The sequence below is a fragment of the Ursus americanus genome, chromosome 16, assembly GCF_024610735.1.
Source record: "Ursus americanus isolate L20-20 chromosome 16, mUrsAme1.1.p, whole genome shotgun sequence".
Lineage (NCBI taxonomy): Eukaryota > Metazoa > Chordata > Mammalia > Carnivora > Ursidae > Ursus > Ursus americanus.
Window position 1 is genome coordinate 35,808,492 of NC_142142.1, and position 288,358 is coordinate 36,096,849.

The window sequence follows — 288,358 nt, forward strand, 5'->3', positions numbered from 1 at the left end:
GTTATTCACAGTTTAATTGCAATTTAGGAACAAAGTTTTCTAAATATTTATTTTGGCTTAATATTCAGCAGAGTGTTGACAAGTATGACAAATGTGCATCCACAGCCCCTTCTCACTAAGAGAAGAAAGGAGGAAGGAAGGAAAGAAGAGAGAGCTGGCACCAAGGAAAGCTAGGAGGACGCTGTCCTGCTTTCTGCTTTCGCTTGTTATCTAAAACACAAAATGGGAGAATCAAGTTCCTTTAAAGAAGCAAAATACCAAAATATAGGGAAATTAATTTTTGTTCTTTTTTATTCTTTTTTTATTTATTCTTTTTTTATTCTTTTATTCTTTTTTATTCTTTTTTTTACCACTTTTATTCTTTTTTTTTTACCACTCTTTCTACCCTCCTTCAGTCTAATTCTCCACAAAACAGCAAGAATGATTTTAAAACATTGATCAAACCATCTTGCTCCTCCCCCTATGTAAACCCATGTGGTGGCTTGTCAGAGCACTGTGGATAAAAACCCAAATGCCCTGCTTTCCCCAGAAGGCTTATCTCTGCAGGACCACTAAGAGCTGTTCTGGACCTAGGTTAAAAACAATCAATTCTGGATGATTTGTTTGATAGTCACCATAGTTGGTGGGCTGCTTTCTGGATGACCAGACCTCAATAATCCATGTAGACTTTGTCCCTCTGGTTCTGGGCCCTGCCTCCAGCCCATCTCTGCAGTGACTCTCCCCTCCTGACTTCCCTACAGCCATTCAAATCTTCACACACATCAGTCTCTTCTGACTTGGAGTGTTACATGTGCTACCCCCTCAATCTGAGATATTCCCCTCCCATCCTTCAAATGACTACCTCCCTCTAACGGATTCTCTTCCTAAAGTAGCTCCCTCCCTGCACGCCCCACTTTCTCTTTCCCAACCCTTTGTTTCCTTCATAATACTTAATAAACTTTAAGTGATTTTCTTTGTCTATTCACTTATTTTTCATCTGTCTCTTGACAACAGGGACAGTATTTGGTCACCTAGTACATCACCTGGCACATTATAGACTCTCAATAAGTATTTGTTCAGTGAATGCATAATTTAGGAAGCCACCTAATGAAGGTGGAGTCCTCCTGAATCAAGAGAAATAATGTCAGTGATGAAGATGAAGAAAGCACTGAGGAATGTTGCAAAAAGAAGGCACAGTTTGGGGATCAGTAAGCAGCCAGGGACTGTCTTTAATGACTCAAAAAAAGCAGTCATTTAGAAAAATAAACTTTGATCTTTGGAAAATGAATCATTTTCCCTTAGGCTAAAGAAGGAGACATGCTTTACCAGGATTGTGATGGAAATTGAATTAAGCTTTGCCACAAACTTCTCATACTGATACTTTGCCCTTGAGGATTTTGTGCATGCTAATTTTACTCATGAAAGATGATAGTAATAAAAATAATTATTAGATCATATAGGACTGCATGCTTAGATGCTTCAGAAGCTGGGCCCATATACATATTTCTGACCTGTGGTTTTAGGAAATGAAGGATCTAGAGAATGAAGTTGACATCGTTGGATCTTCTGTGTAAGTACACCATGATCATCATAACATCTATAGCTATCTATAATCAGATAAGGTTGAATTTTGGTTTATAAGAGAATTATTCAGGAAAACCCATCAAACTGTTCATAGCTAAGAAAAAGCTGATGGCAAGATATAGGTAGTACTCTTTTCTTTTTGCCCAGATATCCCTTAAATATTATAAAAAGGAAGGCTGAGGTTTTGGTCATACCCCACTGAATCTCCTCAAAAAAGACATTTCCTGGTCAACTGCAGAGAATCTATGGTGGAGCTGAGACTTCATTCTAGCTTGGGACAGGTTGTTTGAGCTTAGAGAAACCCAAGTTGGGTTGGAGAAGAGGAGTTGAAACAATTTTCAGCTATGAAAATGCTAAATATTTAGAAGGTCAATGACCCACTAACCCAGCAGCTGTGCATGAAATGTCCCCCAATACTGCTGCCACTATTCTTACTGAAAAGGTGGCAGGTTCTCTGACAGCCAACCGAAGGTGGCTGAAATGGTGCTTGCCAGTCAACAAAGGATGTGCCACAAATGTAAGAGTGGGTAAGATAAATTGCAGATAATTCTTGGGAAAAATAATTCTGGAACATAGTTCTTGCTCACAGGAAAAATATGCTGGATTTTCCCATCAAGGAGAAAACTGAAGTCCAACCAGAGTGTCCTTTGACTGAGCAATCACCTTGCATGGGGTCTGGAGAGTTCTGAGTAACAGGTGGTTATTGGACACAGATGGAAGAAGCAGAGGGTGGGGGGAAAAATTAGAGCATCAAGGGCAGCTGGACTTCAGCTTCAATTCCAAAGAACGTTGGTGGGGTCAGATAAGAGAGATAAAGTTGAATGGTCATAAACTGGCAAGACATTGAACAGAATTTAGTGAGACCAATAGAAGGAGCAAAGGGACAGTGGCTAAGGCCATTTCCACAAATAGAACCAGATGTGAAAGTCATCAGGAGTCTGGTTGATGGGAAGGGATTAGATTTTCTTAACATTCTCTTTGGCTACCCTCGACTCCAACAATTGTGACTTAATTCCATGGCGTATGAAAAAAGAAAATTTCAATAAGAGAAAATGCCTCTTTTTTTTAAACAATAAAAGTAATCAAGCAATCCATCCGTGGTTCAGAACAATGCTGATATTAGAGGAAGAGTCTGGCACAATATTATAGGAGAATTGGCAAAACATAAAAGACTAATTAAATAAGACTAAATTGATAGATTTCTACAAATAGTTAACTCAATTACTATACAATTACAGGATTTAAGGCTCTCTAATGTACCAATGTAAATGAAAATTTGAAAACAGTTCTCTTTGAAAATAATTGCTTTTTTTATATAGAGAAAAAAATCGTCTTCAAAACAAAAAAGCCATAAGAATACAAGTACTTGGTAAATATGTTAAGATATAAGCAATGTCATATTAAATGGTCATCTGAGCTGTCAAAGTAATAAAGAGTGGTCATAAAAATACAGATAAGGAAAAAGCAAAGCCTACTGAGAAGTCCTAATTTCTTTTTCCCCCCAAGTTTTTATTTACATTTCAGTTAGTTAACATACAGTGAAATATTAGTTTCAGGTGCAGAATTTAGTGATTCAACACTTATATACAACACCCAATGCTCATCACAAGTACCCGCCTTAATACCCATCACCTATTTAACCCATTCCTCTCACCCAGCTTCCCTCTGGTAACCATCAGTGTGTTCTCTATAGTTAAAAGTCTATTTCTTGGTTTGCCTCTCTTTTTTACCCCCATGTTCATTTGTTTTGTTTCTTAAATTCCACGTGAGTGGAATCATGATATTTGTCTTTCTCTGACTGACTGACTTCACTTAGCATAATACTGTCTAGCTCCATCCACATCATGGCAAATGGCAAGATTTCATTCTTTTTTGTGGCTGAGTAATATTCCAGTGTGTGCACATGTGCATGTGTGTGTGTGTGTGCATGTGTGTAGAGTGTATGTAGAGTGTGTGTACACCACATCTTCTTCATCCATTCATCAGTTGATGGACATTTGGGCCCCTTCCATAATTTGGCTATTGTTGATAACACTGCAGTAAACATTAGGGTACATGTATCCCTTCAAATCACAATTTTTGTATCCTTTGGGTAAGTACCTAATGCAATTGCTAGATCATAGGGTAGTCCTACTTTTAACTTTTCTTTCTTTCTTTCTTTCCTTTTTTAGTTTCAGAGGTAGAATTTAGTGATTCATCAGTTGCATATAACACCCAGTACCCACTATATCAACTGCCATCCATAATGGCCATCACCCAATTATCCCTTCCCCCCACCTTCCCTTGAGCAGCCCTCAGTTTGTTTCCTAGAGGTCAGCATCTCTTATGGTTTGCCTCCCTCTCAATTTTCATTTCCTTCCCCTATGTTCATCTGTTTTGTTTCTTAAATTCCACATGAGTGAAATCATATGGTATTTGTCTTTCTCTGACTTATTTCACTTAGCATAACACCCTCTAGTTCCATCCATGTTGTCGCAAATGGCAAGATTTCATTCTTTTTGATGGCTGAGTAATATTCCATAGTGTGTGTGTGTGTGTGTGTGTGTGTGTGTGTGTGTGTGTGTGTATTACTTCTTCTTTATCCATTCATCTGTCAATGGACATCTGGACTCTTTCCATATTTTGGCTATTGTGGACATTGCTGCTATAAACATTGTACTGCACGTGCCCTTCGAATCATAGTTTGTTTCCTTTGGATAAATACCTAGTAGTGTAATTGCTGGGTCATAGAGTAGCTCTAATCTTTAATTTTTTGATGAATCTCCATACTGTTTTCCAGAGTGGCTGCACCAGTTTGCATTCCCACCAACAGTGTAAAGCATTCCCCTTTCTCCACATCCTTGCCAACATCTGTTGTTTCCTGTCTTGCTAATTTCAGCCATTCTGACTGGTGTGAGATGATATCTTATTATAGTTTTGATTTATACTTCCCTGATCATGAGTGATGTTGAGCATCTTTTCATGTGTCTATTGGCATCTATAGGTCTTCTTTGGAAAAATGTTTGTTCATATCTTCTGCTCATTTTTAATTGGATTATTTATTTTGGGGTATTGAATTTGATAAGTTGTTTATAGATTTTTGGATACTAACCCTTTATCAGATATGTCATTGCAAATACCTTCTCCCATTCCATAGGTTGCCTTTTAGTTTTGTTGATTATTTACCATGCAGAAGCTTATCTTGATGATGCCCCAATAGTTTATTCTTGCTTTTGTTTCCTTTGCCTCAGGAGACATACCAATATCAAAGAGGTTACTGCTGTGTTCTCCTCTAGGATTTTGATGGTTTCCTGTCTCACATCTAAGTCTTTCATCCATTTTGAATATATTTTTGTGTATGGTGTAAGAAAGTGGTCCACTTTCATTCTTTTACATGTTGCTGTCCAGTTTTCCCAACACCATTTGTTGAAGAGACTTTTTTCCTTTGGATATTCTTTCCAGCTTTGTCAAAGATTAGTTTACCATATTGTTGTGGGTTCATTTCTGGGTTTTTTTATTCTGTTCCATTGATCTAGGTGTCTATTTTTGTGCCAGCGCCATACTGTCTTGATGACTATAGCTTTGTAAGATGACTTAAAGTCCAGAATGGCGATGCCTCCAGCTTTGTTTTTTCTTTTTCAAGATTGCTTTGGTTATCTGGGGTCTTTTGTAGTTCCACACAAATTTTAGGGTTGTTTATTCTAGCTCTTTGAAAAATGCTATTGATATTTTGATAGGGATTACATTAAATGTGTAGACTGCTTTGGGTATATAGACATTTTAACAATATTTGTTCTTCTAAACCATGAGCATGGAATGTTTTTCCATTTCTTTGTGTCATCATCAATCTCTTTCATCAGTGTTTTGTAGTTTTCAGAGTATAGATCTTTTTGCCTCTTTGGTTATGTTTATTCATGTGTATCTTATGGTTTCTGGTACAATTGTAAATAGGATTGATTCTTGATTTCTCTTTCTGCTGCTTCATTATTGGTAAACAGAAATGCAACAGATTTCTGTATGTTGATTTTGTATCCTGCAAGTTTACTGAGTTCATGTATCAGTTCTAGCAATTTTTTTTTTTTTGGTGGTTTTTGGGCTTTCTATATAGAGTATCATGTCATCTGCAAATAGTGAAAGTTTGACTTCCTCCTTGCCAATTTGGATGCCTTTTCTTTTTGTTGTCTGATTGCTGAGGCTAGGACTTCCAGTACTATGTTAAACAACAATGGTGAGAGTGGACATACCTGTCTTGTTCCTGACCATGGAACAAGTTTTTCCTCACTGAGGATGATATTAGCTGTGGATCTTTCATATATGGCCTTTTTTAATGTTGAGGTATGTTCCCTTTAACCTTAGTTTGTTGAGAGTTTCTATTATGAATGGATGTTGTACTTTGTCAAATGTTTTTTCTGCATCTATTGAAAGGATCATATGGTTCTTATCCTTTCTTTCATTAATGTGGCATATCATGTGGACTGATTTGTGAATATTAAACCATGCTTGCAGTCTAGGAATAAGTCCACTTGATTGTGGTGAATGATTCTTTTAATGTACTGTTGGATTCAGTTACTGTTAGATTCAGTTATTTCATTGAGAAGTCCTAATTTCTTTCTTTCTTTTTTTTTTTTTAAGATTTTATTTATTTATTTGACAGAGAGAGACAGCCAGTGAGAGAGGGAACACAAGCAGGGGGAGTGGGAGAGGAAGAAGCAGGCTCCTAGCGGAGGAGCCTGATGTGGGGCTCGATCCCAGAATGCTGGGATCACGCCCTGAGCCGAAGGCACATGCTTAATGACTGCACCACCCAGGCACCCCAAGAAGTCCTAATTTCTTTTTTTTTTTTTAAGATTTTATTTATTTATTTGACAGAGAGAGACAGCCAGTGAGAGAGGGAACACAAGCAGGGGGAGTGGGAGAGGAAGAAGCAGGCTCCTAGCGGAGGAGCGTGATGTGGGGCTGGATCCCATAACGCCTGGATCACGCCCTGAGCCGAAGGCAGACGCTTAACCGCTGTGCCACCCAGGCGCCCCAAGAAGTCCTAATTTCTAATACTAGTTTCTCACCTAATTGGATGACTTTAGGTAAGTCCCTTAACTTCTTTGAGAATTTTTCCCCCTAGTAATTAAATTTATTTCTGTTGGTCTGATATATTTTTTATTTTTTCCTATATGCATGAAATTTTCAGGACAATGAGAAGGACTCATGAATAAAACAGAGCTGCATCTTCTGAGTCTGACAGGTTGAAACACTACATTACATTGTGATGTATACAATGATGGAAATATATCCAAAACAAAGTCTGTTTTGTCCTTCACTAGGGACTGACCCCTAGGGTTTGTGTCCCCCTAAAATCCATATATTAAAGCCCTAATCCCCAATGTGATGGTACGTCTACTAGACATTACCCCACATTCAGTTTGTGACCAAGCCTTTTGGAAATGGAGGCTTTGAGAGGTAATGAAGTCGTGAGGGCTCTAGAAGAGACATGAGAAAGATGATTTCTCTCTCCACCATATGAGGACACAGCAAGAAGGTGGCTAACTGCACAACAGGAATTGGGTTCTCACTAACATTGAATCAGGAGCAAGTTGATCTTGGACTTCCCAGCCTCCAGAACTGTGAGAAATAAATGTTTGTTTATAAACTATTCAATCTATGGTATTTGTTAGAGCAGACCAAGGAGACAAGGGTGGTCATTCATACAATAGACTTTTTGTGAATTACTTAAGCCCATGCTTTAGTCTGCTCTCCTGCCAACCCTGCAACAAATGCTGGTTTTGAATATAGCAAGTCTTCACACCTTCCTGATTGTATAAGATCTGGTTGTAGCATCATATTAAATACACTGTTTAAGAAATTATCTAAGGGCTTATATATACAAAAAAATATTTCCTTCATAAGTAAAACAGGTTGGCAAAGCACCAGTGAAATAGTGGAAGAGGGCAAAGACAACAGATTTTTAAACCCTAGAGGACTGTAAATACATTCAGGAGAGGTAACAGCTGATTGGAATTCTAATGGAAGTCACAGCATGCAGCACTAATGAAAAGGATGGACAGTCTGCCTCGGTGTGTGGGCGAGCAAGCTTTGGCATGTCCAGCCTGAATCCCTACCTTGAAGGGCACATCCATTTGCCCATCTGCCTATTTCACAGTTCACGTGGGTGTCTTCCAGTGAGCATCGTATCAGCCTATTGAAAATTTAGTTAATTATTCTTATCCCCAAACCCACTCTTCTACTATTTTGTCATTTCCCTAATTTTCCCATTTCTCCAACCCTGGGAATCATCCTCTGCTCTTTCCTCAATAACACTCCACATCCAGTTTGTGACCAAGACTTTTCAGTTCACCGTAATGGATGCTTGCACTTCTTCCCTACTTCCATAGCCACAGTGTGGGCCTCCATCATTTCTCTCCTGCTGCTGACCACAACGATCAAACTGGTTTTCCAACTTCAACACATTCCTCCGACCTCTACTAGACAAGCTTTCTGAAAAGCAAATCTTTTAAGGTCCTCTCCATGTTAAAGTCCATCTGTGCTCTTCATTACCACAAAACAAAATCCAACTCTTTGGTATACAAGATCCTTTATCATTTAATATTGCTTATGGGGGTGGGGAAGGAGGACACTAATCTTTTCAGGCCTCTAAGGGTCTTGATCTCCCCCTGAGGAATGCTATGGAGCAGAAGGGGGTTTCTGAACCCTGCTCTCAAGGGCCTGAATTGCAGGCACAGACCCACTGGCTTGAAAATTAAAGACCAGTCCAAACACCTGGCTCACCACTGCCCTGTTCACCCAGTCTTCCCACTTTCCCTTGGCTCAAACCCTCTGTCACCTGTGCCCTCACCTAAGCAAGTCGAGGGAACTGCAGTGCAGGGAGTAGAGGCCATACCAGGGCTGCTTCCAATAGCAGGGGATGGGGAAGGCTAGGTCTGGCAAGCATAGTCTCTCATCAGGTGGCTAACTTAATTTTTTTTAAATTTTGAAGTAATTATAGATTCACAAGAGGTTGTAAAAAAAAAAAAGCATGTATGCAGGTCCCAGGTACCCCTTACTCCTCCACCCCCAACAGTAGCATCTTGCATAGCATTCAGTATCAATACTAGGAAATTGATACTGGTGTAATCCACGAGGCTTATTCAGATTTCACCAGTGATGTGCATACTCACTTGCATGTATCTGCATGTATAGTTCTATGCCATTGTATCACACCTGTGGCTTTGTGTGGTGTTGGGGAACCTGATCAAAAAGATGTGACCACTATGCAACTAATGAATCACCGAACTTTACATCGGAAACCGGGGATGTACTGTATGGTGACTAACATAATATGATAAAAAAACATTTAAAAAAAAAAAAAAAAGAGAGACCACTGATTGATCTGAGCTGGACCTGGGCACTTGAGAGGCTTCCTTTTTTAAAATTTTTTAAGATTTAACAGGCTGGTGCCAGGGATCCACCTGTCTTGCTGCTGCCCAAGACAAGACTCATATATAAGTTCCCTTTGCTTATTAAAACTGCAACCTACCAGGGCGCCTGGGTGGCTCAATTTGTTAAGTATCTGCCTTCACCTCAGGTCATGATCCCAGGGTCCTGGGATAGAGCCCTGTGTCAGGCTGCCTGCTCAGCGGGGAGCCTGCTTCTCCCTCTCCGTCTGCCTACTTGTGCTCTCTCTGTCAAATAGATAAGATCTTTTAAAAAACAAAAACAAAACAAACAAAACAAAAAAACCCCTGCAACCTACCAACCTGGAGCGGACTGCCTTTCTTTGGAAAGGCTGGTTTCAGATTACACCTGGGCAACTCCTGTGTTGCAAACCTACTTGTGGCCACCCCCACAGGCCCACCCCCTTGCCCCCATGCTCCCCCTTTATAGACCCTCTTTCTCTCCCCCTAGTCAAATCCCTGGCAACCACTATCCTGTTTTTCACCTCTATAATGGCATTATTTCAAGAATGCCATATGAATGGGATTATGCAGTACACAACCTTCCAAGTTTGCTTTTCACTCACCAAACTTCCCTGGAGGTCCATCCAAGTTCTTGCATCTAGTTAGCTGACTTTTGATGGTGTATCTTGCCTATTCCTAGAAAAGTACTTGCCAGCAGCTACAATTAGTATCACATTGGGGGTGATGGCTTTTTTCCAGTCTTTATCTGCTCAAAAAACATTGAGCTTCTACTTATGTGAGGAATGGACCAATAAAGAGATGAATCAAATATATTTCTGACTTACAACCTGGGTCCGGTGGAAGAATCTTATGGCCCGTTAAGTCCACAGACTAGTTTAAAGAAAAAATGGGAACCAGTGATACTTCCAGATTTTCTGTAGAAAGGCCAGAACAGTGTGAGCAGCTCAGGGCCCTAATAGGGGTGAGAGCTGGGGAAGAGAACCAGTGAACTATCTTGGAGTATCTTTTATATAGCTCTTGAGGAAACTGTAATGCCCATATTAAAGTTGGGGAGGGGAGAGAACCAAACCAACACGGAGTAAAACTGCACTAGAAATAAATCACAGGCCCCACTTGTCCAGAGCATGATGGCTCAGAATATTCTTCCTCCTCTGTTGGTGTGAAGAGAACTGGCAATCCCGCATTCTGTTCTGTGGGGATTAAGAATGCCTGACCAGACAGAGCTAAGATTCCTTTCTGTTTGTGGTAATAGGAAGAGAATATTCTAGTCTTCTTGCCTAACCAGAATGTTCTGGACGTTGGATCAACAAACCGGGTGAAAAGACAAGTAGCCAAGAAGAAAAAGTAAAAAGACGTGGGTGCACATTTACCACTACCCTCAGTTATAGTAACAGAGAGAAATCTGAGTCCTCCTGGAGTAGGAGGGAAAAGCTTTTGGGGTCCTGCTTGTGGTGGTAGATTTTGCTCCATTTTAAGCAATGAAAAGAATGTTCTGTCTATCCTGGCTCATTTTTTCCCTTCTCAGGCAGTATTTGCCATAGGCCACCAAGCAGGAGATTGGATTTCAGTTGGAAAAACTTGTCCATTGGGCTCCCACTTAACTCTGGCTTCTTCAGATCTTCCTCTCGTCCTTCCCAAGGGAGTCACTAATTGGGAATTGCTGGAGTGTGGACGCAGGGACCCATGCTGTTCCAGTGTTTGTCATGATGTTGTGGCAGGCACTCCTCACCCGTCCATACTCAAAAGGAGAGCATTCATTCATATGGTGGTTGGGTGATCATAATTCCTAAAGGATGACAGCCTGAGTGCAAACGGGAAACAAATTTTGAGTAGAAGAATATATATGGAGATGTTCAGATAAAGCAAAGAGGGCAGACAATAGGAAATTTACTGTGAAACTAAGGAAGGTTAAGCTCTGGGTCCCTTCTAAGATCCTGGGAGAAACCTTAGAAATCTGTTTATGTACGTATACGTTTCTGTAAAGTTGGCAAAAGGAAAATGCAATCCTGCCACTTACCTACCTGGAAGAGAGGCAGACCAGAAATATTTGGTATTCAGCACTAAATGACTAGTCATGATTCTAACTTTTTAAAGGTTCTTGCCAAAGGTGTGTCTTAACACTTCACCATGTACCTGTGTCAGTTTGAGCAAGCCACTTAATCTCTTTACAGTTCACTATGCTCACCTATAAAATGAGATTGATAATATTGACTAATGTTTCAGAGTGCTTAATGTACTCTGTTCAAAGCCGGGTATACGGATTCTTTCACTTGATTCACCAACTATCCTATGAGGCAGGGACGCTTATTACCTCCAATTTACACATAAGGAAACAGGCACAGAGAGTTTAGGTGTTTTTTCTTAAAGTGACATGGTTAATGAACAAAGCTAGCAAACAAATCCAGATATGGGAGCCTGAATCCATAGTCCAGTCTCTTAACTGAACAGAAACATTGGTAGTTGCTGTTTTCATCAGGGTTGTTACTCAATTCAGTTCAGATCAATTTAACCCAAGTATCTCAAGGACCTAGTCATGCAAGGAACTCCTTCTGAAAATTATGAGATATAGGAGATAATCTGAAGGAAAGTACTTTGGAGAAGTCCTAGTGTTTTTTAAAAAAAAGTATAACCTCGGGGTGCATAGGTAGCGCTGTCGTTAGGTGTCTGCCTTCGGCTCAGGGCATGATCCCAGCGTTCTGGGATCGAGCCCCACATCAGGCTCCTCTGCTGGGAGCCTGCTTCTTCCTCTCCCGCTCCCCCTGCTTGTGTTCCCTCTCTCGCTGGCTGTCTCTCTCTATCTGTTAAATAAATAAATAAAATCTTAAAAAAAAAAAAGTATAACCAGATAATCACTAAAACAAATAAGTAAATAAGACATTTCTAATTTACTGAATCTACAAAGGATGACAATTTTAATGGGTGACCTAAACATTCTTCTGTTTAAATGGACATATAATCAGAGCAATTAGATTTCCCCCTCAACTTTCAGAGTATTATAAGGGGAGATAGTTTTAAGAGATTATGAAGACAACTCGGAAATCCAATTTTCACTGAGGCCATCACTTTAGGATCGCAAGACTACTTGTGCGCCAGCGCACTTTGTAAACTTGTTTGTTCTTGCTCCACGTACCAAAACTGTGTTTCCTAGTTACTAGACTTCCAGGCCTGTAAGTCCATCGAAGTTAAGCTGTGTTTGCTTATCTGTATATATCGTACACCTAACGTAGCACTTGGCACAGAGGTTTTCCTCAAGACGTTATTTGTTCTGCTCCTTTTGGCTTCATTTATGGGACAGCCAAATGAACAGTGATAGAGGTTAGCTTGAATGTCCCTATGTTCTGGCCATAGGGGTCAAATCCCTTGCTAGGCTGCTAGGAAACTGAACTCTGAATAGTAACGGAGGTTGACGGTGTGAACTACATTTGTAATAACTAGCATTTCATCAGTTTCTTATGATGGACACAAATAGTAAGGCATTAATATGACACCTATTTTTGCTTCAAATCTGTACAGGAGCCTCAGAAGTGGATGCCAGAAAGCAGCCCCATTACTAGGGAGACCTTCATGTCCGATGCTCCACAGCAAACATTCTAAACATGGGTCTGTACCTGCTCACATTTCCTCCTTCCTTTACCTTCCAAGTTCAGGCTCAAATTGCCTCAGACCTTGATTACTTCCAGAACCTACAGACTGGGCATGCATTATCTTTGTCCTTCCTCACTCATATTCATCCTGCTTATGCATTCCAGAATGTTCTTATATACAAATTATCTCATCATATCTTCATAAAAACCTTCTCGGCTTCTCTACTACTTATGAAATAAAAACCACACTTTGATTTTCATAACTCTCCATCCAGATTCAATTTACATCTTCTTTCCATCCCATGTCAAGCCCAAAGCACAACAAAACAAAGTTGCAAACAGCTCCCACACAAATTCTGCACTTTTTCTGCTCCTGGTTCCTTCCTGTCTGATAGGAAAGGTTCCATTCCTGTCTGACTTTCTTGGTTCTCTTTACATATTATACATTTTTATAAAAGTTTAATTTTAATTTCTGCCTTCTTTCTGAATCCCTTCCTACTTATCACTTTTGCCAGATCACTCTCTTCTATACGCTTATCATTTCCTTGCACACAGATAGAAAGAAAATATGCTCAAAGTACTTATCAGGAAGGGTTATAGAAACTTGAATAACATTCTTAGACCACACACTTGTAAAAAAGAAAGCAACAAATATTCAGAGTTCCAAATAACTTCAGCCCTTGAGATTCGGAAAGTGAACAAGTGCAGAGATACCCTAAATCACACTGAGAAGTAAGGTTTCCCAAATGCTCATTCTATCATGATTTACATTCACAGCAGTACTACAAAGGAAATGCAACCCACAGAAACCTTCTGCATCTTTAGCAGATCACAGGAAAAGATAGGAGGACATTTTTTCTCCATTTCTCCTTTCCCCCACCTTTGCTTTATCATCAGGAAAAACCCTCAACGGAAGTATTCAGATCCCTGGAAGAGGGATTCGGTGAACCACCAAAATGCAGACAAATCAAGACATGGGTACAAGAAAGGACTCTGACTTGGTGTTGAGTCTTCGCTGGTCACCTTTTTGCATTAGGAAAACAAGGTAGTGTGTCTTCTTGTGACATTCTCAACCAGGGCAGCTCCTCCAGTTCTGCTGAGGACTCTGTCCCAGTCTCATAGCTGATGCTGCTCCCAACACTTCGGGCCCACCTGGAAGAGCTCAGCCCTTCAATGTAATTCATGACTCATCTGCAACACAACAGTCCACATGAAAGCTCTGATTGGAGTTACACATTGACCATCACGCCCGAACATCAAGTCTGGGTGCTACTCCTGAAACAGGCTTCGAGAGATAAGCATCCTCATCACTTCATTGCTACCTGCAAGGGGGAGGAAGGATGAAGGATTTAGTCGCAGCAAAGTCTGAGAGCTTGGTAGAGCTTTAACCACGGGGCTCCAAGCCTCACTCGGGGTAGTAGTGGATATAAACCACAACTGTTGCTTTAACCCTGAGTGGGATGGGATTATCAGACTCCTCCCCAAAGTACGGAAAAATGTCAGGAAGTAAGGAATAAATGTACTCTTTAAAAACACCTCTCCTGGGAGAGGGGAAGATGGCTGCGTAGGAAGATGCTGAGCCCACCTCCTCCCGTGGACACACTGAGCTCCTCCCATGGACACATTAAGGCTGCAACTATGTACGGTACAACTCCCTCGGAGAACCTAAACTCTAGCAGAACAGCTATTCCACAGCTAAAGCTATACAGAAAAAGTCACACTGAGAAGGGCAGGAGGGGCAGAGACCACTGGGAACCAAACCCACGGCACAGTGACCCACGAGGAGAAGGATATCACAGGTGTGGAGGTCCTTCCTGAGGAGCGAGAAGTTCAAGTCCCACAGCAGACAGCCCCTGCCCTGGAGATCTTCACTGGGAAGATGAGGCCCCATAATGTCTGGCTTTGAAAATCAGTGGAGCTTAACTCTAGCAGAGCCAGGGAGCTACAGGAAACTGAGGCCCTAGTCTTAAAGGGCCCACACGCAGTATCAGTCTCTCGGAGCCCAGCACAGAGGCAGCAGATTGAAAAGCTCCTGGGTCATGCATGAGGGAGGTTTAATAAATAATTTCCAGGTGTGTGCCAGAGGGGCAGGGATCTGTAGGAACTTTGTCTGGGAATGGAAGTGTTAGCAAATGCCATTTTTCTTATACTCCTACAGTTTAGTTAGCCAGATGTTTCGGGAGCAAGATCTGACACCCACCCTACCTTGCCAGCACTGCTTGCCCCACCCTGGCATTCTCCTGCAGACCTGCCTGGCTCAACACGCTCAACCCAGCAGATGTCCCTCCAAGCAGGTACTAACCACCACCCCTGGCAGGCAGCCTCTGTGGGGACCAGTGCCTGCCCCCACCCAAAGTCCCTGCCACCCACTAACACACCCACAAGACGCACAGGTGGGCCCTGCAGCCAGCCACCAGCATGCCCACAGTAGTTACAGCCCAGACACAGCAGCACAACACATGCAGACCACATAGGGGACACCTTGGGAGTGCCTGGATCTAGTGACCAGGAGGGATTGCGCTACTGAGCCCCCAGGATGCCTTCAATACAGGACATTCCTTTCAGGACCAAGAGAATCTCGCTTACCTGATACACAAAAACAAAAATGAGGAGACAAGAATATGTTCCAAGTGACAAAACAAGACAACACCTCAAAAAAAGAACCAAACAAAACAGAGATAAGGAACCTACTTGATAAAGTTTCAAAATAATGGTCATAAAGATGCTCAGGGGCCTTGAGAGAAGACTGGATGAACTTAGTGAAAATTTCAGCGAAGAGACAGAAAACATAAAACAAAAAACATCTGAAGAATACAGTAACTAAAATGAAAAATACACTAAGGGGAATCAACAGCAGATTACAGGATGCAGAATGGATCAGCAATCTGGAAGACAGGGTAGTATAAAGCACCCAAGGTGAGCAGCAAAAAGAAAAAAGAATTTTAAAAAAGGATAGGTTAAGGGACCTCTGGGACAACATCAAGCATACTAACATTTGCACTACTGGGGTCCCAGAAGGAGAAGAGAGAAAGAGGCAGAAAACTTATTTAAAGAAATAATGGCTGAAAACTTCCCTACTCTGGGGAAGAAAACAGACATCTAGTTTCTAGAAGTACATAGAGCCCCAAATAAGATAAATCAAGGAGATCCATAGCAAGTCATATAATATACATATATATAATAAATAAAATGGTAAAAATTACATATAAAGAGAAATCTTAAAAGCAGCCAGAGAAAAGCAAATAGTTGTACAAGGGAAAACACCCATAAGGCTATAAGCTGATTTTTTTAGCAGAAACTTTGTGGTATGATATATTCAAAGTGCTGAAAGAAAACACCCATAAGGCTATAAGCTGATTTTTTTAGCAGAACAAAGTGGTATGATATATTCAAAGTGCTGAAAGAAAAAAAACCAACCAAGATAGTCTACCTGGCAAGGAGAGATAAAGAGTTTTCCAGACAGGGGCGTCTGGGTGACTCAGTTAGTTAAGCGTCCAGCTCTTGATTTTGACTCAGGTCATGATCTCAGGGTCGTGGGATCGAGCCCCGCGCTGGGCTTTGTGCTCAGCACAGAGTTTGCTTGTCCCTCTCCTTCTGCTCCTTTCCCCTGCTTGTGTGCTCTCTCTCTTAAATAAATAAAGCAAATATATAAAGCAAATACTAACAGACATAAAGAGAGAAATTAACAGTAATACAATAATAGTAGGAGACTTTAACACCCCACTTACATCAATGGACAGATCATCCAGACAGAAAATCAATAAGCAAATAGTGGCTTTGAATGGCATGTTAGAACAGATAGGACTTTAGGACTTCACAGATATATACAGAACATATCCAAAAATGTCAGAATACACATTCTGTTCAGGTACACTTGGAAGTGCACATTCTCTAAGATAGGTCACATGCAAGGAGGCCACAAAATGACTCTCAATACATTTCAGACGACTGAACTCATATTAAGCATTTTTTTCAACCACAATGGTATAAAACTTGAAATCAATTACAAGAAAAAAATGGTAAAAAAACACATGGAGTCTAAACGTGATATTAAACAACAAATGGGTCAACAAAGAAATCAAACAGGAAATAAAAAAAATACCGTGAGACAAATCAAAATGGAAAGACAAGTTCCAAAATCTTTGGGACACGGCAAAAGCAGTCTAATAGGCAAGTTTAGGAACTTCTTCTTCAAGGAACAAGAAAAATTGGGGCACCTGAGTGGCACAGTCAGTAGAGTTAGGGTTGTGAGTTCAAGCCCCATGTTGGGGTGGAGCCTACTTAAAAAAGAAAAAAACAAGAAAAAAGAAAAATCTCAAATGTACAATCTAACTATACACCCAAAGGAATTAGAAAAAAAGAATGAACACACCCAAAGTCAGTATTAGGAAGGAAATAATAAAGTTCAGGGTGAAATACATGAAACAGAGACTAAAAAAACTATAGAAAAGATCAGTGAAACCGAGAGCTGGTTCTTTGGAAAGATACACAAAATTGATAAATCTTTAGCCAGACTTATTAAGAAAAAAAAAGGGAGAAGTCGAGCGAATAAAATCAGAAATGAAAGAGAAGTTACAACCAACACTACAGAGACATAAAGGATTACAAGAGGCCACCATGAAAAATGATACACCAACAAAGTGGACAACCTAGAAGAAAGAAACAGATAAATCCCTAGAAACACACAATTTTCCAAGACTGAATCAGAAATAGAAAATCTGAATAGACCGATCATGAGTAACAAAACTGAATTATCAATCAAAAAACTCCCAACCATGAAAAGTCCAGGACTGGACAGCCACAGAGGGGAATTCTACCAAACATTCAAAGAAGAGTTAATATCTTTCCTTCTCAAACTATTTCAACTGTTGAACTACTGTGTTGCCCACCTGAAATTAATATAATATTATATGGCAACTATATTTCACATAAAAAAAAAATGTACCTACAAAAGCACAGAAAAAGCCCCAGAGGAGATTTTTTGGACTTACGTATAAAAGGAATCCAGAATATTAGTTCTGAATGTGGAAACATGAATGATTTTTTTAAACTTTTCCTATATTTTATAAGCTTTCAACAATAAATATACCAATCAGAAAAGTGAATTTTAAAAGGACAAAAATATTTTCCCTGAAAGGAGGGATCAATTTCTTGCTTCATTTTTACAGCAGCTTTAATGCAAAGAGAAATATGAACCTCCATGAGGAATGGGCAATCACACATCTCAAATAAAATCAAACCTAAAATTGCAGATTTATCCTATAACAAAGTCCACGATGAAAGAAAGCGATACCAAAGTAAGACCAATGAGCCAAATTTTCTGTAAGTGGATGATGACATGGCCTCAAAAAAATGTACCTGGCTTTTCCCATTTCTTCTTACAAGGTTAAAAGACAGAGTCAGAATAAAGGTGAAGTCTCATGTTGTTAGACAACAAAGTTTACCTAGTAAACTTGTCATTCATAAATGCTGGGTATGGAAGTAACTGCAGGAGTAATCAGAGGAAAAAGCCTATGGAGAACTTAAGCACCAGTGACCGAGCTCATTGGCATATTTCAGGTATGAGGTCTGCAGAAGAAAGCAGACTCTAACTTTTAGAAGCCTGTGATAGAACGTAACACCAGAGCAGTGGGTTTCAGAGTGTGGTTCCCAGACACACAGCAGCAGCCTCACTTGAAAACTTGTTGGAGATGCAAAATTCTCAGGCCTACCTAAGACCCCTGAGTCAGAACCTCTGGGGGTGGAGCCCAGCAATCTGTGTTCACAAGCCCTCTGGGTGATTCTGGTACCTCCTCAGGTTCAAGAATGCTTTGAAAATGACAGAGACCAATGCCCATGGGTCTCTCCTATGCCTCCCTGGAAGCAGCCCCACATTGTATCACTGAAAGTCACTTAAACAAGCTTTTGCCCCATCTGGCTCTCCTACAATGTAACCACCCCTGGCTGCCTATGCAAATAAGACAAGAGTCATGTAATTTCCAGACTTCTGCACTGGTGTGGAGCATGGAAAATGCCATGCCCTGAGCCGGCCTCCAGCAACTTACCCATTTTCCAGGCCAATCCAGTCTGTGATTGCCAGGAAAAATACCCACATGATTTAGTTTATACTGAAAAATCCATTAGCAATATTGATAGAGATATCATCAATTTATAGAAGTTGCCTGTGATCAAATTAGCTCACATTTGCCCTGTACAGAAGTTTTGGGATCCCTGAGGACCAAGCACTTCATAAAAGTCGAGTTACCGTTGACGTTTTCAAAATGCTTTCCCATATATTATCTGAGTTTGAGTGTTCTCTAAAATTTGCAAAGAAAAAGAGCAGAATGGAGTGACTTGATAGCTTACCCATGGACAAAGCAGAGCCCCCGACTCCCAAGCTAGTGCTCTGTATGACACCCACAAACACTTCCAGAGCAGGGTCAGGAGAAAGAGGAAGGAGGAAGGCAAAAGACAGACAGGGCCTGATGGAACCCTCAGAACCAGTGAGCATGGGGACAGACAGGCTGAAGAAAGTGGCGATCCCAGAAGCATTCTGGAGAATGGCTCTGGCAACTTTTACCTTCTAGGATTTGATGGACTCTGGAGTCCCGCACATACTGCTGAACAGCGTAGTCCTTCAGGTAGCCATAGCCTCCATGCATCTGTAAAGCCTGGTTGCAGATCTTCAGGGAGACAGGGATGAGACATCTTTGATTGGGGGAACACATGACTTCTCTTTCTACCCCAGCCCCCAATCTGGCAGCCTGCTGTAAACTAATACGAGGAAGAACAACCTACAGATAACCAGCCAAGCCCAGAGAGGGGCTCCGTATTCTGTGTGGTTAGACAAGGGAAGTTCACCTACTAAATTTGTCAGTTCCCACCAGGCGGGCAACTCAGAGAGCTGTGCCGTTCTGGCTTTATTACCTGCCCGGGACAAGCAGGCCTGCAAGTACTTTGGCTGGGACTAGGTGACGCTACCTATGGTGCCATCTAGTGGCAATGCAGCCTCATGTGGGAATAGTTCTGCGCTTGACATTTTAAACATAGCATAGTGCTGAATTTGAGCAACAGGCATTGGGCTGCCCTGAACCTTCTTCCAAAGGTAGTGTCTCATCTAGAACACAGTCAAATGACAGTGACAGATTTGAATGTGTAATGGCACAGAGCAGGTAAAAAGTCAGCTCTGGGAGCTCCCAAGCAGGCCTCTCATGAGTTCATTTATATCCTTAAGCCCCAAGGTGATCTCGGCAGCATCCCAGGAGTGGACTAATGGCTCTCAACAGCCCTGGACTTAGCAGCTGCTCCTTGTCCACCCAAGACAGCCAGAGGGCATCATCACGCACAGCAAAGCATTCATCTGTAGCGAAGAGCTTGGCCATCGAGCACAGGGCCACTGCATCTTCCCGCTCCTCCTGCAGAGCCACTGCTGCGTTGCGGATTATCAGCCGTGAGGCCACCAGCCTCGTTGCCATATCAGCCAGTTTGAATCGCAGGTACTGCAGCGCCAGGGGAGAAGAGAACAGGACAGGACCCACAGGCTTAGACCAGCACCTGATCTGGGGCCCTCTATAAGACATCTCTCGTGAGGTCCCTTTTCTAACTGACCCCAAGCTTCAAAGTCCCTGCCTCTTCTACAGAGAAAAGGTACTGCCTCGTGAGTTCTAAGCCTACTTTGTTTGCCCTGTGCTTCCGTACCACCTCCTGAAAAAGATTACGGATAAAATTAGAACACATGTTCTCAGACGGGGGCAGCACTCTAGTGAAAACTCATAACCTCACCCTCTGAGAGAATGTGGGCCACAGAGCAGGTCTCATGCAGAGTGGAAAGCAAATGCAGGGGCCACTGGGAGATTACCTGGTTACTGGCCAGAGGCTCTCCGAACTGCTTCCGAACACTGAGGTAGTCTCGGGTGAGGACAACTGAAGCATGAGCAGCTCCTAGGGAGCAGGAAGCTGGAAAGGAAGAGTGCCAGCATTTCAGCTGAGCCAGGACAGTGCTGCTTGCCCCTGCCGGGCTACCTCCCTGTCCCACCCTGTTGTGTGCTCACCAACATTGATCCTCCCTCCATTCAGTCCTTTCATGGCAATGATGAAGCCCTGTCCCTCGTTTCCAATTCTGTTGGCCACGGGCACTGTACAGTCTTCAAAAATCACGGCACAGGTTGGCTGTGAATTCCACCCCACCTGGCAAAAATCAGGCACTGTATGGCTGCCCAACAGGGTGGCATTCAGGGCACTGACTCTTCACTTCAGCCTATAAGCCCCTGCCTGCTCTCTTCCCACACTGTTCTCTTCTTTGCTCACTACCTTAGGGCCATACTGAACTTTTTTTTTGGTTCCCCCAATAGGCCATCTACTGTTGTCTCTGCCCAGAATTCTTATGTTGCTTCTTCTAATACTCTGGATCTCATCTCATGACCTCTAGTGATCTCAAGTCATGACCTCTGGGAGTCCAGCCATATTACAGAAACTTTCAAGCTCTCCTCAGTGTCCTATCAACATGTTTTATCTCTTTTGTAGCACAGAGCAATACCAGATGGTACCTTGCTTATTTACATGTCCATTGCCCGTCCCTGCTTGCTGACAGGTAAATCCTATGAGGGCAGAGCTTTGTCTTTGTTCACTGCTCTACCCCTACTGTTTACAAATGCTTGGCACACAGTGGGCACTCACCAACTGTTGAATGAATACAGAGGTGTCCTTCCAAATTTGCCTTACATTAAAAAATAAATAAAGCGAAACTAATAATTAAAAAAGAAATTTAAAAAGAAAGATAAATGTATACACTTAAAGGTGAGAGAAAACAAACAAACAAAAAAGGTGAGAGAAAACAGAAAACAAAAGGAAGAAAAGATACACTTTTTGTTTCTGGAACTTATTTGCGATTTTTCTCTAGGCACGAAACTGGACAGCTTTGGTGTTCTGTCAACAGATATCACAAATACTGAGGTGGATACTACCTATGTGTGTTGAAACAATCACTCACAAACAACCTAAATCAGTATAACTTGATCCTGTAAAATTATGTCAGACTATATAAGTCCATGTTGTATGATCCAAAGCAGACATTCCTAGAATTAAGATATTCCACAACTATTTATCTTATATATCACATATACAACTTAAATGCCACAATTACAGCTTATATACCTTATGCAGATAAGACAACGTATGTCTTCTAATTTCAAATAAGGCTAGGAGTGACTTTTGTATCCTCCTCCCCCCCAGGAGCCAGCATCACGCTTTGCACATAGTAGGAATCTAGTAAAAACCTACTATACTATAAATGAAAAGGGGCACTAAAAACTCTAACTCTTTGGCAGTTTACAAAATATCAGGAAAGCTCATGAGGGGAAATATGGAAATCCTAGGAGCTATGAAAGGAGAAGTATAGTTAGGGGTCACTTCATTACCTGACTTCTCCCCGCAAATCCTAAGTATAACAGTACATATCGGAGGGAGATGACTATTCTGGTCCCCCGGCCTAACAAATCTGAATGGGTCTCATCTTACTACCAGCTACAGCTACGGAATCACACTTGTACTATTCATGGTCTGGCCCTGGGATTGCCATATCCCAGGAATGTCTTTTCAAAGCACCTATGGAAACACTCTCCCTCTTACATTACTGAAACACTCACAACCATCTCCAATGAGTTTTGTTTTGTTTTATTTTTATTTAAAGAAGAAAAGTGACCCATATGCTTTTCACCCCTTAGACTTGTAGTCACCACCAGATCTGTAAATGTTTCTTCCTGGGATAAAAGAATGTGCCAGAATAAGAAGGTGGATAAGAAACACAGGCCAAAAGTGGAGGCAGGACAGATGTCAGAGAAATCCCTCACACTAAAAAGACAGGTAGCTCATGAAACTTACTGGTGCACTTTCCCATTTTTGCCAGTGGTATGGTATTCTTTCAGCTGTGCCCTATTCTATTCCATATGCTCCTGCTGAAATCCTAATAGAAGCAACTGCATGCAAGTCAAGTTAGCAAGTAGGTAACCTATTCCCTGAAATAGAACAGAGGTTGGTCTGGCAGGTGGCAGACTCTTGAATTGTTTGAACTTGAATTGTTTCGTGTCCAATAGCCACTCACCTTTTTTTCCTTCTTGCCAAAGCTGAGGCCAGGGGTCCCCTTCTCCACAACTATACACGAGATGCCTTTGGGGCCTGGAACTCCTGTTCGGCACATGACCACGTAGATGTCTGATTCACCTCCACCACTGATGAAGGCCTGGGGGTTGGAGAGGGGGTGTACAGGGATCAGGAAACACATCCGTCCCTGGAGCCTAACACCTGGGAAGACAATCGGAGTCCTTCCGATAGTAGGACTCCTAAGAGGCATGATGGCACAGAGAAATGAAGGAGGGGTAAAAAGAACCTGTGCTGACTGGGGGGTCAGGGATCTAGCTGATGAGACCATAAAAAGGACAGACAAAAATGAGCAAGATTATTTGGAATCAGATCAGAAGAGCGAGAAAGTGAAGGTAAATAAAGGGAAACAGATCAGAGGTTCTCTACCCAACGTGTAAAACTCCTAGGAAATATTAACTCGCAGATAGCAAGGATCCAGGCGATGTCAGCAGAAAGATGGGAACAATCTCCAAGGTGTTCGGTAAGGTGGGCATGCTGGTACCTTGGAGCCATTGAGGATGTAATGATCTCCTTGTCGTTTCGCTGAGGTCAAAAGGGAGGCAGCATCACTGCCACTTCCTAAAGCAGAAATCAAAAGGAAGCAGAAAGGATGGGAGAGAAAGTCAGTGAAGGTAAGGGGGCCCCAGCATGGTTCCACTTCCAAGGAAATCTTCCCTTATAACCAACAGCTCAGCATTTCATACTTTAAAACACAGACAGCCAGAGGAACTCTCTCTATTTGCTGAAAACTGTGGACAGCAATTAGACCATTTTCCACCTCCCAGCACACTGAATACAAGGAGGCGCCAATCTGCAGCCTGGAGACACTCTGCCCTAGAGCCCTCTTAGGTTTGTGACACTCCACGACCAACTTCATGGTAAACAAGTGTCATATGTGTCACTAGCACGAGACAGTACCGAGTGATTTCGCCTCAGCAGCATCCCCTGCTACATCTCACTGTCAGTGGCAGACCCACCTGGTTCAGTGAGGCAGTAGGAAGCAAACTTCTCCATGGTACAGAGCGGTGGGCAAAATTTGTGCCTCTGTTCCTCATTTCCAAAGGTATCAATCATCCAGACACACATGCTGACCGGTACGCCAAGAAGAAAAGACAATGATAGAGTTAATATGGAGAAAAGGAAATCTGAGGGGGGAAGGGATGGGGAAGGAAAACACAAACAGCAAAGCACAGTGAAGAGGAACAGAGAATAGGAACAGAAAAGTCGCCACTGAGAAGATTCAACTTTAAAGGGAAGGCCTGGCCGAATCTCCAAGGAACTGCTGAAAAGGAAAAACAGCTGGAGGCATCACAATGCCGGATTTCGAGCTGTACTACAAAGCTGTGATCACAAAGACAGCATGGTACTGGCGCAAAAACAGACACATAGACCAATGGAACAGAATAGAGAACCCAGAAATGGACCCTCGGCTCTTTGGGCAACTAATATTTGATAAAGCAGGAAAAAACATCCGGTGGGAAAAAGACAGTCTCTTCAATAAATGGTGCTGGGAAAACTGGACAGCTACATGCAAAAGAATGAAACTTGACCATTCTCTCACACCATACACAAAAATAAACTCCAAATGGATGAAAGACCTCGATGTGAGACAGGAATCCATCAAAATTCTAGAGGAGAACATAGGCAGCAACCTCTACGACATCGGCCAAAGCAACCTTTTTCATGATACATCCCCAAAGGCAAGAGAAACAAAAGATTAAAATGAATTTATGGGACTTCATCAAGATTAAAAGTTTCTGCACATCCAAGGAAACAGTCAGAAAAACTAAGAGGCAGCCCACGGAATGGGAGAATATATTTGCAAATGACACTACAGATAAAGGACTGGTATCCAAGATCTACAAAGAACTTCTCAAACTCAATACACGAGAAACAAATAAACAAATCAAAAAATGGGCAGAAGATATGAACAGACACTTTTCCAATGAAGACATACAAATGGCTAACAGGCACATGAAAAAATGTTCAAAATCATTAGCCATCAAGGAATTCAAATCAAAACCACACTGAGATACCACCTTACGCCAGTTAGAATGGCAAAAATAGACAAGGCAAGAAACAACAATTGTTGGAGAGGATGTGGAGAAAGGGGATCCCTCCTACATTGTTGGTGGGAATGCAAGTTGGTACAGCCACTCTGGAAAACAGTGTGGAGGTCCCTTAAAAAGTTAAAAATTGAGCTACCCTATGATCCAGCCATTGCACTACTGGGTGTTTACCCCAAAGATACAGACGTAGTGAAGAGAAGGGCCATATGCACCCCAATGTTCATAGCAGCAATGTCCACAATACCTTAATCGTGGAAGGAGCCGAGATGCCCTTCAACAGATAACTGGATCAAGAAGTTGTGGTCCATATATACAATGGAATATTACTCAGCTATCAGAAAGAACGAGTTCTCAACATTTGCTACAACATGGACGGCACTGGAGGAGATAATGCTAAGTGAAATAAGTCAAGCAGAGAAAGACAACTATCATATGATTTCTCTCATCTATGGAACATAAGAACTAGGATGATCAGTAGGGGAAGAAAGGGATAAAGAAAGGGGGGGTAATCAGAAGGGGGAATGAAACATGAGAGACTATGGACTCTGAGAAACAAACTGAGGGCCTCAGAGGGGAGGGGGGTGGGGGAATGGGATAGACCGGTGATGGGTAGTAAGGAGGGCACGTATTGCATGGTGCACTGGGTGTTATACACAACTAATGAATCATCGAGCCTTACATCGGAAACCGGGGATGTACTGTATGGTGACTAACATAATATAATAAAAAATCATTTAAAAAAAAATAAAATAAAGGGAAGACCTGGGTTAAAACATATTCGTGGTGGGGTGCCTGGGTGGCACAGCGGTTAAGCGTCTGCCTTCAGCTCAGGGCGTGATCCCGGCGTTCCGGGATCGAGCCCCACATCAGGCTCCTCTGCTATGAGCCTGCTTCTTCCTCTCCCACTCCCCCTGCTTGTGTTCCCTCTCTCGCTAGCTGTCTCTGTCTCTGTCAAATAAATAAATAAAATCTTAAAAAAAAAAAACCAAAAAACATATTCGTGGAACACGTACCACCCAGAGATAACCAGGGCCAAAGTATTTCTTACTTGGATGTTCATGCTACTTCTAGGTTCAATGGGTTCCCTAAAAATCAAAGAGTTATATGTACTTTGACAAATTCCTGGGGGCTTCATCTTTGGGTTGAGGAAGACAGGAACAGGGCCCTGACCACTATCCTGGAGAAGTCTGTTTGCTTCCAGCTCAATCTAGGATTTGGGAGAAGGAGGACAGACCTCATTCTCTAAGAAACATACAAAATGACAGACTCAAGTCCAAGAGGCAGCAGCAGACCTAGAATGAACTTTTATCTTTTTTTGAGAGAGTGAGTGAGTGCATGTGCTTGCGAGTAAGGCGGGTGGGGAGCCCAACATGGGGCTTAATCCCACAACCCTGAGATCACAACCTGAGTTGAAATCAAGAGTCAGACACTTAACTGACTGAGCCAAGCAACCCAAGCGCCCCACCCCTTTTTTTTTGAGAGTAGAGTGAACTTTTATAGTCTGGTTCCTCAATGGCAATCAACTTGAAAAGATGAACTTTTCCCTATTTACCTGAAATTTCCCAGTCAACCCAATGAATACTTCACTGTGCTCACCAAGCTTTGGCACTCACTTGTGGATGCTAATATAGGCTGTGGTGCTGGTGCAGCCTGTAGCCAGGGCCTCAAAGATGACAGATGTATCGAGCCGTGACAGTCCAGACCCACCCACATCTGTTCGTACGTAGACTCCCCCAAAGCCGAGCTGAGCAGCTTTGCGCATTGCGTCCACTGGGAACAACTCCTACGTACAAAAGAGAACAGGGTCATCAGTTAGGCATTCACAGATGGACGTTTCTTTAAAGGGCACAATGAGGGATTAAGATGTTCGCATTTGGGAGAGTGTATATATTATCTTAATAGGCTATTTGTTATCTCTAGTAGCAGTTAAAATGCATTCTATAAGCACGATTTTCTAGCATTAAAGTTCCTTTTAATCATCAATAGAATTGCCTTGGTTTTAAGAGTGTCCAAATCTTTGTACAATTAAAAACAAAACAAAAACAAAAACAAAACTAGTCTTTACAAGATGAGGAAAGGAATCACAACATTACCAGTACTCTCATTTGCATTAAGAGTTGTGCGAGGAGAATAAACACGGAAGAGTTAGGACTACAAGGGGATGAAGACAGGGTCACCATAGGAGGCATCTGCTGGAATGTCTAGCCACAAGGAAAATTCCCACCTTCTGGTCCCACTCTGCCATATTTGGAGCCATCTCCCGGGCAGCAAAGTCAAAGGCCACTTTCTGAAATTCTTTTTGCTCTTCATTCAGTCCCAAGGAAGCTGTGGATAAGACTGCATATATTCAGTTCCAGGACAGGGGTCAGGGAAGAGTAGTGCCAAGATCAAGAAACATGAAGTTGAGACAGGGACATGCTGCAGCATTTCTCTTATACAGTACAAACTTTAACATCCATAGAATGGCCTTGTCCACCATTAATGATTTCTCTGATACATCATCTCCTTTTCCCTTTTTCTTTCCTCCCCAGTGGTTTGGCTGGCTCTTATTCTTTCAGTACTCTTATTTATCTCTTCCTCTTCATAAATCCACATTAAAAAATAGTAAACACACACTGACATTAGTAAAAAAATAGTAAACATTTCTTTCCCTTTAGCATGTCCTACCTTTTCTGTATTGGTATCCTGGGAAAATCTGTCCTATCTATGAATCTCTATAGCTGTCTGTCTGTTTCAACATATTCATTTTAAAAGATCACTTGGAAAAGGAAGATATGTATACTTTGGTTTACCTTTCAAATTAAGGAAAAGATCCCCTAATAAGGCTGTACATTTGGCAAATCGCAGACATTCACTGATAACACTGATGATGAAAAAAGTCTTCCAGTGTTGAAAACATGGTTAAGGCCTTACTATATCTGTTTTTACCCAATGGACTCAGAATTCTCAGAACATTTTCTATCATAAACTATCAGTGATGTGACTTTGGGTAACTCCTTCACTTTGGGGTTTAAGATACTTAAAAGCTAAGGACAATGAATTGACTGACATCACCAGGTAGGTAGTATGGCCTTATTAGGAGAAGTTTCTCTAGAACCTTAAACATCTAATAAAAGACTACTAATCTAATCAGAGGTGATATTCTTCAGGAGAAAGAGAACTTTATCTACCAACATAAACATAACTATTAATTTACAATATGATTACTTCATGCATTTTCTTTAAATAGCCACTTCCCAAATGACATGAACACCATTTTTTACAGATTTTTTTTCAAAAACTGCACAGAGTAAGATGCGACTGAATTAGAAAGCAGACATCCAAGTCAACTAGCTAGTTAAGTAAGATGTAAAATATTTTTCCTATTTCGCAAAGTGATGCAGACTTCCAGCTAGCAGCAAGCCAGAGCTGAAAGTAAACGGCCTCAGCAAAGCTCCCGTGAAAACCACCACCTTTTGGGGATAGTGTAGCCAATTTAGAAAAGATGGGACGACACATCCTGGGAGTCTACATCGGGATCGGCAACCTACACAGAGTGAATCAGACTTACATTGTTCATGTTTATGTCTCTCTTGTTGTCTCTTACTACTGTCATTTTGAAAGGACCACATGCTGCAGGTGTGTAGGAAAAAATAAAGTGTATGCCTATACTTTTCCAAGCGAAGCCCTGAGGGACAGCGGTGGCTGTAAAACATAAGGCAGAAAGAACTGCTGCGCTCTATTACCTTCTCAGGTTTCATCTTTTAGTGCTAAAGACGTGGTCATTATGGGGTGATGCTAAAGAGCATTAATGTAAGACTATGGAGCCATACTCGACAGTAATTTATTTCAGTGCCTAATAGCAATGCATAGTCCTCCCACTAGAGAAGAAGAGCAGGTGGCAGGCATGGGCAGCAGTAGTGGCTGGCTATGTGAGCCAGGAGAAAGCAGTCTGTCTGTACTGGGGAAACTCAGAAAGGAATACTTGTGAGGATTAGAGATTAGGCTACTTTGAGAAGCCTAGCGTAGAAACTTATGTTGGTTGTTACTCACAGGAATACGTTTAGGGATAAATAATTCAGGGTTCCTGACTGAGAGTCAGGTCATTTGTTTGCAGAAGTCTTGAAGAAATGCTCTTGCAGATCATAGCTCAAAGACCATTCACAAAAGAGTATTTATTGAATGTCTACCGTGGAACAGTGCTGGGGTTACAAAGATGAATACAGTCCATTCACACAAAGGTTAACATAAATATGGTGATAATGTAAATCTTACAGTATAAAGAGAGGTGCTACAGAATTTCAGGCCCAGCAAGAGCTCAATAAATGTTTACTGTTATTATTATTAGAGTAAAACAAGTAGTTCAAAAAACAAAATGTTCAAGAAATAGGTTTGAATTGTATCCTAAGTAAACAGGAAATAGGTGTTTGCAAATCTTAGGTGCAAATATATACATTTTGAAATGTAATATCCAACCCAATTTTTGATAAGGGAATGCTAATAAAATGAGAGAGCCGCCTGGTGGAAAAAAGTGGAAAAGGCAAGCTAAAAAGCAACTTATACACAAGAAAGCATGGTAACTAAATAAAAATACCTGAGTTCCCAAAATACATTAAAAACAAACAAAACAAAAACTAGACTTCACAAAGTTGCCTGGAGTTACTAGCAGAGTTCAAGAAGCCAACACACAGAGTAAAATGTAAAATGGCAAAGCTAAATAGAAAAAGGGCCTGCTGCTCCTGAGTGACTCAGTCCATTAAGCATCTGACTCTTGATTTCAGCTCAGGTCATGATCTCAGGGTCATGAGAGCCAGCCAGCCTGGGTTGGGTTCTGCTCTGGGTGTGGAGCTTGCTTAAGATTCTCTTTCCCGGCTGAAGGGAAAGGGGAACCCTCCTACACTGTTGGTGGGAATGCAAGCTGGTGCAGCCACTCTGGAAAACAGTACGGAGGTTCCTCAAAAAGTTGAAAATAGAGCTATCCTATGACCCAGCAATTGCATTACTGGGTATTTACCCCAAAGATACAAATGTAGGGTTCTGAAGGGGCACCTGCACCCCAGTGTTCATAGCAGCAATGTCCACAATAGCTAAACTATGGAAAGAGCCCAGGTGTCTATTGAATGAATAAAGAAGATGTGGTGTATATATATATATATATATATATATATATATATACAATGGAATACTACTCATACACACACACACACACACACACACACACAGAGAGAGAGAGAGAGAGAGAAATCTTGCCATTTGCAACAACGTGGATGGAACCAGAAGGTATTATGCAAAGTGAAATAAGTCAATCAGAGAAAGACAATTATCATATGGTCTCACCCACATGTGTAATTTAAGAAACAAAACAAAGGATCATAGGGGAAGATAGGAAAAAATAGAAGATGAAATCAGAGATAAGCCATAAGAGACTCTTAATCATAGGTAACAAACTGAGGTTTGCTGGAGGGGACAGAGGTGGGAAAATGGGGTAACTGGGTGATGGACATTAAGGAGGGCATGTGATGTAATGAGCATTGGGTATTATATGAGACTGATGAATCACTGACCTCTACCCATGAAACTAATAATACATTATTTGTTAATTAATTGAATTCAAATTAAAAAAAAAAAGATTCTCTCTCTCCCTCTCCCTCTGATAACTTCAGTTATACCATTGTAAAATGAGGGGCCTGCACTAGATATTGAGTAAATTTCCTCATCTGTAGAATGAGGGAAGTATGCATAATGAATATATGTAACATATAATAAATAAAATACAAATTATAATTCTCTTAAAAATCATTTTTTACTTATTAAAATATGCAATGAAACAAATGTTTGTTAATCACTCCACTGATATTCTAGGATGTAGAATGATACATTGAAAGGGCAGTTTCCTTTCATTTTACTAATTAAGAGATACTTTGTTTTAAAAAGGTGTAGAAGTACCTCACTGGCTAAAGCTACACAACCAGCTGCTGGAAATACTCCCGCATATGTAACCTATTTGTTAGTTAGTACTGAATATTAACCTAGTATTTAATCTATTTGTTGCCAGAACAACTCCTTTTTTGCCTTGGAATCAGCAGGAGTGACCTTGTTTACCTAATTCCAATTGCTAGAACGGGCAGCAACTTGTGAAGGAGTTTTAGGACACGGAGAAGAAAACGGTATTCTATACTAGTGTATATCATAGATCTGGGTGTCAATTTAAGGGATTCATACCGAATCTGTTACAAAGAAAAGTGACATTTATTAAAAAGATTTTTTTTTTTTTTTCAGAAGAAAAAACATGATTAGGTAGTGGACAGAGTCATAAAGTGGCTGGGCATCCCTAGGGGGCCTAGGCCCACATCACTCCTGTTATTCACATCCAAATTACTTGCGTGGTCCCTGAAGACATTCAGGTCTGTCAGCTCTGGGTAGTTTCCCATTTTCAGTCATAATTATTTCTCAATGGGAATTTTACCAGTAAAAGTGTTTCATAACTACAGGTTGTAAGTCACAAAATTTATGTGAGCAAATCTTGAATCACTTAAAGAAGGAGCATTGCTTTACCTACCACAACCAGCCCCAAGCTATCTACATTTTTACTACCTTTACAACTGTAAACAACATAGGATTAACACAAAACAAAGCCAGGGGTTTCTGTGCACCTACTACTTATCTGAAAGCAGGGATAATAACAGAATCTACCTCAGAGTTGTGAGGATCATTATAAAACCCTTAGTTATTGTATTCATAAGTAAATGAATTGATTTACTTATTAAACCTGGTATCAAGAGCTTGATACTACCAAGTACGTTTATGGAAGACCTGAACAATTAGCAAATATCAACAACAAAGATTAAGCTGTATTTTCCTTTCTTCAACTATCTTCAGAGGGCCCCTGTGACATAGGCAGGAGGGAGAACAGAGTTAAAATGCCAGAGGGCGGCCCGGAGCACCCGTTTCCGACGCCAGGCTAGTTTGGGAGTGGGGTGGAAGAGTAGCAGACGAGGCCCAGGGGCGCAACAGATGGAGGCCGCAGAGAGTGAGGGAGGTCAGAGAAGCCAGCCAGGTGGACAGAATGGGGAGATCGGCCGGCGGGAAGGGGCAGGTGGGCCCGGGGGTGATGGCCCAGGTGACCGCCCAGGGCGAGCCGGGGCTGACAAGCACTCTGTGGGCGCTGAGACCACGGCACCCCCTCCTCGCCCGGGGACCGGACGAGGTGAGTCTTACGGTCTATGCAGGAGACCAAGCTCCGGCGGCCGCTCTTGGCTGGGGCCCGCAGAGCGCCGCGCGAGCGGTAGAGCCACCCTCTCAGCCGCCAACATCCGCTCCGCAACATAGCAGCAGCTCCTACTCCGGCCAGAACCAGCTCGCAGAAACTTGGTCCAGGACACCGACCCGCAGTGCACCCTGGGAGCTGTAGTGCACCTAGCGGCCCTCACGGCCCGGATTCAGGCGGGCCTGCTCAAAGAGCGGGACTACAACTCCCAGAGATCCCTAGGGCCGCGGTGCGAAAGTGCCGTATGTTACTTAGAGCGGGGTGGACTCTGTTGCCGGCCTTCGGCGCCTGGGTGGGGTTCTGTATACGGAGTCGTGGGATCAGTGGGTCGGGAGAGTGGTGACTGAATGAGAGAAGGATCAGGGAGAGAACCGAGGAGACTTTAGCGGCAGGTTATGCAAGATGGAGATGGGGGTGTAGATAACTGGGGAGGATTTGAGGGGCCCAAGCCCAGTTGCATCTGTTCTCCGCAAAAGCCCCTCGGGGCTGAGACTCAGATTCCTCTCATTGTTTCCATCTTGCTCTGCGCAGGTTTCTGGGGGCAGATAACAGAGCTGCGTCTTGTTTCTCTTGGTTGATTTGGAATCCTCTGCTCTTCAGCTCCCGCAGGAAAACCATGCCGAAACCCCGGAAGAGGCTCGCCGGGGCTGCTGGGCCTGCTGGGCCAGGTGAGCTGCACCTAGGCTGCAAAAAGGCAGCCCTGTAAAGCAAGTTTCTCTAGGATCTGTTTAATACTGTTCACTTTCAGGGCTCCTGGGTGGCTCAGTCCGTTGAGCGTGGGACTCTTGTTTTCCGCTCAGGTCATCATCTTAAGAGTGGGATGGAGCTCAGCGGGGACACTGCTTCTCTCGTCCCTCTCCCTCTGCTCATATCCAAGCTCTCACACACTCCGTCTCTCAAATAAATAAATAAATCTTAAAAAAAAAAAAATACTGTTCACTTTCAACTCCCTGCCTATGGGGAAAATCCTTTGTGGATTGTTTTTTGTTAATGTTATCCCTAATTGCCCTCCATCTTCTTTTCTCTTCCCACCAAGCTTATACCCAGAGCCTCTTCTGTTTGTTCATTGAAGCAATAGTTGTTTCGTGTAGATACGGGGTGGGTTGTACAAAGGTAAAGAACATACGGTTGTGCTCTCATGGAAAATGCAAACAGACATAAGTGAAAGTGTCTTAGAAAACCACGGCTTAAGGGTATGAGAGCAGGGAGGAACACCTTGAGAAGGAAGTGGAACTTGAGTCCATCCTTAAAGAATGGAAAAGCTTCCCACAGGCAAAGAAAACAGGATGCCATTTTTATATTCACAAGGATGAATGGAAGATGAAGAACAGGAACAAAGCAACTGAAGGTAGAGAATGTGCTTTTGGACTGACTACAACACACTGTGTTATTTAACAACACATAATGGTGTTTGCAGTGTGCTTAACTCCAAAGGGACCACCTAAAAACTAGGCTAGGGAGGATCTAACTACTAGACATCTATAAATGATACTTAATGAGAGCTGATGTAGGAACTGGGACTTAATTCAGAGGTGGTGTAGTATGGTCATTAAGTGTGGATTCAGATAGACCAGGGGACAGTTCCTGATTATACCATTTACTGAAATGTGTAATCTGGGGCACATTTAGCAGATGAACAGAACATTTCATACATTATGTAGATTAACTGAGTTACTGTGAGGGTAACAAATAGAGCTTATATAGTAAGAATTGAACAACTGTTAGCTATTGAGTGCCTACTATGTTCCAGGCACATTTTCTCTAATTCTCTTTGGAAAAAATCATCTTTGCCACGTCTGCGAAGTCCAGAATGAACTGTCTTATCCAACGTCTCTCTTGGCACCTTGGTACCTTCAAGGAGCAGGAGGCAGGCCACAAAGCACAGTAAGCAAGCAAAAAAAAGAACCACGAGATGGTGATGAGAATAATATTTACTGAGCATTTATTATAATGCCAGCCATTATTTAAGCCCATTGTTTGCATTACATTATTTAATCTTCAAAATAAGTCTGTGGAGTAGGTGTTCAGTTTCCTTATTGGAGAGAGAGCCTCAGCAAAGGCACAGAAGAGAGTGAGGGAAAGAAAAGAATATACTTAATAGAAACCAGGGACTCTATCAGTCCCAACCCAGGACCACGTACGCTATTCTTATCCCACTCAATGGATAATCCAGGAGATACCCTGTAAGGTGGGCATTCCTGTCCCATTTTTATAGAGAAACTGAAGTTCAGCAATTCAGCTGCTACTGCCAGTAATTGACAGATCCAGGATTTGGATCCAGGTCTGATTCCAAAGCATGTGCTTTCCCCACAATAGAGCGTTACTTCTCAGCAGGCATGACCAGTTTCTTTTTGCTTCCATTGCAGACAATAAGGGACCAGCAGGAAAACGTACCAAGACTAAGAACCCAGCAGGGGTATCAGCTACAATGGGTAACTCCAGCCCGGAGAAGACTTCAGCCTCTAAAGACAGTGGGAAGAATCTAAGTAATTACTGGCTGATGAAGTCCGAGCCAGAAAGCCGACTAGAGAAAGGTGTAGATGTGAAGGTGAGACTAGGTATCTCATCCCGTCAAGTTGTTTTTTCAAGTAAGAAGTGAATATGGGACACCACAGGGTTCCATCACCAGCTTCTCTGAAGGGTAGGGTTAGGAAAAAGATTATAAGGAATAAAATTAGCAGGACTTATTACCAGCAACTGTCTTGTGAATCCTTTATCTAGGGCAGGGGGTGGCAAACTTTCTCCATAAAAGGCCAGATAATAAATATTTTAGGTTTCTGGGTCTTAAGGTTGCTGTTTCAGCTCTGCTGTTATTGCAAGAAAGTGGCTATGAGCAACAAGTAATCCGATGGTGTGGCTGTGCTCCAGTAACAAAATCAGGCATGGGCATGAAGCTATAGTTTGCCAAGCCCTCACCTGGGCAACATTTCAATCTTGGGTTGCCTTACTCTTGCCACCTACCATACTCCTACGTATCTCTCTGCCAACAGTTAGTATTTATTCAGTGAATTAAATCAATTTTAATAACAGCCTGGAGAAAATAGAAATATATAATATTTAATGAGTGAAATACAAATAACCGACAGATTATTTTATCATCTAGATTATCTATTCAACTAAACCTTTTAATTAGCAAGGATAACAAGGCAACACAAAGCTTACTCTACATTTGCCCAGTAGAAGTGGCTCTGTGGAACTACTTCGCAGGAAACTACAGACTTCCACTACAGCAACTAGTACCCTCAACATAGGGGAAGAAACTGTCTACTTCCATATACTACCAACTGGCCCTAAGACTGTTTAATGAATTCATTTTCTGTTGCCTAGTTCAGCATTGAGGATCTTAAAGCACAGCCCAAGCAGACAGCATGCTGGGATGGTGTTCGCAACTACCAGGTAAGAGGGAAAGAGCAGGGCCTGAGACCCAGGGTCAGAGAAATGCCTGCCTCCTTCCTAGGACTTATTCAGTAGCAAAATCTCTTGGCCAACATTGTTTTTTGCCAGATCCCAAACCTGAACATGTATTCAAAACTACCCTAATTCCTCTGCATGCAGTTTACAAATGGCCTGTGTTCTGGCCAATGTCTGCATACAAGTCTGGGTATCTTGGCAAAGGCACGTACTGAATTGGAGAGAAGCTGCAAAAAAAAAAACTCATCTAAAAAAAAGCAGACTTGATTTCCGCTAACTAGTGTTTTCCAGGGGGTGAGGTGGATAGTTGTTGTTTATTGTCCCCTGGGATAGGCCCGGAACTTCCTTCGAGCCATGAAGCTGGAGCAAGAAGCCTTCTTCTACCATAGCAACTGCAAAGAGCCAGGCATTGCAGGACTTGTGAAGGTTAGTTGTATGAGCATTCGTCTTAATCCCTCTCCCTTCAGGGAGACTTCCTCATATAGATATAAAGGAACACAGCTTAGATCAGTAACAAAAAAAGAAGTACTCTCCTCCCCTTCCCTGATGTCACAAGAATATGGAAAAACCAGCCTGGCCCCTTCCAATACAGCAAGGACTATAACATGGCAGGCCTCATTTCAGGTCCCCCTGGTACAGACTTCATTTCTGTGCCTTGGTCTTTCACTCAAAAACAGACCTGATGATAGCTCTTCCAAACCAGGAGTTATTAAGATAAGATTATTAACTGCAGGTGGAAAAACAGTGGTACCAATAATAAACTTTAATACTTGGTTTTAAACCTACTTTTAAGATTTTTGTCAAAACAGGTTTGATTTCCTGGGCTTGCTCTAGATTGTGTTATTTCCAGATTTAGTGGCCCTACAGCACGAAGAGCTGAGTATGTGCAGGGTCAGAAGTGAAAGTTGGACTTGAATTAAAAATTGGCCATGGAGCTGACTACAGGCAAATGATCTGAGACTTGGTTTTGGTTTCAGATTGTGAAGGAGGCTTACCCAGACCACACACAGTTTGAGAAAAACAATCCCCATTATGACCCATCCAGCAAAGAAGACAACCCCAAATGGTCCATGGTAAAGACTACTATTTTTCCTATTTCATGAGAGGAAACGGATGGACAATGAGAGGGAGGAAGAAGGTGTGCGGTGTCTTTAGGTTAAGGTACAGAGTCCAGCTCTTACACTCAGATGAGGTTACCCTGGCTTTGGGGATAAGAACAGAACACTGGCAGTCCTGCCCATAAGACCCTCCCACAAGAAGCTAAAACACACCGTGGACAGAATCGACCTGAACGTGTCTTTCTGTCATACAGGTGGATGTCCAGTTTGTTCGGATGATGAAGCGTTACATTACCCTGGCTGAGCTCAAAACCCATTACCAAGCTCACAAAACCACTGGAGGCCCCTTAAAAAATATGGCTCTCTTCACTCGCCAGAGACTCTCAGTTCAGCCCCTGACCGCAGGTAAGAGCGGGCCCTTTGCTTTATGTTACCCACATACCAGGAGGACTCCATGAACTCACATTTACTAGTGATTAAACTTGGGCATGGTATTGAACTTTTCTGAGCTGGTCTCCTCACCTGTAACATCCATGAGGGAGGAAATATGTCCGGAGTTAGCCATTACTACGTACCCACTACCTCGCAGTGCTTGGGACATACTGAACCACTCCATAAACAGTTTCTGAATGAATGACTACTGCCTCAGTAACAATGTGAAATGCCCAGCACAACCTCCCTGTTCAAGGGGAGACACACAAATAATACTTTGCTTTCTTTTCCCCTTCTTTGGTAGAGGAGTTTAATTTTATTTTGAGCCTGGAGGAAAAGGAGCCAAGTTAACTGGAACACTGTTGCTGGAATGCGCAAGACATTACTTCAAAGAAACCAAGCTTTTATAAGACGAAAGAAGGTGTGTGGCGGCTCGCGTGTTACGTTCACCTGGCCTTGTGTACATAGGTGGTTTTCGTGTACCTTTTCCAATAAAACATTAGAATCAAAGTCAGGAAGCTGTTCTTTTAAAATGGCATTGGAATAGAATACTCCACCGTAGATCTTCTGCCCCTTGATAAGATGCCCGCTTATTTCTACCATCTTCCTTTACTGTAGCAAATACCAGGGTGCACGGTTCAGTCTGTTACCACCTACTGAAACGAACTTCTGTCTTTCTACACCGGCCTTCTGCACCTGCCCCTGAAGTCATCTGCGCCCCACAGGAGTGTAAACCATTAGCAGTTTTGGCACAGCTTGCCAGATGAGGGTACAACTGGAATTCCTTTCTCAGCATGTGCTTGTCTAAAACGGGTGTTAATAAAACATCACTGTTCGCCAGGGGCTGAGGCCATGGTGAGGGCAGGCCTTGTGCTGGATCAGGGTGGTTGTTTTTTCTCCCCTTGGGTGTGAGTGGGACAGTGTAAGACAAGAAACCACAGACCCTGGTGGACCATGGGCACAATGCCTCCAAGCCACAGGGGCTTCCTTTAATCAGAGAGACAACTGAAACAAGTGTTCTTTTTTTTAAAATACAGCCATTGAAAAGACGACACATTAAGAAACATGTAAACACTGCAGCTGCTTAATTATAAGTTGCACTGCTTGGTTTAGTACCTATGCACTCCCAGGTATGGGGGTAAAGGTGGGGGCAGGGCCTCCCCTTACCTCCACAGTTGCACAGACAAGGAGTGAATGGGGGCAGAGTGAGGGAAAACAAGACCTGGCTTATGCACAGCTCCTGAGAGAATAAAATCAAATTCTACCTTCTAGTTCTCCCAGAAGAAAGGTTTAAGATGTTAGGAAAGTTGGAAAATGAATTTGGGTTGTCAGTTGGGAGGCAGAGGACTTGACAGGTCCTTTCTAGTTAGAATACCAGCTATTACGGGAGGCACACCAGAGCCTAATCTCATGTTGTGGAAAAGGCAAGGAACACAGAACCTGCCTCCCCTACACACTTAAGCCCCAACCTTGATAATCCAGGGGCAACTGGGTGGGTAATCCTGATCCCATGGGATTGTCCGTTGCACCTGTACTCGGGGTCCAAGCATGGGGGGGAACCACCTTACCTTCCTTGGTTCTGCTGTCCCCAGTCAACCTCAAGTGTCATCCCAGTATCTTTTCCTCCAGTCTCAGTCCTGACCCATGAGTCCTGCCCAGTCAGAGGCTCATGACTGCACTGATTTCTGAGGAAAAGAGGAGTCTGAATTTTCCACACTAAAAGATGACACAGGAACCAACCCCTCTGCTTTCCAAATTATGGAGAACTCAGACAACCAAATATTGTACTTATTGGCCAGGGGGTCTGCTTGAAGGGAAGGGAGGCCAATAGGTCATTTCCAGATGAGGCAGAAAAGGATGTCAATACCTTTACTCCACTGGGCCCACACACAGTGCAACAGAGGGAAGTCCCCCTCTCCTTTAGCGTAACAAGAGTTTTTATGTATGTTTTTAAAACAAAAACATCAATGGTCCTAAACTCTGGTCAGTCAACTGGTGAAGACGAAGACATAATTTGGCAAGCAGAAGTATTCTGAAGTTGTGTAGCAGCCTTCTGCTGAGGCTCTGACGTCCCTCCTGAAACTCAGAGAGTGAGGGGACATGGGCGACAGTAAGACACTTCCAAGCCCCAATTCCCAGAAACTAAATGGAGAGAGAGCAAGGAGTGATGAGGATCCATTCTTAGGGAAGCAAAGAGATCAGGGCCCCTTCCCGGGATCTCTTAAAGGAAACAGATGCCCTTGTCTAGGCTTGCTATAGCACAGAGCAATACCCTAGAACCATCCAGCCCCAGGGGCTGGGGAGCACAGTCCCAGGGTGAAGGCAGACAGCTACCGCGCACAGTCACCATACTTCTTCCTCAGTGGGCCTGGCTTGGCCTCCTGGGTTCAACACCGCTGCCATCCATGCATGGTACCGACCCCAGGGTGTCTCTGTGCCCAGAATTTCTCACAGGTGAGGGGATAACAGCCAAAGGCCCTTCCGCAGGCTTCTGTTCCAGGACGTTACTGACAAGAGTCCGTAGAAGATGAAGAAGGGAGGTGCCTGGGTGCCAGCAGTGAGAGAAAGCCCAGAAAGGAGGTGGCTTGTGGAAACTTCAAAGCACCACATCCAAGACTCCCAAAGAGGCAGCTTCCTGACCTTGAGTCTCCCCCTGCCATCTAGGATAGGGCAGGGGTAGCAGAGGGGAGAATAAGATGCGACTACCCCGGGCCCCGTTGGCAGCTCAGAAATCCAGGGACATGCTCAGATCCTGTATCAGGAAGCTCAGAGACCCAGGAGCCAAGGATGCCTGCTCTCTGCTCTCCTTTAAAATGCAAGGCAGCCCCACATGGAAGGCCTCAACAGAAGGCTCTCTTCCCCAGAGAGACCAGGTTGGTACCTCTCCCTACTCCCACATCAGCTGCAGAATCTCAAGGAGACTGCCTCCCAATCCAAGCCCCTTAGGTTCTTTAGAAAAAAGAATTTAAGTCAAAACACGATTTGTTTTCAGGTTGCAAGTAACAGGTCAGTTGAGCATCACACTGTCCTCCCCCTCCCCCAGCCGCTGGTGTTTGGTAGACAGGGGTGCTGGGGTGGAAGCCCAGCCGCTTCCTGGCCCTGGGGGCCTACTGCCTGCTGTTGTTGTCAGATAGCTGGCTGGGGGTCCGCACCTCACCCAGGGAGGTTGTGCCCTCGAAGCGCTGTGAGGCGATGGCTGCCTGGTGGGACATGCTCTTCCGTACGATGTCGCCTTTCCGCCACAACACCACTTCCTGCAGAATGGGGGGGGTGGGGGGCAACAGGCTACCTTGAGAGGGAGGCATGGGGGTGGGGGTTCCTAGAGACTCCAACTTTCTCCCGGGCATCTTAGCAAAACCTCCTCTGCTTCTCTCTCCCCAGTGACAGCAGTTGCCCATACCACCCCAGAGCGCCTTCTGATGTGTGGGCAGGACGGGTAGAGTGGTGGCAGGGCCTGGGCCTGAGGAAGCAGTCTCGATGTGTCAGGTGGGAGCCCTCATTCTTGCTGTGGGACTCCCTCTCGGTGAACTAACAAGTGGCACAGACACATGTAGACTCTCTCCCCCGTACCGTTCTGCTTCATCTGTCCGCTCGAGGGCCACCAGGGGTCTTGGGGAGGTGCCCGGGCCTCACCTGCTGTTTGAAGTAGCGCCGTTCCTCCTCGTCGATCAGCACCAGGTTGAGGTAATAGCGCACAGAGAACTTCTTGTTGATGTCCCGCATGGTGGGGGTGAGCTCGTAGCCCGCCAGGAAGAGCCGGATTGGGATGGACTCTCCTGTAAGGGCCAGGCAGGTATCAGAGCAAAGGGCAAAGTGACCCACCCTACCTGATACCGAGGCACTCTCTGCCCACAGCAGGGGAGAGGCCACCTGAGCATGTCATGGAACACCAAGGGAATGCTTCTGCCTGGTGGGGATTCGCATTCTGCGGCTCCATGATCTGCTGAAGCAAAAAGGTGACTCTGCACTTCCACCCCAGGTCCCGCTGCACCTTCTCTCACTGCCCTGATACACAGACCCGTGAGTCTGAACAGCATGGGATCCTACTGCTAAGCATCTTTTGATTATACGTAATGTGTCTAGTCGTTGGGTTTTCACAAGCCAAGTGTCCAACCCCAGCTAACTCATCATGTCACCCGGCAATTTCGATGCCACTTTCCTCCATCCTAGTTAGTGCATGCCCTCCAAAATACATGTCCACTCTGAGATGGATTGGCACAGTGGTACAGTGGTCTGGAAAAGAGAAAATCCTCATTCTGGCCTTAGTTCTCCATTAACCAGTTCTATGACTTCTGAGTTAGTCTATTGCTTTCTCTGGACCTTAATTTCCTCTTGTGGGAAATTGTGGAATCAGACTATGTGGTATTTCTGATCTCTTACAGCTCTAACACCCTACCTTTCCTAATTTAAGTGAAATGAAATTAGGGCAGTAATTCTACTGAGAAAGGCCAAACCTATAATGTAGTCTAAAGCTAAATATAAAATGCACCATTAATTATCTGCTGTTTTGTCTTATTTCTCAGAGAAAATGACAAGTGGCTCTACTTGTGCAGCTGGTGAAAAAATGGCACATTCAGAGAGTCAGGAGAGCTCAGTCCTATCCCCGCCCCCGACCCCAGACCTGGCATGGTGATGCTCAAGAATCTGCTGTCATTGTCCCCTCCTTCCACATGGAACACACACGTGGGAACAAGCTGAATAAAACCGTGGCACAACCAAGCACTTCTAAATGCAAACATAATTCTTCGTGATCAGTGGCTGCGGAGCCAGGGGAACATAAAGATAGCTACTCCCAAATAATCACGGATTCCCCAACTAACAAAGCTTTCGGCTCCATCCATTCCAGAGGTAATGTCAGCTGTGGGGGTGGGCGGTGCGGTACTGTTTTCTGTCCCCTTCCCAGTGCTGTCTGTGCACCTGGTAGTACCACCCAGAGTATCTACACTTGGTGAATGAATTCGGAGAATGAATCATTTGGCTAGAGCTAGAACTAAGGAACACAAATGATTATTCTGCGCTAATCTCTTGCTCCCTAGCAGCAAAAACTCCAAAAGTAGTAAAACGTTCAAACTGTATCTGCTAAGCCAGTATTTTCCAAGCTTTTGTTATTTTAAGAGGTGTGAGCTCAGTATGTAGACGAGGCCAACGTGGAGCTTTTCTGGGTGAAGGTGGGGAAGGAGCTTGGAGTTCCACATACCCAGCCCTCCTCTTCCTCTTTACCGGGATCCACAGTGAACGATTAGAGATGAGAAATTATAGGTGACTAGGAAATCTTACTTTAGCTGTATAATCCCTTGGCCCCTCCAAAACTCTGTGCGGGACCTGGGGGCACGGGTGAGGCAGCTGTGGGCTGGGTGCCAGGATGCTCACCTCTCACGGGCGCCCCATCCATGATCTCATACTTGGCTATCGTGTCGTTCTCGTGGTACACATTGGGGCCTGTGCCTGTCGTTTCCCGCTTGATGATATCTATCTCCATGTGCTTGATTTTGATTCTCACCAAGAGGAAGTAGATCTTTCCTACAATGACATCTTTCAAGTGGTATCTGGGGAAGAGAAAATAAGATGTGAATACGGCAGCCAAACTTTGCACATTTCCAGATCTCCTGGGTTTCTGGGGAGCAGACGCCACCAAGCAGGTTGGTTGAAGATGGGAATCACAGTGCACACGCACCCACGTTCTTACCACAACTGCCCTTGCAGAATGATTTCCCAATATGTTCTTTATTGGAATCATAGTAACTTCTGTTCCATTTTTCCATATACAACTCAAAGGACATTCCTCTTGCATGTTACATCACCCACCCTGTGCTCGCCCATCTCATCTATCTCCTCAGCACTTTAATTTCTTTTATACCTTTTGTTCGTGTTGTTTTAGATGTCCCAATGTGTGGGAAGCCAGCCCCACAAAGGTAGGAACCAGGTCTCGCTCTGAGCTCACAAAATGTCTTTTGGCAACTGGGCCTCAATCGTCTGCAGCAAACAGTTCTGTCTGCTAGACGTGACAGTCCAGGCAGGAGCGGCAGAGCAAGATGCACGCGTTATGCTCCACCAGCACCTTGTCTCTGGGCCCTGCTCACATGGCTTGTGCTCTGTGAGCTCTTATGAATTTGGCCATGCTGCATAACGCTTTCTGACCTTTCCAGAATTTCTCTTCGAGTCAGTCTGGAATACCAGTGGTCTGCGTGTGCATAGGCCTGTAACAGGCTTACAGGAAGAGAGGAAAATCTTCAAACCTGAAGCTCAGAATCATGGGACAGGAGTGTTGGCAGGAACTTTAGAATTTAACCTCCTTATATTACAGGTGAAGAAAAGGAAGTTCAAAGAAGATAAATACTTGAACAAGGATTTAAGTAGGGGACAGACACAGGATGTGAACTCTGATGCCTAATTCCTAGGCTTGTGTTCTCCCCACTATTTCATGTTGCCTTTCTGCTTACAGTCTAACTGGGCAGACATTCTTAGCAGATAATCTAAGAACACTTACAAAATCAGAATGGAGGCTGTTTGCAGCATTTGAGAAGGAATGCTAAGAGAGCACAGATTCTAGGGGTTTTTAAACTTTGATAAACAGAACATTCTTTATTCTAAATGAAATCCTATGCAGAAGCATTAATACTTGAGAAACTCCTGTGGAGGGCCTAGAACCCTGGACCCCACTCTTCTTTCACTTCATCCTTTCTGTATGTGTTTGAAACCTACTAACCTGTCTCCACTTTTCAGAGGAGAAACCCAAGGTCAAACATGTTAGTACCTGCTAATCTTACTCCAAGGCCAATCCTTACTGGCAGAATGGGACTATATGATAGAGACAGTGTGTCCTTACACAGCAGCCTGCTCCGAAAAGGCAGGACAGGTCGGAACATCCAGTTCCTGGGGTCATGGGGTGGGCTCTCTAAAGAGCCCTTCACATACCACACTTGGTCTTGAACATCTGGCTGACTGACAGCTATTCTGAGCTCCTCCTACAAGGCAGCACTCCCTGCCAGCCACCCCTTCTACCAGGTAGCTGGAGAGCTGGTGGGCAGGCACTTTTGGTGGCTCCTTTCCAGAAGGCCCACAGAGCTCTGAGGCTGTGAGGAGAATGCGGAAGAAGGCTGTTGCCTTATGTGTCCTTGCCTGGCCCAGCTCAACCTCCCTCCCAGCTCGCCCCACTCCATTCCACAGGTGGGGCCATGTCAAGCAGGGCCCGTTCTGCGTCACGAGTGGTTCCAGGCCAGGGGCAGGGGAAAAAACAGGCCTTTCCCTCACCCCTGTTCTAGGAAGCACGTATGTTGCTAGTTTTTTTTTTAAAAAGCCCTATTCCTAACCCCTACTATCTGACCCCCTGGATAAGAGTGGGTCTGATATGAGGGTCTCCCCAGTAAGAACCCTAGAGACTCTAATTTCTTTTTTCAGCTCTCTGTGAATAGAATACACTTTTACTTTTGCATATCTGATTTTCAAACATTTTCAGGAATGTATTATACTGAAAAGAAAGATGCTTGTGGTATACTTTTGAAGTGTCAGTAAGTTTCATGATTTACAAGCACTTAAATATTTATTTTTTTTTTAAGATTTTTAATTTATTTGAGAGGGAGAGAGAAAGTGCAAGCAGGGGGAGGGACGGGGGAGGAGAAGCAGGCTCCCCGCGGAGCAAGGAGCCCAATGCAGGGCTCGATCCCAGGACCTTGGGATCATGACCTGAGCTGAAGGCAGATGCTTAACCAACTGAGCTGCCCAGGGGCCCTGCACTTAAATATTTTCATGTTTGGACAACAAACAGTTTAAAACATACACGGCTTCCCAACTTGCCAGTCAAAATTATTTAAAGACCCTCATAAAAAGGCACCAGGTGTTCTTTGCTATATAATTCATTTAAGTTCAGGAGGAAGCAGTGAACTATGGCCGTTGTGTGGTTTCTTCACATTGATTTCTAGACACATACTGTATATAGGATACAAATGCTAACAGGAATTGTATTCTGAGATTATTTTCGTCAGTAGAAGGAAAGAGCTGTATCTACATCCAAAATAACCTTAAAGTTAGTTTGGATTGACCTTGAAAGACAATGTAGGATATTTAACTTAAATGTACCTTCTTAATTTCCGTTTAGTTTAAGTAAAATGAAGTTGAATTTCCTGGTCCACCTTTCAGCAGCCTGGCACATATATTCACAGTGCCAGGTCAGTGGCCTCCCCTACAGCACTATGAGCCACCGTGGCCAGGGCTCTGCCACTTGTATTCTCATCAGGTCCTATCTTACCTACCTCCCTCAATAATTCTCCACGACGGTGGGGCCCTGGATACTTACTTGGACTTATTATACTCAAACTCGATGTGCAGGCAGTCCTCGATCCCAACCTCCATCTTGATGGAGGAGTTCAGCTCTGGGTACGTGCTGAGCGTGTGGACTACAATGTCCATCTCTTTGACGACATCATTGAGGCGGCGGCTGATGGTAGCCCGAAGGAAATACCTGTAGGAGACAGATGTGTCGTGAAGGAACACTCCCGGTCTCCACATGCTGCCTCGATCCATGCACCAGGCAGACTGGAGACAAGCTCTTATGGTGGTTAACTTTTGGGGCTTTGTCTTCCTTCGAGAATTTACCTCTGCGGAGCCTCCTCCCAGGAAGAAATGAACACATGCACTTAAGCACAGAATTTGCAATTACAGTTGCAGGGAGTTCAAAGACCTTTCCCCCAAATGCCTGTCCGAGCCCAGCCTCTCGGCTCAGAGCGTTGCCCTAAATATAAGTGATTTCTCTGCTCTATACTCCCACAGCAAGTTATCCTAACGCCACTGCCTACCGTGTATTTGTGTGCGGGCTTTTCTTCAACTAACTCCTGGGTCTTCAGGCACAGGCATCTGTCTTACACTCTTATATTTGCACGCCTGTTTATTTACCAATGTTCAATCAATTTAGCATTTTCCAAGTCCCTCAAATTAAACAGGAGGGATAGGGAATGGAGAAAGTCAGTCAGCTCTTCATTTAGCAAACGTTTATTGCTAGGCATAGGACGAATGGGACGCTCACAGTCCACTGGGGAAGGTGGACCAGCTAACAGAAATACTAGAACACACGGCAAGTGCTAATTCAGGTAGAGGAATCAAGTGCTATGGGGGGAAAAAAAGGGCGCTCAGGCAGAGCAGACCTTATAAGTAAAGCAGCAGAAGTGGGAGAGGTCCTGGTTTGGACAAAGAAAGTCTCTGGCTGAACCTTGGATCCTTGGGGAGGGGTTGCTGTGGTAGAGGACAAGAGGGGAAGAAGACAGAGACACAACCGTGAAGGGCTTAGCGTGCCAAGCCTGACCCTCTAGTCAGCTGCTCGAGCACGGCCAATCTCCAGCATCCCTGTCCCTTGACTTACTCTGCTAATTCCCAGTGAATGGAGAAACACCCCCTTAATGATATTTTCTTCTAAACAAACTCAGATAATCTGCATCACCTGTCAGCTGTTCCTGGAGAAAGCTGCTAACCAGATCAGTGACACATTTGGCTCCTCTCCTCTGTGTGGCCCTGACTGATGCTTGGCAATCCTTTTATTCATCTCAGTAACTTCTGCCACATTCTCCAAGGTACTTATTTGTTCCTAACCCTTTTCTACTTGCTCAGGCTCTCAAGCCTCCTCTCCCAACTCTCTGTAGAAGACACAGCTTTCATTCCACTAAGAGGAAGACCTTCCAAGTCAAGATTTATAATTCTCTCCCTTCTCTGCTTGTGCTGTTTCTTACTTTGGTCCTAAATGTGCGTCTGTATCCTTGCCCACCCTTTCCTCCTTCCAACAGTACCTCTGTCTCTCAAGAGAGACCCTTTTCCTCCTCCATCTGGCAGAATGACTTCCAATCTGGGTGCACATTACAAGCGCCCTCGGGGGAGGTGCTTCCAAAATCCAGATACCCAGGCAGAGCTGACATTTAACTGCTCTGCAGAGGCACACAGGCGTCAACATTTTTCAAACCTCCCAAGTGATTCTAATATGGGAGCTGTGGTGGAGAACTACTGCCTGGCATTCTTGAGCCTTCGAGTTTCCCAATTTCCTCAGTATATCGAATCCCTCTCCAATAAAGGTTTCCTCCTTTGAGTTTTATATAAAGGCCCAAACTCCTCAATCCCCAAAACACTCTCCAGGCCTTGCACTCCTGACCGTTCGTCAGGGACAGTGGTCATGGAGGGGTTCTCTTCTAACTACTGCAGCTTCTTCCCTGTTGCCAAACCCAGCAGCCTGCCTTTTCAGCTTCGGTTTCAACACTGGACAGTAAAACGTTTCCTCCTCGTCCTTGAAATGCTCTTCCCAAGGTTCCACAGGAGGGCTTTACCTGCTTCACCTCCCCTCCCACCCCCACCTTCCTATCCCTCTCATAGGTCCTGCCTGGGCTTTTCTCTCCCTCAGCTCTCCTCCTTGAAAAATGTACCAGTTTTTACCTCTGAAAAGAAGACTCCCAACAGTGCATTTCTCTGTCCTGAGTGCCAGGCTTGCATTTCTGATTGTCTAGTGAACTTTTGTACCTCTCTATTTTGCCAGTGCCTTAGACTTTAAAATCGGATGAATCATCTTCACTACAAACCATCCCTTCTTCCTGATAGCCATCTGTCTGCATCTACATTCACTGGTCAGTTCTGTTGCTGTCCGTTAAATTCCTTGTTTGCTGCCCACTCCCGCTGTGTCCACTAAGGTAAGACACTCATGACCTCATGCTAGCCTTCCAACAATTTTGTCTCTGCGCTCACCCATTCATCAAATAGGACATGTTTTTGGGGTTTTTTACATTTTTTTTTAAGATTTTATTTATTTATTTGACAGAGAGAGAGACAGCCAGTGAGAGAGGGAACACAAGCAGGGGGAGTGGGAGAGGAAGAAGCAGGCTCCCAGTGGAGCAGGGAGCCCAATGCGGGGCTTGATCCCAGGACCCCGGGGTCACGCCCTGAGCTGAAGGCAGACGCTTAACAACTGAGCCACCCAGGCGCCCCAGGACATGCTGACTTTATAGGAACCATCCAAAAGAACCACTCCCCCACCTGAAAACAAAAGAAATAGTGATCTCTTCATGTTTCCCCTCGGCCTAAGCAGTAAGATACAAGCCCTCCATCTGGAATTGACATCTACAAGCTGCTCTTAACGAATTTTCCCTTCTTGACCTCCTCACTTTCTCAACATGAGTCCTAATGTCTTCATCTAATTGAACAGCAACACCTTTTTCTTTTTTATTCATTAATTTATTTTGTGGTAAAACACAGAAGGAGTTCAGAGTATACCACCCCAAAATATGCCACTTTGGCATAACAATTATATCGAACTGAAAGCAACTGACGAGAAGCAGACACAGGAAAACTCTCTGCCCTCCCCACTCTACCAGGGAAGAGCAGGACATTCTTAATCACCAGAGACAACTGCCACCAGCCCAGAGGCTGCACTAGAGAAATCCACCTAACAAATCTTGCTAAAAGGATTCTTACCTTCCATTTGTTTCTCCCATATATTTACCTTCCCACAACTTGTTGTCCCTAGAAGCTCAAAGTCCCTTTCCTTTGTCTTGTCGCTTCTCTGTAAAATTATCATTCTTCTGTTAAGATGCTTACATAAGCTCCAAGTCCCAACCACCCCTTTGTGTTACCAATCCCTGAGTTCCATGTGTATGCACAACACACATGTGAATCAACTGGCCTGCCTTTCTCTTGCTAGCCTGTCTTCAGTTGGATTTGCAGGGCCTCAGCCAATGAACCTAAGATGGATAGAGGAAAAGGGTTTTCTCCTCCAACATATACAACAAAATTTAACATTTTAATTATTTTTAAGTATCCAGTTCAGGGGCATTAAGTACATTCACAATGTTGTGAAATGATATAGTATTTGTCTTTTCATGACTGGCTAATTTCACTTAGCACAACGCTTTCAGTGTTCATCCATGTTGTAGCATATGACAGGACTTCCTTCCTTTTTAAAGGCTGAATAATATCCCACTGTACGTATATACCACATTTTGTTTACCCATTCATCTGCTGATGGAACTCAGGTTGGTCCACCTTTTGGCTGCTGTGAACAAGAAGCTATGAGTATGGGTGTACGTGTCTGTGTTTGAATCCTTGCTTTCACTTCTTCTGGGTATGTACCCAAAAGCAGAATTCCTGGATCATACAGTAATTCTATTTTTAATATTCCGAGGAACCACCGCACTCTTTTCAACACCTTTCTCTCTGATTTAGAAACATTTAGGAGGGGCGCCTGGGTGGCACAGCGGTTAAGCGTCTGCCTTCGGCTCAAGGCGTGATCCCGACGTGATGGGATCGAGCCCCACATCGGGCTCCTCCGCTATGAGCCTGCTTCTTCCTCTCCCACTCCCCCTGCTTGTGTTCCCTCTCTTGCTGGCTGTCTCTATCTCTGTCGAATAAATAAATAAAATCTTTCAAAAAAAAATAAAATAAAATAAAATAAAAAAATAAAAACATTTAGGAGCAATCCACTGTAAAAAATAAAATTAAATAGGGGTGCCTGGGTAGCTCAGTTGCTTAAGCGGCTGCCTTCGGCTCAGGTCATGATCCCAGGGTCCTGGGTTGGAGCCCCACATCAGGCTCCCTGATCAGCGGAGAGCCTGCTACTCCCTCTCCCTCTGCCTGCCGCTCTGCCTACTTGTGCTCTCTGTCTCTGTCAAATAAATAAATAAAATTTCTCAAAAAAATGAAATTAAATAAAATTAAATAATAATAAATCCCACAGCCAAGCTTTGGTGACAACTAGATAATCCTTATGGTTGTGAAAGTTTTTCTGAGTGCAATGTCTCTAGTTTGAGTAATGTCAATGATTAGACCTCTCTGCAAAGACTGAAAAAGAAGAGCATACGATCAGTCTTCTGATGGAAGAGGGGAGACCCGGGAGAGAAGAGAAGGGGAGGGAAGGTCTTGCTGTAGTCCGCACCACCAGGCCTTAAGACGATGAAGACGAGCTGATCATATGAGATAGCATCAAGGGTTGGAACCAGGTGTCTTGAGTAACAGAGGAAGTCTGCTTTATCTCAGTGACATCGCATAATCTCAGGTTACATCCAAGAGTCTAGAGCTTCTCTGGAATTTTTTTTTTTTTTTTTTTAAACCCCAGAGGCCCTAGAATCAGTCTCCATCCTCAGAAACTGGAACACTTTTATAAAAACAGTCCTATGTACTTAAACTGTGTTTATTAATTAAAAAAAAAAAACTCATCACACTGTGTTATGTTTTACACTCCCATCACCCCAAAAGATGGAGGACTGATCTAGAACTAGAATCCAAATCTATTCTACTTTTCAAGCGAGAGAGCTGAGTGACAGAGCTCAGGCTCACACTGCTGTTGTGTGGCAGAGCTGGACTGAGGATCTGTATGTCCTGATGTGCAGTTCATGGTATGCTGGGGACAGCATGTACCAGGGTATAAAAGCTGACCGTTGAATCTTGAGGAATTTTAAAAGCCGGTTGTTAAACATAGGAATTATTTAAAATTAAATTATAAAAACTTATAATTAAGATTATATGAAAAACAAAGGAAATATATATTAAAAACTCATTGCTTCCTAATAATTTTGCTACCTTTTACAATTCTCTCTGCTTTGGGGGAAATTTACATCTAACTATGTCAAGGTGGCTACTGTACATCTCTCCCCAACTCTGTAATCAGGAACATTAGGTTGGGAGATTGCAATTGGCCATGGTGGGAATATTTACACTACAGAAACTGACAAATGCTACAAACTAGGGCTTTTCCTCCCAGAGAGCCCAGTTAACCATTTACCAGCACACCACTGCTCTCAACTCTCTTCTTTTTTCTTTTTTTTTAAAGATTTTATTTATTTATTTGACAGAGATAGAGACAGCCAGCGAGAGAGGGAACACAAGCAGGGGGAGTGGGAGAGGAAGAAGCAGGCTCACAGCAGAGGAGCCTGATGTGGGGCTCGATCCCACAATGCCGGGATCACGCCCTGAGCCGAAGGCAGACGCCCAACCGCTGTGCCACCCAGGCGCCCCGTTTTTTCTTGATACCTATATAAAAAGCCTCAGAAATGTGAACAGTTTCAGGGGAAGGTGGGGAAACAGCAGGCACAACTTACCGTAGTTTCACATTCTGGCCTGTGTATGACTCATACGGCTTCTCCACATGGGTGAATTCAAAGTCGAAGGCCTGTGATTGGCTAATTTCTCCGGGCCGGGCCAAATCCTTCACCAGGGACACAAACTCATGGTGGTTCCCGCGGTCGTAGTACAGCTCTGGAGAGAAAGCATCAGCCTCTACTACGAGACCCCGAGCTCCACAGGGCTTAGCAAGCAGGCTTCAGGACCCCTCTTCTGACAGAACTTCCCCCAAAAAACTCCCCCTGGCCCTTGTTTTTGACTTTTTTTTTTTCCTAATCTCGGTCCTTCACTGCATTCCCCATATACTGATCTCCTTCCCTCCCCACTTTCTAAACACTTCAATTTTATACAGAGAAATCCAGTGGCACAGTAAAAACCCAACATAACCCTGCTCCAGCATATCAGGACAGTATCTTAGTGAGAGATGGATGAGGGAACTGCATCAAAAGTACTACATTGCTTTAAAAACATTTCTAAAAATATTTCTAACTTTTGAACGCATGTTCATAGTTCTTTAATCATATCATCCTTATAATAACCTTCTGAAGTAGCTAAGACAGTCCTTTTCACTCATTTAACAGAAAGAAACTGAGGCATAGCATGGTCAAATGATTGGCTTAGAGACTCATTGTTGGCTGCAGAGCTGAGATTAGAGCAGATTTCCTGCTAGAATGAATCTCTTTCTATGACCTGGTACAAAGGGAGTAATAACATTACACTTTGTAAGGTTCTGTAAGAATTAGAGGACGTAATGCAGGTAAAGTACTCAGAATAGTACCCAGGCGATAGCAAATACTCAAAACATATTAGCTGCTAGCTGTTATGATTCCTAAAAGAGGAATCCACATGGCCAATCTGATGCAGAAGTTTTAGTGTTATTCCCTCCATCTAAATAAGGGGGGTGGTCCTTAACTTCAATGAGCACCAATGAGGGTTTGTTAAAACCAGATTGCTCAGCCCTGCCCCTAGTGTCTGGGGTGAGGCCTAAGAATCTGCATTTCTAATAAGCTCCCAGGGGATGCTAGTCCTGCTGGTCCAGGGACCACACTTTGAGAGGCATTGCTCTAAATTCATCCTTCTCTGGAAATAGCTCTGGATTTCGAATCTTAATTATAAGTTCATGCCATCAATTTATCCTCTATTATTTTATGTCTATTTGTACTCTGCTATTTAAGTGTTAACTTTTCTAAATGCATGGTCTTTAGAGATAAGGCCTAGTTCCTGGCACCCCCTCAGTACCTGGCTGTGCACAGGGGACACTTAATACTGACTGTGAGTATACATGGCCACATTACAGTCAAGGTACCACTTCGGGGGCATTTCTGGGCTCCAGTCCTATGTGAGGCTACAACATTTGACAGGGTAGATCAACAGGGGAAATAAATCTGGTAGAGTGCACTCAGTACTACTGCTGTTGGCTGCTTGGGGACAAAGAAATGGGTCCACAGAGAGGAGTGTCCGGGACAACAGCCTACTAGGCCAGTTTCCACATCTCCAGAGCACAGCAGGCGATCTCTCTCAGGGACAACCTGAGCATTAGGGCAGTGGGGCAGAGCTGCATTTGCGTGGATCCGCCTCAGACAGCACAAGGTCTGAGCCCTGATTAGGACTGCAGCTTCAGACCCAAGAAATGCAGTATCCAGCCCTGCCCCAGGGGAGAACCATGCCCAGAAAGAGAAAATAGTTTCAAGTAGTGCTTTCAGTCTGAGCGCAAAATCAACCCTTGTTGCCCTAGGAGCTGGTCCTGACAAGCCTAGTCCATAGGGAGCCTTTTTCGCCCCAGACAGGGAAGCATTCTAAAGCAGAGTGGGCTCTGTCCTAAGATTCCTCCAACTCAGGAAGGTGGCATTAGTATGGTTTAATCCCAAACTAGTGCTGCTGCTTCTGTGTGAATTTACATTGTGATTACAGTTTGTTGCTGATTTCCTATATAGTTACACTTTGATCCACTTTATATTACAAACAACCACCTTCTCTTCCAAATACTAAATGGAATCAGTAGCAGGCAGCATTCTGGGTAGTGAGTAATGATCTACAAAGTTGCTAAATGGGAGACCACACTTACAACCCACAGGGGGAGGACAGGGAAAGGTGAGCAATCCATTGCTTCTATTTTCAAATCCAATAATTGTGTCCCCCAATAAATGTAAGGAAGTGCAGTGATCAGGTAGGAACAGAACCACTGTGACAAGGGCTCCTTCACTTACTCTCACCGATCCATTGTTACATAAGACCTTGTTGATGGTCCTGATACCTACGTGGGAAGTAACCCCCTAAGCAGTGGACCTGGTGTCTTAGCTCCCAAGCACTGGGTTCTGGCCATAGTTTCAGGGGACAGAAGCAGGTAGAGCAGAGCCCCAACGACCATGAACTTTGAATGAGAAATCCGAGTTGAGAAAAAGATGGAAAGAGAAGGACAGAAAAATACACAACTGTGATCACACATACCAAAGTCAACATGAGAAACAAAACAGAGAAGTACCCAAGAGCGCTCAGAGAGCAGACTGCCAGCATCTAAGAATCCTACCAATGTTTTGCCTGACCCAGCAGGGGCACCTGGCTGTGGCCATCTTTGGCAGGAGAGGTCCTTCCCTGCATAGCGTCACGTTCTCCCTAGTGCTTTTCCTCCTGGACACATGCTAATACCAGCTCCTGCATTAAATGTCACAGAAGAGTGGCAGTGTGTAGTCTGAGTGGAGCTGGACTGGGCTTTTTAATGTATAATTTATAAGCCATTTGCAATGCTCTTGCAAACACTGTGGTGCAAAGGGGCAGAAATAGCAGCCATACTTTGCTATTTGCCAGAAAGTCTGGTTTCCTCTTACATAAATTAGAACAGAAACTACAAGGCTGTTTCAGCAAGAGGCTGTGCCATCAAGAGGCTATAAATTGCCTGTATTCTATCCCAAAGATGCAGTGACAAGTCATCCCTGGTTCTCCCCAACCTCCAAAGCCCTCAGTAACCAGGCATCTCAAGTTAGAAGTAGGAACTGACCATGTTTTTTGTTAAGGTAACTTCCCTGTCTTGAGCCTCTTTCTTGATTCCAACAGGAGGAAGTGACTTTTGTAGTCAGGATGTTTTCATGATGAAACTTGCCACCAACGGCTGAGGGGTGAATTTGCCACTTTGGAAGGAAATTGAGCCAGCTTTGCATCACAGGGTCATTGTTAAAGAAAGCCTGAGACCTGCTACTGGGCCGGGACCATGTTTGGTCCAAGCTTCATGCAGGTCTTAGAAGAAACATTAAGTCAGCAAGGGCAAAAAGACCTCCAAAGAGCCCCGTCCTGATTTTCCCAGCCACTATCTGCTGACTGGCAACCCAGTCGAGATTCAGGCTGGCCACATCCACTGAGATCTCTGGGACCCCGGTACACTTGCTAGAGCAGTAACACCTCTGGGCTGCCCATCCCCAGCAAGATGCAGCAACAACTCACTAATAGGCCAGAATCGATCCATTTAATCTCAATGTGCCTTATACTTAGCTTTTCAAGGGTTAATGAAATAAAATACAGAAAGCCTCCGGAGTTTTCAGAAGTACAGGCTTGGGGCGCCTGGGTGGCTCAGTTAGTTAAGCATCTGCCTTCGGCTTAGGTCATGATCTCAGGGTCCTGGGATCAAGTCCTGCATCAGGCTCCCTGCTCAGTGGGGAGTCTGCTTCTCCCTCTCCCTCTGCCTATCCCCCCAGCTTGTACTTTCTCTCTCTTGTTCACTCTCTCTCTCAAATAAATAAATAAAATCTTTAGAAGTACAGGCTTGACTGGTACTGACAGGTTCAGATCCATTCAGTGGCATTACTTTTTTTTAAAGATATTATTCATTCATTTGAGAGAGAGAGAGCACAAGTGGCAGTGGGGGGTGGGGGGCAGGAGCAGAGGGAGAGGAAGAAGCAGACTCCCAGCTGGGCAGGAAGCCCTGGACATGGGGCCGGATCCTAGGATCCCAAGATCATGACCTGAGTGGAAGGCAGATGCTTACCTGAGTGAGCCACCCACGCGCCCCCAGTGGCATTACTTTTAAAAACTTTTTAAAAAATCCAGATATTACCTATTTGGTTTTGGAGGAGAGGGATATTCATATCTGCCCTCCTTTGTAAGTCTGACCTTCTAATTACCTTGGTTTATTTCATTAGTCTCCAAAATGGCCCAGCTTTGCCTTATATCTTGCATTATGGTTCCCCAAATGAGTCCATTTAAAAAATGGTCTCTTCTAACAATTAAACAATTTCCCTCCATGCTTCTTATATACCACATTGCATTTTTTCTAAAATGTGGGCCATCCCATGCTAGAGTGACACATTTGTTGCTTTATTACAACAGACCAAGTCATTGGAAAAAGCATACTAGGTGAAGGAAGAAACCCAATGTGGCTCAAAAACTTACTGAGGGTAAGAGAAAACATATACAACACAGGTGAATCAACAGGACCTTCTTATACTCTCAGGGGGCAACATTCAAACTGCAACATCCAAGTAGTTGGGGTAGAACTGAGTGAATCACAGGTCTGATGACTCGTATTTTCTCGTAGACAGGGAGGAATCAGCCTCAACTTGGCCTAAGAAAGCATGATCAAAGAAATGTGCAACAGCGAGTGAGCCTACCTCAGCTTTAACGTTTCTGTGCCCTAGTTCCCTCTGGGAAGAGGCTGTGCCCAGGTGCCTGCTGGCGGGTGAGTCATCTTAGCTCTCAGTGGCCTCGAGTAAGGGCCACACCTAGCTGACCAATGCCTCTGCCACAAGGGCCAGCAGGACGCCCTCCCTCTTCACAGGAAGTAGCAAAGCCAACCTGCACTCCCCCTTTCCTTCATTCAGGTAACTCTGGTTCATCTAGGAGGAGTTGAGAAAAAAAAATCCAGAGAACATCTTCTGCAAATTCCTAGATCTGACCACGTATCCAGTTAGCAAATATTTATTGAGTACCTACTTTGTGTTAGCCACTGAGACTAGAGATTAGCCACCACATTGATGATGGACTGAAGGCAGTCCCTGGTTTTCAGGGACTCAGAATTTAGTGAGGAAGGCAGACTAGGAAAAAAAAAAAAGTCACAAGTTTGTCATATCATGTTGGAAAAGAGGTACTAATGAGGCCTTGTGGAAGAACCGTGGAAGAAGGGCTTAAGTCAGCCTGGGGAGCTTGGGGAAGGCTGTTAGGGATATCACGTGTGCTGGGCGCTTTAAGCACGGGTAAGAGCCTGAGTGGAAGGTCATACCTTGCAGAAAGATGTCCACATGCAAAGGGAAGATGCCAAGATTCTAGAAGGAACATATTTTGAGGAAACTATAAGAGGTGAGGGTTAAGGGTGAGATGAGGCTGGAGAGAAAGGCAGGGCTACTCAGGAAGGAGCCGGGTACACTTTTGCCCTTTAACCAATAAGAAGCTGGTGAGCAGAATTTTAAGGAGGGGACTGACAATGTCCAAACTGCCTTTTTGAAAGTTTGCTCTTACAGAAGATGAACTGAAAGATGAAGAAAGCAAAGGCAGGAAGGCCAGTTAGGAGGTGACCACAAAAAGAGGTAATAAAGGCAGTAGTATTGGCAAGAAGAGGAAGCACAGACTGGGGACGTATTGGAGAGCTGTTGGAGAGCCAACGGGGCATGTAGGAGGAGGCGTTAGTCTACGATGACTTCCAGATCTTTGAGGTTGAATGGACGCAGGTGACACAGGCCACAATGGAACAAACAGGACAAGAAGGAGGGCTAGGGCTGGAGCAGAGAAAGAAAGAGGTTTCTGCTACGGATGTGTTTCTGAGGGACTTGTGGGGTATCCAGGTAGAGGTGCCTAGCAGGCGGTTGGAGACACAGGCATGGAACACAGGAGAGAGCTCAGGTCAGGACAAAGATAGAAGTTGGGAGTCATCAGAACACAAAAGACACAGAAGTTATGGGTCCAGATGAGATTGCCAGAGCAAGTTACAGAGAAGGAACAGGAAACAAAAGTTACCTCTGTTCCTGCCTACCTCTAAAACCAAGGCTGAAACAGCAGCTTTTCTGAGCAGGGTCTGGGTCACTATGAGGAATGAGGTCCAGAGAGGTCCAATGCAAAAGAGAGCCAAACAGTTGTCTCTGCAAGGACTTTGTGTAGAGTCCCTTTCACAGGTTTCCACTTGGGCTAACATGCTGTTCAGGAGAAGACAATGGAAAGCAATGGGAGAAAGCAGACAAGTAGACCAAAGGGAAGGCTAACCTGGTCCAAACATTCCCTATGGACTGTCTGCACAGCAATCAGGGTGACTGCAAGGCAACATGTTTCTAGTGCCTGGAAACTTCCTGATGGGTCAAGCTTAATAGGGAAAGAGAAAATGACAATAATCATTTTAACTTCCTTTTACTGAGTACCTATTATGTGTGCCAAGACCTGTGCATCACATACATTATCTCTAGTCCTCACAAGACCCTAGCAAAGACTGTGCTATTATAAACTGAGCCCTATCTAAGTCACCCTGTCTGCATGACCCTCAATCATGTACCAGGCTGTCCTTCTAATGAATACACAAGTGGGACAAATATACTTTCATCAGGAGGAAAAAGAAATTAATCATAAGGATAAGAAGGTTGGGGCGCCTGGGTGGCACAGCGGTTAAGCGTCTGCCTTCGGCTCAGGGCGTGATCCCGGCGTTATGGGATCGAGCCCCACATCAGGCTCCTCCGCTATGAGCCTGCTTCTTCCTCTCCCACTCCCCCTGCTTGTGTTCCCTCTCTCGCTGTCTCTATCTCTGTCGAATAAATAAATAAAATCTTTAAAAAAAATAAAATAAAATAAAATAAAAAAATAAGGATAAGAAGGTTAATTACATAAAGAACTTGATTTTCAAGCTGTGGAACTGTTCCCCAGAAGAAAGAAAGGAAGGAGGGAAGGAAAAAAGAAACCAAATCCAAGAGACTATAGTTTTTAAGAACATTTTTGAGTTAAAATGGAATTCAATGAGGAAGGTGGACAGAGCCCAACGATATCAACTTTCTGACTCCCATACAGCAAGACCTATACTGTAACATCACGCACAGAGCCAGACCCACGAGCCTGACCAAAGTTCCACCCACTTCATTCATAGTCAAGAGTGCAATGAAGGAGAAAACCACACTACCACAACCTCGGCAAAGTTACTCACTAGCCTCGCTCTGGTGCCCTGAAATCAGTAGACTGTTGATACAGATAGACCATATTCTGCATGAAGCTATCCCTTGACAGCTCAACATTATTCTCACAAGGTGATTTTTGTTATCCCTGCCTTACAGGTGAGAGAGCTGAGACCCAGAGAGACACACAGCTTCCTCAAAGTCACAGGGTCAACAAGAACCCACAGTGCTCAGAGGCTCAGAAAGAGTTATCAATGGAAGCTAAAAGGTTGGGAGAAAACCCAGCAGGGATGATGATTCAAGGAGTCAGACAAGAAACCAGGCAGGGCAGGGACAGCAAGCAGCTCCCTAAACTTCCCTTTCACTTAGACTAGAGGGACGCTTTGACTACATTCCCCTGAACAGCTCGTTTCACATTGCGGGGGTGGGGGACACTCTGGTTATCTTCCACGGATTGAAGAGGTATCACCACCACCTGGAGTGATGGGATAAGACACAGACTAAATGTGCCTGTTTATACTTGTATTACAGAGCCAAAGAATCCATGTAATAACTTTAAAATGACTACCTGAAAATACAGATACTAAGTAGACAAGTACTTCTCGACTATCTCTTCATTATGCTTAGCATAAAATGCCTTGGATTCATCCTATTTACCCAGTGGTCCATTACTAGGGGTGACTTTACCCTCCAGGGGATATAAGGCAATATCTCAAGACATCTCTGGGGGTGCGTTTTGGGGTGCTTCTGGTATCTGGTGGGTCAAGGCCAGGTTAATATCCTGCTAAATATCCTGAGACAACAAAGAATTATCCAGGCCCCAAATGTAAACAGTACTGCTGTTAAGAAACCCTATCCAAGCTAGAGACAGGAGAGTAGAGGGTATGAAACTCTCTCTTTAACCCCTTTCCTATACATAAAAGGCAACTCAAATTCTGGATTTAAAATAGCAAAAAAGTTTCCTATATGATCAGCCAATCTTTGACCTAATTTCATTTTCTCAAATACCAGAGGCAAATACTTCAACCAAAGCACTGGCCACACAGACTCCTTTTCCCAGGATTCCTACTACCTGTGCCAGTGTTTCCTGCCCCTGTAAAACGGGAGAACAGATTCTTTGCTGAACTCTCAGGATATGAGAGAGAGTATTTAACGAGCTTTCCCAGGAAGACTGTAAGAACAGGGTCCTACGTGCAGCACGTGCTACAGGTATGAATCTTTTGCCAGAAGTTTTTTTCAGCCCACATGAGTATTTACTGTGAATCTACTCCTAACCTAATGACAAAGACCATTTATTTCAGAAGTACCTGAGAGTTTTTAAAAACACAAGACTTCAAATAGTCTTAGAATTAGAGACAACCCCACTCTGACTGCCAGCTCCCAAATCTTCTGTGTTGTTACTGCCTTTTATTGTCTAGTTTTAATTATTAATAATTATGTTTGAAGATCATTGGAACACTGAGAAATTTTGATCATTTAATTTTGGACACAGAAGGACCATTTTTTTGGTCTGTAAGGAGAAAATTAGTCAACTGAAAACTAGCATTCTATTGAGGAAGTCTCAGAAACACAGGCTAAGTAGACAGAAAGAAGACTGCAGGGCTGCTTTCTCAAAACAGGTCCAAGGGTAGGAGATCAGAGCTAAGGTGAGACAAAAGGGTGGTGAGCTCTCTCCTATATCACATGGAAAAGAAAAAGGGGATGGATGGGAGTGAACTAAGTGAGGCACAGAGGACCACCTTAACTTGGGTCTGACAGCTGTGGATGTCCAGACAATGGCAAAAGCAGTACTGGAGAAAGGTCTCCCCCTAACAAACCCACCTGCAGGCTAGGCAGGAGCATCTCACTCGGAAATCCTGGAGGCAGGAAGCAAAGCTGAGCGCATGTTGAAGGGACAACTAGGGTATCCCAGAGCAAGGTGCCCACAACAATGAGGCTGTGGGCAGGGATGCTCCCCTTCGCCCTCGGCCACCCCCACCATCCTCGCGATGCACTGTCACTTTTGGCAGGGAAGCCGGCAACGCAGGGGCAGTCGCCGGCCGGCGGGCCTCAGACTGCAGTGGACAAGGGGCTCCGAAAGGCCTCACTGGAGCTGGGCCTGGAACCACCCCGCGCCCCCACCCCCAAGTCGGCTCTCTGGCCCGGCGGAGGCGGCCGGGGAGGGAGGCCCGGGGTGCCCACTCACCGATCTGCCCGATGAACTCGATCTTGATGCCCTGGTGCTCCAGACGCTTGTTGGGGTTCTTGAGTGCGAGGCTCACCTTCCCGGAGACCGTCTCTCCGTCGTAGAAGAGAAAATATTTCTCCTTCTTCCCGTCCTCCGTCTTGTGCTCGGCCCGCTTCCTACTCTCCGCATCGTTCAGCAAGATTTCCACCTCCACGCTCTGCCCGAAGCCGAAGAAGCTCATCTCACCACCGGGCCGGGCCGGGCCGGTCTCGGTAGGACCGCTCCTCTCTGCGGGGTGGGGGCCCTAAACGAAGGCCGGAGGGCTGGACGCTGGACCCAGCTCTCTGCCAGACGGGGGGCGACGGCACGACTCCCGGCTTCACGGGGAGGAGGCAGGGCCGGTTGCAGCGCCCTGGGTACCAGTGCACCGCGACTCGCCAGTCCCGGGCGAGCCCGAGCCGCCGGCGGCAGTGAGGGGCTAGGGCGGGCAATGCAATTGGAGGGGGGCAGTACAGAGCCCGAGCGTGCGTGGCCGCTGCCGCCCACCGGGTGGGGTGCGGCGCTGAGAAGCACAGCGAGCCAGCCCCGGCCTCTAGCAGTGCAACGCACGGAGGTGCTTCGGCAGCTCCGGGCGGGGGTGCCGAGGGACGGCGGGGGGGCGCAGTCTCCAGCCCGGACGCGCCGGAGACGCCGCGCGCATGCGTTCGCCTCTGCCGCTGTAGCTTTCGCCACCCGGCCCCCCGGGAGATGTGCTCATTGCGCATGTGCAGTGGTAGGCAGAGCGGCCTGTCTTTCCCTTAGTTGACATGGCAGTTACAGCATTTTTCCAGAATTCGGGGCCACAAATCCCGTAAAATTAAAAGAACTGCAGATACCCTTTCTAGGTGCTTTTGTTTTGTTTTCCTTTATTGTTTTAGTTCGGGAAACATTAGGCTACCATCCACGTTCGAATATGTACAACGTTCGAGTGCTGTCTGACGGGGTAAAGGTAGCCCTTTGACACGCACGGGAAATGTCGCTTGAAGGGGGCAAAGGTGACATTTAGTACAAGAAGGATCCTGTCTCAAATTCTCCCATTTAAAAAGATAAGGCGAGAAAGATTCTATTAAGCTTTAATTTAATTGTTGACCCCCACTTTAAATGGAAACCTAAAAAATCACCCCGGGAAATGTTGGCTCAATCTCAATCCTTGGCCCGCCCCATTCTTTGCGCATGCGGCAGAAGACCCTGCTGATTGGTTAATAGAGTGAAAACGGCTGGGCGCGATGATTAGTCGGTAGGAAATTCCCCACGTTGTGATTGGTCCGCAGGAACGTCTCGGAGCGCGCGCGGGAGCGAGCTTTCAAAGTTGACCACCGCGGAGGCTAGCCGGTTCCTGAGAGATAATGGTGGCGCTGCCGGGCCTTGGGAGCGGCCTGCAGCCCTGGTGCCCGTTGGATCTCAGCACTGGTGAGAAAACGAGGCCGCGACTCTCGGGGAGGCCGGGCTGTGGTGCTCTGCGACTGCGGTGCTCCTCTGCCCGGGCCTGGGGTGGGGGTGGGGCGCTCGGCTCTCGGCAAAGTCTTTGGTCTCCAGGTCTGTGCTCTCTAGGCATTGGCGAGCCGGGTCTGGAATAGGGGCTTAATCTAGTAAAGGATCAGGGGGAAAAAGCTTGTATTGTCCGATCTCCTTTAGTTCTTTTGCATCTTTTCTCGGTCTTCCCTTGCTTGTTCTGTAAATCCTCACCGACAGTCTCATCCATTTCTTTGGTTTTAAATAGCAAATCTATTTCTTCGTTCAGATTTATTTCCTGAACTTCGTGTTCATTGGTGTAAATGGGTGTCTCACAGCCCCCTCAAACGTCACAGGCATGAAACTGGGATTCCCAAAGCCAGTTATTGGTACCAAACAATCCACAAACCTGGGAGTCATGGCATTCTTTCATCATCTTTCATGCTCACAACCACCGGTTGTCCTCCCCTCAGAGATGTTTCTCAGGTCCTCCTTGCTCCTTTTCCTGATGCTGCTCTCCCGCAGCAAGCCGTCATTACAGCCAGCCTATATCCTAGCCTCTTTCTCATGCCAGCTCTTCCAGCCCATTCCCCACACCTTTACCAGAATCACTTTTAAAAACACAAACGTGACCCTATCGAGTCTTTAAGCCTTTAATGTTTCCCCTCTATATCTTAAATAAATGACCAAATCTTTGGCGTGCCCTATAAGAGTGTTCACCCCTCACTGCAGTCTTCTTTTCCAACAGCATAACCTCTGGAGTCAGAACAGTGGGATTGGCTCTTCAGCTTAGCATCTCTGTATCACTGAGCAAGTTGCTTAACCTTGCTAAGCCTTAGTTTCTTTACATGTCAAGTGGGGATTATAATATTACCTACCTCACAGGAGTTCTGTGAAGATTTAGTACCTGGCACATAGTAACTGCAGAATAAATACTAATAATGACTCTCACCCTTCACACTAAGACTCTGTGTTGTAACTATTTTGCTAATTTTTAAACAGGCTGTACTTTCTTTCCCTTTGTTCTCTCTCTGTCTGGGATGCACTTTTTTGCATTTCATTCCCTGGTAATCTCCTACATTTAGGTCCAGTTGAAGCCGAATCATCCTTCCCATTTCTGTCATCCTTTCCACCTCCCCCATAATATTTTCTATTATGCTCTCTACTGTTTTACATACCTATTACTGTTTTAACTCTGATTTATTGTAAAAATAATAATAGTACCTATCATTTATTGAATTTATGGATTTCTTGAAACCATATCTTTTCTTTTTTCATTGGGACTTGGGTAGTTGTGATCCAGAAATTAGATCAGAAATGTGGTATGCATTTAAAAATATGCAGATAAGATAAGTGGAAGAATATCAGAGAAAAAGAGGCAGGAAAAGATGCAAGAACATTTTTAGGAAGAGGATTATATTTATTAGGAGAATGATTAGGAAAGAATGAGTGAATAATTAAAGCATGTTAAACAGTCAGTTGCCTCAGGTGTCCCTTTATGCTGCATACTTTATTTGGGTTTATTAACTTGATTGTAAGATTTTCACAAAGGGACATCCGAGGCAATCTTTTATTAACCTCCCTTTTTTCCTCCAGATTGAATTTATGGGAAAGTTCATATTGTTCAGTGTTTTGAAGTGTCGTTCATATCTAAAAAGTGTTTCCCTTCTTGATATTTTTAGAAGATGATCAATCTAATAGCCAGCTGTCAGTTCTAATTTAATTAAAAAAGATTTTTTAACCTTTCCTGCTTTCAATTATGCTACACCTGTATTGTATATTTAAATGCGAGTTGTGACTAGTAAGTTTTCTCTTTTTAAATGTACCTAGAGTCTAAAGGCTGTTGATGTTTTGCATGTTATAGAAAATTTTTTATTTAATTGCATTTTCCCGCTAGAATGGGTGGACACAGTGTGGGAACTGGATTTCACAGAGACTGAGCCTTTGGATCCCAGCATAGAAGCAGAAATCCTAGACACTGGATTGAATGCATTCACAAAACTATATGAAAGTATTTTCCCCTTTGCTACTGAAGAACATGGATCTACAGAGGTAAAAAAAAAAAAAAAAAAAAAAAAGGTTAAAAATTAAGCCAGGAGTCTTTACGTGTTAGAAGTGGACGATGAAAGTCATTATTATAATCTGAAGCTTAGCCTTTTTAGTATACAGTTTATAAGGAGTATGATAAGAACAGCGTAAAGAATGTGGTTCATTTGTTATAAAATCCTGATGGCTAATAGCTAAATCAAGTGGGAAAATTACAGGTTCAGTTTAGGCGTTTAAACATGAGATTCTGTTAGGAAATTCTTAGGGAGATGTAATAGGCCACTGGTAATGTGAATTGGAAGACTAGAAAGCAGTAAAAATTCAACAACATAGATAAAGCCATCTGAATCAAGGGGATGGGTGAAGTGCAGAAATGCATGAGGTCAGTGAGGAAGAGAAGAGACAGGACAGGACTGAAAAAACTGGTTGAAGGTGATCTGCAGGCAAGCAGTCAGAGTGTGGTGACTGTTGATATGAAGACTAGGGAGTAGCCAGACATCAAATGCTGCAGAGGTCGTGGGCAGGCAGAGTCCTGACACAAGGAAGTTGGGGCAGAGGTGATTGAATCATTTTTGGTGAACTGCAGAGTCACAGTTACAGATGAGTGGAGTAGAGCTGAAGTGGCATTAGGAGGTAACTGTTATAAAAGGTAGGAGGTGATTTCTTCTGGAAGTTTCATGGTGAAAAAATGCAGAGTGCTGATAGGATTCTAAATGGGCTCTTCTGTAAAGTGGCACATGCTAAGCAGTGTGGCTAGGCCAGGGCGTTACCTGCCACTTTCCCTGTTTTCAGGAAAGCAGGAAGTACAAGGCCTGATTTCTTGAACTTTTGTGGGCCTATGGTTTTTTTTAAAGATACTCCAGGATAAACCATATTTAGCTCCTGCTATGTTTGGTGTATAGAAATAACCCATTTCCTCTTCATGTGTTTAATTGGCAAAACATGGAACAATGATACAATTAATAAAATTGTGGTTTATAGTCGAGGGTGTATTTCCTTTCTCACCTAGGCCACTTCTGAAATCTGCTGAGGGAGAAACTTTTCAAGCTCCTATTGCCCATAGAACATTTAAATTTAAGTAAACACTCTGATTTCTTCAGTTGGTAATTAGAGTGATAAATGGTTTTGAGTACATTTAATTTAGAGGGGTAACTTGTTTGAGTAAACACTAATATAAGGTGCCCCAAAGGTCTTAGTATAATTTTTAGCTATGATAATTTCAGGAATGTATATGCGTCAAACCTATCCCCAAGTTATTTTTGAAAATTTGATTATTTGAATTTCTCGTATACTTATTTATCTTTGTAATTTTGAATAGTACATTTTAATTTTTTGTTTCAGTCCCTTTGAAATTTATAATTAGGAGCCAGGTTGGTCTGTTCTTTTTTTTTTGTTTTGTGGGGTTTTTTTGTTTAATAAGGTACTAAATACTTGCAAAAATCAAATAAGAGATTTTCCCACTTTTCTAACTCTTGGCTTTTATGTCTTTCCCTCCCTGCAGAGCATTTGGACCTTCTTCATTGAGAACAGTATTTCCCACAGGGCACTGGTGGCATTGTTCTATCACTTCGTTCAAACAGTCCATAAGAAAAGTGCCAGTGTGCAGTATCGACAATATGGCCTTCATGCTGCTGGCCTTTATTTTCTGCTGTTGGAAGTACCAGGTATGTATATTTGATATGATAGAATATATATATATATATATATATATTTGAAATTTCAACATGGTTTTGAGCCCTTATATTTCGTTTTCTCGCTTCTAAAATGGGACAGTAGTAACCCATCTCATAGTTGTTCTGAGGATTAAATGAGAGTATGTCTGTAAAATACATGGCATGTTACAGGTGTTCAGGAAATATCTTTCCCTTGTTTCTTTAAATGTGTTTGTTTTCTACTGTGGTGTGTCTATAACCTAATGCAATTAATCTGAGAGAGGTTAGGCTTGAGGAGAATTGTTCCCAAGCTACAAGAGCTCCATTCCCACCCACCCCTACCTAGTATAAAAATCTGATACTGCCCACTCATCTCCTGACTCCCAGTCCAGATTGAAAAAGACTGCTCGGGAGTCGTTGTGTTATATATAATCTCTCTCCTATGCAGATATGGAAAAATAGGTTAAAACCATTCTAATAAAGAAAGCATGAGAATAGCTAGTAATGCTTGATGAAGGAAAGCAAAGGAAAGTAGTCTATTTATGAACATTGTTCTACTTCCTTTATTGTCAGAGCTCTTAGGTGGCTATTCCTCCTATGAGCAGTAAGAGTCCCTGCTACCCACCCCCAAACCCAACGCTAGAGAGAATGGAGCATAGAGGGGGATGCATCTGGAGAACCTAAAGTTGCTGCTTGTCATTGTTTACATAAATTCATTTGTAATAAATATTAAGGATGATAATTATCCCATATGATTTGGGAATTAGTAAAAAGACATAAAAAAAAAAACCTTGAACATTAACTTGTATTATTGTTAAAGCTCCCAGTAATGATTTTTGAAATAAGTTCCTAAAGACTTTGGTCTTGCTAACCAGTGTCTCAGTTGTAACTGAGCTGTCTCACAGAAAAGTGGTGGTTTTAGGAACCTAGTTTTGTTCTTCTCTTCACTTGTTAGATGCAGTTCCTTCTGATTAAGGCTGAGATGTATGCCAAAGTGAAGAGTGTTGTTCAATATAGATGACTTGCAGCTTTCCAGCAAGTGGTTTTCTTGCCAATTACCTTCTGTTTTTAAATGTTTCTGGATTATGGTTGGAATGCTATTGATACTCAGTTTTTAATCACAGTGTGCTTTTTCAAGATTATTTTGATTATTCTGGGTCCCTTCCATTTCCATGTGAATTATAGGAGTTGCATATCAATTTCTACCAAAAAGGCTTCTGGGTTTTTGACAGTGCACTGAATCCGTAGATCAGTTTGGGGAGTGTTGCCATTTTAACAACATTTTAAAGATTTTAATTATTTGTTTGAGAGAGAGAGAAAAAGTGGGGGGAGAGGCAGAGGGAGCCCAACATGAGGCTCGATCCCAGGTCCAGCATAGTGTGAGCAGAAGTCAGAAGGTGGGCATCTTGTCTTGTTCCTGATCTCAGGAGGAAAACTTTCAGTTTTTTGTCCTTAAGGATAAGATTTGCTGTGGGTGTTTTGAGGATCACCTTTAAGACGTTGTTATTCCTAGTGTATTGAGTGTTTCATTATGAAAGAGTATTGAATTGTTATTTGCTTTTCTGTATCTATGAGATGGTCATGTGGTTTTTGATCCTTATTCCAGTAATAGAGTGTATTATGATGATTCATTTTCATGTTAAACCAATCTTGCATTTCCTTGATCATAGTGTATAATCCTTTTCATGTGTTGCCAGATTCTGCTAGCTCATATTTTATTTATTTATTTATTTGTTTGTTTGTTTATTTAAAATATGGACCACTTCATGGCTTTGCATGTCATCCTTGTGCAGGGGCCACGCTAATCTTCTCTGTCATTCCAATTTTAGTATATGTGCTGCCAAAGCGAGCACAGCTAATATTGAAGATTTTTGCTTCTGTATTCATAGGAGGTACTCTTTTTTTGATAAGTCTTTGTCTGGTTTGGTTTTCAGGATACCAGTCTCACAGAATGAGTTGGGTAGTGTTCTTGCCTTTTTTATATTTTAAAAGTTTGTGAAGAAGGGATTGTTTTTCTGCCTTAAATTTTTGGTAGAATTCAATAATGAAACCATCTGGGCTTGGAGTTTTCTTTGAAAGTCTTTTTGTTTGTAAAATCTATAGTGATATATTCCCTTTCATGTCTGATTGGTAATTTGTATTTCTTTATTGTTTTTTTCATCAATCTAGATAGAGGTTTATTAATTGTATTGATCATTTCAAAGAACCCACTTTTGGTGTTATTGATTATATCATATTCTTGGGGCACCTGCGTGGCTCAGTCAGTTAAGTATCTGACTCTTGGTTTCGACTCAGATCATAATCTCAGGTCATGGGATCAAGCCCCACATCGGGCTCTGAGCTCAGCACAGAGTCTGCTTGGGAAATTCTCTCCATCTCCCTCCCTCCCTCTCTCCCTGATCATGCATGTGCTCTCTCTCTCATAAATAAATAAATTAAATTAAATTAAAAAAAATTACTTCGTGGTAGCCTAGCCTATATGCTAATGAATAAATCCTTATAAAGATTTTATGGCATACAGTATTACAGTCATATTCATAATGCAGCATTGGAAACATTGTTACATCATTGTTTCCCTTCAGATAGTGTTTAAGTATATTTTAATATATTTAAAGGTAGTTATCCCTGGATTAACTTGACCCTTTTGAGGCTTGTTTTAAAGCTTTGTTGGAGCAGATATGAAGTAGCCTGTACTCTAGAGCTAGTTTAGCCCTAAGGTGTGTTTCTTTCCAAGGTGGCTACTAAATGCTCCAGTTGTTAAGGTGCCAGCACTGGCTGGCCAGAACTCAAGTATTTCTCAACTCCCTGTGAGTTACGAAAAATATTCATCTTCTACCTCCTTGGAAATTGTTCTTTGCCTGCCTTCGTAAAGTTTTACCCTCTGTGGACATAGCTTATATTCAGCCCTATGGAGATCTCTGAAGCTCTTTTTCTGTGTAGCTTCCTCTTTTCTAGTACTCTGCTCCATAAACTGCAGCTACCGTTGCCTTCCTGACTCCTATTTCTGTATTCTCAACTTAGTAACACTGTCATAATGCACTTGGGTTCACCATTTTCTGCTGTTGTCCAGAAATGGCCTCAAAACACAAAACTGGGGCAATTTTAGGGTTTACCTCATTTGTTTTTGTTTCCTCAGAGATTGTGTTTCTATGCTGCCTATTGCTCCATGTCTTAAAATGGTTATTTTATACATTTTTGTCCAGTTTTATAGTTTATGGCAGCGTGACAAGTATAAAGCCAGTTACTCCCTGGTCAGATATGGGTATCTTATTTATTTCTGATCAGCACTATTTCTCATCTCCTGACGCTGAAGTTGAATGCTACTTTTTTGTTAAAGAGTCATTGTTTGGAGTTAATGATAAGCTCATTTTTACTTACTAATTTTTCATCTGTTATTACAGACTCTATTTCAAGACAATTACATCTAACCCACCTACTCTTTATTCCTTATAAATAGGCAGTGTAGCCAATCAAGTGTTCCACCAAGTGATGTTTGACAAATGTATTCAGATTCTAAAGAAGAGCTGGCCTCAGGAATCTAAATTGAATCGGAAAAGAAAGAAGGAGCAGCCTAAGAACTCTGAGGTGAATCCAAGAGGGAATAGGAAAAGAGGAAAGCCACCCAGGAAAGAAGATATTGAGGTAAGAAATAAATGGAATAATAAAGAATATCTGTACCAACACAAGGTTGTGATTTTAGAATTAACTTTATATTAAAATATGGTTTTGGGCATCATGTTTATAACCAAATGATCCTAAAGTATCATCAACTATCCAGTATGACCTTAAGTTGTTCTCATACTTTGTGTACTACTGAGAATAGGTTTCTACCTTGTCATCTTTCCAACCTCCCCACAATCTCTTGCCAGCCTTGTTCCCAGGTATGCTTGGCAACATCCAAACAGGTGTATTTGCAACATTATCTTATTGTCATTAGAGAGGAAGATTGAAGTATCCCGAGGACTCATGTCCATAAGAGTGTAATGGAATAATATTGAATTCCAAATTCTTGTGTGATGACTAGGTAGGATGGTGGACGTTCTTTGACATGAAAACTTCCAAGAAACGTAAGAATTCCCATTGACACAAAAATACAGAGCTAGATGCTACTGTGCAGTCATCTAGTCCAATGATTTATTGTTCTGGCTGTGGAGATAGAGCAGTTAAGGAACCTGATCAGGGTCACATCACCTCAGCAATTCAGCAACCACCTGGCGTTTAACTGGACTTGGATTTGAGTACATTGAAAACCATGGGACAAAGTGTTATGCATTACTATGCAGTCACCTATACATTTCTTTATAATCTAGGTGGATGAAATAGAAGAACAGGAAGATGAAGAAAATATTTGTTTTTCTGCCCGAGACCTTTGTCAAATTCGAAATGCCATCTTTCACCTTTTGAAGAATTTTTTAAGGCTGCTGTCCAAATTTTCCCTGAAAGAAAAGCCACAGTGTATACAGAATTGTATAGAAGTAAGTGAGAATTCCAAAAAACCTTGGGGCAACCTCAAAGGGCAGAGATGATGGCTAATATTTAATGAGCAGGAAAAATCAGGTCTCTTCTTGGTATCTGTTTTCCAGGTCTTCGTTGCATTAACTAATTTTGAACCAATTCTTCATGAATTTCATGTGACACAGGCCAGGTGAGCCACTAATTCTTCCAATGCTAGAATTTTGCTCTAGCAAAAGTATAAAATGCCATTTTATCCTAATTGGCACACAAATAGAATTTATTCATTTGGATGTGTTTTATTATAGGGTTATGGAAGATTCTGAGTAAAATCATATCCATTAACTAATCTTTTGCCTTTTTTCTTTAGAAACCTGAACCAAGCAAAATATGTCCCAGAACTGGCGTATCATGGATTGTATTTGCTCTGCTCCCCCATTCATGGAGAAGGAGATACGGTAAAGAAGAAAAAGATTTAATTTAAGTACTAGTTGAATTGAAAGCGTCCGAATCATATAATGGAAAAACATTGGCAGCATTTGGTGTGATGCCATTTTAATTTACCAAGTCATTTTCATGACCTTATATCATTTGTAGTGTAAAAAGCATCACCATTTCTATTTGCTGCCTGTTCTTCATAACCAAACTGATATTCAAATACTTGGAGGCCATGGCAAATTATTGTTCGGTTTCATACAAAAAATAGTTCCAGTGAGAATTAGGTAGGAAGAACACTGAACAGAGTGTTTTAGAGAAACAGTCACCAGATTGTTCTCAAAAGAACACAGTCATGGAATTTTCAAGTTTTCCCTGGCAAGTTTCATGTGTGCTTCAGTATTTCTATTAGTGTTTATATCATTTTAGTTGAGAATTCTATAGAAATATTACTGGTTATCACCCCTAGTTAGTATTCATATATGGATTTTGCTCCCTGAGTTACCTTAACAGTATCCCTATCTAAACTGTGGAGTCAGGGTTGTTCAAGCATTATGCTGTTATTAAACTTGGATGTCATTAATAATACAAGATTTTACAAAAAATGTGATAGAATGAGGTCCTATGACTTTTGGTGGCTGTGCTACACTTAATTTCTAGGGTGAGTTGCATGGTGGTTAGAAAGTAGGTTCAAGGGCCCCTGAATGGCTCAGTCAGTTACATGCTGACTCTTGGTTTCGGCTCAGGTCATGATCTCAGGGTCTTGGGATGAAGCCCTGCGTTGGGCTTGGTGTTCAGCTTGGGGTCTGCTTGTCCCTCTCCCTCAGCTCCTCCTCTCTCTCTCTTTCTCTCTCATAAATAAAAAAATCTTAAAAAAAAAAAAAAAAGAAAAAAAGAAGTAGGTTGAGAGCTTTGGGCCAGGTTGTGTACATCAGCGGTTGAATTCTGGCTCCACCTGCTTCAGCTGCGCTTCCTTGTATGCGGTATTCAGCCTTTCCAAAGCCTCAGTCTTCTCATAGGGTTGTCAGGAGGAGGAAGTGAAAGAACGTGTCAGATGCTGAATGCCATGCTTGTTTAGAAAACATGCCGTATTTTATAATTTATTATACCATTTTCATTTCTGTGTTTAAATTTGGATGGGATAGAATTCACATGAGCACTTTCAATTTCTATGCTCTGTAACATTTGTAAAGGTTAGCTGGATAGGGAAATTTATGACTTTAGGTCCACAGTGTCTCTCAAGATGTAGTATTTTTTAATTGTGAGAGTGTTGACTTGATGTTAGACATGTTGGTTTTAGCCATGGAGGCTCTTGTATTAGGTATAAAGTAGAAATAATAATAATATATATAAAATAGAAATGTCTCGCTTACCTTATGCAGTTGTTGTGAGACTTAAGATTAAATCTAGTAATATACATGAATGTGCTTAACACAGTACCTGCCACATTCGTGGTTTTCAGTACATGTTTTTTTTACAGGATGAATGAATTGGTTAGTCGAGTAAATTATATGAGGTGATATATTGGAAGGTGCGTTGTAATTTCAGGTAAAACACAAGTGTAAGGTACCATTCTTCCCTTGTTCTATAAGGAATTAGCAGCAGCATTTTTTTGCCATTTAGAAGTGACAATTAATCCTCTATTTGCCCTAATTTCAGGATTACAGTTTGAGTGTAAGCAGTGTTTTCACACTGTTTCCATCATGTGTTTATTGAATATTTGGTAATTGTCCATGAAGCACATTTCTGGTGTTCACCCAAAAACTATGTCAACCTTATCTTCACACAGCTTGAAATGGTTTACCCTGGGGCACCTGGGTGGCTCAGTTGGTTAAGTGTCTACCTTTGGCTCGGGTCATGATCCTAGGGTCCTGGGATCAAGCCCCCGTGTTGGGCTCCTGGATCAATGAGGAGCCTGCTTCTCCCTTTTCCTCTGCTCCCCCCCACTTGTGCACGCATGCTCTCTCTCTCAAATAAATAAATAAAATCTTAAAAAAAAAAAAAGAAAAGAAATGGTTTACTGTGGTCTGCATTGCTGTCTTCAAGGCCCTTGGCTTCTTTATCATGTCTTAAATAGAATTTTCTTCTCTTTCAGGTTATAGGTTGTGTTTTCCATCAAATGCTAAATGTGATATTAATGTTAGAAGCAGGCAAAGGAGCCCATCACGCTCCCCTTAGTATTACAACATCAGTCATCAACGGTAGAAACCAGGCGGTCCAGTTCATCAGGTGAGGCACACACAGCTTGGATTTTCACTCTCTTTATCACTCTCCCTTAAGGCTCTTGGGCCCTGTACTAACCAAGATTTCTGACACCTATGGAAACTAACAGATTTCTGGCCTGTTGTGGTTTTGAGGGTCAAAGTAAAGCACTTCAGAGCTCCTCTGGTTCACGTGGCCTGGGTCACTGTTGGTAGCCTCTACACTGGGGCATTGTTGAAGGATACAGAGTCTATAATTCATGGGCCAGCACAAGCCTCCAGCTTGATTCCCACCAGCCTGTAAGGTCAGGCTCTGAGAAATGACAGTTGCTTCTCCTCTGTTTTATCATCATCTGCCTCAGTGTTTGCCTCTCTTGCAAGTCTGCCTCTTCCTTTCCTTTTGTATTTGTGTCTTCTCTGAGTCTCTTTCTCTTTGTTCTTTGCCACTTTTTCCTTGTTTCTTCTCACTTTTCTGTTCCCCTCCCCCTACAGACCATACTTCCTAAAGGGAAGAATTAAGTCAGTTTTTATTTCTTTAGCAATAGTTGATAGACCAGTTTTCCCCTCACGAATCACATAGCTTCACCTAAAAAGTTCCGTGTTTCACCTTTATTGAGGAAGACATATTTGCTATGTCATTGGCTTTTCTTTCCGTCCTTTATTGAATATTTGGCATACATTGTGGAGGTAGTGGAATGTATATGAGAGTGTGTACATGCCTGCAGGTGTACGTGGGATATAGTTTAGTTGGAGTTGTGGGGTGTGGATGGTAGAATCCAAGTATATGTAGTCTATCATCTGATCATTGAGCAAATATCTCTTGTGAGGGATTTTTTAAAACATTAAATAACTGAGATGCTTTAAGTGGAAACACCCATTTTGGTTCTTCCATAATAGTTCATGATGTCTCCAATTGCTGTAGTATCCATATAATGGTACAGATAAACACTAACAATGGGTCAAATCTGGACATCACAATAATAATCTGGGGCACCTAGCTGGCTCAATCAGAAGAGTGAGTGACTCTTGATCTTGCGGTCATGGAGTTGAGCCCACATTGTGGGTAAAGATTACTAAAATAAATAAGTAAACTTAAAAAAAAAAACCCAATTATCTTCTTGGGTTAAAGTTTGGAGAGGTATTGTTAACAAAGCCATTGAAATGGTAGCATTTCACTGAGCTACAACAAGGTGGTGCTGTATCTTATTATTATTTACCCCAAAAGGATATATTTTAGAGGTGTTTTTTTTTTGTTGTTGTTGTTTTTTTTAAGATTTTATTTCTTTATTTGACAGAGAGAGACAGCGAGAAAGGGTACACAAGCAAGGGGAGTGTGAGAGGGAGAAGCAGGCTTCCCGCCGAGCAGGGAGCTGAATGTGGGGCTCAATCCCAGGACTCTGGGATCATGACCTGAGCTGAAGGCAGACATTAACAGCTGAGCCACCCAGGTGCCCCATATTTTAGAGTCTTAATGTGAAATTTTGTAAATAGCCAAAAAAGTCATATGAAGATTGTACTTTGCTTCTGCCTGACTTTAACTCTCTGCTTGGTGGCAGCTCTCTAAAACCACACATAGGACATAGTGAATGGTTTTCTGCTGTGAAACTCTGTTTTACTGTATTCACTGAAACAATGCTTGTAATATGGGGTAAATCGTTTTTAATCTTCAGGATTTCTAAAACGTAGAGGTCATGGTGTTTGAGAACAGAGTCGAAAAATTACTATTTTGTGTGGTTGGTGTGTTGTAAACAATAGATGTGTTTTCTTTTTTAAAAAGCTCACTTGTGGATGAACTAAAGGAAGATGTATTCCCAGTCCTTCGTATCTTACTCCAGCACATCTGTGCCAAGGTACCATTTGCTTTAATAGTAATAGTAATGATAATGATGATGTGACAAAGAGATAATATATGTGAAGATAAACGTGTGTGCTTGTATGTGTAGTTGTTCTTGGGAGTGAGTCTGTTATTACAGAAAGTAGTTTTATTTAATATTTTCACTACATGTTTCCAATGACAGTGTTCTTTTGAGGGGAGAATCCTTTTTATTTTGGAAAATTTCAGACATATGAATAAATAGAATAGGGTGACGAGCACCCACCTTCAACAATTTTTTGTCATTTATACCTCTATAGGTGTAATTTTCCTCAACACATGTGAACATTGGTTTTTTTTCTTTTTTAAGCAAATTCCACCATATCCATTGTGGCTTAAGTATTTCCTACGTATCTCTAGAGGAGAAGAACTCTGAAAACATAACCACAAAATACTAACACGCCAAAGAAAATATACAATAATTCCTTAATATCATCAAATATCCAGTTAATGTTCAAATTTTTATGATTATCTCTTCAATTTCTAAAGCAGTTTGGACAAATGATTCTTAACTTGAATGCATTGGATTCTAGGGGTCCATAAACTCTCTGAAATTATGTGTTAAAAGTTTGTATTTCTAGATTTCTCATAGATTAGTTTTCAATGGGGTCTGAAACCTAAAATTTGCTAGTCATTTTTATAACATTTAAAGATTCACTGAACTAGTCACATTCACTAATTTTCCACTTGTATCACAACATGTGTTTCAGTTGTCCTGTAGGTAGATATTGGCTGGATAGCCTCTCAATGCTTATGTTTCAGGTGACTGATAAATCAGAGTATCGGACCTATGCAGCCCAGTCCCTGGTCCAGCTGCTCAGCAAACTTCCCAGTAGGGAGTATGCTACATTCATTGCCTGGCTTTACAGATATTCACGAAGTTCCAAGGTAGGAGATACGCATAAGATCTTGTTTCCTGGCTTTGCAACCTCCTGACAGACAGATCTGAATACACAAGGGATCCTTTGGTGTTTATTCCTGTCTGATGGAGATTCTTATGATTTTGTTTTATCAGATCCCACACAGGGTTTTTACTCTAGATGTTGTCTTAGCTCTGTTGGAACTGCCTGAAAGAGCAGTAGATAACACTCTGTCGTTGGAGCATCAGAAGATCTTAAAGCATAAGTTCTTGGTGCAGGAAATTCTATTTGACCGTTGTGTAGACAAGGCACCGACTGTCCGCAGCAAGGCACTGTCCAGTTTTGCACATTGCCTGGAGGTGTCTGTTACCACTGCATCGGAGAGCATAGTGGAACTTCTGATTAACAGTAAGTGTGGTGACCGTTGTGACATGGAAACTGTCTTGTGCTTTTCAAGAAATTGGACCGCAAGGGAAAACACTCTTTGTTGTTGCAAAAGTCATAGATACAGTATGATATACTTTTACCCTCATAAACCAATTTGACTGTATTTTGTTGTTGAATAACTTTTTAAATACAGTCCATACCTTGGAGATATTGTGGGCTTGGTTCCAGAGCACCACAGTAAAGCAAATATTGCAATAAAGCAAGTCAAATGAATTTTTTGGTTTCCCAGTGCATACAAAAGTTATGTTTACAATACAGTGTTGTCTGTTAGATGGCAATAGCATTATGTCTAAAAAAAGTACTTACCATAATTAAAAAATACTCTGTTGCTAAAAATGCTAAGTACCATGTGAACTTTCAGCAAGTTGCAATCTTTCTGCCAGTGGAGGGTCTTGCCTCAGTGTTGATGGCTGCTGACTGATCAGGGTTGTGGTTGCTGAAGGATGGGGTGGATGTGGCAATTTCTTAAAGTAAGACAGCGATGAAGTTTGCCACATCAATTGACTCTTCTTTTCACAAATAATTTCTCTAGTAGGTGATACTGTTCAATAGCATTTTACCCACAGTAGAACTTTCTTCCAAAATCAGAGTTCATTCTCAACCCTCACAGCTTCTTCACCACGAGTAGATGCCATCCTGAGAAACCAATGTCTTTGCTCACCCGTGAGAAGCTACTCCTCATCTGTTCAAGTTTTATCATGAGATTGCAGCAATTCAGTCACATTTCCAGCCTCCACTTCTCATTCTGCTTCTCAGAACACATATTTATTAAGTTTGCTGTGTTATATGGGTATGGTTCATGGTACCCTAAAACAATTATAATAGTAACATCAAAGATCACTGTTCACAGATCACCATAAATCTGAAAAAGTTTGAAATATTTTGAGAGTTACCAAAAAGTGGCAGACACAAAGCGAGCAGATACTGTTGGAGAAATGGCACCCATAGACTTGCTTGTTGCAATTACCACAAATTCTCAATTTGTTAAAATTGCAGTATCTGTGACGCACAGTAAAGTGAAGTGTGTGATAGAACAAGGTATGCCTGTTCGACAAGCCTGATCAGTTTTTTTTTTTTTTTAAAGATTTTATTTATTTATTCGACAGAGATAGAGACAGCCAGTGAGAGAGGGAACACAAGCAGGGGGAGTGGGAGAGGAAGAAGCAGGCTCATAGCAGAAGAGCCTGATGTGGGGCTCGATCCCAGATCGCCGGGATCACGCCCTGAGCCGAAGGCAGACGCTTAACCGCTGTGCCATCCAGGCGCCCCAAGCCTGATCAGTTTGAAAGGCCTTTTAGAGTATTTTAGATATTCATGTTTTAGAGGTGAGATTGCTGGCTGCCTATACTACTACTTTGCATTGTTGGGTATTGGCTATATTGGGCCTAATATCCATCCATTTCCAATGCATACCAAGGAGGACATTATAGTCAGCAGTTTAGAATCTGTCCTGTCTTTAGGCCTAATTATCTTGATTTTGGTGATTCTGTGAATATTTACTTGGGGCTTATGATACTATGACATTTTTCCATCTTGTCAATCTACTTATTTATAGGTCCTGCAATTTCAAGAATAGAGAGCCATCCTGGTACCTTACTGAGAAATTCATCAGGTAATGGGTGAATATATTTTCCAATATTGAATAATTGTCTTTTTTATTTAAAGGACTTGCTGGGTATTTGACATGTTTTTTCTATTTCCATATTTACCTTTTTAGTATTGAACTTTATTTCTTCATCAAGGAAATTGAAATTCATTTCAATAATGATGTAGTAATTTAAATGTGTAATATCCCATGCTTGTATTACTAAGAGGTGTAACAAATTTTTACCTTAATGACTGAACTTTTTTTAATTTATTGTTTTTAAGCTTTTTCCTGTCAGAGGCAAACACTTAACCCTACTGGAGGCTCAGGGGTGATCAATATAGACAGCAGTGGTGAAACAGATGGATCTGGGGGTATGTCAGATTTTATTACTATCAGATGAGTAATAACTGTTGGATTTCAGACAACTGTAAGTAGAGTCTAAAAATCTTGGATTTTTTTTCTGATTAATTCACCCTTAACAATTGGAACATCTTTCTTTCTTCTTAAAAGTGGAATAATTTCTATTTTATTATATCTTTAATGTTCTTGCACTGTACTCTGTTTCATCTTATGGTAAAGAACAAGCTACATTCCACTTATGTACTGAACCTCAGTATTTCTGTAACACATAAGAGAATATTAGCAAATATTTTATTTCCTTATTAAAGGCAGTCATTGTGAACACTTGGGATTGCTGACTGAAAAGGGACCAGCTACTAGAGAAAGTGCCACACATAAAAAATTTGTGTTTGGAGAAAAGTCATCACAAAAAAAAAAAAAAAAGGAAAAGATGATGAGTACTGTTGTATCCAATCTTGTTCCTATTTTTAATTCCTCATTACTTTTTTCACCATGTCATCTTGACTCTGATTAAGGCATCCCAGAATTCACTTTTAATAAATGATAGGGAACTGTGAATTGAAGCTCACATTGAAAAATCCAATTCAGAATTCAGATTATGATTTCTCTTTATCAATAAGATAAACCATACATACTGTATGGAATGGTTGTGGGGTCCTCTCTCCCATGGCCTCCAGGATTCTGAATACATGTGATGCCTGATCTCTTCCATTGACTTACTGAACCCAGAGTAATCTGGGATGGCTTAAGTGCTAATGTGATTCAGGAGGGAAAGAAACAAATCTGGACTGGTAAGTAGGTAGACCTGGAGCCTACTACCAGATCCTGTGTCTGTCTAGCGTGTGATCTTGAAAAAGTCGCTTTACTTCTCTGGACTCCTTTTTCATCTATAAGATGACATAGCATGAAATAGTGGGAAACACTCTATTTAGAAATGAGAGGCAGTCTGAATTATTGTACTAATTCTGGTACTGAATAGCTGCTTGACTAAGACATGGAAGCCAACCAAGCATCCTGATTTTTAACTTTCTGAATCTAACACCTTCCCTGTCTTTCACAGAGGGCTGTTGTCAGAGTTTGTGAAAATAATGTTTTCAAGATAGATAAGTGAGAGTATATATGTGTAGAGAATTAATTATATAATTAGAGTTATTAATTTATTCTATTAACATTTATCTGGCCCCTTCTAATCTGTGCCAGGCATTGTAGATACAGACTTTAATAAAGCATAGCTCCATCTGTTGTGGAGCAGTGGGAATAACAAATGTGTGTGTGAACAGATTTTACCTACATGTTTATATATGTATGTATAAAATGGTAATGTTGTCAGGTGAGTGTTGAGGTCTATGTAAAATGCCGTGAGGATAATTACTTATTATTTCAGCCTGAAAGGTCAGCATGGAATTAGATTTATATGGCTCGGTATTAGCATGTGTTACTCAAATTAAATTCAGAGCAATAACTCACTATGTATATAAACCGATTTCCTAAAATATTATAAAAAATTTATTCTGCAAAACTGTTGAATGTTTGTGTTGACTCCAGTCTTAGCAAGTTAAGTGCTTAGTGTTTCTTGGGGAGGCGGGGTCGGGGGGGAATCCCTTTGTTTTGAGCTGTAATTCACATACCATAAAATTCACCATTTGAAGTGTATGGTTTTTACTATATTTACAAAATTGATCAATTTTCAGAATATTTCCTTTGCCAAAAAAGAAACCCCATTCTCATTAGCAGTTCCTCCCCATTGTCGCCTTCCCCCAGCCTCTGCCAACCACTAATTTGCTTTCTGTCTGTACAGATTTGCCTGTTCTGGACATTCCACATAAATGGAAGCGTACAATATGTGTTCTTTTGTGGGTGGCATCTTTCATTTATCAAAACATTTTCAGGGTTCATCCATATTGTAGCATGTCAGTTTTTCATTACTTTTTACAGCTACATAATAGTACGTTGTGTGGATAATACTACATTTTGTATGTTCATTCATCAGTTGATGGACTTTTGGGTCGTTTCCATCTTTCGGCTATTATGAATGATGCTGCTATGAACATTCTTGTGCAAGTTTTGTATGTAAATATATTCATTCCTTTTGGGTATATTCCTAGGAGTGGAACTGCTGGGTCATATGGTAACTCTATGTTTACTATTTTGAGTAACTACCAAACTTTTTCCAGAGTGGGCATACTGTATGTTTTTCACATTTACACACTAGCATGTGTAATAATTCTTATTTCTCCACATCCTTACCAACAGTAGTCATGTCTATTCTTTTTATTGTAGCCATCCTAGTGGATGTGAAGTGGTATCTATCTCACTGTGGTTTTGATTTTTATTTCCCTAATGACTGACAATGTTAAACAAATTTTCTTGTGTTTATTGGCCATTTATATGTCTTCTTTGGAGAAATGTCTATTTGGGTTCTTTGCCCATTTTTTAAAATGGGTTATTTTTCTTTATTTTTGATTTGAAAGAGCTTTTTATGTATTCTGGATCCAAATTCCTTATCAGATATATGATTTGCAAATATTTATTTTCTTATTCTGGGGGTTTATTTTTTCACTTTCTTGATGGTGTTCTTTGAAGCATAAAACATTTTAGCCTTGGTAAAGTCTAGCTCTCCACTTTTTCTTTTTTTCACTTGTGCTTTTGGTGTCACAGCTAAGAAACCACTGCCTAATTTTTCACAAAGATGTGCTTTTATGTTTTCCTTTCAGAGTTTTGTAATTTTAGCTCTTATGTTTTGGTCTTTGATCAATTTTTAGTTAATTCTTGCATATGGTGTGATGTAGGGGTCCAACTTTTGCATGTGAATATCCAGTTTGACATAGCACCATTTGTTTAAAAGACTTCTTTTCTCTTTTGAATGCTCTTGGCACCCTTGTCAAAAGTCAACTGACCATAGACATATGGGCTTATTCTGTACTTTGAGTTCTATTTCACTGACATTCCATTGTCTATCTTTATAAGGCAATACCACACTGTGTTAATTACTGGTGCTTTGAAGTAATTTTGAAATCAGGAAGTATAGCTTCTGCATCCTTTTTCTTGCTTTTCTAGGTAAATTTGGTTATTCTGTGTCTCTTATATTTCCATATGAATTTTAGGATCATCTGTCAATTTCTGAAAAAAAAAAAAAAGCCAACTTGGATTTTGGTAAGGATTGATCTGTAGAACTCTTTGGGGAGTAATGCCATCTTAATAATATTTAGCCCTTCAGCCATGGGATGCCTTTCGATTTATTTAGATCTTCTTCAATTTGTTTCAGTAATATTTTTTCAGTTTTCAGTGTATAATTCTTGCTTTTTAAGTTGATTCCTAAATATTTTATCCTTTTAATGCTATAATAAATTCCAGTAATTTTAGTTTCATTTTCTAATTGTCCATTGCTAGTTTTTACAATGATATTTGATGTTTTGACCTTGTGTCCTGCAACCTTGCTAAATTTGTTACTAGTTCTAAGTGTGTGTGTGTGTGTGTGTGTGTGTGTGTGTGTGTGTGTTTGTATGTGTATTCCTTAGGATTTTCTATGTATAAGCTCATACCATCTGTGAACAGAGAGAGTTTTATTTCTTTCTTTTCCATCTGGATGCCTTTTCTGTCTTTTCTTTGCCTACTTTCCCTGGCGAGGACCTCTAGTACAATGTTGAAAAGAATTGGAGAGAGCGGACATCCTTGTCTTTCTTCTGTACTTAGTTTTCAGTCTTTCACCATTGAATGCAATGTTAGCTGTGTGTTTTTTCAGGATGACTTTTATCAGTGTGATGAAGTTTCCTTCTCTTCTGAGTTTGTTGAGTGTTTTTATTATGAAAGGATATTAGATTTTGCAAATTCATTTTCCTCATCTGTGGAGACAATCATGTGATCTTTGTCCTTTATTGTATTGCTAAGGTATATTAGTTACATTGATTGATTATGTTTCATTCCTGGGGTAAATCCCAGGCATGGTATATAATCCATTTTGTATCTTGCTAGATTTGACTTGTTGATATTTTGTTGAAGATTTAATGTATATATTCACAAGGGATTTTGGTCTGTTGTTTTCTTTTCTTGAGATGTTTTTATCTGGGTTGCTCTCAGGGTAATACTGCTTAATAGAATGAGGTGGGAAGTGTTTTCTTCTGTTTTTTAAAAGAGTTTATGAAGAATTGATGTTCATTTTTGTTTTAGCATTTCGTGGAATTCTCCAATAAAGCCCTGTGGTCCTGGGCTTTTGTGCATATGTGGGAAGGTGTTTGTTTTGTTTTGTTTTAAGGTCTTTTTGTATGTGTGTGGGGGGGAAGGTTTTTGACTACTTGTTAAAAGTATATTCAAACTGTTTCTTCTTGAGTCAGTTCCATAGTTTTTATCTTTGTAGAAATTTGTCCATTTCATCTAGATTACTTAATGTAACATAAAATTGTTCATAGTATTTCTTTGCAAATCCTTTTTATTTCTGTAATGGCAGTAGTAATGTTCTCTCCTTTCCTGATTTTAAAAATTTAAATCTTCTTTTTTTCTAGCTAAAAGTTTATTAATTTTATTTATCTTTTTCAAGTAACCTACTTTTACTTTCATTGATTTTTTTCTATTGTTTTCCATTCTCTATTTCATTTCATAATGTATTTCCTTATACATCAGCAGCTCTCAGAGTGTAGTTGGGGGTCCCTTAGCCTCCTTCAGCAGGTCATTGAAGTTAATATTGTTTTCATAATAATATCAAGACTCTGCACTCTGAAGCATTCTGATTTTGAAGGAGAGATGAGAATCCACTGTTTTTTATTTAGCCAGACATTAAAGAGTTTGCAAAGATGTAGAACAGTGCCATCTTGTCACTAAATGTTTTTTAGGGGGAAATATAGTTTTTATTTAAAAATGTACCATTTATGGTGATACATTTTCCTATTTTAAAATGAATTATTAAATCATTTTACTAGAGATTTTTACCAAAAAAGCCCTTAGGAGTCTTCAGAGAGTTTTAATAGTGTAAAGGGGCCTATGATCAAAAAGTTTTAAAGTTCTGTTACATATTATTTAGTTTTTTTTTAAATTGTGATTAAATATTCCTTTTTTGTAGCTAAACAAAGTGGAAAAGCTAAATAATTCATTCAGAATTTTAGACACAGGAGTCAGGATTAAAAACCGACTTTTAGGGGCGCCTGGGTGGCACAGTCGTTAAGCGTCTGCCTTCGGCTCAGGGCGTGATCCCGGTGTTCTGGGATCGAGCCCCACATCAGGCTCCTCCGCTATGAGCCTGCTTCTTCCTCTCCCGCTCCCCCTGCTTGTGTTCCCTCTCTCGCTGGCTGTCTTTATCTCTGTCAAATAAATAAATAAAATCTTAAAAAAAAAAAAAACGACTTTTAATATTCCAGAATTTATGCCCTTCTAAAATTATACTATTCTGCCCTTTGCATTATGGTGAATACCTAATTATTTGACTTTTCTTCTTTTTCTACGTTATTTTGTACTCAATTTCTTGGGATTTAAAACAAGCTAATTAGGCAATTTTTTAGAGTATTTTCTCAGTACTCTGTGGTGAGATGTTAGATACTGTTTTCTCCGACCATAATGATTCTTTGACATTTCCTCAACAGTGAGATGTGTCATGGCAATGCTGAAAAAGAGAATCAGGGATGAGAAGACCAATGTCAGGAAGTCTGCACTGCAGGTGTGAGTTTTTTCTAGATATCCTTGAATGTGCCTTCTTTTTAACACTAAAAAGTTGGAAATATTTTGTAAAAACCCCAGCCATAGTCATTATTTAACTTCTTTTTCACTTAATATTTGTTCCTTTTGATCTTGTTGTATATATATATATATTACAGAGATGAACTAAAGGTTTGTTTGTTTTTAAGCTGGGATGTTGACTTTTTAAGAATCTTATTTTTATATCCTTAACTTCTTTTTTTAGATTAGGGATTCTTAATCTGGGGATCATGGATGAATTTTGATAGGGTGCATGTAACCCCTGAATTTGTTTGTAAATACTTGTTTATGTAAAATGTATGTCAAATTTTCTCCAGAGAGAGGCCTTAGCTTTCATCAGATTCTGAAAAGATGGGATATTACCCGGTGGAGGGATGGATCTGTGACCTCAAAAGTGTTAAGAACCACAGATTTAAGTCTTATTTTTGTCTACAGTGTGTCTTTTTACTATGAATAAGTCATCAATTCATATTACATATGTTCCTTCTAGGTATTAGTGAGTATTCTGAAACACTGCAACATCTCAGGTATGAAAGAAGAGCTGTCACTTCTGCAGGACCAATGTCGGGACCCTGCAGTATCTGTCCGAAAGCAGGCCTTACAGTCTCTTACTGAACTTCTTATGGTGAGAAACAGTGGATTTTTACATTAAAAATAATTCAGCATAAACAATTACCTCTTGTTAAATATTAAGTTGACTATTGGAAATTCTACTAAGTCTATTATAGGATTATGCAGTGTAAGAGAAGAGGTATTTCAATTACATATAATAGATTATGTCTCATTAATATAATTATGAACTAATGCTAGAGAATGCTAGTGATTAGCCTTTTCTTGACTTCAGCTTAAATCTCACATAGAAATATGAATTTTAAAATGAATTTGGTTAGGTCAGAGGCCTAGATTAATTTTTGCACATTAAGACCTGTTAGATGATACAGCCAAAAGAACAGATACACTAACGTGATATGTAATTTACTTCTGCCAAATAATTAGCTTTTGAAGAATCTTAAAAGCATGTTTATTTCTTTACTTCATGATAGAAGCAATAAGTAATGCATACTTTGACTTCCGCTGTGAGCATCTATTCTAATTGCTTCTTGGGATAAATATTTATCTTTTGCTCTTGATCTTGAATTAACCAAAATGTGCTGATTTACTACTAATAATACAGTAATGACTTCCTAAGTTTAAAATTTCAGTATGCACTGATACACGGTAATTGGAGATTGAACTTTGTTTTAACATGTATTTCAAATGTTGATTTCTTTTTTTTTTCATTTTCGATGGTTTATTTGTGTGTGTGACTATTTTTAATCTGACTCAAAGTATCAACCACAGCCTCACTGACTTGTATTTAGACTTCTGGTAGTGTCAGACTTCTTTATGACTTCATGATGTTTAATTCCTCAGGCCCAGCCTGAATGTGTCCAGATGCAGAAAGCCTGGCTGACAGGGATCATCCCAGCTGTGATGGACTGTGAGAGCACAGTGCAGGAAAAGGCTCTGGAATGCCTTGACCAGCTCCTGTTACAGAACATTAAGCATTACAATAAATTCCATAATGGAGACAATAGCCAGGTATTGGCTTGGGCACTTCTTACTCTCCTTAGTACAGAAAACCAGGAACTGAGGTATGTTAATTGTGTGACTTCTTTTCCATATAGAAAGCCATAGAAGTTTTTTATTAAAATTTCTGTATTGATCTTGGAAAATTAGCTTTCCAAATTACTTAACATATATGAAGACTCAATTTTTGGTCTTTTTTTTTCTTGACGCAATTCAAATTGCTTAGCATTTTTGGGGTGACAATTTTTTGTGAAGCCTTTGATTACCTCCTTTGCTTTTCTCTGAGTGTTTAAATTAATGTCTTAATATGTAGTAAAAAGCACTGATGAACATGATATATTAATAGTAACTTTCCACATACTCATTTTTATGAAAGATGATTTCCTAGTTCTTTCAAATTAAACTTTTCCTGACATCTTATTGGATTGGTTGACTTAATACCACTGCAGTATTTTTTTCCCATTTGATGATAACATTTACTGAGCATACACTATAGAGTGAATACTGTAGTGAGGGGTTAGCACCTGTTGTATTGGTAAATTTTAATCTATACTGCAGTGATCTTACAATTACCTTGTGTTTACACTACTTTGACTGACTTTTTTTTTTTTTTTATAATGTAAGAAATACTTCTCTACTCTTTTACATGTAGTCATAGAGGAATTATCATACAATAGAAACATATTAGATTTTGTATTGTAAAATTCCATTCTGTGGCCCTGGCAAATCACCAGTAAAATGGTGCTTAGCAGAGGCTGTGGAGAAGGCAATGGGAAGTTGCTGTTAAATGGGTACAAAATTTCACTGTGGTGTGATAACAAAGTCCTGGGGATGGATGATTGCACAACAGTGTGACCCCACTGAACTGTACACCTAAAAATTGTTAAAATGAAAGATTTTATTATGTATATTTACCACAAGAAAAAAAAATTATTTGCCCAAAGTTAGGAAGGAGAGTATAAAATTAGGGTGCTAAGTGTAAAAGAGTTTTGGAATAGCCATTATAGAAAATGAGCTAGGGCAGCAGTCCTCAAAGTGTGATAGATTCATGAGCTCAGACTATTTTGATCATAATATTAAGCTGTTATGTGCCGTTTTCTTTTAAAGATTTTATTTATTTATTTGAGAAAGAGAGACAGCCAGCGAGAGAGGGAACACAAGCAGGGGGAGTGGGAGAGGAAGAAGCAGGCTCCCAGCGGAGGAGCCCGATGCGGGGCTCGATCCCATAACGCCGGGATCACGCCCTGAGCTGAAGGCAGACGCTTAACGACTGAGCCACCCCGGCGCCCCTATGTGCCGTTTTCTACTTTTTTTCTTTCACAATAGAGTTTTCCGGAACTGTATGATAAAATATTGAAGCAAATTGAACACAGAAGCAGTTATAATAATCCACCTGTCTTCTGTTTAAGCCAGATCATAAAGAGATTTACAAAAAGTAAAAGTAGTGACACTATTCTCTCCAACTTTATTTTGTTTCGAGAAAAATTGTTATTTTTTTGTAAAACAGTGCATTTATGTTAACATGTAATTGGCTTATTGTTATTTTTAGATTAATAGATAAATATTTTTAAATTTCTCAGTTTTAATTTCTGCACAGCAGGATATAGGCCACATAAACCAAAGCTCTTCAAGGTAGTGCATAATTTTTTGAGTTCAGAAGTGCCCAAAGATGAAAAAGTATGAGAACCACTGAGCTTGGGAATCAGTTTTTCAAAAAGGATTATTAAGAAAAGTAAGGGCTGGTGCAATAGAGTTCTATAAACATTTGTAAACAATATCTTGTGGTATGTTCTTTAATAAACAAAGTAGCTGGAACATCAGGAAGTGTTCAGGAGGAGAGAGACTTCACAGAACAGATGACTTTTGAATTTGAATCTTGAAGGCTAACAAGGAGGCAAAAGGGCATGTCCATGGGAAACAAACAGCCAGTGGGTGGGGAAACAGTGCTTGTCCGACTGTACATAAAATGAAACTGAGATGTTAAGCAGGACCCACGCACTGCAGAGTTGTAACATAGTATACCAAAAAGTTTAACTTTAGATTGAAAACAGAGGGGGAGGCTGCTGATGAATTTAAAGTGGATGGGTAATATAGGATTTTATATTTTAGGAAGTGTTAACCTTGAAAATAAAACACCCAGTCAGCAAAATGGGTTTATACAGGAATAGGATAGCTGTGACAAACCACAGGCAAGTCTGGTGATCAAAGGAGAGGAACTGTTAGTATTTAGAGAAAAGGGGGACTTTGGGAGGGGCTGCTTTGAAGGAAAGCCCATTGAAAGAAAGTGAGATTTCACGGTGGTGATGCTTTCCCAATGGCTGAGTTGTGACTCTCCATTGGCTGGGCTGTTGCCAGGCTAGGAGGAATCCTTTCTCTTGGCTGGAGTAGTAAAGTCAGCTTGTTCCTCTTGGGAATACAAGTCATAACCCTTCCTGTTGGGGAGGGTTGATGACCAGTGGTAGGCCTGAGAGCTCCCCCTGCAGGCCTCTCAGCTCCACTTTCAGTTTCACAGGCTATGTAGCAAGGGTTTGTGGTTGGTGACCAGGAGACAACCAGAATCTAAGAAAACAGGCCAGCACTGAAATGATTTAGGTTAAAGATGATGAGGGCCTGCATCAAGGAGAAGGCAGTAGAAATGAGGAGAATGAAGTATATTTAAAGATATTTAGTAAAAGTATAGAATTGATAAAGTTTTGATTTGAAGATGGAAAGAGATAAAATAAATTCACAATTTAAGTAGAAAGTGAGTTTTAGGAACAAAGAGGGAGGGCATAGAGCAGTTTGGTGATTTTTTTTTAAACTTTTTTTCTTTTTTTAGCTTAGGTTGGCTTCCTATTGATGGTGGCAAGAGCTGAATTATTCCCAGAGGTGGACTAAGTAGGAATTAACCAGGCAGCCATAATAGTGAGTGTTTCCAGACAGAAAATAGCAATGCAAAGGCTTAGAGGCCTGAAGTCTCCATGATTCTATCCAGAATAACTGGTCAATGGGATTTCCATTCACTGAGGTATGGAAAGTAGAGGCAGGGCAGATTTCTGAACAGAGGGAGGGCAGGAGTTGGAAGTCCAGTTTAAATGTCTGCACAGCAAAGGAAACAATCAACAAAACTAAAAGCCAGCCTACGGAATGGGAGAAGATATTTGCAAGTGACACATCATGTAAAGGGTTAATATCCAAAATCTATAAACAACTTATCAAGCTCAACACCCAAAAAACAAATAATCCAGTTAAGAAATTGGCAGAAGACATGAATAGACACTTTTCCAAAGAAGACATCCAGAAGGCTAACAGACACATTAAAATATGCTCAACATCACTCATTATCAGGGAAACACAAATCAAAACCACAATGAGATACCACCTCACACCTGTCACAATAGCTAAAATTAACAAGTCAGGAGACAACAGATGTTGGCGAGGATGTGGAGAAAGGGGAACCCTCTTGCACTGTTGGTGGGAATGCAAGCTGGTGCAGCCACTCTGGAAAACATGGAGGTTCCTCAAGAAGTGAAAAATAAAACTACCGTATGACCCAGCAATTGCACTACAAGGAATTTATCCAAAGGATACAAACATACTGATTTGAGGGGCCCATGCACCACAATGTTTATAGCACTATCAACAATAGATAAATTATGGAAAGAGCCCAGATGTCCATCAACTGAAGAATGAATAAAGAAGATGTGGGGGATGTGTGTAAGGGAATATTACTCGGTGATCAAAAAGAATGAAATCTTGCCATTTGCAACAATGTGGATGGAACTTAGAATGTATTATGCTAAGTGAAGCAAGTCAGAGAAAGAAATACATGATTTCACTCATGTGGAATTTAAGAAACAAAACATGAACATGGGGGAGAAGGGAAGGAAAAATAAAATAAGATGAAAACAGGGAGGCAAACCATGAGAGACTCTTAAATATAGAGAACAAACTGAGTTTTATTGGAGGGGAGGTGAGTGGGGTGATGAGCATTAAGGACACTTGTTGTGATGAGCACTGGGTATTATATGTGAGTAATGAATCACAAAATTTTACTCCTAAAACCAGTACTACACTATATGTTAACTAACTGGAACTTAAAAAAAAAAAAAGTGTGCTTGTGATGTTTTGTCGTGTCTAAGTGGAGAGCTTTTGGTAATGAATGAGATCATCCAGGGTTCTGTTGTAGATAAGAGGACTAAGAATAGAAATTTTCAAAATCAGCCATTAGAGTGGTTTGAAGAAAAGGAATTAGTGAAGGGAAAAGAAGAGAGATCCAACAAGTAGACCACAGACCAGAGTACAAGGGCAGAGAGAGTGGTCAATAATGTCTGGCAGAGGTCATGGAAAATGGGGACTGAATATAGTCCATTGGTTTTGATGTTAGGATAGAGGTCAATGGTATTGTACAAAAGAACCAGGCTAGTATCTGTTGAGAACATTCTGACTTGATAGGGAGTGGCTGGTGATCAACAGTGGGGCTGAGGGGTAAGCTAATCGAGGGAGGCTTTTGGGGAGCTGTTCAGCTGATGTGGAAGGGTGTTAGTTGTCAGAAGAGCCAAACTTGAGGTTTTAAAACTGGAAGTTCAGAGGACTTTTTTTCCCATTCTGTTCACCTCTTATAGTACACATTACTTAATATTTTGTGTGATTCTTCTTAATAAATTTTAAAGTATTTGTTAATTGTATGTATATCGTTTTTGAACCATAATCAGATATAAATTATGTTATGAGGTAACTGCAGTAAAATTCTAGATGTTTATAGATTTTTAATCAGCAGCTTATTTATTAAAACCATTAATTTATATGGATATGCTTATTATGTGAAGATGTGTTTATTTTGTTACAGTTGTCTTCTCCATGCTTTGAGAATTCCTTTTATTTTCACTTAATGAGAAAGTCTTGGTATGTGAGTGTGTGTGAGTGTGTATGTTCCTAGCGGTTTAGGAAAAATTAATTGGGGGAAGAAGTGTATTTTTCTCTTCACTTAAATATGTAACACTGCATTTATCTCATCAGTCATGTTATCTTGTTCAGTGCTGTGGGAAGAAGTCAAATAAGAAATGATATAAAACAATGACATAACACCAGCGTTTTAATACACCAGAAGCATTTTTTTTTAATTTTTAGAGGGTTTGAAATATGTATTTCTGAGTGGTATTGGCAGGTCATGGCAAAGTTGAGCTCTTTTAATATCACCATATTTAAATGCTAGGATGTCATTTGTCTCCAGTCCTTCCATTGAAAAAAACAGCAATGTCTATGCTTTTTGTCACTAAAACCCTCTAAACTCTGGCTGTATTTGTTGTTGGTAACCTATCCTTTATGTTTGTATAGTAATTTTGGAGGGAATGAGGATAAGAAGGGTCTCAAATGAATTATGAAATTTTATTCTTTGCTTTAAAAATAAATACTTTATAAGGGGAGGAATAAATATATCTTCTGGATAATAAAAATTTTTTTAAAGATACCTAGTTTGATATCAAATATGTCACTAGCCAGGAACTTCTGCATAGACGTTTGATGTGCCAGAGGAGTCCTGGAGCAACAGAAGTTGGTAACCTTTCACTGAGGGCTGCTCTGAACAGTTTTGTATATTTACAGTTACAATTGTTCTTTCCCATCTTTTTTTTTTCCAGCCGCTATTTAAATAAGGCTTTTCATATCTGGTCCAAGAAGGAGAAATTCTCATCCAGTTTTATAAACAATGTAATATCCTACACTGACACAGAACTTTCTGCACCAGCCTGGATGCTGCTCTCCAAGATTGCTTGCTCATCACCCAGGCTGGACTACACCAAAATAATAGAGTCCTGGGAGAAAATCAGCAGGTTTGCATGCTTATAATGTAGTTGCTGATAGACACTGAAGATTCTTGGAAACAAAGCTCATGTCTTTAAGGAAGTGGGCTATTTCATAGCTATTCATATACATAGATCTTGTCTTTAAATTCTGGTATAAAAACAAACATGAAGGATAAGAATAAGTTTTAACCTTTCAATTTACCCCTTGTCCCAGTAATTTACGTGCCTTAATGCTCCTACAACTTGACTCCTAAACCATGCTACCCTACATTCTTCCGGTATTAACAATCCAGAGACTATTTTGTTGGCAACAGAGTTTATTTTGGCTCTATATTGATACTCCTTATGTCCTTTTCCTAGTCAACAGAATCCCAATTCAAACACCTTAGGACATATTCTGTGTGTTATTGGGCGTATTGCAAAACATCTTCCTAAGAGCACCCGGGACAAGGTGACTGGTGAGTGTCTATTGGAGAATCTTGCAAAGGCTTTGCTTCTCACTTTATATATATTTTAAGCAGTTAAATTTGGAGGGTTTTGACTTTCTTTTTAGATGTGGTCAAGTGTAAGCTGAATGGCTTCCAGTGGTCTCTAGAGTTGATCAGCTCAGCTGTTGATACTTTGCAAAGACTCTGCAGAGCATCTGCAGAGACACCCGTGGAGGAACAGGTAGGCTACAAACTCTCGTGGATATGTTTGTCGTTTATTTGTACTTAGACACATTACTCTGTTTTGAAGTTTGAAGAGTGTTCTTTGTGGAGAACCTGCAAGAATGGGTAGTCTCCAGCAGCTAATACTACAAGGAAATACTTACGTGATAAGCAGTTGACATTCCCCGAGAGGATCTTGGCTACTAATGACACAGGGTTCCCTCAGGGAGTCACCACCCTGGTTCTAGGTACAAGTGTCCTCTAGGAAATGATTTCTGATCATTTGAGAGGTCATATTCCTGGAAAATACCTGTCCTGTTACCATAGGCTATATTACTCTATACCTCTTCTTGTATCACATCCCCAAAGCTGTCCAGAGCCTACAGCTCATGTTTTCCGTAGAGCATACACACAAATCCAAAACAGGGTTTTGCATGAGACAGAGCCATTACTTTGACTTCCTAAAAGATGTTCATATCAGTTTCTCTAATAAGTTATTTTATTACCATGCATTCTGTTTTTATCATGAAATATACTCCTAGACAATGCTAATCATAATGAAAAATTTTAGGACTGGGGTTATTAACAATGATTCTAGAAGTCAAAAGTTAATTTAAGTAACTGCTGGAATATTTTTAAGTTTTCCAGAATAAAAATATTTTTTGCTTCATTCAGCTACATTTCTATGCTTCCTTTTCTTATATAAGTTCCTTAAACAAAGTCCTTCCTTGATAAGTTACATCTTCTATTTGTAGTAACAGATATAATAAGAAAGTATATTATAACTTTTTTTGCTTAGGACTGAAAACAGGTTGAAATGTACTTAACTAAAAATGCCCAGCTCTTTCCATGTAAATGGTGTCTGGTGTTTTCCTGGCATGTACCTTTTGGCTCGTCTTGTGAAAGGGATACTTGCTTTGTTTGATTTTTCTAGCCGTTTATCTCTTGATCCAAGAAAAACTTTTAAATAAGGAACATTACCTAAGCAGGGAGCATATTTGAATAGCAGAAAACAGGTCAAAACAAAACAAAAAGCTCTTCACAAGGGAAAAAGATGTAGGAAAAAGTGGGGAGAAATGTATATGGCAGATTATGAAACTGTGATCCTGCATGTCTCGGTGGCACACAGCTGATCAATGGCAGAGCCATGCTTGGAACTAAGGCCTCACATTGCATTCCCAGTCTCTTTTCACCAACACTGGCTGGAGGAAGAGTGGCCTATAATACCGGTGGGCTGGGGGCCTTAAGAAGCCACTGGCTGCTCACTAATGGCCCACATTGTTAGCTCAGTAAGTTACATCATTGTTAGAGTCTGTGAGGAAGACAGTTATCTTCACATTTAAAAATTGAGAACTAGAAGAGAGTTACTATGACGTTTGAAAAAAGGCCACGGTTGTAGCTTTGCCAACACCACTTCCCTTGGTAGTAGACAATGGACTGAGGCCCTGAGATTTTCCAGAATCTTAGGATATTTTAAATTTGTATAAACTGGTTGTTTCCCTTAAACATACTTCTCTTTTCCTTTTCTCTGTAAGTGAACATTCTGTATTTTACTGAGAAAAACAAATTGCCCAAAGAATAGGTGATTAGGCTCTAGCTCACCAGCACTGTATATGAAAAGACGTAGGTTTTGTGGCATTGTTGCTGTCTGTAAGCTTGGTACCAGTTAATAGTGTTTTGTGGCTATCACTGGAAACCGTCTGTGAGATGTTGGACTGTATTAATAGAAATAGTGTCTACAATAAGTGGGGTGATGGTCCTTCTCTTTGTACTGGTGAAATGTAAGTTGGCATGTTCTAATTTAACTTGAGTGGCAACTCCTTAGAGAAATGTTGATAAAATTGAATATATCAATGGGAGAGCAATTCGGTGAGGCAGCTGCAAAATGGGTTGTATAAGGAACAGCTGAAGGACCTGGGTGTTTAGCTGGTGAAGGGAAGAATTATGTGGGATACGCTGCCTAGCTAAGTTCAAATATATGAAGGACCTTAAAATGAAAGAAGAATTAGATTTATTTGGCATCACAGAGAACTGATTTGGACCAATGAGTAGAAATTGCAAGGAGACAAATATTGGCCAACTAAAGAAAAAAACATACTGAGTTCTGCCTAAAATGGAGGGACTTGTCTCAGGACACATCCCTAAGTCATTGGAGGTGTCCACAGAGAAGCTAGACAACTTGACATAAGTCCCTGTGTGGAGAGAACCCCAGGATTAGATGGCCATGACGGTTCTTTCCCGGATTCTTTGATTCCAAAAGTTCCAGTCCAACTCCCAGCCCAGTTCAGTTCTAGGCTCGAGGTCTCACACAAGATAACCTTTGTCTTCTTGCCAAGATAAAGCATACAGATTTCAGAAGTTCTGGTGGACAGCATCACAGCTCAGGCTGTGCAAATCTATTAAAATAAGAATAGTAATTTTATAAAAAGTAATAAAGACAATCATTTTGAAACACTTTAGGCCAAGTAAAACTAAAAAACGTTTGGATCACACTGATAGTTTGCCGCAGTGTGGTAAACATTGAGCACCATTTTGTGGTAGTGCTGCTGGGCCCTGGGGTGATGGTTAAAACAGAGTCCCTTCCTCAGGCACCCACAGCATAGTAGGATAGATGCACATGGAAACAGGTGATTTCAACGTAATATAATTATTCCTGGGATGCCTGGGTGGCTCAGTTGGTTGAGCTTCCCAACTTTTGATTTAGGCTCAGGTCGTGATTGTGGGATTGAGCCCCAGGTCGGGCTCTGCACTCAGTGTGGAGTCTGTTCCTCCCTCTCTCTCTCTTTCTCCCCCCCCCCCCGCCCCCGCTTGCTCTCTCTCAAATAAATCTTTAAAAATAATAATAATAATAATATAATCATTCCTAAAATAGAAATGTGCACAGGAGAACATGGAAGTCTTAGAGTGGAGCCACTTAGCTCAACCTGGGTGTTTTGGACTCGCCTCCTAGAGAAAATGTAGTCAAAGAGCTGTAGAATGTGACTGAGCTCTCAGCTGGCATGAAGTGTTGTATACTAGAGATGGTGACCACTTGAGTTTATTTTAACTAACAAGAGGCTGAAAACTTGTCTTTAATGAATACATTTCAAAATGATAACAACTGTTCTTTTTTATTCTATGTCTTTTCAAAGTTTATTGGTTGCTCTAGTAGTTAATTCGCCATCTACATGTGCTAGAAGAATTGTGATGTTTCCTCTATTGATGTAGGAGCACCACTGTTTATAGATCTCTTATCAGGTCACTAGATCTTCCCACATATTTGCTTTTTACTCTTAAAGGGCACATGGAGAAAGAAAGGGGTGTGTGTGTATTATATGTGTGTGTGTATATACTGTATGTATATACTGTTCTTTGTGAATTCTGCTTAGTTCTTCTAGCCAGATTGCTGAAAGAGCAGAGATTCGAAAGCATGATGGCTAGGGCTTCTCATGGCTTATCATTTATGCCTTTGAGACAGTAAAGTTTCTTCAGAGAAAGTTGTCTTATGGATAGTCTTGTAGATGTGTGGCGTCCTTCAGAGATTACCTTTGACTTGCCACAGGAATTACTGAAGCAGGTGTGTGGGGATGTCCTCTCCACCTGTGTGCAGTCCCTCTCCGAAATAGTTCTGAAGCAAAGTGGACCCGGGAATATGGATGAAGACCTGTTTGTAAGTAATTACTTTTCTCAAACATGCCTTTCCTTTATATCGGTTGGGATTTTTTAATGATGACTTTCTAATGTGCATTTCTTACGCTATTAGCAAGAAAAGGATTTTCCTAGCCTAGAGCTTATTTTTTTTTTAGAAGAATTTTTGTGTTGGTGTCCTATTCATTTTTCTGTCACGTACATATTATCTGGGGGAAAAACTTGATGGGATATGCTTCATCCAGTTAACCTATGAGGTACCTGATCCCATAGGGAAAACACAGTATGTATCGTGAAATAATAAGGTAAGAAAGTAATAAAGGGAGTATGCTCTTTGTTCTTTTGGCTTGTCTGATGTGTTTTTAAATTATAATGTGTCTGCTAAGCTGTTCGAATATCAGACTGTAGAACTAGGGAATAGTGCTTAGTAGTTCTGAAGCCATGTCTATGATACAGTGAAATTATTTGAAAATTGAAAATACAAATAACCTTGAAGCAGCAAGACTGTATGACATGGCACCCTGCTTTAGAAATTGTGTCGGTGCAATTGATGCCTGTGGGCCAGTAAATGTAGAGCCAGTTTCCTGATTCGAGTGGCTGACCATCAACAAAACATGGGGTAGTAATTCTGACTCCAACATCTGACACTCGTAAAGAAAACTTTTTGATGCCCTTCAGTAGAGGCCATCATTGCACCAGAATTGGCTATTTTTCTCATCTATTTGAGAATTAGTAGAGCACGTTTCCTCTGTGTTCTGCTTTGCCAACTTACACTTGCACCCAGAGTCTGAGGACCATGTTTAGATTTGTGAGAAGAGACCATTTGTGCTGAGGCATTAATAGGCACACTTTAGTAATAAAAATATCAGTAGGAATCCAGACTTTTCAGTTCAGAGGGCTGTGATGTGTAAGATGGTCCTGTCCCAGGGTTTCTAGAGGCTCTCTTGCCTCTAATTTGTCAGAGCGGTCACTGCCCAAACTAAGAAAAATGCTTATGCTGACCAATGAATTTTTCCCTCTAAAATTTTTTTTTCAACTATTAAATATGTCACCAGAATCTTCCCTTCAGTCAAAATATATATGGCGACATTTTGCCTTGTATAATATTGTTTACTTCACTCTTCTTTAAATAGAACGTAAATTGTCCTTTAATCACTAACACACATATGTTCAGGATTTTTTAAATATACATATTCTTGATTTCGGCTCAGGTCATGAGATCGAGCCCCACGTTGGGCTCTGCACTGGGCAGAGCCTGCTTAAGATTCTCTCTCTCCCTCTGCCCCTCCCCCCTCTTGCACACACTCTCTCTAAAATAAGTAAGTAAATCTTTGCAAAAATAAAATAAGCCTTTTACATTTTACTATTTAGCCTCACCCTTGCATTTTTAGGATAAGGAAAAAACGGTGTTATTAACTATCAAGTTGAATGTTCTTCATAAACACACAGTAGTGGCAGCTATGAGGAAGATGGTAGTTATGTTTTTGATAGGAGTCTAAATAGTAAACCAATCAGGAAGACAGTTTGGAAATATGTTTTAAAATGTAAAACAGTTTTATGCCCTTTAACTCTGGATTACTTCTAAGGAAGTAAAACAATGTTTAAAGGTACAAAGGTGTTCTTCACAAGAAATGCAAACAATAGCAAAGGATTACAAACATTGTAAATAAATGTTCACTAATAGTGAAGTAAATTATGATGACATCAATAGTTTTTAACATACTTATGTAGTCACTAAATATATTTACTATATATAGTGACAAAAAAGGTTAGGTGAATTTTACCATGTAGTGACTGGTTTTTTACAGTGGCCATGTGTTTTTATGGAAAAAAAATAGTTCTTTTAATTTGGGGCACAAAAAAAAATATTGACATGTCTTTAGCTGGAGTTAATTTTTCTTTTGCCTTATTTTTACTGCAAAACCAATTCTTTTTGCAGGTGAAGTACATTTTTACCTTAGGAGATATAGCCCAGCTTTGTCCAGCCAGAGTGGAGAAGCGAGCATTCCTTCTGATTCAGTCCATTGTAGCTTCTTCTGTTGATGCGGATCATCGTAAGACACTTGAAATTATCCTCCTCACATGCTGTCTTAAGGCGGGGTTAGACCCTGAGATACTGTAAATAAGCCCTCTTTTCCTTCCTTGTAGCAACATCATCTCAAGGTAGCAGTGAAGCCCCAGTCTTTCAGCCGCTTTCCCAAGTCAGAGGCTGTGTCATGCCTTCCGTGATTAGAGCACACGCCATCATTACCTTGGGTAAGCAAGAATAACATGAAGAAAGTATTGCTTATACCATCTAGTTCCATGGGTAGCTTTTTGTCTCTTATAAGCCAGCCTTAGTTATGTGTTACATATGCTGAGCTCGTATTTACTCTAGCTCTTATGAATTTTGGAGGGAATTCAGATAGGAGCACCCAGCTCAGAGGCATGCTGATAAAGAGAGCTGATAATGAGAGCTCTCGGTTGGCAAATACCCAAGATGATCAGACCCAAGACATTGCCTGTAGGGAGCTTTTGGTTTTTATGTTAATTTATTACAATTATACCTGTTCCTGTTTTTGTGTTTTTTTTTAATACTCATAATGTGGCACCATGAAGTTTGTTTATCAAGAACTATATGCCAGGTACTACACTGATTTCTGGAAATGAAAAAATAAATTTGCAGTTCAGTTCATAAAAGGAGATAGTTTATTTGATACCTACCAGAACTGGTAGATGAGCTAATTAATTAATAAACATATTTCCCCATGGAATCAAATTGTGAGTCTCGAAAAGACTGACCTCTGTGCTATAATTTGAATTTTGTTTTAGTATGATTGTGTATTTTATGCTGGATAAAATTTATGAATATTTTTTGTGATAATGGTTATTTTTCAAAAATCTAAGAACTGTGAATAAGAGCAAAACATTTCTCCGGGCTGCAAAAAAATACAAACGGGCACCTGGGTGGCACAGCCAGTTAAGCTTCTGACTTTGGCCAGGTCGTGATCTCAGGATCCTGGGATTGAGCCCCGTGTGGCTGAGTGGGGAGCCTGCTTGTCCCTCTGCCTGCTTGTGCTCTCTCTCTCAAATAAATAAACAAAATCTTAAAAAAAAAATACAAACAAAACTCAATAACAGCCTTCCTTCTAAGTGTGAATAAGAAATAAAATGAGGTGGTCATTCTTTCCTACTTACGTAGCTCAGATTTCAAATTCATTATTAAACTTTTTGGCTTCAATGGAGTATGTGTATAATCAAAATAAAACGTATCATCTGTTAGATTTTATTGGTCATTTTCCAGATGAGTAGATAATTCTGAAATTCAAATGTTGACTTTAAAAGGAAAGTTTTACTCCAGTGAAGGAACATCTCTTAGTGTATGTCTCATAAAACCCTGGAGGGGTGGGGGGACATTATTTTTTAGTTATTTTGAACTTCCTTATATTTAATAATATGGGTTTGTCTGCCTTTGGTTTTTTGTGATTGTTGACATGCTGTTTTAACTTTGATCGAGTAAAACCCATAGCAAGATATATCTGGAGAAAATGTAGGCATAGGATTAGAATCAAGACACCTTAATCTCTTCTGTGACAGGCAAGCTGTGCTTACAACATGAGGATCTTGCAAAGAAGAGCATCCCGGCCCTTGTGCGAGAGCTGGAAGTGTGTGATGATGTGGCCGTTCGCAACAATGTTGTCATCGTCATGTGTGATCTTTGTATCCGGTACACTGTCATGGTGGATAAGTACATTCCCAATATCTCCGTGTGTCTGAAGGATTCACATCCATTCATCCGAAAGCAAACACTCATCTTGCTTACCAATCTTTTGCAGGTATGTCTGAGAACAGGACGTGTCATTTTTTTCCTTCCGCTATTGCTTCTGGTTTCAGGGAATATTTGAGTAGCGCAAGAAATGCGCTGCTCTGTAGTAGAATCCAAAAATAATCAGCCTTGTCTCTGGTTTAAAATACCACTCTTCTTATGTTCTGCACAGCCTTTCAAACAGATTGTTACTTCCTAATGTTTATTTTGGGTGTTTGTTCAGATATCCTGTCAACCAGTGTGAGGTTTCATTTTGTGAATCAATTCCGTGTAGAGAAGAACACACTCAGTGGACGAGTACTTCTAGTTCCAATTTGTCATTCTCCTTGACTTTGAACTAGTCAGTGTTTCTAGACATAACTTCTTCTTTTGTGAATGAGGATCATGTTTGCCCTGGCTGTCTCAGAGTTGCTTTGAGAGTCCAATGAGACATTTCAGTGTGCAAAAGAACTTACTGAACTCTACACTCTTAGTGAACAGAGCACTCAGTGTTTTTCTTGCCATCGAGAACATATGTTTAGCCTGAAGTGAGGGAGAAATAATATTTGACCTTTAATATGAAGGCATTTAACTAAGTTGTACATCTAGTCTAGTATGTTCTATGTACTTGCTTCTTTATATGGTTAGATACCTGACAAACGCACCATTGGCACTCTCCCTTTTAAGCCACGTGCTTTGAGTCATTTTCCTAATAGAGTAGGTATGATGCTGTTCTACCCAAATATCCCTCCACTTCTCTTTGTGATTAACAAATACACGTGCTTTCAAGACGGTGGGGAAGTGAGTGCTCCAGATGTGCTAATCTGCCGCAGACAGACCGAGGAGCTGACAGGTGTGATGTTAAACAAAAGAAAGTTAGCAGTTGGTTTTATGACTGAACGTATTTGGGGTTTGTATATTAAAATTCATCCTTAAACAAGCTGGTTTCTTTTATACAGGAGGAATTTGTGAAATGGAAGGGCTCTCTGTTCTTTCGATTTGTCAGCACTCTGATAGATTCACACCCAGACATCGCCAGGTAACTCTTTCCTCACATGTCAGACAACTGAATGATTTACCTAATTTCTGGTGTATATTAGTTCTCTTTCTTTAAAATTGGTTTAGAGTTGAGTTATTTAGAATTTAGTGAGCTTTTGGCAGTTGTCAGAGAATTAGATTTTTAAGCTATATAACAAAGCTTTATTTTGCATATAAGTTAAAAAAAAAAATCCCTCATCCAGTTTGACTGTTAAATAATCTCAGCATTGACTACATTTGCTATCATTGTTGACTATCCCTAAAGGAGTAATGAAGAGCAGTATATGAGTTTGTCATGGTAAATTATATGATATTGTAGCCATTAACTGTTGACTTAACTATGTTGATTTCTAGGCCAATAAAATGTCAATTTTGATAGAGTTCATGCTTTCTTGTAAGTGCAGAAATTGTAAGGAAGAAATTCTAGGAATTTTAAAACAATCAGTATGAAATGAGAGTACACAAATTACAAGGCTTCTTGGAGATGGGTGTTTCTTGAGAATTGGAAGGGAAGGGAATTGATTTGCCACTTGTTAATAACTATCATTCTATAATTTTTTTGAGGATTTATTTTCAGGAGGTTGAGGAATGATCTTACAGAATTTGTTAATCTAGATTATGTTGTATGAATAATTCTTTTTAAAGCAGTTCTGCAATTGGAAAATGGAATGTTGAATGCCATGGCGAAAGCTACTACAGTTGGGAAAAGGTCTTTATAGAGTTCATTAGCTATAAATAGCTTATAATAATAGGTCCCTCTGGTTCTAAATATGGTCACCAGTGATTTACTCTGAGTTCCATGGAAGAATTTCTGTTCGGTTTTCTTTGGGTATAATTTTCCAAGGAGGAATATTTTGCATAATAAACTAGTAAAAGGTTAACATTCTAATTAATGCTATCTAGAGTCAGAAATAAAAAACTAAGACTATTACTTTTTGTTTATATAACTGAGAACAGACCAAAATAATGATGTAATGCCCTTTTACCTTTACTCTGCTACCATAAGACTGGCTGTCATCCCTCTCTCCTCTCTACAATGTGTAGCCCAGAAGCAGGCATAATTAGAAGTGTTGGGAGGCTCTCAAGTGATGAGCCGGGAAGGTGAGATTGGTTATTTAACCTACACTTCTGGGTTTACTCCCTTTTCTCAGCTCCTATACATGTATGTGAACAAGAGCATTGGCCAGTATGTATGTAACATACACAGAACCTGTTATAAAGATGATCAGAGGGGCACCTGAGTGGTTCAGTTTGTTAAGCATCTGCCTTTGGCTCAGGTCATGATCTCAGGGTCCTGGGATCGAGCCCCACATTGGGCTCCCTGCTCTCAGCGGGGAGCCTGCTTCTCCCTCTCCCTCTGCTGGCTGCTACCCCTGCTTGCGCTGTCTCTTTCTCTCTGTCAAATAAGTAAATAAAATCTTTAAAAAAAAATTGATCAGAGCATGAATCAGAAAGAAATTAGAAGGATGGATAGGTATTTACACTATATAGTAAGATTATCGGTGCCTCTTGTAATATTTTGATACATCCCTTTTAAACTTTCCATTTTATCTCTATATTCTGTGTTTGTTTAAACCACATGGTTCAAATGTGGGCCCTGATTTTCAGCTTTAATAAGCTAATGATTACCTTTGTTAACTATAATTTAAATTAGTCTGTTCCGCTATTTTTAGGTCGGGCCTATATACTTGCATTAAACACATTAATTTTTCCATACACATCTGCTAATACAAGTCTTCTAAAGATACTGTAGTGGCAGAGCCTGTTGCATTTATTTCTGGCCCAGGTGGAATTCCTGAAGATTCTGGCATGAGCAAATTTGAATGACATTTTTAATTGTCATATGCACCCACTAATGTTCAGGGACTCCAAAATTGTATGATGTATTTTCCCCTTTGCCCACTAGGTGGTGTCCTTGTAGTACAGCAGTCATGGGGGTGATACGTAACAAGTGCGTTTGGGCTCAAGTGGGGAAATGCTGCAGAAGTGTCACAGGGCAGGGCCAGAGAGGTTCAAGGCAAGAGAATGACTAAGATAATGGTCACTGAGTTAGAAAAGAAAGTGAAGACAGAGATCGGTTGGGAGAAGAGGTAATTGAGCATCTAGAGGGGTTATTGAGGTTGTAGAACAAGTGGAATGGGAAGGGGGGTGGTCAGAAAGCTGGAAGGACAGGTGTGTGTGGTCATGAAGTGGATTATCTTATATCAGAAGTGAGTGTTGCGGGTGTAGTGACATGGTCCAGGATGGGGCTGCAGAGTAGCTCACAGAACATACATGGGAGGGTCACTTGAGTTGATGAAATTAAAAAAAATAGAAAGTTAGGGGTTAAATGAGCTCATCAGTATGGACATTGAAGATTCTCTGAGAAATTGTCTTGGTCCGTTTAAGCAGCTATAACAAAATACCGCAGACTGGGGGCGCCTGGGTGGCTCAGTCGGTTAGGCCTCTGCCTTTGGCTTGGTCGAGATCCCAGGGTCCTGGGATCAAGCCCTGCATTGGGCTCCCTACTCACCAGGAAGCCTGCTTCTCCCTCTCCCTCTGCCTGCCACTCACCCTGCTTCTGCTCTCTCTTTCTGTCGAATAAATAAAATCTTAAAAAAAAAAATACCACAGCTGAATAGCTTATAAACAACAGAAATTTCTTTCTCACAGTTTAGAAGCTAGAAGTCTGAAGCCAGGTCACCAGCATGATTGGGTTCTGGCAAAGGTCATCTTCCAGACAGCAAGCTTCTCATTGTGTCTTCACGTGGCAGAAGGGACAAGGAATCTTTCCAGGGCATCTTTTATAAAGACACTAATCTCATACACTAATCCCAAAGGCCCAGTCTCCTAATACCGTCTCCTTAGGGCTAGGTTTCCAACATAGGAATGGGGTTGGTGGGGACACAAACATGCAGACCATAGCAGTGATGTTGGTATTATTTGGACTGGGGAAAACTAGGAAGCAGTTATCAAGTACTGGGGGGGGGGGGGTGCAAAATAGATAGCCAGAGCCTCAGTAGAGGAGGCTATGTATTGTCACGTGGGTCAGGTAGAAGAATCCAGCCCTCCCTTCCCTCTTTCCTATACCTTCTCCAAGCAGCTTTTTCTTCAGAGCACTTGTGGCAACATATTTTGTGTTGTATATGTAATATCTGACTACCTACTAGAATATAAGCGTCCGGGAGGAGCAGAGATTTTGTTTTATTGACTGCAGTATCCCTAGCACCTGAAAGAGAGCTTGAGACTAAGGAGACATCCCAATGAACATTTGGCAAAAGAATGAATGAAAATAATATGGAGGGAAAGTGTGGTCCTCATGCCTTGACTCTGGCATTTGGGAGAAGCAGCAAGTGGCCTTCCCTTTAGAGGGCTGTGGGAAATGGTGTCCCTAGAGGAAAGCCAGCCCTGATTTATGAAGTGTGGAGAGGGTAAACACTTGACTCCTCCTGGAACTGGAGTACAGAGTACGCTCACGTCAGGGGAGGTGAGACCAGGAGAGAAAAAACAGAACAGTGTAGGGATGTGATAGAGGTGATGAGGACAGGGGAACAAGGGGGCCTGGATGTGAGGTGGTAGCCAAGAATCACATGGCTATAGGAAATAACTTTCCTCGATTTTCAGATCGAATTTTGGTATAAATGGGTCTGAGATAGACCAGGTAGGACAGATCGGGAATAGGAGTCCGTGAACAGTGGCCTTTATTGAGCAGATAGATGCTTCAGAATAGCATTCGGCATGGGAAACATGAGAAAAGTCCGATTTTATGTTCCGACTGATACTGAATTTAAAAAGTGAAAGTGAGGGGCGCCTGGGTGGCACAGCGGTTAAGCGTCTGCCTTCGGCTCAGGGCGTGATCCCGGCGTTATGGGATCGAGCCCCACATCAGGCTCCTCCGCTATGAGCCTGCTTCTTCCTCTCCCACTCCCCCTGCTTGTGTTCCCTCTCTCGCTGGCTGTCTCTATCTCTGTCGAATAAATAAATAAAATCTTTAAAAAAAAAAAAAAGTGAAAGTGAAAGTAAGGCTGTTTGAAACCTGGATTTAGATTCTTAGTAAGAGAATAATAACTGTTTTGTATAAGATTATTATGACTCAGATTTAGCCGGTCTTTTTGTTTTCTGTATAATGTAATTAATGCTGTGTAAGATGGCTAGACAGTATCCCTGAATTGGTGGTGTGATTACATATAGTTCCTTTTAATTTTCCTGAGGGATGAGAAGAGGTGGGAAAAGAAGCAGAGTTCTTAGGAAGGTGTCTTTGGCGGTGTAAGTTTTCTGTTTCCTGAAAAGTGCTCTAAAAGGAATGCTCCAGGAAGAATTCCTTGGAATGTTAATTTCTTTTAACTTTTCAGCTGACAAACAAAAAAACCCAAAATTACCTCTGTTCCCCAGTTTATCAGGCTAGAAAGATTGGTGAGTTTAATGCAGTCAAGGCTGAAATGTGCCCTTTTAGTCCCAGTAAATATAACAGCAAGACAGTGCTGAATATTACCCATTGACCGTGGTTTCCGGCTTCTATGATGCAAAGTCCTTTGACTCTGCTTCCAGCCCTGAGCATGTGAATCCTTCGCATAATTCATGTTACTGTTGGATTTATCTGTGCAGTTGGTTAAGCCAGGTATTCACTAGAGGGTAGACTGCAGTATCTTGCCCATCAGTTACCTCTACTGGTATATATTCTTGACCTAAATTCTGAGTGGACATCAAGTCGAAGCTCACAAATTGAAGCTCAGAGCAACCCCTCTTCTTGCAGAGAGTACTGGGTTCTGTCTGATCTCATTTTCACACGAATGACTTCAGATACGAAGAGAAAATGCGGGTAGTTGTAAGAGCTGCCATGCCATGGTAGGTTAACTGTAATAAAGGAAGGTGAAGTCTCGTTTCTAGGGGAATGGTTTTGGTTTACTTAATGGTTTTCTCCACTCTTGGTCACAGATAACTTACCAGAGTAAGCCTTGTTTAGAAAGAACTTCACCTTGTGCTGTGACCTTATTTGCCCTTCAGCCAGGTCTACTAAACAGCAGTTTGTGTAGAACGTACTGACTGCTCCTGGATCAGCAGGGGCTTCTAGCTGGCCTCACGTGAACTTCTCGGGGGATTCCCTTTTCGATACAGAGTTTTGTTGGTTTTGTGTTCAGAATTATGTCAGGCTAGGTGAGTGGTCAGAGTGCCGTTGTTTGCAGTGGAGCTTTTACCTAGGTTTACTTCTATCAAGTTTCTGGAACTGCCTTCTCTGTGTTTTCATTGATGTGTATGCTTCGAATATAAAGTGATTTTAATATTAGCCTCAGGAGGACCATTAAGAGAAGGTGAATCTGGGGCGCCTGGGTGGCTTGGTCATTAAGCGTCTGCCTTCGGCTCAGGGCGTGATCCCAGAGTTATGGGATTGAGCCCCACATCAGGCTCCTCTGCTATGAGCCTGCTTCTTCCTCTCCCACTCCCCCTGCTTGTGTTCCCTCTCTCTCTGGCTGTCTCTATCTCTGTCAAATAAATAAATAAAATCTTTAAAAAAAAAAAAAAGAGAGAAGGTGAATCTCTCATGAGTCCCGTGCCTCCCAAAGCCAAGAATCACTTTGGGTCATCCTCGTTACTGCTCCTCCCTCCTTGAGAGCTGGCCGGCATTCCTGTGTACGTGGAAATTGCATTTAACTCTGAAATGAAATTAAAACATTCTTCTGGACAGTATAAATGGATCAGAGCCGGCCCTGCACCACCCCGTGCTGACCCCTGAGCAAACACCTGTGCCTTGGCCTTCTCTCCCCTACTAGACAAACTGTCTGGGGCCTGCGGTTGGATAACCTGGCTTTTGTCCATGTACTTTTGGCTTCGGAAACCACTAATGTTTTGCCCTTCAGATGGGTAGCCTGGTATGTGCATGTCGGATGCCTCTTCCAGATTTGGGGGCACAGGAGAAAGGAGAGTGCCTGGGGCTTGCTGATGAGTCCAAAGCTCAGTGAGAGTGCTTCACTCTGTGTACTGACCCGAACTGTGAGGCTCTTGTAATTAATCCCAATTCTTGAAAAAGTCCCAATTACAAAAATTGGTTTTTATTCATTCTTGTGGGCAGCAAACCTCAAGTTGAGTGGGGGAAGCCAAGTGTTCATTTTCAGGTGGTGGTTTGTCGTTGCATCAGCCATGAGGACCACAGAATTCTGCTTGAAGAGCAGTTTGGGGTCAGTTGGTTGTTTTCCCGCATTTGAAGTGTAGCTGAATAATAACACCTTGTTAGAATTTTGAAAGGAATCCTGGTATAAAAAGCCTTTATGCTGACCTTGGATTCATAAAGGATGCTGTTGAGCAAGGACAGACAAAAGAAGCTAAATTTGTATCTTGCTTTTGGTCTGGACAAAGCTGTGTATTAGGATAGATTTCGTATTCCTTTCCCTTATTCACAGTTTCCCCCAGCACCTCCGCATTCTCCGTGTAATTTTAGAGGCTGTCTGCAAACAGCAAACGGGTCTCTTTCTCCTCTCTCGCCTTCTTTGCAGTTTTGGGGAGTTTTGCCTGGCTCACCTGTTACTGAAGAGGAACCCTGTCATGTTCTTTCAGCACTTCATTGAGTGTATCTTCCACTTCAATAACTACGAGAAGCATGAGAAGTATAACAAGTTCCCCCAGTCAGAGAGGTCAGCGGAGCTCTCGGGAAGGGTCGGGCAAGCAGTGGGAGGTGGGTGGCTGCTCTGTACACGTGGTGAGGCACAGACCCCGGGCCCCACGCTCCTTGCAGTGGGACTGCCTTCCTGGGCGGGGTGATGCTAGACAATTCACCCTGCAACAGCGTCCTGAGGGAAGTGCCGCCGGGAAGCACGGTCCTCTCATCTGTGCACTTACACCTTGGGTAGACAGCTTTTAGGATGCTGCAAACTGCTGTTGAAATTAACATCCGTACCCTTGCCCACGTGATGTGGTAAAATTGTCCTGTTTCACCATAGAGAGAAGCGGCTGTTTTCACTGAAGGGAAAGACAAACAAGCAGAAGCGAATGAAAATCTACAAATTTCTTCTGGAGCACTTCACAGATGAACAACGATTCAATATCACTTCCAAAATCTGCCTTAGTATTTTGGGTAGGCCTGGTGTGTTTGGGATAAAATGTATATTTAAAAATGAAATGCCCTGTGGCTAATGGTTCAGCAGATCTATAACAAGTGAGACCTCGATGCTATGGGAAGACCCCATTTTTTTCCTTCTTTGACATCAGCTGGGCCCATGCAGACCCCCACTTGAAGCCAAGATGGGCCCTCCTAGCTCTGTGGGATACCCTTCCCCCCCTGGGGCTGGACTGTTTCTCAGAAGCTGATCTTTTGTGCTCTCTCTCAGCATCCTTTGCCGATGGCATCCTTCCCCTAGACATGGAAGCCAGTGAATTGCTCTCAGATACATTTGAGGTCCTCAGCTCAAAGGAGATCAAGCTTTTGGCTATGAGAGCTAAAGCAGATAAGGACCTTCTTATGGAAGAAGATGACACGGCGTTGGCCAGTGCAGTCATGCAGGAAGCTCAGAAGAGGCTCATCTCGCAAGTGAGTGTGTCGTTCCATAAACAGGCCTGGTTACACCCCTGTGCTCCTCCGTCCACTCCCTGAGTACTGGCGGTCTACCTCAGATGAGGATTTTATTCTCACCCATGGCCTTAACACTCACCGCAGTGATGACGACTCTGCCTCTGTCTTTCCAGCTCCACCTTCCCTCGTGGCCTGACCCACCCCAAGTTGTCTGCTTGGCATCTCAGACTTCCTCTGCCAAAACTGAGTTACTCCTCTCCTTCCTCCTCTTTGTCTTCTCTCCTGGTCTCTATTGTAGAGAAGCAAACCGTTATCTACCAACTTGTCCACAAGGGAACCCAGTACTACCCCAGTCTGGAGTCTGGCATGCCAGGCTCATGGTTTCTTTGGCCAGAGTGTGAATATTGGAATCAGACTGATTCAGAGTGGTGCTTAATTGCCATAATCCTCACCAGGTTCCGGTTCTTACACTAGCCTCGATCACTAGGTTGATTTTCCCACCTGAGTCTCAAAAGCTTTGGACCCTAAAGAAATAGACTTTGACGCCATCCAATGTGTCTCCAGATGCTGTCCATTTTACCTCACAAACCCATCTCCCTTACCCATTCTGCACTTATTTAAGCTGGTGCCGTTCCCGGTGGTTTCCTCACTCAGCACCCTTCGTGTCTCTAGTTTCTTTCTGGTCCAGGCTGTGTACCACCTTGCTGCCACGGCAGTCTTTCTTAAGGACAAATTTGATCATTTTATTCTCCTGCTTAAAAGAGACTAGAAGCAGATTGGCTGCAGAGCTCAGCAGGGAACTTTCAGGGTGATGGATTACGGGTGATGATGCAGACTGTGGTATTGGTTACCCTATACTGTCATATTTATTGTCTATACTGACGCATATTGTCAGATGTGTCAAATTGTTCACTTAGCATGGGTAAATTTTACTGCATATAAGTTATACCTCACTAATGCTACCTTTAGTCTAGTTTGGTGGCTTTCTGTCATCTTCTAAATAAAATCCTTATTCTTCGCCCAGGCACACAGAGGTCTTGGGTGTCCGTACTGCCCCACGCCTCCCGTCTCCATGCTCCCCTCCCTGACCTCTCCATTCCAGGTCACTGTTGATTCCTCGAGTGGGAGGTGTGCGCTCCTGCTGTTGTGCCTTTGCACATGGTCTGTCTGTCTGCCCGCAGGGCCTCTCCCACCCTGTCCTCCTTTCCTGCTGCCAAATTCCTACATCTTTTCAAAAGATGCACCTGCCTCCCTAGGCATTCCTCTTCTGTAAGTTCTTCAGCATCCTGCCACTTGTCACACCATGCCACACATCATAGCACACGGTGTGGTCTAGACGTAGCTTGGAGGCAAGAATTCTTGGCTTCATTTTTACATCCCCAGAGGTTAGCTTTGTGTCTGGCACAGAGAAGGCATTTGATAGTATTTATTGAGTTGAATGCATTTAAGTCACATTTTAAGCCTATCCCTATACTTACCACCTGCTCAGTCTCATATTTATTAAAGTGTTTATTTCTCTACTGATTGACCTTCTATTTCAGGAACTCTGATAAGACTTTTTAGAAATGGTGATTTACAAGCGAGGAACCTAGTGACTTTAAGAAGAAAAAGAATACTTTCCAAATTCAGAAGGATAAATCTTACTACATATGTGGGCTACCATAATGATGATTTTTAATTCTAAGAGATTTATTAGAAAATATCTGTGGTTAGTGATCATTCATGGTTAAGAATATGAAGGCTTGGTCAAATCAGGTGTTATATGAATACATAAACCTTTTCTAAATGTGTGCAAAGTTACACAAGAAGAGAGAAATACAACACTGACTCTTTCATGCTTAGACATTCTCAACCATGTTTCATTTCACAGCAGGAATACAAAATGGCCCTTTTGGGTAGTCAGAAATGAACTCATTTTCATTCCAGAGGGAGCATGCCGAGGGGAGGAATTGACTGGATCCGAGATGGGTTTGTGTGGAGGTTTAGTGTTTGTTGTCAAGTTATTCAGCCTATTTCTAATTCCTGTTTCTTGTTTAGAAAATAAGAATAGCACTCATCCCCAACCTACTTCACAAAGCCTTCTGAGTGTTTTGAGATAATGCTTATAAAGTCTCCAGGACAAAGGTGCTGGGTCCTAGACAGTTCCCAGCATCATAATAAAAGATAAACAGGAAGCCCCCGTAGTACCGTAGATCGGCCGTGCAGAAGGAGCTAGGTCAGGGAGAAGCCTTTGTCTCAGAACTTTATCTGTATAAAACATGCCTTTGTTTCTGTTACTACAGGTTCAGAAGAAGAATTTCATAGAAAATATTATTCCAATTATCATCTCCCTGAAGACCGTGCTAGAGAAAAATAAGATCCCAGCTTTGCGGGAACTCATGACCTATCTCAGGGTAAAAGATGACCTTGTGCTTTGTGGTCAGTGTCTCCCGCCTCTAGCTCAATACTCAGGATCTGTCACAGTTACGATGGTGCAGTTGGTCGGTGAACACAGGAACTCAAAATGCTACAAAAACCAGCTTTACACTTTTTTAGAATTCGACCAGCCAGACAGGCCTTTCAACAGAGAGAGAGTTTGACCGTAGGTTCCACAGAAGCTGCTTCTTGCCTTTTTCGTGCTGTTGAGTTTATGAAGGGCTGACTATCTGTGCGGAACACGTGTGTCCTTGATGCCAGTTTCGAGATGCCGTTTGGAAGGCTTTCTCAACTGGGGTCAAATACAAAGGCATCATCTTAGCTCCTTCTGGTGAGGGATAAAGTGACATTGGGCATCATGTTCAGTCTGGGGATGTTTTCCTTTAACACTGCCTCCACATCAGGAAATAACAGTGGGTCTTGGGGCGCACTGATGGGGGTTGAGCCGCCGTCACTGGTGGGATCCGAGGCCATGAAAAGTCGTGGTCTGAGCACCCAGAATATGTTCACATGCCATGCAGACATAAATGAGGCCCTGGCCTTTCTGGCAAAATTTTTCAATCCGAAATAAACGGAATGTTTTTATTCCTTTCTCTGTTTACACTACGCTATTTTCTTCATCAAAAAATGCTAAAAATTGTTTTCAGTAAGGGCTACAACCAAATTGCATTTAATGTAGATTCTTCAAATACCTCTTTAAACTAAAGGAAGTTAAGGTAGGAAAGATAGGCTCATTGTGTGGGAAAAAAGGAGAACTTCCAGTTATTCTTATGCTTTTATTGCCCTGACTGTTTTAAAGCTCTGAGAGGAAAAAAAGAGTTTAGGTCCTTAATGAACTACTTAAAGGCCTCTGAACAGTAAGTCTGTCCCCGGTTTCTGAGCACACGCCCGGAGGAGGGCCACACAGCTGCCTTGAGCAGCACCGTGCTCCTTCACTGTCGGCTTTCCGTGAAAGCCGTGCAGCCGTCCTCTCCCCCGGCCTGGGTAGCCCTGTCTTCACGGTGGCTGGCAGCGTTCATAGACTTCCTTCCCTTTGTCGGGACTTCTCTCACAGGTGGGGCTATGATAAATCTCCCTTTAATACTGTTAGGTGAAATGGTTTCTTCCTCTTAGCAAAGAGGCCTGGTCCCCGGCATCCCCTTGTAAGACCTGAGAATGTTCTTAGCCTCATGTGATAAAAGCTTTTCTGTCTTATCTTCAGAGGAAGACACAGGATGGGAGTAGAACCATAGTTGCAGTCCTCTGAGAAAGCTAGTGTAGACAGATGAGCAACTTTTAGACTGCACAGCTTCCTGTCACTTGCTCCAGAGGCCCTGTCAGAGCCAGGACAGTGCCATGTACCACCTGCCCATCTAACATCTGACTTGAATTCCTAAGGGGCCTGCCTCAGTGACACTACAAGAGTCTTTAAACTGGTGGTGACCCAGAGCCAAGCCCGACCACCGAGCTCCAGCACTATCCCCAACCGTGCCTTCCGGAATGGAAAGGGCGTAGCTTATCAGTGGCAGTTCTGTGCCCTGGTATAAGGCCTGCTTGAGGCTCAGATTGTGTGGTTCCATGACCTTTCTTCCTCATCAGGAACCTGGGAAACTGCCTGTTGAATGGCGGATAGACAGGACGCTCCCTAAGATCAGAACTGATAGTTATTCTCTCACATCATGCTTACTAGCTTCTGTGGTCAATACAAGTGCAGTTGGCATTTCCCAGGAGAATACCATCATGTTACTTAACTTGTTGGTTTATGTACTAGAAATAGTCTGCTCTCAGCAAAACACGTCTTACTGTTCCTGTTAATATTTATCAGGTTGTGTTGCAGAGCTTATGTATTTATTCAAGAAAACACTAAAAGATGCCTCTGGGTCTGTTTTAGGAGGTGATGCAGGATTACCGCGATGAAATCAAGGATTTCTTTGCATTAGACAAGCAGCTGGCATCAGAACTCGAGTACGACATCAAGAAGTACAACGAGCAGCTAGCCCAGGAGCAGGAGCTGGCAAGACAAGCAGATGTGAGTGGGGTGGCTTACAGGGCCAGGGGGACACAGACAGCACAAGTAGCGTGTGACCCTCCTCTCCAGTCTGCCCTCGGCTGCGAGCTTTCCCAGTGCTTCTCGAAACCCACACAGGAGCCGAGGTTGGTTGGGGCGAGACCTTTCGGGTTGCTGGTCGTGGACCGCTGTGTGTTCCTTTGCCATGTGTGCCACACGGATCACTCGATCAGGGAGGCTTCCCTTCCCTCACGGCAGGCCACATGAACTTGTCTGGAAAGTCATCATAGTAATACTTGGGGGCCGTGTGTGAATGCCCAGAAAGCAAGCTGGTCGTCGGGTTATTTAATCTGTGGTTCTAGTGATCAGAGCTAACTGGAGCCCCCTCGGTGTCTCAGTTTGTGGTCCTGCTCCCTAAGTGCCCCTGTTTCGGACAGAATGTCACTTGTAGTAAGCTGCTGTTCACTTCCAGACGCAGTGTGCTCACTTCTCTGAGAAATCCACACAGATCTGCTGTATTAAAAATTGATGAAGGCAAACTAACTCAGTCCTTTTTCTCTTTAATGCCATAACATCTGCCGTAACTTTCTAAAGGGAAAGTTCTACTTGCCCAGGGCTGACATGTTTTTTATTTTTTATTTATTTATTTATTTTTATTTTTTTAAGATTTGATTTATTTATTTGACAGAGAGACAGACAGCCAGCAAGAGAGGGAACACAAGCAGGGGGAGTGGGAGAGGAAGAAGCAGGCTCATAGTGGAGGAGCCTGACGTGGGGCTCGATCCCATAACGCCGGGATCACGCCCTGAGCTGAAGGCAGGTGCTTAACGACTGCGCCACCCAGGCACCCCTGACATGTTTTTTAAAATAAATTACTTCGGGACTTGCTCAGGGCATGTAAAGGTTCCATTAAAAAAAAAAGTGTCAGTAGGTAAATAGTCTTTATTTCTCTTCCCTGACAGGTTGCTCCGAGTTTAGAAGTAATGCCAGCTCTTGCTGGCCAGGAAGGTGCCACTGTGCCCGCCGCTGCGAGCCAGCCCTCAACACCCAGAGCGGTTGCTGGCCAAGCACCGCCTCTGTCTCCTTCCCTTGAGACTGGGCTGTTGAAGAGGTTCATGCCTAAAGGCAGGTATGGAGCCGGTGCGTCAGGAACGGGGCTGACTGCCTCTCACCACGTTCTCCGGGGCGTCCGTGCCTTCCCCCTGGGCGTTTTCGCAGTGGCCTCTTCCAGGCTCCTCCCTCAGATTTGCAGGGAGTGTGGATGAGGGCGCACCTGAGAGGCAGAGGGCGGTTACTGCAGCGTTTTCGCCCCCTTCCTCTCTGCACGTCTGTGGCATGTTTTCCTCCGCAGGCCCATGTCCCTAAGCACCATCGCAATCCTGAATTCTGTCAAGAAAGCTGTGGAGTCCAACAACAGGCACCGGAGGCGGAGCACAGGAGGGTTGCCGCTCGCGTTGAGCTCTCAGAGCCTGGACAGAATGTGCCATCGTGGTAAGTCCCAAGTCCCGGGCAGCTCCAGGGGCCGATGGCAGAGCTGGGTTTGGTACCTCGGACACAGTGAGGATACAGACGAAGACACATCCTTTTTTAAATGATTTCTGTTTTCTGATATTCAAAACAAACAACTTTGGGGATTTGGGATTCTGGGTAAGAAGAGATTTGGAAAAGAGAGTGAAGTGGAAAACTCACCCATTAGCAGCAAAGTGTTCATTCTTCCCGTCTTTCCACTCCTCACACACACGTGTTAGGCCTTATTTATAAAGTTGTGATCTTAGTGTGCATTTCTGGTTTGTAATCTACTTCCCTGCACATACTGACAATAATAGTGAACATTTGCCCATGAGCTGTTCTTTCCTAACTTTTCTCCCCGTGGCTTTGTAGCATTCTATCTTGTGGAAGTACTGAAACCTATTTACTATTACACTCTTCTCAGAAATATAGGTGTTTTTCAATTTTTTGAAGTAATGTCACAGTGAAGTATATAATCTTTAGGATTGATTCCCAGCACTCAGAGCCCATGAATATTTTTAAAGCCTTTGGTGGTGTCAGATTGCCCTCTGTAATTCACTGCAGTTGTATGTCGGCAGGAGCCAGTGGCACACCGGTGTCTATTTTCCTCCGTAGAAACATTGGTCTTACAGTTCCCCATCTTCTTTGCCAGGCTTTCTAGATCAAAACTGGCTATGGTAATTTCCTTCTCTTTGAGTCCTAGTGAAAATGGACGTGGTTTCTCATGTTTATCATTTTTTGGTGTCTTTCTGAATTACTTCATTGTAAGAACACGTTATTTGGGATATTAACTTTATCATAGATCTTGCAAATTGTGTTGGGTTTTTTTGGACAGCTAAAACTTTCCTGTTTCATCCTAGCAACATCCTACAGCCTGGAGCAGGAGTCCAGTGGAGCTGTGGACCGCGTAACTAAGCGAGCGATCAGTACTCCCGAGAGTAAGTACTCCTCTGACGAGCCGGCTTCTGCTGAGTCTCTCCTCAGTCACTGTGTGTCTGTGGGAGCTGCAATAAGACTCCTCCTGTTGAAGGAGGTCTTTTACTAGATGAAGGTGCTCCTGGTGGTCAGCAGCATTGTGGTGCCTTGTCACATGGTGTCTCGTGATACTTATAACGCAACAGCCCGAGCACTAGCCGAATGTCAGTCAGGCGCTCTTCTGAGTGTGTTCACATGCATGAGCTCAGTTAAACTCGCAGCCACCCGTGAGCTTCCCTGTTGGACAGACAGGGAGGCTGAGGCACAGTGTCCCCGGGCAGTGGCGTGCTTGCCATTCTAGCTGGAGCCAGCCCTTGAGTGCCCCTGCTGCCTCGGGCAGCCCTGCTTTGTTGCTGACTCAAGTCGATGCCGGCAGGCACCGTGTACATCATCGAGGCCAGCTCCGGGAGCCAGCTGAGCCTTCGGGTTCAGTGGCCTGTTGGGGACCCACCACCAGCTGTGCCAAGAGCCTCTGTCTTCTCACTCCCATTCTGTTCTTTCCTGTTATTTCAAAGTCGAGGTGAGTTAGAAGTGTAGAGGATTTTTCTTATTACCTTGTGTTATAGCTTCTTACTGTCCACGGCATGTGTGGGTGTGCCTCCCACCTCTTCGCTCTCCACCTCCCCCTTCCTCTGCCCGCCAGCCCCGCGCCAGGTTCTCAGGTCCCGCATATACCCCCTCTTGCCACACGTGGGGCGTTCGTGCGCCACGTCCTCATCTAGAACTTCCCATTCCCCGGTGGCCGCTGCTTCACCCTCCAGCAGCAGCCCTCCCTGACCCTTCGGACGAGATGAGGTGCCCCCTCCTAGCACTCTGACCTCCTCGGCAGTACTTGCTACCTCCACAAACAGCAGACCCTTGAACTGCGCTGGTTTGAACTGCGCGGGTCCACTTAGTGCAGACTGTTTACAGTGCAGCACCAAAAATTGTCTTAAAAGCATTTGTGATGGTCTTAGCAGCATTTTCTGTTCTCCAACTTACTTTATTATAAGGGTACAGTGTGCGATGCACATAACATACAAAATATGCGTTAGTCGGCTGTTGATATTGCTGGTAAGGCTTCCTTCTGGTCAACAGCAGGCTGTCGGTAGTTGACTTTGGGGAGAGTTAAAAGTCACATACAGATTTTCGACTATTGCAGGGGTTGGCAGCTCCAACCCCCACGTTGTTCAGGATCAGCTGTACCGCTTTGTCTGTCCTTGCAACTAGTTTCTGAGCTGTTTCACTCTTCACTGTACCCACCAGGCCTGCCACAGTGCCTGGGACACGGGAGGAGCGAAGCAGATGTTAGTGGGTTAAGTGATGGCACGAATGGCAGAGCTGGGGCCTGAGCTCAGGTCTCCTGATTGCAGTTCCCGTGTCCTTCTACAGCCTTTGCTCTCACATGCTGCTCGTGGGTGTGACTGCAAGACGAGAACACATTAGGGTGTTCTTCTCTTTGGTAGTGGTGCAGCCCGGGAGCAAGCCGTTCATTTGGTTGTACGTTCAGTCAGTACAAATTTATTGAGCACTTAGTGTGTTCTGGCTAGTTGCTGGGCAGTTCTTTGACCTGTGATGCTGTGATCTGTTAGAGTATTTACTGGGTTATAGAGAATTTCCATCAAGTCCTCCTTTTAAGGGAGAGTACCTGATGAACAGAGCTCCTACCCCACATCTCCTCAGATGACAACTGACTTGTAACTGCTTTTGTCATTAAAAGCAGTAATTTGGGGTTCCTGTATATTGAACAGGTGTCATGTTATATATGTGAAAAATTCAGCCTCTTTGAAACAGACAGATTTTCTGTATGTTCTTTGTTCCTGGTTCGGAGGAACCGAGTGCTTCTATTTTGGCATTAGGAACCATATGCTGCAGAAACAGGGCGAATGCGTCTCATTTTAGTTTTGCTCATCCCCAGGAGTCCGATTCCAGTCTTTGGTTGGTTTCCTAGCAGCCCGAGTTCTTCAGCAGCGAAGCCTGGCGTGCTGCATTAATACTGCTTGAATTTGCACGTCCGGAGCTGTCTTTGCACTGGAAATAAGACCCTCAGGTGTCCCCAGGTCAACGGAGTACTTTTCTCTCTCTAGGCTCTTGAATGTAAAATTTGTGGCCATCTTTCCTTATTCTGAACCAGGAAGGAATGCTTGAAGAAGGTCTCCTATTAGCTCTCCTTCCTGGGAGAATTATCAGATCACGTAAAAACACTGAGTCCTGTTTTGTGGTTTGTAAATACACATTCTGTTGACAACTCGGGTGGGGTGACTGTCAGGAAGCGGTCTCAGCTCTACGAAGGCAGGAGGAAAAAGCTAGCCAGCTCCACTGTGCCGGCACACCGGTGGTATTCAGCATGAGCAAAGTGGCTTTGCTAAATGGAAAGGAGTCCTTTTCAGAGCTAGGTCTTAACTGAAAATCCGTGCGGGGTTCAGCAAGTCCCTCTTACTGCTGTCACTCAGGCAGCAGAGATGCTCCTGCCTTTGGTTCTAAGCGCTTACAAAGTGCACAGGGGATCTGAGAGCCACCGCATAGCTGCCTTTGCCAAGGTTGGAGACCCAGTACCTACCTGGATGTGCTCAGGCTTCCAAACTGGAGAAGGAAATGTGTACGTAGGGAAGAGCAGTTTGAACTGCAGCTGAGTGGCAGCACGATGAAAATACTGGTCTCTTACCAGTTAAATAGCTTCAGTCGTTCACAGGCACATAGCACTGCAGATGTTCTGTGGACTTTAAAACAGACTAGGAGGATCTCATCGGTACTCCTAAGAAGGCTACAGCGTGGGGGAGAAAGTTGACGTCACACGTGTTCTTGGGAGGCATGCGGGCTCTGACAGAACGGTCAGCTGCCAGCTGTTGAGCCTTGTTCTGTTCCTGACAAGTGGGCTGACAGCGCATGCAGAAAGGTACAGGACACAAAGGAGGGACCAAGTCCCTGGGAGAGGCATCGCCACCCAGGTCTCAAAGGACTGGCATGGTAGTCAGACGAGGGAGGCACTCCAGGCGGCAGAACTGCATGCCCAGACTAGGAAGAGAACAGTGACGATCGGACATGGTGGCCTGCAGCGTGTGAATGCACCTCGCGGGTTCCTAAAGGCAGCTGGGGACCGGCTTGCACAGAGGTGGTTCTGTCCAACTCGGACAGAGGCTGGATTTCAGGCCTTCCTCTAGAACACGGAGCCGGCAGGACACTTAAGCAGATCAGCCGCCTCACCACTTCTTTAAACTTAACTCTAGGGACGCAGGGAATAACAGCTAATGGATTACAGTAGTTAACACCTTTATTCAGCACATACCTTTACCAAGTCCTGTGGTGAGGACTTAACAGAAATAATCTCATTTAATCCCTATAACTCCCCTGAGGCGGGTACATCTGGATCCCATTTTGGAGATAAAGAAACGAGGTTTTTCGAGTAGTTCACACAGCTAAGACCCCGAGCCAGAATTCAAGTCTGATTCAAGTCTGTTCCTACACTCTGCTCCCTGCCTCCTAGGGGCGGACTGAAAAGAAGAGGCGGCCCTGGGTGGAGACCACTGCTAAGTCAGGGTGAGAGGAGCGGATATCAAGTGAGGAGGAGAGGAGGCAATGGCAGGAGACAGGAGGAAGGCGAATGTAACTGGTTAGTGATTAGGTACGGAGAAGGAGCCTCTCACGCCTGACAGTCCCGGCTCGGACAGTCCACTGACAGGATTGAGATTCAGAAGGAAATGAGGTGGCCAGGTGTCTTCAGGGAGTGCAGTGAGGGACAGTAGGAAATGCAGGACTCAGGAGAGAGGCCGGAGCTGGATAGAGTTGGGGGTCAGTGGTGTGCCGGCAGTAAGTAGAGACATGGGGAGGGTGAGAAGCCAGAGGCAGTGAGCAGTGGGTATGCAGGGGCCACAAAGCTGTCTGAGGGAGTGGTCAGAGGAGGAGGGAGCCAGGAGACCACGGATGGGATGAGTGTCCAGGAGGACAGAGTCTCCACTGAGTCCCACAGAAAGGTCAAATGGAGGCCTGACAGCACGCCTGGATTTGGATTTGACAGTGCTTAGGGATTGATACGAGTGACTGAGTGAAACTGTAGGGGAAGCTCCAGGACTGACCTTGCTCAGGGGACTTTACGTAGCTCTGTCTCCTCGGGCTTTTTGTTAATGGTGTTGTTTTCCCCATGTTTACCCAGAGACCATCAATGATGTCACATTTGGGGCAGAAGTCAGCTACATAGGCACACCACGGACACCTTCTTCAGTCAAAGGCAAGTTCCTTTCCTGTCAGATGCATTAGCTCCTTTTGAGTTCTGGGAAATCTGAATTTGTTTGTCTGACTCCCTTTCAGAAAAAACTGAAGCCCAGTGTCCAGGAAATGACATTTTATGTTTATCGCTTCCTGATAAACCGTAAGTTTACCAAGAGTTCCTTTTGAGGTAAATGTTTTTGTCAGGGTTTTATCTTTAGTTCGAGAATGATTGTCTGTTTCCTTTCCCTAGGCCTCCACAGCCTCAGCAATGGAATGTGAAGTCCCCAGCCAGAAATAAAGATAACCCAGCCCCTACCAGGAGGTCACTCCGAAAGACCCCCCTGAAAACAGCCAACTGAAACAATCGTTCGGGAGTGTCCAGGAGGCAAGAGCTCTATGGACGTGTCTCCTGCCTGTGGGAAGGCAGAGTCCACCTCCGTCACCACCAGGGAGAGGGAGGCTTTTACTGTGTGATGCCGAGATTTTTCTTGTGACTTCAGCACTCTAACTGTTCACCTGTGTGGCTGGCCAACCTTTTACATTTCTCTTTAAGCAATATGTGGTTTAAAAAAAAAAAAAAAAAAAGTAAAATAATAGAGAAATGCCTTAGCTATTTAATATTCTAACTTTACTCCATTTGAAAGTATCAAGTTCATTCTGATAAAGCATACTCTGGTCTTTAAGGAACACAACTTTAACAGATCAGCTTTCTTTTATATAAATGAAGCTTCTGTTATCTGGTCGGAATTCCCTACAGTACAGTAGTTTCCTGTATCTAATGATGAAATTTTGATTGTAATTATTTTTTTTATTCTTATTTATAAATCGCAGGTTTTTAAAGTGTACAGCTTTCTAAAATGGAATAATAAAGGTTAAGCATAAATACAGCCTTCTGGTATTCAATAGAATATTTCTACTTTTAGAACAGGGCTTTTACTGGTAGTCATTTTAATTTACATTAAGTGTTTAAGAATAATAAAACCCTCCCAGCCTCAAGAACTGTGAGAAAGAAATGTGTTGTTTAAAAAAAAAAAAAGACTCCCTTTGTCTTTAAGGTTCAGCTCATCTGTCCCTCTGCCTCTGTGCCGAAAGAAGCTGTCTCCTAACAGCACACATCCTTCTTCAAATGTAAATGTGGGCCTGCTCCTGAAAGTTCGCCTATGTGTGGCATGCCCTAATGCTGGTTTGTGTTAACATTAGTCCACAAAGACTGCTCCCACAAGGGGGGAAGGGCTTTGGTGTCTTCTGCTGATGCCGTTAGGTGACCTTAAAACACGTGTAATTCATGTTTTGTCCAAAAGTGACCAGAAGAAAATTCAGTCAGTTCAGTTTTTAATCCAAGTACTACAGAAACAAAAATACAGGGTTACTGTGTTGATATGTTTTTAGTATAAATGTGGTAGTTGGATTTGAGGGGTAGAATGGCATTGTGCTCTAGTCTACAGTTCTCCCATATATGAACGGTGACACACATGGACATGTCCTTGGCAGAGAGTCACAAAGCTGCTCTTGAGTAAAGACTCTTCTCTCCAAATCAAGTAGATGGTAACTGATGGCAGTCTCTCTTTAAACCTGAGATTGTGCCATTTTAATTGTACTTGCCTAACAAAATGCTAGGAAAACGAGGTAAACTCAACATAAGAGCACATAAGAGGAAAAAAACGAGGCAAAGTTGATTTTTTTCTTAAAGCTTTTATAAATGAGGTTTAACAAATACCAACTTATAGGTGTGTTAGTACAAGTCTGCAACGTCTATGTACAGCAACAGCCACACCAGAGGCCACAACAGCCTTGTAGAATCTTCGAGTCTTCAGTCACATTCACATCTTAAAAACACATGAATGTTCCTTTTCTGTCTACATTTTTACAGTATTAGGCAACAACTTCCCAGACTCCACACTCACTTCTGTCAGACCCAGTCCACATGGCACTAGGATAGGAGGTGTTTCGGTCATAAGAAGGGAGTCGATAAGGCCGTCCTATCACTAGGACAACCAAGATGGCAGCTAGAGTATGGCTCCCCAACAATTAGAGAATGGGGACACTATCCCTTTCTAGCAAGAGGGGGTAAAGATGAAGGGATATCTTAAGTCTAAGCATTCAAGACACAAACGCAAAAGAAGATGGGTACCATTAAGCAATTATGGAGAATTGCTCACTGCTTCTGCCAAACACCCCGTGGCAGAGTATTCACAGAACTTAAAGAAAAGTCAACATAAGTCTCAAGTATTCAATTAAAAAAAAAACCCAAAGTAAAAAAAATTAAGACACTGGAAGTTTAATCCCAGGACGAATACATCCTTCTACATAAAAACCATCCTTGAAGCACACAATGGAACTGGAGACGCTCTTCTGAGCAGCTCCCTCTTCAAACCGCTTCACATCAGGAGTTTAACACAGCAATGCATCTGAGGCGAAGAACATCTGCTCTTGAACAACAACAGGCTTTTGAAGGATTTTTCTGTTGCACACCCAGTGAGCTGCAGGGTCTTGGGTAGATAAAGACTTTAAAATCAAAATCAGAAAACGGCCTTTGATTCAGGCATTCCGCTCTCCTCGCCATCGGGCTTTCTGCCCTGGCTGCACTAGCTGATGTTCCTCAAAGGGCTGGCCTCGCCGCCACCACATAATGGGTTTATTGTGAAGTGAGACACAACCTGCGGTGTCTCCGTGCTTGCTTCATGGCAAAGAGGAAGAGTGGAATTCGTTTTCTCAAAAAACACTGTAGTTTTCAGAACTGCCTTTGGCCCTGGACAGTTATGAGCTACACAAAAAAGTAAAATGAATTTTAAAACAAACAGCAGTAGCTGCTTTGTTTCGTGAGCCATCCATAACCAAAAGGAGCTCTGTCACAGGGGACCCAAAGGCTAGGATACCACAGGGGAGACACCCACCCTTCTTGAAGTGTCCACCTTACAACTGTCCAACACTATAAAGCTAATCACCCAAAACCACGGTCAGGCCAATAAAGACGGCAGGGCACACACTGGCTAGCCTTCAAAGTTAGTGGCCAATATCGACTTAGAGTGGGGCGCAGGACTCAAGCCCGGGGACTGGCTAATGTGGTTTCACAGGTACATCCAAGCACTTCTGGGCAGTCTCTAGGCATAGGTAGTCTGAGTAATCTAGGACGAGGCCGCTCAAAGCTAACCTCAGAGCTCCTTACGTTTCTTTTGGAGAGATGCAAACAGATTTTGACATTAAATATTTAACTGGAATTTTTTTAAAGGTTTCCTAAGTAACAAAGAGGTCTGATATACTATATAAGTTCTCTTGTGAAAAATGCTGAAACTTTTGTGGGAAAAAGGAATGTTCCAGTAAGCTTCCTCGAGAGGATTTTTTTGGGTTAAGATACTCTTTAATTATTGGTATTTTCCAATTTAACACTAGTAGCTTGGAACTCCTACCATTAAGTTGAAATTTTTTAAAAAAATAGGTATTTAACACTGTATGACAACATATTTACAGTTTAAATAGAAATTTTCTTTTCAATAACCAAAATACATCTTTAGCAAAAATTTAGAATGTAAAATTTTATAAAATAAACACCCATAGAAAAGCAGAACATTATTTCAGTACCATTTCAGATTTCGCCTAAGATGAAGGTTTTATGTAAATACTGACACCCCCCTCCCCCCAATGGACAAGCAGGGCTCCTACCAGTAAGAAGATCCCTTCTTCCAACAAGCAATTTGCCTTCCTGATTTGGGCTGTTTTTATAAAATTCTGATCCAAACATTTTCCAAGATGGACACTAAAATACTGATCAACAAAATCTTCAAGAAGAATCCGCAGTGCTGGCTGTGGGCAGCTGTGAGACAAGATCACCGCAAAAAAAAACGCCTCTTTTCTAGATTCACTGGTTCACACTGCAGCTGCAGGTGTCACGGTGGGTCGTGCTCCCAAGCCCTGCATTGGGGGTGCTACGTGGCTGCCTGGTGGCCCCCCACACGGGACTCACCCTGATGTAGGTGAGTGGCAAATAAACTGGCTTCACAGGCCCACAGCGCCCTGCCCCGCCTCTGTGAGCAAGAGCTTTCCAGTCACCCTAACGCTCAGGCGGGAGCCAGGTCAGGGACAGACTGGGCATCAGCCTCAGGGAGACGCAGTTTGTTTGTTTTCCCTTGTGATGACTATACCCATCTCGAGGAAAATTCTTTTATTCATGTGGCTTGTTAAAAAGTAAGAAAGGAGTAGCGGTCAACTTCGGCCAAAACAAAAAGCTTTTGCGCAGTGTCTAGCTCTGTCCAAGTGCACTTGGCTCCCGGGCTGCTCTTGATAGGAGTTTCTGGTAGAGGTATTTGCATGTGCTCCCTCAGCCACACCGTCCGATTTCAGATCACAAATGATGACTTGTGTCTGAAGTCGCCCTGCAAGGCCAACACAGGGTTAGACACGGCCACGCTCTACCAACCCAGGGCCCTGAGTGGAGAGGGAGAGTGGAAGCCAGGTCTAATCCCTGCTTCCCTGAAGAAGAAACTTAAGGCAAAACAAATCAAATGAAACCATTCTTCAAAAGTAACATCAACTATTAGAGCCTGCAAAACGTGAACGCCGGGAGTGTGTACAACCACTGCACTGGGAGGGTTTCCAAGGACGAATGTCATTTTTTCTGCTGGAAACACCTCGATTTCTAGGTTTCCTAAACAATGTCAGCTCTGTTGTCTCACTCCTTCCCTTACCTCCTCATCTGTCCTGATATAGTTCACGCCATCTGACTTCCCCGGACTCTTGTAACTGAAAAACGAGGAGAGAGGGCTTCAGTGACTACTGATTTTTCATGTAATCCCAACTTAAACTTTGGTTTTGTCACTTAAGACAGAAGACAGGCTCACCTTTCGCCATTCTGTTTATTATTGATGAAGTAACCCCGTCTGTACGCGCAGCAGATGCCCACTGTGATCAGGGCCAGTACAGCAAGGACCACCAGGATCCCCCCAATAATGCCACCAATGTTCAGGTCATCTGGAGAAGAGAGGGATTGAGGGAAGAAAGGACACACACTATCTGGTCTTACTTACAAAAGCCCCTGACCCCCACTGTGCCTCCTTCCTTCCAGCATCCTTCCACTTGCCCGCTCTGCCCTCTCATGCCTACCCCAGCCAGAAGAGCAGCGTGAGACCACTTCAACTCTTTCTAGCCTGGAACATACAGGACCAGACCCCCGCTCTCACTTGGAAAAAGTACTGAGGCCTCCAAAGTTCAAATGCTGTTATACTTAATCCTGTATTAAAGGGGGCTTAGCATTGTATAAAAGGCTTTACAATCTTCTGGCTAAATCCCTGAAAATATTATTAATGGAGAAAATGGTTTCACTTTATAAAGACAGAATTAAGGAACCAGGAATCCCAAAGAAAAAAATCCTAATTTCCAAGGATTCCCTTTGCTGTGCATTATTTGGGGAAAGAGAACTAGTTTCTCACAGCACTGAAAAGTAAAAATATGAGGTGGCAACATGACCTTTCACTATCGGCTGCCTGGCCTCATATCTACAAGCCCCTAGGAGAAGAGCCCTTGACCCCCTCTTCCCATTTCTGTATACCTGGCAACGGTACTCAGTCCCTTCAGTGTGGGGCACTGGGGCTGTTTCATTCATGCAGATGAAAATGCAATGGAAAACATGCAGGTGATATACCAACGTAAGCCAACTAACTTGGAAGTTGTTAAATTCTCCCTCATCCTAGTACAGTGGTTTCAAATATGAGTGTGCATTTAAAAATTGAAATTTTGACTTTAAAATGTCAATTCCCAAGCTTTATCACTACAGAGATTCAGTAGGTCTGGGGCAAAGCCCAAGAGTCTTCCTCCTGCCCTGGAGCAGTTTCCTGAATTTGACAGATGACAAGAATCCCCTGGAATTCTGTCTGACACACAGACATTTCCAGACCTCCCCTGGGGACTGAGTCCGTACGCCTGGGGTGGGGCCTCGGAATCCGTACGTGAAACAGTGCACTCAAACGATTCTCACAATCAGACAAGCTTGGAAAACACTGCTCGGGTTGGTATGCGCTGAGCTAGCTCCCCAGGTGATGGGGATTGTGGCATGCCGCATCTGCCCAGCCCTGCCTTCAGCACCTCCCCGTCAGGACCAGCACTCTAGACACGGCAGCATCACAGAACGGGGTGAAGTTACTGAGGCCAAAACTCTGGGTGTCAGCTTACCACAACATGATTATAACTGGATAAATTTCTGGAGACCAGACCTTATACGACATTATGTTTTGATAATTCTATCAAAGAAATGGAGTGAGTTAGTCTATCTATCCATCCATCCATCCATCTATCTATTTTAAGTAGTCTCCACACCCAGCACAGAGCCCAACACAGGCTCGAACTCATGACCCTGAGATCAAGACCATGAGAGACTGTGGACTCTGGGAAACAAACTGAGGGCTTCAGAGGGGAAGGGGCTGGGGGATTGGGCTAGCATGGTGATGGGTATTAAGGAGGGCATGTGTTGCATGGAGCACTGGGTGTTATACGCAAATAATGAAGCATGGAACACTACATCAAAAACTAAGGATGTACTGTATGGTGACTAACATAATAAAAAATTATTTAAAAAAAAGACCTGAGCTAAGATCAAGAGTCAGACGCTTACACCCCAGAAATGGAGTTTATTAAACTCAGTTAAGGGCCACTTGGTGGCTCAGTAGGTTAAGCGTCTGCCTTCGGCTCAGGTCATGATCCCAGGGTCCTGGGACTGAGCCCTGAGTTGGGCTCCCTGCTCAGTGGGGAGCCTGCTTCTCCCTCTCCCTCTGCTGTTCCCCCCACCTGTGCTCTCTGGCTCACTCTCTCTGTCAAATAAATAAATAAAATCTTTAAAAAATGTTTTAAAAATAAATAAAACTCAGTTAAAAGTGGCATGATTAGCTGTGTTCCCAACACCAGAAAGTCTATTTTGAGGAGATAAGCATATTGCAAGTAATCACTTATTCGTCATTTAGCTGTTACTCAGAACTTTCTCATCTTTCCTTTCAATGTACCCGAGTAGGTTTTAGTGGGTCTAGCCCTCTCCAGAAGAAAGCTGACCAGTTGTCTAAACTGATGGTCTAATATTAGATTCAAAATGTTCTAACCACGTGCCAGTCTTCAGATGAAATATTTTCAAAAAGGGACTCACAGACTTCCATCTCCTGCTCCTCACACCTGGCTGAGCCTGCATCATTGGAAGCGATGCAGTAATACTGCCCGGAGTCCTCCTTGTGAACAGCATTGAAAACCTGCTCCAGGAAATTACAAGTAAATCATGAGACCAGTCAACAGGGTGGACCTCTGGGGACCTAAGAGAAGCGATCGCCACACTCCTCTCACCCACCAGGGTGCTGAGTCCAGAGCCTAGTCAAACGTCTGCTCGTTTGCTCTTGGTTTCCTTTCGGTTTCCCGCTCACCATCCAGGTTCTTCCCGGATATTCCCCAGCTGTCTCACCCAAGAACTCCTGAACCATGAGATCCCCTCAGGTTTTTGGAGATATCAAAGCCACACTGAGAATGCAGTGTGAGCTTTACTGTATTCAGGGAAAGAGACTCTCTGCTGAGGATTGTTTCTCAGCAACATTTGGGCAATACGAATACAGAGGATCCTGTATAACCTGGCTCGTTACCACGTGTAGTTGGAGGCACCACGATCAGGAGGCCTGGCTGCAGGAAAGCCCGGCGGAGATGCTGCTGTGGAAGGCAGTCTGTCCTCCACACACGAACCATCTTAGTTCATCTCTCCCCCCACCCGCTTCCCACCACCACCACCAGGTTACTTTGAAGAAACTCCTAGACACATTTTATCCATAAATACTTCAGCACGTAACTCTAAAACACTAGGACTTCTTCAGATTATAACTACAATACCATTGCTGCACCTAGAGCAACGAACAATTCCTTAATGTCGAATATCCCGCCAGTCATCCAATTTCCCTGGCTCATGATTTTTACAGTTGGTTAATCACATCAGGACCCTAACATCACCCACCCACTACATTTGTTTAACAGACCTCCACAATCACCTTTATTTTACAGGTTTCCCTTCCTTTATTTTATCCCCTTAGAACTTACTTTCTTATAAAAACGAGGGGAGGTTCATTTTTCCCACAGAATCTCCAATATTATAGGTTTTTAGTTTCTGTCTTATAAGGTTCATTGTCTCTCCTAATAAGTGCTCTTTCCACCAGAGGTATCCCTTCCTCAACAAAGACATTTCTATCCTCACGTCTGAGAAGAGATCTTACCAGAGTGCCTGTTTCAGAGTTTAGGAGAAAAGAGGAATTTCGGAATCTGGGATTGGCTCTGGAGTCCGTGGGCAGTGGCACGTCGTTGCGATACCAGCTGTAGTGCGGCCGGGGGTAGCCCTCGCTCTCCTGGCAGTGCAGCGTGGCCATCTTGCCCACGGGCACAGCCTTTGGGACCCTGCACACAGGAGGTACTGGCTTCACTGTGGGAGAAATACGGGTTGGGGTTTCAGATCGGCAACACAACTGATTCTTCCCAAAGCCCACAGTAAACCTGCTCCCAAAACAGGAAAACCAGCCAGGGAATGCGCCAGTGCCATCCCCACGTCACGCCCGCAGGCTCATCCTGCCCGTGTAATCCCATAGCGTATTTCCAATGCCTCCACCTCCCAAGGAGCATCTCCTACAGCTGGTGGAGGGGAGTGGCTGGAGCTCCACTTCCCTTCTCACTTTCCACCCCAACTCAGGCAGTCCGAGCTCCCATAACCTCCCACCCCCTAAGTCCTGTGATACCCCCAGGATATAGCCCTAGGAGGAAAGACCTGGTCTTTTTAAAATTTGTATTTATTTATTTTTCTCCTTCCCCAATCTTTTTTATTTTATAGACAGACCCATGAGGCCTAAAGGGGGTACACGTTGTAACTTCGTGTGAGTTCCTACCTTGCACAGTTAACTCAATGACAATCTCATCAATTTCCTTGCGGTCGTTTCGAGCAACCACCTCACAGCGATAAAGTGCTGAGTCTTTCCGGGTCACATTCCAGATCCTTAGAGAGGTTTTCCCCAATAGTTCTGCACGACCTGCCAAATCTCCTATAGAAAAGAGGATGCAGAACATAAAAAGACAGTTTAAAGACATCTTTGCCACCTGAAGAAGGTGCCTTCTGGGGCTAGCATTTAATGCCTCAATAAGGAGACCGCAGACTGGCTTCTGTTTCTGCTTCTGTAGAAGAGAGGTGAACTGAGGACACTGAGCACCAAAATAGTACCTGGTCTGTAAGAGGACTCATTACATGTGTCTCTGTTGTTAAACCAGGGACCTCATTTCCTTCTCATCATTCCTAGCCAGGATTCCCCATCAAAAGAGAAAAAAAAATCAAACAAACAACATTAAAAAACAACCAGTATTCATAAATGGTGCTGGGACAACTGGATATCCACAAGCAAGAGAATGAGGTTGGACCTCTACCTCACACTATACACAACGAAGACCCTCCTAGAGGAGTTAACAGTGTGGGGACTCCTGGGTGGCTCAGTCGGTCAAGTGTGTGCCTTCGTCATGCCTCAAGTCATGATCCCAGGACGCCCGGCTGTCAATGCGGAGTCTGCTTGTCCCTCTCCCTCTGCCCCTCCCCCCTGCTTGTGCTCTCTCTCTCTTGTAGTCTCTCTCGAGCACTCGCTCTCTCTCAAATAAAAGGAATCTTCAAAAAAAAACAAACAAACAAGAGTTAACAGTATGACTTAAGAAAAAGCAGACATAAATCATCATGACCTCGGATTAGGCAATAATTTCTTAGAAATGACACCAAGACCACAAGCATAAAAAAAAAAGTTACACTGGCTCTCACTGGGCTTTCATAAAAAATTTTTAAAACTTTTGTGCTTTAAAGGACACATGCAAGTTTTGAAAAGACAATCCACTAAATGGGAGAAAGTATCTGCAAATCATGTATCCGGGACAAAGGACTAGTATCCAGAATATATAAGGAATTTGCAACTCAACAATAAATAGACAAATAACATAAATAAAAATGGACAAAGGATTTGCGTAGACATTTCTCCAAAGAAAATACACAAATGGTCACCAAGAACATGAAGATATGCTCAGCATCATTAGTCACTAAGGAAATGCAAATCAAAACCATTAGGAGATACCACGTCACACCCACTAGGCTGGCCAGAATGGAAAAGACAATTACAAATGTTAGCGAGGATACAGGGAAATACACTGCTGAAGGAATGTAAAATGGTGTGGCCACTTGGGAATATAGTCTGGCAGGTTCTTAAAAAGTCTATACATGCAGCTACCACATTACCTAGCAATTGTACTTGTGGTCATTTATTGTCCCCAAGTGAAAACTTATGTTTACACAAAAACCATTATGTTTACATGAATATCCATAGCTGCATTATTGATAATAGCCAAAAACTGGAAACCCAAGTGTACATCAACTGATAAATGGATAAAAAAAAAAGTGGTCTACCTACAATGAAATATTATTCCCCCATATAAAAAGGAATGAAGTACTGACACGTGCTACGCTGTACATGGACCTTGAAAATAATATGCTGAGTGCAAGGAGGAATCACAAAGGACCACATGCTGTATGATTCCGTCTATGTGACGTGTCCAGAATAGGCAAATCCCCAGAGACAATGGAGGTTACTGGTTGCTGCAGCTGGGGACAAAGGGGAACTGCAAACGATATGCAGTTTCTTTTGGGGTTGATGGAAGTGTTCTGGAATTTGATAGCAGTGATGGCTGCACATCTTTGTTGAATATACTAACAACCGCTGAAGGGTACACTTTAAAAAATGTTTTATGCTATATAAATTATATATGCTATATAAAAAGATGGTAACTCTTTCAAAGAAGCATGAAGAACCTAAACAATGACAAATAAAGGGGCGCCTGCGTGGCTCAGTCGGTTAGGCGTCCGCCTTCGGCTTGGGTCATGATCCCAGGGTCCTGGGATCGAGTCCCGCATCGGGCTCCCTGCTCGGTGGGGAGTCTGCTTCTCCCTTTGCCCCCGCCTGCCACTCCCCCTGCTTGTGCTCTGTCAAATAAATAAAATCTTAAAAAAAAAAAAAAAAAGAATGACAAATAAGGGAAGGAGTTAGAAAAAAATGACACAAAATAGAAAATAATTATTACTAAATCTGCTGACAGGTGGCAAGAACAGGAAGGATTTACCATAATATAATAAAAACAGAAAAATGCTTATGATGAAAGACGAACATTTGCAAAGGCATTTTCTAATAGGAAGGTTGTTATCCAGTAGCCATTAGTAGAGGATTAGAATTTCCACCATGTAAGAAAATAGTAAATAAAAATCTATCAAAGCTATGGGATGTTTATATATACATAATTGAGAATATTACTCAACTATAAAAAAGGATGAGATCCTGCCATCTGTGACAACATCAATGGGCCTAGAGAATATATGCTAAGTGAAACGAGATCAGACAGAGAAAGACAAGTACCATATGATTTCACTTCTATGTGTGACCTAAAACAAAACAAACAACAATAAAAGCTCAAAACAGATTTATAGCGAACAAACTGGTGGTTGCCAGAGGGGAAGGGGTGGGCGGAAAGGCAAAACAGGTGAAGAAGGATTAAAGGAAACAAACTTCCAGTTATAAAATAAATAAGTCACGAGATAAAACGTACAATATAGAAAATATAGTCAATAATATAATAATAATGTTGTATGGTGACTACACTTCTTGCGGTGAGCACTGAGTACCATTTGTCTAATCACTATGTTGTATACTTGAACCTAACATAACACTGTATGTCACCCATACTTCGACAATAAATTTTTTTTAAATTTTCAGGATCGGAGAGCCTGGGTGGCTCAGTTGGTTAAGTGTCTGCCTTCAGCTCAGGTCATGATCCCAGGGTCCCAGAGTCCTGGGATCGAGCCCCACATCGGGCTCCCTGCTCAGTGGGGAGCCTGCTTCTCCCTTTCCCTCTGCTGTTCCCCTGTTTGTGCTCTCTCTGTGTCAAATAAATAAATAAAATCTTAAAAAAAAAAAAAAGTATAAAAAAATTTGGGGGGAAGCTTTTGACACAGTCCTGAATTAAGGCAAGAGAAGAAGCCAAGCAGGATTCAAATTTTCCTGTAGCCCTCATAATTTGTGTATAAATACCCTCCCCCCATCCCTCTGGCTAAGAGTAAGGTGTTTAATTCCCAGGAACAGGAAGTTCTTTTTTTTTTTTTTTAAGATTTTATTTGAGAGAGAGAGAGAATGAGAGAGAGAGAGCATGAGAGGGGGGAGGGTCAGAGGGAGAGGGAAAAGCAGACTCCCTGCTCAGCAGCAGGGCTCGATCCCAGGACCCTGGGATCATGACCTGAGCTGAAGGTAGACGCTTAACTGAGCCACCCAGATGCCCCCCAAAAAGATGATTTTTAAGAGCCTATGACTCCTGATGATATTGGGGACCCAAAGCAGGAAGACTGAAATTTGGCTGTTTCTACAACATCTCTCATCTTCTCTGAAGCCCCAACTATCGACTTCTTTGGGAACTCCAAAGCCAGCCCTTAGAAGCTGTTGCATTTGTCCCTCATGTTTACCCCGTCCCTCCCGTGCAAGTGAAGGTAAGGTCCCACTGCATGTCATCTATAATTTCTCTCTCTCCCTCCCTTGCCACAGCCAGCTCCTAGCAATCCCTCCCCATCTCTCTCTACACTGCCTCAACCTTAGCTCAGGCCATCAGCAGCTCCCTTCTGCCATCTGCAAAAAAATTCTAAATTAGCACCCCTGCTCTGCGTTTTCCCCATCCCCAAAGCCAAGTAAAGTCTTTCTAAAGTATAAATGAAATCATCTCCCTTCCCTCTAAAAAATCTTTGCAGAACTCAAGATACTGTCCATTCTTGCGTGGCATTCAGTGCTTTTTGCCTGGCCCCGGCATGCCTCGCCAGCATGCGGAGTCACTCCTCTCTCCCCTCCTGAAGTCCCAGCTGTGACAGAGAACTTGCAGTTTCCTTAAGCCAACCTGCCTTTGCTTCCATTTATATGCAGAGCATTCTTTCTTGCCCAACACCTTCCTCCACCCCACCCCTCACCATCTGGCCTGGTTAACCAGCTTCATAGCTCAGCCTAGATGTCACTTCCGGGAAGCCTCCCCCACCACCTGCCCTGCTCCTACTGCATGTGATCAGAGACACCCTAAGCTGACGTCTGTTCTAGCAAATGCTTTCTCAATGTGGGAACCTTGGCGCACAGCAGGTGCTCAGTAGATACCTGTCTGGTCTCCTTGCTGTTCCACGTGATCCTTCTGATTAACTCATTCAGCTGGTATTATGATGGGACCATGATAAGAAGATGGCCTAGGAAAATGTTCACTCTGATAGATCAACAGGACGGGCTACAGATAGATTTAAATCATAACTGATGAGGTGATACTTGTTGAAGCTGAATGACAGGGACAGGGAGGTTCAACACACTATTCTCATTACTTTTCCATGTTTGAATTTTCCGTAAGTGAAACAAACAAAACAAAACAAAAAAACAATCACCAGTCAGAAGAAAGTCTCTGGGCACAGGTATATGACTGGGCCTTGTGGACAAAGGAAGAGATTAGAGGATCATACCCTGAATTCTGTTGTCAAAAAACACGTATGTGGTTTGGTCATCTTGAATTTTCTTCCATTCGATCCTGGGGTCACTTGTCTGTGAATCCGTAATGATACAAGATAGTTCCACACCTAATGAGCAAAAAAAAAAAAAAAAAAGACCTCTTAGGGAATGGGAAACAATTTTATGATCACTTGTATACCTGGACCCTGCAAGCTATCTCTAATCTTAAAGAAGTCTTGCACGCAGGTTAAAAAATCTGTCTGTCTCCAGGTTCTAAATGACTTTAAGAAAAGATGAATTTTAGCCAGAAAAATAACAAAGACAATTAGCAAGGACTTTTACTACATAGAGTACATACTCCCCCTTAATACTCTGCTTGTATGTAAGAAAATTCTTTGTTATATATGTGCAAAGCCAGGGCAGGAATCTGATTCTAGCCAGCACAAAACCTGCTGAAGGAGTGCTTCACTGACACACGTGCACAGCAAACGCACCGCTAAGGAGCCACCACCAGGACACCTCTCGGGCACTGCACGCATGTGTGTCTGTCCTGAGTTGGCTGCAAGACTACCAAATGTCCATTAGATGGTGCCCATTCTCCCTTGTACATACTTTCAAATTCCTGTACCACTGGGGTTCGGTTGCTGGACTTGAGATTCACCGCCCCAATCAAGCAACCTGAAGGAAAAAAATAAAGTAAAATCAGAGACAATACAACTCTAAAAAGCAGAGAACCCTCCAACCAAGTTCAGATTTTTCCCTTCTATGTAGGCTACCATCACTAACCACAAAGGATAGAAAAATATTATATTCCAAAACAAAGTCTCTTAGATACAGCAAGCTGATCGCTTTCTTTCTTAGTGTGACCTCACTGGAATGAACTGAGGGGAGGAGTTCTGAAAATTTAGTTCAGGACATAACCGCCCTGGAGCTAAAGCTCTAAGAATTTCCTTCTTGCTTCAGAGCCATTCTTAATCCTGTCAACGTCTTTCATCCAGACCCACCTGGACCTTGTCATTCCTGCCTCCTGCATCTCTCCTCTCCTCTAGGCTTCCAACCCAGCAACCACACTCTTGGTGGGTTTAATATGGCCCGGACCCACGGCCTGGTACCTTCCCCTTCAGGATGACACAACATTCTCTGGTGCAGAGATCAACCAGCTAAGAGACCACCTCACTATATTACCCATGTAACCCAGTGATTCCCACCCACTAAAAAGTTTTCACTAGGGGCGCCTGGGTGGCTCAGTCAGTTAAGCGTCCAACTCTTGATTTCGGCTCAGGTCGTGATTCCGCTCCTGGGATCGAGCCCCATGCGGGGCTACCCACTCAGAGGGAGTCTGCTTTTCACCCTCCCTCTGCTGGCGCACGTTCTCTAACATAAATAAATAAACAAAATCTTTAAAAAAAAGTTTTTACTAGTTTTTGGTAAAATGAGAAAAATAATAACAATTTTCATGAAGCTAAACTGAATGAAGCTACTGATGAAATCAAGATAAGCCGACTGCATTGTAATCCCTTTCAAAACCAGCATCGGACTCGCCATGTGTTTCGACAAACATTAAAACCAGTTTATCGTGGTCTCAAATGTGTTACCTACTTTCTTGGAGAAGATCAAGTAGGTACACTGATCACCCACAAAAATCTCATTTTTCAGCTGCCTGGCCTCTAGGAAAATACGCATTCCCCAAAGAAGGCCTTCATACAAAACCCTCATTAAGGTCTCTGGATCTTAGCTTACTATCCCAGCTAAAGACAGCGTGCAGAGACATGTACTCTAAGCGGGTTTCTAACTCCCTGTGTATTAGTGGGATGCGGGTCACAACAATCCAGTCTTTCCCCTTTTTAAATCTTATTTAATGTGTACATTCCAAGTATACATTTTGATCTTTCTTATTTTGTAAGACTTCATTAATTATAGCAAAAGCCACAAAAAGTTCACTAAGAGGGATGAAAATCAGAAGTATAATACATACACCTGAGTTGCTATTAATTTCTAGAACACCAACTTCTACAAAAGGTTACAGAACCAGCACAAGTAAAGATCATTTTATTTTGAATTGATTAACCATGGGCTACTCGTTTTGGGAACCAGAAACACATCCCATGTATGTGCAGCACTTTCTACTTCTCCTTCAGTCTGAAAGCTCCCAATGACCCACTGATAAAGAGTAATAAATGAGGCTTTGAACATCTACCAAGGCCACACAGGTTCCTTCTAAGGAAATGATCACAGACAGTTCTTTCAGTGCGATCACTATAATTTAGATGATGAGACACTGAAACTCTGGTTACAAATGACTATGACCAGGAATCAGCTTCCAACCCAGAAGCCATCTAAGAGGCCTCTGAGGTAACTCATGGGAGCTTCACTCAACTGGATAATAAACAACTAAACAACCCAATCTGCCCCTTTCCTTTAAGAAGTATGACGCTAAGAGAAGTTAAGAATGCATTAGAGAGCTCACAGTCACCAGAGAAACAGAGTGGAATAGGAGTAAAAGGAGGGATTCGCTGATTTATCAAAATGGTGGAAACACTAGATTTGGTAACAACTGTACCAGAGGACAAAGAGCGTAAGGGGAAGTTACTGTAGTATCTGCAACAATGCCGAATTTCATGAAGGCCAACTGAGACACATTCTTGACAATAAACCTCCAGAGTGAACTAAGCCAATGTGCTTCTTACAACCTAAAAGAAACTAAGGTTAACAGAGCCCAGAAAATGGAAATAATCACCTCTTTTAATGCCTCGACTCTGCAGCAAAGAGGTGAATGCTCTGTACTCCTTAATGAAGCCTCAGCCAGACCGTCTCCTGCCCAATTACCCCGAGCAAGTTTCACAGGCAACTGCCTGTGCCAGTCCTGGAAGACAGTGTGTCCCAGGAAGATTAAACAACAGAGGACCGCTACAAGCAAGTGCCGCTCTGGCCAGGTGAGGATTCACCACAGCTGGGCCCAAGCTGAGGAGGCCCACATGGGAGTCCTACACCTCAGAATCCTCCTTCTATTCTTAAACAAGTCTTTTAAAAATTATCATTCTTAAGTCGTAAACTTACATATAGTCTACACTACCTCATGTACCCAGCCCCACAAGCCCAGATCCCACTTTAAAATACAGACAACCCTTGAACAACACAGGTTTGAAATGCACAGGTCTACTTATAGGTGGGCTTTTAAGGGTTGACAGCAAAAGCCACACGGTATTTATTTACAACTGCCCACCCCAGTCTCCACAGCAGGATCAAAGGTGACTGGTGCAGAGTAACACTTGCTGCCCTCGGAGAACGCAGGGAGGGGAGGCCCGCAGGGAGCCGTCAGCAGCCCCGGGGGAGCCCCGGTACCAGACAGGGCTACAGGTGGCCCATGTGCCAACAGGGTGGTCGGTTTGAGCGCCCAGGGCTGGCAGGCAGGAGGCTGGGCTGACGCAGAAGAATATGCCCAGAGGGTCCTCCGTGTGCCGGGCTCTCGGCTACTCCGGTGCTGCCCTGAGTCCCTCCCGGCCCAGCACTGCCCCATCCCCGAAGCTGCTGATGGCTACAGCCGGCGGTATACCTCAGGCCGGTGGGTCAGCTGGACTGAACCTCCAGGCTGCCGTCGGCACCCATGGGCTGCCCAGCCGCTGCCACTGCTGAACAGAGACCCCCAGGCTGTGGAACATCATCACCCCGGGGCCAGGCCCGCCGCCACCATCCCCTGTCCCAACCACTCCTGGAGGATTTTTTAGATAAATATCCATACAGTACTGTAAATGTACTTTCTCTTATGATTTTAACTTTTCCTTTCCTCCAGGCTACTATATTATGAGAACGCAGCATATAATACATATAAAATACGAGTTTATCGACTGTTTATTAGTTATAGGTAAGGCTTCCGCTCAACAGTAGGCTATTAACAGTTAAGTTTTGGGGGAGTCAAAAATTACAGGATTTTCAACTGCAGGGGTGGGGGGGCAGGCACCTATTAGCCCCATGTTGTCCAAGGTCAACTGAATAGCAATAACTAGTGTAAAAGAATGCTGCTATGAGGACTGGAACAAACCTAACTCCTAAAGGCATCACAAGTAACTGGTCTGGAATACTATCCCTGCCTGAGGGTAAGATGCTGACATAACCAGCTGGGAAATGGAGTCCAGAGGCCACCCTGAAGTGGGGGCTGCTACAGTTTAATTGTGCACATACCGAACCCCAGTACTATCAGAATACTCACAAAGAGATTACTGCATAAGACTAAGAAAAGGTTTTAGATAGGAGAAAAGGGGGGGAATCTATGATAGCATCTATCATATGCTCCTGTCCCTATTTCATACCTACTTTGGCTTATCAGACTCTGAGCTTTTTAGGAGAATCCATTCATTCAGCAATTTTTATTTAGCACCTATTATATGCCAGATACTGGCCTAAACATTACAGATGATACATGAATAAAACAGATAAAAATCTATGTTCTCACGGAGCTTACATTCTAGTATAAAAGAACAAGTATTAGTAGTTTTACTCATCTTTTTATCTTCAATTCTAACACTGAATGATATTTAGCAGGTACTTGGAAAGTGTTCGCTGAATAAATCAAGGTGCATTTTTTGGATTCTGTATTGGATTTCCTTGACTTGAGCTTTCCAAAAAATCATTTAGTTGAATTCAGTTTTCTCACAGGGCTATAATGTGGTCACTCTCTTCTTCATCCTGCCTACAAACATATTATTAATCTTGGACTTAGAACGGACCTAAGATACGTGTAGTTGTCTGTTTGTATTCAAAACCTCTTACCCAGATTTAAGACTCCCCTCTACAGGCAGGTGTGGTTAAGTCCCAAGCATATTATGGTTTCAGTACGTGGTCATTAAAATTCAGTAAACCTGGGCCACCTGGGTGGCTCAGTTGGTTAAGTGTCTGGCTCTTGATTAGGCACAGGTCATGATCTCGGGGTGGTGGGATCAAGCCCCATGTTGGGCTCATGCTCCGTGTGGAGTCTTCTTATCCTTCTCCCTCTACTCTTCCCCCTGGCTCATGCTCTCTCTCTCTCTCTAAAATAAAATTTTTTTCTAGGGGCACCTGGAAAGAGAGAAAGAGAGAGCACAAGCAGGGGGAGCAGGAGACGGAGAAGCAGGCTCCCCATTGACCAGGCAGCCTGATGCGGGGCTCAGGACTTAACGGACTGAGCCACCTAGGCGCCCCTAAAAAAATCTTTTTAAAAAAATTCGGTAAATCTTTCACCCAGTTTCCCTCATTGGTCATATCTTACATAATTATAGTGCAGTATCAACACTAGAAAACTGACATGTGTAGAAAAAATATGTATGGTTCTATGTCATTTTATCACATGTGAAGGTTCCTGTAATCACCACTGCAACTAATATAAAAAACTAAAAAAAAGATACAGAACTACTCCATCAACACAAAGATCCCCCTCATGCTACCCCTTACAGTCACAGCTACCCCCCCACCATCCATTACCCCTGGCAGCCACTAATCTGCTATCCATCTCCACAATTCTGTCACTTAGAGACATATAAATAATATATAGAAATGGAAATACAATGTAGGTGATCTTCTAAGATTGACCTTTTTTTTTCATTCAACATAATGCCCTTTAGATCCATCCAACTTGGGTGTAACTATAGCTCATTTTTTTCCATTGCTGAGCAGTACTCCATGGCATGGATGTACCACAGTTTAACTACTCACCCATTAAAAGACAGCTGGGCTGTTTTCAGTTTGCAGCTATTCTGAATAAGGCTACTGTGAACATGTGTTACAGGTTTGTGTGAACAGGTTTCCTTTCCTCTGGAATAAATGCCCAAGAGCACATGTGCCCCACTGTATGTTGTTGCATGGTCAGTTTTTTTAAAGAAAACTCACAAACTGTTTCCAGAGTTGGGCTGTACCAAAAAGTCATTGCTTTCAAAATTCAAATCTGAATTTCAAAGCTTTCATGACCAAAGTTTTTTTGTTTTGTTTTGTTTTACTAAAAAGGTACACTGGACCACTCTGTACTATCTTTGCAACTTCCTGTGAATCTATAATCATTTCAACATTAAAATATAGAACACTTATTCCTAAAATGATGATGGTGAATACCAAATCACTGTGACATTTGGAATCCAATGGATACAGTAAAAAAAAGTGAAGTAACAGCTTTAAAGTATTAATATTTACACATCAGAAAATATATACTTCAAAACTATTTAAACTTACATTAAAATTTTATATAAATTTTCCTGAATTCTTTTAGTGAATACGTAAGTAAAAATATCAACTGGCTTAATGGCATCCATGATCAAAGCATGCAATGCAAACACGTGATCATGAATAATTTGGCAGTGGTCTACCTGTTTCTGACATTTCATTGAACATGAATGTTTTGAGGTTTTGCTTTTGGGGTCTCTAAAAAAACACAGCAGCAGGCAGAGTATCTGCTCTTCCTACCCAACTGAAGGTCAGTGAATAGAGAAAATCAGAGTCAGGGTGACATAAAGATTTTCTCTTTAATGAATGTGGTATTTTTATCTCAAGACATCTGAACTGATTGTGAGACATGGTGCTCCACCCCTTATATTCTTACTGTGTTTTCTATGTACGATCTATATGAGTGATCCACTTTTTCCACATTCTCACCATTACTATTTTTAAAAACTTTTTATTCTGGTAAAATATACATAACATAAAATTCACCATTTTAACCACTTTTACATATATAATTAATTCAGTGGCATTAAGGACATTCATGATGTTGTGCAACAACTGCCACTATCCATTCCACAACTTGTTCATCATCCTGAACAGGAACTCTACACTGATTGAACAGCAACTCCCCATTTCCACCAAACCCCAGCCTCTGGGAACCTCCATTCTACTGTCTATGAATTTGGCTACTCTAGGTACTACGTATAGATGGAATCATACAATGTTTGTCCTTTCGTGTCTGGCTTATTTCACATAGCATCATGTTTTCAAGGTACATCTGTGTAATATGTATCAGAATTTCACTCCTTTTTAAGGCTGAATAATATCCCACTGTATGTACTTACATCTTGTTTATCCATTCATCATTCATCAACACATGGGCTGGTGCTACCTTCTGGCTATTGTGAATGCTGCTGCTATGTACCATGGTTACAAGTATCTATTTGAGTCCTGGCTTTTAATTCTTTTGGGTATGAACCTAGGAGTTTAATTCCTGGATCATATGGTAATTCTATGTGCAGCCTTTTCAGGAACTGCTAAACTTTACTGCTGTGGCTGCACCATTTTATGACCCCATCAGCAATGCCCATGAGGGGCCCAATCTCTCCGCATTCTCACCAACATTTGTAATTTTCTGTGTTTTGTTTTTTTACTTTTAATAATAGCCATCCTAAAGGGTGTGAAATAGTATGTCATTGTGACTTTGATTGGCATTTCCCTATCTTTTCATGTGCTTATTGGTCATTTGTATATTTTCTTTGGAGAAATATTTATTCAAGTCCTTTGCCTTTTTTTTAAGTAGGTTTTTTGTTGTTGAGTTGCAGGGGTTCTTTATACATTCTGGATGTCATTCTTTATTATATATATGTTTTGCAAATATTTCCTCCCATTCTGTTTTGTTCTATTGATCGTGCCCTCCGATTTACAGAAGTTTTTAATTTTGATGAAGTCGAATGTATCTTTTCTTTTGTTGCCTGTGCTTTTGGTGTCATATCCAAGACATCATTGCCAAATCCAATGTTATGAAGATTTTCCCATTATGTCTTCTTCAAAGAATTTTAGCTTTAGATCTTGTATTTAGGTCTTTCATCCATTTTAAGTTATTTTTGTGTAAGGTAAGGGCCCAAATTCATTATTTAGAATGTGCATATCTAGTTTTCCCAGCACTGTTTTTTGAAAAGACTATTCTTACCCATTCAATGGTCTTAGCACCCTTGTTGAAAATTATTTGACCAGGCATGCAAGGATTTATTTCAGGGCTGTCACTCTGCTCCACTGGTCCATGTTTCTGCCACTATGCCGGTACCACACTGTTTTGATTACTGCAGCTTCACAGTATGTTTTGCAATCAGGAAATGTGAGTCCTCCAACTTTGTTCTTTTTGAAGATGATTTCAGCTATTCAGGGTCCCTTGAAATTACACATAAATTTCAGGATGGGTCTTTATATTTCAGAAAAATACACCACTGGGATTTTGAAAGAGAATACACTGAAATGTAGATTCCTTTGGGTAGGGTTAACATTATTAAGTTTTCTAGTCCATAAACCCAGAATTTGTTCTATTTATTTGTGTCTTCTTTAATTTCAGGAACGTTTTGCAGTTTTCTTTTACTTCCTGGATTAAATTTTTCCTAAATATTTTCTTCTTTTTGATGCTACTATAAATGGGATTGTTTTCTTAATTTCCTTTTCTGTATGTTCATCGTTAATGTGTAGAAATGCAACTTATTTTTTGTATGTTGGGGTTTTTTTTTTTCCCCCTTATTAGCTCTAGGCTACACCCACACTTACTTACTCACTCACTCTCTCTCTCTCCTTCTTCTTCTTCTTGGTGTAATCTTTAGGGTTTTCTACATATAAGATCACATTATCTATGAATAAAGATAATTTTACTTCTTTCTTTCCAATATTGTTTTACTTTTTTTCTTTCCAATATGCATACCTTCTACTTCCTTCTGCTGTCTAATTGCTCTGGCTAGAAATTTCAAAATTATGTAGAATAGAAATGGTGAATGTAGGTATGTATCCTTGTCTTGTTCCTGATCTTAGGGGGAGACCAGTCTTTCACCATTATTTATGATATTAGCTGTGAGTTTTTCATATATGGTTTTTTATCATATTGAGGAAGTCCCTCCTACTCCTAATTTATTGAGTGTTTTTATTATGAAAAGGTGTTACATTTTGTCAAATGCTTTTACTTCATCAATTGAGATGATCATGTGGTTAACTTCATTCTATTAATCTAGTTATTACCTTAACCAATTTTCATATGTTAAATCATTCTTGCATTCTGGAAACAAATCCCATTCATTCATGGTGTATAGTCCTTTTAATATGTTATGGAATTCAGTTTGCTGGTATTTTTGTAAGATTTTTTAATCAATATTAAGGAATACTGATCTATAGTTTTCTTTTCGTGTAGTGTCTTTGGTGTTCGTATCAGGGTAATGAGTTAGAAGGTATTCTCTCTTCAATTTTTTTGAAGAGTTTGACAAGACACATTGATGTTATTCTTCAAATGTTTGTTAGAATTCACCACTGAAGTCATCTGGTCAAAGCTTTTCTTTGTTTTTGATTATGGATTCGATTTCCTTACTACCTGAAAATCTATTCAGATTCTCTTTCTTAACAACTAAGTTTTAGTATTGCTTCTTTCTAGCAATTTGTCAATTTGCTGATGTACACTTGTTCACAGTATTCTTTCATATTCCTATTTATTTCTATAAAATCAGAAGTTACACCCCTCCCAATTTCCTTTCTGATTTTAGTAATTCGAACCTTCTTTCTTCCTTAGTCAATCTAGTTAAACTTTGTCAATTTTGTTTATCTTTTCAAAGAAGATACTTTTATTTTCATTGATTGTTCTCTATTCTTTTTCTATTCTTTTTTTTTTTTTTTTTTTTTTTTTTTTTTTAACTAATTTCTGCTCTAATCTTTACCACTTTCTACCTTCTGCTGGTTTGGGGTTTAGTTTATTCTTCTTTCTCCAGTTCCTTTGAGTGTAACATTGCTATTGATTTTAGACCTTTCTTTATTGAAATCTTAAGTGTTTTAGTTCTTAGTACTGCTTTCTCTGAATCCCATAAACTTTGGTATATTGTGTTTTCATTTGTCTCAAAGTACTTTCTGATTTCCTTTGTAAAACTTCTTTGATCCATTGGTTAAGAGTGTATTGATTTCCACATATCTGTGAATTTTCTAGTTTCTTTCAGTTATTTATTCTAGCTTCATTGCATTGTTACTAGAAAAGATATTTTATATGGTTTAATTGTTTGAATTGACTTTTTTTGGATTAAAATACGATCAATCCTAGAGAATGTTCCACGTGTACTTGTGAAAATTGTGTATTCTGCTGTCACTGAGTGTAGTGTTAGGTCTGTTAGGTCCAATTGGTTCATAATGTTGTTCACGTCCTATATTTCCTTGATCTTCTATTTTGTTTATCCATTATTGAAAGTGGGCACTAAAATCTCCAATTATTATTATAGAACTATTTCTTCCTTCAATCCTGTCAATGTTTGCTTTATATATTAAGGGGCTCAGATGTTTGAAGTATACATTTGTAATTATATATTATATTATTATTATTGACATTCTTTGTCCCTTTTAATAGTTTTTGACTTAAAGTCTATTTTATCTTTTGGTTACTATTTGCATAGAATATCTTTCCCCATCCTTTCAACCCATTTGTGTTTAGATCTAAAATGAACATCTTATGGATAGCATGTAGCTGGATCATTTATTTATCCTTTCTGCTAATCTCTGCCTTTTGATGAAGAGTTTAATCCATTTACATTTAAAGTATTAACTAATAAGGAGCCGAGATGCCCTTCAACAGATGACTGGATTAAGAAGTTGTGGTCCATATATACAATGGAATATTACTCAGCTATCAGAAAGAACGAGTTCTCAACATTTGCTACAACATGGACGGCACTGGAGGAGATAATGCTAAGTGAAATAAGTCAAGCAGAGAAAGACAACTATCATATGATTTCTCTCATCTATGGAACATAAGAACTAGGATGATCGGTAGGGGAAGAAAGGGATAAAGAAAGGGGGGTAATCAGAAGGGGGAATGAAACATGAGAGACTATGGACTATGAGAAACAAACTGAGGGCCTAGAGGGGAGGGGGGTGGGGGAATGGGATAGGCTGGTGATGGGTAGTAAGGAGGGCACGTATTGCATGGTGCACTGGGTGTTATACACAACTAATGAATCATCGAGCCTTACATCGGAAACCGGGGATGTACTGTATGGTGACTAACATAATATAATAAAAAATCATTTAAAAAATAAAATAAAAATAAAATAGGCTGCAGAAAAAAAATTTAAAAAAATAAAGTATTAACTAATAATAAACTTATTTCTGCTATTTTGCTACTTGCTTTCTGTATATATTACTTTTTGTCCCTCATTTCCTCCATTGCTTTTTTTTTTTTTTTTAATGTTTTGTTTTTCGGGAGTCACACATTTTGATTCCCTTCTCATTTTCTTTACTGTAAACTCTATAGATATTTTCCTTGTGGTTATCATAGGGTTTATTATAACATCCTAAAGTTATAACAAATTTGATACCAAGTTAACTTCAATTTTATGCAAAAATTCTACTGTCTTTCCTTTTATGTTATTGTTGACACAAATTACATCTTTACACGTTGTATGCCTTATTGATAACATAGATTTATAATTATTTTTATGCATTTGTCTTTTAAGTTCTGTAGAATTTATATACCACAATTATAATAAGACTAGCTTTTATATTTGTGTAATTAGGTCTACTGACGATCATTATATCTTCATATAGAGTTGAGTTACCGTCTAGTGTTCTTTCATTTCAACTTGAAGGATTCCTTTTGACATTTTTAGGTAGAGCAGATAATGAACTCCCTCAGCTTTTCTGAAAATGTCTTAATTTCTCCCTCGTTTTTGAAGGTCAGTTTGCCACATATAAAAATTACAGTTTAGACTGTTTTTCTTTCAACACATGAAATATGCCATCCCCCAGTCTTCTAGCTCCCAACATTTCTGATGAAAAATCAGCTGACAACATTATTGATGATTCCTGGTGATAATTCACTTCTCTCTTGCTGCTTTCAAGATTCTCTTTTTGTCTCTGGCTTTTGACAGTTTGAGTATAATGTGCCTCAGGATAAGTCCCCTTGGGTTTATCCTACTTGGAGTTCATTGAGGTTCTTGGATTTGTAGATTCACGACTTCCATCAAATTGGCAAAGTTTTCAGCCATTATTTCTTCAAATAATCATTCTGCCTCCTTTTCTCTCTCTTCTCCTGGGACTCTCATAAAGCACATGTGGTCAGCTTGACAATGTCCCGCAAATCCCTTAGGATCTGTTATGGGCTGAACTGTGTGCTCCTCCTCCCCCCAACCAAGATTCATATTTTGAAGTCCTGGCCCCCAGTACATCAGAATATGATGAGATGTGGCGATAGAGCCCTTAAAAAGGTGGTAAGTTAAACTGAAGCTATCAGGAGTCCTAATCCAATCTGATTTGTATCTTATATAAATAGGAAATTAGGACACATAGAATGATATGCATACAGAGGAAAGACTATGTGAGGACAAAGCAAGAAGGTGGTCATATGCTGGAGGAGAAGACTCGAAAGAAACCAAACCTGCTGACAGCTTGATCTTGGACTTCTACCCTCCAGCACTGTGAGGAAATAGATTTTGGTTGTTTAAGCCACTCAATCTGTGGCACTTTGTTATGGCAGCCTAGGAAAATAATACAGGCTATGTTCCCTCTTCTTATTCTTTTTTCTTTCTGCTCCCCAGACCTGATGGATAATTTATATTGCTCTATCTTCTGGTTCACTGATTCTTTCTTTTACCTGCTCAAATATGCTGTTTACCCTCTCCAGTGAATTTTTCATTTGTTACTGTACTTTTCAGGTCCAGAATTTTTTTCTGATTCCTTTTTATAATTTCTATCTCTTTGTTGATACTTTGATGCTCAAATAATGTTTTCCTGGTTTGTTTTCCTTTTCCCTTAGCTCTCTGAGCATATTTAAGATAAATTATTTAATGTCTTTTTCTACTAAATCCAATGTCTGGTCTTCCTCTAGGACAGTTTCTTTTCATTCCCTTTCTTTGAATGAGCCATGTTTTCCCTGCTGATTTGTATGTTTTGCAGGTTTTGTTGAAAATTGGGCATTTGACTATTACAAAACTTTTACTCAGGAAATCAGATTCTCCTCCCCAGGGTTTGCTCTGTGTGTGTGTGTGTGTGTGTGTGTGTGTGTGTGTGTGTAATTATTGTTGAAAACTGTTCTACTCTGTTTTGACAGTTCCAAATGTTTTTTTCTCAAACACTATTCCTTTTTGAGCATGGTCACTGAGGTTCCTTTACCTTCTCTTCAGCTAATGTTCTGACAGACATTTCCTGTTCTGATATTTTCTTGAATGCCAAGAACTGAAACACACACACACACACACACACACACACACACACACACACACAAGAGAACAGCCACCTCTCCCAAATCTTTGCAGACTGGCTCAGTGCGGGGGCACTCCTTCTCCCCTTTCTTATTTAGGCTTGCTCTGAGTATAGGGATCTCCCTGAAATGTTACGCTGTGGCTCTGAATGTTCTAATTTCCTAGTCTTATCACAGCTTCTCTTCTGAGCCTAAGATGGCCTATTGTATATCTCTACCCAGAATCTCTTCCAGCAATTGTGGGTTTGTAGTCCTCTTGTAGCTTTTACAAGCAGTGCCTACTGCTTTTCTCACCTGCATTCCAAGTTATGTGACACAAAGATAAGCACCTCATGTCTGTCCTTCAGTTATGTCCAGAAAAGTTAGAATAAATGTACCAAATAATCAGCAAATAAGGTTTGCTCTGCTCCCTCCAATTTAGGGGGCAGAGGAGGGGGAGAGGGATAGGGAGAGACTACAGTGGGCAAAGAGTAAAAATGTCATAAAACTTCCCTACCATTTTGAAGATTGTTTTTTCTCAACTGGGCATTTATTTGGTTGCTATAAACCTTCAACTGTTTTCCAAAGCTCCTACAAAGTTGGTTCGACTTTTGTTTGTTTATTTGTTTGTTTGTTTTTTCAATGTTTCTGTGGGAGAACAAGAGCCTGGAGTTTCCTATTCTACCTCTTGCTGATATCACTTCAAACTAGCATTATTGTTCTTTTTATTTTTTATATGTTATTTCAGCCATTCTTACTCATCTTTGTACCTCAATTCCCAACGATCATACCTGAGATGCAAGAAGTTTTTGGAAATGTTATTGACTATAAAGCGGAGGAGAGACACAATTTCAATGCAATATGATAATCTACATGTCAATAGCCTACAGAGTGTACAACACAGATGGCCAAAGAGCCAGGATTCAAACCCAGGGCTGTCTTTGCTCTTTCAGTGTTTCTTCTGGCAATGTAGCTCCCATTATAAATTAGGAAATTGGCATTTTTGGACTCCATGTTTTCCTAGGATTTAACTGCTTCAAGTAGAACTGACAAATGTTTTTTCAACCAGAACTAGGTGACCCAATCCAGTACAGAGGTAACCACTCAGTGTTGTGCTTATAATTCCATTTTCAAAGCTCTTCTATATGCCAAAGCTATACACTACTATCAAGAAATCTGGGCCCTATTTTTAATATTCCTATTGTCTTTCAATGTGATTGTGTATCTTACATTTTTCCCAACTGTAAAATATTATTAGAAACTTTTCTATCCTTCTTTTACCAATAATTAAAGATAGGGGAATATTTATTATTAACTTATCATTATTATCATTACTATATTTGCTATATAGAGATCAATGTCTTCCTAGTGGCCCAAGAAACAGTAAGTTTTAAACTGGATGGCTTTAGACTTGAGCCCAGAAATACATTAACCCTAAATACCATGAGTGGAATAATATAAATGAGAATCCCAAGAAAATTCAATATGAGGTCCAAGGCAGGTGAAGGAGAGGTAGGCTAAAAAAGAAAAAAGGAAGGAAAGAAATAAGAAGGGAGGGTGAGAGGAACTGAAAGGGAGAACACTAAATGGTGGCAAGAAAAACAAGTAAAATAAATGAAAATATAAAAATGATCATTCTTTTTATACCAAATCCGGAAATTCTAAGTTTCTGAGCATCAAAATATGCTTGAATTCATAGCTGGCAAAGGCTCTTGGTCTTCTAGTCCAAAGGTATTTAATCCCAGCTCGGTAATGGAGGAGTTCTGAGAATGTAGGCACTGGGGTCCAGTCCTGGAGGGCTGCTTTGCAGGTGAGCAGAGATGACAAAGGAATTATAAAGCCAAACAACATGACATTTCCAACTGTATTAAGGAAAAGACTTGACTTCAGGCTGGTGTGTTCTCAAGCTGATAATAATTATGAAAATATACCAGCTCAGTGTCAACCCAAAGCTAAAATCCAAGAGGGAAACCTCTTTTTTCCTTTCTTTCTTTTTTCTGTAAACAACACCCATAGGCTCCGATTTTATTTTAATAAGCAAAAGGTTCCACTGCCTGGTTCACTGTGAGAGTCAATGTACACCTTCCGCCTGTAGGTACTTTATACCCAGCATAACGGCCATGTCAACCCAGTCATGAGGGCAGAGAGGAGAGTAAGGAGCTCAGAAAGGACACATGTGATGATGGGAAGGCCAGCTGAATATGGCCCAGCCTCACATTGTCTCTTGCTTTTTATCTCCTCTATGCTTTTCATGTTATTCTAGGAGCAGCAGTTGTCACTCTATGATCTCCACTGGGCTTACTTTTTTGAAAAATCTGAAACTAATTTTGTATTTCCAGAGGCATCAAGCTTTGAAGTGGCTTAGGATAATGGCATTATTTCTTATTCTTGAAACCAAGGCCATCAGAGATGTCACAGTTCCAGAGGTGAGGAGGGAAGTGAAAATGATTCCAATTTATTCCTTAGATCACCCTCTAAAATACTGATGTAAGTGGTATTATTTCCAACTTATGAATGAAGTGGCTAACTGACTTGGCTCTAGTCTAAGGCTAGCTGATGAAGCTAGTACTCAAGTTGTGTCCTCAGACTTCAAATTGAACATTCCTTCCATTACAGCATATTGTCTACAGTCCCTTCTTCTCCCCAGGAAATCCATGAAAGAAATTAACATTTGGTTGGTTTCTTCTGTGTTTGTGCTCGACAAGAAATGTGGCAAGAGATAATAATAATAATAAAAAAAAAAAAGTTGGAGAATTCTTCTAACCACTTATTTCCCAAATGCTAAATGGCTCTAAGATGGTCCAAAGGCAATGCTAGTCTACAATGCATGAAGGCCAGGTTATCACCAATAGACTGATACTAACCATACATTATTAGAGGCATGGGGATATCCTTAAGGCCCAACAATTAGGTAGAATCAGCAGGACTTGAGGAGGAAAAGACAAAACCAAGATTAAGAAAGGTTACACATGGGAAAGATCTACTTCCAAACACATGCCCCATGTCATAAATACTGGTGTATGGCAATAGTTTGCTACGTAGGAAGACCTGACCAAGAAACTGTGACTGCTGTCCTAGCTCTGTCACAGAGTTTTCTGACCCATCTCCATCTACACAGTTCCCAGACTAAGTGCCCCTTCCCCCATATCTGTGTGCCCCTGCCTAAACTACATGAAGAAGGAGCCAGAGGAACAAGGCACTACATGGAGAGAAGTAACCAAGCTAGGAATCCTGCCTTGGGAAGGGAGAAACACGGGACTGCCCTAAAATAAAGAGCACAGGCCCTTCCCAGTTAGGAGGTACCCTCTCAGCTCTCAGAAACAGATGCCAGAGACGTGCATATAAATGAACCTGCAGGGCACTGCAGCACGGGCTCAGCAGAAAAACAAAGAGAGATGATGGCAGGGATGGAGCACACTGTGGCCATTCATCTACATATGAGTCACCACATTTGACATAAGCCTTTGCCTCATTTGGTTAGGAAGCCGGAGCACAGCACACACAAAACAGAGAGCCAGAGGACCTTGCTGTCAATTTCTAAATTCCAGTATCATCTGGTTAAGCAACTAGGCTCAAGAACTACGAGTATCCCACCCTCTGGCCACTGGTCTACAAGGAAAATACGTGCTTTTCCTGAAAAATCAAAGGTGGGCTGGGAAAGGACGTCATATAGAGTATAAAATTCTACCTATAAAGAGCCAATCAGCAGTGCTCAGAGAAAGAAGAGCGGACAGAAATGAGACCTTTAGACTCACAAATAGTACTGCTTTGACCTGTAGCAAATATGATGGTAAGCTGCTTCTTGCACTATCCTGCTAAAAAGGACAACTGGACCTGTTAAGGCACTTTTCTCTGAACAGGACTGTCAACCTAGCCTGCAGGATGGATGACTAAGGTGGAGAATAGAACAAAGCAGACACTGTACTTCCTCCCACCAACATTTTGATAATTAAAGCAGGAGGGAACTAAAGGGTAAGTACATAGCACTGCTGGGAATTCAATGAACTGTACATTCTTCTGAAAATTGTTTAGGTTGTCTGACAGCACATTGGGAACACTAATTAAGCCTCCAGCATTCCATCAAGGTAGGTAAGGACAACTACACTCACTTCCCAGTTAAGGGACCAAGTCCTAGAGGTTAATGTCTACAAGCGCAAGTAAAAACCAGAAGCCAGGAGTTCTGACTCTGAATCCCCATTCCTGCTCTATTTCATAATCTTTCTTATATAAGAAGAAACATATTATTAAAACCTATCCAGACCTAAAAGAGACTGCAACAAATACATGCAAAGAGGATCTGGAACATAAAAGGGAAACATGACTCAGACTCTGAAGCCTAAACTTATATTCCATTGTTCTATTGAAACCCTTTCTCAGATGACTTTGCAAGGGAAGTGGCCTTTTAAAAAAAGCCTCTGGAGTGATATGCAGATGGCATGGCATCTTCAACACAGCCATCTCTTCCTTCTAGCGAAGATGTGGAACTGAATTAAGGGGCAGTGAAGGGAGCAAGCAGATGGGGATGATAAGGCAGGGGAGGAAACGGTGACGCTGAGGTTCACAATGGTCTTCCCAGTTCATGCAGGCTCCTCAGATTATTCTCTGGAACTACTGTGTTCTTTGTTTGCCCTTCCCTTTCCTAATTTGAAACAGTTTTAGCAGCTGTGGACAACAACTGCAGTTTCTTATTTTGGTTTTGAGAGACCTTTTAGAAATTCTGCCACCGTCTAGGGATCTGATGCCAGACAAGTTGCGTGACAATCCCTTCAGGATCTTGTTTGAAATGCTATTTCCCAACACACCTCCTCAGTCCCTAGAGTACACAGACCCTGAATTCTTATTCAGTGGGCTGGGAAAAGCCTGGATCTGTATTTTTTCCATGCCTCCCAGGTGACTCTTATGTGCAGTCCCATTTAGGGAACACTGCGACTAAGTCATTCATTATGAATGGGCCCAACCAGATATCTAGAGTTGTGTTCACAGAAGCACAGCCCTTTGCTGGGCATGAGGATGGTGACTGCTTTCCTTTATTATTCTGAAGAATTACTGGCTATAAAATGCTTCTAGATCCGCAGGCAAAATAATAATAACAACAACATAGAATATTATAATAAAAAATACATTTAAACCATCACAGTTGTTGAGGTAACGTCAGTCTCAGCCTCAAACTCCCTGATTCAGTAGAGGCTGGCTTATTTTGATGGATTCTTCCAACTGCCTAAGCACACTGGCGCAAGCATCCTGAGGAAGAGGAAGAGTCCAGGAAAAACTAAATTCCAAAAATGACCATCCAAACCACTGCCAGGAAGATCAATGTCTCAAACTCCAAACTACCTGTCGTTTCCACTTACGGAAACACCACCAGTTTGAGCAGCAAAACAGGCTTGCCACCTGGGATACTGGGAAATGAAGGAGTTTCTTTCTATCTTTCATAATGGCTATTATCATTTAACTGCAGAGAGAGCTCACAGAGAAAAATCAATGGCTGTCTTAGCTCTCCTCAAAAAAATTAATTCGGGTTTATACTCATTATTATAAACCAAGAAGGAAAAGAAGTTCTTTTAGAAAATGCTTTCACTTTAAGTCAGATGTGCTGCTCGCTAAGAACTAGTTTCTGTATGTCCGGCTCTCTAAAGAGTTATAATTAGACTTCTGGCATTCTGTCCAGTTTTTCCCCTGCTCAAAAGAAACTTTTCCCTGACTGAGACCAGAGCAGCGTGGGTGCACGTCAGCATGCATCACTGTGGGACTCACTGGCCTGCTGGGGTCAAGTCTAAATATAAAACGGCAATGCAGGCTTTCCAGTGGAGAATATTTACATGTTTATTCTTCAAGACTACTTCTGTACGCTTGCTTAGCAGAATCCATCTTACAGAAGAAAATATCCCATAAAATAGCCTCTTTTCAACAATCTCTCAGTTCCTTAACCAATTTTTTAAGGAATTTAAGAGCAAGAGCAGAAGAAAGTACACATCGATCAATGATATTTTTCAGACCCACTTACCCATACACACAAGCCAAGAATATATAGTAAATCAAGCAAAAAAAAGATTATGACAAGAACATAGCCAGCTCAAGCCCTGGTTAAAGCTTGCCCATTGTTACTTTGGTAACTAAATGTTTATACAAAGAAACCCATAAAAAATATAAGACCAAACCAAGAATCATGGAATTCTAAATACATCTGGTTGTCATGGTTCATTTTATGTATCAACTTGGAGGGTGTTTTTGGATGAGATTAACATTTAAGTTTGTGAAATCTGAGTAAGCACACTGCCCTCAATAATGTGGGTGAGCCGCATCCAATCAGTTGAAAGGCATGAATAAATCAAAAAGATCAGCTTCCCCGGGCAAGAGGGAATTTTTCCAGCAGACTGCCTTAGGACTTCATCTGCACCTTCAGCTCTCCTGGGTCTCTAGCCTGCTGGCACACCATGTTAATTTTGAACCTGCCAGACTCCTTAATCACATGAGCCAATTCCTTATAATAAAGCTCTTTATATATAGAAAACATATCCATATATATATATCCATATATATACCCTATATATATAGGGTATATATATATAAAATAAATTCTACTCTATTCTATATTCTATTCTAGCTTACACACACACACACACACACACACACACCCCCAATGGTTCTATTTCTCTGGAGAGCCTTGACTAATACACTGGGCTATGTTGCTTCTTGTTTTGAATCTCAAATTTAAAAGAAATATCGAGGGGCGCCTGGGTGGCACAGCGGTTAAGCGCCTGCCTTTGGCTCATGGCGTGATCCCAGCGTTCTGGGATAGAGCCCCACATCAGGCTTCTCCACTATGAGCCTGCTTCTTCCTCTCCCACTCCCCCTGCTTGTGTTCCCTCTCTCGCTGGCTATCTCTGTTAAATAAATAAATAAAATCTTTAAAAATAAAAAAATAAAAAATAAAAGAAATATCGATGTAACTTCACTGCATATATGCTCCATGAAGAACTCCTTCAGTGGCAACCCTAAATGCAGAGTCAGAGCAATACACGTTGTATTCCAATGTTAAGGCAGCAGGACGACATGAAATGAGATGCTATTGATTTGAGTATACTATTAGTTGTTTCTATTTAATTCTATCTCCAGACCAAAGCATCAAAGATTTCTTGACCACGAGTCTGACTAACCAAGCCAGATAACACTAGATTGAAAATCCATCTAGTAGTCACCTTAGATAGAAGTGCTTGAAGAAATAAGTACCCTGGAAGGACTTTTCCCCCATCCCCCCTCTATGTCTAATAGACAGGTTTATGCTGCTTTAGTAGAAGATCCAGGATTACCATGGGTAAGAAATTACTGTCATGTGAGTGGAAGCTTTGGGAGAAGACCAAAAGGGAAAGGGAGAGGAGTAGGTCTTACACGCTCTTCCAACGAATCACCAAATAAAAACGTGGATAAAATCTCCTAAACTAGTGGTTGGGAAAAATTTAGAAGGGAGGGGAGAGAAGGGTGAAGGTAGGAAGGGGAGCACTCTTCTCTAAGAGTGAAGTGCAGGGAATAGGCAGGTGGAAGGCTGACAAAAAAGAGGAAGAAAGGAAAGAATTACCTCAAATAATGGCATCACTTTTACTGTAATAGTGCAATGATTTCTCAATGTTTTTAATGGTTTAAAGATTCTATATGCAATGGAAACAAAACTGTATAAAACCTTTACTCACCAGAAGCTTTGCTCTGAACTGAAATAAGGAAAGGAAGTTATACAAATGCTCAGTGGAGAGGCAGTCACCATCTTTACATGAACCTGGTACACCGTCCCTTTTTCTAACTGCAGACCTATCAGACCAATTGTAAAATATTCTTGGCATTAAAGCACAGATAAACACATAAAATTCTCTGTCTGTTGCAGTGAGGCCCATCTTAGAGGTACGGAGGCATGACAACTACGTGTAACTAAACACAGAACATGTGTCAAGGCATATTCTTGCTCTATAAAACACCTCATCTGGAAATAAATTACCCCAAACACTTGCCCTAAGCATAAGACCTTGGCATGATGCTACTCTCTGTGTGAGCCCAGTCCTATAACACAATTTCCTATGGATTACGGCTTCTGGTATCAGAGCATCTGTAAAGTATGTTCTCTCACATGCTACAGAGAAATAATTCAGAGTTACATCTGCATTCCAACTGCAGACACCGCAGTCATCCCATCCTACTTGTACTCTCTACAGCTCACTCCATCTTTGTATCCTTTCGAGGTGCATGGAAATAGCCTTTGCTGTTAAGGTGAAAGGCAGTACAGGCATATCACCCTACTTCAGAATCTCAGTGAGTGAGCCACCTCAGGGGCTCTAGGCTTAAACATGTATGGTAATTTCACCTACCAATAACCACTGAATAAAAGACAAGGACTAGTTACTTATTTTTGTCTTATTCTACTAATGTATCAACAAGAGGAAACACATTCAAGCTACAACACATGGGCTTTAGGTTTAACATGTTTTTAAAAATGCTATGAAATATTCCAGTGAGGACTGAGCTGTTGGGGTAGTGGGGAAAGTGGAGAGGGTAGTCTCCACAAAAAAGTTAAATCCTCCTATGTTCACATTAGTTTTTGTGCAATCCCACCTAAGGTAGAAGAACAGATTATAAATGACCAAGTACTTCTTCTTTAATACAAGGATAGGAAAACCTTTTTCTCTTGATGACCACTGATTCATATACAGACTAAACAGATCATATAAAAAGCAATGAAGAATAAAATATTCACTCCATTTACATTTTAAATTAAGACCAGAATATATTCAATAAATACAACTAACACTAAAAAATATTTTAATTTTGGGGCGCCTGGGTGGCTCAGTCGTTAAGCGTCTGCCTTCGGCTCAGGGCGTGATCCCGGGGTTCTGGGATCGAGCCCCGCATCAGGCTCCTCTGCTGGGAGCCTGTTTCTTCCTCTCCCACTCCCCCTGCTTGTGTTCCCTCTCTCACTGGCTATCTCTCTCAAATAAATAAATAAAATCTTAAAAAAAATTTTTTTTTAATTTTATATAAAGCTAGTTGTGAAAAGGCTAATAGAGAGTAAAATCTAGAGTTTAGTGACACATGCATACGCAGGACTGAATATATAAGGCTCACTGAATAAATGAACATGCAATGAACATAATAGAAAAAGAGAAAAAGTACAAAGGTGTAAAAATAGGGAAAAAATGGAATAACAGCTATGTCATTACAGTGCAAGAGAATTTTGAAATATTAATAGTGGCAGGCTTTGGACAGTCATCACTAGCCGGTGACCTTTGACTTTCTTTTTAAAACTGGTTAACTACTATTCACTCATCTTCAACCGCTCTCCTATGGATAGGAAAACTAGAGATGCCTATTTTGAGAGGAAAATATTCTCTAGAAAGCCACATCAAAGACCTCTTATCATTCTAAAACAAAAAGAAAACAAAGCAATGGTCTTGGCTTTATTTCCCTACTGCTGATTTCAACCTAACAAAACTTAATGACTCCAGCCCTGGCTAACCTACCTATTTTTTTCATGTCAAATGTGACTCTGAAAAATTGATTTTAGTATTCTATGGTTTATTTTAATAACAAAATACACTATAAAGATCCATGAAATAATTAATAAATAACTTTAATTTTAAAAAGAGGTAAGGGGTTGGGATTGACTGCAAAGGAGTGGCATGATAGAATTTTTAGGGTATGGTACTGTGGTAGAGAATACATGACTACTTTCATCAAACCCTTTATAACTGTATAACACAAAGAGTGAACTTTACCGCACCAAAATTTTAAAAAATATATCATCCAGGATGTCTGGGCAACCAGGATGGAATGCAGACTGACAAATGAAACTAACAGTATTACCAATAACATAACCATACTTAGGAGAGTAGGGAAGAAAGGAGCTGATATAAATAACTTTGCAAAATAGTATTTTGACTGCGTATCATAAGGCTACCAACAGAGAAATTTTACACAAACACTGCTCTCTAGTTGAAAAATGTTTCTCATAGTGGTATGGGTTAGCAACTATGAAAATACTTTACATGTATAACAGGGTTGAACAAATAAGAACTATAAATATGCCACAGACAATGACAGCCAAGTTTCTCACTATCAAAGAAAGAAATTATGAATATGCAAGAGGGAAAGGCTGGAATGAACCCTGTAATGCCGAACTAAATATACCAATATAAACTAATGTTTATTTTAATACATGTGCAAATAGAGAAGTAACCAAAGATATGTGTATTCACCGGTTAGTATAAATACATATATATCCTAGCCCTGTCTACCAAGAGAACCTAGAAGTACTGACACTTCAGTAACAAAAAGCCTACTCAGTGCCCAGATCCTAGTTTCTAAATGCCATGCTCCAGAAAACGGAACTAGGGTTCCTTGCAGAAATGGCTGATGGTAGGGCTGAGGCAGGGAAAATCCAGGATGAGGCTGGAGCACCTGTAGTGCCAGAAAGTGAGGAAGTGCTCAAACAAAATATCAAAGAATCGGGAACTAAACTGAAAGAACATCCAGTGGCCTAAAGGTGGAAGATTTGAGTAAAAATTAAATTATAGCAAAGAATAAAATAAATATCCATGAGTCCAACATGACATAAATAAGAGATAATAAATTTTCTTTATAAAAGAATTCCAATTAATTAATGTAGAAATAACTAGGTAAATAAAAAAAAATTACCTTTAGACCAGAGTAATAATTGTTGCAGGCAAGATCCACTCATGATTGCCTAAAATTAGTGGGAAAACTTTAAGGAGAAACAGAGTATTTGAATAGTTTCATACCTAATCCCCCAAAATATTTATTAGTTATTGTGGTGGTTTTATTATATATCTACATGTGGAGGAGTATTTGACATTCCTCCATCTAAGAGGTGAAACCTAATTCCTCTCCCCTTGAGTGTAGACTGCTTTTACAAATAACAGAGTTCAAAAAGGGAAAAATAGTAATGTTAGGGTGAAGACATCTTGAAGATACCACCTAAACCTAGAGATTCAGGTAACATTAGTAACATGTCACGAGAGTATCATGTACCCTTTGATATATATGATGAGAAGGGTATTACACCTCTGTTGTATTCTCCTCCCCTCAGCCACAAAATCTACAACCCAAGTCTAATCATGAGAAAATATTGGACAAACTCAAATTGAGTGACATTCTACAAAATAACCAACTACTACTGTTTAAATATGTCAAGGTCATGAATTATAGCTAACAGCAAACACAGGCGATAAAACAGAATAAGTACTCAATTTGAAAGAAGGCCCCAAAAAAAAAGGAGGAAAAGACAAAGAAATGATAAGACAAACAGAAAACAGCAAAAGAATATAATTAAACCTAACTATATAATCACATTAAATTTAATTGTTTAAATATCCCAATTAGAAAGCAGAGGCTATCAGATTCCATTTTTTTTAACGCAAGACGTATTTAAATATTGACATAAATAGGTTAGAAATAAAAGGATATGCTACGCTAACACTAGTCAAAAGAAAAGTGGGGTGGTTATATTAATATAAGACAAAGTAGACTTCAGAGCAAAGAATATTACCAGGGATAAAAAAGGTCATGCAAAATGATAAGGGGTCAATTCATCAAGAGGACGTAACAATCCTAAACAATCATGTACCTAATAACAAAGGTGCAAAATAGATAATGCACAAATCCAGTTGTTAAATTTCAACACTCTTCTCTCAATAATTAATAGAATAAGCAGATAGGAAATCAGTAAGAACACAGACTTCAAAAAGCACTATCAAATACTTCACTCAAAGACAACAAAATACATTCTTCTCAAATGTACATGGAACATCTACCAAAGTAGTCCATTCTGAGCAATAAAGTAAATCACAAAAAAATTTAGAAGATTCAAGTAATACAAAGTCTGTTCCCTAACCACAATCAAATTAAATTAGCAATCAGTAACAGAAAGGTATCTGGAAAAGCCCTACTATTTGGAAACTAAACACTAAATACTTTTCAATAACCCACAGATCAGAGAAGAAATCAAAAGGGAAAGAAAGTATTTTGAACTGAATAAAAATGAAAACATGCCATGTCAGAATTTGCTGTAGACCGCTAACGCAGTAATTAGAGGGAAATTGACACCACTAATGGCCTACCCCGGGAAAGAAGGTCTCAAATCAATAACCTTGTCTTCTGCATTATGAAAGTAGGAAGAAAAGAGCAAATTATATCCAAAGTAAGCAGAATAAAGGAAATGATAAAAATCAAAGTAGAAATCATGAGATAGAAAACAGAAAAACAGAGAAAAACCAGTAAAACCAAAAGGTGATTTTGTGCAAAGATCAATAAAATTAATAAATCTCTACTTAGACTGCAGGAAAGAGTGAGAGAAGACACAGTATCAGGCATGAAAGGGGGACATCACTACAATTGTATAGATATTTTTAAAATGAGGCAATATTACAGGCAAGTTAACACAAATTTGACAACTTAAAGAAAAATTCCTTGGAAGACACAAACTACAAAAGCTCGCTCAAGAACAAATAAGTAATCTGAGTATCTTTATGTCTATTTAAAAAAAGACACATACAAAAAACAAACAACAACAACAAAAACTCCTCCAAGCCCAGAGAGGTTCACTGGTGAATTCTACCAAATGTTTAAAGAAAAAATAATACCAAATCTGAACTCTTCCCAAAAAGGAGAGAAAAGGAACTATTTCCCAACTTATCTATGAGGCCAGCATTACCTTAATATCAAACTCATTACAGGAGAACTACAGATCAATACATCTCATAAGCACAGATGCAAAAGTTCCAAATAAAGGGGTGCCTGGGTGGCTCAGTCAGTTAAGTGCCTTTAGCTCAGGTCATGATCCCAGGGTCCTAGGATTGAGTCCCACAGCAGGCTCCCTGCACAGTTGGGGGTCTGCTTCTTCTTCTTCCTCTCCCCTTCCCCCTGCTTGTGCTGTCTCTTTCTCAAATAAATAAAATCTTTAAAAAAAAATTCCAAATAAAATCTTAGCAAATCAAATCCAAAAATATAAAAAAGACCAACTAAGGCTTATCCCAGGAATGCAAGATTGGCTTCACATCTGAAAACCAATGTAAATCATTGTAATAAAAAGCTAAAAGCTATATGATATTCTCAATAAATGGAGAAAAATAATTTGACAAAATCCAATATAAAATAAAAAATATTCAGAATAGAAAGGGACCTCCAGAGACAGACAACAGAAAAAAATAGAAGAAAATTAATAAACCAAAAGCTAGTTTAATTAATCCAAATTAACAACAGAGAGAATTTCCTAATCTTGATCAGTAGTATCCACAACAAACTTAGAGCTAAGATTATAATTAACAATGAAAGACCAAATGGTTTTCCCCTAAGAACTGGAATAAGACAAGGATATATGCTCTCACCATTTCTAGACAATACTGTGTTGGAAGTTTTAGAGAGTACAATCAGGCATGAAAAAGAAATATTCAAATACGGCCAGACAGGAAAAGAAGAAATAAATCTGTCTATATTTGCAGAGGACATGATCATACATCAGGAGTCAGCAAACTACAATCCAAGTCTAGGTACAACCTGCTCTTTTTTTTTTTCCTGCTCTGTTTTTTTGTTGCTGTTGTTTGTTTTGGTAAATAAAATTTCATTGGAACACAGCCACACCCATTCATTAACATATTGTCTATGGGTGCTTGCACTCTAAAATGGAAGAGTTGAGCAACTGTGACAGAGATCTTATGGAAGGAAAATAAACACAAGAAAAGATGCTCAACATCATCAGCCACTAGTGAAATGCAAATTAAAACAATAAGATACTTGGGGCACCTAACTGGCTCAGTTGGTCCAACGTGCAACTCTTGATCTTGTGGTCCTGAGTTTGAGCCCCACATTGGGTGTAAAGATTACTTTTAAATAAATTTTTAAGAAACCAGTAAGATACCACTGCACACCTATTAGACTATCTAAAATTAAAAAGACTGACCATAACAAGTATTGACAAGAATCTCAAAAACTGGATTTCTCATCTACTGCAGGTGGGAATGTAAAATGGTATCACCACTTTGGAAAATAACAGAGCAGTTTCTTAAAAATTTAAACATACACCTGTCATTTGGTTCAACCAGTCTATTCCCAGATACCTACCAAAGAAAGTGAAATCATATGATAAAACACTTGCACACAAACGTTTACAGCAATTTTATTTGTAATAACTAAAAATTGGAAGCCACCCAAATGCCCATGAACAGTGAATAGATAAACCAAACCAACTGTGGTATCTCCATACAATGGAATACTAATATTCACCAATAAAAAGGAATGAATTATTGATGCCTACTTGTACATGGATGAATCTCAAAATAATCACACTGAGTGAAAGAAGCCAGAAAAAAAAGAATACATATGGTTTGATTCCATTTATATAAAATCCTAGGAAATCCAAAATAGCATGAAATGATAGAAGACAGATAAATGGTTGCCTGGAGAAAGGGCAGATGGGATGGGATGGAGATGGAGGTGCGGAAGAGGATTACAAGGGGGCACTAGAAAATTTCTGGTAGTGCTAATTATGTTCAAATCTTGAGTGTGGTGGTAGTTTCAAGAGTTTACCAATATGCCAAACTTATCAAACTGTACACTAAATATGTGCAGTCTAGTTCATGTTAATTACACATCAACTGTTTTCTAAAACATCCACAGCTGTAAAACAGGTCTCTGATGTGTGGCCCTGTGACACAGAGATCCAATGAGTAAGGATGCAGTAGCTCTACACCAGAATTCCTCAATCCCAAAACTGGGCATAGATATGGAGGCATCCTAATCTCTTCCTTCTATGAGAAGGATAGTGTATAAGAATATAGACCAATATAGTTCCTTGAAGATGATTCTTCATCCCTATTATACATTTTCTATACCCGTGCTACATGCCTGCATGCCACCCCAACACATATCCATCATTTGACTTAACCACAGAAAGACACCAGTGAAAATTAAGCAATTTTATTTCTCACTTTGTATGATCCTAAGGCAAAAAGGTACAGGGTCAGTAAAACCATAATATTAAAAAGGAAGGAGCTCTTAATTTTTCTTATAGCATGCAATTATCCTCCCCCAAATATAACAGAATTAAGCTTTTGGCCCTGGTTTTGAACTTTAAAATGAGACTGTACAACGTATAAGAAAGAGAATGGGAAAGGGGAAATGGTGAAATCACATACAAAAAAAGAAACTGAAGCTTAGGAAAAAAGTGCTCTCATTCCAGATAAATAACAAAACAGGAATATCAACATTCTTTTTAGATAATTCCTATAAATGGGGGATTTCATTTTTAGCTTCTGTAGATCCATAAATTAATAGGATACCCACACACCAAATTTCAGAGCTAATATAGAACTCCCAAATGCTGACAGCACCCAAACAGCCCACTGATCTGGAGTCTAGCCTCTCCCTCCGACCACAACCTCCATAATCCCATGAATTACATTTTTAGAACCAAGGAGGACAGTGGGTCTCTAAAAATAGAAAAAAATAGCTTGTATGTGAAAATTACCATCTCATATACTTAACATTTTTATTATAAGAAAGCAAATTAAAATGAGCTATAAATTCAAGGTCAGAAATGGACATGTAGGTTTCAAGACAAACTATAATCATAATCTAAACAAGAATACTATGTATGTGTGTATGTACATTACATAAATTACACATGCTCATACACATATGCCTATGTGCCATTACACACACGTGCATGTGCACGCGCACACACACACACACACCCCTCTGCAAACATTTTCAGGAGTATTTCCTACATGCCATGTGCCAAGTTCCTTAAAACACTGAACTTTCATTTTCCCAACGATCCTGTGAGGTAGAGCCAGTGATTATCCCCATCACAGATGAGAAGACTTGCAGAGAGGTCACATAGCAACTAAGGAATGTGGGGATTTTCTTGGTAAATAAACCTTTCCTATCATCCTTCTTCTAACTAGCCCTAGACATAAAGGTCCTCCTTCTTTTTCCCTAGTTGGAAATTTCAAAATCTGTATTATGTTGATCTTACTCCTTTCAAAATTTCTTGATGACTTCTCATAGCCACTGCACATCTACTTTTCAGGGGAATGTCTTAGTACTGTTTATACACAGAAAATAGCAAAAGTCCTGTTATTCAAATTAGTAATGTGAGTAAAAGGCTGCTCTTTAGCATCAGTGGGGTTTTTGTTCATTTGTTTTTGTGGGTTGTTTTGTTTTTGTTTTTTGTTTGTTTTTCATTGAAGGGAGCTGATCTTGGAGGAGAAACAGAAAATTCCGTTTGGATTTTTAAAAATCAGAACTGCTTTGATGCCTCTGGCAACATTCTATTTCCTTGACTACTTGGAACCATTAGGAAGAATACTTAGGTCCTAACAGTCAACTGAAGAGACTTTTGGCTCTTGTTTCTATATTGTTTGTTTTCTTGAATTCTCAAGCCCTGTGACCAGCTATTATAAAAAGCTGCCTGTTTCTCTCTAATTGCATCAACTTGCACACTGTTAACAAGATATGGTATTTAGAATGCCTTCCTAATTCTTTCTGAGCAGCCACTGCCTTATTCTCTCAACTTCTCCCTGGCTTCCTTGCATGAGCTCATCTGACAAGGAAATGCAGCTATTCTTTTCGTCCTCTCTCCACACTGGACCATCTAGGTCAGTGTCCTGACTCATCCCCGATGGTCTTCAAGATATACAACTATTCCAAAAGACTCAATAGTTACTGTTAAGGAATTTTTAGATAGAATTGGTCGCTGTTAAGAGGAGACTCTTGGTGTCACTTTGTTATCTTGAAAGCTTGTCCCTTTCCTGAGGCTCTTAATTTTTTGAAAATCTGATGCTATTTCAACTGAAAAATTGGCAAGACTATTAAAAAACAAGTTGAGGGGCACCTGGGTAACTCAGTCGGTTGAGCATCCAACTCTCACTTCCAGCGCAGGTCATGATCTCAGGGTAGTGAGACTGAGTCCTGAATCAGGCTCCACACTCAGCATGGAGTTTGCTTAAGATTCTCTCTCTCCCTCTCCCACTGCCCCTCCCCCCAACTCTAAAATAAATAAATAAATATTTAAGGAAAAAAAAAAAACAAGTTCAGGGGAGATGTTTAAGAAACTGAAAAGTAATTGCAAACAACATTGGGTAATGATGACTTTCAGTTGTTCTCTATCAGTTAAATTTTTGTGTTCTTTTCCCTATATACATGATGGTTCTATTTTTCTCCAATAAAACATTTATTTTAAAAAAATAAGGTACAGGGGAGATGAGCCAGCTTGTCGCTCTAGATATATGCTCTTACCCACGCTGCTGTACTGCCTTGCCTGTCTACATATAGAATAAGGGGATGCTAACATAGACATCTTCTAATAAGAAAAGGGAAGGCTGAAGGATGAAAATCTGTCCTGCTTGAGGCCTAAAGTCACAGACTAGTCTTGGAGAAAGTTTAATATGCTGCTTTCTGTGTAATAGGGTGGGGGCTGGAGTGGCCTCATGCTCCTGATTAAATCACCAGAAAGGTTATAAGGAAAGTACTCTAATCAAGCACAGATTACTTGAACTGCACTGCCTAAGTCTTGGTCACGTCTGAATCCCCAAATGCCTAGAACAGTAAGTGGCATAAATTAGGAGCTCATAAATGTTTTTGTTGATGATTTTCAAGAAAGAAATGTTTTACTGACAGGCAGTGAAGAGTAGTAATTGACAGTGCTGGTTTGGGCACTGAACTGTCTGGGTCTGATACTAGATCTATCAATTACTATGCTACTTTGGGTACTACTGTGCTTCAGTTTCTTCATCTGTGAAATGTGGGTATCATAAGATAACTGAGATAATTAAATGAGTTACTTCATATAAATGAACTATAACAATTTCTGGCACAGAGCAAGCACTTAATAAAAACTGGAGTGAAGAAGACGACAGTGATGTGATCAGATTTGTTTTTAAGAAGATAAAAGGCAATACTGGTGGTAGACAGAAAATTCTACCAAAAGAACAATGTATCATTACAAAGACACAAAGAAGGTAACTGTATTTTCTAGTGTAGTTAGAACACTCTCTGATATTAAAAGCAAAGTATTAACAGCAGAAATGCTTTAGCTAAACCCAAGAGAAATTTAAAATGGAGACAGAATTAAAATCTAGATATCGGGACTGACTCATAGTCCCGTGTTCTCTCCACTAGGAAGTAGTATTCTTACCCAAGTCACTTCCTTGCTACCTCTCTTCTAACAAATATTCTGATCTTCATAAATCAAATGGTTCTGCTTAGAGTTAAATGGCTGTCCCCCTTGAAAATACTCTGTGGTTCCCAGAGCACACTACTTAACATACATAGAACTGGGATGAAAATCCACATTTTAATTGGTACTTAAATGACAATGTCACCATACTGATGTCACCATATTAACTCGTCGTTACCACTGCACAATAGATGTTAAGTTCATAAGCCAAGTATCACTGTTAAACTGCTCCTGGTCGTTTTGTTTGAAGGCGACTTTTATCCCATGTTGAGTGTTTATAACAGGGGTGGTATCTCCTTGAATTGTGAGTAGCACTAAGCACAGCACCAGGCATCCTGGCTGACCGCTTACACTAAGCAGTACATTCTAAGACGTAAAATATCTCTGTGTGACTTCAGAAAATTAATTTTAGGTTTTTGCTCATTCTTTTGCTCAACAAATATTTATTTTAAAACTAAGTATTTAATAAGGAAGTAGTACAATATAGTGGTTAAGAGCTCATACCCTAGAATGCCTGGGTTTGAATTATGCCTCCAGCTGCTTACCAGGTATTTGCAACTTGGGTCTATTCAACTTCTGTTTTCTCATCCATAAAATGGGGGTAAATTACAATGGCTCCCTCTTAAGGTTGTACGAATTAAATAAGGTAGTATATGTAAAGTACTTAGTACAGTACTTAACACATAAAAGGCATTCAATCCATGTTAGCCACTATTATGATTATATTAAAGAACCACTTGCTAAGGTGCTGGGGTTTCAGTGGTGTACAAACCAAGACTACCCTCAAGGAGGTCACTATCGATTGAGAAATGGAACTCAGATGCATAAATAAAGACTGGGAACTCTAAAATGGTCCTAAAAGAATGGGAGTCTAATTATGATTTTTTTAAATTCTGCTATTACCCATTCAATTTTTAGCTCCCCAAGGGATTTTCCTCACCATCTGGGCCATCAATTCAAATGGGTTTGAAAAGCACTCATAATTTTCCTACATCACACCTCCTCTTCAACAAGAAAGGCTATGTGGGTGGAAAGCAGCAAAGAACACTGGATGTTATGCAGAAAGCAATCACTCTTTGAGAGGACACAAGAGCCCTATAGAATTAGGAGTCACAGAAACTGTCCGGATCAGAAAGAAGTGATAAACTCATTAAAGATTCAGAGAAAGGTACTAGAAAAGGGGGGAAAGGGAAATTCACCTCAAAGTATTCTTCTAGCCAGAAATATAAGTTTGAGGGGCGCCTGGGTGACTCAGTTGTTAAGCGTCTGCCTTCAGCTCAGGTCATGATCCCAGGGTCCTGGGATCGAGCCCCGCATCAGGCTCCCTGCTCAGTGAGAAGCCTGCTTCTCCCTCTCCCACTCCCACTCCCCCTGCTTGTGTTCCCTCTCTCTCTGTCTCTCTCTCTCTGTCAAATAAATAAGTAAAATCTTAAAAAAAAAAAAAAGAAAGAAAGAAATATAAGTTTGAGAACAGTTTATCTAATGAGTTACACTACATTACAATGACAGATATGTCTCATCCTCCACCACTACCACCAGACAGAATAAGAGCATGAGAGAGAAAAGGATTCTGACTCCTAATTATGGATGCAGTCTCAAATCCCCTTTTAAGTAGCACGGAGTGGGTAAGAAAAAGAAAAATCTAGAAAATGGAAACATACTCTAATAAAAATGTTGATAAAACTCTGAAACCTGTTCCTGGGCTTGCCTTTCCTAGCCAGGAGCCTCTTTCATCTTACACCTTACATTTACCTCCCCTTATTCCTCCCCTGGTCAGCATAGGTGCACTTAAATGGAGACTTTGTGGAGACTCTGACTGAACCCAAAGGTATGTCTCTAATGGTGAAACACCAGTGGGAAAGCTATTCTGGGAGAAGGAGAGTACTTAACTGAGCTATCGCTCACATACATCAGCAGGTGGACAGGTTCACCATGTCAAGCTCAGAAAACTGGCCCAGAATTCAGTCAGGAAGATCAGGATGCCATAAAATCAGGCTGAGAGGGGTGCGTGGGTGGTTCAGTTGGTTAAGCATCTGCCTTCCGCTCAGGTCATGATCTCAGGGTCCTGAGATCAAGGTCCAGGTCAGGCTCTCTGCTCGGTGGGAAGTCGGCTTCTCTCTCTCTTCCTCTGTGTTCTCCCCTTGGCACTCAAATAAATAAAATCTTTAAAAAAATAAAAATTATTAAAAAAATCACGCTGACAAAATGAAAGATAAAGTGTTGTGTTTTGCCCAATTCACAGTTTAGTGTATTTTGACAATAGCCTTGGTATTAGGGAACAAAGGATTTCTCTCTGCCACCTTAGCTATCTGGTTAGAGGTAACCCTAACATGTAGGAAAGATGGCTGACCCAACTAAAAAGAGAACACATATCTGTCTACGTGGCCTACCTGTGAGGAAGCATTTCAGCCTCAGGAACTACTGGTTCTAACTTTAGATACGCAGGAAGAGCAAAATCTTGCCCAGGTGGAAATAGTTTACTGTTTCTCCTAACCCATTAAAGCTAATTTTGCAAATCTCAAGTATCTCAAACAAACCTTCTAATGGGTTTTATCTGGCTTTGGTTATTGTGCTTTTTGTAAGAACTAGCTTCAGTTCATAAACAGATCTCTTTTAAAACAGATTTTAGTTAACTTGGAATTGCTATTAGTTTTCCGCTTTGAAGTTGGACTTTAGTGTCCACGCTCTCCTTAAAAAGCAGCCCATATGCAGCTGAAGCTTCTGCATATGCATGATGTTCTATGCATGCATGGCGTGGGTGCAGTAAAAGGAATGGCCAACTCGGCATTCCACAAGTATAGTATTTCTCCTGCAGGACAGGGTCTCTGTCATGCTTTAGCACAATGCCCTCTGCGTACAGCAGGTACTCAATAAATACTCACTAGACCCAGGGGATGGATCTGATCAAGATTTGGGGGGAATAGTGCCTGGGTAGCGCAGTCGTTAAGTGTCTGCCTTCGGCTCAGGGCGTGATCCCGGCGTTCCGGGATCAAGTCCCACATCGGGCTCCTCCGCTGGGAGCCTGCTTCTTCCTCTCCCACTCCCCTGCTGTGTTCCCTCTCTTGCTGGCTGGCTGTCTCTCTGTCAAATAAATAAATAAAATCTTAAAAAATAAATTAAAATAAATTAAAAAAAAAGATTTGGGGGGAATAAAGTGGAAAATGTTAAGGGAGATGTTTCCTGTGTGCCCCATAAGGTGTATAATTTTGTCACAGACGAAGTGATTAGAAAAAACTAACACAGTCATCACAACTGAGCAAGCACTAAATTTTCATAACTCAAGGGCTAGAGCCCTTAATAATGGCATGAACTAAGCATCTTCCTCCCTCCCCAAGACACCATGAATTCTAGAAGAGAGGGAATGGGTATATACATAGGGGTAGGACAAGGGGATGAAGGGGAAGTGTCTGGAGATTTGACTTAACAGTGAATATTATGTTTCTATATTTTACATTTTATCTTAAAATCAAGTGAATTTTATATTATTCCCCACAATAATATATGTGTTTCCAAATAATATATTTTCCCCCAAAGACTGGAGTAACATTGATGCGAAGTTCAAGTGGGACAGGTGTGGGGTATGGATGTCAGACAACTCCTGGGCTGAGCCCTATGGGACACTCCAAGGGAACAGACAACTAGAGAATGCAGCAAGGCCCCTGTAGGCCCCTGGGGAAAAGAGACAATGACAGAAGGAAAGGGCAGAGAGGACAGCAGGCTTAAAGAGTCTTACATGTCCTGCCTAACTGGCTGTCAAAGAGTTTGCAGGATGGGATTAAACTGACCACTTTCTCAGTCTGGTTTACAAGTCTTGTGGCCTCAGATCCTTTTGAAAACTTCTTACTTTGCCTTTGATTCTTAGTGCGTTTGGGGGCAGTAGCAAGGAGCTGAGCCTTGGTGCCGGAGTCTAGGCCTCACTCATTAATAAGCCTTCACTGAGTGTCCACCATGTGAGGGTCATTACCAGGTATCATTGGTTTGTTTTTAAGTGGATCCAAATTCTCTTTACTTTGTCTTCTCACATAAAATATAGGATTCATGTTTTATTTTTTAAATGTTTACAGTTTTTTTTAATTAAAGTATACCTTACAATATTAGTTTCTGGTGTGCAATTTCTGGTGTTCAAGAATTCTATACATTTTTCAATGCTCATTATGATAAGTGTACTCTTTATCCCCTTTATTCTATCTCACTTATCACTGTACACATTTTCCCTTTGGCAACCACCAGTTTGTTCTCCATATTTAAGAATCTGGTTTATTTTCTCTGTTTTCTTCATTTGTTATTTCTAAAATTACACATATGAGTGAAACCATACTGTATTTATCCTTCTCTGTCTGAATTATTTCATCTAGCATATACCCTCTGGGTCCATCCATATTGCTGCTGATGGCAAGATCTCATTCCGTTGTGTGTCTAATGAACACATCTAAGGAACCTTCATACTGTTTTGCAGAGTGGCTACACCAGTTTATATTCGCATCAACAGTGTAAGAGAGTTCTCCACATCCTTGACAACACCTATTATTTCTTGTGTTGTTGATTTTAGCTATTCTGACAGTGTGAGGTGATAGTGCACTGTAGTTTTGATTTGCATTTCCCTGATGATGAATTATGTTGAGCATCTTTTCATGTGTCTGTTGACCATCTGGATGTCTTCTTTGGAAAAATGTCTATTCGTGTCTTCTGCCCATTTTTTAATTGGAGTATTTGTTTTTGGGGGGTTGAGTTTTAGAAGTTCTTCATAGATTTTTAGATACCAACCCTTTATCAAATATGTCATTTGCAAACATCTTCTCCCATTCCATAGGTTGCCTTTTAGTTTTGTTCTTTCCTTCATTGTGCTGAAGGCTTGTATTTTGATGTAGTCCCAATACTTCATTTTTGCATCTATTTCCCTTGCCTCAGGAGACATATCTAGTAAGAAGCTGCTAAAGCTGATGTCAAAGGGTTACTACCTGTGTTCTCCTCTAGGATTTTTAAGGTTTCAGGTTTCACGTATAGGTCTTTCATACATTTTGAAATTATTTTTGTGTATGGTGCAAGAAAGTGGTCCACTTTCATTCTTTTGCATGTTGCTGTCCAGTTTTCCCAACACCCGTTGTAGAAGAGACTATCTTTTTTCCATCAGATATTCTTTCCTGCTTTGTCAAAGATCAACTGCCCATACACTTATGGGTTCATTTCTGGGTTTTCTATTCTGTTCCACTGATCAGGATGTCTATTTTTGTGCCAGTACCATACTGTCTTGATCACTACCACTTTGTAATATAACTTAAAGTCAGGAAATCTGAGGCCACCAGTTTCTTCTTTTTCAAAGTTGCTTTGGCTATTTGGGGTCTTGCGTGATTCCATACAAATTTCAGGATTGTTCGTTCTAGCTCTGTGAAAATGCTGGTAGTACTTTGAAAGGGATTGCATTAAATGTGTACATTACATTGGGTAATAGAGACATTTTAACAATATTTGTTCTTCCAATCCATGAGCATGGAGTGTTTTTCCATTTCCTTGTGTCATCTCCAATTTCTTTCATCAGTATTTCATAGTTTTCAGAGTACAGATCTTTAACCTCTTAGGTTTATTCCTAGGTATATTATGGTTTTTGGTACAACTGTAAATGGGATAAGTTTCTTGATTTCTTTTTCTGCTGCTTCATTATTGGCGTAGAGAAATGCAACAAATGTCTGTACACTGATTTTGTATCCAGCAAGTTTAATGAATTCGTGTATGAGTTCTAGCAATTTTTTGGTGGCATCTTTCTGGTTTTCTACATTGAGTATCATATCATCTGCAAATAGTGAGTTTGACATCTTCCTTGCCAATGTGGATGCCTTTATTTATTTTTCTTGTCTGATTCCTGAGGCTAGCACTTCCAGTACCATGTTAAATAACAATGGTGAGAGTGGACATCCCTGTCTTTTCCTGACCGTAGGGGAAAAGATCTTAGTTTCACCCCACTGAGGATGATGTTAGCTGTGGGTTTTTTGTACCTATGTTGAGGTATGTCACCTCAAAACATACTTTGTTGAGGGTTTGTATCATGAATCGATGTTGTACTTTGTCAAATACTTTTTCTGCATCTATTGAAAGAATCATACGGTTCCTATCCTTTTGTTTATTAATGTGGTGTATCACATTATTGGATTTGTGAAAACTGAACCACCCCTGCAAGCCCAGGAATAAATCTCATTTGATCGTGGTGAATGTTTCTTTTAAAGTACCTTTGGATTCAGTTTGCTAGTATTTTATTGAGGATTTTTGCTACCATGTTCATCAAGGATATTGGCCTGTAGTTTTCTTAGTGGAGTCTTTACCTGGTTTTGGCATCAGGCCTCATAAAATGAATTTGAAAGTTTTCCTTCCTTTTCTATTTTTTTTAATAGTTTGAGAATAGGAATTAACCATCTTTCAATGTTCGGTGGAATTTGCCTGTGAAGCCATCCGGCCCTAGACTTTTGTTTCTTGGGAGGTTTTTTGATTACTGATTCAATTTCTTTGATGGTTTCCATTTGTTCAAGTTTTCTATTTCTTACTTTTCAGTTTTGGTAGTTTATGTGTTTCTAGGATTTATCCATTTCTTCCAGGTTGCCCAATTTGTTGGCATATAGTTTTTCATAATATTCTCTTATAACTGTATTTCTGTGGTATTGGCTTGTTATTTCTCCTCTCTCACTTGTGATTTTTCTTATTTATTTGGGTCCTTTCTCTTTTTGACAAGTGTGTGGTTTTGTTGATCTGTTCTGCTGGGTTTTTCTAGTTTCAATATCATTTATTTCTGCTCTAATCTTTATTTCCCTTCTTCTGCTGGCTTTAGGCTTCATTTGTTGTTCTTTTTCTAGATCCTTTAAGTGTAAGGTTAGGTTGTTTGAGATTTTTCTTGCCTCCTAAAGTAGGCTTGTATTGCTATATACTTCTCCCTTAGGACCACTTTTGCTGCATGGCAAAGGTTTTAGACAACCGTGTTTTCATTTTCATTTGTTGCCACGTATTCTTTACTCCTTCTTTAATTTCCTGGCTGACCCATTCATTCTTTAGTAGAATGTTTTTTAACCTCCATGTATTTGTGGTATTTCTAAATGTTTTCTTGTAGTTGACTTCAAGTTTCATAGCACTGTGGTCAGAAAATATGCATGGTATGATCTCAGTCTTTTCGTACTTATTGAGGCTTGATTTGTGACCTAGTATGTGATCTATTCTGGAGAATGTCCCATGTGCACTTGAAAAGAATGTGTATTCTGCTGCTTTAGGATGGAATGTTCTGAATATATCTGTAAGTCCATCTGGTCCACTGTGTCATTCAAAGCCACTGTTTCCTTGTTGATTTTCTGCTTAGATGATCTGTACATTGATATAACTGCAATGTTGAATTCCCCTACTATTATTGTATTATTATTGATGAGTTCCTTTATGTTTGTTATTTATTTTATTTTTTTAAGATTTTATTTACTTGAGAGGGAGAGAGAAAGAGAACACAAGCAGGGGAGCGGTAGAGGGAGCAGGAGAAGCAGGCTCCTGGCTGAGCAGGGAGCCCAATACGAGGCTCAATCCCAGGACCCTGGGATCATGACCTGAGCCAAAGGCAGAACGCTTAACCAACTGAGCCACCCAGGTGCCCCCCTTTATGTTTGTTATTAATTGTTTTATATATCTGGGTGCTCAAAGGTTGGGTGCATAAATATTTACAATTACAATCCATCTTCTTGGTGGATTTGTCCCATTTATTATGATACAGCACCCTTCTTCATCTCTTGTTACAGTCTCTGGTTTAAAGTCTAATTTGTCCGATTTAAGTACTGCTCCTCTGGCTTTCTTTTGACATTCATTTGCATGATAAATGCTTCTCCATCTCTTCATGTTCAATCTGCTGGTGTCTTTAGATCTGAGTATTTTGTAGGCAGCATATAGATGGATCTTATTTTTTTATGCATTCTGACACCCTATATATTTTGATTGGAGCACTGAGTCTATTTACATTCAGAGTAATTATTGATAGATATGTATTCAGTGCCATTTTACTACTTGTTTTGTTGCTCTTCCTGTTGATTTTCTCTGTTTCTTTCTTATTTTTGTCACTTTTGGTCTTTCCTTTCCACTCAAGAGTCCCCTTTAATATTTCTTGCAGGGCTGATTTAGTGGTCATGAACTTCAGTTTTTGTTTGGGAAACTCTTGACCTCTCCTTCTATTCTGAATGATAGCCTTGCTGGATACAGTATTCTTGGATACAGATTTTTTTACATTCAGCACTTTGAATATATCATGCCACTCCCCTCTGGCTTGCCAAGTTTTTGTTGAGAAATTTCCAGGTAGCCTTATGGGTCTTCTTTGTAAGTTAAGGACTTCTTTTGTCTTGCTTTTAAGATTTTTTCTTTATCACTATATTTTACAAATTCAATCACAATACGTCTTGGTATGCTTGCTTCTGTTGATTTTGACAGGAGTTCTCTGTGCCTCCTTGATCTGGATGTCTGTTTCCTTTCCAAGATTAGGGAAGTTTTCAGCTATTATTTCCTCAAATAAACTTTCTGCCCCCCTTTCTCTCTCTTCTTCTTCTGGGACTCCTATAGTACAAATGTTCTTATGTTTGATGGAGTCACTGAGTTCCCTCAGTCTATTCTCCTGTTCTATAATTCTTCTTTCTGTCTTTTGTTCACCTTCATTATTTTCCATTACTTTGTATCTTTTTTTTTCTTTTTTCTTTTTCATTACTTAGTCTTCTATGTTACTTATTTAATCGTCTGCTTCTCTTGGCTTTGTGTTCATTGCAGCAAGCCTATTTCCAATCTCAGTTACGGCATGTTTCACTTTTGATTCTTTATCTATATCTCTGTCTTAAGGGTCTTCCTGAAGTCTTCAATTCTTTTCTCAAGCCCAGAGAGTGTCCTTATGTTTGTTGCTTTACATTTTCCATTGGCCATGTTACTCTTATCTGTTTCACTTAGATCTCTGGCTATGACCTTATCTTGTTCTTTCATTTGGGATGAATTCCTTCAACTTGATATTTTGTCTAAGTCCTTGTCTTCTTCTGTGTATTAGAAAAACCTGTTTATGTTTACTGCTCTTGAGAGTAATGGCTTTATGAAGAAGAGGTCACATAATGTCCAGGGCCTGGCTCTTCAGGGAGGGTCTCTGGTATGTGCTGCATGAGCTCTACTGTTGTGTCTTGGCTCCTCTATCCTTCAGGACAGTCATCTACAGAGGCTCTCCTTGCCTGCAGTGGGCAGCGTTTGGTCCTTGGCCAGAGTGCACCAGTTTTAACTAGATGTGCTCTGGTCTGCTTGTTAAACAAGACCTGATACTACTTCAACTAGAACTGAAGCCCAGAAGAACTCTCTGGTTGGGGGACATGGTGTGTGCAGGGGTTGCTGCTGGTCTTCTGGGGAAGGGGCTTGCTACATAGGGACTAAGGCAATCTTGACCAAGACGCACAGTCCTGCCAGTGTAGGACTTGGTGTAAGTAGGTTGGGCAGTCAGTGTTGGTGCTGCACTGCTTACTGCAGGTGGCTGTATTTATGCTGAGGGGTGGGAGAGGGAAATGGTGCAGCTGGCTCCTTTGTCCCTGGAAAGGCATCTCCCTGTGCTGCATCTCAGAGGAGTACTCTGAGAAGAGCGAATAATCTCCCCCACGTGCGGCCTAGGCATTTTCCAGATCATTGTTTCCATACCAACCACCTCCAGGTTGTTTGCCTGCCTTCTCTTCAGGAACAGTGTGGTGCCCAAAGGGCTCTAATCCAGCAAAGCGCACTGACTTTTAAAACTCCAGTGTTTATGCCCCGATGGTTGCAAGAACTCACGAAAATTAGCCTGTCTCATTTTCCCAGCCAATGGCTTTGGGAAAATGTTCTCCCTATGCATTGTCTTGTGTGCTCCTCTATCACCTTTCTCCTTAACCACGGCTCCCTCCCCTCCACAGCACCTGCAATCTGTTTCTCCCCTAAACCGTATCTCTGCACTTCCTACCTTCTTTGATGTGGATCCTTCTCTCCCTTAAGTTGTGGAGTTTGTTCTGTCAGTTTTCAGGCTGACTTCTGGGGTATTTAGAATGATCTGGTAGTTATCTAGTTGTGTTCGAGGGAAAAGACAAGCTTAGGATCCTCCTGCTCTGCCACCATCTAAGCTCCTCCCCAGATGCCTTTTATTTCTTTCTCTTGTCTGATTGCTGTGGCTAAGAACACCACTATGCTGAATAGAAGTGGTGAGAGTGGACATCCTTGTCTTGTTCCTGATCTTGGAGGGAAAGCCTTCAGTTTTCCACCACTGAGTGTGATGTTAACTGTGGGTTTTTCATATATAGTTTTTATTATGCTGAGGCATGTTCCCTCTAAGAGGGATTGGCTGAGAGGGCAATATCAATCTTACAGTGCCAAGAAAGCATATACATGGAATAAGAAAATTAAGAATAGATTTTAAAATTTAAAGAAACTAAAGATCACTCCTTAAAACTACTTTCCATAATTTGGGGGATAAGATGGCATCTTATAATATAAAAAGAAATGAAGAAAACGTTATCCTGAAGAAAACACTGTTAGGTCAGATATATAGCAAAAGTTATTTATAGTAAAATATAGTTTTATATATTTTTTTAAAGATTTTATTTGTCATAGAGAGAGCGCGCGTGCAAGCACATAAGCAGGTGGAGTGGCAGGCAGAGGGAGAGGGAGCAGCAGGTTCCCCGCCGAGCAGGGAGCCGGTCGTGGGACTCCATCCCAGGACCCTGGGATCATGACCTGAGCCGAAGGCAGATACTTAACTAACTGAGCCACCCAGGCACCCATAAAATATAGTTTTAAATTGCTTCTAAAAAACTGCTTCTGATACTTTGCAATTTGGATTTCTTCTCCACTAGTAGAAAAAATTTAGTTGACTATAGAACCAGAAGTCCGCCTGCTCCTGAAAACCAGCACAGGCTAAGGACTCATGAGATGGAAGAAGAGACGTCTCTGCAAAAGACATTTTGTCACTAAATGTTCAAAAGAGATTCATCAAAAGACTCCAGAGATACTTGTTAAAAATTTCACTAAGTCTAAAATGAAGGTGTCGTTAATGTACCCTGTTCCCCCACCCCCCGCATGCATGATGTAGAAGCAAAGTGATCAGCTAAGACTCAAACTTATATGCAAAAATGTTCTGCAATGCAGAACATCAACCACAGATGCTAAAACTGTTTCCACAATTTGCCAACTTCCATATACTTATTTAAGGAAATTCTCTCTTAGAAACTGTTTCTAAGAACAGGGATGGTAGGGGGGAATTAAGACATATTCACCATTTCCTATTCTTCCCTTAAGGTATTCACTCTTCACCTTAAGAAGCTCTGCCTAAAATGGGCATAAAGATGTGGAGGGGTCCATGAAGAAAGCTTTTCTATATTACATATCACAATAAAACCCCTCAAGGGTAATGTTATATTCCAGCCCTCTCCCACAACATGCAAGAAATGCAGATGTACTCTGAGTAATCCCCAAATGGTTCTGGAAAGTGTCAGGCACAATCTGAACATTCAGCAAACATTATACTGATAAACCTAACTACATACACTAAATTTATGAATTATGTGAAACCATAAACCGAGGAGTCCTTCATTGACTGGTACAGGATAAGGAAAAAAGTATTTCTGGCCAGCAGCTACCAAAGGAAAGAAGAATCCAATTGTGTTCACTTCTGATAAACTGAGCACCCCAACAAACCAAAGAAGTTAATTCAAAGCACAGGGTAGTTGTAATGTCGAGTCAGCCTTTCCTGGAAGTTCGAAAGACCAGAGGCAGGTAAACGCAGAATCAGCTTTTGGATAACAGAACTGAGACTTCAAAGATACTGCCTTTCCTCAGGGGGAAGAACAGGTGATGTGTCTCTAGTAAACCTCTACCCAGACAACTGGTCCCTGGATTTGAGAAGAATCTTAAAATCGAGGAAATCCCCAAACACTGCTATATATTTACTGTGAAATATGAAGTAAAACAAGAAGTATAAAAGCATTTAAGGTTTGTCACCACATACAAAGCCACTGTACAAACCAAGAGACCCAGAACTTCTGGATGGAACTGAATGGACCCAGAAGATCAGAGAATAAGGATCCTTTCCTATTTATACTCAACTCAGAGCTTACTCCAGCAAAAGCAGCTCGCTGTATAAATAAATGGCTTCTAAAGGTCAGATGATGTTAATGGCTGCATTTGAGTCCAGCAAAGAAAAGATGATTCATTTGCTGTGTGTTAAATTTTAGACTTATGTTGAACAAATGTGACAGATGAAAACTTCAACAGAAAAAGAGAAAAGAAGCCAACCTATTTTCCCACTTGTTAAAATTAGGTTTTATAACAATATAGTCCAAATACAAGTGGAGAAATATACTGCTTGGCATGTCTCCTAAATGTCTCTTTGTATATACAAACAGAGAAAACCCCTATTTTCTCTGTTGGTACAAGAAGACTATTTTATTTATTATTTTTGTTTTATTTTTATTTATTTAAGTAGGCTCCGCACCCAGTATGGATCCCAATGCTGGGCTTGAACTCAAAATCCTGAGATCAAGACCTTAGCTGAGACCAAGAGTCAGATGCTTAACCAACTGAGCCACCCAGGCACCCCAAGACTATTTTTAAAAGTTTTGTCCTAGTATAAAATCAGGCAAAGTGAATTAAATAATTAAATAGAAAGCAAGTCTAGGTTAAAACACCATAGAAATACTGAGTTGTGACTGCTATTAACTTACTACGTGGCCATACACTTCAACTGTGACTATTCTTTCTCTCTCAGGAAGAAACTCAGTATATCAAATATTCTGAATATCAAGGTCTAAGATTAAAACTCAGGTTTCTGGTGTGCCTGGCTGGCTCAGTCAGTAAAGCATGCAACTTATCTCAGGGCTGGGAATTCGAGCCCCTCACTGGGTGTAGAGATTACTCAAAATTAAAATCTTAAAATAAATAAAAACTCATGTTTCCAAATGCTTATGTCCTTGACTTGCAACCACTCAGTCTGTACATTCTACTGCAACCTAACCCAGCTTGCCTCAAAAGCTAACATGCATACAAGCCACCTAGCTTTGGTTAAATAAAGATTTTGATTCACTACTCTGGAATTAAGCCCGACATTTTTTTATAAGCTGTCCATTTTTATAAGCTATTGGTCGACAGACCACCCCCTGAGCAGCAAGGCCCTAGCCCGCATATCCAAATGGTTAATCAGGGTTAAAATATGACAGTGCTCCTATCAGGTGCTGCTGTTGCTAGGAGTTCAGCAATGGTGCCCCTATTTCTTCCTCCTCCAATTCAGTGATGAAGTCAGTCCCTCTGTGTTCTGGGGACACTTGTAATCTCATCCTACTAATCTTCTCCCTCTTCTATTATCTTAGGAATTTAGTTGCAGGTGAAAAGACCCACCTGGATGATGATCATGATTTTTGTGAGTGGGGGTGGGGGCTGCAAATGGCTGAAACTCCACTCAGATTTTGCTGCCTGGGCAAGAAAAACAAACATCCCCTCCCCCTTTCCCCCCCAGGATGCTACCAAGAGCATCCTGAAGCAGAAGTTTCAATAGTGTGGGTTGCCTGATCTTGGAACATGGACTAAAAAGGATTTCAGGAGGGGTTTGTGATCCAGTGGAAGAAGCTGTTCCTGATTCTACTTACCTAAGTCCAAAGCAGTAGGGAGCAGCTGGTGACTGCCATCCTTAACAGTCACTTCCCACTCCTGAGGCCTAACAAGGTTGACTGAACCCATTTGCCTTGGTCAAAAAGAGCGGTGCTTCCAGGAAGCATATTTAGGGATCTTAATATATTTATTAGCTCCCAGAAAAAAGAATCCAGTATTAGACTTTCAGACACCCATTACCAAGTATATATTTTAACAAAGGTATTACATATGATGGAAGGGGATTGCTGCCTATAATGTTTGTTCATTCATTCATTTATTCAATATATACTGAATATTACTGGGCACCTACCACATTCCGTACTGGGTAGTAGAGATAGAATGAACAATTCCTACTCTCATGAACCTTGCATTTTAACAATACATACTTAACCAATATACAACATTCTGATTCTACATACATTATTAATTGTAATTGCGATAAAGGCTATAAAGAAAAGTACAGGAGACTATGAAAGCATATAGCTAATCCCAAGAATTAGGGAAAGCTTCCCTAAGAAAATGACATTTAGGATTGAAACTGATGGGTAAGTAAATTCAACCCTGCAAAAAAGTGGCCAAAGAATATATTACATGCACTGGGAAACATGTGCAGTCTCTCTGAGCAGCTGTGAGAAAATAAAAGCCAAGGAAGCTAACTACAGTGAGCAAAGGGGCAGAATACAAAAGGTATTTAAAGGATGAACTCAATTCTTTCTAAAATGTAGAGAAAAATGACAAATATATAAAAATGTTAAATTGCTGCAACACTGCCCTGATAAGATTGTGAATAATTATCTTTCCTATTTATACCTTTTAAACTTACCAAGTTTTACTGACCATAAATTCTTACAGTTAAAAAAAAAAAAAAAGGTCCATATCCCCAAATACAACATGGTAGTGGTTCCCTTCTCCCCTTGCCTCATGCAACCTTTCCAGCACTACACACATTTACTTATAGGATATATCCTCCACCCCAGACCTAGTCTTTGATCCTCAATCCTCCTACCAAAGCTTAACTCTAAGGACCACTTTTAACTGCCTCTCAGTACTAGGCCAATCCATACTGGCTAGTGTTAGTTCATTTTGTAGTGGAAAATACCACTAACAATACTGATACCCAGTGAGAAGAATGATATCTGTAAGAATCTTACTAGCTAACCAAGACTTTAGCTTAAGATAGTTTATAATGTACTTAGAGGAAGGAATGGAAAAACAGCAAGTAGTATAACCACAGCAGATAATTATGCTTAATGTCTAACGGCCCTTATTCTATAGTTTGTCTTAGTCTGCAAACCCCTAAGTTTGGACTTCAAGCACCTTCATATTGTGAACTTAGCATGTTCAGAATATTATATAACAACCCAATTGTATCTAAGTTCAAAGATTTCAATAGATTAAAAAAGCATCTTCAAAGCTCAGTGTCTGAGGTTTTCAACGTTGCAGGGGTCTGGAATTTTCAAAAGATATACAGCTGTGCTGCACAGCTATCAGAGAAAAGATTCTGTTAATGAGATCATAAGAAATCCAAAGATGCCCTCAGTACAGAGCTTCAGAGCATTCCAGAATCCAGATGTTCAGATGATTTACCCTAACTTTAAAGAAAAGCGTTTATTTACAAGCTCTCCTACCTGACAGTGAGTTTTTCTGACAACTAATTTTACCCAATTTGCTCTTTCTTATCTGGTTTTCCTTTTTTTGTCTTCCCCTCATGTCCCCAAGGCAAACCTGAATTTCTATACACAGAAAACCCAAGATCTGATGATCAACTGAAATATCAGATATGAAATTAAACTAAACAAAATTTACTAAGTGCTACTATGTTTCCAAACTTATTATTTATTTAAAAAGATATAACCTGGAAGTACATAAAGAATGAAGATAAAAAACGGTTCAGCATAAACATAAGATATCACAGTAATCTCACTAGATTCCAGAGATACATCTTCTAGGGACTCTCCACTACAACGGAATTCACTACTTTTCAATATCCAACACGTCATATCCAACTTAAACTTACCCGTATGATTTATAATGCAAATTGAAACCTTCCAAACCAGCCATTCCAAACGCTCTTAAGTGTTGCTCAAGCCTTTTTTACTGAAGTACAGTTGGCATACAATATTTTATTAGTTTCAGGTGTACAACATGGTAATTTGAAGATTCTATACATTGCCAAATGCTCACCACAAGTGTAGTAACAATCTGTCACCATACAAAGTTGTTACAATGTTGTTGACTATATTCCCCCATGCTGTACCTTTCATACCTGTGACTTATTTTATAACTGGACATTTGTACCTCTTAATCGTCTTCACCTATTTCACCCATCCCCTGACCTCCTTCATTCTGGCAACCAACAATTTGTTCTCTATATTTACGAGTCTGTTCCTGTTTTTGCTTATTTCTTCTTTAGATTCTACATATAAGTGAAATCATACAGTATTTGTCTTTTTCTGACTTCTTTTACTTAGCAGAATACCCCCTACATCTATCCAGGTTGTCACAAATGGAAGATCTCATTCTTTTTTATGGCTGAGTAATATATACACACAACATCTTCTTTATCCATTCATCTATGGATGGACATTCAGGTTACTTCCATATCTTGGCTATTGTAAATAATGCTGCAATAATCGCAGGGCATGTATTTTTTTGAATTCATTTTTTTTCATTCTTCAGTGAAATATCCAGAAGGGGAATTAATAGGTCATGTGGTTTTTGTTTTGTTTTTTTTTTTCTAAGTAGGCTCCATGCCCAGTGTGGAGCCCAACATGGGGCTTGAACTCATGACCCTGAGATCAACACCTAAGCTGAGATAAAGAGTTGGACGCTTAACCAACTAAGCCACCCAGGTGCTCTAGCCATGTGGGATTTCTATTTTTAATTTTTTGAGGAACCTCCATACTGTTTTCCATAGTGGATCTGCCAATTTACATTTCCACAAACAGCACACATGAGTTCCCTTTTCCTCCCCATCCTTACTAACACTTGTTATTTCTTGCTTTATTGATACCAGCCATTCTGACTACTGTGAGGTGATATATTATCGTGGTGGTGATTTGCATTTCCCAGATGATTAGTGATGTTGAGCATCTTTTCAACTGTTTTCTAGTCATCTGTCTTCTTTGGAAAAAATGTCTAGTCAGGTTCTCTGCCCATTTTTTAATCAGATTATTTGTTTTTTGATGTTGAGTTGTAAGAGCTCCTATATATTTTGGATACTGATCCCTTATCAGATATATCATTTGCAAATACCTTCTCTCATTCACTAGGTTGCTTTTATGTTTTGTTGATTGTTTCCTTCACTATGCAGAAGTGTTTTATATTGGTGTAATGCCAATACTTTACTTTTGCTTTTGTCTCCCTTACCTGAAAGACAGAACCAGAAAAATACTGCTAAGGTCAATATCTAAAAGTTTACTGCCCATTTTTTTTTTTTTGAAGTTTTTGGTTTCAGGTTTTACATTTAGGTCTATAATCCATTTTGAGTTTATTTTTATGTATGGTGTAAAAAAGTGGCCCAGGTTCATTCTTTTGCTATCCAGTTTTCCCAGCACCATTTATTGAAGACACTGTCTTTTCCTGATTGTATATTTTTGCATTCTTTGTTGAGATTAATTAACCAAATAAGTGGGTTTATTTCTGGGTTCTCTATTCTGCTCTATTGACCTATGTGTCTATTTCTGTGTCAGTGCCAGTATACTGTTTTGATTACTATAGCTTTGTAGTATAGTTTGAAATCTGGATCGTGATACCTCCATCTTTGTTCTTTCTCAAGATTGCTTTGGCTATCAACAGATGTTGGCAAGGATGCGGAGAAAGAGGAACCCTCTTACACTGTTGGTGGAAATGCAAACTGTTACAGCCACCTGGAAAACAGTATGGAGGTTCCTCAAAAAGTTAAAAATAGAACTAGCCTATGACCCAGCAACTGCACTACTAGGTATTTATCCAAACGAAACAAAAATAGTGACCCAAAGGGGCACATGTACTCCAATGCTTATAGCAGCAATGTTCACAAGAGCCAAAACATGGAAAGAGCCCAGATGAATGGATAAAGATGATGTAGTGTGTGTGTGTGTGTGTGTGTGTGTGTGTACACAATGGAATTACTCAGCCATCAAAAAGAATGAAATCTTGCCATTTGCAATGACGTGGATGGAACTAGACAGTATTATGCTACATGAAATAAGTCAAAGACAAATATATGATTTCACTCATATGTGGAATTTAAGAAACAAAACAGATAAACACAGAGGAAGGGAAGGAAAAATAAGATAAAAACAGAGAAAGTGCAAACCATAAGAGACTCTTAACTATAGGGAACAAATTGAGGGTTGCTGAAGGGGAGGTGGGTGGGGATGGGGTAACTAGGTGATGGGCATTAAGGAGGGCACTTGATCTAATGAGCACTGGGTATGTTATATGCAACTGACGAATCACTAAATTCTACCCCTGAAACTAATAACACACTGTATGTTAAGTAAATTGAATTCAAATTTTTAAAAAAGATTGCTTTGGCTATGCTGGGTCTTCTGTGGCTCTGTACAAATTTTAGGATTATTTGTTCTAGTTCTGTGAAAAACACTACTGGTATTTTGATACAGATTGCATTGACTCTACAGACTGAATATGGATATTTTAACAATATTAATTTTTCTAATCCATGAGCGTGGAATATTTTTCCATTTATTTGTGTCATCAATTTCTTTCATCAATGGCTTATAGTTTTCAGAGTACAGGTCTTTCACCTCCTTGGTTAAATGTATTCCTACCTATTTTATTCTTTTTGGTGCAACTGTAAATGAGGTTGTTTTCTTATTTCCTCTTTTTGCTACTTCCCTATTAGTGTGAAGAAATGCAACAGATTGGGGTACCTGGGTGGCTCAGCTGGTTAAGCATCCGCCTGTGGCTCAGGTCACAATCCCAGGGTCCTGGGATCAAGCCCCATATCAGGCTCTCTGCTAAGCGGAGAGCCTGCCTCTCCCTCTCTTTCTGCCTGCTGCTCTACCTGCTTGTGTATGCACGCACTCTCTCTCTCCCCCTGTCAAATAAATTAAATCTTGGGAAAAAAAAAAAAAAAGAAATGCAACAGATTTCTGTATATTACTTTTGTATCCTGCAACTTTACTGAATTTATTAGTTCTAATAATTTTTTCATGGAGTCTCTAGGGCTTCTTTTTTTTTAATTTTAGTTCCAGTATGGTTAACATACAGTGTTATATTAGTTTTAGGTGTGCATTAGAGCGATTCATACATTACGCAGTGTTCATCACAACCACCGCACTCCTTAATCCCCATCTCCTATTTCACCCATCCTCCCACCCACCTCCCCTTCGGTAACCATCAGTTTGTTCTCTATAGTTAAGAGTCTGTTTCTTGGTTTGTGACTCTCTTTTTCTTCCCTTTGCTCACTGGTTTTATTTAAGTTCCACGTGATTGAAATCACAAGTCTTTCTCTGACTTATTTTGCTTAGCAATATACTCTCTAGCTACATCCATGTTATGGCAAATGGCAAGGTTTCATTCTATTTTATGGCTGAATAATATTCCATTGTAAATATATATACCACATCTTCTTTATCCATTCATCTATCAATGGGCACTTGGGTTGCTTCCGTAATTTGGACATTGTAAATAATGCTGCAGTAAACACAGGGGTGCATGTATCCATTTGAATTAGTATTTTTGTATTTTTTCTATAAATACTCAGTACTACTGGATCATAGGGTATTTCTATTTTTAACTTTTTGAAGAACGTCCATACTGTTTCCACAGTGGCTGCACCAGTTCACGTTCCCACCAATAGTACAAAAGGGTTCCCCCTTTCTCCACATCTTTGTCGATACTTGTTGTTTCCTGTGTTTTTAAGTTTAGCCATTCTGACAGATGTGAGGTAATATCTCACTGTAGTTTTTTTTTTTTTTTTAAGATTTTATTTATTTTGAGAGACAGAGAGAGAGTAAGGGGGACGGGCAGAGGGAGACGGAGAGAGAGAGAATCTCAAGCTAACTTGCACTGAGCCTGACATGGGGCTCAATCCCACAACCCTGAGATCGTGACCTGAGCTGAAATCAAGAGTTGGACGCTTAACTGAGTAAGGTGCCCAGACACCCCTCACTGAAGTTTTGATTTGCATTTCCCTGATGACGAGTGATGCTGAGCATCTTTTCATGTGTCTGTTGGTCACCTGTATGTCTTCTTGGGGGAAATGTCTATTCATTCCTTCTGCCCATTTTTTAATTAAATTATTTGTTCTTTGGGTACTGAGCTGTATAAGTTCTTCACATATTTTGGATACTAACCCTTTATCAGATATGTTGTTTGCAAGTATCTTCTCCCATTCAGTAGGTTGCCTTTTAGTTCTGTTGTTTCCTTCATTGTGCAGAAGCCTTATTTTGATGTAGTCCCAACAGTCTATTTTTGCTTTTATCTCCCTTGCCTCAGAAGACATCTAGAAAAATGTTATTATAGCCGATGTCAGAGAAATCACTGCCTGTGCTCTCTTCTAGGAGTTTTATAGCTTCAGGTCTCATATTAGGTCTTTATTCCATTTTGTATTTATTTTTGTGTATGGCATAAGAAAGTGCTCCAGTTTCATTCTTCTGCATAGAGCTAACCAGTTTTCCCAACACCATTTGTTGGACTCTTTTTCCCATTGCGTATTCTTTCCTCCTTTGTTGAAGATTAACTGACTGTGCACTTGTGGGTTTATTTCTGGGTTTTCTATTCTGTTCTATAGATCTATGTGTCTATTTCTGAGCCAGTACCATACTGTTTTGATTACTACAGCTTTGTTAGTCTGGAACTTGATGTCTGGAATTGTGACACCTCCGGCTTTTCTTTTTCAAGATTGCTCTGGCCATCTGGGGTGTTTTGAGGTTCCATATAAACTTTAGGGTTATTTGTTTTAGTTCTGTGAAAAATGCTGTTGGTATTTTGATAAAGGTTGCATTAAATGTATAAACATTTTAACAATATTTGTTCTGCCAACCCATGATCATGGAATGTCATTCCACTTTTTTGTGTCATCTTCAATGTCTTTCATCAATATTTTATAGTTTTCAGAGTATAGGTCTTCCACCTCTGTAGTTAGGTTTATTCCTAGGTATCATGATTTTTGGTGTAATTGTAAATGGAATTATTTTCTTAATTTCTTTCTGATGCTTCATTATTAATGTATAGAAATGAAAAAGATTTCTGCATATTGATTTTGTAACCTATGACTTTACTGAATTCATTTATCAGTTCTAGTACTCTTTTGGTGGAGTCTTTCAGGTTTTCTATATACAGTACCATGTCATCTGCAAATAGTGAAAGTTTTACTTCTTCCTTACCAATCTGAATGCCTTTTATTTCTTTTTGTTGTCTGATTGCTGTGGCTAGGACTTTCAGCACTATGTTAAAAGTGGAAAGAGTGGACATCCTTGTTTGTTCTTGATCTTAGAGGAAAAGCTTTTAGCTTTTCACCAACATGATGTTAGCTGTGGGTCTATCATATATGGCCTTCATTATGTTGAGGTATGTTCCCTCTAAACCCTCTCTGTTGAGAGTTTATCATGAATGGATGTTGAATTTTGTCAAATGCTTTTTCTACGTTTATTGAGATGATGGTTTTTAACCTTCATTTTGTTAATGTGTTGTTATCACAGTGATAGATATGCAGATACTGAACCATGTTTGCATCCCTGGAATAAATCATGGTAAATAATCCTTTTAATGTACTGTTGAATTTGGTTTGCAAATATTTTGTTGAAACCTTTTTCATTTATGTTCATCAGGGACACTGGCCTGTAATTTTTTGTTTTTTTTATGGTGTTTGTCTGGTTTTGGTTTCAGGGTAATGCTGGGCTCATAGAATGAATTTAGAAAGCTTTCTTCCCTCTTCTATTTTTTGCCATATTTTTTAAAGGGCAGGCATTAACTCTTATTTAAATGTTTAGTAGAATTCACCTGTAAAGCCCTCTGGTCCTGGACTTTTGCTGGTTGGGGGTTTTTAAATTACCAATCTGATTTCATTACCATTAATTGGTCTATTCAGATTTTCTGTTTTCTCCTGATTCAATCTTGAAAGATCCTACATTTCTAGGAATTTATCCATCTCTTCCAGGTTGTGCAATTTGTTGGCATATAATTTTTCATAGTGGTCTCCTATTATCCTGGTATTTCTATGCTGTTGGTTCTAATTCTCCTCTTTCCTTTCTAATTTTTTGAGTCCTTTTTTTCTTGATAAGTCTGGCTAAAGATTTATCAATTTTATCTTTCCAAAGAACAAGCTCTTAGTTTTGACCTTTTATACTGTTTTTGTAGTCTCCACTTTCATTTATTTCCACTGTGATCTTTACTATTTCCTTCCTTCTACTAACTTTGGGCTTTTTCTTTTTCTAGTTCCTTTAGGTATAAGGCCTTTCTTGTTTCTCGAGGTAGGCCTGTATAACTATAAACTTCATTACTAAAACTTCTTTTGAAGGACACCTGGGTGGCTCAGTCGGGTAAAATCTGCCTTCGGCTCAGGTCATGATACCAGGGTCCTGGGATCGAGTCCCACATCAGGTTCCTTGCTCAGTGGGGAGCCCGCTTCTCTCTCTGCCTGTTGCTGCCCCTGCTTGTACTCTCAATCTCGCTCTGATAAATAAATAAATAAATAAATAAATAAATAAATAAATAAATATCTTTGAAAAAACAAAAACAAAAACCTTCTTTTGCTGTACTCCAAAGATTTTAGAACACTATCTTTCCATTTTCAGTTGTCTCCAAGTATCTTTTGAGTTCCTCTTTGATGTTTCAATTGACCCACTGGTGTTTAGGAGAATGTTGTTTAGTTTCCATACATTTGTTGGCCTTTTCCAGTTCTTTCCTTGCTAATGATTGCTGGTTTCATATATTGTGGATGAAAAAGGTGCTTAATATGATTTCAATCTTATTAAATTTGCTGAGACTCATTTTGTGGCCTAACGTGACCTATCCTGAAGAATGTTCAATGTGTACTTGAAAAGAATGTGTATTCTGCTGGTTTTGGATCTACATATATCTATTAAATCTACCTGGTATAATATGTCATTCAAGGCCACTGTTTCCTTATTTTCTGTCTGGATGATCTATCCACTGATAGTTAAAGTCCTCTACTATTACTATTGTATGACCACCAATTTCTCCCTTTATGTCTGTTAATATTTGCTTCATATATTTAGGAGCTCCTATGCTGGATGCACAGGTACTTAAAACTGTTATTTTCTCTTGTTGGATTGATCCCTTTATCATTATGCAATGACTTTTTTAGTCTCTTGTTACAGTCATTGTTTTAAAGTCTATTTTGTCTGAGGAAGTATTGCCACCCCAGCTTTTTCACACTTCCATTTGCATGAAATATCTTTTTCCATCTTCTCACTTTCAATCTGTACGTGTCTTTAGGGCTGAAATGAGTCTCTTGTAGACAGCATATAGATGGGTCCTTTTTTTTTTTTTTTTAACCATTCAGTCACTCTATGTCTTTTGATTGGTGCATTTAGAACATTTACATTTAAAGTAATTATTGATAAGTACATAGTTACTGTTATTTAGTTAACTTTTCTGGTTGTTTATAGTTTTTCTCTGTTCTTTTTCTGTCTTGCGATTGATGACTTACTTCAGTGTTATATTTGGGTTCCTTTGTTTTCATTTTCTTTTTGTTGTTATAGTTATATCTATTATACATTTTTGGTTTGTGGTTACCATAAGGTTCATATGTAATGCCCTAAGTATATAGTGGTCTATAATAAGTTGATAGTCACTTAAGTTTGAAAACACTATGTTTTTACTCCTTCTCGATGTTTTAGATTATGAGGTCATATTTTACATCATCTGGAGGATCCCTTAACTAATATTTTAGATATAACTGATTTTATTACTCGTCTTTTAACCTTCATACTAGTTTTATAAAGGATTGAACCTTTTCTATGTTTCCTCTGACCAGTGAAATTTTTCCTTTCATAATTTTCTCATTTCTAGTTATGGCCTTTTCCACTAAAAGATGTCCCTTTAATATTATCTGTAAGGTTGGTTTAGTGGTAATGAACTCCTTTAACTTTTGTTTGTCTGGAGAAACTTTCTCTCTCCTTCAATTTTGAATGATAATCTTGCCAAGCAGAATATTCTTAGTTGCAAGGTTTTTTTATTTCATTTTCTTCCCCTTTCAGCACTTTGAATATATCATGCCACTTGCTCTGGCCTACAAAGCTTCTGATGAAAAATCAGCTGAAAGCCTCATTGGGTTTCCCTTGTACATAAATAGCAGCTTTCCTCTTGTTGATTTTAAGTTTATCTTTAATTTTTAACATTTTAATTATTATGTGTCTTGGCACAGACGTCCTTGGTTCATCTTGTTTAGGGCTTTCCGTGCTTTGCAGACGTGGATTTCTTTTTCCTTCCCCAGGTTAGGAAAGTTTTTAGCTATTATTTCTTCAAATAAGTTTTCTGCCTCTTTCTCACCCTCTTCTCTTTCTTGGAACCCTACAAGATGGACGTCAGTGTGCCTGATGCTGTCCTAGAGGTCCTTTAACCTACCTTCTTTTTTTCTTTTTTTTTTTCTGTTCAGCTTGAGTGCTTTCCATTATCTTGTCTTCCAGGTCACTGACCCATTCTTCTGTACCCTCTAATCTGCTGTTGATTCCCTCTAGTGTATTTTTCACTTCAGTTACTGTATTCTAAAACTCTTATTGGTTCTTTTTTATATTTTCTCTTTGTTGAAGTTCTCACTGAGCTCATCCACTGTTCTCTCAAGCCAGCTGAGTATCATTATGACCATTACTTTGAAATCTTTATCAAAAAGACTGCTTATCTCCCTTTCCTTTAGTTCTTCAGTTTTGCCTTGTTCTTTTGTTTGAAGCATATTTCTTTATCTCCTCATTTTGTTTGACTTTGTTTGTTTGTTTCTATAAATTAAGGAAAACAGCCACATCGCTCAGTCTTGAAGGAGCAGCCTCATGAAGGAACATCCTCAGCATACACTGTGAGTGCCTGGAAGCTTTGGCTGGCTAGCTGAAGCAGGGTGGGCCAGTAGTCCTAGGGCACTCTGCACCAGAGCCACCCCAGCAGGATGGCTAGAGCTGAAGTGGGCACAGGCTAGGGCACTCCATGCAGGGGGCCCTGGTGGGACAGCTGGAGAAGGCATAGGCCAGGGCTCTCTGCACAGGGGGTGCCCTGTTGGGACAGCTGGAGCTGAAGCGGTACTCAAGTATTTATCAAGTGTTTAAGAGCTAAGGAAAGCAGGGATTCTTTTTTTTTTTTTTCCTATGTGAATGTTTATAGCAGCTTTATTTGTAATAGCCCTAAAGTGGAAACAACCTAAATGTCCATCAACTGGACAAACTGTGGCACATCCATAATGGAATACTATTCCAGGGATAAAACTACTAACAAACTGATACATGTGAGGCTGGGATGAATCTGGGATGAAATGAAAGCAGGGATTCTTTAGGATGTATGGTAGAGCTTTGGAAGTGGTGGGGTGGAAGTGAGTGGGTAACACATAATTGGTAAATGTAGAAGATTTATCAATATTTCTTTTGGCATCAAAACTTTAATGTATGCCACTGCTTTCAATATGGAATGAAACTCTAAATTAAATTAAGGGGGAAACCAGGGAATTGGGTTGGGAGTATATTAATAAAGCTGGGTTCTGGTTCCAGCTCAATCACTTAATATTTATGTGATCCAAAGCTGGTGACTGAACTTCTCTAGGCCTCAGCTGTCTCACTTTGAATAATCTCTTACAGCAGTGGTTCTCAACTGGGAGAGATACTGCCACCCATAGAACATTTGGAAATTTCTGGAATCATTTTTGGCTGTCATAACTAGCAGTGCTACTATGGGCATTTAGAGGCCAGGGATGCTACTAAACATCCTAAAATGCACAGGACAGCCCACCATAACATAGGACTATCCAGCTTAAAATGTCAACAGTGCCAAGGCTGAGAAACCATGTCTTACAATACCTTCCAGCTCTAAAATTCTATAAGCTATATGTCTGTGTGAGTTGAGGGGGTAAATATTACCTTGGTGCATAGAAAACTTAATACAAAATGATTAAATCAGTTGCTGAGATCATCGTGTATGTCAGTGACAAAAGTCTGGACCTCCTGATAACCAGTCCAGTTATTGAGCAATTAGATTTGGCCTATAAGACAGCACCCTCTTCCAGAGAAGTCTAACATGAACAACCTTTAAAAGAACAGGAAATTTTTTTAAGTATCTTACCTATCTAGCTGTAACAAGACAGATTCCAAATTTTGGCTCTCCAGTGAATGAGTGCATCTAACTTTGAGGAGTAGTTAACACTTTCAGACTCTCCAAACGTTAACTAATTTGAAATGAGTCTGAATATAATCTATGAGAGAGTTGGGGGCCCAGAATTTAATGCCCATAAGGCTCTGGTTTAATACCCAACATATGGTTTGTTTAAGCATTTTTTGGAAAACTATATACTCTTCAGTCTTAAAACAGAGATATTTTATTTGAGTTTCAGAATGTTTTCCTTCACACTCCCCTAGTTTTTCTTCATATACAAAAAAAGAAAAAAAAATGCCTTTCATGTGAAGGGTGGCTAACATTAGATGGCACACTGATCTCAGGACATGAAATGCTGTCACTTCAGTTCACTGTTTGGAAAAAGGCAACACTAAAATTCTGAGGTGGAACAGCCTATGAAACATGGAGATCTATTTATTCATATGGCATTTTACTATCCTGAACTCGTCCATTCTTACTAGCTATTTATCTAATAAGATTTTTTTTTAAAGATTTTATTTATTTATTTGACAGAGAGACAGCCAGCGAGAGAGGGAACACAGGCAGGGGGAGTGGGAGAGGAAGAAGCAGGCTCCCAGCAGAGGAGCCTGAGTGGGGCTCCATCCCATAACACCGGGACCACACCCTAAGCCGAAGGCAGCCGCTTAACGACTGCGCCACCGAGGCGCCCCCAAGATGTTTATTTTTAATGTAAACTCACTGATTTATATTGGCAGCCCCTTTACTTAAACATACGCTGAAATTCCAACCAATGCTTTTTATTATTCAAAGTTTGCTAGTTCAGACATGAAAATTTCCCCAATAGGAGGTCTAACCTTTTCTAAAATAGCATTGAACCACTTTTTAAATCCCGGAATGTCAAAGAGAAATTTTTCTTCTTTACTCTTGAAACTTAAAATTGGTTTTTGTTTTTTGGGTTTGTTGTTTTTTTTTTTTTTTTTAAGAAAAATTCAGGACACCATCTGTACCTTAGTTGAAATGTGTTCCCTACATAGAAAAAAATAAATTTAAAAACTGGCTAGCTCATCAAAATAAACCATCAGGGAAGCTTTAATATAATGAGGTTCCTCTAATTAGTATTGTAACCTAAAGTTTTAGAGAACTGGAAGTCTAATGAAATTCTAGAACCAACGGGAATAAAGCAAAGAATGGTAATTGTTTTTATCTGTATAGCATTTTATAATTTATAGTACTACTTTCACTCACAATCTCATTTGATCCATTCAACAATCCTATAAAATGGGTATTATAATGACCTCCCTACAGATTAAGAGAATAAGTCTTAAATATGTTAGGAGACAATCATAACTTCAAAACTTTAAAGTATCAGAGATCTAAGTGTAAACCAGGTCTTCTAGCTCCAAATTACTTTAAAATAAAGAATAAGAAACATACAAGTTAGACCATGGCTTCTCATCTGTCAAGGCTATAATATGTTTGAACAGAAACACTTGTCAGCCCCCCTCTAAAATAGCTAGTGAAGCTCCCAAACCTGCAATTAGAGAACACACTTATGCCACACTGTTCTCTCATCAATGAATATCTGTATATCTATATCTATGCACCTATTTCGAAAATTATGCTAGGCAAAAGACAAGTTTTCTAAACTCAAACTACAAACTACTTTAAGAGTCAAGACACACAAATACAAAAAATATACTGCCACTGATAATTTAAATTAATAGGCCAATCTACGTCCAAAGATATGATTCAAATTAGACTATTATTAGGGTAAACCAAGTTTTGTGGAGCCTAAAGTGGATACAATTTTGAGTCCCTCATTAGGGAAACAAATACAAAATTATGAATACAAAATTAGCTAATAAGTGAATATTTATTAAGAATGAGAACAAAAATCACCAAAAAAAATATAAATTTTAAAAGATGGCTACACAAATATCACAAAGTCTAGACATATAATCATATTTTCATTAACTCCTTGGTACTCTACAATCTTTCTTACATCTTAGGATTTTTAGATCACCTCATCATATGCCAATGATTTTATAATATTGTCTATGAAAATAACAGTGATAATTAAGACTTTAATTCAGGGGCACCCTGGGATGACTGAGTGGCTCAATTGGTTAATTCAGGGGTGCCTGCATGGCTCAGTTAGTTAAGCATCCACCTCTTGATCTCAGAGTCATGGGACTGAGTCCCACATCAGGCTCCACACTCAGGGAGGAGCCTGCTTGAGATTCTCTTCCTCTCCCTCTCCCTCAGCCCCTCCCCGGCTTGTGCTAAAAATAAATAAATCTTAAAAAAAAAAAAAGAAGAAGAAGAAGAAGAAGACAACTTTCCTTCAGCACGGTTAATGAAAAAATTTAATAGTTTAGGAAAGTTTCTTTCCACCACATTATTCATTATTATTGGTAATATCACAGGAAAATGAAGTATTCGTTATTAGCAAATCATGCAAAGTGTTAATGTACTCTTGTTAAATTTGGGAAAATCTCTGTCTGAAGTTTCCTTCAGGGGCACATGGGTGGCTCAGTCAGTTGAGTGTCCAACTCTTGATTTCAGCTCAGGTCAAGATTTCAGGGTTGTGAGATCAAGCCCCACATCAGGCTCCACACTGAGCGTGGAGCCTGCCTGGGATTCTCTCTCTCCCTCTCCCTCTGCACTTTCCCCCACTCCCACTCATACACATGCTCTGTTCATTTTTCTTTTAAGATTTTATTTATTTATTTGAGAGACAGAGAGAGCACACGAGCAGGGACAGAGGGAGAGGGAGAAGCAGGCTTTCTGCTGAGCAGGGAGCCCAAAAGGGGCTCAATTCCAGGACTCTGGGATCATGACCTAAGTCAAAGGCAGACACTTAACCAACTGAGCCACCCAGGTGCCCCTCTCTGTTTAAAAATAAATAAATACATAAAATAAAATTTCTCTCACATTTAAGCTGTAAAACTTCAGGATATTTCAAGTTTTCTTTTATAGTGACAAATCTTAAATACTCTTTGACATGAGGAAACACATTACCTGCTTTTTCAACCACATACTCACTACAGTGGCATTATGAGGGCTTAAAACTGGCATTCACAGTGGGCTCTACAACTTCATATCACAATCCTAGTAAGTCAAACAACATGGTAGAATATTCCTGGAAACCATGCCTACACTGAGATGGTTAGCAATAACAATAACAGTGACTGTGGACCACATAAACAATCCCACTAAAACCGGAACTGAATGTGTTCCCAACTCAAATCCCATTAGCTGGGAAAAATGCCTATGACCATTATGATGGTACTCAACATGGAGAGAAGTATAAGGGAAAAGCAGAGTGGAAGAAGAGAACAGTCTTAATTGATTATGGCTAAGGCATCTAACTTATGCAAATTTGAGGATATACTGCTATTATGAAATGCAGGGCCTTGAAAGGGATCCCTTTGTAAGTGAGGAATCCAAAAGCCTAAGCTTGATAAACTTCACTTTAAATTTGCCTCTCAATAATTAAGGATTAAATGAATTGCAGTAACGTGGAAAGTAGTAATAGAAGTAATAGCAACAACAGTTAAAATAAAGTAAATCTCTACTACTTATTGACCAAAAAAAATCCCCAAAAAACAAACCTAACACTATGAGCTTATTATTATGCCAGGCCCTCTGCAGAACACTTACATGAATCATGTAATTAATTTTACTACATTAATTAATGTTATATTTGTTACCATTTAGATACTCTGATAGGAGCTTTATATATAGTCACTGGTTTGCAAAAAGAATCCTACAAAGTTACACATTATCACCACTCTTTTATAGAACAAGAAATTAACTTCGGCAAGTCATATAGCAGAGCTGAGATCCAAATCTTGGTCTAGTTTATGCTCTTCCTAATAAATAGAAATTCAGAAGAGGACAAGATCACTCCAGGTTAGAGATCTAAAAAAGACTTTACAGAGAATTACACTAAGCTGGATACCAGGGAATGAGCAGCAATGAAGAGAAGAATATGCTCTATATTTGTGGGTATATGGGCCATGATAATACAATAGAAATGGAAAAAACAAGGGCTACTCAGAAGACCAAAATAAAACAATTCTACAGAGCCAAAGACTATACTCCAAATCATGATTTCCAATAAAAAGGGAATAAATTAAATCTTATCATCAATTTTTCCCCTATTATACAGCCACAACCTTGCAAAAGAAAAAAAGAAGGCAACATTTCTCTAGAATCCAACCCCTCAATGGCAAAGGTGGATGTAGACATTCAAAGAACTGCTTCATCTCTGTCATCAGGAAAACCAAGTCTAGTGATTTCTTCCTTGAAGGGAAAGCTTTGATTTCCACTGAAAACTAAGGCTTTACAACAAAGCACATCACATATCACTGGGCTATTGGTAAGTCATGAGGCTTAAAACTGGAGCCTCTAAATTCCAATTATATTTTCTTCCTTGAGGTTTCATTACAAGTAGCTTTAAAAAATATATATGAGCTAAAAGGTACTGCTCACATATAAGAATAGAAGCAACCAAAGTTTTAACAGATTTTATTTACCCTACATGTAGAAAACGCACTTGACAAGAAGAGCACAGAAAGTAAAATCTGTGAGTTGAAGAGAGAACAAAACACAAAAACATACTCCTTCTCAAAAAAGTTACCTGACCCTGAACTCACTCTGAGGAATAGTTTGTTGTAATTTGCAAACAGCATGTGGGATATTAGCCACAGGGTAATAGGAGGAGAAAATATTTGTCCTGGCTTCAGTGAAATCCAAACCCTCATCCAATGTTATTAAACGTCTTTAGGATTCTCCTCTCATCACTAATGCCTAAGTTAGAGAAAGAGAGAGCCAGGGAGGAAAAGAGAGAGAGAGAGAGCTGCTATAAACAGACACCAGAGGTAGATGCAAGAGGAATCCAGCAATAATTTCATCTTGACATTTCATTCTGTTTTTCATATGGCTTAACCCTGCACACCTCCTAAAGCTGTACTAACATGATGAAACACTGTGAAAATTAAAGAATTAAGCATTTTGAAAGTTGTATGTATACTCTGTTTTCCATTTATATCAAAGTCTTCATTCTCTGACTTATCTACAGAGTAATTTAAATTGCAAATGTATAGAGAATATGACCAGATGGGTTTCTTTTAAGATTTTATTTATTTGAGAGAGAAAGCCAGCAAGAGAGAGAGAGAGAGAGAGAGGGAGCGCATGAGCACAGGAAGTGCAGAGGAAGAGGGAGAAGCAGACTCTTCGCTGAGCAGGGAGCCCAACGTGGAACTCGATCTCAGGACTCTGGGATCATGACCTGAACCAAGGGCAGACACTTAACCGACTGAGCCACCTAGGTGCCCATGACCAGATGTTTGACACTAACAGCCATTATCCATAAATAGTCTAACAGAAAAGTTAGGCTATAACAGAATCAAGGGAAAGAAGAAATAACGTGAGAATAAAATAATATTTTAGTAATCCTCCTGAACTCTACTTGCAATCCACATCTATTTCACAAAACATTCATTCTAAGGATGTGTCCCCCATTAGGATCCTGAGCCCTAGAGCAATGTGCACGAATAAGGTGCATGAATAATCTTCTGGGGGCTGCAAACCCCCAAAAATAGTATATAAAAGATTTTATATATCTACATAAGAACACTCTTTGGAGGAAAGGGTCTACAGCTTTCATTAGTTCCTATAAAGTGTTCATAACATAAGGTACTTTACCAATGTACCCTAATTGTATGAAACAGTTGCCTGGTAAATTAAAGACACTTAAATATTTGTTCTTACTGAACCAGTGCTCTAGATTCACAACTAAGGTTCTAAACTTGTTCTTTATTACCAGTGGACTTATGGTCAGAGTGAAACTTCATATCTGATACAAAGAAATCAACTTAAATTAAGAACACCAACCCAACCAAATAGCTCTCAGTTTTTAATTTGGGGTAAACAAACAGAGAAACTCTTAAAACATTAGATGTAGTAAGGCTGTAGCAGACTTAAAAAAACCAAAAAAAAACAAAAAACCTGAGGAGCTGAAAGATGAATGCTCTCAACCTCTTAGAGTTCAAACCAAGTTTACCTGGCTCTAACACACTTCTAAACTCTCAGAAGAGAAAGAGAATTCTATAAACTAGGTTTTCAAAACCTTATAATGCACTTTCAATTAAAAAATAAACTAATTCAACTAATCAGTTAAAAATTCTCTTAAATTCCCATAAAATCACTTCTTTGGATGTGAAACTCATATAGCTAAAGTTAGTCATCTAACAAGGGGAATGAAATGTGGATGTTTTGCTGGTAGTGTGAAAGGGATGGTGTTTAAATTACTTTAAAACGATTTGGATTAAAACCAATATTATCTCCCCGAGGTCCAAAAATGAATCACATGCAATGCTGGAAAATGAATCCAGAATGCCTAACACCCACGATGCTGTGCTCCTTCCTTCTCCCAGAAAAGTATCTGAAAGGCTACAAACAATGGAGCCTTCCCAAGATGCAGTGGGTGGTTTTCTTCCTCACAGTACATGGGCTGAGCCTTTCAGAGAACCAGCATTTTATTCTGCAGGAATCTGAATCTCAGATTCAGATGTAGCTATAAAGCTCAAGGTTACTTTTATACTTTGCCCCTGAATGTCTTCACCTTCACCAGTTGCCTGTCTAGTGCAGAACAGCTGTAATTCTCCAAATTTTAAGTTGCTGTATCTTGAATGATAGATGGTTGCTTCTCAGAGAATCCAACCCAGGGACAGAGATTATAGTTGTACAATTCAGTATATCTTTAAAATAATATACCCCTAGGGGTGCCTTGTGGCTCAGTCGGTTAAGCATCCCATTCTTGGTTCAGCTCAGGTCATGATCTCATGAATAGTGGAACTGAGCCTCACACCAAGCTCCACTCTCAGCAGGGAGTCTGCTTGAAGATTCTCTCTCTTCCCCTCCCCCCATTTGCACACACACTCTCTCACTCTTTAAAATAAATAAATGTTAAATATATATACATATATATATATATATAGCCCCATTCTGAAAGCAGTGATGCTTAGCAAGAATCATACAATCCATCCCTTCGAGTATATCACAACCTGTCTGGGGATATATATGCTCTGGAAAAACATAGTCAATACTTTCTACGTTTGAAACTGAAAACAGAAGAAATTACCTTCACCATAAGAACATTTAAAGAAAGGTATGTGAGGGGTGCCTGGATGGTGCAGATGGTTAAGTGTCTAACTCTTTTTATTTTTTTTTTAAGATTTTATTTATTTATTTGACAGAGAGACAGGCAGTGAGAGAGGGAACACAAACAGGGGGAGTGGGAGAGGAAGAAGCAGGCTCATAGCAGAGGACCCTGATGCGGGGCTCAATCCCAGAACACCGGGATCACGCCCTGAGCCGAAGGCAGACGCTTAACAACTGAGCCACCCAGACGCCCCAAGTGTCTGACTCTTGATTTTGGCTAGGTCATGACCTCAGGGTCATGAGATGGAGCCCTGCATCAGGCTCCATGCTCAGTGCGGAGTCTGCTTGAGATTCTCTCTCCCTCTCCCTCCACCCCTCCTGCTCATGCATTCATGCACACTCACTTTCTCCCTAAAAAAACAAATAAATCCTTCAAGAAAATAAAAAAGTAAAGATAGATAGATAGATATCGACTCTTAGATTAATTAAAAGGGGAAATAGGTTAAATAAAAGCTGAGATTCCTGTTTCTAGCAGTTCAGTGGATTAGATACTCCAAAGGCCTTTTCACTCCAACAAGGTCCTATATAAACCATAGTGGGGTTTTTTTGTTTTGTTTTGTTTTAAAGATTTTATTTATTTACTTGACAGAGAGAAAGAGGGAGAGAGAAAGCACAAGCAAGGGGAGAGGCAGCCAGAGACAGAGGGAGAAGCAGGCTCTCCAATGCGGGGCTCAAACCCAGGACCCTAGAATCATGACCTGAGCTGAAGGGAGACACTTAACCAACTGAGCCACCCAGGCACCCCTGTAAACCATACCTTTTAATACATTTCTGAGCTCCCAGAAAGTGGGGGGATCTTTAAAGGGGCAAATAAAATAGCTATGAGCTGAAACCAGAAAGATGGGTGGGGATGGGACTGTGAGAGCAAATGCTCGTTTTTAACACTTCAGGGGGGAGACTGTGCCCTTGGGCCAGCAGGAAGGCAGAGAAGCTGGGTCTGAGATTTTCCAATAATCCCAGGGACTTTCAAAGGGGTAAAGCCATCCCAGGTGGCCACTGCCTGGTGGAAGCATACTCTCTCACAAAAAGCATTTTCAGGTCAGACCCTGCACTAATTACAATCAATCAAAAATCAGCTTATGAGTGAAGAAAAACAAACAAATCACCATAAGCATCATGAGAAACAACAAACATTAGGTTTAGATCTCCAAGAATGTCAGATATTTGAAGTATCAGAAAAAGAACATAAAACAGCTATGCATGAAATGTTTTTTTAAAAAGGACTAAGAAAATGAACAAGCTAAAGAGATCAGATTATAAAAAGAACCAAGTAAAATTTCAGAAATGAGCAATATAATTGGTTAAAAAAAAAAACTTTATGTACTGGTTAAATAACAGATTAGACACAGCTGAAAAAAGAAAGAGCTGTAGAGCAAAGCTAAATAAATAACCCAGAATAGCACAGAAGTAAGAATATAAAATTATGACAGAAAGGTTAACAGTCTTAGAAGAGAGAATGACTGAATACATATCAAATCAGAGTTCCAGAAGGAAAGAATTAAGGAACCAGAAGGTAGACAGTATTTGAACAGAAAATACCTGAGAATTCTCAGGAAAGATATAAAATCACAGATACACAAAGTATAACAAATTAACAAGGAAAATAACTAAAAAGAAACACACCCTAGACACACTGTATTAACATTTCAGAATACCAAAGACAAAGAAAAGATCTTTAAAGTAGCCGGAGAGAAGACAGGCAACCTAGAAAAGGCTAAGGATATGACTAACTGCAGACTTCACAACAGTAATAATGGAAACCAGAAAGCATCTGTGTTACATATTCCAGGCTCTTAAGACAAAATAACTGTCAACCAAAAATTACACATCCAGCAAATCTGTATTTCAAGAACAAAATAAATATATTTTTAGATACACATAAAAGTGACTTGAAGATGAAGAGACCTACCCTGAAGGAAGTGATCTTAAACTTCCTAACGAACCCTCCCTCTCCAGTCTTCCTGAGTATCAGGCTAATACTTCTAAAATCATTTTGATCTTACCACTTCCCTGATTCAAACTGCCACACAAATTTCTAGAACCTACATAATAAGATCCAAATTTCTTAGCCTGGCACTGAAAAGCACTTTACAATCTAGTTACTCTCCAATGTTCTTTACAATGGACGATCTGGCTCCTCAATTTACTAACTGTAACTCTAGGCTGATAATTAACCTGCCTGAGTCTCAGATTCATCAGTTGCAAAATGAAACCTATAAAAACTGATTTCTGAGATCAATTGAAATAGCCCAGGTAAAGCTATCAGTACAGCGCCTGGCACACAGTTTTCAATAAATGGTAGGTGGTATTTTTTCTCATTATAACTCATAGGTACTAAAATACAACATATGTATTCCCAACTCCATGCCTTTGCTCATAATATTTCCTTCACTTTACTGGCCCTCAACACCTCCATTCCCCCAAATCTGCACTAGGTAAATCAAAATTATTCCTAAAAGTCCAGCTCCTTCTTCAAATTCTCCCCTACCAGGCAAGCGCAAGTAAGTGCTCTTGCTTCTAAACCCATTAAAATACTTCCCAAGATGCTACTCTGTTCACTATCTAAACTGTATGTTTCTTCTGGTCTGGAGAAGTAGTCATCTTAGATTTCCCTGTTTTGCTCATGGAAAGCTTTACAGCCATGAAAACCGAGACTGCTAAATAAATATGGATTGGCTGTTTAAGTTCCAGCACCCTGACAGAGATACTTTAGAGGAAAAACATGCCCCTCCCCCCCCAAAAAAGGCAGCTGTCTTAGGATTTGCTGCATTCTTTGTAACCCTCCAGACAGCTGCACCTCATTCTAAAGACATTATGTATTTTCCTTAGAGAAAGACATCAAACAAGGAAGTCCATGATGGGCAGGAAGAAGTGATAAGAGTACAGGAGCTGACAGCTCACTTCAGGAAACATCTTTCAGAGTCTATTTTCCAAGGAAGTCAATTTGACCTGGTGTTCCTCTCACCAAAGACAAAGAAAATAGTCCTCCAGGAGTTGCCCAGCTGGCACAAGGGAGGTGTTCAATAAATGCTGGCTGACTCTGAACAGGCAGACCACAGCAACTAGTCAGATTACTTTGTTCAAAAAAAATGGAGAGAGGCAGATTTTCTCATCAGCTCTCTTTCAGTGTTCCAGTTAACCATTTGCTGAGGATGCCACAGCTGGCTCCCCAATCCAAAAGCCAGTGATAGCAAATCTCTCAAATGAGTCACAAACAATGCACGATCAAACAACTGAATCAAGTCAGCCCCTCCTTCATTCTCTGGGGCTGACATTAATTCAGGAGTACAAGCAACATGCTATCACATTGAACTAAATAAAAGAAAATCTTTACTAGTGTCAAATTTAAAATTCCACCGTTGTATTTATTAGAGGCCAAAACAAAATGCAATTTCATTATATAAAAAACATCCTCATTAAAGAAAACTTGGAAAAAAGACAAAAGAATCAGCCAGAAAAAGAGAAGAGTAGAAAACAATCAGCCATAAGGCCTACCACTCAAGAACAGCACCTATCAACATTTTGGTTCATTATATTCCAGGGTTTTTTTTTTCCCCTAAGCATAAGACTAGTTTTGCAAGTTTTGCCTAACTGTAATCATACAGTATATGCTAGTCCCATCTGCAGCTTGTGTCACTTAAGTTATACCATAAGCATTTCCCCACTTTTTTTTCTTCTTAACCTTGTATAACTGCATAGATGGTAAAGATTTTTAATTAAACCAAGAAATACCATTTGCTTTCTTTCACAGAAACTAGTAAAAACTGAGAATTTCCAAATTTCCTGGGGCCACTAGAGCTAAGATACATGAAAAATACTTAGACACATAGGAAGTTTTTAAGATAATTAACTGACTTGTAAGTGACAAAGAGAATATTTTCTATAGTCATATCTGGAAAGATACAAAAGAAATTAAATTCAGCCTCTGTTCCCAATGAGTTAATACCATTGAGAAGATAAAATGTATTTACACCCAATAACTGAAACCCAGCATACAACTGTCCTGGCTCTTCTAGAGCTGGGGATACTTTATTCATTTCTGCACCCCTAGCATGAAGAATAGTGCCTGGCATATAACAGATAGTCAATAAATGACTGTTGTACTAAACTGAACTACAAACCAAGAGCTATGCTTATATGGAAATAGGAAAGGTCACTGTGAGCTGAGATTAGGTTAGGCAGAGTAGCAGTATGAATATAGCGGAATGTGACTCTGGAAATAATTTACAGAGAGAAGGCTGACCCATAGAAGCTTTGAGATTCTGTGAAAATGAAAGATAACATAAGAAAAAATGTTTGTATAGTCTTAATTTATTAAACAGTTTGATATTTCTACACAATCAGCATTGAAACCCCTATTGAATATATACTAAATATTCATATATAACACATAATAGATACTACCTAAAAACAAAGAAAGCACACCAACACAAAATACTACAGCATTCCTTTAAATCAGAAACAAAGGCTAATTCTCAGGAAGCTTTTTGTATATCACGACAAGTGGCAAAGAGGCAGTAAATCAAGGCTTTAGATCTCCACATACAGTACCATAGTGGATACTGTCCTTGCTAAACTAGGTGTAAAAGAATGTGCTTACCAAAACTTTCTTTCAGGATCTTTTTATACTCCAGTGAAGCTATTTGCATATATGGTTAGCATTCAGAGGGTAGAGAAAGAAGATCTGAAATCTGTATTCAACCCTAACACCATCACACTCTCACCACCTGATTCTAAATATAAGAGAATCCAGCTTCATGAACAGGGTCTCATTCAACAGACTCCATACATCCTAACTTCATTCACACACATATTTTCTTTTCTTTTACCCCACTTGTGCTTTGAAAAAATGTAAAGAATTTATGGAGAAGGAATCTGCTAATATCACATCTCTAACAGCTGCTAGCTGGATATACTAAATCCATAGCTCCTTCAGTTACATTGTATGTCCATATCAGAAAGTGTGCTTAATTACAAATCTGGTTTCTTTCAAAGAAACTGTTTTAAGCCTAGCCTACTGCGCTTAAGAGCAAGTTATACAGACCTTAGGGGCTGAGTGTAGGATAATTTTGTCTGGATGTAATACTGCAATTACTTATGATTAAGTATCTCTAATAGCTATCCATTCAGATTCGGCAGCCTGAAGCACTCAAGAAGAAATGCCTATCAACAAGTCATTTGGGAATGAACAGCTGATTTGAGGAACTGCATGCTGCAGGGCAGGTGTTCTTTGTTTTTCTGCGCGAGCGTGCGCGCCCACACACACGCATCTGACAATAATTATATCTGCCAGATAATTTTAAAAGAATTAAAACAATATAAAATAGTCATTCTAAAAAATGTTTTAGAATGTTTTTCAAAAATTTGCCTGGAAGTTTTAATTTTCAGCTTTTGTTAAACTTCAGCACACAAGTTGTCTTATCCCAAGAAGACAAACTGTTACTGTTTTAATTCTAAATGAAGCACTTCTCTCTAGGACATCAAAAGATCTGGAAACCAAAAAGTAATTATTACATAATCATTCAAAAAAGACATGTGGTATAACATTTGTAAGGCTGAACTGCACCTGTCACCAATACAACAAAAGAATATTTTATATACAAACCACACAGCATTGAACCTTTGATAATTTGTTAAACTGGTGCATAACAAGAAACCCACTGTCAAATGAAATACAAGTAACCAGAAATTAGATTAACAAAAATAGTTCAAGATTTCTAAATTTAAAATGCATGCGCTTATCACCCTGAGCAAGTTACTGAATCTCTCTGTACTTGTTTCTTCATCCACAAAATGGGCAAAATAATAGTAACAACCTCTGAGAGTTGTTATCAACATGAAGTGAACTGATACATATTAAATTGTTATAACAGAGCCTGGCAAAGGCTAATAAAAAATGTATTATATCAGGAACAAATTTTTTAAACGACAATGCTAAAAAATAATAGTAATTGAAAAGAATAATCATAAAAACGAAAAAGACACAGTTGTCATGACCTGTGAAAGAATAGTTTTCAAGGTATCGCAGTATGTTTAGAGTACACACAAAATAACAGAAAAAGAGCTCCCTACTAAAAAAAGGCAGCTGCATCCCCTCAAAGTGATTGTCATCAGTCCTATTTTGCAAAATTTTATTCTTCCTCCTATGCTCTGCAGGTAAATCCCAGACTTTAATATCAAGAAAGCCACAAAACTTGAACCTCCAGGAGAACGAAATAAAGTTAAGGGTACGTGAGGTCCTTAGCATCTTCTAGTTTTATTAACAAGCCCCCAAGTTAAAATTCATTCCTAAACTAAATTGCCAAATGTGTCTGCAATAAAAATTGCAAACTTTCATGTGAACAGAACTTTTCAACAATAGGGAGTTGTTCCAGTCTGTGAATAGGACAGTGTCAGTGTGACCAACAAAGCCGGGAGCTGGACATTCCTGACACCCTTGTCCCCCGGCTAGCCTTTGATCATTTGTATCTCCCAACCACATGTTTTTGGAAATCATTTTCAGTCAAAGTATATGGACAACATCTATACCCTGAAACTGATCCCTCATCATAGAGTCCTGTTTCCACAGCTTCTCAGACCCTCACTTTTATCTACCAACATTATGAACATTCCACAAGAATGAACATCAAACACAGGAGTGCTTTGTTTTCCTAGTCTGTCCACCCCCACTCCCAGTCACTTCGTGCTTTAATTTGTATATTTTGGAAAACATCATGGGATGACAACGGCAACTCAAACAATAAAATGATCTAAGAACTGAAAAGACCTGCTGATGGTTTAACGGATCTGGTTACCCGCGGATGCCCACCACAAAAGTGTGGTAGTGCTTTATGGAAAGGTGAGTTTATGACTCACTTGGAACACTGTCTAGGAAAGGAAACTTGACTTAGGTTTTAGTTCTCTTACCTGGAAAAGTTAATAAAATCCACCTCACACAGTTCTTGTAAGCACTAAATGAGATAAAGATTTCAAAGTGCCTAGTGTACAGTACATGCTCACTAAACACAATCTACTTCAGTCCTTCTGTCCAGCTGTCCTGGGGCACACAAATCTAAGAGAATTCCAGACAGTGGAAAAGACAACACTCCCAAGGTTATCAGTGTGACCTGATCAAAATGGCCCAGATGCTATTTCAGGGTAAGGGTCTGCGGGGTCTCCTAGGCCAGGCTGGAGACAAAAAGGATACTTGATTGAGATCTGTGCCAATTTATTTTCCCCAAAGTAAAGCTGGGTTTTCCCAAGTCAGTTCCTTTGTTTACAGCAAGAGAGAAATGAACAGCAGATCCCAAGAAGGCTATAACCAAGAAGACAGGCCTCAGAGCAGAGCTGTGTCTGGCTGGTACTTCGGAAGGCCCCTCACTCTCCACTTCTGGGCAAGGAACTCGCTCCGCAGTGTCTTCTAGCAAGTTCCGAGGCCAAGCCTCAGCGCCACGGTCTTTCCAGAGAGCTGTGCCCTCCACCCAGGGACCGGCCCACCGCCCGGAGCGAGCTACCCGGGCCTCGCACCGGCCGCTCGCACCCCTGCGCCCACCCGGCTGGGACCCCGCCCTGAGGCCCCGCATCGACCCCCTTCTGTCGGGACGCGGGCGCGCGCCGCTCCTCCGGCCGAGTACCCCGCGTTCCCGGAGCCGGGACCGCTATTCCCGCCTGGACCGACTCCAGCAGCTCCGGGCCCGCTCAACTCCCATCCGCCCCAAATCCTCCTCTCCCAAAGGCAGAAACACGCACACTCACCCCTGAAAAGCAGTAGTAGGAAGAAGTCGGGCAGCCGGGCGCAGAGCCGGACCGCTGGTCGCCGCCTCAGCGCCATGACGAGGGGAGCTGAGGGGCCGCGGGCTCGCGGCGCAGCTAGGTTTCCCCGCGCGCATGCGCCCTGCCTGCCGGGGCCCCTACTACCCGCCCCTAGTTACCATAGCGACCACCTGGCCCTGCACAGCCGTCACCATGGTGACAAAGGAAGCTGAAATCTGGTTGCTATGGATGCGAGGATGCTCTGGACCCGCGCCCATTCGGTCTCATTCAAAGAATTTGATGGGAGGAGGTAAAGAGGCGTGTTCAAGAATGGGGCGGAGTAAATTTCCATAGCTATAAAATGAATCCGGCACTACAGATCAGAGAGGGAACACTCAATTAAAACTTGGAAATGAAGTGTTTTCTCACAAATAAGGATGCAATCTAATCGTCTTCGAAGCATTATTGCCTGCACCTCTTTTGAGGCCCTGATTCCAAATGTGATGGAAGGAAAAGCCTTGAAATCTATTTAAAACATAAACAAGGCCAAAAAAACCCAAAAAACAAAAACACCACATAAGCAAGATGTATATTATGTAGTACATAAAAGTGATGTCTTTCTGAAGTAAACATAATCCGTCGTTTCTGTGGTAGAACAAAAACGTGATGTTTTATCCATAGTTTCTTTGTAGAAAGACAGGATAATTCTTTGCTCTGATTTCTGAATATTGGACAATGGCAAGGCTACAGTAGAAAATGGAGCAGAATCTTATGAGGACAAGCAGATAAGATGAAGGATAAAATATACTGGAAACTGGACCTAAGAATGCAGGAAGCTTTGTGTGTCACTTAATACTGTGGAAAATTCTTGAAATAGCTTGTATTATATCTAACATAGAAAATACACCCCTAATGCTCCAGGAAACAACAGGGTAAAAACAGAATTCTGAGTATAGTTATTAGTAAAATATGCTAGAGTTTCCAACAACTAATATTTTTTTTAATGTTTAACTTAAGGACTTCATTTTTCATACAGTCGCCCTACATATTTTTAAGTATTTTTAGTTTTTACAAAGTAGAACAGTGTGTGTGTATAATTTCTATATATACCAAATTACGAATGCTGAGAAACATGAAATAGATTGCTGTTGTTGCCAAGGATATGCTTCCACTGCCATCACTTTATGATCTTCTTTATAAATGTTTATAATTGCTCAAAACTTTGCAAGTGTGAATTAATTATTTTCAAAATTTCATAGACAGAATAAAAATTTTAAAATAACTCAACAACTTATTATGATTTTACTTGTCTTTCCTTTCTTAACTCTTCTTTCTGTTCCAGTTCACCATATTCCAGTCACAAGCAATAGTATGTGAAAATTATATTATAATGGCAGCCTTTCTCCCTTCATCAAACACAACATACAGGAATTAAAAAGAGGAAAATTCTTCTTAGGCCCACTGACTTTTTTCCTTTCGCTTTCTCTTTTCTTTATCATTCCCTGGACATAGCATTCCCGGATATATAGCCAGGCATATTTGCCTAAATGAAGGAACCATTTTGGTTACCTGAGAAATATGAAGTGTCCGACTGTGGACAGAGTAGTTTTCAAAAACTAGTGCCTCTTTTCTCCGGCTGTATTTCCTGTGTTTGCATTGTGACATGGTTCTATCAAATGGTCTTCTCTGTTAGAGAATCTTTTCAAACTCAGAACACCACCAGAGAGAAAGTCTCCATGAATATTATATATGGACAGAGGTTCCCATGAGAGCAGATTCAGGTGCTTCATTGTAAAACATTGATTTTCCTCCACAGATGGAGTCTGCATGTCATGGCCAGTGCTTGAGACACAATCCTGGAATGGAGCCTAACCAGTGATGCACCAGGACAGGGTAGGATGTACTTGTCTGTCAAATGATCTGCTTCTCCATATGATTTAATTGTTCCCAGGAGAGCTCTGGCCCTGTTCAGAAGAGAACCAGAGTTCTGGAAGCATTCAGTGAGTGAGGCTGTGGAGTCTATGCTTCTATCACCACATTATCCAACTGAATATGCTTATTTCTAATGTGTGATTTACTAAGGAGAGATACCTTTCTTAGAAGCGCTCAGGGAACTAAATACTCATGTGCTAAACTTGAACAAAAACATTTGCAAGACTTTTCCATATTAATGCAAAATGTAAATCAAGTAGCAAAGAGGAGGGGTTTCCTGTAAGAGTCACCCCTGAACAGACTGGAGAGGTCCTGGAAGCAGCAATTACAGGAGGGGAAATATAAGCTCTGGAGTCTGATGGGCAATGATTCAAGTTTCTGGTTTTTGTAAATTTGGGAAAGTTATTTAATGAGCCTTGGATTCCTTGTCTGTAAAATAGGGATAACAATACCCACCTCAAGGGGTCATTGTGAAAATCATGTGAAATAAAGTTCTGGAACATAGTGGTGCTCAATAGATGTTTGTGGTTTATGCCCGTTCCCTTTCCTACAATTTTGGCTCAGATTGGCCCAAATGATACAATATTCCTGGAGAGTCTTGATAAGGAAAAGGACCTTCAGCCTGTAGATGGGTCAGAGAGAATGAGAACCAAAGAGGAAGTTTTACATCAACATGTGTTTGTTGTCTTGGTGTGATTATATTCTTAAAAAGTAACACGACTATAGCTTCTGTTCCTTTAGTATGCCATTATACACCTGAACAATCACCTGAAGTCAACCCTCACAGCAAGAGAGAAGTGAGATCCACTTGGTGAGGGAAGTCTCTGACCCTAGAGTCATTCTGTGAAAGCATTCCTCTTCAGGGCTTATCAAAGATTCTGTTGCTCCATCTCGCCTCCATTCAAGTTTCCTCTTCCTTGGAATATTTCCAACACTGTTCTCACACATTTTCTCTCAACTATCAGGCCCTGCTCCTTCTCTTCAAAGTACTTCTTCAATTTCATTTAAATAGGAGGATTTCCACACACCCCCCCCCCCATCTAAGGAAACAGGAGGAAGGAAAACCTCTATCCCCTCTAACTAGTTGTGCTGTTCATGCTATATAAGGAAGGGAAGGTGTGCAGTTCAATTTTTTTGCATGGTTCAGTTGAGAAAGGTCATATTAATGCCAAAGTTTTGGGTTAAAGTGTCTTCCTAGAGAGAGAAGTTTATAAGAAGCTGTTTACCAGCCCTTTCATATTTCACCAAAGGAAGCTGGTGTTCACGTGCTAGAGTGTATTAGTGTTATGTTTGTGTGTGGTGTGTATTCAAATAAGTATATCACACATGCCATGGGTGACAGAAAGACTCATTCACCCCTGCTAGAGGAGAAGTTGGAGTGTCCCATCAACCATCGGCCAGGGTCTCTACTCACCAGTGCACCTGAAAACACAACACAACAACCCACACTGAATGGACAATTTCATGACCACAACAGAGGCCTGACACAGGATTTGCTGCTCTGAGGCTGAAGGCCCCAAGAACTGTGAATTCCAAGTTCCCCTGTTAAGGTGTCTGCCTCATTTCCTTCTTTGAGGAAGTAGAGAAGCAGGGTTTGCCTGGATGCTCCCTCCAGACACCAGGGAAAAGGTGTTAGGGACAGCTAGCAAACAACACTCCCAGACCGCCTTCAGGAAGGACACCCGTGATCAGATAAAACAAACCAGCTCTTTCCTCTACTTGACTTGATGAATATTTCCACTGGCCAGGAGAGAAGATGGGAAACTTTTCCTCATCTGTGCTTCAGGATGGGGGACACAGATGAGCGTTAATACCAAGGACATACATGGTCTTGGGACTATCTGGGAGCCAGGCCAAGGAGCAGATTCAGGGAAAGGGGTGGGGCAGCTCCTAGCAGTGGGAAGACAGCGTATCTGCAGCTCTCCAGCTCAAGTTGTGTGCCTCTGGGATGCTCCAACTACTTTGTTTACAGATTGGAGATATTTTTATCCCAACCTCCAATTAGAGGTAATTTTCTCTTCATACAAATTGTACCATCGAGTGTTTACTTCCTGGCAACACCAAAGAGAGACCATTGCCTCTGCTATCTCCCTCTTGTGCTACAGGGAATCTTGCACTTCCTTCAGAGTCCCTTCCAGCGTCAATTCCCTACTGCACAGTTTGGGGAAGAGGCAAGTTCTCCCTGATGGCCTTGGGTCCAGGGCTTTGGTCTGGTACCTTGTACTGCTCACTTCTTTCCAGGGATGGAAGGGTATTTTTTGTGGTTGCCATTGTAGAGTTTCTGCATATCCTGTTCCAGGACTGGAAATAGTGGGTATTTGATTCTCTTTCCTAGATCTCTAATGCGATGAGGATTATACCACAAGCCTTTTTCCCCCCAGAGATTATTCAATACCATGCCCCTTAAGCAAGTGGATAAGAGCTCTAGAGAGAACTCTGAAGTTTCTCTTTAATCCCATGGAATTGTATTCCCACAAAATTTAGGATTGGGAGGAGTGGATGCGTTTGGTCGTCTGTGATGATATCAAGTCTTCAAAATACTCAATAGCACAGCAGAGATTTATTGCAGTTGGGAGGCTACCATAGCCCTACAAAGGACAGAGGACCATGTCCTGAGAATGTCTACACTCTGCACCCTTTACACTCTGAGGTCTCGCCTTATTCCTGTCATTCTTTCCAGGCAGTATTTTGTATTCTGGCCAAGCCTTGTTCTCTAGTGTTGCACTGACCAGCACTAGCAGCTGCCTGAGACAGACCCCGGAAGGGGTGGGAGGCCCTGCTAAGCATTAAGATCCTCCTTGTACACCGCCACCCCCTCCCCCAGCAATGGCCACCCCACTGTCACCAACCTAGAGCAAGTTGCATCAGTTTTCTTTCGGATTGTAAAAATGATCTGTAGGCACCTGCCTGTACCTTCTGTCTCTAGACCTTTCTTTTCAAAACTGTGAGGTGTTCAGGGCCTGGAACATGGGTAAGTGCTCAACAAATATGTGTGGAATGAATGTCAATGAGACTCCTGTATCCTACCAAACCAACATCAGCTCACATTATTCAGCTTAAAATTCTTAAGTGGCTCCATATTATCTTCAGAATCCAGTTATATAACTAAGAAAGTCATGGCTGAAATAAGTACGTCCTTTGGGCATGAGCAACAAGATAACATCTCATATTACATCCTCATCTATGTCCTTGAATCTAGTTATACTGAGTCATTTGAACTTCTTATGACTTGTCATGCTCTCTTGAACTCCTGGAGCTATCCATACAGTCCCTTTGGTCTGCATCGCCTCTCCTCCAGCCCACTCGGTTTTCTAGCTGTGTCATGTCTTTGAGGAAACACTCTAAGCATCACATCTTCGTGGGAGAATTTCTTGACCCCATTGTTCCTCCAAGATGATTGAGGTGGCCCCCTCTGTCCTTCCATAATACACTATGCATTCATATATTTTACACTTCATCACACCATATTCTAATGCCATATTTTCCCTGCAGTTGTTTTCAGACTTCTAGAGTTTAATAGTTTTTAACCTTCCTTCGTTTCTAACATATGCCTTTGAGACTATTTCATTCTAAATATTCATTAGCTGCATCCCACAAAATATGCTATATGTCTCCATTGTCACTCAGTTCCAAGTATTTTCTAACTTTCTATATGATTTCTACTTGACCATTCATCATTTAGAAGTCTACTTTAGTAATTTCCCAACATCTGGGGGCTGGGGACCATGTAGCCATGACTGCCTTCTAGTTTTATTGCACTGTGGCCAGAGAATAAGGTCTATGTGAAATCAGTGCTTCAATGCTTCATATACTTTGAGACTGACTTTGCTGCTTAGGGAGGGCTAGGTGTTTTAAATGCTTCCTGCATGCTTAAAAAAATGTATTCTCTAATGGTTAGGAATAGAGTTTTAAATATATATATCCAGGGATGCCTGGGTGGCTTAGTCGGTTAAGCATCTGCCTTCAGCTTAGGTCATGATCCTGGGGTCCTGGGATCCTGGGATCGAGCCCCACGTCAGGCTCCTTGCTCAGTGGGAAGCCTGCTTCTCCCTCTGCCTACCGCTCCCCCTGCTTGTGCGCTCTCTCTCTGACAAATAAATAAATAAAATATTTTTTAAAAATTAAATCTATCCAATCAGTTAAATTTTATTGAGCTATTTGAAACTTCAGTATCTTTGCCTTTAAAAAAAATTAGCTAACAATTTCTGGGAAAGTTTTGTTAAAAATCACACTATGATTATGGATTTCTCATCATTTCATTATAACTCTGTCAAAATGCTTTTTATTCTTAAGTACGTGCTGTACAGGTTCAGGAGCGTTGTCCCATTCTCATGACACCATGAAACACACATGTGGATTTTACCCTCTCCCTGTGTCCTCTCCTCTCCCTCTCCCTCTGGCTCAACCAGAAAAATGTTACCTTTGCCTGGCTCAGAGCAGCTTCTTTGTTCTCAAGCTCCCTGGAGCCTTAGCTGCTCTCCCAAATAGACCTAGTAAATATTTTCTTCCAAATAAACACAGTCTTTTCCATGAATAAAACCATGGCGAAGACAACATTCTCTATTGCTCATAACTATATGATAGTTATGCTTTCCACATCATATCTTGCAATTGCAGGACCAGGAGCTCAATGCAGACCTTGTGTTTTATTACCTTTGTTCTCCTAAGGGCTCACTACATAGTGGTTGTTTAATAAACATGTTAGAATGTTAAGAAAGGGGTGCCTGGGTGGCTCAGTCGTTAGGCATCTGCCTTTGGCTCGGGTCATGATCCGGGGTCCTGGGATCAAGCCCCACATCAGGCTTCCCCTGCTCAGCAGGGAGCCTGTTTCTCCCTCTCCCTCTGCCTGCCTCTCCCCCTGCTTGTGTTGTCTCTCTCTCTGTCAAATAAATTTAAAAATCATAAAAAAATAAAGAAAAAGAAAAACACACTTACATAGTTGTCACGATGACATATGTTACAGAATCTACTATAAAGATTTTCAGAGTAAAAGAATATCCTTGTGCTGGGGTACCTGGCTGGCTCAGTCAGTGGAGAGTGTGATTTTTGATCTCGGGGTCATGAGTTCAAGTCCCATGTTGGGTGTAGAGATTAGAAAGAGAGAGAGAGAGAGAGAGAGAAAGAAAGAAAGAAAGAAAGAAAGAAAGAAAGAAAGAAAGAAAGAAAGAGAGAGAAAGAAAGAAAGAAAGAAAACGAAAGAAAGAGAAAGAAAGAAAGAAAGAAAGAAAGAAAGAAAGAAAGAAAGGAAGGAAGGAAGGAAGGAAAGAAGGAAGGAAGGAAGGAAGGAAGGAAGGAAGGAAGGAAGGAAGGAAGGGGGTGGGGGCGCCTGGGTGGCACAGTCATTAAGCGTCTGCCTTTGGCTCAGGGCATGATCTCGGCATTCCGGGATCGAGTCCCACATCGGGCTCCTCCGCTGGGAGCCTGCTTCTTCCTCTCCCACTCCCCTGCTGTGTTCCCTCTCTCGCTGGCTGTCTCTCTGTCACATAAATAAATAAATTCTTAAAAAAAAAAAAGGAAGGAAGGAAGGAAGGGAAGAGAAGGCTATCCTTGTGCTTGCAATGATTGAGAAAATCTTCCTAGAGATGTAGAGATAACTGTATAACCTTGATAATCACCTTCCATCATTTAATTATCTATCCGGCACACATTATATTGTGTTTGTCCCTGCTACGACTTAGGAACCAGAGACAATGTGGGCACAGTTTCTTTCTTCATGGAGCCCACAGTTCAGTGGGAGAGACAAGAGCAAAAATAATTATGCCTTAGGGGTCTAGTAACTCACAGAAATGAGTTAATGTGGATATCTACTGCTTTACTGCATCATGCACGGAAATTCTGAATAAAGTGTAACAGAAAAATTAAAATGCATATTGAGCTTGAAGTAAAGAAAGAAATTCTCAAGTGATAGAAACAAGGAAGGAATTTAAAGCCAAAAAAGTAAGTTTGCAAACCAGAGCCATGGTGACGTGAACAGAGGAGGAAGGAACCCTAGAACCGGGGTAGCAGTTTAACACCCAGGTGGATGAGGGCAAGCACCCTAGGACCCTTTGGATGCAGGGCTTTGGAATTGAAATCCTGCCCCCTCAGGGGAAGATGGGTAGGAAAAACATCTCCATCCATCAGCTTCCTGCCCTAGGCTCTGGGGAAGAAAGAAAACAGTTTCCTGTGAGAAATTCGAACTTCCAGGCCTGTGTCACATTCTGGTGTGGGATATGAACTTAACTTTATCTCATTGGGTCCCCAAGCCCAAAAATTAAGGTAAAACCTTTTCCTTTCTCTTTCTTTTTTGGTACCTTAGTTATGGAGGAAAACTTTGGGCCAACCAGTAGAGGCTAATGAACAACTCTTCCTAGCATGTTCTGAGAACATAAAGGGCCCCCACAGAGTAAAACAATCCCTGATGAAAACTTTAACAGTAAGTTTACAAGCCCCAGGAGGAAATAACTTGCCACAGGTAGAGTCAGCACACATAACAAGTGGGAGAATCAGCACCTCCAAATCTTGAGACAATGAAATATCCAAAAGAGATAATAAAATAAGTAGGCTTACAAAATTTAGAGAGACAAATGGACTTGACAACACAGAAATATAAAAGGGTGCTGGAAAAGAATAAGTAGATGAGAAAAAGTACCACACAGAATTTCTAAAAAAAATGAAACATTTAGGGAAGAAAAAACAACTTCGGTGGATAAGTTAATAGTTGACTGGAAAAAAATAGTGAAATGAAAGATTGATCTTAGGAAATTACCGAAGGTGAGGCACAGAGAGGTAAAGACATGAAAATATGAAAAAGAATGAAAAAGATGTTAAGAGATGTGCAAAATAGAATGAAAATTGTGTAGGAATGAAGTGATAACAAGGAAAAGGCAGTCATTAAGAGGTAATGGCTCAGAATGTTTTAGAATTGATGAAGGTCATAAATCCTTAGTTTGAAGAATCTATCCCAAACATAACATCCCAGGATAAAGAAAGATCTCATTTTGGTTAGTCACCCCTAGCCACCATGACAGAGTGAAATAGTAGAACCCTAAACCACAAGAAAAATCTCAACGCTAGTTATGTTGAAAAGGTAGGCTATTTAAAAGAAAAAAACAATAGCGATAGTAGAGGCTGGAACAAAATGGAATCATTGCTTCAAAGTGCTGAGGGATGTGGGAAGTCAGTCCAGGATTCTATACCCAGCTCAATCATAAAGCTGAGCAAATCCTTAATCACAAAGCACTCATTTGGGGCTCACAGTATACCTTGCTCTATTCTGGCCACTCTCAGAAATTCATCTTTTTCCTGTTCCTTTCTTTCCTTCCCCAACTCTCTCCCATCCCCCCTCTTCTCTTTTCCCTCCTTTTCTTTTTTCCTTTTCCTTTCTTTTTTTGTTACCCATGGAACAAATCAGCCACCATCTTCCACAAACAGGCTGGATTTGGAGCAAGGACCCCCAGACTTGGTTATTGAGTAGTCCTTGGTTAATTCTTTCAGTTCTCTAAGATTTATTTTCCCAATTTTTTTCATGGGAATTACATATCTCCTGTCCCTCACAGGGTTTCTGTGATTATTTAAGTGAAACAGCAGACACAAAAGCATTTTGGAAGAAGGAAAAGCAAATGGTACACATGCAGAGGATTAGTATTCTCTTCAAGGAGGTAGAGAAAGTTTTCCAGCCACTTCCTCCTCCCCTTCTTCTCTTGACTGGCTGGATAATCTCATGTCCGAGCCTCTCCTGCAGCCAGCATAGATGGCGGGACCCACCAGTGCCTGAGATGCTAGGCTGGGTGAAGCCTCCTCGCTGAATACGAAATATGCAGGGGCTGAAAAGTATTAACTGTGGCAAGTAGGATTAGCCATATGTCACTTAATTCCTGTTAATCAGGATTGAAGGGAGCTTGTGCTTGTAAGTTACAGATGAGCCAGCCGCCATCCGGGAGGCCCTGCTGGGCTGGTGCTCAGACAGGTATAGTGGGCACGGGGCAGCAGTACTCTAAGACACCAACTGAGCCATTCCCACCCTCCCTCATTTCCTTGGCCTTCAAGGTCTCCTTGTCCTTTTTCTCCCCAATCACTTATTAGATTTGATTCCCTTTCCTCTCATTTATTATTATTCCTATGCTTCCACTTCTAAGTTAACATTCCTTGTTTATATTTCTTTGCTCCTGTTTTCTCTGACTTACTCTTTTGTTTTCTTTTGAAAACGCAGCTGAGTAAATTTGAATATTTAATTGGTCTTATTAAGTGATTCACAAACCAGGAAGCAACCTCTCCAGCAAGTAGAGAGAGACTCCAAGGATTTGTACAAAAATGGAAGTTTTTTATAGGAAGGAGGGTGGGGCAAGAAGTTATTAGCAAAAGAAAAGAAAGGTTTTTCCAGGCTGGGACATCTTTTTTTGTGAAGAAGGGAAAGACAGGGTTTTTATTATGCAGATTATCTCACCAGGCCTGATCAGGAAATTTCAGATTGACTGTTAAAAGGTCACATTCCTGGGAGAGGTTGAAATTGTAATTAAGTCTTGGTTTGCTGTTGTGAGAGCAAATGGCTGTTTTGGGTTGTTTTTTTTCTTTCTTAATAATTGCCCTCTTTTGATCAGATTCTCAGCCTGAGAGGTGTGATAAAAAATTAAGGCACTAGTGCCCCTCTCAACTACTGCTCTGTAGTTATCAAGGTTTTTCACTGATCCTCTGTGTGATACTCACAGGTCATGATATATTTTTGCTTAATCCCTGGGATACTCTCAGATCACAACTCCAGGCTCACAATCCTGAAGTCAGTCATGCTCTTGCTTCTCCTCCAACGTTCCAGTCTTGGGGAGATCATCATCCCCGCTTGGTGGTTAGCAGCTGTGAACATGCATTTAAAGCTTTTGAGAAGATACACCACACCAGGGAGATTACAGGCAGGATAATTCCCCATGTTTGGAGTGTACTTCGAAGCCATTGTCCCCCCAAACCCAAAGCAATCAAAATCAAATAAGTCAAAGAAACAAACAAAAACCACACACAAAAAAATCCAATAAGTCAAAGAAAGATCTTGTTATAGGAATCACCCCTTCAAGCCAAATGGCTTGCTCAGTGATCTTATGAAACTGAGTTTCAGCCTCGCCAGAAGTGCTGCTGGAGGTGCACCAGGTGGCCACAGACAGCACAGGTTCCAACTTGCTCAGCTAAATGACGATCGGGGGCTATCCTATCATCCAGAACAACTTTGGCCAGAGAGTCTAAGGAACTTTGTTGGGCTACTATTCCTTCGGCAGCAGATTCTCCAATAACTTAAAGAATTAAGGAGAAGTTCCCGACCAAAGCCTCATTGACATTTATCCCTAGCCAGGGAAGGAGGGACCTGCCAAAAGGAGTGAATCCTGAATCATGAAAGCCTTCTGGCAGGTCTTTTCTAACTTGACAATGTGAATTCAGAGGCCTTTAGCAACAGGGTGTCTTATTTGCTTTGTGAAAAGTTAGGGACATGTTTAGATTTTCTCCTAGCCTGAAATAAAAGATTGTTCTAAATTCCGGAGTTTACATCCCTTAGCAATGGCTTGGGAGATACAGATGAGGGCATTATCTTTCCACACAAGTGGCAGAGTGGAGAAAAGGGAGAGAAAGGGGCACCTGGGTGGCTCAGTTGGTCGGTTAAGTGCCTGCCTTCGGCTCAGGTCATGATCTCAGGGTCCTGGGATCGAGCCACACGTTGGGATCCCCGCTCGGAGGGGAGTCTGCTTCTCCCCCTTTCCCTCCCTCTGTCTCTAACCCCACTTGTGCTCACGCTCTCTCTCAAATAAATAAATAAATAAATAAAACCTTAAAAAAAAAAAAAGAAAGAAAGAAAAGAAAAGGGAAAGAAGGAGAAAGGGTTTTAGTCTTAGTTAAAGTATGAAGTCCTGATTTACCATCTTGGGTGAAAGCAGTTTGCCTCAATGTCAACTATTTCTCTTCCTTGTCAATTTGATTTGGAGATCTCCAGTGTCTGCACAGAATCAGCTGTTAGGTAGAGCCTTCTTCAGCTGGGAGATGGTTACTCAAAGCTTAATACCTTCTAGTTTTGCAGCAATGACAGTGGTCAGTGATGTGGGAAACAAAGGCAGAAAAAAAATTATAAAATTTCCTTACTACCTACAGCCCATTGACAAGTCCTTGAAATAGGCAGAGTGACATTCCTCTAGGGACTCAACTGCCTCAATGTTAATATTTTGCTAAGGGCAAAAGGCAATCTTAGCCAACCCCCAACCCCCCAGGGATCCTGTAAGTCTACTTTAACATATAAAAATTCCTTTAGAAATTTCACTTATCTCTAAACCCCCAAGATACATGCTGGCAAGCATGTCCCCTAAGCATATGGCCCACCAATACACATCTGAAGAGTCTCATGACTAAGGTTTATTAGATGGTAATAGATGACATTTTCCCAACTATAGCTAGCCCCCTTAAGGTCCTGGAAACCTTGCTTCTAAAATTCCTTAGAGACGTACGCTATCCTTAACCCCCTCCCAACTTGAAAGGTCACTCCTCATGAACCCGTTGCAGCTCTTTCTGCCCACATGTCCTGTCCCCATACTTTAATAAAATCACCTTTTTGCACAGAAGACATATTAAGAATTCTTTCTTGGCCATTGGCTTTGAACCCTAACGTTCTTTCCTACATGGGGCACTTGGTACGTTTCCTTCCAATGGGTCTTGTGGGCTGTCTTCTCTGATAGTGTTTCCAGAAAACCCAGTCACCAGGCCTTGACTGTGACCAATAGGATCCTTTGAACTGGGATCTGGGAAACCTTCTTTAACCTGTTGATGATGCTTGAGCATCAGACATTAGAGCCCCACAGTAGCTGGCCATACTAGCATGAGACAAGGGATCAGCAAGGGTTATATATGAATAGGTACTGGTCTGCCAACGACTGTCTCATGCAGAGTGAGTTTATGTTTCCCAGGGTTGGTAGGACCAAAGTCAACACTTTGAGCCAGGGAAGTCCAGTAGTTTCCACAGGTTTAAAAATTTCAAGTTTGAGCATCCTATCAGCTCCCTCGACCTTGCCTGGTGCTCGAGAGTGAGAGGGACAGTGATAATTACAAAGAGCTTGCAAGGCTTTCATTAAGGTTTGTAGGCTTGTATGATTTACCCAGCGAAGTGGGTGTCTTGATCACTGGAGATCATGGAAGGTATAGCCCGAGTGGGAAACACATTTTCTAACAGTTACTTTGTCACTGTGGGGCCATCAGCCTGTGGCAGGGGAAAGCTTCAACTCACATGGAAACACACACACAATAACAAGAACAAATTGATGACCTATACTAAGCGGCAGTTGAAGGAAATCTCCCTGCAGGTGTTCAAAGGATCCAAAGCGGGGAGGTCTGAGGCCTCTGGGGACAAAAATACTTTTTCCAAGATGATGGACCTGACAGATCAGAATGCTGGTAGCCTGTTTTTGCAATTTCGTAGAAGTAGCTCCACCAATGTCAATTCGTAATTTGAGTCATCTTAAATGCAAAGGTGAGTGAACGAATGCAAAAATCAAACAACTGGATTTGACAGAGAGCCAGAAAGAACCAAGCAGCCATCTCGAGTTTACCATAGCTCCAACTGTTTGTTTAACTTACAGCTTTTATTTTTTTAAAGATTTTATTTATTTGTTTATTTATGTATTTATGTATTTACTTATGAAAGTGTGAGAGAGAGAGAGCACGAGCACGCAAGTGGGGGGAGAAGCTGAGGGAGAGGGACAAATAGACTTTGCACTAAGTGGGGAGCCTGACATGGGGCTTAATCTTGGGACCCTGAGATCATCACCTGAGCTGAAATCAACAGCCGGACACTTAACTGACTGAGCCACCCAGGCGCCCCATACAACTATTTTTTTAAAAAAAGATTTTATTTTTAAATAATCTTGACACCCAATGCAGGGCCCTAGCCCAAAACCCCGAGATCAAGAGTTGCAAGTCCCCCCAACCCAGCCAGCCAGGCATCCCAATTTACAGCTATTATTTACCCACCTTAATTTCTGATTCAGGAGCAGACCGTAGCCATGCCGCAAAGACATCAAGATGGCAAAAGTCCTGCAATGAGGGGCCATTTTTTGCAGAAGCAGAATGGACTTCATCACTTGTGCGTAATCTTTTTGCCCCACTCCCTTTGTGCAACATTTTATTGGGAGAGATTTACACATTCTAGACCCTGTCTTGGATGAAAGGATGCAGGATTGTGACAGGAGCCCTGGAACCTTGAGGTGGCTCAGATGGAAATTCCAAGAACCATAGGCCTGTTCATCTGTGCCTTGGTTTCCCCTTTACAGATTCTATTACTGCTGCCTTTGCATGAAAGGCAGCTGAGGCATTTCCCTGATACTTAGGCTTTGCCCTTTTAGTGTGAGCCTCAGTTTTGATGACAGCAATTTCAGAAGGAAAGAGAATTGCAATAAGACCATTTACTTGTTGCCCATTTTTGATTGGGGTCCCAGAGGACATAATACAACATTTTAATCTAAACATTTTAGATAATAGCTAGAATTATAAGTGATAACAGTACAGCAGAACATATCAGATTTCTAGGAGTTTTATATAATTTGTAGAACACGTATATACTTATACAAATACAACATAGGGAAGGCTTACTATTACTTCTGATGGAACAAGGCTTCCCATGTAATTTAACATATCAAGGAAACCTAATTAGTTTAACAAACCCTTTGGAACATTCCAGGACCCCTCTAAAAAAAAAAAAATCCCAAAGTTTCCTCTGGGTCAAAAAACTTCATTTAGAATTTCACTTTGAGAAGTTTATATATATATAAAAAAGAACCATATATACAGTTTTAAAACATTTGGTTACAGAGAATCACCGATTTTTATGAAACTTAATACATCATTATCTATGAACATAACTACTTCTTTTAATATTAAGACAATTTTGTTTCCCTAAGTAATGAAAGACCTATTATTTTGATAAAACACAGAATCTTTGTTTTCGAGGCAGATCACTTAAATAAGGTTAAAAAAAAACCTTTCACAATCTGTTATCAAAAACAGACCAGAACCCCAAAGAGAAAACCAAATTCTAATTTTGCACCAGCTTACCTTTTTTAAAATTAAACTATATTTGATGTGAAAAACAAAGGCGAAAGAAAAAAAATTAAACTTCCTTATAACTTACAGCCGGCTGACAAGTACCAGAGACAGGCAGGGTGACCTTCCTCCAGGAACTCAACTGCTTCAATGTCAATACTTTGCTGGAGGCAAAAGGCAACCTTAGCTTGACATTAGCCCAACCTCCAGGATCTGTAAAAATCCCTTTGGAAACTTCCTTTATCTCTACCCCCCAAAATATAAGTTAGCAACCATCCTCTAAGCATATGTCCCACCGATATATATCTGAAGGGTCTCATGACTAAGGTTTTACTAGACTGTAGTAAATGATTCTTTCCTGACAATAACTAGCCCCTCCAGGTGCTGGAAACCTTGCTTCCAAATTCCTTAGAGACTTACACTATCCCTAACCCCCTCCCAACTTGAAAGTCTATCATCAGCCACTTCTCAGAACCCCTTGCAGCTCTTTCTGTCCATGGGTCCTGTCCCCATGCTTCAATAAAACCACCTTTTTTTGCACTGAAGACATCTCAAGAATTCTTTCTTGACCATTTGCTTCTGGACCCCAATATCTCACATCACATTTTTAAATTATTTTTTTTCTCATTCTAGTATAAGTAACACGCAGTGCTCTACTGGTTTCAGATGTACGATGTAATGGTTCAACAATTCTATACATTACTCTGTGTTCATCATTAAGTGCACTCTTAGTCCCCTCAAGCACCTCCACCATGGCACCCGCTTACTTTTGTTATTAAAACTTTTCCATTCCCATCTTAGTTCAGGGTACACATAAAATTCCTTTCCAAAGATTCCTTTTTCACAAATTTTCTACAACTTTCTCTTTCTTCAAAAAATGTGTCTCCATTCCTTACACCTTCTTTTACCAAAACACACATTCTACTTCCCTTGCATGAAGAGATGTTTCCCTTATTATTTCTAGCAGGATTAATTGCACATATTAATTAGAATTAATTGATTAATTAATTCTATTAATTAGAATTCTCCACCCTTAGAAACCTTAATTTCCAGTGAAACCTCAGAAGTAGACAATTGTAAACTGTGTAAGCACTCTGTGGCTGGATACACTTATAAATACTTTCCATAATTTCTAGAAGCATATGTTTTCTCACAGTGAGTTTCTCAACATGGCACAAAACATGTTTACCAAGAGGCCCAAACATCTTCAGTTCCTCTGTAATAGGAAGCCAAAGTAAATTAACTAATGTTCAGTAATTAATGCTTCAGTATTTTATCTTATTTGGAAATGATCTGAATGTTCAACAAATTTCCATCATGTAATATAACTTAGCAAAACTCTAAAGTTTCAAGTTACTAGAGATTTAGGAAGCTATTTCTAAGTACACACACCATAAAATATAATTGTTAGTGAAAAATTTATCTATAAACTCCTATTCCATTTACATGTAAGTTGTTTGCTTCCAACAGTTTAGATTACTTGTGAAAACTTCACGAGACATTAGACAAAATCAGCCATCGTTCTAAGTTATTTTTTGCTGATAATTTTGCAATAACATGAATTTAACTAGTAAACTCGGGTAGAATGAAAGTTGTTTATCTGTGATGTGGGAAATAAAGGCAGAAGAAAAATTATTAAATTTCTGTACTACCTACAGCCCATTGACAAGTCCTTGAAATAGGCAGAGGGACATTCCTCTAGGGATTCAACTGCCTTGATGTTAATACTTTGCTAAGGGCAAAAGGCAATCTTAGCCCAACCCCCAGGACCCTATAAGTCTACTTTAACATATAAAAATTCCTTTGGAAACTTCTTTTATTTCTACCCCCCAAGATATATTTTGGCTATCATCCCCCAAGCAAATGAGCCACTGATACACATGTGAAGGGTCTCAGGACTAAGTTTTTACTAAATAGTAATAAATGACCTTTCCCAACAGTAGCTAGCCTCCTGGAAACCTTGCTTCCAAAATTCCTTAGAGAACATACACTATCCCTAACCTCCTCCCAACCTGAAAGTATATAATGGGCCACTCCTCGTGACCCCAGTGCCATTCTTTCTGCCCATGGGTCCTGTCCTGTGTTTTAATAAAATCACCTATTTGCACCAACAATGTCTCAAGAATTCTTTCTTGGCCATTGGCTTCGAACCCTAACTTCTTAGGTCTGCATTACATTAGTGTTGAGAACTTTAAAGACATGTCTGTTTCAATAAAATCAACAAGGTTTACTAGACAGTAGTAAACTTTTCTTAAACAAGCTTTTAGTTGTCAGAGATTATCTCAGATCGTGTGAATTTGGTAAACATTAGGGTTATTTTTTTTAATATTTTATTTATTTATTCATTTATTTATTTATTTGAGAGAGGCAGGTGGAAGGAGCAGAGGGAGAAGGGCAAGGAGACTCCTGCTGAGTGTAGAGCTTGTCGCAGGCTCCATCTCACGACCCTGAGATCATAACCTGAGTCAAAATCAAGAGCTGGTTGCTTAACTGACTGAGCCACCCAAGCGCCCCAACATTTGGGTTATTTTATATCTGTGAGTTTTAGAATGGTCCATCCTTAGAAGCTCTTGCTTTCAAACCAACTAAATAGAGCTCTTTTACAAATTAATTTTAGCAATACCATCTGGAGATCAAAAAATATCTCATATTTACTATGTGCACGTGCACACATACACACACAGATACAAAGATCTTTTAGCTTTTGTTTTTACTAATATTTGCGGAGAGGACATCTTAGGCCCAATTTCCAAATACTTCCCTCTCTCTCTTTATCCTTCTGCTAAGAAACCTCTCCCTAAAGTTTGCAGTTCAAAGAATGGCTCTTTGGTCCTAGAGAAGAGAAGATAAAACTTTATATCACAAAAGCACAGATTAAGTGCAGAACAATTTTGTCTCCAATGCCTTGATCTTTTCAAGCATTTTGAGAGGAATAGGTGAGGTTTAGGGGATTGGCAAAACAGGCAGGGCAGGGTGCCTGGGTGGCTCAGTCTGTTAAGCGTCTGCCTTCAGCTCAGATCATGATCCCAGCATCCTGGGATCAAGTCCCACATCAGACTCCCTGTCACTCTCCCTCTCCCTCTCAAATAAAGAGTAAAATTTTGAAAACAAACAAAGAAAAAATGGCCAGGGCAGGTGAACTTTGAATTCCTAGAGGCACACCTTTGGCTGGGCAGAGATTTACAAGACAAAAGCAGCTATTTCCAATTCCTGGAAGAATTGGGTTGGTAGCCTTTGTTTCAGGTACCTGTTATCTCTTTAATTTTTCATTAGCCTTTTGCAATGAATCATTCAATGAAGCTATGTTGGATTTTTGAAAGCTTTTGAAGCCTTCTGCATACTAATTAAAATAGGCATTTCATTCTGTTTGTTTGAATTGAAAGCCCTTGCTTTTTTTTTTTTTTAAGTTTTTATTTATTTATTCGACAGAGATAGAGACAGCCAGCGAGAGAGGGAACACAAGCAGGGGGAGCGGGAGAGGAAGAAGCAGGTTCATAGCAGAAGAGCCTGATGTGGGGCTCGATCCCATAACACCGGGATCACGCCCTGAGCCGAAGGCAGACGCTTAACGACTGCGCCACCCAGGCGCCCCTTAAGTGCATTTTTTAAATGATTGTATATTTATTTGGAATGTTCCCCATAATGGCCATTGGAATTCCAGGTTTTTTTTAGTAAAATTTTGCCATCTTGCTAGATCATCTTCAACTTATGGAATATAGTTCTTCTGCATAAAGGAAGTAGTGTGCCGGAAGATGGCATGCTCAACTTTCTGGAAATAAAGAATCCTATCTCTTTCAGCTAGGCCTTTCATTGTCCTGGAGTCATACTACTAATCTGAGGAATGGGGAGCGATCTGACCCTGCAGGTCCCAAAGAATAGGGACCATGGGCTGATTCTAAGCAAACGCAGCTGTTTCCAGCGATTCCTAATGCGGAATCTGGGGAGGGTGCCAAACACATGGGAATTGCAGACTAAAGCATCAGAATTCCCACTGTGGAATCCAGGGGCTGGGGCTTTCCCCCTGGAGAACAGCAGTTCGAAAGGCTAGGGACTTGGCTCCAGGCAGAACTGTCAGCCCGCTCAAGTTGACCTTCCCCGTAAAGGAAAGCCAAATAGATTGGGAGTTCCGTGCAAAGAAAACAGAGCTTAGTACTGACGGAAGCTTACCCCTGGCCCTTAGAAATGGTAGAAAAACCATGAACTCAAAAGGGTTTCTGGGCTTGCTGCCTGTTTATCTGGTTGTTTCCGAATACCATCAGAAGTTTGCTTCAGATTCCCCCATACCACCAAATTTGTTTAAAAAAAAAAAACGAACTAAGTTTGGATCTCATTGGCTTTATTAAGCAATTTATGAATTGAGCAGCATTCTACCTAGCCAATGGAGAGATGGTCTGAGGACTGGTACACAATGGAAGGTTTTTATGGAAAGGAGGGTAGGGCAAAGAAGTTATCAGCAAAAGGAAAAGATGGGTTGTTTCAGGCCTGGACACCTTTTTTTGCGAAGAAGGGTTTTCATCAGGCAGATGACTTCACTAGGGCTGATTAGGAAATTCGAGATGGGCTGTTAAAGGTCACAGTCCTGGGAGAAGTGGAAAGTAAGTAAGTCTTGGATTGCTGCTATGGGGGGCATACGACTCCGTTTGGGGGCTTGTTCTTTCTTTCTTAAGCAGTCTGCACCATTTCTCAGTTCCTTACTTCCACCTCTCTGGTTTTCGCCTTTCCTCCTCCCCACCTTGCTCTCTCTTTGTTTTTACACCCTCACACACACAAATCCACACACTTAATTTCTCTTTCTTACATCAACAAACACCCTGACCCTTGTGAAGGGCAAGTTCAAAGGTCTGAGGCAAACCTTCCTGCCTCCTCCTTAGGCTGGGGGCAGTTACCTCACACTCTGCTGATCTCGCAAAAACAAAAACAAAAACAAAAACACACACAAAAAACCCCCACCCAAATCAAAAGTTCCTTCTCCTTATGTAATTTTCGTCTTCGTAGCTGGGAGACGTCCAGTCAGACTCTTTGATAAGCTCTCCTGTTTCAAGCTACCATCTTGGGGGGGGGGGGGGGAGGTTGCGCACGCGCATGCGCGCGCGCGCTTTTGCCTTTCTGTGTGAAATATGTACATGACTTTCTGTGCGGGATCCTCGTGTGAGCAGATGTGGAGAGGGTGGAAGTGGTATGTATGGAATGCATAGAAGATGGATATGTGTGCCTCTGTGTGTATAGATGTTTTTCTCAGCAGTACTTTGCAGAAAGCTATTGAGGGATGCCTGGAAAAGGACATTTGTAGAAATGCATATTTAACAACATACGAACTGAAGTGAGAGAAATGTTTGATTTGTATGGTTTATGTGTAGGGTGAGTTTTGCATGGATGACAGAAAGGAAACTCTCCTGTACTTCTTAGAAGCATCCGGACACTGTCTTAGGATAGCCCCTTAAAACATCCAATTCTGGGGCAGCAGCAAATGTCCAGGGTATAGCCTCCCTCCAGGGATTGGCTTTATTTCCAAGATGTTTGTCTACGAAGAAAGCATCTTTGACCCTGCCAACCAATTTCCCAAACCTCAAGGACATGGACGCACACCCACACCCAGATTTCCTCCCGATTCCAGGCAGAGCCCCCACCGCTGCTCCCCCTCCCGTCTTAGAGCAGGATCCAAATCCTATGGCCCTCCGATGCTCCCTGTCCTGCTCTTGGTCACAGATGGCTTGTAAAAGGAAAAGAGGAGAGCAAAGAGCAAACACTGCGTCTGTGAGTCTTCCCCGCATTCCTGGATCCCGCTGCCAGCCCTGATTTGCAGCCCTCCTAGGAGAGAGGTACCCCTCTCAACCCCCACCGGCTGAGGCAGGAACGCAGATCTGCTTCCAGCCTGGGCAAAACCTTCTGTCAGCCTCACGGCACCACCTTGTGGCTAGTTCTTACTATTACAATTCCTTAACCCTACCAAGCCCGCCTTGTAATGCCAATTACCAGCCTCAGACGCTTAGCTGTTTGGTGTTCTGTGCTTGACTGTTCGAAGGGAATTCTAGGCACAGTGTTTCAGTATTTTGAGAGCTTGCAGTCCTAAACACCCATGTGGACTCGAGCGCAGAACTGGGCCTGTACCTAAAACAATAAAGGGTTAACCCTAAAGACCACAGGTCCGTGTAGGGGTGATGGGAGGAACGAGAAGAAAGGACGCTAGCTATAGGAATTCCAGATATTTCAGACAGGGCTGGGTGGCCAAAGTGAGAACCTAACCCAGTCTGTTAGGGTGATTCTTTTACCTTCTTTAAGAAAATCTACATATTCGTCTAAAAAATGTAGGAGTGGAAGTAGAGCAGCCTGGATTACTAGCCTGGGGTCTGCTTGCTCTGCAGTGAGAGCCCCTCCGACAAGGGGATAGAGGAGTCAGCCACAGTACTTCTCCACCAGGGGGGCTGAATCATGGCAAGGGGAGAAACCTGCATGCCTAGGACCTGCAGAAGGAGCCTTGAAGTTGAATCCAGAAGACCTGCTTTCTACTAACTGTGACCTTGACTGAATTGCCTAGCCTCTTTGGACTTTGTTTTAAAACTAAGAAATATCCCTTATTATAAGACCTTGACCTATGTTTAAGCTGCATCTACCATTGCTTCGTCTTACAAGCTTTAGTCAAACCGGTATATTCTCATTCACCCAAACAGACATTACTGGTTCTTAAGCTTTGCTAATACCATTAATTTTGCTTGGAATGCCTTCCCCACCCCATCTATGCTTCTAAATTCTATCCATTCCCAAGATAAACCCAAATTCCACTTCTTCCACAGAGCTTTTCTGATTTTCCCAATGGGATATTTCCCCACACCCTTTTTAAAATTCTCCCCATGGGTCCTTCTCTTGGGTGCTTCATAGTATTTACTGGTAATTTGTAGCTTTATTTATATCCCCCATCCGTTGGTGGATACTGTAATTAATTCATCTTCATATAGCATGCTTAACACTGTGCTTTGGCCCTATTACGTGTTGAACAGACCCCTTATGAATGAAATGGGATTTCCTTCTTTTTTTTATCTTGACCTAGGTAAGATTTCTCCCAATAAGGGTCCATGAACAGCCCGCCCCCACTCTGTTGGATGCCCCGCCCACCTGGGAACAGGTGTCCTTCCTGTCATGGTACCTACCACACTGTAGCAACTTCCCTTTCACCTGCCTCTCTCACCCTCTAGATGATAAACTACTGGAGGAGAGGCTGAATCTAGTAGGTCCCCATTGCCTGCACCGTTTGTGTAAATGGTAGGAACTCAATAACTATTTGATGAGTGGATAGATAGATGAATGTGTGAGTAGATACATGGAAATAGGGAAGGAGAGAAGGGGTTAAGCATGACCTTTAGGTTTCCTTTAAGCTCTAATATTTTATGACTTCAGGGCAGGTAGTCCAAGCTATTTGAGAAACAATGCAGTGACCATAGTAGGGTCAGTCAGTGGTGATGTTCCTTTGAATGGACTTTGTTTCTGTGGGAGGGTTGGCCTCCTCATTCTATGGAGAATGTTATGTTCCCTGGGCTCAGCCTGGCCCAGAACTTGGCAAGATCTCTGGGGCGTTCATTTTTGTCACCCAGCCCGGGTAGGAGGGTGGACGGGTGGGAGGGGAACCATTTTGGGAAAAAGTGTTGGGGAGTGTTTGTGTGTGTGATGAGTCAGGGCCATGGAGCTAGGAGCCCTAATCTCTGCTCTGCTCTCTGTGGGGGTAGTTCTCACCAGTTGCAGGGGGGTGGAGGACCACCAACTGTCTTTGGAAAGTTTTCTTAGTCATAGTTTATACCAAGTCAGCTGGAGCTTTATGTAACTGGGCCTTCACTCCACAGACAACAGGGTATGATGGGGTCAGCACTGCTGCTACCCCTCCCACGATGGCACTCACCTGTTCCAGTCCCTCTTATCCCCCAGCCTGGTGATGTGCCTGCCCTTCCCTTAGGAAGTAGCAGTTGGACGGCTAAAGGCTATAACATAAATTCTCACTGGAAAAAGGTTTGGGTTATCTTCATGAATTCCATGGGAATGCCTCAATGCCTTCTGAGGGGCTGTTCCATTCTCTCCTGTAAGCCCCACAGCAGATACGGGTGGTGAGAAGGAAGTACCCCAGGACCCCAGTGTGTGCGTGAGCTGAGCAGCAGGTCATGGGCATTGGCTGTGACCTCTCTCCAGTGCTGCTGGCAGAGCAGCTCTACCTCTGCCCCCTTATGGCCTCACTCTCCAGACAGAGAGAAACCCAGTATCGCACATCCTGCCTCTGACACTGGAGGCAACGTGAATTCTGTTGGGGACAGCTCCAGAGAAGGCCTGAAATGATTGGGTGTGTGTACCCATGTAATGGAGAGAAATACACAAGAAGAGTAGGAAACAAGAGAGAGGAGAGTTTGCCTGCTGGGGATTTGCCTGACCGAGGACACCTGGCCATTGGGTCCACTAGGAAAAAAGAGCAAAGCTCAGGGGGTTGGGACCTTCCACTCGGCTTCTTCAAGGTTGACGAAGGAAAAGCCCAGATTTGTTCTTCTTTGCCACTTACTGGCTGGAAGGAAAGTGTTCTTTCTGTGCCTCAGGTCCAAGGAGCTGGGACTGTAAGCTTTAGAAGAGGTAAGACGGGAATTATTTTTGTTGGGGGTGGGGTGTTAAGGAATAGCATCACTGGGGGTGTCAGACCCTGCTTTCCCCAGAACAAAAAGGAATAGAGGCAGTTGAGAAGTTAAGCTGGAAAATGAGGATGAGTTTCCAGACAGTGGTGTTGGCCACTGTGGCCCAGTGGTCTGGAAAGGAGGAGAGTTCTAGAAGGAGTCATAAAATCAGGTCTTTAGACAGTGAGCATATTCTGGACAACAAGAGTGAGAGTGTAGCAGGTGGTTTGTGGGAGTCTCCAGTCCATTGTTACAACTCTGTCTCTTTTTCAGTGCAGTGGAGGCCAGAGGCTTCTCTGAAGCCAGATGGAGAAGCCAGAAGGAAGGGCCTCCAGGGGGTTCTGAGAGTGAGTTGAACCAGCTGAGACAGAGAGCCAGGGTCGGGGTGCAGAGAGGGAGATTGTGAGAAAGGCTGAGGAGTTGCTGGTTTCATACTGATCCCCTGATTTCTGAGCCATGCCTGCATGGTACAGGGCTGTTGGTATTAGTGGTATTAGTGGCGAAGAAAGAATGAGAAGATACGAGTATCCCCCTCCGCTCAGGTGCTTAGAGGCAGGGAGATGCCCAGCAGTATCTCCCTGGGTCCCACTGAACTAAGAGTCCAAGCTGGGGAGAGGCTGGGTTTGCCCCTGAACCCAGAAATGAAGGAAGGGACAAGAGAGGGCCAGGAAAAGAGGGAGAAGGGACAGAAGTTCCCCTGCACACCACCAGGTGCCAGGCAGTGACAGTGCTGAGATGGCCAGAGGCTGCAGCCCTGGGCCAAGGCAGGGCTAAGCTAAGATCTCTGAAATGAGATCTTCATTCAAGGCTGCTGCCTTCTGTTTCGGAGCTTGTGGTATGAGCAGGGTTGGATCTGTTTCTACCTTCACATGCTGAGTCCCAAATCCCTGGAAAATCATGCCCTGCTGTCTGATCTGCAGTGCTGGGCCATCATCCAGTAGATTATTTAGGGCCTGGGGAAAGCATCCAGGAGCCCGGACCCATAGTGCTTTGTGCTTACTGTGATCTGTGTCCATGCTGCCATGTTCTTGGCTTGGGTTTGCTCATGTGATTGATGTCCTAGGTCTTCCTTCTTCAAGATGCAGCTGTTCCTGCTCTCTCTCTGGACCCCAGAGAGTCCGCTGTGAGATTTCAACTGCATCGTTGGGTTCCTTCACTGTCCCACTTTTAAGAGGAGGAGAGAAGTCAGAACAGAGAGGTTATACCTGCAAACATCAGAACCACATTACCTGGGCTGAAAACCTGACTCTACCTCCAACTAGCTGAGTGACCCTGAGCAAGTCACTTTATGTCTCCAATTGTGTTTCCATTTCTAGAAAAGAAGGCTAATAATAGGACTTACGTTGGGGGCGTGTTGTGACGATTGAATGAAATATTTTGTGGAAAGTCATCTTTGTTCTGTGGCTTCCCACATAGTAAGCTCTCAATAAATGTTAGTTCTTATTTTTTCGATATGACCAAGCCTCACATGTCTAATCTTATCTGCCCAAACAAAGACAGTGGCTTCCAGTGACGCTGGCCTCCTCCTTCCTGTACCAAGCACAGCCCAAGCTCAGCCCCATTTTCGTGCATCTAAATGTCCTCCCACCTCCTGAACAGCTACTCACACTCCCCCACTTCAAGGCCTAGCTAAAGTGCCTCCTCCTTCCCAAAGCCTTCTCTGATGATTCTAACCCACACAGAGCTCTTCCTCCCATGACTTATTGTGCTTCCAGCCAGTGCCTTGAAATTTGCCATTTAAATCACAGAACTACAGAATGTGAGAGCCGGAAGAGTCCGTACAAATGATTCCGGTCGTCGCTCTTACTCAGAAGCAGTGAACAAGCAACATCACCTTGCCACCGCATCTGTTAGCACGCACCCCAGGCAGCACCAGTGTACACCGCACTTCTGCTAAGCCCGAGTGCTGCCTCGGAGTCCTTCTCAACACACTGCTTCGGGCAGTCAGGACTAACCCACCGGAAGTGCTACCACCATCCCTAAGCCGGACAACTAGAAGTCATCTATACGGATCAGGCAGCTGGAGCTTTTTGAGGTCCCCGAGGCGCCGGGACACAACTCTTGTCAAGTCCTTCTCCAGGGCTCCTTACGCTCTACCAAGGCCTTTTAATTGTCTTTTGGTCGTTCTCTGCCCCTTTGACTTGCCCTCCCAATGAGATTTGTCATGTTTGTGAGGGTAGGGATGACCTCTTAAATGTCCGTCTTTCTCAGCACTGAGCACAAGTCAGGACACAGCACACGCTCACCTGCCGATGTATTGACTGCTTGGGGTTTCTCCCCAGTTCCTTTAACTTGTCTTCAGGGCTCATTTGAGGGGACATGGGGACTTGGGGTGGTAAGGAGGCTCAGCCTCTATGCTGACCGAGTCTGCCCATGCTCCCGGAGTCCCTCCCCTGCGCCCACAGCAGGCTGCAGGAGCTGCAGGATCTTGAAAGACGGGCAGGTGCAGGACGTCAGAGCCCAGAGTGGTCATCTTAGTTCCATGGCTTGTCTGCTTCGGGCCACAGGGAGTCCTTCCTTCTGTCAGGGTCCCCATCTCCATCCATTCAAGGGGGTCTGTAAGCAAAAGGATGCCTGCCTCTCCTGGGCCCTGAGCGGTGTGGTGAGCGGTCTCTCGAAGAGCAGTCCTTTGCACACGTGGGCAGGGAGGAGGAGTGGGAGCAGACGGCGTGGAGGGCACACGGCTGACATCCAGATTGCTGGAGGTGTTTTCATCCTGGAGAGCCAAACAGCCTCCCTCTCAGAGCCTGTGGTGAAAGGCGGCATCACCGTTGGCTCAGCATTGGCTCAGTCCCACAAGCTTGAAGCCCCCCTGCCCCCCAAGACCAGACCCATGCCCATTCCTCCCTCCCCACCCCAGCCACCTCTCCCAATCCTCATCTTCCTCCCACACCCCTCAAGTTTGTGCTCTGCTGCTCTTTCGCTGGTCGCACTGCCACTGAAGCCCCCTCTGCAGACCCACAGGGTCCTGACTGACCTCTTTAGTGTGTCACACTTTGATGGGATTTTCTTTCTGGAACTTAGATTTCATCACATCATCTCTGCTTAGAAAGCATTATCCCCTCATTGTCTTCAGGAGCGAGGCAAACTCCTTACTGCACTACTGACATTTGGGACGGCATACTGTCTTGTGGTGGGCTCTTCTTGCTGCGGCAAGGTCCTGAGCTGCATGCCCGTGGCACCCCCCCCCCCCCGCCTCCCAGGTTTTCACCACAAAGATGTCTCCAGATATTGACAAATGTCCTCTGGGGAGCAAAATTGCCCCCATTGAGAACCACTGTTTTAGTCAGAAAAGAGGCTAATAACTTAGTACAAAGCTACTTAGTTCTGTGCTAACAGCTTCCCGGGGATTCTCTCATTTAAGTTCAGAACATGCTGGAGGATAGGCCCTGTTAGTACCCCCATTGTCTGGATGCCTAGAAGGCACCTTTCCAGATCTTTCAAGAAAGGCAAAGACTTTTTCCTGCTAGTGGGGTAAGAAGAGAGAGAAATAATTCAAAACCTCTTCTTGAGGCCAGGGCCACAGACTAGTAAAGGCAGGATTTGAACCCAGGCTACTTGCTGCCAGGATCTGATTTCTCCCTCATGTGCCCGGTCTACCTGCTGTTCTCCTGCCACGCACCATGCCCTTCCCTAGTCACCGTCTGCACTCCGCTTCCCTCACATAAGTTCCCCCTCAACCTGGTGAAGTCTACTCACCATCCAAGGCACAGGCGGAAGTCCTGCGCTCTTCTCTGTGAAGACGCCCAAGTCCCAGCGGGGAGAAGTGATGACTGTGGAGTTCATGCAGTGACACAGCCTCGGTGGCACATTCCGTCAGGCTAATCATGCAGGTGTCTGTCCTCCCTGCTGGACTGTGAATTATCTGAGGGCTCTGGTTTGTCCTCCTTCACAATGATGACCTGCTTGAGCACACGCACCCCAAATGCTTGTGGAATGGGGTGAAGTGGGTGGGCAGATAGACAGCCAGCTCCTCCGAGACCTCACACCCAGTGCCCACTGGACACCAGGAGCTACGGTGCCTTTGGGCAGACAAACTAGACACAGTGCTCCTCCTCTGGGCTGGTGTGGTCCTTCAGAAGAGTACATGGCCCAAGGAGCCACAAATGGCTAGATTTTGGTTGGCCCCCTTGAATGGGTGCCTCTCAGCCATGCATAAACGGCAGACTTAAGGAAGTGGTGGACCTCAGGCTGCCCATGATGATGGAATCCTCCCATGAACTCTCATGGGGTCCAGTAGGAGTGAGCGTGCACATGCGTGCCCACCATGAGTGTGTGCCAATGTGCATGCCCATGTGGGACGGTGGGCAGTGGGGACCCGTGCGTGTGTGGAGTGACCCTGAGAGCGTCTGCCACAGGCTGTGTGTATTGCTGTCAGCACACATGCCTTTCTGTGTTGTCATACTAGCATGTGTGCACATGCATGGTCATCTCGACATAGACTCTACGTCAAGGGAACTGCGGGCACTCTAGAACCCTAGAGAATGCAGTCTGCCCTGCTTTCTTTGTGGAGTGGAGGGAAAGAAGGATGCTTTGGAATGCCTTCCCTGGGAGCCACAGTGGCCTCTCTTTGCAGGCAGAGTTTCTGAGGCAGAGCACTCAGAGAGCTCCCTCTCCTCCTCCTCTTTATGGGCTGGAAGAGTGAGCTTGCACGAGGAGGAATATATCTCTCAGCCCTGTCCTGTCAGCCCAAGCACAAGCTGGCCCCAGATGGCTGGATGACTGCTGGATTGGGGAGCAGTGTCTCAGGGCCGAAGGTGGTGGGTGAGCAAGATGGGCTGGAATGAGCCATAACAGAAGCCTAGTTAGCAGCTCATTTCTTATTCCCTGTTGACAGAGCAGAGAAAGGCCTTCCTGATAAGATGTCAACATTTTGGAAGTGAGGATGGCTGGGTAAAGAGAGAAAATGCAGGGGTCAGGCCACTCCCCAAGACAAGGGCCCAGGATTGTGCCTGGGGCCACAGGTTCAGGTGGGCAGTGTGGAAACGTCCAGGGACCGTTCTGGCCTCACTCACACTTACTTATATGGCTGTATGTGGACATACCGGAATAGGATATTCTGTGTGTCAGTATGTCCCCACTGTGCACCTGTGGAGCCCACCAATGCATTCATCTCTGCACTTCTGGAGGGAGTTCCCACCTCTTGGCTCAAGCTGAAATTCACATAGGCACACATAGCATTCACAGCCCCCAAATTCCTCCACATTTGAAAAAGACAAGGGGAAAAAAAGGGCCAAGAGACAAGAGGAGATAAAAATAGCTGAAAATAAGCTCTTCAGATCAGAAAGCTCCCTTTTTTAGTGAGTCACCAGTCTTCCAGACTGAGTGCACACACACACACCCCCCACAAAACACAAACACCCAATCACGCTGCCAAGTCATGCACATACCCTCACGCAGATGCCCTCGGTCTCGTACACTCTCCTGCTCTGTCCTTCCAGGTAAAATACCTCCCAAAGGGGTGATTCTGTGGGCTTCTGGGGAATGCTCTCACTTGGAGCTTGGAAGGCAGGATCCACTCCCCCAGTCCCCTGCATACACATATTCACATCCACCTCCCCTCCTAGCTTCTTCTGACTTAGTATTTCCTGGTCCCTGCCTTGGAATGGGGCTCCCGCAGGAAGACGTGGTCTTGCCGTCCTACTAAGGTTTACACGGCTTTCTTAGGAGGCTCCGATGCTGGAGGGCCAGACAGCTCTCTGCACAGGATCTCCGGAGCTGGCCCCCGTGCTGGGGAGAGAGGAGACAGCTCCGGACGCCATGCAAGATTTATGAATGTGTTTTGTTAATTGCGTTAGTGTCTCTGCGGGAGGGTGGTGTGTGCTTGGGCCTTAAACAGGCAAGTCCAACAGAGGAACTGGAGAGGAGACAGGACTGAAGCAGTGTTTACAGCATCCAGCGATCCTGGGGCCACCGCGGTCCCCTCCTTCCCCACCGTCTTGCTGACGCAAGGGCTTTCTCTCCAGTGCCCCTGTCTGCATGCTCCGCAGGACCAGCCCTTCCCCTCTTAGCCTCCTCTAGTCTAGAGAGGGTGGTCAGCCAGTCTTGAGAAGCCACATTCTGCTCACTTTCTTTCTCCCCTCTCTCCCCCCTCTTCTTTCCCCCTCCTTTCCTCTTCTTCCTTTTTCTTCCTCTTCTTCCTTTTTCTTTCTTTTCCCCATTACCTCCTTTCCTCCATACTCTGTCCACCTTCACCCCTGTCTGTGAAGCCCGAATCTGCTTGAGTCTAAGCATTTACAGGCTTGAAAGGGCCCTCGCTGTCCCCCACCTGCCTGTGCCCAGAAGCATGATCCACTGACTCAGTCTGTGGGGTCCCTACTCTCCAGGACTTAGCGGGGCACCATGTCCCTGAGCCTTTGCAGAAGTGGCAGCATGCGAGGTGAATGGGACAGCTACAGAGGACTTACCTAAAAATTCAAAGCCAGTCTGACCAAGTGGCTGCAGGGCAGCAGACCCAGGAAGGCCGTGTGTCTGTGATTATACATAATGGACTCTTAAGAAGGTGGGTATTAGGCAACCATGCCCAACTCACTTGGGGTGCACTCCTGGGGTCAACTCTGGGACTTCGTTTCCTCTTCCTCAGCCTTTTGTGTCCTGGGTCCTCGGCCTGGGCTGTGGCTGGGGGTGTGGCTGTGTGACTGCCTGAGGTGGAATCCTGCCCCCACCTTCTGACTCTGACTTTGGTGAGTCCACGTCTCTGGGCCTTCGTTTCTTTGATTATGAAAGGAAATAATACTACCAATACCTACATTATCGGGTCCTTTCTGTCAATGGTGCTTTAAACAGTGAAAACAGGCACGTGGTAAGGTCTTCCTAGATGTTAGGTATTGTGCATGACCCCGGTCAGCTGGCTTAGCCTTTCTATGTCCCCTCAGAAACACAAGGATGAGAAAGCCTGTCCCTTCTCTAGGGGACTTTCTGGGGCAACAGAGAAGACCAGAGTCAAGAGGCAGGTCCTGAGGTGGTACCCCCTCCCTCCTCCTGTTTCCCCATTTTGGGGGCACTCGTGTCCCACCCCACATTCTGTTCCTTCCTGCCCGTGAGCCCTCCGCGTGGCTCTGGCCCAGCCCTGAGCTGGGCATGGGCAGAGAGGAGGCTATTTTTAGGACCAGACGGAGGCAGCAGCTGTACAACCTCCTCTCAGAGCTCGTCTCTGCAAAGGAGGGTCCAGCCTACAGGGGCGAGCCTGAGGAAGGGGGGGAAAGCTGGCTCAGCGGGGCCCTGAGAACCCCCTCCTGGCCTCCCTCCTCAGAAAGCCACCCTCTCCGGGGTGAGCTCTCTCCCCTTCCCTCCCCCCGAACTTCTTAATCCCCAGCGGGCTTAGCAGCTGAGCTGTGGAAGCTGCAAGTGGGACAAGGAAGGACGCTCAGATGGAAGCACCAGAGGCTGAGGTGCTGGAGCCTGTGTTCTGAGGCCGGGTCTGCCCTGATCCTTGCCAGATTCAGAATTCTTCTCTTTTTACAACGGAGAGCTCAGACTCCTGAGGTCCAGGGTCTGAGACAAGCCCCTGCTTGCAGGAGCTCTGCCTTTCTGACTGGAGAAGTAAGTTTCCCGGAAGGTTCTGGGGCAGTCCTGGAATGCAACACAAACTGCATCAGGAGATCTAAATTTGGGCGTTGGGTCGACTGCCTCGACTTCCCCAAGGTGATCAGCCTTTAACAGTAGATGAAAAAAGTCCCGAAACTCAACATTGAAATAATTAAATAATTAATTAATAATTAAATAATACTATAATAATAATTAAATAATATTAATTATAATAATAATTAAAATAATTCTTGCACTTCTTACCTCAGGGCTTCCCTGTTATAATTCTTGTCACTGTTGGAGACCAAGCCGCACTGGATATGGAAAGAGAAGTACTGTGCAGATTAATAAGTTAATCAAATTTGTATTTGCTCCAGGCCCTGACCTGGGCTGATATCTCGGATGGGTGAACAAACAGATAAGAACCTTACCCTTGAGGAACTTACATTCTAGAGCTTAGAAGCTCTTTCGTACTGCAAAATATATAGTCGTATATCTAGGGAAACCTAGTCCAACCCTTTTATGTCTGTGAACGCTGCTAAGGCACCTAGCAACTGATCGCTAAGATCTGATTTCTCTGCAGCCTGGATTCCTGATGCTTTAAGACAATGATTCTCAACCTTTTCCACGTCATGCATCTCTGTATAAATCGATTAAAGCTGTGAACTTCTCTCCAGGAAAATATCCAAAGCACAAACACTCAAAAATCTGCCACAATGTGAAGGGCTTATGAGCCCAGGAAGCCGGTGCATTGACCTTGGGCTTAGAGCCCCAGTTTTAAGAGTGGCAGGCAGCTGTGTGGCCTGCACTGAGGGACATACCACTGCATTTCGCAACAGGAGCTATGCAGCTGAATTGTAATCACAGTGTTCTGCCAGTGTGGATGAAGGGAAGCTGGCTGCTTCGCTCAGACTGACTAACTTTCTGAAAAAATTCTCAATTCTACCAAACTATAGAAATATCCGTTTGCAAAATGCTAAATGATAGTCTTGGTGTGGCGCCAATGAGCTCGGTGATCTTGGCCGAGTCCTTCCTTCCTTTGAGGTATCTTTTGTCTTGTTTGTGAATTGACAAAGGGCTGGGACATGAAGCGGACCTGAGGTTCCTTCCAGCTCCGATGTGCCCTGAAGCTTTGTCATGGTGCCACACGGGTGTGTGTGTCCTTTACCGAGGGGAAAAGGGAGGAAGAGTCTCCAGCTGTGGCAGCCCTCAGTGGGGCGAGACCTGAGCACTGGTGAGGAGAACTCTGGGGCTGCCGGTCTCGGCTGTGCTCCCGGCCATCCCCCAAGCTCAGGACCTCCTCCTGCATCGTTCTGCTTCTCCCTGCAGCTGACTGCTGGGCCTGAGGCAGCGGTGGCTCTTACTGGGATGTAGAATTTAGCATCCCGTTCATGGTGATTGAAGCTGAGGCTACCTGCTCTGACAGAGGTTACAGCTTTATAAATCACAGTTCCGTGGGGGAGGCCTCAGCATGGCCCAAACACCCAGCGATGCAGGGGAGGTGGGCTTCTCTGTGGTACCACTGGGGGCTTCCTGGGCGGCTGCCCCCCTCCCCCCCACCCCGTGTGATCTCCCAAGGGCTCTCTGCTCCTTGGAACTCATTACAGCTATCAGAGAAGGGGTGCCCTGCACAGAGGAGACCCTCCCCTCCCATTCTCTGGTTGGGGCACCTGCTTGGAGGTAGAGAAGGGGAGAGAAGGATAGCATGTCTGCTCCAGGATGTGATGGGCTGCAGGTCTGTGCTGTTTCTGGACGTGGAAGTGGGCAGTTCCTAATGTCACCCATGCCCTTAAAGCTCTGGCCCAGCCATGGCTTCCACACAAATCAGGGAGCTCTGGGTCTGACTCTGAGACCCTTCACTCATGATAACAGCTGCTGACTCCAAGTCCCTCTTTTGAAATCCATGCCGCCTTTTCCTTCTTCTCTCTCAGGGCCTCCTCAGCACCTTCAGGCCAGAATTTAAATGTTATTAGCTATAATTGATCTGCTCAGGCCCTCTGTGGGGTTGAGAAGACAGAGCAGGGGAGGCCTGAAGTGCAGCAAGGCAGCACAGGCTTCATGGGGCACCAGCCTGGGGCTCAGGAACGCTCACCTTTTTGTCTCAGGGAGGGAGACCCACTAAGAATCCCTTGGAAAGAACATAGAAGCCCTTGACTCAGCTCCAGGAAATGCTCCTCTCCAGTCGGTGCTGGTTTTCTTCACACTTACTCACCCGTGCCTACACAGTGGGACACATTTGCACACCCAGTACACCAGGCTTGTGCTCACAGACACACTGTGAACCTGTCTGTATAATGCTTTTCTTTTTTTTTTTTTTTTAAGATTTCTATTTATTTATTCGACAGAGATAGAGACAGCCAGCAAGAGAGGGAACACAAGCAGGGGGAGTGGGAGAGGAAGAAGCAGGCTCATAGCGGAGGAGCCTGATGTGGGGCTTGATCCCATAACGCCGGGATCACGCCCAGAGCCGAAGGCAGACGCTTAACCGCTGTGCCACCCAGGTGCCCCTGTATAATGTTTTTCTTAGCAGAAAAATGTATATGCAGACCCTGCTCACATCTCCACATAAACACATCCTTCTCTTCTTTTTTTCTTCTTGTACATGCATTTGCCATCAGTGTATGTTAATGTATAAAACTATGACTTATCTCAAGCTCGTGCATATACTCTTTCTTAGCCTTTGAAACACGCAGTGTGTGCACACATCTGGAGACAGGACTGTGTGTCCCACATGCACACATCGTGTTCCTCTGTCCGCAGCCCACGTCCCAGGTGACAATTTGCTCCAACACACAATTACTCCTCTCTCCTTCCTTCACCCCTTCACTGAGCAGCTATCCCATAGACGGAAACTTCTCCCCCTGGCTGTGTCTCTTCCTTTGGAGTTAAGTCTGTGAAGCAGTGTGTGGGGGGGTGGATTAGGACAGTGGGGGTCTAGGAGCCTGGGTTCTTAATAAGTCATTTTGCTCATTGATCTTTATATAACCCCACACACCTTGTGAGGCCTTCAGTAGATAGATACTCAAATCCAGCCTCAGTTTCCTCATCCATAAAATGGATTAAAATACCATCTGCTTTATCTCCACAATGGCAATGTTATGGGCATCAAACCTGTTACAGAAGCAAGCAGACTGAAAGTGTAATGTGTGTGATACTGTGGGCTATTAAGGCAATTTGTTTCACAAGTGAGGTCCAAGAGCTGGCAAAGGTAGGGGCAGCATTTTCCTGGTGTGAGTTGGTCCTAGTGCTGGTCTTGCCAAAGGCTCCTAGTCCAGGGCTCAAGGAATCAAAGCAGAAATTTCACTCCTGGTCCTGCCTTTCTTCCTTCTTCACCCCCATTCTCACTTTTGTCTGTCCTAGACACATCATTGTTACAGAGCCAAGGATCCCTGGCACTGAGCCAAGCATCTGTCCTGGGCACGTGGGCACACGTGGACCTGGCTCCCAGGCTTACGCCTGGGAGAGCCTCTCTCTGCTCCTGGGCCGTGGGGCCATGCCAACCAGCTGTGTCCAGAACTAGAGCCCCCGGGACGCGGTGAACTTCACAGACCAGGCCAGGGCTGATTCTTTTATCTGTGCTTCCCAGCTAGGTATGTGACAACCCCCAAATAGCACCTTGACATCGAAGATGGGCACAGGAAGGCCAATTTTTGCCTAGCCCAGAGTGAGACCTCGACGTGCCAAGCCACAGTGCCTGGTATGGGCCAGGGCAGCCCCAGAAGAGGGGAAGAAGGACATTGAGGCCAATGCCAGCTTTGGAAAGAGGCCAGCAGCTGGCACAGAGCTGGCTTATGTCCAGTAGGAGCATGTGAGAGGTGAAGGGACCATTCTGCAGGACGGCTGTCTAGATTTGGGGCTTAGAATAGTCTCAGATTCAGCTCGGAGCTTTCATTTCTTTAGCTCAACACTAACAAAGTTGGGGTACTACTTACCTCCTTCAGTTATTCCTCCCTGGAGCAGTATCCAGAGAAGAAATTCCAGCGGACACTGGTACTTTGCAGAGCAGGTGAGCATTTCTGGACATGCTTGTGGGGAGAAGAGGGTGGAGGCTGAGGTACTAGGAAACTGGGCTTCTGCCAGCTGGCTATGGGGCCTTGGAAGCTCAGAGCTCCCAAAAGTGAACATAGGAATGAACATGGACGTGGTGGAAGAGGGCCTCAGGTAAGCCTGTCCCTTGCGCAGGCCCCGCTTTCTGCAGGGGGTGACTCTGCATGACCCTCCTCCCCTCTTCTGCTCTGCAGCAGCACCAGGTTTCCAGAGGCCGGCCCCGGAAGCCCGGAAGCCCGGCCTGGAGGGGGCTGGGCAGACAGGGCCCAGAAGCAGAGCCAGTCTGGGGGTGGAGCCTATAACACTGCAAAGCTCCAGCCTGGCTCCACCCCTTCCCTCCTGGAGCTCAAAGGGATGACATCACCGAGACTGAGGGCTCCAGCCTAGATGGGCTTGGAGAGCGGGGAAGCCGGCACCTGCAGGGCTGAAGGACTTCCCGGCTTTGCCAGGCTGTGCTTCTCTGCTGTGTCCTGAATCTCACTCAGCTTTAGGGGTCTCTGCTTTGGGGTCTTGGAAATGGCACTTGGCTATTCAGACTTCCCTGTCTGGGACTCTGGTTCTTGCACCGGAGACCAGTCCCTCGGGCAGCCCGCCCAAGCACCCCTCCCCCCACCCTGCCAAATGCGCCTTTTTTCCTCGCCAGCACAGCTGCGCTCCATTTTTCTGAGGCTCCATGGAGAAAGATTAGATCCCTAGTTCTGACCGGGCAATAGCCAGCCCACAGCAAACCCTATGTCCCCATCCCTGTGGGTCTGTGTCCCCTCCCCCACCCAAAACCCTACTGGGTGCTTGTGTCGCCTGCTTGCAGAGCATATGCTTGGCTGCTTGCTTGGTGTCTGCTGTTTATCCGTCTCTTCCTACTTAACTTCTGTTTCTGCTTGGCCCATCTGGCTCCCGTGGTACCTGTCTTTCACTTGAGTGAGTTGTGCCTCTACGCCAACGATGTGCTCCACACCCTGCTCCCCTCCCTCTACCCCTTCCCTCCCGGGGCACAGCTCTTGTTCACTCTGGGGCCACTGGCAGGAGCCCTTGACCTGGGGTGTAGGAGAAGTGAGGGACTCCAGGCTGTATGAGTGACCCAGGCACAGCTGGGGAGCCTGACATCGGGGTCACTGCAATGTTCTAGGGACACCATTGGAAAGAGGCGTTGAGGCGGGTGGTGGAGGACAGCATGGGAAGCCTTTGGACTGGGAAGGTGGCTAGGTCCTGGTGAAAACCTCCCTCTTCCCGGCTCCTTCTGAGCTTCCTTCCTACCAGACAGCATTCTTGGGGTGGGGGTGGGGTCTCCCAAGTCAGCATCTTGGAGATACTGCTCTCTGCCCGCAGCGGCAATTGGAAAGTGACCTGTGAGTGGTGGGGGGAGAGAATGAGGCCAGGGAAACCTCAAGGTTCTTCTGACCCAGAACCGCAGGGTTCTTCAGGCTCCTTCCTGCAGAGAAGGGGCTGAGGCAGTCTGGTGGCTTGGGCAAAAGAAAAACATGGCGGCAGCAGGAAGCTGCAGGATGATCACAATGGGTGCCCAGAGGAGAAGGAATGGCCCTCTCCCCACTGCCTAGCTAGGAGTACCCTGCTGGGGATCAATCCCACCCGCTCATCGCAGACTCTTGGCACTAGGCTCCATGCTGCCAGAGCCACTGCTCCACCTCCCCTGCCCCTCCCACCAGCTTGCACACCCATGCACAGACCAGTACACCGTGCTGTGGCTCACACTTACCCCTCCAGTGCAACCCGCTTCCAAGCGTGATGTGGCAGCTTATGGCTTCCCGGGGCTCACAAGGGGGTGGCGGAGCCTGGAGGAGGACGGAGGAGAGGCAAAGGAGCCCCACAGGGGCAGGACTGTCGTTCATCTGCCTCTTTGGACCCGCGTTGCTCCTCCAGGCTAAGGCTGGCTGCCGAGGAGGCTGCCCTGGGCCTGGAGTCAACAAGGACCCACGTGCTTGGGGACCATCGGTTGCTGCTCCCTGGAAGCATCTGCTTCCCACGGAAACCCACAGGGCTTGGCTGCCAGGCCTCGCTGCGTGCCCACTCCTCTGGCTCTGTTCTCTGTCTCTGTTGTTCCATCTGCCTGCGCCACCAGCTCCTGGCTCCACTCTCTCGGCCTCTTTATTTCTCTCCCAGAACCTTCCTCCTGCTTCTCTTTTCTTCCTAGCCTTTCCCCCAGTCCCTATCCAACCACATTTGTGACACAGTCCCCGAGGTCTTCTTTCCCCGTTGTCTTCATCCACCATTCCTCTCGCTTCTCTGGTATTTTTCCCTTATTCATATCCTCTCTCTCTCTCTCTCTCTCTCGCTCTCATGCATATTCAGTGACTCCTTGAAAATCTACCTAGATGATTGTATGTGCTAGAAGCCTAGATCTGCTTCAGGAATAAAACTTCTGAGGCTGTAACTCTAGGTCCCTGTCTCTGACCCCAGTCTGGATTAATTGCCTAGGAAATGTCGGTAAACCCACCTGCTCTTCCCCACAAGCATGGCTCACTCATGGGTCCTCTGACTTGGGACCAGGCAGTTGCAAGGTCTGTAGAAGCCAGGCAGACAAGCCATAGCGCCTCAGTCAGGACACCCAGCAGAGGGCACAGAGCGTCTGGGGCAAGAGTCTCCCCTTCAAAGGATTTGACGAGTTCAGTCCTGGAAATAAACTTAGGATCTAAAGTGTCTGATCCTTTGGTGATTTTACAATCCTTTTACATCCGCTCTATTATCCTCTTACAACTCTCATGGGAGGCTCGTAAATGAAGAAACTGTGGTGTTCAGACTGGAAGTCACTCCACCAGCGCGACCCAGCACTCAAGGAGCAGGGCTAGAGGCAGAATCTCCGCTTCGGGATTTTCAGCCCCTTGACTGTGGCAGGTGAACCAACAGAAAGAACCTGCAAGAGGTGGAAAGCAGTAAAAGACCCTGGGGTGAGAAACTGAGCCCTGTGCCACCAGGGGCCAGGGACGCTAGAGGGAGAGGAGAGAAGAGGGAGAAGGGCCAGTGGCAGGTGAGCCAGGGCCAGTGACGTGTCCTCTCCTGGTGCTCGTTAGTTTTATGCTGACCGCCAGTGGTGGGAGGTGGGGCTGGCAGCACAGTGTCCTCTTGTCTTCACATGTTAACGTGTCACTCCCTCAGTCCCCGTTGTTTCTCCTTCTCCTTTCTCTGCCTATTCATCATCTGGTCTCAAGATTCCTTCCCTGCTTTATTCTTCATGCTCTGTCCCACCTTCAGGTCATCTGTCTGTCTTTCCCCTTTATCTTTGGGGTCCGGTGCTTCCCTCTGCCCCGTGTCTCTTCCATGTTTCCCATTTCTTTACCTCTCTTTGCTTCCTGAATGCCTCCTCATAAGCCCCACTCCCTGGTATCTGTCTCTCACTGACAGAGTAGCCAAGTGTATTCTCAAGGTGGCTGGAAAGTGGCTCAGAGGCGGGGTCCATGTAGGAATGGACTGGAGCTGGCCTGTCCCATCCCTTGCCCACAGCAGCTGAGTCTGCTCCTCGTGCAGCCATTTACTTTACAGCCACCATGGAGGTTGTCATCTCAGCCCCCGCCAAGGTCGACAGGTGACAGGTTTGCTCCCAAGTCAGAGACTCAGCTAGAGGCCCCACTGTGGGACCCTTTAGCACCAGTGAAGTAGACAGACCTCCTCTTCTCCAGGGAAAGCTCCTGACACCCTTTCTCCTGACTACAGGAGCCAAAGAGAACCGTTTAGCCCCGAGACTCCTACCTTCTGTCTCCCTGGCTTGGCTTGGCTTTCCTTCCACACCCACGTACTTTCTTGTTTTCATGGGGGACTCCTGGGCCAATGACCTACTTTTTTCCCTTAATGTTTCTTTTTTATTTCTGTCCAGAAAAAAAACCCCAAAAAAACCAAAACCCAAAACTAACAAACCCTTCAAAACCCACTCTGTGTTTTAAACAGTCCCACCAAAGAAATTGCATTGGTCTGGTCCTTAGACCAGCCAGCGGGGAGTAGGCACCAGCATAGCCCTTGACGGTCCTTTGTCTGTTCTCACTCCTTTGCTGAGCCCTACCTCTTGTATTTGAGTTCTGGGCTCTCATGCAGTACAAGGACATGGAGTGAGAGCTTGGTGCTGTGACGTCTTAGGAGAGTGGGGACGCAATGGGAGAAGCAGTTTCTCCCTCTGATTTCATGTAGAAGACCATGAAGGAGCATCTCGGGCCAAAAGAGCTCAGTTAAGTCTGAGGGCAGATCAGCTGGGTCCAGCTGTGAGGTCTTAGGACACTCACTAAGTCTCTCTGAGCCTCAGGTTCTTATCTGTAAAGAAGGAGCAATAATAATCCTATCTCACAGCATTGTTGAGAAGATTAAATGAGAAAATACAAGGGAAGCACTTTGTAAATTATAAAGAGCTCTAGAGAAGCTATTATTTATGGAGCAGATGTTGAGGCGTCCGGGACTAGAGGAGAAGAGGGAGGCAGCAAGTAGCACTTGCCCTCTAAGAGGCTTAGTGAGGGAATTCAGAGAAAGCACTCAGAGCACAGACACCTGGCAGCCAAGGGACCTCAGCGGGGAGGAGGGCAGACCTCCACTGTCTCCACAACCTCCATCTGTATGTAGTCTCATCGTTTGCTCCAACAGACGCAGACCGCGTGTCCCAGCCTTCAAACCCTTGCCTTTGCGTTGCAGATTTGTGGAAACTAGGTCAACATGTCCAGGTAGGAAGGTGAGGCCCTGGCAGGAGAGGGGATGGATGTCTCGGAACAGCTTGATTTCCTCCATAGATAAGAAGGCAGAAGACAGGATCGTGGCTCAAAGACAGGCACCGGATACATGACATCACTATGAAATTAACAACGGAAGTGGGTAAAAGAAACATTAAAAGGCATTGAGAAATCCTTTATCCTTCCCCACGGCATGAGGGCAGCAGGCTTGCCTTTCATGCTCCTGTCTGGGTTGTATCCTTATGGAATTGTAAGTTCCTCCTGGACAAGAACCTTGTCATTTTGGATTACATTTCTGCACCGTGCCTCGCAGACACATCCAGTTAATACATATTACGTGACTGAGTGATTGGAAAAGAGCAGGAACAAAGAGAGAGGGAAATAAGAGGTGAGCTGTTTTTATATAATCCATTGTGTAGAGACCTGAGCATCCCAGCGTTTGTCCTGATTGGGGCACAATTTAAATCCGACTTCCTGCCTGAAAAGAAATCATAACAGCAACAAACCAACCGCCTTGTACTCTTTATAGCTTGGCAGGTCTGGATAGGATAAGGACATCTGACTGTTGGGGGTAGAAGGGACTGTTGGTTTGGGGAGGGGGATGTGGAATGGGTATCTGGAGCTGCAGAGCTCAGAGAAACAATGTAGACTATTAGAAGGGGCTAGTTGGTCCAGCGATTTCCGGAGGAAAGTGGCGTCCAGAAAGGCTAAGGGAGTTACTCAAGATCATCCAACTTGTTGGTGGCAGAACTGGGAACAGAGCAAAGGTCTGTTGAGCTCCTCCCAGGACTTGAGCTCCTCCCAGGAGCTCCTCCCAGGACTGCAAACTACCTCCTGACAATTGATTCCAACGTGGGACACAACACCCAAAAGAGAGTGAGCTTAAGGTCTACTTCTGGTATAGAGTAGGATGCCGGATGCAGGCTGAGAGACTCCATCCCAGAGAAGGAATGTACACCAAGGGCACTCGCTTTCCCATCCCCACCTCCTCCTTGATCCCAGCAGGGCCGCAGATGTGAGAGCTTCCCAAGGAAGCAGAGATCAGGGAGGAAGGTTTGGAGAGGGCACAGCCTGTGCCGAGGCCAGCTTGAGGATGGAGACCCCAATCTCCAGGCTTCCGTGGTGACTCTTCCTTTGCACTCAGGCTTGGTGAGGAGCCCCATCTTCTCCTCTGCCTGCAGCTGGAGGAAGATGGGGTGAGAGCCGTGCTCTGGCTTCTGGCTTGTTGGCTGTGACTCGTGATCTCCTGCTTGGATGGAAACAGGAGGGTAAGAAGAATGCGAAAAGAGAAATTAAATTAGCCAGAGGATGAAAGATGTTCATCTTCTGTGGGAGTGAGGGAGCCCCGAGGAAGAAGAAGAACCACTTGGACTCCCCACTCAGAGACTGAACTGAGGATTCCTGCGTGAATAGGCCATGAGGAGCAGCCAATACCTGTGGGAGGTCAGAGAATGGAACAGAAACCAGACAGATTTTGGAGCCAGTTATATTTGGTCTAAGTCCTGTTTGCCCTGGGTCAAATTACCAGATCTTTATAATCTGAGTTTCTCACTCCATAATATGGGGTGATAATAATATCAACTGCAAAGAGGTATTGTGAAGATTAAACAAATACATGTAGTAGAATTCCTATAATATAGTAGGTACTTTGAGATGCTAATTCCCTTCCCTTCCATAATCCCAGAGGAGCCCAGCCGACTCCCTTTGCACTCACAGCTTCTGAGAACAGAGAAGACCAGGCAACCTCCTTGAGAAGCCCCATCTCCCGGGTTGTTCTGGCGGTGGGGGGCCCAGTGATTCCCATCAAGGGCCTTCTTCCACTGGGAGTCTCCTGGGAGTCACACCCAGCAACTAGAGCCCTGGGTCACAGATGAGATCCCTCTACTTCTGTACACACGCTTTAAAAACAATGACACAAAGTGATCCCCATAGTCAACCCTGGGGTTCAAAAGAAATCAAGCTGCTCTAAAGCCACATGTTGCAGCATGCCTAGCAGCAGGGGGCACTTTTGGCCATGAGGGCTCTGAACCCCAAATCCCCACACTGAGGTGCTTGCTCTTGTCTTGAGAGGTGAACAGGTCACACTCACATCAGGCCCTCTGTTACCTGCAGTGAGAGATGGGATCTGTAGGCAGACAGATGCAAGTTCAAGTCTCAGCGTTACTGCTTTCTGGCTGCATGACTTGGCCAAGTGGTTTGAACTCTCTAAGCCTCAGTTTCTCCATCTGTAAAAAGAGGATAGTATCTCCCTCAGAAATTTGCTTCGAAGATCAAGTCAAGATAGGTACACCATTTAATCACCCCCCAATGCATGGTGACAAGGACAATACTTTTAGATGATGATAATGTTAAAATCACCTACAACCAGACCAGTGAGTTGGTGGTCCTGACACTGTGGCGAGGCTTTCAACTGCTCCATTAACCTCTCATCTCATCTGTCCCTTAGTCTTACTTAGATTAGAGCCCATCTCTCAACCTCTCCCCATCGACCTGACCCTCCATAGTCATTGCATCTCTTGAATGGCTCTGCTGGAAGTGACCAGATCCCACCTGGCTGCTGGCTTACCTGAGCACAGGCAGTAGGTCTCCTTCCTAGGATGACTCCTTGGGCAAGGAGTGAGTGCTTCTAAGCAGGAGGAGGGGCAGAGATCCCTGGGAGACGGATGAATATCTTTCATCCTGGGGCTGCCTCCCCAGCAGTTAGGGCATCTGCTTGGGTGCTGGCTCAGACCCTCCCTGGCCTCTCAGCTTCCTGGGGAGCCTGCTCCATTCAGGACATGTGACCAGCCCTTTGACCTTTGTGCCCCTTGCCCACTCACAGCAGACCTTTTCAAACCTCAATTAGCCACTTAGGGAGAAGAAAGAGCAAGTGCAAGCCGGAGAAATCTGTCCAGACCATGATGAATACTTTCCCAAGCCTGCTGTTGCCATGGCAGCCAGCTGGGAACACCGTTTCCAGGGCCTGAGGCGCTCAGACTTATATGGGGGGTGCTGCCCTGCTGGGCTGCTGCCCACTCACCCCCTCCCCCCACCGTCTCCTGGCTCCCTTAGCAACAGCCATCATCATTGCCAGAGCAACTACTGCTGCAGCTTCTGCACTGGTCAGGAGCAGTGTCCAAGGCAGTGGTTGGGGCGGGGGGAGAGGGGGCGTTAGGGATTGTGTGTGTGTGTGTGTGTGTGTGTGTGTGTGTGTGTGTGTGTGTAAGAGAGAGAGAGAGCGCGCCAAGGTAAGAAGTTGGAAAAGAAAGGCTTGGCAAGCTTCGCTATGATAATTGTAAGGATGCTAAACTTGGGGTCAAATGGACCTTTGGCAATCTGCTGATCATCCCTGAACTTCGAAGAACAAGTTTGTGTATTGGGTGTATGAGGATTTTTCTAGAGAAAGGGTTTATAGTTTCTATCAGATTCTCAAAGATAACTAAGGTCCCCAGTAGGTAAAAACTTTAATTACAGAGCCTTTTGCTTTTCAGACTCAGAGTTATTTTAGATCCTGGTTATCAGGCAGGCTTGAGAGAGATGCTTAGAAAAAGGAATGAGCACGGCCAGGGTAGGAGCAGATGACATGCTACCTGGTCCCTACCCACAGAGTGCCCTAAAGATTTGCCGTTTGCCCCACTGTGAACCTCTGGGAATAGGGACCCGGGAGGTTTCCTCCTAATGCCATCCTAGATATTCTGTCCTTCTCACTCTCCTCTGTCTTACAGCTTTGCTCTGGGGTTCACTGTGCTAATCACAAGTGTTTTCTGTGTGTTAGACCCTGAGTTTGGTATTTTATATACACTATGCATGTCTTCCTATCTAAAGACGCCAGGGAGAAAGTTTCTTTTACCACCACCATAGAAGAAGAGAATATTGAAACAGCGAGAAAACTGAAGTGATTTCCCAAGTTTATGCAGTCAGAAGTTACAAAAGTAAGGGGCAAAAAGGAGGGGTTAAGAGCTTGGCCTTGGACCAGGGTGCGTATGTCTGACCCCAGTGATGTGCCTAGTTAGCTCCGTGGCCTGGCTCCTGTTCTCGCAGTGGCAAAGTGAGTGTACTGGTAGTTTCTTGCCCAAAGGAAGTTGTGGGAGTTACGAGGGTTGATGCTGTATTTGAAAAGTGCTTAGAATAGCATCTGTCACCAAATAAAATAGAGCTAGGGTAGGATTCAGCCACGGGTCTACCTAATTCTAAGCTCTCATACCATGACCACAGGGGCTTCAGGCAGTGTTTCACAATCTTAATGCTAGGGCTGGATCATGTTGTCATGGAGAAACAAGGGCTCTGGACTTGGGTTGCCACTCACTGAGTGAGGGTGATTCATATCTGCAGATGGGACCTCAGTTTCCCTATCTCTAAAGAACAGGGATAATAATGCACCACGTCCTCTCAGAGGATAGTGTGCGTAAGAATCACAATTGATTACACGAAGATCAAGTGAAACAAGATCTGGGAAAGTTATTGTAAACTTAGCCAGGCTACAGAGATGTACTCAATACTCTGCACTGAGTTCTCGCTCATGCTCCCGGGAGGCTTGGTGCACTGCCCTTGGCTGGCAGCTCAGGGCAGGGAGCCAAGTGTAGGACCCCCTGAGGTGGGCAGATGGCACAGTGTCTTTGGGTACCCATGTGCCTGGGTCAGCAGCCAAAGTGAGGATGCTTAGGAATTGCAAAGAGGAAGCAGAAAAGCAGCAGGGGCCCACCTGCCCCAGGCTTTGTTGGCAGGGTAGAAGGGAGGCAGGTGTTCCTGTGGGGCCAGAGAGGGAAGTGAGGGTGAGGGTGTGGGGTGGGCCATGGAACACCTAGGGCTGTGTGGCATCCTTCTCGGTGAGGAGGGGGTAATTACTGGAAATGAGAAAAAGCTTTATTAGTCACTGCTGAGGAGAAACACAACAAGGTATTATCCAATCAGCTAATGGAAGGTTCATAGTCATCTATAGGCTCCTGAGGGGAGCAATTTCATGTTCCCTTTTCTTTTTGCCCCCAAAAGGCTCACGGTGCTGAGAGCAGATGGTGAGAGGGAAGAGGGTGGAGTCCTTATTCTTGAGTCACTTGGCTGCTGGGGTACCTTTTTGGGGTGCTGGGAAGTGTAGCACGCAGCCAGCGTTTTGGACAAATAGGCAGCCTGATGGCAGGGAGGCGCGGGTCAGACAAAGGAGGCGATGCTGTGAATGACTCGCAGCCCAGTCAGAAGCCATAATTGGAGGTGATTAATCTGTGGAGGAGAAACCGCTGGGAGTCATCACTGACTCAGGGCTGAAGCTGGCTCATGGCTGCTCTGTTCTCCTGCCTTACCTGCCCCACTTGCAGCTTGGAGGGGGGAGGCTGGTTGAAAAGGTGAGCGATTCAGAAGCAGTTAAAAAAACCCATTTCTTAAGCTGGGGAACTTCTGAGACTCTGAATCAAAGATATTTTCTTTAATTTTCCAATGGTAATGTGAAGAGGTGGGGGGTCTTCTCTGAGAACAAGGGGCAGGAGCCCAAGATGGAAACTGCTAATGCTCTGGACAGGCTAAGCGGTGATGTACCCACGTAGGAAGAAGCAGAGGATCTGGGAAGCTTTCTGGTGCAAGATGCTAGCCAAGGCTGTACAGTGAGAGACGTGGACTTGGATCCTAATGTGTACGCACGAGCTCTGCACAAATAATTCAGCTTCACTGAATGCCAGTTTCCTCAACTCTACAAAGAGGATAAAAGTTCCTTCCCACAGGGTACTGTGGGGACTGAGATGGTTCACATGAAGCAGTCAGCAGAGTGGGGACTGGACCTGCGGGGGCAGCAGCCACAGGCAGAGACAACAGCAAGCATGCACTGTAGAAAAAGAAGTGCTAACTTCTTACTTTCTCTCTTCCTTATTCCGAAGAGAAGAAAACCTGATCTTGCACATCATTGTCACAGTGAAATAGTCAGACGGGTGACATGAAGATGCAAATCACCAAGAAATACAATAAATATTTAATAAAAGAGACTGTTTTATTATTGGCAGCCACCTTTGGGGAAGGCACCAAAGCACCCCTATCTTGAAAGTGCCCAGTTAGCTTTTGAAGAGACCTGCTCGGGGCTGCTTCTGTTTGTATTCAGAGTCTTAAGAATTAGAAATCAGGCAGTGAGCTTTCAGAAGAGCTGAGTATAGAACAATGAAGATACTTTCGTCTAGCTGTTTTCATGCTGTCATACTGATGGAGGTTGAGCAGACCGTATCATGGGGTGGTGGCTAGGTTTTGGATGGGTTCATCAGATGCTCCATCCCTGGCTGGGGCAACATCAAACATAGGCCTTGAAAGATCTAACTCTTTTTTGACTTCTCTTTATCCCAAAGGAGAAGAAAACTTGACCAATAAGAAGAACGAGGATTAGATTTTGCATGGTTGCCAGAATGCAGAGATGGGATGATTGACAGGAGATGCAAATAGACAAGACTAGGGATGTCATTCCTTTAACCTCAAGAACACATTAGCCAGAGATTATGGCATGCTCCCGGACAGCGCCTCCAGTGCCCCAGAGCTCTTGTGAGGATCCACGGCTCAAGATGGACCAACCAATGGAGTTAGGATTCTGCCAGGGCTCGCGCTGAGATGTTCTCTCTCTATTCCATGTTTTTTTTGTTTCTTTTGTCTTTTGGTTCCCTCCTGCTCTGATGCCACCCTGACTGTCTGACCATTCTAGGGACTCTTGCCATGAGCCAGTCTGTTCAGAAGCTTTCCTTCCATTGCTCAGTGTTTATTATGAAATTGGGAAGAGCAAAGGTCGTTTTTTCACGAGTGTCCCTTGGTAGGTCTGGGCTTTGAGCCTGTCTGAATTCTGGATGCAAATTGCATCCCAAGTGTTTTGTTAGCCATGAGAATTCCACAATGAAGATGATTTGACCATCAGATTGGGTAGTGAAGTAACCAACATCATTACCTGTGGAGACCATTAGAAATAAAATCCCAGGGGCACCTTGATGACTCAGTTGGTTAAGCATCTGACTCTTGTTATGGGCTCAGGTCTTGATCTCAGGGTCATGAGTTTAAGCCCCATGTTGGGCTCCATGCTGGGTGTAGAGCCTACTCGAAGGAAAGAAAGAAAGAAAGAAAGAAAGAAAGAAAGAAAGAAAGAAAGAAAGAAAGAAAGAAAGAAAGAAAGAAAGAAAGAAAGAAAGAAAGAAAGGAAGGAAGGAAGGAAGGAAGGAAGGAAGGAAGGAAGGAAGAAAGAAAGAAAGAAGGGAGGGAAGAAAGAAGGGAAGAAAGAAAGACCTAATTCTTACACCTACCTGGAGGCACAACGCTCTATGGTGTGTGTGTGTGGGGGGGGGGTGCTCATGGCCTTCTCCATAACATGGAGTCCAGTTCTTCTCCCCCAAGACCCTGCTCCTCACACGTGCTTCAGCTTCCACGAGCTGCAGAGCAGTAAACCACTCTATCCTGTGAAGCTTCCTCCCCACTTAACATTCGTGGGCTGCAGCCTCTTGCCACTTAATGCATGGACAACAACAATCAGCATAGATTGAGCCGCTGGTACAGGGAGAGTAAAGTGAGAAAGGAGAAGAGAATGTTACAGGGCCTTCTAGGGAGAAGGTAACTTCTTAGAGAAGGGGAAATCAGCTGCTTCTGCCACTTTGCCAAGGAGGTGGAGAGCGTTTTAATAAGGGGTTTTAATCAAAATGCCTATCCTGACCTGCAACACACAGGAGTGGAAAGGAAGGGGGAGGAAAGACCGAAGCTGGGCCCAGGCTGCTGCCTTATGTTCTGTTCCTCCCCTCATCTGTCAGTCAGCAAGTGATCATTCAGGACTTATCCTTGCTGAGAGGATTTCTGCTGTACATCCTCTAATTGTGAGTTTGGGTCCTGGTCCTCCTCAAATTCACCTACTTTGAGTTTCTGCCACAACCAACTCTTTGCTGACTCTTGTTGCTATGAGGCGTTTAAGATGCAACATTGATCCCCGCCTAGGTGTGGGGGAGCAGGAGAGCAGATTGGGGGCATGGGATCACATGGGCTGAGGGAGCTTGAGGGGCAGGTAACAATAGAAACATAGACTTAGAATATACATTTGGGATTCCAGACTGGGGAACGGATGCCTTGTGAGATGGAATGGTTTGCCAAAGATCTTGCACATTGGCAGAAGAGCAAGATGAAAACTCAGGTCATTGAACTCCTGGCTCTCACTGTTGCTGACTGAGCCTTGTCTAAGCTTCACTGATGATATGGCTGGACCACTCTGGCAGTTGAACTGCAACCCTGCCAATCATTTGTTACCTCAAACCCTTTTCAGGCATCCTGTGCCTCTTACCAAGGGTCATGCACGTTCTGAGGTCTGTCCTAGCCTGAAAACATCTGGGAGAAACATACAGGGGGGCCATGACACTTTGGGCATTAAGCCTGAATAGGCATCCCAGACTATGCACAAATCAGAGTTCTGAAAAAGTCATAAAAGTTATTTGAGTCTCCTGGTTTTGTTACTTGGGCTCTTCTGCTCAGTCTCCTTCATTTCTCCTACATCCAAGGTGGCTCATAATTTTCCCAGTGACTGCTGTCATTTCTGTGTACTTGGACTTGTCATCATCACAACTCCCACAACTGATTTCAAGAGTGCTCCCTCCCCTCCCTCCACCTCCACGGTGCCTCCTCCACTCCAGGTGTTGCTCCTTTCAGTACTCTGTATAGCTGCTCTGTCCCCATCAGACATACTTTCTTCTCCCCAAGCTGGAGCAGAGCACAGGAAGACTCACTAGTGCCCAAAGATAGGGCGTACATCTTTCAGCAGACCAGACACCTGCTGGTAATGTAAGCAGTTCTGTACACATCCAACAAACTTCTATTGCATGCCTGCTATGTGTCAGGCACCATGCCAGATGTGGGGGGTGCACTGTCAACTAAGACAGGGTCTCTGCCCTCAGAGGAGTGTTTGGTTGAATGAGGAAGCAGTCAAGTATACCAATGCCTTCACTACAGCATAATGGACCAATATTGGCCCATAATGGACCTCTGCAAAAGGAGTTTTAAAAACAAAATGGAGGGACAGTCAAGAAAACTTGGGGAACAGAAAGCTCTCAGAGAAAGTGATGCCTGTCTGGAGCATTGGGCATAAATAAGGGTGAACTGAACTGGGCAAAAAGAGCTGAGGGGAAGGGCATGAGGGAAGGCTACTTCTGTTCTCACCTGGGAAAATCCAAAGTGGAAGATCACTGGGCAAGTGTATAGTTGCCTTGAATTCCCTGAAAATCTCTCCACCCAGTAGATGGCTGGGCTCCTAATAAGCAGTCTTCTCACCAGGGACAGGATGTTATGGTGGAAAGAGCCTTCCAACAATCAAAGTAAAAAGACACAGGCATGGACCTTGGGTTTGCTGTGAGCTACCTACAAGGCCTTGGCAAATCATTGAGCCTTACTTTGTGAAAGGTGAGAGAATTGGACAAGATGACTTCTAAAGTCTCTTCCAGCTCTGGAACTATCCTTTAAAACATTTGGGAAACCAAACAAAAACAAATAAGATTCAAACACACTAAGGCCTCCTCCTAGGAAGTCAGACTGGGGTAATTAAAGATGGTGGTGAGAGAAACTGTCCCTTCCTGGTGGGTAGATTGGACCAGAGGGGAAAAGAGAAGTTCACACCCTTTTGTTGGGTCATGATTCTCTTTACTTATGAGCAAGGGGACATGGGGGCCAAAACCCACAATTGATTGAGATGCCAGTGGGAACTCTTTTTGTCACGAAGTTTCACTCCAGCGCCTTCATTTTTATTATTATACCAAGTGATTTATTCCAAAAACATAAACCAAGCAGCAAAAGAATAACTGGCTCCCTAGGGAGAGCTCTGTCCTCTTCCTCTCCTCCTGCAAGCCATCTCCATGCTCATAGGGTCTACTTCACGTTCATAGTAAGCCCACTCTGTGTGGGAAGGGCTGCAGGGGTGGTCAGGGAAAGGAACTCGGTTTCATCTTTGAGTCTGCCCAGAATGCTTGGCCTTCACAGTCCTACTAGTTCTACAAGTTTCTACTTTGATGTATTTGAAGCCTGGGTAAACGGCACTAACTTTGTGCTTTAGTTTCTATTTCTGAAATGGGGAGGAAAGTACTTGACAGCTTTCCTTTACAAGCCTAGGGAAATGCTAAGACTTGGTTCTAGCCTGATGATTGGTTAGACCAAAACCATGCCTCTCTCCTCTGCCGTTGTTCCCATCTGAAAATGATGAACATAGCTGAGAGCACTGCACTTTTCTCCCATAGGGTCCTCATGGGGAATTCCTGTTAACACTACTCCCCAGACCATGAGGCTAGCAAGAGAAGTACTTTCATTGAAGGCCTAAGGACCACATGATGTATTTTCAGAAACTAACACTGGAATTTTTAAAATCTTCCCAATAACTCATTTTGCTTGACTTCTTCTGACTGAAATGGAAATTGGTTAAGGTCAAGCAGAGCCCTGAGTCATGTGGGGGATGGGGTGGGAAGAGCATGTTACTATGGCGTCCCTGGATAATCACTTCCTCCTTGGAAACTGGGAGGACATTTTGCTTGTACGATTGCATCATTTATCACTCAGCGTATGCTATCTTATATTTTAGTGATTAAAAAAAAATTACAGCCCCTCTATATTTTAAGCCTTTCAAGGAAAAGAGTAGAGTAATACACAGTAGGTTTTCAGTAAATAATAAATAATTGATTTTGCTAATGATTATAAGCCTAGCTTCAGGATTTATAAGTCTATTAAAGAATCAGAATCATGAACTGTTGGAACATAAGAGGTCTTAAACTCCCAGGCCAGTTTCCTTACAGACTTGCATGGCATGAATTGTATTACTTTGTCTTTAAAATCCTTAAAGATGTGGAGAGGAATGGAAGATTTACATCTTTCATCATTTGATTCTCATTTTACATCTTGCTCATGGTCACACAGTAGGGACAGAGCTCAGATTAGAACACCACCTGATTCAAGGCTCATTTTCTTTCTACTACATCATGGTTCTTCTTGGAGAAAGGACAAAGGCAGCAATGTCCTGACAGTTCTGTGAGCTCTGTTATGGATCCAGAGACTGAGGCTACAGAGGAAAAGAGAACTAACTATTCACAGTGACCCAGCAAGTAAGAGGCTGAGCCTGGCATGGAATTCTTATCTCCTGATTGCCGGCAGGCATCGTCATGCATGCCAGACAGCCTACTAGCTTTACCTCTAGCATTACCAAGTTCAAACGTGCTGAGAAGAAGATGTACAAATGGGGAAACACTCTGCAGATATTCTAACAGCAAGACGCAGTCAGGCTCTCGGGGTTCTAGAACAGGGACTGGCATACCCAAGCTCCTATTGCAGCTGTGTCTCCTTCCAACAGGAGAAGAACAAAGTCACAGCTGTGACATTGTTGGCCATAAGGTCCGACTGGATGACCTCTTTGGGAAACATGCGATATATGCATAGGAGTGGGAAGAAGTGGGATTAAATGATGTTTTCTCTTCTCTCACCAAAGGGAACAACTCCCTGCAAAGCAATGAAATGGCAATGAGCTTTGAAGAGGGCTTCCTCACCACCAAGAAGCCAGTCCTGGATTTTGATGCTATGTCATTTAGCACAGTTCCTTTTCCACCAACTGTCTGATATGACACCATGGAGCTAAATAGCAGAGCTGCTGAAGTAACAGTCAAGGGAGAGGGAAATTAAGACACATCAGCAAGGGAGAAGAGATTTTTTACGCAAGGAGGAGAATAAGACAGTAACCAATGAAACAGACAGAAGCAAGATGTCTGTGCCAGGTGGCGGGATGCAGAGAAATCTTTTGTGTGGCAACTAAGTCTAAGATGACAGGGATGCACTGAGAAGAAAAGCCGGTGACAACAGCCTGCCTTAACACGGAGCTTCTCATAAACATTTACTTATTTGATCTCCTTACCACCCTATGAGAAGAGGCTGATAGTAACCTTTATTTGACTGTAGTGGGCTAAGCATATGGCTCATGATCTCAGTTCTCATTCTTTAACTTCAACAAGAGAAGCCTAGACTAGAGGAGGGGAGAAAATGCCACAGGGAGGGCAAATTTGCCAATTTGATGTCTATCATTTCACAGGTGGGAAGAGTGGTGAGTTCTCTAAGTAAGGGCAGATATGCATCTAGTACACAATCATAGTGCTTTTTGACCAGGCTGTACTGCTTAAGGCAATGCCAATATATTTGATCAAAGGACATAGCAATGGGTTTTCCAGATGATGGAGGGCAGTACAGAACAGGTACGTGGCACAGATGTTTGAATGGAGAACAGTTGCTTTAAGACCCTGCCATGTTTTTAGCCCTAGTGAATGCTACTCCTTTGTAGCAGGAACATCTATCACTGGCAGGGAGCAGTGAGTGTCCTCCCTGTCACCTGCCTCATGTCTAAAAGGGACATGGATGATCTGGGCATAAGTATTATGACAAGGTCAGTGTCTCCGGGCTCAGCTTGTGATTTGTCTAGGAGCAAGAATAAATATGCACAAGTTTTCCTTTGACATGATTTTCTCTCTTCCTTGGACAGGTATCTATACAGGTCTCCTCCCATCCCCTCAAAGTCCCCAAATGGTGGAGCTTTCTCAAAAGGAAGCCTCAGTTTTCCTGCCATATTTTCTGATGTCTCCCCTCACCCCTATTCTTTCCACTAACCCCCGCTAAGTGAAAAGGTCTTCATTAATTCAAAGACTATCAGTCCCATTGCCACTCTAAATGGGGGCAGGGGGTTTCTGTGAGCCTACATTCTGCCTGGCCATGATCTATTCTTTTTTTATGGCATCAGAGAAGTTCAAGACTCTACTACAGGTAATTGAGAAAATTGACATGCCAGTTACCAGTGATGTAACCTTACAAACTCCAGAACTCACCATTTAGAATCAAATTCTTCTCGAGCTGGATGAGACCTCCAGAATTATAAAATGTTAGAGGTCAACAAGATCTTAAAGAGTTTCACCTAAACTTCTTCAATAGAAGAGGAACCTGTAGTCCAGAGATGTTAAAGGACTTGTCCTTCAAGTCACTCCTTCCTCAATGTTCTTCCTACTACTCCAACTCACCATTCATTCATCCTGCCCTCACATCTAGGTACAATCACCTTTAAGCCATCCTCTTCCTAAGCATCTTATACGGGAAAGTATTTTTAAGCTTGGTATGTAGAAGATGATTGAAATATCTCTCAATCTTTTAAGACAGGACATGCTATCTAACGCCAAGTTACTCTTTCTATCTAATTTTCATTTGTCTTGCTGCCATATTTCTTAAACACTTTCAGTGAATAGAGGAAGGGGATTTACTCTTATGTACTTTTGTGTAGATATAAAACAGGAAACTTTGCCTTTCCTATGGCCTTGTCTCCCCTCCTCTGGTCCAGCCTTCTTTCGTTGAAGTTAATGTAACAGAACTTTGTGCTCATAAGCCATATGCTTAGACCCCCTAAAGTCAAATAAAGGTTAGTTCATTGGAGAACTGACTCTTTGCCTAATGACAAAAAAGTAATATCTTTAAAAGCTTTCTCTTTTATTTCATGCCAAAGTCAAAGTTGATTTATACACTGGATCCAGCCTGGGCTTCTGGCACCCAAGCATGTCAGAGAGGAAAACTGGAACAGAGAGCAAGATAGGGACCCTCATAGGTGGAGGCTGTAGAATAAAAATGCAGTGGGCAGGTTTCCCCAGTTTTGTACAGTGTAGTTCTCAATATGTGCCCATAAGATCTTGCAAAGCTTTTGAGAAACTGCCAAGAAGCCAAGCTAAAAATACCCGTGGAACAGCGCAATCAAGGAGAGGTGCAGGGATGGGTGTGAGCTCTCCGTGGAAAGCGTGAGACTTAGAGCACGGGCCGACTGTAGCACACGTCTCAGGCTCTTGCTCTGGGAACTGAACCATGAGTCACTTTCATAAGGTTGGGGAGAATGATACATCTGGTTTGATTCTGCTATATTTTTTTTTATCAGTCCAGTCTGATAATGAAGGCTGTGTGTTCAATGAGCCCTAGAATTAAAAGTGTAAGAACACACCCACTTTGGCGGAAAGTTTGCATGAATTTTTGAAAACTCCTGATGGCTCCCCACTGCCCTCTGTAGCAATTATAACTTGGCTTTAATGGCTTCCCAATTCTCTGTCTACCCCGGTTTCAGGATCCTACTTCTTCTAACACTAAATCATGTGTCCCTGACAAATATTTTCTCTAGTCTGCTTTTTCCAGTTATGAACCTTCTGTTCTTAATGATTGGGAACATTTTACCATTGGCACATTCCCTCCCTCTCTTTCATCGCAATTTAAGAATACTCAGGCTCTCACTCTCCAGGCACAATGGCCCCACTTCTGTTAATCTCTCTGCTCAAGATGTTTCCAAATTGCATTAGCCTCCCTTCAAGTACCTCTTAACTTGAGGGACAAAGGATGGGATAGAAGACAAATGGTGGGTAGGGGGACATATTTGCTTTTTTCCTGAGTGTACACCCAGAATCATATTCTCCATGTTGCTGAAAAACACGCAGAATCATGTACTTGTTCAAATTTTAAAATTACAATTATTATTTGAGACAAAGAGTTGTCTTGGAGAAATCAGTAGTCTAAAGACAGATGTCACAATATGGGCAACCATCCATAGGGCACAAAGAACAAAGTTTAAAAAAGTAACACGAGACATTAAGCATTTATATCATGCATAGATCAAGGTAAGTGTGTTTGTCACCCTGATACAATTTGGTTAATCTGTCCCTGGCTGTTCCCTCATAAGAGAAACGTTCCCTCCCTTGTACCCTAGATGATTTTCTAAATCTATTCTTTTTAAAGGACAGAGAGAAGAGATCTGTATGACCTTCTGATGATAGAATCTTCTTGCTGATTTGTGAGAGATGTTGATTTGATGCTGATTTGTAATTTGTGAGAGATGGATTGAGCTAGAGGTCATGAAGTGACTCAAGAGAACTGAGTACTATTGATGAACTCTTGGGCAGTTTTTCAAAAATGTAAAATACTTGTTTTCTTTTGTTCAGCTTTGACCCATTTCTACAATTTTTATTTTTTGTGCATATAGTATATATAATCATTACTCAAAAAGTTAACACTCGGGGCGACTGGGTGGCTCAGTTGGTTGAACATCTGTCTTTGGCTCAGGTCATGATCTCAGGGTCCTGGGATCGAGCCCCTCATCAGACTCTCTACTCAGTGGGAGCCTGCTTCTCCCTGTCCCTCTGGTCCTCCTCCCTGCTCATGCTCTCTCTGCCCTTCTCTCAAATAAATAAATAAATAAATAAATAAATAAATAAATAAAATCTTAAAAAAAAAAGTTAACACTCAAGTTTGCTTTGGGAATAGGTAGGCTTTGCTTTATCCAGGAATTCTGAAGTGCTTCATATCTTATGGATGGACAAAGGGTAAGTTCATTGTTGACTGGAATCCAAGGAAGTCGAAGCAGCTCTACTTTTCTTGGAGTCAAGAGCCCTTTGTACCCCCAGTATCCCATTATCATCGAGATGAGAACAGGAGAGCCCCTGAAACAAGGGTTCTGAGTTTAATGGCATCTTCTGCCTTCAAAAGCAGAATTGTCCCTAGTTTGCAGTTTATAATACCCCAGCGGGAGAGTGATATTCAACCTCCATCTTTAGTGCCACTGACATTACTCATGGGTCCTAATTTCTGAGAGAAGAGGTAATTGTCTCTGGACCCCATATTCTCTTGGCCCTCTTTTCTGTGTTGATGAGACCTGATGCAGCTCCCCTCTGACCACTGTGCCTCATCTAATTCTGACGCTGATATGTTTCTACAAATTCAGGAGATGTCTGTGCATCTGAATTCCTACACTGGCTCCCTTAATCCCATTTCACCTTCAGCCCAGCTATCCCTGTGCTCCATCCACGGCAGTAACCACAAACTCTTAGGGGCCATTACCTTTGTTCTCTGCAGTACCCCACCTGGGCCATTTGGGTGGGTTGTATCTTCCTCTGGAGTTCTTGTCTGAGGCAGCAGTTGGAGGAAACCCTTTGGGAGGCAGTGAAGACCCGCTTACTAAGAAAATGAAGGTCAAGAGAGGAGAGGTATTTGTTTGTTTCATGCATAATAGGTGTTTAATAAATATCTATTGCATGAATGGAGCTGACTGACTGAATGATTATGGTGGAGAGGAGAAAAGGCAGAGAATAAGAGCTCTTTGACACAAAGCAGATGCAGGGAAGGAAGTAGATAGATGAAGAAGGACATGGCTTGCTCCCGCCAAGGATCCCAAGTCCTTTCCTGATATTTTGTTCTTTGGAAAATTCCTCTAAGTACCAGAGTGACTTGTCCATGAGTTGGATTGAGGGCAGAGCCAAACAAAGTCCCAGCATGAAGTCACTGTGCCAAAGCAGCCACAATGGGAAAATTAGGCATTAGAAAGAATACCAGAATCAGAGGCATTGAGAGCCACCTGAACCTGCCTATCTAACCTGTGTGTTTGTAGAGAATGGCTGGCAAGCTGTGAGGTCCAGGGCTCAGGGAAAGCAGGGAATTAGGCAGGGAGGTACCAAGGAGGGGAAGAGGAGAGAGGAAACATATGCTTGGGAGTATAATCACCACGCCATCCTTGACCAGAAGTTTATACTTCTTGGCTTCTTGGCTGAAGAGGATGATTTAATTAAGGTGTTTATTTCAGCCACTGAGAAATACCTTTGACTACCTTCTCTGAGACTCGTGTTTTGTTTCTCCTGAAAACCAAAACACAACAACAACCGCCCCCCCCCCAACCCCAAGGTCCCAAATACCCAAAGCTGGACTCTGTGCTGAGTGCTTTTATAAACTTTCTCATTTAATTTTTTCAGCTCTTTTGTCAAGGAGGTCTTATTTTTCCTCCTTTTTTAAAGGAAACTGCATCTCAGAGAATGTACAACTTATCCCATATCCATTAAAAAAAAAAAGCAGAAATCAGATTTGGATTGAGCAACAGCTGACTTCAATTCAAGTGCCTATCCTACCATAACATAGGTGTCTAGTTCCACCCTCCCCAGAAGCAGTCTAATAGCATGCATCCCAGGAAGGAGGTGATATCCATAAGAAACATGTAGAGGTCCAAGAATGTTGGGAGTGACACAACTAGAGCCCAAGGTCATGGAATTGGATACAATTGTAGGTAGAAACAATATTAAAAGTTAAAATTCATTGAGTTTGTTTACCATGGACCACACAGGAGTTCCAATAGGACCAATGAAGATGGTGCTATCATTTATCTCCAGGTTCTTTTTTTTTTTAATCTCCAGTTTCAAATAAAGAATCTAAGAGACAGGGTCATTAGGTAACTTTTAAAGGATATGCAGCAATAAGTGGTAGAATCAGAATTTGAACAATCTACACTTTCAATGCCATCCCGATCAAAATACCAATGACATTTTTCAAAGAGCTGGGAACAAACAGCCCTTAAAGTTGTGTGGAACCAGAAAAGGCCCCGAATTGCCAAGGAATTGTTGAAAAGGAAAAACAAAGCTGGGGGCATCACGTTGCCTGATTTCAAGCTATACTACAAAGCTGTGATCACAAAGACAGCATGGTACTGGCACAAAAACAGACACATAGGCCAATGGAACAGAATAGAGAACCCAGAAATGGACCCTCAGCTCTACGGGCGACTAATCTTTGATAAAGCAGGAAAAAACATCCAGTGGAAAAAAGACAGTCTCTTCAATAAATGGTGCTGGGAAAATTGGACAGCTATATGCAAAAGAATGAAACTTGACCACTCTCTCACACCATAAACAAAGATAAACTCCAAATGGATGAAAGACCTCGATGTGAGACAGGAATCCATCAGAATCCTAGAGGAGAACATAGGCTGCAACCTCTTTGACATCAGCCACAGCAACTTTTTTCATGACACATCTCCAAAGGCAAGAGAAACAAAAGAAAAAATGAACTTCTGGGACTTCATCAAGATAAAAAGCTTCTGCACAGCCAAGGAAACAGTCAAAAAAACTAAGAGGCGGCCCACGGAATGGGAGAAGATATTTGCAAATGACACTACAGATAAAAGACTGGTATCCAAGATCTACAAAGAACTTCTCAAACTCAATACATGAGAAACAAATAATCAAATCAAAAAGTAGGCAGAAGATATGAACAGACACTTTTCCAATGAAGAGATACAAATGGCTAACAGACACATGAAGAAATGTTCAAAATCATTAGCCATCAGGGAAATTCAAATCAAATCCACATTGAGATACCACCTTACGCCAGTTAGAATGGCAAAAATTGACAAGGCAAGAAACAACAAATGTTGGAGAGGATGTGGAGAAAGGGGATCCCTCTTACACTGTTGGTGGGAATGCAAGTTGGTACAGCCACTTTGGAAAACAGTGTGGAGGTTCCCTTAAAAAGTTAAAAATTGAGGTACCCTCGGGGCGCCTGGGTGGCTCAGTCGTTGAGTGTCTGCCTTTGGCTCAGGGCGTGATCCCGGAGTTCTGGGATCGAGCCCTGCATCGGGCTCCTCCGTGGGAAGCCTGTTTCTTTTTCTCCCACTCCCCCTGCTTGTGTTCCCTCTCTCGCTGGCTGTCTCCCTCTGTCAAATAAATAAATAAAGTCTTTTAAAAAAATTGAGCTACCCTATGATCCAGCAATTGCACTACTGGGTATTTACCCCAAAGATATAGATGTAGTGAAGAGAAGGGTCATATGCACCCCAATGTTCATAGCAGCATTGTCCACAATAACTAAATTGTGGAAGGAGCCGAGATGACCTTCAACAGATGACTGGATTAAGAAGATGTGGTCCATATATACAATGGAATATTACTCAGCCATCAGAAAGAATGATTACCAACATTTGCAGCAACATGGATGGAACTGGAGGAGATAATGCTAAGTGAAATAAGTCAAGTAGAGAGACAATTATCATATGGTTTCACTCATTTATGGAGCACAATAGCAGGAAGATTGGTAGGAGAAGGAAGGGAAGAAGGAAGGGGAGGTAAACAGAAGGGGGAATGAGCCATGAGAGACTATGGACTCTGGGAAACAAACTGAGGGCTTCAGAGGGGAGGGGAGTGGGGGATTGGGATAGGCCAGTGGTGGTTATTAAGGAGGGCACGTATTGCATGGAGCACTGGGTGTTACATGCAAATAATGAATCACAGAACACTACATCAAAAACTAAGGATGTACTGTATGGTGACTAACATAACATAATAAAAAATTATTATATAAAAAAAAAGAAAACGCTGAACAGCACTCTTAATCTTTATGCAAAGTTGCCTATAATGTTAGAGGGAAGGTTTCCAGAATTCACATGCAATTGTACTGTACCCACGACAGTTTTAAAAGATGGCTACAAATTCTATCTCCCTATCCCTTGAATAAAGGCAGGTGTGTGACTGCTTTGACCAACGGATTCTGGGGGAAGTGACACTAGATGACTTCCAAGGCTGGGTCATCAAAAGCAATGTGGCTTTTGCCTTGTCTACCAGCCCTCTCCCCTTTGGAGTCTTGGGGCCACCATGGTTTGAGAAAATCCAAACCAAATGGAGAGGTCATGTGGAGGTGCTCAATCAGAGTCCATACCTCCTACTGAGCTCTCTGCCAAAAGCAGTATTGACTGCCAGAAAGCAAGTAACCTCTTGGATGTCCACTCAAGTTGAGCCATCAAATGACTGCAGCTTCAGTTGACATCTGAATGCAACAGCATGAGAGACCTCAAGTGAAAATCGCCCAGGAGACCTCTGCCTTCCCTCCCTTCTCTGACCCATGGAGTTATAAAAGAAGTTTAGAAAAGAAAATTGTTTTCAGCTGCTGAGTTGTGGGTACTATGAATGTTATATAGCAATTGAAAACCAGAGCAACAACCCAGTCTTCCTGGCCAGTCTTTCCTCATGCAGTCCTTCCTATGGTGCCTCACTAATGGATGGTCCCAAGGTAAAAACAAAACCCAAAAAACTGCTAGAGAAATGAACTTTGGGGTTTCCCTGGGTGTCAGACATGTTCGCATGTTAGTTCACTTAATCTTTATGAGCTATCTGAGGCAGTATTACTCATCCCATTTTAAAGATACGGTAACTGAATCTTAAGACAAATGGCTCTCAACCTAATTTCAAATTCAGAGTACTTTCCACTCTCTCACAGTTTTGGCTGAATAGACCAAGGTGAACTCATAGCAGAGCAAGAAGCAATAGCAGCTGCCACTCTCATCTATCATTGGTTGAACACCTGCCATGTTCTAGCCCTGTACTGGACTCTTTATATGTTCTTGGACGTTTAACCCTTTCATTAACCCTATTTATTAATCATTATCATCCCATCATATAGGAAAAGAAACTGAGGCTTACAGAAGTTAAGTAACTTGCTGCAGTCATATAGGTGGTAAGATAGGAGCCATGACTTAATCCTATGTGGGCCTGGGCCCACCTGTGTCCTTTCTTTCTTTTCTTTTTCTTTTTTTAAAGATTTTATTTCTTTATTTGACAGAGAGAGACAGCTATCGAGAGAGGGAACACAAGCAGGGGGACTGGGAGAGGAAGAAGCAGGCTTCCCAGTGAAGCAGGGAGCCCAATGTGGGGCTCAATCCCAGGACCCTGGGATCACGCCATGAGCTTAAGGCAGACGCTTAACGACTGAGCCACCCAGGCGCCCCCCACCTGTGTCCTTAACCCACATCTTATGGGGGGGATGTGGGCCTGGAAGAGGTGGCCTTTGTTTGTCTATTGTTTTTATTGCTGAACATACACACAAACAGAACAACATACAGAAAAATGTACAGCCCAATGAATTATCAAAAACTAAACATCCCAAACCAAATATTGACCACCCAGTCGAGGAAAGAGAACACTGCCAGGACCCTAGTAGCTCCTCCCAATCACCACCTCTCCCACTGCCCTAAAGATAATCACGAGTATTTCTCTTATGAAAACAACCTAAGACTGGTAGTTTACCCATTTGTAAATTTTATATAAGTGGAATCATACAGCATGCTTTTTTGTGTTTACTTTCCTTTATTAATGATTGTTTCTGGGATTCATCTATGTTGTTTTGTGAGGCAATAGTTTGTTAATTTTCATTGGTAAATAATGTTCCATTATATGAATATAACATACTTTATTCATTTCATTGGTGATGGGCTTTTGGCTCGTTTTCCATCTTTATTAAAAATTATGCTGCTGCTATGACATTCCAATACATGTCTTTTGGAGGACATGTGCACACACTTCTGTTGGGTATATATGTATCTAGCAGTAAGGCTGCTAAGTCATAGGGGATGCATATGTTCAATTTTAGTCGGTAGTGCCAAACAGTTTTCCATAGTGGCTGTACCAATTTGAACAACTGCCAGCAGCATATGAGAATTCCTGTTGCTCTATATCCTGGTGAAAATTTTATATTATCACTCCTTTTAATTTTAACTAGTCTGATGGGTGTGTAGTGGTATCTCTGTGGTTTTCATTTGCATTTCTTTGATCACCACGTAAGCTGAGGTATTTTCATTATATAATGGCCATTTGGATATTCCTTCTTTTTTTAAGATTTTATTTATTTATTTATTTGGCAGAGAGAGAGAGAGAGAGAGTACAAGCAGGGGTAGCATCAGAGGGAGAGGGAGAAGCAGACTCCCTGCTGAGCGGGAAGCCCAATACAGAGCTCCATCCCAGGGCCCTGGGATCATGACCTGAGCCAAAGGTGGCTGCTTAACCAACTGAGCTACCCAGGTGTCCCCCATTTGGATATTCTTTCCTGTGAATTGCCTGTTCAGGTTTCTTGTCCACTTTACTTTTGGGGTGTCTGCATTTTAAAATATTCCTTAAATATGTTTTCTAAAATAAAATTTTCTTAGGATATAGGTACAAATATGTATATATGAATAGAAATATGGAGATATATATATTCAAGCCCTTTGTCAAGGTAGGGATGCTTTTGCCAGGCCATCAGGTAAGGGATTAGGGACTCAGATTAGGGATTCAGATTAGGGACTTCTCTCCTTGAAGGGGAAAATATGCAGATTCTCCTCTTTGGGGCATTGTGCTAGGAGAAACAAATATTGCATGTTGGTAACAAGATGGCTCTAAACCAAGGTAAGATTTGAACCCATGTATGATATAATCCATGCAAAACCACTAGAGTGAAGCATAGCACTGTTTTACAGCTCTCAGGAAAAATGAGATGACTGAAGCTTTTAGGTATCAGGGTTATGTAGAAAGGGAGGTACCTAGAGGCCAAGACCCTATGTGGGAGCCTGCTGTAACTGTGGGACAGTGGGGCGGAGGCAGAGGAGTTGGCAATGGTTTTGGTGGCTTCTCCAGGCAACTAAGGAGCTTTGGGACAGAGTGGAAGGTGAACATCTTTCTGCTGAAGCATGGGCTTAGGGAAATGCTGTGATCTCTGCTCTCCATATTTGCATCTCAATTCCCCCTCTGGCAGATTTTCTGTTTGCATAATGTGTTTCATTTGGCCAGATTGCCACATTCTGGCAGAGATCCTGGCACCTACCTGGGGCCCTGAAGGTGTAGAAGCTGGTAAAGAAGCTCTTCCCCAGGAGATCTGAGGCCAGAGATCTCTGCATGCTTCTCTTGTCAGATGATGTCATTTTTGTGGGTGACAAGGTCCCAGATGTCCTTCCACCTCACGGTCAGCATTCCCTACACCATATTGTCCCTTGAAGGATGAAACCAAGTGGTTCTGAGCAGCTTGATCCTGATTTGATTATTCACCAGAGTAAACAGCATCAGCACAGCCCACCAGTCTCTGAAATCAGATTCACTTCCCCACTGGGCTGAGGGCCCCAGGGGGATAACACCAGCCCTCTGTTGTCAGCCCGCTGAAAGAGAGCAATGCACTGGTGGGCAGTTTTTCCTCTCCTTCCTCATCTTTCTTGCATTTGGGATCTTCAGGGCTGGACATGGGAGGGAGAGAAGAGGCCTACTTCTTTACTTATTGCATCTCAAAGGACGGCAGAGACACAATCATCTCTGCTCTTGGGGTTTCACTCTGGGGCAGAGACTAGCAAACAGCTTGGGTAGAATCATGAGGAGCTGTCCAGACCTGGGACTAGAAGCCAGGAGGCACTTCCTCAAGGATATGCCCAGGCAAGAAAAGAGAGCCTTAGGCAACCACATTTATCTGCTTAGTGGGAAACAGGGAGCAGGGAGCGTTGGAATGGTGCCTTAGATGATAACACTTTGAAACGTAACTTATTTAACTTACCATCATTTCTCAATGACAATACTGACTGCATTAATTACTAAAGGGGAAAAAAATCCTAGCCAGACCCAGTTTCAGGGTCTAAGTTGATGGGCCACATCGAGGTTGATGTCCAGGTAAAACTTCTTAATGCAGGGTCTTTATAAATACTTCTTTCTTGGGATTGTCCTGGGCTCACAGGAGGAAAGGGAATGTGGCTTGGCATGTGGAACAAAGGAAGGGAAACTGGAATTCCAGCCTGTGGGTGGATGAAATGTAAGAGTTGATCGAAAACCACAGGCTGAGTCCAGGGTGATGGTACATGGCCATCTGCAGACCCTCCCACTTCCCCTGCATGTCCCAGACGTTGCAACAGGATGCTGCCCTGGAGGTGACTGCACTTCTCATGCCCCTGGCACCCCACAGCCTCTTCTCTCTGCTCACTGGACCCCAGATGGGCAGCATCAGTCCTCCCAGGACCCATAGCCTCTGACCCCCTCCCCCCCATAATCTCCTTCCTGCCTACACTTCCTGTGGTGGGTGCTTGGCCTCTGGTGGTCAGCCCTTCCTAACAGAGGTGAAATGTATTGAACAGTTTCTTCTTCTCTGGTCTTTATTTCAGTGGTTGGCTTTGTTCCTTCCTCTTTTACTCTTTGGTTAGAATTGCTGACCAGGTGTCCTCTCCATGGCCTCAAGTCAAAGTTCTCATTCTGGCCAATCCGTGTGGTGGCCAGCCTGCAATAAGGTTGGTATCCATAGCCTTTAATGTCTCCTCCCACACTGAATTGGCTGGACTTGTGACCAATAGGAAATTGCAGAAGTGATAACATGACTTCCAAGATAAGGCCACAAAAGGCACTGGCTTGCACCTTGCTCTCTCTTGGACTGCTCTCACCTGGGAAAGACAGCTGCCAGGTCATGAGGACACCTGAGCAGCCCTATGCAGAGGTCCACTAGGAGATGAGCACCTGCCAGAAACCAGACTAACTTTCTAGCCATGCAAGTGAGCCACCCGGCAGGTGGATCCCCTGGCCCCAGGCAGGCCTTCAGATGACCGCAGCCCAGCTGACACCTGACTGCAGTCCATGAGACTCCCTGAACCTTGCTAAGCTGCTCTTGGATTCCTCCTGGATTCTACAAACTTTGTGAAACTTTTATTGTTTTAAGCCACTAAATTTCAGAGTGATTTGTTAAACAATGGTGAACAGCTAATACAATGTGTTTCTCTAGGAATAGGTTTCTTTCATTGTGTCCTTGCCAATAATGTCTTTTTTTTTTTTTGAGAGAGAGAGAGAGTGCATATGCATGCAAGTGGGGGGAGGGGCAGAAGGAAAGGGAGATAGAGGATCTAAAGCTTGATCTCATGACCCTGAAATCATGACCTGAGTCAAAATCAAGAGTCAGTTGCTTAACAGACTGAGCCACCCAGGTGCCCGGTGCCCCTCCAATAATGTCTTTTAACATAGCCACACTTGTTGATAAATCAGAGTTGCTTTATCTTACCAAAACAAAGAAATGTTCCTCTCATTTATTTTGAGTACTTAACATAATGCCTAGTAAATAGTGTGCCTCGGTATTAAAAAATGTGGAGCAAATGTCAGTGCAATTAATGGAAATAATTAAATCAATACATTTCAAGGTTCTGTGTCAAATAAGAGACAATGGTGTTACTGATAAAGTTAAAGCGGGGAGCCTGGGTGTCTCAGTCAGTTAAGTGTCTGACTCTTTTTTTTTTAAAGATTTTATTTATTTATTTGACAGAGATAGAGACAGCCAGCGAGAGAGGGAACACAGCAGGGGGAGTGGGAGAGGAAGAAGCAGGCTTATAGTGGAGGAGCCTGATGTGGGGCTTGATCTCACAACGCCGGGATCACGCCCTGAGCCAAAGGCAGACGCTTAACCGCTATGCCATCCAGGCGCCCCTTAAGAGTCTGACTCTTGATTTCGGCTCAGGTCATGACCTCAGGGTCCTGAGATGGAGCCCTGTGTCAGGCTCCACGCTCGGCAGGCAGTCTGCTTCTCTCCTTCTGCCTCTGCCCCATACCCCGCTCACACTTTCTCTTTCTCTCTCTGTCTCTAAAATAAATAAACAAATCTTCATTTAAAAACAAGTTAAAGCAAAATAAAACTCATTTCTGTGCATCTTTTTGTGATTTATAGGTGAGGAAGTCAGGTAGTAAAGTTTGTAAAGTCAGGTAGTCAAGTTTGTAAAGTCAGTAAAGTAAAATTATTGCTAGATCGATATTAAAAAAACTGCTGTCACTAAATACACCCCATCTGATGTTGGTAGGGCAACACTGACATTAGAGGATGGCCAATATAAGTGCATGGGGGGGGTCCTTTCATTTAAGTGGCTAGTCCCATGTATGACTGCATCTGAATCTAGACCTTTGAAGGTTATCATAGTATTTATGAAGTTAATGATGCAGGTATCCCAGCCACAAACTTTCTCTCTCCTCTCATCTAGTTGTACTCTGAGGTTTCCATCACAGAAAAGAAAAAATTATAAGAAAGAGGAAGTAAAACCGAACTTTACCTCATGGCAAAGCCTTTACTTCCATAATTGCATTTAAATTTTGCAGCAACCTTGTGAGATAGAAGCTATTATGATCCCTGTTTTATGGATGAGAACCAGGGCCCCATGCTATTAAGCAATTTGCCCAAGTCCACCCAACAGGTAAATAATGAAGCCATTATTCAAACTCAGTTCTGTCTGATTCAAAGCTTTCCATGGCAGTTTTTCACAAACTCGAAGACCTAGCAGGTGACTTCGAAATCGTGTAAACTAGCTTCACTAACACGCATGAGGACATAGAGACTCCAAGAGGTTAAGTGACTGATCAAAATAGCTCAGCTATTAATGGTGTGACCCAGATTGATTTTGGACCTCTGGTTTGTTTTTCTTTGCACTTCATCATTGAGACAGTAAGACTGACTTTGCTCCTGGAAAACCAACTCAAAGTTTAGGAGCACTCTGAGGATTGTTTGAAAGAGTTTTAACCCACCTATTTAAAGAAATGCCATTTCTTAAACAAACATAAAGATTGCACTGTTGAAAATGAGGGGAAGACGGTGTTCTGACTTTCCTGTGGCCCTTTGTGCCAACGGGCGGTTTCACTCAGGCGGAGAAAAGGTGCACACCCTGTGGCTTCAAATACAGCTATGCCATCGGCAGTAGGTGCTGAAGCCTTGTGCCATGTCTGGTGGCTTCAGCAGCAACAGGAGACCCTTGCGGTGGATCAAGGCAAATTCTGTGCTCTTCTCTGATAATAGCACCAGTTTAATTATAATCGAGAAGTGTAAATTCCAGTTTGCTTACATCTCTAGTATGTTTCATTTCAAATGTGACTTTCCAGCTCCTTCTCTCTCTTTTTTTTCTCTTCGTGCCATAAAATATTTGCATATTTGAATGTCAAATTTTCCAAGTGCTGGAAGCAACAGGCTCTGGTATGTTCTTGAGTTATTTTGTATACCAGCATCTGTCTTGTTTCAGCAACCACCAGAGCTGAGAAGTGACCCAGGAGCAGCCTGGCAGGAAGAGAGAATGTGGGATCCAAGGGGGGGGTTCCTTGTAATATGGAGCCCAACAAAGCCTGGGGGGGGTTCTTTAGTCCCAAACAGCTTCATAACAGATGTTTTTCCCCAGTTTATTTTTATTTTTATTTCATTTTTTTAGAAAGGCAGATCACCAAATGAAACAAATACTGAGTGATGACTACAGAATGTATCTTTGGAACCTGCTAGACTAATTACTGAGGCTCCAAAATCACTTTAAAAGCAACACATTTTGTTTTGCAATATACATTCTTGTTGCCAAAAATTTTTTTTTTATAATTTCAATCAGAATCCACCTCAAACTGGATAGCCGATTGCGGCAGAAGTGGAATTTGGAGGGAATACTGTTATTGGGATAGTGCGTTTCAAGGAATTTCCTCACTTCCTCTGTGTATCTAATGATGGGAAATTTTCCGAGGATATATTCTCAGAGCTTGAAACAGCTTCGTTCTGGAATGATGCCTTCTGTTTAAGCCATTATGATAATAGCTGCTTGCTGCGTGCCAGGTGATATCTCACAACTCCCCTAGGTGGTAGGCATTCTTACTCCCTTACATTTACAGATGAGTAAACTGAGGCTCAGAGGGCATATGATGGAAAATGGCAGAAACTGGATCTGGATGGAGGTTATTCATATTTATTGTGTGCATTGTATTAGTTATTGATGAAAAGACTATGAGAGCAACATCTACCCATTCGATATCCTTATGTTTGAATGCTCAGACCTTGAATTTCCAGGGAGCTTCCTGATAATTTCCAGCTACTATGGGTTTCCAGTTTACATTTCATCAATGAAATAGGATTCTGGCTTACACACAGAAATGTGACTGCTTTGAAACCACACCTGCCAGGAGCATTTATTCATTTAACAAAAACGTATCAAGACTTACCATGTGGTCATCACGGGGGAAATAATTGTGAGCAAGCAGAGCAAGTCCTTCCTTTTCTGTTGTGGTGGCAGCCACTGTTTTGGAATTCAGAGTATGATACAGCACTATGAGCAGGTCCAGGTCTTCTGGTTGAGGTCTTTTTGTAGGTCTCACCAGAGATATTCTCTCACCCTAATCAAGGGTATTCTCAGAATCCAGATAGGTGACCTAGTTCATCGAGGCATATCTTGTTCCATCCATCCATCCACCCATCCATCCATCCAATTATTCATGTAATTCTTATTTATTTAGTACCTACTATGTGCCAAGGACAGTAATAGATCAGGTGCAGTTCCTGCTCTCATTAAATCTAGAAGGGGATGCATTAAATATGGACGAATAAACACATGTAAATACACAGTTATGACTTGCAACTGCGAGGTTCAGGAAACTGCTGTGATGATTACTTGAGCTTGGGAGCCATGCTGAGCTGTGTGGCAACTGTGAGCGAGAGTGACAGCCAGGTCCCACCTGCATGTGTCTTCCAGCCTGCATGCCTACATGGCCTGCACCGCCCAAAGTGGGGTCTTTTCCTCGTTCACACAGTTGCCTCTGAGGCGGTGCCACCAGGTATGGTGGAGGTGACAGGTGCTGGGAAAGGAGGGAACAAGATGTATGAAGACACCGAGAAAGGCCAGATTCAGAACACATGAGGAGGCCCTGAAGAGTCAGAGAAGGCAGGTATGCGGTGGGCTTGGAGCAGGGCCTTGTGGGCCACGCCAGGTATTGGGGCTTCAGTCTAGTGCAGTGGGAAGCCTGTGAAGGCTTTTATTTTTATTTTTATTTTTTTGAGAGGGAGAGAGTGTGCGAGCGAGCACAGGAGAGGGATGGGCAGAGGGAGAGAGAGAATAAGCAGACTCCACACCCAGTGAGGAGCCCAATGGGGGCTTGATCTCACAACCCTGAGATCAAGACCTGAGCCAACATCAGGAGTCGTATGGGTAACTGACTTAGCCACCCCAGAGCCCCAAAATATTTTTAAAGATTTTATTTATTTATGGGGGAAGGGGAGAGATAGAGAGCTCCTGAGCTGGAGGAGAGGCAGAGGGAGAAACAGACTCCCGCTGAGCCATGAGCCCCACATGGGGCTAGATCCCAGGATCCCAGGATCCCTGGAATCACAACCTGGGCCGAAGTCAGATGCTTAACCGGCTGAGCCACCCAGGTGCCCGCTATGTGGATTTGTATTTTTAAAAGTGACCTCCATCTTTTGCTCCCCAGCACCACCTTCACCCCCAATCTCCCTGAAACCCAGGCCTCTATTTCCTTGTCTGTAAAACAGGGATCAACACCACGTGTTTCGAGGCTTTTAAAAAAAGGATTAGACGAAACGGCTCATGTCAGTTCCTATGAGTACCTCTTTATGGCTCCCTGTGCGTAGTGATGAGAATAGCTAAGATTTATAGGGCACTTCCTATTGATTTGTTTTCACTCATGCGATCGCTATGACTATTCTGTGTTGTCATGTCTGGGCAGTAGGAGCGTCCCCGCTTCGCAGACGAGGGAAGCTGAGGCGCAGAGAAGCTGAGCGCCCACGGCTTCACTCGAAATGACGCTTTTCGGCATGCGTGCATGGAAGCCCATGGACAGCACTCGCCAGTTTGTTGGCAAGGGCTACACCTCCCGTTTGGAATAAGAATTGTCCCAACACAGTGATTCAAAGAAGTTTCCAAGAACTGATTGGAAAGACCTGATCCTTTCTATTTGCTTCCCTAGCGTCGGTGTCCCATTAGTGCCAATGTCTCGGAGGAAGGCCTATGTGGGCAACATCTTCTCTCCAGCCATCCTCAATATGGGTGTGGGCGTGTGGTCTTTCCACCCCTCTCATTTGGCAGGAAATCACCCAGAAGATATAAGGTTGCTGAAAGCGTCTTTAACTTGGAAAGACTGTAGAAAATGCAGCTTTAAAAGAGCTGACACCTCTGTTATATTTCGGTATCCATCGGAAAGAGTTCTGGTATTTAGGGACCCACTGAGCTCTTGCTGACAGCTCTGCAGGTACAGTCTGTCCTGAAAGGTGTTTCCTCTGGCTTCAGGCCGGGCTGAGACAGCTAAAGTGGAGCCCCGGGGGTGGCGACATCTGGGCCGTGTCTCAGGTCATTGGTGCCTGTGGCTTGGTGCTCATCAGAATGTGGCTGTGACACTTCCCTCGTCTGCCTGGGCCACCCCAGAGCCTGGCAGGCCTTGTTTGACAGCGCTGTCCATGAGCGAAGCAAAACAGGCCATAGGGAAGAGCAAATAGCCAGAGTCTGGACTTCAGCACAGCTGCGCTGTGCGACCTTGAGCGAATCACCCAGACTCCAGGAGCTCACTGGGTTGTGTGAAGATCAAGAAATGGCATATACTTGAGGTATACAACGTGATGATTTGACTTGCATGGTGTGATATGTCAATTATAGCTCAATAAAGCTGGAAAAATAAAGAAAACTTCTTTTAAAAAAAAGATGTCTGGACAATAGCATTTAGAAAGGCTTAAAATTGGGCGACTGGGTGGCTCAGTCGGTTAAGCATCTGCCTTCGGCTCAGGTCATGATCCCGGGGTCCTGGGATCGAGTCCTCCATCAGGCTCCCTGCTCAGCGGAAAGCCTGCTCTCCCTCTCCCTCTGCTGCTCCCCCTGCTTGTTCTCTCTCTCTTTCTATCAAATAAATAAATAAAATCTGAAAAAAAAAAGAAGGGCTCGAAATTCTCTGCAAGTCGGAAATACTGTTGATTCCTCAAAGGTAAGGTTCTGACCCAAGCAACTAAGCCCTGATCCTGGTCCTAAGCTCTCCTGGGGAAGGGACAAGGGAGATTCCCTTGGAGGCAAAGGTCCATCTCCTGTGGGACATAGGCCCAGGGAGATGGCGATTGCCTTGCTGCTGTGTCTAAATTAGATGTGTTTCTGCCAAAGTTGTCAGCAGGATGTCACTGCCTTCTCAAGTACAGCAAGGAAGTAGGAACATGCAGAGCCCCGAGGGGAAGGTTTTGGGGGACTGGGCCCAGCTTTAAAAAATGTGGGTGGTATTTCATTAATAAAATGGCCCTGGGCCTTCTTCTGGTTTCTCACCCACCTCTGGATTCTGCCTTCATTCCTTATCCCAGGTCAGCTTCTAGAAAGACTAATCCTGCCCTGAACTTGTTTTTCCTTGTGCCCAAGACTCAGATGGGCACAGACTTTCCCCACCTCTTTCTTTCCTGGGCTGGAGGAGGTGCTGCCAGTACAGGAATGGAGGGAGTATAGGGGCTGGAGGGTTCTGTGGAAAGTGGAGGGATTTGAGAGGAGGCAGGTTTAGAATCACAAGGCCGCCTGTCCTGTTACTGAGAGCATGCTTGCTGGTGGTGGGGAAGGATACAGTGGTGTGTTCAGGGATGTCTGAAAACCCCGCAGTCCCTGACAAGCCAAGATGGCTGGTCATCCCAGAATGATTCTGATGATGCTTACCACAGATCTCCAGGCAGTAGACCAGCTTTGTGCCAAAGCTTTTTCTGGCAGATACGTTATATATCTCTCCCTTATATCTAGAAGAGGAGAAATGAAGTGTAACTGTGGGTATCAGGGTCCTGATGGCACCCTTTGGCCCCTGCTGTGATCTGGCCCTAAGCACAGCTTCCTCTCCACAAGCAAACAAATATCCAGACCTGATCCAGAAAAAAGTCCAGAGAATCCCTGGCTTTCTCCCCATCCTGCCTGAGTGCTACTCCAGGGACTCACTTGGTCCCCGTACCTCTGGCTCAAGGCCCCGCAGCAGGGGCTGCTTCCTGGCTCCTCCCCTGCCCCACTGCCTCTCATCTGGGTCAGATCCTGTGTCATGGGTAAAAATCAAGGCTGGAGATGCAGAGACGGAGCCCGATGATGGACATTTGTCCCTGTCCTGGCCAAGGAGGCAAGGGTGTCATCCACCAGGTCACACTGAACATGGCTGGGCAAAGACAGGGCTGAAGGAGTGGGGAATGCAGGTCATTCCCGGGAGCCCTGGAGGTGGGGATTGTGAGGAGAGCCAGGCCCTGAGGCCAGTCTTTGTGCGTAGCAGTTCATGAAATCCTCTCAAGTCTGAGGGATGTGTCATCAGTCTTGCAAACACGAGCTGCCAAGAAGTAAAATGGTTTGCTCGAGACACACAGTGAGTTGGTGGTGGAGCTGAATCCAGAAGCAGGTCTTCTAATTCCCAGGCCAGAGTCCCCCAGCATTACTACGGGCCTCTCCGTGCAGCCCTGAGTGCCCTGGCCAAGCGTCTGCTGTTGCGGGAGCCTTTTGTCCAGAGAGGCCTGAAGGTATGCCTTGCCCAGCGCCCATCCACATGGCGGGGGGCCATTCTGGGCTCTCATGACCCCTGCTGCCACTCTGCCACCACGGAAGCCCTAACCCCTGACCCTGCGGCCCGCGCTGTGGCAGCTTCTCTACTTTGCAAGAGAGGCTTCCCTCCGGTGTTTGGAGATGGTGGTGAATGATCTGGAAAATCTGTAATTACACTTCTCAGAGCTCCGAGGGCAGCCTTCCCTCTTTCCCTGTTTAAGGTTTTCTGTGTAAAGGCCTGTATCAAGTGTGCTTGGAGGCGGCTGGGAGCAGGGAGATGACCCAGTGCCACATCAAAGGCTGGCCCTGTGACTCTAAACTGTGGTCCCAGCGTGGAAAATAGAGCTTTCGGCTTCGTCTCAGTGTGAGCCTCCCCACGTACTAGTGGGAGTAGCCCTTCTCGTCCACCCCTCCCTGACTCACGGAGGCAGGCGATATCTCATTATTCTTCTTTTAAAACATATATAATAAGCTTCTACTATGTGACAGGCACTTTTTATTTGGAAATATTACCCATGAAGCCCCTATTATTATTATTATTTTTTAAATTGCTTCAATTAGGAAACTACTTTCCTTTGGATAGGGAGAAAAAGAAGTAAAATCCTCCTCCTTGCCCCTCTCACCTCCTTCTTGTACTTCTGTGGGATAACGAGAAGGGCAAGTGGGGAACAAGGGGCAGTTATCTTCCCTGAAGAAAGTCCCAGAAGGAAGGAGGGAATGGGATGAGGTGAGCATCACTCTTTACATTAAAGGGAAAGACTTCTAGCCAGCTTTCCCTCCTGCTGTGTCAGGGTCCCCGACATCTGGAGGCTCAGAGTGGTGAGCACATTTCCTGCTTTTGTTCCTGGAGACAAACCTTCTTCTGACATCCAGCATCTGTTCTGCCCAGGAGGGCTCTGCAATATTTAGCAGACCCAAACCCCACAAGGAGGCACTTGAGTCAACCCTTGAAAGATCACAGCTGCGCCTGGGTCAGGAGGAGAGGAGGCAGAAGCAGAAGAGGATGGGCTGCAATGTCCAGTTTGGAGCTCCCTGCACCCTCTCACCCCTCCCCATCAAAAACAAAGCACAACAAAACAAAGAACATAAACGCATTTGTTCATTCATGCGTTCATTCAGCAATGACTTCTTGTGTCCCTAGTATGTGCCCTGTGCTGCTCCAGGTATTGTAGACAGAGCGGAAAAGAAAAAATCCCTACCTTCATGAAGCTTATTTGTTGTGGGGAACCCAGAGGGAACCAGATAAGTAAACCGCTAGCTAGTGATATGGGAAATGAAGGGAGGAAAGGCAAGATGAGGGGATTGAGAGACGTGTGTGTGTGTGTGTGTGTGTGTGTGTGTGTGTGTGTGTGTGTGTTTATGTGTCTGAGAGAGAGAGAGAGAAGGAAAGAGGGAGAGGGAGGGAGAGAGAAGGAGGGAGGGGAGAGAGAGAGGGAAGGACGGGGGGGGGGGGCAGTGGGATAGTGAGGGAGAGGGAGAGGGAAGGAGAGAAAGGGAAAGGGGGGAGGATGAGGGAGAAGGAGATTACATTTGAAGTGATTAGGAGAGTTTCCTGAAATTTATTTTTTATTTTTTAGGAAATATCTGAATAAAGAGAGGAAGCAATCCATGTGGAACCCAAGGGAAGAGAACTCCAAGTGAAAGAACAGCGAGTGTAGAGGCCCTGAGATGGGGACCAGGGTTGACATGTTTGTGGAAGGAAAAGGAGCCTAGGTTGGCTCGAATATTCTGAGGGAAGGGGAGAATGAGGAAGTTGGGGCTGAGAAATCATCTTGCTGGGGTTGGATTGTGGAGGGCCTTACAGACAAAAGTAAGGACTTTTCCTTTTATTCACTAGGTAGTGGTGAGTCATTGCGGGGTATCTGTGTTTAAAGAGATCATTCCAGCTGCTGCGTGCTCTACTCCTGTTGGGGCAATTACTATAGAGTGGGCAGTATCAGGAGGTAACACTGGATAGATGTTTAAATTGCAGATGCTTTACAAGCTATGTCACCACGCCCCCCATCTGGAGACAGTTGTGTGGCATGGTAGAAAGATAGGAATGTGCACAGACAGAGTTGCACAAGGCCTAGCTCTGTGGCTTTGGGCAAGCTGTCTAAGATTTCTGAGCCCCAGAGATGCCCATCTGTCATGGGGGTCAAACAGGAGGATGGAGTGACATTGCTTTCATGATATAAAGCATTACATGCACGTCAGACCTGAGACCCTTACGAATCATCAAGGGCTAGTGTTTGCTTTGTGTGTATTTCCACCCTCTTTTCACCCTGCTTTTACCACTGTGAGTGACCCGTCCACTACAGTCTCTTCTTATGAAGCAGCGTCTTCTTATGAAGCAGCAGAAGTCTGCCTGATAAAGACTGAGGAATATAGATCCATTCACTTGGTTTGGACATCTGCTGATGATTCCCAAATCTCAACCCCCAGTTATTTCTCTCCCAAAAATCCACACTGACATTGGGTCTCACACTCCTGAACATCTTGTGGGCAGAGACACTGACTCCCCTCTTCCAGATGATCTTTCTAGGGATGTTTGTTGAGCAAATGGATTTGGGAGAGCGAGATTGGGTCTCCTTTCAGAGTAAATGGCAGGCTTGCTTACTGTCCAGTGCAGTAAAGAGAATGTCTCCCCCAAGACAAAGGACAGGCAGGCTTCCAGCTCACTATAAAGAATCTGAGTTTCCTTTTTTTTTTAAACATGGGGCTTGAATTCATGACCCCAAGAGCAAAACCTGAGCTGAGATCAAGAGTCGGACGCTCAACTGACTGAGCTATTCCGGTGCCCCAAGACTCTGAGTTTTTTAAGCTGAGAGCTCCCCTCCTGGAATGCATCTGGCCCACTTGTGCAGCCATCACCTGGCCCTTTTCATGGTGTCCTGTGGGACTGGGGCTTGGGGAACTGGCATAAGCACTGAAGCTGTGGCTGTTGCAATTGAGGTAAGTCATTTGTCTCTGACCCAGCAGTCTCATGTCTTCTGCCAGCATTAGTGAGGCTGTAGCAGGCTACCTCATTAGCTTGCAAATGGAGTAAAATCTCAGACTCTCCCCACGACTTCACAACTGGAATCTTCCACAGTTTGCGGGAAGGTGCTTTGAAATACCTTGCTGCCACCTTAAATTCAACATGTTCAGAACTGAAACATCACTCACATTCCTACTGCCTGTCCCCCACTGTAGCACAGTATTCCTGTCTCTCCCCTGGTACTTTATCATATTTAAGGAAGCTGTGCTCCTTTTCTCTCTCTCCTTCCTATGTCCGACTCCTTATCAAGATCAGGGGTGCCTTCTTTAAAATGGCTTTCACATCCACAGCTTCCACATTCCACATGCACCTTGCCCATCCCCATCATCTGACCCATTACTTCACTGTCCTGCCCTGCCTTACCCACCCAGACTCAGATTCACTCCACTCACTTCTGTTTACTGCCTCTGGACCATGGACATTGTGTTCATCCTGATTGCATTCTTACAGCACTTGATAGTTTCAAAACACTTTCACATACATTCTGTCAGATGTGTGAGTGAATATGACCCTTGCTATAGGGCAGTATATTGGTTAGTTTTATTGTACGTTAATTTTATGTTTATTTTGGCTGGAAATACAGATATTTGGTCAAACTTTATTCTGGATGGTGTCTAAGGGTGTCTTTTGGATGAAACCAACATTTTAATCAATGAACATTTAGCGAAACACTTTGCTCGCCATGCTGTGGGAGGGCCTCATCCAATCAGTTGAAGGCCTGAATGGAGCAAAAACCTGACTCTCCAAGCAAAAAGGAACTCTGTCAGCAGACAGACTTTGGAATTGAGCTGCAATAATGGCTCTTTCCTGGGTCTCCAGCCTGTCAGCCAACCCTGCAGATTTAGGATCACATGAACCGATTCTTTAAACTAGATCTCTTGGGGAGCCTGGGTGGCTCAGTCGGTTAAATGTCTGCCTTTGGCTCAGGTCATGATCCCAGGGTCCCGGGAACGAGCCCCGCATTGGGCTCTCTGCTCAGCAGGGAGTCTGCTTCTCCCTCTCCCTCTGCCCCTTCCCCCTGCTCGTGCATACGCATGTGTGCTCTCTCTCTCTCAAATAAATTACTAAAATCTTTAAAAAAAGAGTAGTTCTCTTGGCCTTTTGATATACACATCCTATTGGCTTTGTTTCTCTGGAGAACCCTGATTAAGACAGGTGAGTATTATCCCCATTCTACAGACAAAGAAATTGAGGTTCAGAAATGGCCAGTCACTTGTTCACAGCATTAGGAAATGCAAGTACATCTCGTTTAGGCTTCACATCTCTCAGACTTTCTTCAAATGCCTGCTACCTTTGTCACTTTTTGACAATGAAATTTTCAATGATTTTTCATTTCTTAAGTAATCACATCTAAATTTTTTCTCCTTGATATTAAGGTTCTTCATACGGGTGACTAGGTGGTGCAGTCAGTTGAGCATCTGACCCTTGATTTCAGCTCAGGTTTTGGTATCAGATTCGTGAGATCGAGCCTCTCTTCAGGCTCCACACTCCGTGAGGAGTCTCCTTGGGATTCTCTCTCTCTGTCTCCCTCTGGCCCTCCCCCCTCTTGCTCTTTCTCTCTCTTAAAGAAAAAAGTTTCTTCATAATACCATTTTTTCTCCTTTCTAGTCAGGGAGTTTTCCTCAGCTTCTCAGGTACCCACGAGGGAGAAGTTTCTGGGAAGTGGCAGAGTTCATAGTCCTAAACTGAAAAGAAAGAAATCATTCAATGGGTTAAAGATATTATTGGAAGTTAAAGATATACATCTGCTTTGCAAATATGATGAAAATAAGACATCTTTTAGACTAAATAGGAGTTTAAATGTAAAAGCCACTGTGAGTGTTCTTGTTACTTAAAGGGAATGATGGGTAGGCCATTGACATGAGCCAGGCAATGCCGGGAAGATGGTAGTGTCCACAGGCTGTGGACTAGAGCTGCACTATCTGACATGGTAGCCACTAGTCACATCTGGCTCTTTAAATTTAAATTAATTACCATGAAATAGATTACCAACTTAGTTCCTCAGTTGCATTAGACCCATATTAAGACCCAAAGATCATATTCTGCTAAGTGGTTGCCATATTGAACATCCCCATCATAGCAGAAAGTTCTGTCTACAGAAGTAGAAAGTCTAGTCCCAAATATAAATCTCACAGGGCCCTTAACAACAGTTGATTAGTGACAGAGAGAAGACCAAGGTGAGAGGAGGCTTCCAGGGCTGAGAGCCACAGGCCCTTCCAGCAGAAGGACAAAGCAAGAGTCCTCATGGTTCAACCTCAGGGATGGAAATGCCTTTGGACCAGAGGGAGTAATTCCTCCCTCAGGTGGAGGCAGAGATCAGGGCGTGGCCATAGCAGCCTGGGCAGCAGGCAGAAAGACACCCCTGCCTGGATGAGACACCCAAGGGAAACACCCCTGCCCCAGAAGGACTCAATCAGAAGCTACTTCAGGTTTGAGGTCCAGGTGAGGCCTCTGTTTCCAGCTGCCAGGTGGTTTCAATAAACATGTTAGCTATGCATGATAAAAATTTATAGGGCAAATGAAAACGCATGATAGTAGAATATTTTATTATAATCTATATTGCAATTTTTATTTATTAGAGTGTATGCTGCTGTTGCGCAAATAAGTTATAATAAACCCCAATTTGAAGAAAAATAGGACATTTATAGATTTAATATTCAATGAACAGAAATCTCAAATCCTGAAGACACTTGGAAACTATTGGTAAACAAGGTTATTCCCACCTGTAGAAAAAGAGACATTGTGTTGGGAGAAAAAAAAATTGGCTTTTTTTTCTGATTTCTCATTTTGTTTTTCTCTTCTCATATTTCAAGAATTCCCTTGGAATAATTCCAACCTTATATCAACTAATCTAAGGCAAAAAGATCATTGTTCGCAGTCCAGGGCTAGCTCAGAGATCAGATGAGCATCCCTAAAGGGGAGGGAGGGACAGCACTGACTGTTCCCAGTCGAAGGACAGGGTACAGCTGAGGCAGCCCGTGAAGTGAACTGGATGACATCTGGTGATCCTTCCTGCCTGGGGTGTTCCCTTCCAGAGAGAATATCTCGAAGGTGTGACCTGAGGCAAAATTCTGAAACAAAAATTTTTGTCTGCAACACTTGCTTCCCCTTCCTTTTACCTATATGGTATTCTGGTCCCCTTCTCCTTGAGTATTTGATCTGTTGGTATGATAAAATGATAGTGTGGTGATACTGATGTTTCACTTCTTCCAGTTTGCATATTAATGACAACATTTACATGTTTAACAAAAAGCTTCTAGAGACAGTGCCGGAATTAAAGGCAGGGAACAGATACCTCAAGTCACAGCAAGGGGGTGTTTGCCTGGGGAGCTAGTTGGACCAGGTCACTGGCATGTCTGAGGCTGCTTCCTACAACATTTGCTGTTGAGAGTAAGCCCACTAGTCTCTGCAGACAACTCTAGAACTTGGTTTCCAGATGCGCCATCGGATAAGAGATTTATCAATGTGCTCCCAAGACTTTGCTAACCTGAAGGGCCGTGGGGACAGTGAGGATATACTTGGGACCAAGTTAAAGGTCAGTCACTACTCAAATGTTCTTAAGACCAAACCCTGGGCACAATGGGTCTGTCGGTCCTAATGTAAGTGGGTTTGTGTATACAAGGCAAGCTGGGATTCTGGAAACCTGAATTGGAGAACTGTAAGAAATCAGGCCTAGACAGAATAGGGGGTGTGGAAAATGTGCCCATGTTCCCTGGCTGCTTCCTGTATTGACAGTGGCACTAGATGAAGTGTTCAGAGAGGCAGGGCAGACTCAAATCACCTCTGGGGTGAAGATGTGAGGAGGAGGGCTGCTCAGACAGGGAGAGCCCAGGAAGAGACTGCTGGCAGAGCCCTGGTGGGTCCTCAACACACCATGAGTCAGACTTCTGAAGATAGCTAGGTCTGGGGTGCTCTGGGGGAGGGGGCTGGTGAGAGCCAGAGGGGGTAGGGGTGAGTCTGTGGTTAAGCAGCCTAGAGGTGAAGAGGGGGCACCAGCACTGCTGTGGGTGGGGGCAAGCCCGGTTATGCAAAGAACCCTGGTGAACATGCAGGTGCGTGGGGCTTTCACCCAGGAATGCCAGGGGCCATGAATACTTTTGCCAAACTAATTCCAGAGCCTGCCCCCTCCCCCATAGCGGGGAGAGCTTATTCTACTCTGCATCTTTCAGTGCCTGGCATGGTGTCTGGCTCACTGTGAGTTCCCAACATAGGTTTAATAAATATTTAGCTCTTACCATGTTCTGGGAATATAGGGGTGAAGGACATGACGTTCCTGTCCTCATGGGAGTGGATAAACAATAGTAAAGCAAGCAAGCAAATGCACATGATCATTTCATAGGGAATTGAATGCTCTCAGGAGAGAGAATAGAGGGTTAGTTTTTGGGTGGAGGGACCACCGTGGGTCGGGTGGCCAGGAAAGGCCTCTCTTGGGTGGTGATATGGGACCTGAAGGACAAGAAAGAACCAATGACACCACCATTTGGGGATGGGTGGTGGAGACCACTCTGGGCAGAGAAGATGGGGAGCATGAATTTCTTATGCAACAGCTAGCTCGTGTTTGGGAAAATTCCTGTGTTTGAGAAACAGGAAAGGAGGCAAGTGTTGCTCATGTGGCTTTGGTGGAGTGAGCCACACCAAGTGGAGGGGATGAACTTAGAGAGATTGGTGGAGCATCAATCCAGATTTCCTTAAGAGTGCTCTTGGCATTTAGGGTGAGGCACGCATGGATATTAGGTGGCATTTAACGTCCCTCGCCCTCGCCCACTAAATGTGAGTAGTGCCTCCTCACCCAAGTCATTCTGACAACCAAAAAATTCTCCAACGTGTTTCCATTCCCACACATTGCCTAATAAAGACCTCTGGAAGATAAGTGTATTAGTCAGGGTTCTTCAGAGGAACAGAACCAACACGATGCTTATATATGAAGACATGTATTATAAGGAATTGACTCATGTAATTATGGAGGCTGACGAGTCCCAAGATCTATAGTCATCCAGCTGGAGACCCTGTGTAAGTGCCAGTCTGAAGGCCAGTAGGCGCGAGACCCCAGAAGAGCTGATGTTGTAACTTGAATTCAAAGGCAGGAAAAGACTGGTGTCCCAGCTCAAGGCAGTCAGGCAGGAGGAGTTCCCTCTTACTCCCGGGAGAATCAGTCCTTTAGTTCCGGTCAGGCCTTCGACTGATTGGATGAGGCCCACCCACACTAGGCAGTGCAATCTGCTTTACTCAGTGTACAGAGTCAAATGTGAATCCCACTCAAAAACACCCTCACAGACACACACAATAACTGGGCACCCTGTTGATACATAAAATTAACCATCACTACGTAGGGCCTTGATATTCTTTCTGTGTGTCAAGACCTGGGAGAGCTGAGCTTGCTGGGGTAAGCCATGAGAGATTCCAGCAGAATGTGACTGGGAAAGGTAGGAGGTGACAGTCCCTAGGCATTAAAACTGCCCCTGGTCCCGCTTTATGATGATTAGGTTTGGGTTGGGTTATTAGACGGGATTAAGAATAACAATAAGTCTTACAGTACTTTGCAATCCACATACATGATCTCCTTTCACCTCCACCTCCCTGTTATCCTGTGAGGTGGGTGGGGGTGCATTATTATTGCTATTTTGCAGATGAGAGAAGAGGCTTAGAAAAGGTCAGAAGTTTGCCAAGGTTATACATGTTGCCATGGTGTAGCCAGGGCTGGGGTGACTTTGGGGTCCCCCAGAAGTTGAGGGGTTCAGGGTGGAAAGAGCAGGCTGGTTGCAGAGCATGGAGAAAGCTGCAGAGGGCAAGGGGACAGCCATGTGCATGCACTGCAGGCAGGAGAAAATCTTCAAGGGCGCAGCGTGCTTCTGCGCTGCAGTGACGTAGCAGACCTGTCACTTACCAGGAAAAGACAGCCGTGGCCGACAGAGCCTGCTGCTAGTGGCAGCTGGGGTCAGGGTGACTCAGAGGGAGCAGAAACCCAGGCCTGGCAGGGAGACAGCCAGACAGTGGGGTGAGGAGCAGCCAAATCTGTCACCTAGAGCCTCAGAGGATGAGGCCAGGGACATGCAAGACAGCGTGGGGGCAGCTCTGTCTCTGCAGTCCTGTCCTGGAGACCTCCTGTGGGGCTGCTGCCTGGACCCGCTTTCTTATTTGGTTTGCTTGGGCTAAAGAAGTGTCAGGGGAGTCTGCTGCGGGTCTTTCATTATTGATGGTGAAGGCACAGAGAAGTAGGGCAAGCTAAGATCTCCGTGTCCTCCCCCAGCATTTTCTGCTACAGTGTCAATCAGTCAGGGGCTGAGTCTTTTCATGTTGGGATTCTTGGTGCCTGACACTGTGGCCACCACCTGGGAGACCTGCTGCATGCTTGCTGAAGGGAGAGAAGCCTTCATGAGGCCCTGTGGGATTTCAGAGAAGGAAAGAGGGGCTCTGATGAAGACAGCTAATTAACAACACTGTGCCACCAAAGGGACAGACGGCAAGCAGTTCCATTGGCTGAGCTGTCTGTGTCCAGGAAACAGATTCACGCCAGGCTGCAGGAGAGCAGTCTGGATCCAGCCAGGGGGTCAGGCGGGAGGGTGAAGCTGGCAGCCTGGAGAGACAGGCTTGGAGCGCCTCAATGGGCTTGGCTATCTCCTCCCAATGAAATACGGTCATGCAGAGAAGAAAAAGAAGAAAACGTGGAAATCTGGAAAATAATGACTCTTTTCTCCCTGTGGATTCCTCTGAGGCAGCCTGATGTGGTCGGCAGCACGGGCTTTGGCACCAGAATGCCTGCAGTGAGGACAGGCTCCCTCCCATCTTGGATGTATGCGTGCCCTCATTTCCATCTGGGGTGACCCTCTGTGTCACGCCCTCTCCCCTCCTTCTGATCCTCTGTTCGCACAAAGTACCCTCACTTCCATGCCAGTTTCACTGACATCCACTGCTTGAGGCCACCTCCTCATGGTATAAGCCAGCCTCAGTTCTCTGTAGGGCAACAGAGCCCAGAATTGAGTTGCGATCGACCGCAGACCTTATGAGAAGTTTTGACCAAGAAACCATGCACAAAGATGTCCAGGCATTTCTTCTCCTCAGACCCTGTTTGTTCCTTACTCTTGCCACCTACAGACAGGGACACCATGGTTCAGATTGAGGGAAGGCCTGGGCCAGAGTTGGGTCGGTGCACTGGAGTCCTTGTCCCCAGAATATCAGGGGGGCACAATAGCTTGTGAGGCTATTGCTGGGGCTGTGGGCAAATAAGGTCAGACATCACTGGGCTAGGCCCTGGTGTTCCTGAGATCTGTGGTCTGTCCTGCTAGGAAACCACCCCCTATTGATGCTGACTCTGCAGCGATCAATGCAAATTACTGGAAGAATGTAAGTATCTTCATTTTTCCTGGACTTGTGACCAGCAGACCCTGAGGCATCTCCTTCCTTCCTTAATCTGGCCCTAAAGTGAGGCAGGCAGAGAGATGGCAGTGTCCTCCCAAAGACAGGCTCTGGGAAGGCTGAATGGGTGGGTTTGGGGACCTCTGCTGTGAAGGGACATAGGACACTCTCATCTGTGGAAGATCATGGGGGCAGGAGTCCCCTTTGGGACTTCCCTGAAGGGCTAGGTGCATTCACAAGCAGGACCCAGGCTGCACAGATGGTTAGGGGGCTCCTCTGACCCTTGAGAGAATGACACAGAGGAACTCTGGAAACTCAACCAAACTTCGCACCTGTGGCTCCTCTTGGCTTTAGATAGAGCGTCTCTAGAGAGGTTCTAGCTATCACTCCATCCTTGATGAAATTTCTTGTATTCTGCTCCCAGCCCTCGCCTGGGACTCAACCATGCTAGTGACTAATTGCTCCCTTGAAGTAAGAGAGAAGTCCATCAGAAGAGAAAGAGCTCTGGACCATGGCACCCGGAGCAAATAACATTCCTCTCTGGATCGTATGCTCCTCATCTGTGGCGATAGGCTTCAGAGCACTTGCCCTGCCACCTTTATAGGCTCTGAGGAAATATGGGGAAGTGCTTTAAAATATTTTGGGAAAATGCTACAAATATTGTTGATCATTGAGCTTTTGCATTGTTTTGTAAGCCTGTATCCATCATCTCTAGTCACAACTGTACCTACATCTATCATCATCTATCTATTATCTATCATCAACCCATCTATCCATCATCTTTTTTCTTTTTTATACATTTTTTAGTTAACTAATTTTTATCGAGCTATAATTGACATATAACATTGTATTAAGTTCAAGTGTACAACATGATCATTTGATATTTGTATCCATTATGAAATGATCACAACAAACCTAGTTAACATCTGTCACCATGTATAATTACAAAATTTCTTTGTTTTGTGATGAGAACTTGTAACTAATATTTACTCTCTTAGCAACTTTCAAATATGCAACACAGTATTATTAACTATAGGCACCATGCTGTACTTTACATCCCTTTGACTTAGTTATTTTATACTGGAAGTTATTTTATATTGTATCTTCTGTCGCCCTTCACAAATTTTACTCTTTGCTGCCCCTGCCTCTGACAACTACCGAGCTGTTCTTTGTACCTATGAGCTTGTTTTGTTTTTGTTTGTGTTTATGTTTTTAGATTCTACCTATAAGTAAGATCCTATGGTATTTGTCTTTCCCTGTCTGACTTAGTTCACTTAACATAATGCCCTCAAGGTCTGCTTGTGTTATCATGAGTGACAAGGTTCATGGTTGAATAATATTCCACTGCATATCCATCACATTTTCTTTATCCATTTGTCTATGGATGGACACTTGGGTTACTTCTATATTTTGGTTATTATAAATAATGCTACAATGAACATGGATCTTTTCAAAGTTAATGTTTTTGTTTTCTTCTGATGAATACCCACAAGTGGAATTGCTGGATCATATGGTATTTCTGTTTTAATGTTTTGAGGAACCTCCATACTGTGTCTCACAGTGGCCGCACTAACTTCCATTCCCACCCACAGCACACGAGGGCTTCCATTCTCTTCCTCATCAACACACTTTTCTTGATAAGCTTTTGATGATAGAAGTAAAGGAACCACAGGTAGAAGTAACACTACATCTCAATCTAGATTCTATAGGAGGGAATGTTTCCCCAAAGTGGACAAAGAAGATCCTCCTAATAGCAAACCAATGTGAAAAAAACTTAAAGAATGTATTGTTCGCTTTTAATCTGCATAGAAATTGCTCCTCTCCAACTTGCTTCTTTTGATTAAATGTAACAAACATTTTTCCTTGTCAATGAAAATAAATCTTTGCCACCGGTTGGGAAAAAAAGCAAACCAAGGAGATATTTTCATAGGCCTCTGCTGTTCTTTTCCCATGAAAAAGTCCCTCGGCTAGTGAATCCCTCCTCGAGATGCTCCCTGTCCTGCCTGCCTTCGGTTTCCTGGGGAGAAGCATTCCTGCTGAGGGGAGCAAGGGTCTCCTGGCCATGCCTGATCCTGTGTTCCATGTCCTTCTCACCTGGTGCCCAGCTGTGGGGTTTCAGACCTGCCCTGCCTGCCCAAGGAAGACCACCCCTGAGAGGACCTACCTGCAGGCCAAGTCAGATGGGCGTGCGACCTGGGCTGGCAAGAGCAGCGGTGGTGGAGAGTGGTGGTGATGTGCTGCAGGATGCGCGGGGAGGGAATCGCGTCCGTATGGATGGGGTCAGGAACAACTCTGTATCCTGCTCCTCATTCAGGGGTCCCTGGC

General features: G+C 42.5%; 5 protein-coding genes and 1 non-coding gene across 15 annotated transcripts; 2 read left to right on the top strand and 4 right to left on the bottom strand.

Moving 5' to 3' along the window:
- Positions 1-11,292: 11,292 nt before the first annotated feature.
- On the bottom strand, positions 11,293-32,075 carry ACAD8 (acyl-CoA dehydrogenase family member 8). Of its 2 annotated transcripts, XM_045790740.2 has the most exons (11): positions 31,918-32,075; positions 26,945-27,045; positions 26,334-26,503; positions 23,629-23,738; positions 23,154-23,230; positions 22,614-22,751; positions 20,566-20,701; positions 20,373-20,470; positions 19,861-20,013; positions 19,095-19,197; positions 11,293-13,857 (listed from the first exon to the last, which is right to left on the bottom strand). In XM_045790740.2, the coding sequence occupies exons 1-11, from the start codon at positions 32,024-32,026 to the stop codon at positions 13,805-13,807; spliced, it is 1,248 nt and encodes a 415-aa protein (XP_045646696.1). In that variant the 5' UTR covers positions 32,027-32,075; the 3' UTR covers positions 11,293-13,804. The 2 variants fall into 2 exon arrangements, with proteins under 2 accessions (XP_045646696.1, XP_087724387.1); XM_087868261.1 differs by lacking the exons at positions 26,334-26,503; positions 31,918-32,075 and having other exon boundaries at positions 26,945-29,847.
- A 124-nt stretch (positions 32,076-32,199) lies between these two features.
- Positions 32,200-37,377, top strand: THYN1 (thymocyte nuclear protein 1). Of its 8 annotated transcripts, none has more exons than XM_087868262.1 (8): positions 32,200-32,358; positions 32,567-32,634; positions 34,333-34,514; positions 35,294-35,362; positions 35,711-35,803; positions 36,355-36,450; positions 36,690-36,840; positions 37,172-37,377. In XM_087868262.1, exons 2-8 carry the CDS (start codon positions 32,583-32,585, stop codon positions 37,216-37,218), a joined length of 690 nt encoding a protein of 229 aa, XP_087724388.1. In that variant the 5' UTR covers positions 32,200-32,358; positions 32,567-32,582; the 3' UTR covers positions 37,219-37,377. The 8 variants fall into 8 exon arrangements, with proteins under 8 accessions (XP_087724388.1, XP_045646706.2, XP_087724389.1 ...); XM_045790750.2 differs by having other exon boundaries at positions 32,201-32,358; positions 32,498-32,634; XM_087868263.1 differs by having other exon boundaries at positions 32,202-32,354; positions 32,498-32,634.
- VPS26B (VPS26 retromer complex component B) lies at positions 33,713-60,876 on the bottom strand. Of its 2 annotated transcripts, XM_045790741.2 has the most exons (7): positions 60,202-60,876; positions 50,925-51,081; positions 45,161-45,325; positions 42,238-42,413; positions 40,501-40,643; positions 40,020-40,121; positions 33,713-33,817 (listed from the first exon to the last, which is right to left on the bottom strand). In XM_045790741.2, the coding sequence occupies exons 1-7, from the start codon at positions 60,422-60,424 to the stop codon at positions 33,728-33,730; spliced, it is 1,056 nt and encodes a 351-aa protein (XP_045646697.2). In that variant the 5' UTR covers positions 60,425-60,876; the 3' UTR covers positions 33,713-33,727. The 2 variants fall into 2 exon arrangements, with proteins under 2 accessions (XP_045646697.2, XP_045646698.1); XM_045790742.2 differs by lacking the exon at positions 33,713-33,817 and having other exon boundaries at positions 37,813-40,121; positions 60,202-60,873.
- Positions 60,877-61,437: 561 nt separating this feature from the next.
- On the top strand, positions 61,438-118,874 carry NCAPD3 (non-SMC condensin II complex subunit D3). The gene is made up of 35 exons (XM_045790739.2): positions 61,438-61,632; positions 63,572-63,726; positions 65,222-65,384; positions 68,830-69,014; positions 69,683-69,847; positions 69,956-70,017; positions 70,195-70,282; positions 72,355-72,488; positions 74,238-74,310; positions 75,096-75,221; positions 75,349-75,601; positions 77,196-77,252; positions 77,510-77,599; positions 83,159-83,232; positions 83,761-83,895; positions 84,684-84,904; positions 90,458-90,649; positions 90,983-91,080; positions 91,176-91,291; positions 94,814-94,921; positions 96,839-96,953; positions 97,048-97,155; positions 98,476-98,714; positions 99,643-99,722; positions 106,189-106,326; positions 106,633-106,766; positions 107,020-107,219; positions 109,484-109,594; positions 111,487-111,624; positions 112,566-112,732; positions 112,955-113,094; positions 113,973-114,050; positions 118,217-118,291; positions 118,372-118,432; positions 118,523-118,874. Exons 1-35 carry the CDS (start codon positions 61,569-61,571, stop codon positions 118,629-118,631), a joined length of 4,452 nt encoding a protein of 1,483 aa, XP_045646695.2. The 5' UTR covers positions 61,438-61,568; the 3' UTR covers positions 118,632-118,874.
- LOC123787924 (U6 spliceosomal RNA) lies at positions 67,121-67,225 on the bottom strand. The gene has a single exon (XR_006778378.1). It is a non-coding gene; the product is annotated as a U6 spliceosomal RNA (small nuclear RNA).
- A 1,070-nt stretch (positions 118,875-119,944) lies between the features above and the next one.
- Positions 119,945-204,125, bottom strand: JAM3 (junctional adhesion molecule 3). The gene is made up of 9 exons (XM_045790738.2): positions 204,002-204,125; positions 132,414-132,479; positions 131,816-131,929; positions 127,155-127,307; positions 126,495-126,697; positions 125,396-125,495; positions 123,108-123,237; positions 122,955-123,009; positions 119,945-122,642 (listed from the first exon to the last, which is right to left on the bottom strand). Exons 1-9 carry the CDS (start codon positions 204,075-204,077, stop codon positions 122,607-122,609), a joined length of 933 nt encoding a protein of 310 aa, XP_045646694.1. The 5' UTR covers positions 204,078-204,125; the 3' UTR covers positions 119,945-122,606.
- Positions 204,126-288,358: the final 84,233 nt, after the last annotated feature.

Excerpts from the sequence above, each read along its gene's own strand:
- ACAD8 (XM_045790740.2), bottom strand. The coding sequence starts at position 32,026 with ATGTTGCGGAGCGGATGTTGGCGGCTGAGAGGGTGGCTCTACCGCTCG. Across the intron at positions 20,702-22,613 it reads TTGGCAAGAAGGAAAAAAAG|GTGGGGTGGAATTCACAGCC; the intron begins GTGAGTGGCTAT and ends GATTTTTGCCAG. Across the intron at positions 13,858-19,094 it reads AGTCCATCAAATCCTAGAAG|GTAGCAATGAAGTGATGAGG; the intron begins GTAAAAGTTGCC and ends TCCCCCTTGCAG.
- THYN1 (XM_045790748.2), top strand. The coding sequence starts at position 34,263 with ATGTGCTTTCCCCACAATAGAGCGTTACTTCTCAGCAGGCATGACCAG. Across the intron at positions 34,515-35,293 it reads AGAAAGGTGTAGATGTGAAG|TTCAGCATTGAGGATCTTAA; the intron begins GTGAGACTAGGT and ends TCTGTTGCCTAG. Across the intron at positions 36,451-36,689 it reads ACAACCCCAAATGGTCCATG|GTGGATGTCCAGTTTGTTCG; the intron begins GTAAAGACTACT and ends TCTGTCATACAG.
- VPS26B (XM_045790741.2), bottom strand. The coding sequence starts at position 60,424 with ATGAGCTTCTTCGGCTTCGGGCAGAGCGTGGAGGTGGAAATCTTGCTG. Across the intron at positions 51,082-60,201 it reads CGAGTTCATCGGGCAGATCG|AGCTGTACTACGACCGCGGG; the intron begins GTGAGTGGGCAC and ends CTTTCTCTCCAG. Across the intron at positions 40,122-40,500 it reads GGCGCTACTTCAAACAGCAG|GAAGTGGTGTTGTGGCGGAA; the intron begins GTGAGGCCCGGG and ends CCCATTCTGCAG.
- NCAPD3 (XM_045790739.2), top strand. The coding sequence starts at position 61,569 with ATGGTGGCGCTGCCGGGCCTTGGGAGCGGCCTGCAGCCCTGGTGCCCG. Across the intron at positions 61,633-63,571 it reads CCCGTTGGATCTCAGCACTG|AATGGGTGGACACAGTGTGG; the intron begins GTGAGAAAACGA and ends TTTTCCCGCTAG. Across the intron at positions 75,222-75,348 it reads GATATTCACGAAGTTCCAAG|ATCCCACACAGGGTTTTTAC; the intron begins GTAGGAGATACG and ends TTGTTTTATCAG.
- JAM3 (XM_045790738.2), bottom strand. The coding sequence starts at position 204,077 with ATGGCGCTGAGGCGGCGACCAGCGGTCCGGCTCTGCGCCCGGCTGCCC. Across the intron at positions 123,238-125,395 it reads GGAGCAGGAGATGGAAGTCT|ATGACCTGAACATTGGTGGC; the intron begins GTGAGTCCCTTT and ends TCTCTTCTCCAG. Across the intron at positions 122,643-122,954 it reads ATATCAGGACAGATGAGGAG|GGCGACTTCAGACACAAGTC; the intron begins GTAAGGGAAGGA and ends TTGGCCTTGCAG.